At 44.4% G+C, this 288,358-nt stretch overlaps 3 protein-coding genes and 1 long non-coding RNA gene across 6 annotated transcripts in view; 2 read left to right on the top strand and 2 right to left on the bottom strand.

Moving 5' to 3' along the window:
- DUSP5 (dual specificity phosphatase 5) overlaps positions 1-813 on the bottom strand; it is a 13,230-nt gene extending 12,417 nt beyond the window's left edge. Inside the window, exon 1 of the mRNA XM_055424680.2 lies at positions 347-813. Coding sequence (XP_055280655.1) covers positions 347-725 — 379 coding nt within the window. The 5' untranslated portion in view covers positions 726-813. The remainder of the gene's footprint in view (positions 1-346) is intronic.
- Positions 814-13,095: 12,282 nt separating this feature from the next.
- Positions 13,096-29,870, top strand: LOC129555954 (uncharacterized). The gene is made up of 3 exons (XR_008685857.2): positions 13,096-13,240; positions 29,360-29,415; positions 29,708-29,870. It is a non-coding gene; the product is annotated as an uncharacterized LOC129555954 (long non-coding RNA).
- Positions 29,871-175,232: 145,362 nt separating this feature from the next.
- SMNDC1 (survival motor neuron domain containing 1) lies at positions 175,233-186,249 on the top strand. The gene is made up of 6 exons (XM_055424684.2): positions 175,233-175,452; positions 176,589-176,708; positions 181,673-181,815; positions 182,431-182,592; positions 184,665-184,818; positions 185,252-186,249. Exons 2-6 carry the CDS (start codon positions 176,589-176,591, stop codon positions 185,387-185,389), a joined length of 717 nt encoding a protein of 238 aa, XP_055280659.1. The 5' UTR covers positions 175,233-175,452; the 3' UTR covers positions 185,390-186,249.
- A 6,243-nt stretch (positions 186,250-192,492) lies between these two features.
- On the bottom strand, positions 192,493-285,846 carry MXI1 (MAX interactor 1, dimerization protein). Of its 3 annotated transcripts, none has more exons than XM_055424681.2 (6): positions 285,353-285,841; positions 267,211-267,343; positions 241,608-241,637; positions 201,119-201,233; positions 200,335-200,506; positions 192,493-194,782 (listed from the first exon to the last, which is right to left on the bottom strand). In XM_055424681.2, the coding sequence occupies exons 1-6, from the start codon at positions 285,612-285,614 to the stop codon at positions 194,619-194,621; spliced, it is 876 nt and encodes a 291-aa protein (XP_055280656.1). In that variant the 5' UTR covers positions 285,615-285,841; the 3' UTR covers positions 192,493-194,618. The 3 variants fall into 3 exon arrangements, with proteins under 3 accessions (XP_055280656.1, XP_055280658.1, XP_055280657.1); XM_055424683.2 differs by lacking the exon at positions 285,353-285,841 and adding an exon at positions 268,890-269,144; XM_055424682.2 differs by lacking the exon at positions 241,608-241,637 and having other exon boundaries at positions 285,353-285,846.
- Positions 285,847-288,358: the final 2,512 nt, after the last annotated feature.

Genomic DNA, 288,358 nt, shown 5'->3' with positions numbered 1-288,358 from the left:
GGCCCCAGCGAAAGACATGAAGCCGGCGCCGGGAAACCCGGCTCGTGCTGGGCGCTCCCTAACTGCGAAGAAGCAGCGCCCCCAGCAGCGTGCAGCAATCCCAGCAATCCCACCCGCCCCGGGCAGCCAGGCCGTCAAACGCTTTCGAGGAACGCAGGTGGGGACGGAGAAGCGGCGAGCGCTGACACTGGACGCGGCCTTCCCGGCGCACGTCAAGCCCCAGGGTGCAGAACTGCCCCGGCGCCAGGATCGAGGAAGGCGCCGGCGCCAGCAGGGGACCCCAGAGCCCGGGGCCGTCCTGGCGCGGGGCGGGTGACCCAGGACCCGCGGCTCCGACGCAGCTCACCTTTGAGGAAGTAGACCCGCGGGCCGGCGGGCAGGCAGGCGAGCAGCGAGGTGAGCACGACGCGAGCGGCGCTCTCTTCGCGCAGCTTCTGCCAATGCCGGCTGCCCTGGTCCAGCACGACCACGGCCGCCACGCCGCCGCCGCCCTCCTGCAGCAGCCGCGCGCGCGCCGCCTCGTCGGGCAGCACGTAGCGCGCCGACACCGCGCCGCCGCGGGCCCGCCGCAACACCACCGAGTTGAGGTTGACGTTCAGCGAGCCGCGCACGCTCGAGGCGGCGAAGGCCAGGTAGGGCCGGCAGTCGAGCACCACGCAGCGCGCCGCCGCCTCCTTGCGAAGCATCTTGCGCAGCTGGCGCCCGTCGAGCGACGTGACCTTCATGCCGCCGCCCAGCGGCCCCGCGCCGTGCGCGCCGCAGGTGCCCACAGCCAGGGTGCCCGCCGGCGAGGCCCAGGAGGACGACCCCACGGGGCTGCGGCCGGCCGGCCGACCGAGCCCGGCGCCGGAGCGGACGCTCAACTCTTCTTTCCCGCCCCGCACACTCGGCGCCCGGCCCGGCCACTAGCTGCCGCAGAAGCCGGGGATTCCGCCGGCAGCGCAGCGTTTTATGTGAATGGGTGTGCGGCCTGTGACGTGGCTGCCCAAATAAGGCGGAATATGGGTATTTCCCCGCCCCTTCGGGCCGCGGCCACGCCCCCAGGGGGCGGGACGCGCGGGGCGGGCGCCCAGCGTTAGTCAGCCAGAGAAAGAGGAAGTGAAGGCGCCTCGCTGTGTTCTCTGCGGCGCTGCGCGCGGACACTCACTTGCGCATCACTGGGGCCTGCCGGTGGGTTGTCAGGAATGCCAGGAGGCCGAGGTGACCCACGCTGTGCGGGAAGAGGAGGAAGCGGGGGAGGCAGAGCTAGCGTCGCACCATAGGCTTTGAGTTTCATAGACGTAGGTTCTGGACCTTCTGGGGGCCGTGCCTGACAGCGCGGTAGGCAGAGCTAGGGCGCCCTCGGCCGTGCCCCCAGATGAATCAGAAGCAGCTTTCAGGCGTTACAGAAGTCTTTACGCGGGAAATGAGATGATAGCTGGAATTTGCTTCGAGGTCTGGGTTATTGATGATTCAAGTTTGGGCTTGTATCACTGGAGCTTGGTGATGGGTACCTGGGGGTTCATTATACTGTTTTCTCTACTTTTCTTTATATTTTGAAATTTTCCATCATAAAAGTACCTGAAAGTAAAAATAGGAAGAGAAGAGCCAGCAATTAATCTCCCCAAATGGATTCTGCCCTCAAAGGATTGATGGTCCTTTTCTTTGTCACACTCCCAGATAAAAATGAAAACGGTTGTAAGGACCTATTGTACAGCACTTGAAACTCTACTTAATGTTTTGTGACAGCCTGGATGGGAGGGGGGCGTTTGGGGAAGAATGGATACATGTATATGTATGGCTGAGTTCCTTTGCTGTTCACCTGAAACTACCACAACATTGTTCATCGGCTATACCCCCCAATAAAAAAAATAAAGCTAAAATTTCACTGAAAAAAAATTAGAATGGTTGTTTTTTGAGGAACCATTTTCGGTCACCTGGAAAATATCTGCGGTGAACTCAGCTGCAGCGTCAGCATGCACTGTTGATGGAGCTCAGCCCAGCCAACTGTCCAGGTGGCTTCTGGGATTTAGGGGATTATCTGTGGATAAAGTATAATCCCAGGCTGTCTGCCCCCACCAGTCCCCAGCAGCTTTAGGCTTCCCATCCCCAGTCTTGGGGAACTGGACACACTCACCCATTCAGCAAGTATTTATTGAGGGGCAGCTCTGAGCCCCGGTGGCTGCAGAGACACTCGTAGAGAAACAGGCTTCTCCCCTCAATCTCAGGACTAACCATTTTATTGTGAGCCTGAGAGGGGACTGCCTGATGGAAAACAGGCTGCCTCCACTTGGGAGGGGCTTGTTTGCTACAAAGGGGAATGGCGTTTTTAGAAGGAAGCAGAAATTGAATTCTGAAATCAAATGCAATCACACCAGACACCAGCTAGCTGGCCATTGCCTCTGGGTCTCAGCTGCCTTCAGTCAGAGGGACTGTCCTCGCCTTGCCAGTGGAGTCTTAATGAAGGCGTGGAAGGTTTTCTCTTTGCGGTTATCTGTGCCAGCCTTCCCTGCAATCTGCCCCTCCTCTAGTGTCACCAGAACCATCTACCTCCAGACATTTCAACCTACGACCACACATGTATGGGGTACCCACATGGCCAGGCTCTGTACTGGTCGCTGGACACTAATGTGATCAGGACTGCTCCAACTGCCGCCAGCTCAGAGAAGAGGCTTGGCGCAGCCACAGACCTATAGTCAGTGTGACAGGGCAACCATGTATATGAGGTGGGGTAGGATGGAACTCTGGAGAAGGCCACCTAGAGCAGAGGAGAGCTAAGGTGAGCTTACGAGAATGAATCTAGGAGAGCCAGGCTGTGGAGGGAGAGAGTGGAAAGCGTTCCCAGCAGAGGTAGCTGCTTGCTTAGTTGCTTAGTGTAAGTCGCTCAGTTGTGTCTGACTCTTTGCGACCCCATGAACTGTAGCCCACCAGGCTCCTCTGTCCATGGGATTCTCCAGGCAAGAATCGAGTCGGTAACCATTCCCTCCTCCTGGGAATCTTCCCAACCCAGGAATCCAACCCAGGTGTCTCACATTGAAGGCACACTCTTTACCATCTGAGCCACCAGGGAAGGTAAAGAGAAAAAAAAAAAAAAAAACGATAAGAACCCAGCATGGTGTGTGCTGGTGGTATGTAAGAGAGTAAGGCATTTCTGGTATTTATTAGAAGATTAAGCAGGTCAGGTGACAGAAGGACTTGTGTGTCGTGTAAGGCCTTTGATCTTAGCCTTTAGCTGGAGCAGCCCCAGATGAGGATGTTACTCAGGGACCTGATCAGGTGATCATTTGGGGACCTCATTTAGGTCGTCCTGTGGAGGAAGGATGTTTTATTTGAGGGTGGGGGTGGGGTCCAGACTGGACTCAGGGAGACAGATAGGAGGCTTTTGTGGGTAATCCAGGCCTGAGCTGATAAGGCCCCAGCCGGAACTTGGCAGTGATAGCAGCAATTGAAGAGGCCACACAGATGGGAGAGACAGTTAGGAAGTAAATTGCCGGAAGGTCTGGGATGAGGGAGAGACGGGTAGAAGGTGACTGAGTGAATGGTGACACCTTTAGATAGGGACCCTGCAGGAGCAAGTCTGGGTGTGTAGCAGGAGGAGGAGTTGGGGGCGAAGTTTAGATTATTAATAAGTAGAAGTTGATCGTGGGCAACCCAAGGGGATAGTGGTAGGGTGGCCTGGCAAGCAGTGCAGGAAGGGCATCTGTCAACGGATTTGTCTGTCACTTCCCATGCCCAACAGTTCACCAAGTCCCGGGACTCTGCCTTTCAGATCTTCCTCATCTGCCCTTTCTAGTCCCATGGCCAGGGCCAGCTTCTGAGCGTGTGACCTGTGTAGCTGCACAAGGCCGTACTTAGAAGGGCACAATGCTTGCTTTAATGCTTGCTGCCACTCTATTAACATTCTTAATAATTTTTGGACAAGGAACCGTGACTTTTCCTTTGGTACCGGGCCCCACGAATTGTGTAGCCGGTGCCTCCCATTTGTTGTTGTTCAGTCTCTAAGTCGTGTCTGACTCTTGCGACCCCATGGACTGCAACATGCCAGGCTTCCCTGTCCTTCACCATCTCCCGGAGTTTGTTCAAATGCATGTCCATTGAGTCGGTGATTCCATCCACAGTATTAGTTAAAGGGCCACTTTAGCCCTGCCACTGGGCCCTACAGTAGCATCCTGTTTCCCAATCTTGAGGTCCTCTCCTTGCTTTCTTGTCCTCTGCAATGTGGTCTTTCAAAGCTTAGATCAGAGCACAAGAGCCCACCTTCTCTGCTCAGAAACCTTCAGTGACAGTGCGTAGGCACTGTCTGATAAAAATCTAGATTCCTTAGTGGAACACCAAGATCCTTGTTTTAACCAACTGGCCATCACCCACCTCCAGTCTTGTTTCTCTCCTTCGTCCTCCTTTCCCAACTCCAGCCTCCACTCATACAGAACTGCCTATTTCCTAAATCTGCCCAGCATTTTGCTGCCTCCACTCTTTTCTACAGGACTTGAGTGCCTCCCTCACTCCTTTGTTAGGAATCCTTCTCCACCTTCACACACCAGCTCCAGAGCGACAGTTTCACCTCCAAGAAGTGACCCCTTGATCCGTCAGCCTGTTTATCAGTTGCCCTCCTGGGGGTTCTCACGCTCTTGCTGTTTGCCCCTCCCCCAGCCCGTCACAGGAGTGTTATCTGTTCTGCTGTTAGTCTGAAGGCTCCCAGGCCACACTCAGGACTTTTCCCACTACCGGTGACCCCACCATAACACCCAACACATGGCAGGAGCTCACGCAGTTTTGGCGGAATGAAATCTGGTGCTTGCTGAGACTTGAAAGCAGCAGGCTTCTTAGTAGGCATGCAGGGGAAAAAGTTGGCCACAACATAAATAAGGGCCTTACACCCTGGATCAGGAGACAAGACAGGAAGCTGTGGACCCACAGGCCCTAGGATCAGGAAGTAAAATTCGGAAGAGGAGGATGTCTGACCTCTCCCCACCCCCAGCCCCACCACTGCTTGGGAATGGGAGAGGGGGAGGAAGGTTCAAGAAAAAAAAGCAGAATTTAAATTAGCGTGAGTATATGAGGCAAGACCTTGCTTTATTTGTCATTCTCTCTCCGATGCCAGTTCTACTCAGAGCTGGGCAAGATTTTTGTGTTTCTTGTCCCTCGTTTGACCGGTCATCTTAGCCCTCAGGCCCTGATTCATTATTGTGATCTGACGTTCTTACCTGGTGGAGCGTAATAGTGCCCCTTTCTGAAAAGTGTAGGCCTGTTCCTTGGAAAAGCGCACACGCAGTTTTCAGCTTCCAGTGTCGGGAAGTTTCACAGACCTGGGAACACCTATGTCTGCCCCTGCTGCCTTCATCTGCCTGTAAAGTGGGGCCAGGTGCCTGTTGGGGTGGATCAGAGGGTACCCCAGAATGCCAGGGCAGGGGCCCAGAGCCATTCTGAAGACAACCCAAGGGTCCACTAGCAGCCCCAGCCCTCCAGTGGATGCATTTTGCCAGCTCATTTCATTGGCTTTTCTGTTTCTCATCATGAAAGTAGCACATGCTCATTGTTGAAAATGTGGGAAAAGCAGAGATGTGAAAATGATGTTTTTTTTAAGAGCACTACTTTCTCTGGTTTCTTCAAGACTGCTGCTGGGTGTGGACCCAAGACTTGCTTCACACCATCTTGGTAAAAAGGGAAGAGCACTGAACTAGGAGTCAAAGAGCTGGATTTTTGTTCAGCCTCTGCTATGACCAGCTTTTGTTGTTTTGTTAATATTTGTAGAGTGCCTTCTGTGTGTGTAGGTGTTTTTCTCCCCATGGCCCTCCCGTCTCCCTCACCCCCAGGACCTTAGAGTGGAGTGAATACAAAGTTCACTTCAGGGTATAGGCACTTGCTGTGTGACTATTGAGAATCACTCACCCTTTGTTTCCTGTCATGGTTTCCTCTCCTATAAAGTAGGGGCATTAGCGTCTATCTGTACATGTGAGTGACAGTGACATAATGTACATAAAACTATAGCATGATGTAAGCATAAGGTATTTGTATGGTTGTTGTTGCTAATAATATCCATCAGCAAAGCATTTACTCAGTCAAGTCCCAATACACTGGTACATTGTTTCCTCCTCTGTAAAATGGGAATGAAAATAGGACTTAGCTCATAAGTTACTATCAGGATTCAGTGGGTTAAGTTACTTAGAACGGACGGCTACTTAGAATGCCTGATGCATATTAAGAACTCAGTAAACGTTAACTAGTTGAACAGACTGTAGTATTTGTTCCAGCCAAGAAAAGACTTTTTAATGGTGCAGGAAAAATAAGATGGGAATAGGCATGGCAGGGAGGAAGAGGGGTACTTGCTATTTAAATCAGCTGGCAGTGAAAGAATTATTGGAAGTCTTTGAACTTGTTCTCAAGGCTTACTGAGTTCGAGGGGATATTTAAAGAGTAAAAATCCCCAGACCAACTTACAGTAAACTAGAAGTGACAAGAAGCCATTCAGATAATAATAAGTGCTAAATTGGATGGTTTTGATATTGAGACCCAAAGAAACTTTGTAGAAGAGAGATCAATAAAGCCAGGAGCGTTAGAGCAGGTGAGTCTGGGAGAGGGGTTTGCTGCTGCTGCTGCTGCTGCTAAGTCTCTTTAGTCGTGTCCGATTCTGTGTGACCCCATAGATGGCAGCCCACCAGGCTCCGCCGTCCCTGGGATTCTCCAGGCAAGAATACTGGAGTGTGTTGCCATTTCCTTCGCCAATGGGAGAGGGGTTTAGGTTTGATAAATAACTCTTCCAGTTCTAAGATCAAGGACTTTAGAGTATGACATTTAAGCCCCTGGTCAGCTGTTTACTGATTGTGTGACCTTGGGCAAGTTACTTTACTTCTCTAAGCCACAGTTCTCTCATCTGGAAAAAAAAAAAAAATTATAGATTGAGGGGAGATAATAATAGTACCTACCTCCGAGGGCTGATGAGAAGATTAAATGGAGTACCTATGAAAAGCTCTTCTCTGCGTGCCTGGAGCATGGTGAGGGCTCCGTGTGAGCCAGTATTTTTCTTTATGAAAAGTCACGGGCAGCATGGAAACACAGAATCTTGGCAGTAAGGAATTGTAATTCTATTCTGAAATTTTCCAGAGAGGGAGCTTACTGCCTCATGAGGCATTTTTAAATGAGGCCAAAAAAGGAAACAAGCATATCCTAGGGTTTTTATGAGATGTCAGGTGTGTCCTGAGCACTTCACTAAATCCTCACAACCACCCTATGATGAAGTACTATTGCCCCAATTTTACAGTTGGTCAAGGACAAAGAAAGAGGGCCAAGGACAAAGAGAGGGCTTTCCTGGTGGCTCAGACGGTAAAGCGTCTGCCTTCAATGCCGGAGACCCAGGTTTGATCCCTGGGTTGGGAAGATCCCCTGGAGAAGGAAATGGCAACCCACTCCAGTACTTTTGCCTGGAAAATCCCATGAATGGAGGAGCCTGGTAGGCTACAGTCCATGGGGTCGCAAAGAACTAGACACGACAGAGCGACTTCACTTTCTATGGACAAAGAACTGAAGCTGACTTTCCTGTATCCCCTACTCTTTGCTTCCAGGTCTGGAGAAATATTGTGTAAATCTAGACTGTCTGAAATATTTGAAGATGGTCATCTTGTCCCTTCCCCACCTTATCTTTTCTAAGATAACAGTCCTTGTTCCTTACATAATTGTTTTCCGGATTCCTGGAAGACTTTTCATTTATTTGTCAGAACTCTTTACATATGATCCCTGAATGAAACTGGGGTGCAACAGAGAAAGTCCATTTACTCAAAATTCTAAGGTCCAACTGAAAAAGAGTGGCCATTAAGGTCCCTGGACATGGGTAGAGAAAGAAAGAGATGGAAAAGTGCCAACACTTGAAAGCAAAGATGCAGGTCGCCCTCTCCACTGGGGAGCCACAGACTACTTCTGAAGAAATCAGTTCAGTTCAGTTCAGTTGCTCAGTCATGTCCGACTCTTTGCGACCCCATGGACTGCAGCACACCAGGCTTCCCAGTCCATCACCAATTCCCTAAGCTTACTCAAACATGTCCATCGAGTCAGTGATGCCATCGAACCATCTCACCCTCTGTCGTCCCATCTGAAGGAATGGGAAGGGGATTTTTACTCCCCACTCCCAGCCTCCCCCTTGCAGCATTTCAAGTCTGGTCTAAATGAGTGGGGAAGGGGGCCATTCTTGAAACTACAGGAAGTGGGCTGGAGGTGGGAGGATGTTAGAAGGAGCAAGTTTGTGGTCTCTCCAGCTTTGTCATGGAGATTCTGGCTGGAAAGATAAATAACTGTTGAAACTTACTATTATTTTTTTTAAATGGGGAGTGTGTACCCTTAGGTGAGCATCATAAATGCTCTATACTAAGACCCTGGGGGCAAGAAGATGGGAAAGCTGTGGGGAGAGAACCACCTATAAGTGGAAAGTCCACAGCCTCTGGGTAGAGATCTCTGGCTGCTGGTTTCTCCCGCTTCCCTCGCAATGTGGTTCCTGAAGATGATTTCCAGACTCCAGTCTTTTACCACCATCATGGACTTCACAATACCCGAATATTGTGACACCTCCTCTATCATTCCTGAAATTGACTTTACAGAGACTCATTAAAAACAATAAGCAAAAAAACCAACCCACATTTTGTCTTAAATTATAGTCTCTGAGGTTTAATAACCTATTTTTTTGTAGTAGAAATTAAAATCTATAACAATTCAGATGGGAGACTCTCATCTGTATACCACCTACAGTCTCCTCTCCTGCCACCAGGATGCCAACTTGTGCGTGGAGAAACAGTGCCTGGGTTCTGGAATAAAGGAGATTGGTGTCGAGTCCAGACTTTGGAAGTGGCCAGCAGCGTAGCCTTGCCAGTCAGTCAGTCAGTTCAGTCGCTCAGTCGTGTCGGACTCTCCGCGTACCCTTGTACAAATGGCTTAAACTCTTCCAAGCTACATTTGCTTCTTGAGTAAAGTTGGGATAGTTGAGCAGTTGTAAAGCAGAAACAAAATAATAGAAGTGAAAGTACCTTGTAAAATGCTTGGGCTATTCCTTTTATCAGTAACTTCCTTGCTCCTGGGGAAGGTGGGGCCTGGAATCGTACCTCCTCTGGGCTAGAACTAGTGGAAAACATTCCTAAAACCTACAGACTTCAGATCAAGAGCAGTGCCCAAGGTTCCACCAGCGCTCTGCACCTGACCTGCTGTGGGACTTTGTGGGAGTCACTCCTAACCCCACCCCCACCCCATCCCGACACACACACACCTTCCCTGCCCCAAAGTTCCGTTTCCTGTTTAAAGTGGGAAAAGTTATGGCAGTGCTTCTCAAACTTGATTGTGCATAAGATCACCTGTTGTTCAGTCGCCTGGGTGCCTATTGAAATGCAAATTCTCCTCCTAGGACTGGAGATTCTTTATTTCCAACCAGCTCCCAGGTGATACTGATGCTGCCGTCCACAGACCACACTTGGAGTATCAAGGAGTTACTGTACTTAACTCCTACAGGTTGTGAAAGGCTTCAAGTAGACAATGCACCCTAAACATTTAGCCCAGTGCTTCCTTGAGGGGCTTATGCAATAGATGTCGATATTATAGTGATTGGGGTATATGGCGGGGCGGCGGGTGGGGGGGGGGTTGAGAGGTAACCCCAGATAGAGCAGGAAAAAAAATGAAAGTGAAAGTCGCTCAGTTGGTCTGACTCTTTGCTACCCCATGGACTATAGAATAGTCTATAGAATTCTCCCAGCAAGAATACTGGAGTGGGTAGTCATTCCCTTCTCCAGGGGATCTTCTTGACTCAGGGATCGAACCTGTGTCTCATCGCAGGCAGATTCTTTACCGTCTGAGCCAAAAGAGAAGCCCAGATAGAGCAGAGGATGATGAGAGTTGTTTTAACTGTGGGTTTGGAAAAAGCAAGCCCTAGTTTTATGACCCATGCCATAGCTGTGTGAGGAGAGTTTGGCCAGATCTCTTGATGTTTCTGAGCCTCCAAATACCCCTTTGCAAAGGGAAGGGTGACTGAATTAGATGGTGTCTAAGAATTCTCTCAGCTTTAAATCCAAACTTGTGTAGTAATCTCTGCACACCCCCACCACTAAACGACACATAACAGGCTTGACCTTGGCCATAACCTTGAGCCACATCTGTCGTAGGGATGGATCTGCTCTGAGCCTGCCTTGATTGCAGGGAGGATGAATAACTGGAGAGCCCAGCTTGGCATTCCTTGAGCTCTGAGTGACATCACCCCCGGAAGCCTCTGTTCCTTGGGCCTCATGCAAGGTGTTGCCTGCTTGGCAGGCGGGGCGGGGGGGGGGCGGGGAGGGTGATGATTTGCAGCCTGAACGGGAGCAGGCTTGCTGCGTGCTCAGAAAATGGATGTAAAAGGAGGCATTTCAACATTCCATCCCACTGCTTCACTGCACTGAAGGCGAAGGTGATTCACAAGCAAGCTCCTTGCAAGCATATATCGCATGCAGCAGATTCCAGCCCTTCTTCATATCCTTCCAGACTCCAGGCTGGAACCTGCAAGAAACTTGCCCCTCAGTGGAAGAAATGGGCATCCAGCAACCTAGTTCCTAAATGAGAAGAACAGAGATGCTTGAGTTCCAAGGCTGTAAGCAGCCTGCCAGTGCAGCCCCTTTATTAACCCATGAGTCCACATTAAGCTCTCACCATGAGCAAACATTTATTGAGTACCTGATAAGCATGTTATTCACCTGAATAACGATTTAACCTCATTGCCTTCCAGTGAAGAGAGCCTGCTGCAGATGGGGGCATCCAGGTTCAGAGAGGTTAAGTGTCTCGGTCAGGGCCACACAGTAAGACATCCAGCAAGTTTCACACCTTGGGCAGAGCCCAGGTTAACCTGACACCCTCCCTTCCTCTGTTATGAACTTGTATCAAAAGCCCCAACCTTCATGGTTACTCTTGATTATTGACATTTTCTTTTCTCCCCTTGATCGACAAGCCAGCTCTTAAGGACCCTGTAGCCATAGTGCCCAGCCTGGCCCACAGCTGACCCTAGTAAGACATTTTTTTCTCAGTGAATACTTGAAATGGGAGCTCAGGTCCTAGCACTGTAGGGCTCATTTTGGGGCTGAGAGGGGAAGGAAGAAGAGCCCAGGACTTTATTCCTGACCTCGGGGGCTTATTGTCTGGTTGTTATGGACCCAAATTCAAATCTTGAAAGGGAAAGAGAGTCCTTGAATCAGGCTGCGTTTCATTACAGATTCAAGGGTCTGGTCAAACCAGAGGGCCAACCATCAGGGTGGGTCAGGGAGAAGGGAGAACTAAGAACTGAAACCAGGGAGGATTTACACAGGCAGAGGTGAAAAGGGTCTGCCACTGCAGGAGGAACAAGAGAGGAGGCAGGAATGGGAGGCGGAGGCAGCCAGGTGTCCTCTCCAGGGAGAAGGAGGCCGTCCCGGTGGGGGGCATGAAGACTTTGGGACGATAAGGAGGTTAGGTCTAGGAAATAACGCCTGCTTTGTGTAACCAGGTCCTGTGCCTATAAAGTCTAAAAATGGTGATTACCCTTTGATCTAGTGATTCCACTTCTGGGAAATGATCTTAACTAAAATCTCCAAAATACGGGGGAGGTAAAGCTATATTCACAACAGTGTTCATCACAGAGCTATTTATATGAAGGTTTTACCTTCCATTTTTGGCTGCTTCCATTTTTATGGAAGCAGCCAAAACATTTCTCATAAGAGAATAGTGAAGAAATCGGCATATCCAACAGCCATAACATGGGATGTTGTCAAAGATTCTGAACAACATTCAAAATCAATTATGTTACAGTGTTGAGGGAAATGGCCCGTTACAAATAACAGTGGCTGCGTTTATTGAGTGCTGTTTCCTGGGCACTCAAGCTTTCCATATTTGGCCTCATTTAATGAATACAACCACTCCAGGAGGGTGGAATGACTTCCACGGAACAGATTCGCAGAGTGAGGCTCTCTCTCAGGGAGAGGTGGAAGAGCTGGGATTGGAGCTCTGGTCACACTCGAGTATGTGCTGACCACCGCCTGATGTAACATGACCGCTTCTAGCCAGGAGACCTGAGAGCAATATATCAAATATTAACAATGGTTCTTTTTGAGGGGTGGGAGGTCTGGGAGGGTGATTACCCCCTACTTTTCTGTATTTTCCAAATTTTTCCTTATGTAGTTATGATACACTTTTTGTATCTTTTCCATATTTTCAGTTATTCTTTTTGCTTATCAGGGCTTCCCCAGTGGCTCAGCGGTAAAAAATTCACCTGCAATGCAGGAGACTCTGGGTCGGGAAGATACCCTGGAATAGGAAATGGCAACCCACTCCAGTATTCTTGCCTGGGAAAACCCATGGACAGAGGAGCCTGGTGAGCTACAGTCCAGGGGGCTCGCAAAAGAGTCAGACACGACTTGGCTGCTAAACAACAATTCTGCTTATCATTTTGCAACTTTTTTCTTTTTTCCATTTACCAGTAGGTCTCAGTGATCTAACGTCTTTCAGATGCTCTTTGTTCTTTTGTGGGGAGGGGAGGGGGCTCAGAACATTCCATGGTACAGATTTGGCATACTTTTTTTAATCTGTATTTCCCATTGAGGGCCATCCTAATCTAGACCCTTTTGGACAGAGGGTGTTTTGTTTGTTTTTAGCAGAAAAGAATAAGCTGGGGGAAAGTACTTCTAGGTGGCTCCGGCAGACTGGAGTTGGAGGGATTTAATTAGGGGCTCCAGATTAGAGGACAATCCGTATTGGTAAAAATGACTGGCTGGAGTGAGCAGGTCTATCTGAAGGATGAGTTTCTCTTCAGTCTTTGGTTTCCAGTAATAATATCCCCACACGTACCCTCGGGGCAGTTCTATCAGCTGACCCCCCTTGGCAGGAGTAGGGCTTGTCTCTCTGGAGGAAGTTATAGATTAGGATCCCTCCTGCCCTGGATTCATATTGACATGCAGCTTAATTCTGTTTGGCTGTGGGCAAATCCTCTTCAGGAAGTCAGTTATTCCAATGCCTCTGGGCTACCAGGATGTAGGACTGACTCCACTCCATTCACTTCTACCAACTTCCCTGGAGGTCTTTTATAACAAATAGAGTTTGAAAAACCGGAACCTCAGCCAATTCCTTACACCTGCTGTGTGGCCAGCAGCCAACTGTGTTAGGGCTCTGGGCTGTGTGCTTCATTTACATGGAATCAGGGGCCAGAGTTTCAATCAGCTGCAACCTTCTCTGACAATTCTCTGAGGCCTTAGGAAGAAAAACACAGGGCTGACTCTGACTAGCTGTATGATCCTGGGTAAGTTAACTTCTCTGAGTATCAGTTTCTCATTTGTCAGGTGTTGAGCAGATTAAATGAACTAGTGTCATGAGTTTGGCATCTAGCACAGTGACTATGCCTGGAAGCTGAGCAATGAGTTATGGGCATAATCCTTAAGGAGCCTAAGAAGGCAAGCCTTTGGCTCTCTTTAGCCCAGCCTGCATTGAGATTACCAAGGACTGTCCAGGAGAGCTTGTCTTTGAGATCCTCTGATTCAGGGGTGGTGGTTTAGTTGCTAAGTTGTGTCCAACTCTTTTGTGACCCCATGGACTGTAGCCCACCCTGCTCCCCTGTCCATGGGATTTCCCAGGCAAGAATACTGAAGGGGGTTGCCATTTCCCTCTCCAGGGGATCTTTCTGACCCAGGGATCGAACTCCACTCCCCTGCATTGCAATCAGATTCTTTACTGACTGAGCTACCAAGGGATGGGAGGGAAGCCTATTCATTTCTCAGTCAATGGGATGGTACCCTGAACTAAGCTAAAAAGCAAGAACAAAACAAATAAGCTCCCACTTCTAAAGGCAGCTTCTAAACCTGTTAGAGTCCAAACTCATCCAGCTGCTGTCTAGCCAGTATGCTGTATACCTCCTTACTATATCCATAGATTTGTCTTCATCACATCACTCCATCCTTAGCCCCTGCAGCCAGAACAGCAACCTAAAGCTTCTAAGAATGAAGATCTGCTCCAAAATGCATTATAAGATTAGAGAGTGAAAAAATTCAGTGAAATGAAAGGTCTGGGACAACTATTGTAGGAAAAGAAAAAGCCCATGTACAGACTGCTGGTATAAGAAGTTCCCTAGTATAAAAGCATTATCAGCTAACAGCAGCCTCTTTGAGGGGGTTGGGGGAAGCTCTCCTTGTTTACTTTTTTTTAATTTATGAAAAAAATTGATTTGGCTGTGCTGCACTGCATGCCGGGTCTTAGTTCCCTGACCAGCAATCAAACCCATGCCCCTGCAATGGAAGCACATAGTCTGAACCACTTTATTGTTTGACTTTGTGAAAATGAACACATCTTTTCAGAAAGGCAGTTATTGCAGCAGTTAGGAATGAGGGATATGTTGGAATCAGACCATCTGGTTTGCCTTCAAACTCAGATATGTGTCTGTGGATCAGACAGAAGCTCTTGCAGCACATATGTAGAGGTGGGAGGACAGCAATAATACAACCAATGTCACAGGGTTGTTGAGAGGGTTAAACAAGGAGATGCACGTGCTTAGCACCATGCCTGGCATTCAGTAAACACTCAGGGAAGGTCAGTTGTTATTGTTACTTGTATAACCAAAAACAATACACATGTAAACATTTATATATTTAAACATAGGACAGGGGTATTTTGAGGTAGCCCCTGTCTTTCTATGATACACTCAGCCCCATAAAAAGGAATGTGAGAGGGGAAGAAAGAATAGGGAATGACTGCCTGTTAACTGGCCAGCTCTGAAAGTCCCCTGCCGCATGCAAGTTTCTCTATTCTCACAAGGGGAGCAGTTAAAGAAAACACTGGCATGGCAGAGGAGGAAACATTTAATAAGAGTCCAGCAAAACGTGTACAGGCCACCCCACCCCCAACACTGCCGCAGGGATGAGCTGGTGACAGAGCTGGAGAAGCGACACGGGTTTGTCCTGTCTCTTGAACCGGGAGCTTCTGGGGCAGGAAGGAATTAGAGCTGTCCAACTCATTTGCTCATTCAGTGAGTATTTACTGAAGGCTGGGGGCATGCCAGCTAGTAGTTCTAAGCCCAGAGGTACAGCCCAGACAGAGAAGACCAAAGCAGAACAAACACCAAATAAACAAACAAAAGCTCATAATCAGAGAGCTTACATTGAAATGGAGATAGACAGACACTAAACAAAATGAGTAAGACTTGTAGCCTGCAGAGTTGCTGTAAATGCCATGGAGAAAAACTGAACAAAGAAAGGTGTTAGGGGTTACTAGGAGAGTTACCCAGGGGGTAAATTATGGGGAGTGAGTCAGCTGGTATTCTTGGGAGCTAAACTCTCTGCAGATTTCTGAAGCCCATCCTTATTCAGAGTCTCCTTGAGTCCCAGCCATCGGAAATCGCAAACCAGGCGTTTCTCTGATTGTATGTAGAAGGCCCTGACTTGGGGAAAACCGAAGGCTAGGTCAGGGACTCTACCTCTATGATGCTCCCAGGAGAAAGCCATCCATGCGCTGCTTTGAACGGCACAAACCAGGGGTGTCTGGCTTGAGCATGGTCACACTGAAGCACTGCTTCTTGGCCTTGAGTGGCCTGAAAGTCACGGGGTGAAGAGGGTGGGCATGGCGAGGGTTATTAAACTGTGGAGTTTGGATCCTACCACAGTCTCTGGGGTGGTCTGCTGGGGACCCCACCTGGAGAAACACAGGTGGGTGAATTATCTATGACACAGACAGAAGTCTGGAATCTCAAAAATACTGAGATTCCCACCCAGTGAACCACCTACTTGTTTTAATAATAATGCCTTCATTTTATTGAGCACTCACTGTGTGCAGGGCTCTCTGCTGAGCACTTCAGATTTATTATCTTCCTTTAAGCTTCACAACAACCCGGTGAAGGAGGTAAAATTCTCATAAGGACACTGAAGCACAGGCGCAGTGGTTAGTGGCAGAAATGGGGCAAAGACCTAGGCTTGCCTGACGCTAAACTGAGTCCAGAAGTTGTTCCCTGCACTGCATCGCTCCCAGGCTCCGCTGGTCACTTCCGGAGCTCCTCTTGAGAGCCAGATTGCAAACTGCTTGGGGCAAAAGTTGGCTTTTCAGGTGCCTGCACTTCTCAGACAGAATTTTCTTGAATTAACCATGCTTCCCTTCTCAGAAGGAGCTCAAAGAGCACCCTCTGGACCTTTCTCTCCAGCGATTGAATCCCTAGTCCCTGAAAGAATGTCTCCTCCTCCTTCCTCTGTCTAAGCAGAGCCCGTCCTCCCTGAGCTCCTGGGACTCAACTCTCTCTGCTTGGGGCCTTGTATTTGAGTTTTCAGCCTTGTCTTCCCTTCCCTTCGATGAGTTCCTCCTGGGCTGTGAGCTAGCTCCTGGCTAGCTTCTCCCCATCTGCCTCCCACAAAATAGTACATAGTAGACTCAGTGAATTCAAGGGGAGCTGGTTGATAGCATTCAGACTCTAGATTTCTGTGGTCATAAACTAAGGACTGCCTTTTTTTTTTTCCTAAATCACATTCATTTTTCATTTTTATTTATTTATTTTAAAATTAAAGTACAGTTGATTTACAATATTATATTAGTTGCAGGAAATACACCCTGAATAGTCACTGGAAAAACTGAAGCTGAAGCCCCAGTACTTTGGCCACCTGTTGTGAAGAGCTAACTCATTGGAAAAGACCCCGATGCTGGGAAAGATTGAGGGCAGGAGGAGAAGGGGATGACAGAGGATGAGGATGGTTGGATGGCATCACCAACTCGATGGACATGAGTTTGAGCAAGCTCCAGGAGACGGTGAAGGAGAGGGAAGCCTGGGTGCTGCAGTCCATGGGCTTGCACAGAGTTGGACATGGCTGAGTAACTGAGCATGCATACACGCAGCAAAATAATTCAATCTACCCACCTCAAAGTTCTCAGCTTAATCCTATCTGCAAAGTCCCTTTGCCACATAAGGTTATACTTTCGCAGGTTCTGTCATGAGGGGGGCATTCCTCAGCTACCCCCACCAACACGAGCAACACTTGATTTTGTCTCCTAAACCTGCTCTTCCTCTACTTTCCCCATCTAAGAATATGATACCCCCATTTACCGACCCAAAACCTGAGGTCCTGCTTGATTCCTCTTTCTCTTGTGCCCAACCCCCACCACATTTACACATCCAAAATAGATGTCTTTTCATAGAAACATTTCCTCTTCTACCATACAAGAGATCTGGGTTCTATCCCTGATTTGGGAAGATCCCCTGGAGAAGAGAATGGCTACCCACTTCAGTATTCTTGCCTGGAGAATCCCATGGACAGAGGAACCTGGTGGGCTACAGTCCATAGGGTTGCAGAGAGTTTGACACAACTGAGCGACTAACACTTTCACAGAAACGTTTCCTGTTCTACTACCCTCATCCAAATCCCCTTTGTCCTTTACTTGGACTTTGGCAGGAGCCTCCTAACTGGTCTCTGTCTATCCAGCCAGTAGTCCTTTCTCTAAGTAGCTGGTGATCTTTCACCTGCTTAAAAGCCTGCAGTAGCTTCCCATCTCAGAATTAAATCCATTCTCCTCACCTTGGTCTGCAAGGCCCCACATAATCTGGGAGCCTTCCAGACCATCTCTTGTTTCCCCTCTTGCCCACTCAGGTAGATAAGCTAGGACTACCTGAGAGTGTTTTCTACCCAAAACAGCAACAATGCCATCCATTAATTGACCTCTTCTTTGTTTGAGTTAAGCATTTAATCCTCACAGCAACCCAAGAGAAGCAGTTGGGATTTGATTCCAGAACAAAGATTTCACTCAAAATAACATTACTATTAATAAATGTCCCTCTGCCCCTCCATCCTCATTTCCCCTACTCCCACACCTTCCCTGCAGACCCTGATCAAGGTGCTCTGAACTGTGGGAATTGTGCCTGATATACCACGTCCTTAGCATTGGCCACTGGGAGTGAGGCTCTACAGAGAAAATCCAAGTCTTCAACAGACTTATCTTAGGTGACTTCATTCATAAGGAAGGTGATGCTAGTGAAACCTCTCACAGGAAGTCCCCCTTGATTGCTTTAGTCCCCAGAGTTCTTTTCTTTCCAACTTGCAGTTTATTTCATTTACTTCCGAGCAGGCCTTGCAGAGGTCATTATCAGTTCACTTGTACATAGAATATAAACTTCTTGGGGGGAAGGGGTTTTTGTTTGGTTTTACACTGCTGCATCCTGAGTGCCCACAAAAGGCCTGGCACAGGGTAGGCACAGAAGTATTAGGTGGGTGAATATATCCTATTTGCAACCCACAGAGACTGGAGTTGGTCTAGGCGAGGCCTTGTCCTGGCTTCCAGGGATACAGAAATAATCTAAGTAACTGTTCACCCTCTAAACTTGTGGGGGAGACAGACAGACCTGCATGCTCAGAACAGACTTCATCAAAGGAAGGAGGTGGCCATCAGCAGGGGGGCTGGACCTGCTTGTTGGAAGGGTGCAAATGGAATTTAGAGAGACAGTTGCTGCCGAGGCCCTGGTGCGACAGGCAGACGTGGGCCTGTGGGGAATAGAGAGCTACCATCGGACAAAAGTCAGGCACACACAGGTTCTGGAGCCCCACTGCCTGGGTTTGGTCCTCCGCTACTCACTAGTTATGTGGTCCTGCCTGAGTTATTCTCTAAAGAAAAGTGCTGACTTCAAAACCTGCTGCAGAGATTCTGATCTAGCAAGTCCAGGCTGGCTAGGAGCTTGTGTAGTTTTTTTGTTGTTTGTTTGTTTTCCCAAGCATCTCGTGATTCATTATAGATGGGCCACAGACCATGTCTTGAAAAGCACTGGCTTGCAGGCAGAGATCATGCCAATCAGCGAACTGGAGTGTCAGACTCGTATCTCAGTGACATTTTTCAGTATGAAATCATGAATTGTCATTTGAAGTTAGACATTTAAACATAATACTACCCAGTAGGTGCCATGGAGAAGGCTTCAGGACAGCAGCCAAGGAGGATATCCGACAGGCTCTGTCTCCCCAGGCCAGCCCAGGATACTCCCCAAAGGCGTGTAGCAAGGGACTCTGCAAATGTTTATTGATGGTCTATCAATAGACCTATCCATGATGGTCTATCAATGGTCTATCTAGCTAAACTCCAACTGGCTAACCCCAGTCCCCCATACAGGTTCTGGGTGAACCACAGAACCCCAGGGAGGACCAGGTCAGTTTGGGGGTACAAAAGGTGGTACTCAGCTCTGGTGACTCCATGGCTTGACTTGAACCAGGACCTCACGCCCAGGAACTCTGAGGAGCTGGATGTAAATAAGGCCATGAGAGATGTGAGCGAACCTCTCTGAGCCTTAGTTGAAACACATGACCTGAGTTTTATAAGGGCATTCTTCATCTATTCATTCCACAAATATTTAAGCACCTGTCAATGTGCCATGCTAGGGTAGGCATACAGTGGCGAAACAGGTGTCTGTACTCAGTAACCTTATGTTCCAGAGGGGAATCAGATTATTAATATAAGCAAATAAAATACATAAATTAATATAAAAGGGTAATAATGAAGACAAAAGGAGAAGAGGGTAGCAGAGGAACAGAAGGTTAGATAGCATCACTGACTCAATGGACATGAATTTGAGTAAACTCCGGAAGCTGGTGGAGGACAGAGAAGCCTGGCATGCTGCAGTCCATGGAGTCGCAGAGTCAGACACAATTCAGCGACTGAACAGTAACAATAATGAAAGGAAGATCATAAATGAGAGTAATTGGGTGGAGAACAGGGAGTTTACATTTTTAGCAGGGTGGTCAGAGAAGGTTTTTTTGAGGAGATGACATTTATCCTAAACCTGGATAAAGAGGAGTGAGCCCTGTTGGATCCAAGGGAAGCATATTCCAAGCAAAGGCTGCGAGGTGGGAAACTGCTTCAAATGTAGGGCCCTGTGCCTTCTACAGTGTCCTCAGCATGGGGTCGTTTAGCCTCTGTGTGACTGTCTGGGGCTCACACCTTTCACCTCAGGGACTCTGGGTTATGAAATCATGTCATTATCCTCTGGAAAAGGAATTGGCAACCCACTCCAGTATTCTTGCCTGGAGAATCACATGGAAAAAGGAGCCTGGAGGGCCTCAGTCTCTGGGGATCACAAAAGTCCGAATCGACCAGCCGACCAACACTGACTGTAACCATGACAAACACTGATGCAGAACCTCCTGAGGCATAACCTTTTCTCACGTGGGCCTCACACTCGCCCCTCAGGTAGGTGCCTCTCAGGGAGGTATGACACTGTGTTATGCGCATTTTCCTGACTGGGACTCTGGGACTCAGAGAGTGAAGCACGTGGCCCAGGTCCCGTACTTTGTCAACTATCAGAATGAGGATTTGTATCCTGACCAAACGCCAGAGCCCCAGACTCATAATGGATATGTGGCGGTTGTTGAGTTGATGTGACCAGACACCCCTGCTTCTCTCTGAGGCAGGGCCTCTTGGGCCTGCAGGCCCGCCTTGTATTAGGCCACTAACGTGGCCGCAGGGCCTGCCAGACCCTGGTCCTCACACTGAGGGTCGTTCCTCTGCCATATAACTAGCGTGGGATTCCTGAGAGCTACGCCTTGGGGATGTTGAGCCAGATCAGCTGGGCTGGAAACATCCTTTTAGGCTACTCCTTCTAGAGGGAAGAGCTCCTGGCCCCACGCTGCGCTGTGTTCCCAGCTGCCTCCAGCCTGCCCCCTCCACGGCCCCAGACGTCCGCTTGACTCAGCCCGAGCCCTGTGTGGGGGCGTCCGCTGGGCTTCCGCAACATCCTGTGTTCTGCCTTCTACGTACCTTTTTTTCCATTCCCAGGGAATCCCTCCCATTAGGGTTTGTTTTTACACCCTGGAGCCGACCAGCCCACAGAACAATTAAAATGGCTCCCCCAGGATCCCCCGAGCGTTCCTACCTTACACAGTCAGCCTCATGCCTCCAGGGTCGGGCAGGAGCCTCCCTCCCTCCCTAAGGCTTCAAGTTCTGCCCTTTGTGCAGCCTCCAGGTTAGGACTTTCTCTGCCAAAGAGCCTCACTGTGTTCCGCACAGCCCAACTCGTATTCCCTTTGCTGTCCCAGCCTTGGGAGTGGACACCTGTCAGGGTTGTCTGTACTGTCATCCTTTCTTCAGCTTCCTCTGACTTCCTTTTTTCTGGGTAACCCTCCCATCCCCCCACCCCCTGCGATTTCCTCCAATCACGTTAATACCCTTTCTCCTGGCCACTGTGATTGGCCCGGGGTGGACATATGACCCAAAACAGGCCAATTGGAATCCTTGCCTGGGACTTTGTGAATGGAATAGAGGGAGAAGAAAATACCCCTCTTTTGCCTTTGGGTTTGCCAAACTGACATGATGCAAGCCAGGCTAGCACGGTCCACAGCCCTTCTTCTCTTCCTCTTACAAGATGGAAGCGCCCCAAGAAAGAGGCCAACACACAGAAAGAGGCAGAGACAGTGAGAAGTGAGTTGCTCATTATTTGAGTTTTTAGAGTTCCTGGTTCTGGCCTCACCTGGATGAATGGGCCAGATTTACTTACATATTATTTACTTACTACTTACTTTTGCTTGAACTAGTTTGCATTTGATTTTGGTCACTTGCAACGAGTTCAAACAGTCATTCATTCATAAGGTTCTTTCTTGTACTGTGACATACAAAATACCTTTTCAGGGGTCTGTGCTTCTGTTTTTTCATATAATTGGCAATCTCCTTCAGACCAGGAGTTAATGCCTTAAAATGTTTTCGATAGCAAAGACTATGGATTGATAAGCAGTGAATAAAATATAATAACAAAACAAACACTTGATAACTGCTATGAGGTCCAAGAACTAAAACATGACTGAGATCACTGTCCCTACTGGTGGGCTCCTCCCCTGTTTTGTAAACTGTCTGCCCCCAGTGGTAACAATGATCCTAAATTTTATGCTCAGTATTCCTGACTCTAAAAAAAATTTTAAGACGTATTTTTTGTTTCCTTAAAAAATGTTACTTAGCTTTGCTTATTTTTAAACTTTAGAAAAAAATAACATAGTATATGTAGTCGTCTGAAACTTGCTTTTTAAAAAATTTATTAAAGTATATCTGACTTATAGTTTTGTTAATTTGAAACTATTTAAAAACTCATCAGCTGTTTCTAAGATTCATCCATCTTATTGAATATAACTATAGTTCATTCATTTTCACACTGCATAATATTACATTGTGGGAATAAACCATAATTCACAAAGTGTTCCTTCTCCTGGTAGTGGATATCTGAGTTTTTCATAGCTTTACTATTATGAACATTGCTTCTTTAAACATCATTATGCACATCTTTCACACAGAATTTTGGGGGTATGTAGCTAGGAGAAAAACTTAGTGTGCAAGTTCAACTTTTGCAAATGGTGCCAAATTATTTTCCAAGGTGATCACACTTACTTCTACTCCCCATGACCGGTATAAGACCCCCCACTACCAGTGTCCCAATAGCACCCAGTAGCCCTGCTTTGATTCTCACATGGTGCCTAGCGTGGTCTTTGATTTGTCATGGGCTCAAAAAATGGTTTATTTACTGACTGCTTGAGACAGAGGAATGGATGGGCTGGATGGATAGATGGTATGGAAAATGGTGGAAATTTCCAGAAAATTGGAGGAATAGAGACCATCTTCACCCAGAAAGATGAACTGGAAACTCTAATATCTCAGAGCATCAGTTCCAGATACAGACCACACTTTGGGCTGATCTGGGTTGATGCCCTAGGACTCCCTTGAAGGGCTTCATGGTTGCCTGAGTCTGAGCTTCATGGCTCAGCAAATCCTCTCCTTATGCACACAAGCTTCAAGGATGAGCCTGCTTTGAGAGCCCGGCCCTTCCCATCTTGGAACATTCCAAGTTTTCAAATTGCTGCACAGTGAGTCTGAGAAGGTGATCTTTGGAAATCCACTCCTTTGGGCAACCTGTCTCTGTCTAATACCCACTACACTTGGATGGGCCCTAATGTCAGTTTTAAAACAGTCACATTTCCCTGCCGTCTTACTCTAATTTTTTCTTTTAAAGTTTTTTGTTTTCTTTGTTGTTTGTTTTTGTTTTGTTTTTAAAAAAGCCAATCTTAGTTACATGTTGCGACTTTCTCTCTGGTTTCAGTCACACCTGAAATTCACAATCTTCACACACACACACACACACCCTCTCAAAGTGCACATTCCTTATTCAAATCCAAGGCCTATGAGAAGAGTTTTTGTCGAAGGACAGCAGCTCTGATTGCATTTCTTTATTTAGAACATTGTTTTCTCTGAAGCTGATTCCATTACCTTTGAGTTCACGGAAATGGAGCCCATTAGAAAAGTCAAGAGGCTCCCAAACAGGCTTAGAGTGTGATGCTAAACTTAGGTTTGTTTGGCTACTGTGGCTTATTGACAGGGACCTTTCTCAATTTTAATGGAGCCTGCATCTTCCTGCTTTGCAGCCGCCAACCTTCATGGTGGGAAGAGAGGAAACTTGGGGCTTTAGTCCCAGATGTCAACATCTACTGTTATCTCTGCTCCTAAATTCCCTACTCCTTCAGAGAGTGGCTGACCTACTTCCCATAGCCTTGATATGACTCTCCGACACTCTCATCCAGGGCTCAGGCTGGCCCAGGCATGCACACAGAAGAGGGAGCATTTTGTCCCAGGTCGTGGAAGAATGGGTTTATAGACCTGATCATTGAAGGGTCTCTTGGCTTCTGACCTGCAAGTCCCCTTCCCCATCTTGATTGCCAGAGCCTGAGTGTCTGTGTAGGCAACCACAACCTTGCCTGGCCTTAGCTTCCTCACTTCTGGTCTTGTCTATCCTGTTCCCAGCTGGGCTTTCTGTCATCTCTGTGGTTCACAGCAGTGCTGGGACACTGGCTCTGTCCTGGGGTGAGTGAACTATGCTCTCTGATCTGCAGAATGAGGGTGATAAGACCCACCACACCAATGAAGGTGGACTCACACTTGACACATGCAAGTTGTCAGGTGTCATGAAATTGGCAAAAATGAAACATTTGGATGATGCCTTGTATTGATTTTGTGAGGGGGTTGATGTTAGGGTCAGTGGGAGCAAAGAGTGGGGAGTGATTGCTCCATCTGCTCTAAACAGCGATTTGCCAGTACTTATTCAAACTGGAAATACGTAATTATCCCTTGAGCTAGAAATTCCATTTCTATGAATTTATCCGATAGAAATACTGAAGACCTACACATGAGGGTGTTTGATGCTATATTGTTGGTATTAGCCAAAACCTAGAAACCAGCTAAATACCCACTTTCCTATATGATACAGCTTTGTGATGGTGTAACATGCAGCCACTAAACAAGAATGAAACAGTGATTCATGTGCTCCATGTTCAGTTGTATCCAACTCTCCGTGAGCCCATGGACTGAATCTCCTCTGTCCATGGGATTTCCCAGCAAGAATATCAGAGTGGGTTGCCATTTCCTTCTCCAGGGGATCTTCCCAACCCAGGGATGGGACTTGGGTCTCCTGTGTCTCCTGCATTGTAGGCAGATTCTTTACCTCTGAGCCATATGGCTTGGGGGAAAAAAGATACAAAACAATTTACTATGCTATTTCCATGTTTGAGCAAGCTTCGGGAGTTGGTGATGGATGGGAAAGCTTGGCATGCTGTAGTCTGTGGGGTTGCAAAGAGTTGGACACGACTGAGTGACAGAACTGAATTGATTTCCATGTTTAAAAGTAGGATGTGTGATGTATACGTATGTATATGCTGAGAATGTTTCTGAAAAATTAAAAATGAATAGATAACAGAGAATATGTTCTAGGGATAGAGAGAGAGTGGAAGGAGAGCTATCTCTTGCTATGTGCTCTGTACTCTGAAGGTTTTTATCATGTGTATGTGCAAGTTAAACACAATTTTGAAATAGGAAAACAAATATAGTAAGCTGTCTTCTGTTCTATTTGCTTCCAGGTTCTTATTTCTGGAACACTGATCTGTCACAAGTAGTGCCTCTGACAATGGCCTTTTAAGAAGAGAAAGACATTATATATGTTAGGGAACTGAAAGGAGGATGTGAGATCCTCAGAGTTTGTGCCTGAAGGCTCCCACCCAGGGCTGCTGGTCTCCTGTGGCCTTAAGCCTACGAAAAGCAGCCCCCAGTCTCCTAACCCTGGCCACACAGCTTGCCTCCAGCACCCCTTCTTCTGGGGCCCCCAGCTCTATGTTGAATATCCCTTGATGCGTGCCAGGCCAGTGCTCAGTGCTTCACAGGTGTTGGTATCAGGTATTGATCTGCTTTCCTCTTCGCCCCACCCCCACAGCTGGCATGGTTGTCCAGGCCACTGGAGCTTCCTCACAACTCCTTGCCACCCTTCCATCCATCCTTCACACAGCTTTCTGAGTGATCTTTGTAAATGACACATCACAACCTCATTGCCCTGCTTAGAAAGCTTCCTATGGCTTTCTGTTGCCATCAGAATAAAATTCAGGCTCATTTCCATGGCTGTGGGGCCTCTTGACTCCCTCTCCTCCTCACCTCCCTGCCTGCCCCCTCCCTCTCACTGCTTCAGTCACTCTGGCCTTTGTGTTCCTGGAAGAGCCCAAGCACATTCCTGCCCCAGGGCCTTTGCACCTGCAATTCTTTTCAGCTGAATGCTTCTTCCTCCTGCTCTTCACATACCTGTGTCTCATCTTTTCAAAATGTCAAAAAATGTCACTTTTCAGAGGCCTCCTTGACTACAGTAGGTAGAGAGTGACTCCTCCCCTAAATCCACCCACCACTCCATCTGGCACCCAGCTTTATTTTCTTCATAGAATTTATCCATCTCAGCAATGACCTTTTTAACTTGTGTGGGTCTGATCTCTCTCCATAGAATGTCAATGCCATTCCCCTCCCTGCCTCCCTGGAGTCTGGTGTGGGTGCCATGGGTGTTTACCAAGGATGGATACAGTACCTGCTGTGTTGGACACAGTACCTGTATGTTGGATACAGTACCTGCTGTGTTGGATACAGTACCTGCTATGTTGCAGGTGCTCAATGTTGGTGGAATCTCTGCTGCTTACTTGCTGTGTGGCCTCAGGAAATATCACAACTTCTACAGCTGTGAAGTGGGACAGGCTTGGAGAACCCTGGGCAAAACAGGTTGCTATTCTCTGAATGAAGCTTTTTGTGTTGTTTTTTTCCCCTACAAGTCTATTATTCTGAAGAAGTTGTGCGGAAACACAAACTCTGATTTTCCAGCTGGGGCCGTTTTCTGCCCACCTTCCTGCTCTGGGAAGCAGCATATGTGCCCGGGAGACTCCTCCAGAGAGGGTTAGCCTGGAAAATATCCCAGTACCCAGGGGGAGGGAGGGGGCCCCCCTGGAGGCATTGAACTGTCTCTTGAAAAAGTGTGGGAAGAAAGACTGGGGTAAAAGAACACAGACTTATGGGAGGCACATCCTCAGACAATGTCTGACACTCATTGTGTCAGCACAGAAAGTGCTAAATGAATAATGCATGTGACTGTGATTAATTTTTACTATTAGTAGACTGTGTACACTTTGGAAGAACCAGACCGACAATCTCAGATTGTGTATTTTCAGTCCTCTGCCTCCTTTAACCTTCACTGCCGCCCTGTGGGGCAGACACTCATGTTATTCCCCCACTTGGAGTTGAAGCCACCAAGGTTCAGACAGGGTGTCTTGTTCAAGTTCACAGGTGGCTGCAGCGCCAGAAATTAAATACATTCAGACTCTTCCTGCTACAAATCTGAGGTTTCTTGGAGTTTTCCAGGATTCTTTACTTTTGCTCGGCCCGATCTGTTTCCTTGCGGTTATCAGCAGTAAAACGGCCTCTGTGAAATGAAAGGAGGCTGTGGGCTTGTTCGGGAGGGAACAGGGCTGGGAAAAGAAGATGGGGCACCACTCCCTGGTTCTGTAGGAGAATCCGAGATGGACGCCAGAGGGCCGCTAAGTCAGGAGGGGAACCAGGACCGAATCCTGAGACCTCCTTTCAGCATTGAGGCAAAGTGGCTAAATCTCCAAGAGACCCTGAAGGAAGTTGGACCCTCTGGAAGGGAGCTCAGCAGGAGTGGGTGGAGACAGATATCCTAAGCAGGCTCCTGTGCGCTGGGAGCTCAGGTCTTCTGCGGCTGGAGATCCAGGCCTATCTTCACCTCCGGGGGGTTGGGGCCAGGCCTCAAATCCCAATCTTCAAGCTGTGGGACAAGCCCAGCCTCCAGGTTTTTCCTCCAGAGCCAAGTTCCAGGGTCCAAGCCCCTTTTAGGGGAGACAACACACATGTAAAGAGCTCCTGACTCAAAAGTAGACCCCTCCCGAGATGTGCTGGGTGAGGTCCAGCCCCTCATCCTTACCCCCCAGAAGGACACCTCCAGCCTCACCATTACCACTGTTCCTTTGGGATATACACTGGGGTCAAGCCCTTTGCTCGAGTCTGCAGGGAGGTGACCTGAAGTCTCTAACACCTTCGTGGGAGTTTATCCACACAAGGGTGAGTGTAGGGTGAATATTCTGTTCCAGGGGCTGCAAGGGGTTGTGGATGGTACATGGGATGAGGGTGGGATACACTAGAGAAGCAAGTCCCAATTTGGCCCCAGGATCAGGGTCTGAAGAACAGGTGGTGGATCCCCGAGGGAAAAAAATAAACTGAATTAGGTGCATTTTAATGAGACCATTATATTTTAGGAAACACCTCTGCTAGAGAGTTCGTGCTTTAAGAACCGGATGAAGGCAATGGGGTCAGGGGTTGGTGCTCAGGGACAGGCCACCTGGGGTCTGCACATGTCTTCTCCCTCCAGCCCTCATCCCTACCCCCCAGCCCAGGCTCCCTCCCCACCAAGGTTTCCGGAGCCGCCACCCACAGAGCAGCCCCAGGGCTGGGCGCTGAGTCACAGGCTATGGTGCCCGCCAGGGGGGCGAGGGTGGCAGATGGCTTGACGTGGGTGAGAGTGGGGAGGGAAGTGCCTGTGGGAGGGGGCAGTGACCTGGGCCCAGCAGGGAGGGATTCAAGGAAGTGAGCTGGGAGGTGGGCCGGGGCCTGTGTCGAGCCCCCCCATGGCCCGCTCTTCCCGGGCTGCAATTCCAGTAGGGGCAGCCAGCCGTGGCCAGGTTGGGATAGACAGTGATCCTGAGGGGTCCTGAGGCCCAGGGCTTCCGCACAGCCTGCCTGGCCCCGCTGGTCCGGCCGTGGGAGGCAGAGCCTGGCTGTGTTTACCCAGGCCGGGCACTTCCGGAGCAGATGGGCGCCTGTCAGCGCTGCCAGCCAGGAACTGGGCTGACATCCTCTCAGTGCCAAGTGGCAGGTGACTCGGGGGCCTGGACGGGAACATGTGTTTGGTTTTGCTGCTTATTAGGAGAAATCTCTCCAGTGAGAGCTGCCTGCACACCTGAGTGAGCACAGCCCCAGCGAGGGGGCACACGGCGCAGACTCTCTGACCCAAAGAGGCCTGGCCCTTTCAGTTACTGAGAGCCGGGGACTCTGGGCCTCTGTTGAGCTCTGCCTTTTGTCACCGCTATCTTGGCATGCTAGGGTCCTAGGATGGTCATTACAGAGTACTGAAAACTGGGTGGTTTAAACCACAGCAATGCGCTGTCCTCGGAGAAGACAATGGCAAGCCACTCCAGTACTCTTGCCTAGAAAATCCCATGGATGGAGGCGCCTGGTAGGCTGCAGTCCATGGGGTTGCTAAGGGTTGGACACGACTGAGCGACTTCAGTTTCACTTTTCCCTTTCACACATTGGAGAAGGAAATGGCAACCCACTCCAGTGTTCTTGCCTGGAGAATCCCAGGGAAGGGGGAGCCTGGTGGGCTTCCGTCTATGGGGTCACACAGAGTTGGACACGACTGAAGTGACTTGGCAGCAGCAGCAGCAATGCGCTCTCCTACAGTTCTGGAAGCTAGAATTCCCAAATCAAGGTGCCGGCAGGGTTGGCTCCTGAGACTCTTTCCTGCCTCTCTCTCCGAGCTTCCGGTGGTTGCCAGCAGTCCCATGGACACAGCCCATGGACGCATCGCTCCAGCCTCTGCCTCCAGCATCACGTGGTGGTGTCCCCTCTGGGACTTCACTGTCTCTTCTCTTCATATAAGGATCCCAGTCATATTGGATTAAGGGCCAACCCACTCTGGTGTGACATCATCTTAATTTATGACTGCAACACTCCAGTAATAAATAGTAGATCATTACAAAGCCTTGTCTAATAAGGTCACATTCTGAGGTTCTAGGAAGGACATGGATTTTGGGGGGCGATGATCGGCTTGCTCACCAGCTTCACTTCTCGTCTCATCTCTAATTCTTCCTCCCTCTCACTCCTTTCCTCCCTCTTCCCTGCTGCCCCCAGCCCCAAGCTCAAGGGGAGGGGGAGGCTGCCTTATTCCCAGGCAGGACTCTGGAGCCTGCAACTGTAAATTAGAAGGAACTCCAGAAACAACTGAATTGTTTTTACTAATATACTCTTCCCCCTTAAGAGGCAATCAATTTACAACTGTGGTTTTAATCCTTTTTAGGGTTTTGGAGACCTTTGGGACACGGCGAAGACTTTGGATTCCCACTCAGGATAAAGGTACAAATGCACACACCTGCCTTCCAATGCCCATCCTCCTTTTCTTGGGTTCCGGGGAACGCTTTCTGGGAGCCAAAGAATGCCTGCCCTGGAGCCGAAGGAGGCCACAGCTCCTTGGCATCACAGTAAGGATCTGGGGAGTTTCCTTAGTTCAGATGGTTGTCAAGAGTGTGTATGTCAAGTAGGGTAGGCATGGCCGGGTAGGGCTGTGGAGGGCCCAAGAGAAAAAGGATGCTTTCATGTGGTGTGAACATGTTTTTTTGTTTTTTGTTTTTTTCTGCTGCTTCAATAGCCACCACACCAGAGACATCGTTGAGAAGAGACCCAGAGCCTTAGTTCTCCAAGGACAAACCCTGAGCAGATAACAGTGGCTTCTTCTGGGGAGGGCTCTAGCACTGGGGGCCTCAGGGGAAGATTTTCCTTGTTGCTCCCTGTATTTTGGTATGATTTGATCTTTTCTGGTGAGAATGTAACTAAATATTAATTTTGTATGAAATAAAAGTTTTTCAAAGAAAGGCTCTGGTGTTCTGGGGTTTCAGATCCCTTTGAACAGCTTATGAAAACTATGGACTGGCTCTCCCCTGTCCTGCCCACCATATATATCCCCAGCTTGGAGGGAGGACCAGACTCCTGACCCTGGAGCTGACCCAGCTCCTTCCCGTGTAGAAGCCCACCTGCTGCCACCAGCCAGGCCACTGGGATGTCCTCTCTCCTGTCCCCACTCCTTACCTGTACATGTGCATGCGTGTTAAGTCGCTTCAGTTCAGTTCAGTTCAGTCGCTCAGTCGTGTCCGACTCTTTGCGACCCCTTTGCATGCCAGGCCTCCCTGTCCATCACCAACTCCCGGAGTTCACTCAAACTCATGTCCATCGAGTCGGTGATGCCATCCAGCCATCTCATTCTCTGTCCCCTTCTCCTCCCGCCCCCAATCCTTCCCAGCATCAGAGTCTTTTCCAGTGAGTCAACTCATAAGTCGCTTCAGTCGTGTTCAACTCTCTGCGACCGTATGGACTGTAGCCTGCTAGGCTCCTCTGTCCATGGGATTCTCTGGAGTGGGTTGCCATGCACTCCTCTAGGGGATCTTTTCCTGACCCAGGGATTGAACCAGCGTCTCTTTATGTCTCTTGCATTGGCAGGTATGTTCTTTACCACTGGAGCCACCTGGGAAGCCCTACTTCTTACCCAATCCCCCCACAAATTCTGACTCTTCTTGGGGTCCCTGTTTCTCTAACTAGAGGCATCAGAATCACCTCCTGTTATTCTTTGAGCCACTGCTCCAGGTAAAGAGCATTCACTGTGCCTTTCGGACTTCTCCTGGATCCAGAGATGGGCTCCACCCTGGAACAATGGTCATCCCCTCTCCAGTAACCCTGGGAATCACTTGGGATTGGGGAGAAGGGGAAACCATTTCCTCTTAAGAGTCAGGCTGATGAGATGGATGGCATTGAAGACTGTGATGGTCTCAGCTGGAAGAGACCCTGAAGGATCATCCCACCCCAGTCAGGGACTGAGGATCCAGAGATGAGGGTGGCTTTTCCCAAGTCCCCCACTCTCCTCAGAGCCCTGTCCCTGGGCCTGTGCCTCTCCTCTGCACTGAGACGGGACTGGGCTACAAGGGGGAGAGCAAGAGTGTTGCAAGCTAGGGGCTCTCTTCCAGGCTCTGCAGATCTTGCCTCTCTCTCACCTCAAGGGACTTGATTGAACAAACCAGGTGTCCCTGTCACCTGACCCAGAAGCTGGCATGGAGTCGGGAAGGTAAGAAAGGCAGGAGGAAGCTCAGCCCCACCCCACTGTGAGGAGACAGCATTGTGAAGGAGGGAAAGATTTGCTGAGGTCCATTTCCACTTCTTCTGCATCTTCCCTTCCAGCCGGTTCCCTTCTGCCTGTGTCTCAAGGCCACAGCTGTGGGGCTATTTTTTATTCTCTGCAGTGAATGTGTTCCACCCAGGGTGGGTGTTTTCATCTTAAAGGAGGACTTGCAGCAACCCCAAGGGTGGAATGCAGGGCTGCAAGGCCAGCGAAGTTTTGCAACGTGGGGACTGAGAAATGGAGGATTCTCCTAGGAGCAGAGGGTTCTCTGAGGCATCTCTGCCCCAGTCCACATCAGATTAACCCTCCCACATCACTCAAGATCCTCAAGATGCAGGTTTCCTGGGGGCTGGCCTTGGTACCACCATCACTGATACAAGCATGGCCCTCCTGGGGACCAACCCAGCTGCTGTTTGGAGCATCTTTGCCTGCTGGACTGCCCCGGAAGAGATAAAACGGGGTCCAAGGTGTCGGATTCTTCCAGCGGTTGAGATTAGAGCCCCCACCACATTGAGGGGGCAGCAGTCTTGGCTACCCACCAGCTGGTGACCAGTCTGGGCTGCCCCTGGGAAACTCAGTGAGAGGCGCAGGCTCCCCTGTCCCCCAGTTCCTTTCACTTGCTGCTGGCGGGCAGTGACTTTTGGAAGGAGAGGGACACATGGAAAGGCTGCAGATCCTAGGTCAACACTACAAAGCCCAACAGCCACCAGTGAGTTGTTTTTTTTTAAAGTTTTTGTTTATTTGCTTGTTTTTGTTGTGGTGTGCCACTCTCAGGCTCAGTAGTTGCAGCCTGTGGACTTAGTTGCCCCCAGAATGTGGAATCTTACTTCCCTGACCAGGGGTCGAACCCGTGTCCCCCACATTGGAAGGCAGATTCTTAACCGCTGGGCCGCCGGGGAAATCCCACCAGTGGCTTCTCAGGAGGCAAATTGCATGGCCTCTTCTTGGGCTCTCCTCCTCCTCCTCTGTAGAGGTCAGTGGGGCAGCTAGTCCTCCTTCCATTCCCCGACCACCCCCTGCCCTCAACACTCCCCCAGTGCCTACCCTGTGGCAGCCCTGTACCAGCTGGCCTCTGGGATACAAAGAGAACAGGTCTTGCTTCTCACCTGAGGGACTCGGGTGGCAACAGGCAATTTCAGAAGAACAGGCCATGAGAGCCGTGTTTGGGGTACACCAGGAAGAAAGCAGCCCTTCCTGGACAGGCCTCTCCTTTCACATTCATGCTATATCCTCTACCTTTCTTCCCCACTTAATACCAGCTCAGCCGGGCTGAGCTCTGGCACTCAGAGATGGGCTGGCCCTGCAACCTCCATCCTCACTGCAACATGGCACAGGGAGTCCGTGAACTCAAATATTTAACTAGAAAAAGAGACGAGAGTAGCTCAGAAGCTGGCCCCAGGCCACACACGCACCTTCCACTGAACTCTTTCTCTATTGTAGTGAGGGTCCCACTCCCTGAGGTCTGGACTCCATTCTCCTTTCTGTTCTCTTTCTGACCCCACCCATGGTCACATCCTCCCACACACTCAGCGGCTGTCTCCCTCATCTGCATCAGAGGCTCTAGCACCCTTCAGACTGGCATCCACTCTTCCTTCCCCACCTGCCAGGCACCTCTACACAGGCATCCTGCCAGCACCTCAGCCCACCATCTCTTCCAGAAATCTGACTATTAATGGTGCCCCCTGCTCCTGGGTCCCAGGGCATCTCTCCTGCCTCCATCCAGAACACACAGTGCTCTGCAGCACGACAGAGCCACAGCGAGCAGTGACATCCCACTCAGAACCTTTTGGTTGCAAGTGACAGAAAATTTCCATTTAAACTGCTTTGGTCAACCACAGACATTTGAGTTGAGCTGGTCTCAGACCCAGCTGAGTCCAGTGCTTCAGATGGCACCATTGGGTCTGACCTTTCAGGTCAGCACTCAGCATGGGGCTTGGTTTCAGACCTAGGTCCCATGGGGTGGCAAAATGGCCATCGGCTCAGGCCACCACCCCTTAAGGATGAGCAGAAGAGAGAGTGCTTCTTGCCCTGGTAAGTCCTACACAAGCCCTGGGTTTTGCCCTCTCTGCACCAACCAGAGTTTGTGCAGTCACTGAGGTAGGAGGATTCGGCACTCTCACTGGCCAGGCTGGTTCCAGGCTCCGCTGGAACCAAATGGACAGCGTGTGTTACTAATAAGGGCCTTAACACGCACAGGGGTTCCATGAGCTGTGTCCTCCCCAAATTCGTGGCATGCAGGGGAAGGAGAGAAGTGACGGATTTGTTCTGGGGATTTTGGTGGCCACCACTAGGTAAGATTCATACCAAGATACTTTAAGGGTTGAGCTTTAGAATTCCCAGTTGAGACTGAGCTGGTTGAGCCTTGATCCGCTACTGTCTCACTAGGAGATACATGGTGATAGACAATCCCCCAGATTTCTGTGGTTGACATAATGCAAGTTTATTTTTTCCCAAGCTGCATGTCCCATGTCGGGCAGCAGAGTAGGTACTCTGCTCCACACAGTGACTTAGGGATCCAAGTGGTTGAAGATGCTGTAGGCACATCACCACTGTTTCATGTCAGGGGAAAGGACAGCCTAGAGACTCATGCCTGGGTTTTTCACTGGCCTCCCTTTGGGCGTGACAGATGTCTCTTCTGCTCATATTTCATTGGCTAGAACAAGTCGCAGCCTCATTGGAAGAGGGTGGGAAATAAACGGTTTTTTGCTGACACATACTATTGCTATCACATCCACTACTTAGCTCCATGTCCATAGGTGAGTTGCATACTCTGTGTCTCAGTTTCTCCATCTGTTAATTAAGTATTACAATTGGTCCTTTCTCACAAGGCAGTGTCAGGATTCAATCAGTTTCTACATGTAACTATCTCAGAAAACTCTCTGGCACATAGAAATAGCTTGATGAGGGTTAGATAGCAACGTGGGTTAAATAGTATTGATACCTCCTATTCTTAGTCTCTTCTACACAAATAGCCCCTTTACCCCCAATAAGAATTAAATGATCAGACATCATTCAATGATATTCTGATCTAAGACAGGAGCATCGAACTGAGTAATTTTTGTTGAGGAGTTTAATATTTTTGAACCTCTACTTCATCTTCCTTTAAAACAGATTCCAACTGACCTTTTGGGCCTTATATAAGAGTCCAGTAAGAAAATGGTTGGTTAAGAAAGTTATACCTACTTTAAACTAATCCTGTCTACCACAATGGTCTAAATGACCTACACATATGAAAGATTTGCCTCAGGACTGAAACCAAAGACACCCGTTTCACTAGAAACTCTGGGTACCAAGACAACCCTTATCCCCAGCCCCTATGTCCTGACTGCCCCCATTGGCCCCCAGTGCCTCACTGGGGTCTTGCCAAAGGCATTGGTCTGAGGGAGGTCTTGTGTTGCAGCCACGTGCGGGCCCAAGTGGTCTTTCCCAACCAGAGGGTGGGAGAACCACAGGCCTATTGTGTTGGTCCACAGCAAACAAGATGCTCTTATTTGGCTCCTCATTTATTCTTCATTCAATAAATATTTATTAATGACTTACTATGTGCCAGGGCTGCACAAACTGCTGGAATTCAGAGGTGAAGAAGGGAGACCTATTTAAATGGGCTGGTGGGAGCCACCAACAAGAGCAAAGAAAAAAAGTAAAGACCATTGGGAACTGAGAAATGTCAGAAAGAACAATCAAACAGGGCAATGGAGAGAGAGAGGAAAGAAAGAAGGAACTAGCAACATGACAGAGAACAGTCAGGGAAAGGCTTGAAGAGAAGGTTACTCTTGAAGAATCTGTCTCGCAAGCACCTTGGGAAAAGCATTTCTGCCACAAATGCCCCAGGACAGGAATGAGGAGAAGGGTGCCAGGCATTTGATGAGGAGGGGTGATGGAGCGGCAGAAGCAGGCTAATCCCCAGGACCTTCCCTTCACTCCTCGCAGGGCCTGATGAGTTCGTGCAAGTCCACCTCCTCCGAGAAGCCCTCACCCTCCTCTCCTGTGGTTGCCTCACTATTGGTCTAGTTTCACTGGCTCCCTCTGTTCTCCCTGCTCCCTCTGGCGATGGGTTGTGATGGGAGATGAGTGAGAATTGCAACATGCTCTCCCTTGGCCGTCATGGAATGGGGGAGATAGATTCTACTTGGACCCCACAGAGGGAGGACAATACAGACTGTGGACCAGAACACCAGAAGAGGGCTGGAGGAAAGTCACAGGAGATGTGGGTGAAGCTGGAGGGCGGAGGAGTCAGGGAAGCGGGCTGAACTTAGCCTTGAGAGGGCAAAAACTTGGACAGAGCAGAGCGGGTGGGGAGCGAGGGGGAGGGAAGCAGAGCAAAGGCATCCTCGAGGGAAGAAAAGGAGCAGAGGACGCCCAAGCTCATCAGCTCACGAATCCCAGGGGTTGGCAGAGAAGTTCGGGAAAACAAGGGGGATGTTGTCCACGCATCCTCGCCACAGACAACCAAGGACAGGAACGAGGACTTCAGAGCTAGACAGGCTGCTTGTGTGCATGCTAAGTTGCTTCAGTCATGTCTGACTCTTTGTGACCCTATGGACCGGAGCCTAGAGAGCTACATGGGATTCTCCAGGCAAGAATACTAGAGTGGGTTGCCATGCCCTCCTCCAGGGGAGTCTTCCCCGCCCAGGGGTTGAACCTGTGTCTCTTATGTCTCCTGCATTGGCAGACGGGTTCTTTACCACAAGTGCCACCTGGGAAGCCCCTAGAGCTAGACCAGCTGGATTCAAATTTGCTTTCTGTCATGTACTAACGATGTGATCTTAGCTTACTTTACGTCTTCATGCCTGTTTCCCCATCTGTAAAGCAGTGATCATAACAGTACTGACCTCATTTTATGAGGTTTAAGTAAATTCACGTTTGCAAGCACTTGGACCAAATAGTACCTGGTCCCAAGTGAGTGTGATATATGATGTTGGTCAAGTTGAATGGATGTTGGTGAGCAAGTAAGACCCAGCTCTAAAGGCAACTGGAAGCTCTTAGCTATTTCTGGGTGGGATGGTGCATGGATGGAAAGGGTTCTCTACTTTAATTCAACTGCATCTCTTTGCAGGCTGGCTTGGAGACAGAGGGCCTGGGAGCAGGAAGACAAGTTAGGGGTCTACGGCTATGGTCTGGGCATGAGATGACTGGTGAAAGGGCTGTCAGTAAGACTGGGGGGGAATGAAAATGTGGGCCTGGTAGAGGAAGCGCTCTTAACACCCAGAGACTGGAGAATGGATTTGAGGAGTGGGCTGGAGATGGAGGCTGTAGGAGGGGCTGATGGGGGGAATGTGAGATTGTGTCAGAGAGGGAAGCTGAAAAAGACTGGTTTGGAGGAAGATGGTGCACTCAGGTGGAGCTGTGTTGTTTTCAAGGCCATGGCAGGCCCACGATGCTAGCTCATCTCCTGGGTCGGAGGAGAGGACCCCTGTGGGGCTGGATTCTGGCTCCTAGAGAGATGTGAGAATGGGGATTTCAGTCTGGTCCTCTGCATGCCTGCCTGTGTTAGCAGGAGGCAGGGTAGGCTGGGAAAGGGTAGTAAATATTGAATGAGGCTAGCCTGCACAGCCTCTGTACACTGTATTGACAGAGCAATCGGGAAGGGAAGACCTGCCTGTGCTCACCACTCCCAGACACGGGACAGTGATGGGGTCAATTCCTTTCCTTTTGTTAGGGAGGGGAGCTCAGAGTCCCCCAACCTTGCCCAAGGCTGATGACACTCACCCTGGATGAGGGTCAAAGCCGGGATCCAGGGATAGTGGTTGAGAAGGATAGCATTTTATTATTGATTTCCATTAGCAGGTATTGACTGGGTACCTGCTTCAGGATCCAGTGAGCACAAGTCAATTATCCATTAACCAATGGATTTTGGGGGGTGTCTACTGTGTTCCAGGTTCCATTTAAGGCATGGAGCTCAAAGTAAAATGAAATGTTTCATTCCAGAAACTGCATTAGCCTACGTCTTAGTTTTTCCATGTTTAATTATTGAAGACAGCAGTTTCAATGCAGATATCAGAGAACTATATCCTGCTTTTAGTCATGAAAATCTTGGTATAGCTTGGCTTTTAAGAATAATTTATTTCCTCTGATCATCCCCAGAAAGAGTTTGTTGTTTTTTTTTAAACAAATATTTGCTTTGTTTTGTTTTTTCCTTTTTATGTGGACCATTTTTAAAGTCTTTATTGAATTTGTTACAGTATTGATTCAGTTTTATGCTTTGGCTTTTTGGCCCCAAAGCATGTAGGATCTTAGCTCTCCAGCCAGGGATCAAGCCCATACCTCATGCATTGGAACATGAACTCTTAACCGCTGGTCTGCCAGGGAAGTCCCAAAGAGTTCTCAATTGTACAAATAAATGTATTTGTGAAATTTTCTTGGGATTCAGTTTTTATTAACTTCTCAATGTCTTTTTTTTTAAAAACAAATATAATTCTGTTTTTGGTTTTGTTTTTTTGGCCATGCCTGTGGTATGCAGGATCTTAGTTCCCCAACCAGGAATCAAACCCATGGCCCTCTGCATTAGAAGCTTGGAATCCTAACCACTGGACTGTCAGGAAATTCCCTTTTTCTTTTTCTATCTCAGAAAAAAATCAGGAAGACAATGAAAAATGATCCATACTCCTACTAGTCAATGACCCGTTACTTCTGCTTATTAAATGCTCACGGAAAATCGTGCCAGTGCTACAGGAAGACATTGAATGAGATGCAAAATGCTCTCATTATCCCTCCCCCTATACCAGTTTCTCCTCCCAAAGGTCCATGCTATTCATGGCTTCTTATATATCCCTTCAGAAACTATTGACCTCATTTGTTGGCATTATAAATGCATTATGTACATCCTCCTCTCAGAAGGTACTCCTGGAAGTTAAGAACATTGCTCTCTCTGTCTTTTGATAGATTTATGGTTTCAGTTTGTTGACGTCCTGTCATATCTGCATTTAAAAATTAACAGTCAGAGGAACTGGATTCCTTAGACCTCCCTACCTTGGACTAGCTGGGTAACATCAGCAAGTTTCTTTACTTCTCTGAGCATCAGTTTCCTCATCACTGAAAGGGAAGTTCTTGTGGGAATTTGATGATGGTATGAATGCAGAAAGGCCTGGTTAGCCAGTAGTCCTCCTGCAAATGTCAGAGCAGTCCCTTAGGCCCTTTAGGAAGGAGACAGGGCTGCCAGCTCTAAATAAATGTTACGGAGGTGGCCTGTCTCCAGTTGCCCCTCAGAGTGACCTGTCACTTCATTTCCTGGCTGCAGGAAGAAGAGTGTGGGAGTCTCATGACGGGAGATGACAGGGTCACATGAATTTCTCACCCTTGGTGTCAGCTTCCACCCAGGTGCCCAATCCATCCCGACTCTGGAGGGCTGGTCCCATCTGTCCTTGATGGAGAAGGAATCCCTGCTAACAGCTGGGACAAGCCCCTAAAATATGGCCTCTGTCACCCTCCTCCTCATCTTTCTCTGATCTCAGGTCTGAAGACCTCTGTGACCCCTGCATCAGGGGGCAAATGGCTCACAGGAAAGGTCTCCGGCATCCTCCGGGGTCCAGAAGGCGACTTGGCTACTGTCAGCAAACTGCATCCTGCCCAGGAAGTCAGAAGGAAGGGCAAGATTCCAGCCCAGCAAGGTGGGAGATGGTGGCAGATGATGGCAGTGGGTGGACGAAGGCCATCTGGTGTGTTGCAAGAAGCTTCTGCCGCAGTGTTGAATCCTTGGCAGCTGTTGCTTCCATGGCCCTCTTAATGGTGCACCCACTTTGCAGATGAGGACACTGAGGATTCGAGAGTTGAGCCAAGTCATTATTCAGTGAGTAAGAGGCACAGCCAGGACTGGATTCTGACTGTGGAGTCCGGAGATTATATTCTGCCCCTGTGCCTGGCATGGGTAGATGTGAGGGAGAGGACCAAACAGGCCCCGCAGGACTCAAGGCCACAAAGTGGCTGCTCACTCACAGGCCTGGCACACTTCTCCCAGGCTCCACTTTAATCAGTCCTGCTCTGTCTATATCCTCAGTATCTAGAAGAGTATCTGTACAGAGTAGGTGCTCAAGGAGTCTCTGTGGAATGAAGAAAAGAAAGAACAACAAAAGTGACTGACTGACTAGATAACTAGGCAGGCCCACCTCATACTCTGAGGCTGACACTCCCGAAACTTGTCTCAGGGCCCAGGGACAAATGGTATGAGCTTAACACTGAGTCACCAGCCAGATTTGGGAAAGGGGCCCAGACCTCGCTTTATTCCACAGCCCCCCTTGCCAGACCTACCTGGAGAAGGGAAAGAGCAGTGCCCAGCCAGGAAAGGGGGTGTGTCAGATCTCTCTTTCCTGTGACACATGGAGCCTGGGCTGCTGGAGGACCGTGGCCTCCTGCTCACACCTCTCAGATGGCCTGGGGTCAGTGGCTGGGCAGGTCCAGGCAGGGAGGCACTGACGAGAGGGTTGGGAACTGGGAGCTAAGCCACAGGGCACCTCATGACACCTGGCACAGTGATTCCAGCTGGGCTCGAGGGGCTGGGGGAGGGAGGAGCTGACAGAAGGTCACAGTGGGGTCAGCCTTGGTTCCCTTGTTCTCAGGGGGTCAGATATTCACAGCCAGGCCTAAGAGCAGCATGCATTAATAAGGTAAGAGCAATGACTATGGAGCATTCATTCACCCCACATAGAACACAGGTGCCATCCATGTCATTTTCTCATTGAACTCTTGCAACAAACCCGAGGAGCTAGGTGCTGTTCTATCCCTACTGTACAGATGAGACAATACTGAACAGTTAAGTTGTATGTGGGATCTGAACCACAGAGCCTGGCTCCAGAGCCCTTGCGTATGATCACTGGGGTCCACTGTCATTATCAAGGCCAGACCCCCTTGCAGTCTTTTCCACAGGGCTGCTGAGAAGGACTCTATAAGCTTTGGGCCCTGCCTGCCTCCACTGTCCGGGTGAGCCACTGTGACCTGTGAATGAGTGGGGAAGAGCGGAGGAAGCCAGCTCTGGGGCAGGGGGTCAGGAAGAGTCCTGGGAGGAAAGCAGCTGATGGAGAATGGGCTGGAGGGGTGCCTGGAGGACAGGCATGCGGGGCAGGGAGCAGAGCGGGGAGAGGTCCCAAGGTACAGGTGTATTTGGTGAAGTGCCATTCAGTTAGTGAGGGGACTTAAAAAGGAGGAGCTTTGAAGATAAAACTAAAAGGCTCAGTAGGGCTTCATCACGTACCCAGGTCAGGGAGGCCGAAACCGGTGCTTTAGACACACAGCACCAGAGCAAGCTGCTGGCAATAGTCCAGACCCCAGGTTAGGTCTGCACACACGTCCCGTCCTGCAACCTCAGAATGACCCCAGGAGATAGGGTCTGTTCTTCTTTCTTTCTGGGCCTCAGTGTTAAAGGCCTTGCAGCTTCTTCAGGGCCCTCAGCTTCTGGGTAAGTCCAGCTCTTCTCTGGAGGGGTTAAGTGCAGGGGGCTGGCCTGACACTGAAGGAGAGAAACCCAGCCATCCCAGTGTTCCCACTAAGCCCGGGCCTGTCAGCCCCTCAGCCAGCCTGATGCAGACACACACATGACCTATTTTCCCCCAGAAAGACAAACAGAAGAACAGTTCCAGCTGATGCCCTGTGAGTAGACGTGAGCTGTCCCCACCAAGCCCTGCCTGGGCTGCTGGAACATGAACTGTTGTCCTTTTAAGCCACTGAGTTTCAAATACTTTGTTACAACCCATACTTGAAACAAATGGGTCAGGAAGCTGCCCTTGGAAATGCTGAAAGGGACTGGAGGGGCCTGGGTGAGCCAGGCAGCTGAATCACTGACTAAGACGCTTCTCTCTTCCTTGGAGAAGTCTTTCCAGGCAGATCAGAACCAGCTGGCTCACTCAGGCCACTTCAGTCCCTTTTCCCTTTTCTTTGTTTGTGGGCCAATACTTGGCTCACTTGTGTCAGTTTATTGAGCAAAGACAGTAGGTTTCCAGGACTGGGGTCCAGGGGGCCTTGTTCTTCCCCTCATCCCCGAGGAGCCTAAGCTACAGATATGCACACAGTGGGGGCCCGGTTCAGAGTGCCATCTGACTCACACAATCAGTTTTTTCTAAATCAGGCCTACATCCCAAACCAGATGGTGTGTGTCAGTAACTCAGCCATGTCCGACTCTTTGTAACCCCATGGGCTTTATTAGCATACCAGGCTCTTCTGTCCATAGGATTCTCCAGGCAAGAATACTGGAGTGGGTTGCCATGTCCTCCTCCAGGGTATCTTCCTGACCCAGGGGTCGAACCAGCATCTTTTGCTTCTCCTGCATTGGCAGGTGGGTTCTTTACCAGATGAGTGGAAGAGAAATCTGCAGAGCCAAAGTGCCCAGTTGAAAGCCCAGCTCCATCACTTGTATGCTGTATGACTTTGGACAACTTGAGTCATCTCCCTGAGCCTCTATTTCCCCATCTGTAAAATGGGGGAGAACAACTGACCTTGCAAAGGTTAAGAGCTAAGCTTTGTAAAGAACCTAACACAGCGTCTGGCATACAAGTACCCCTAGACACATACATATTTCCCTCTCCTCATCTACAAAGAGTGAGAAACTGAAGTTCCAATAGCACCCTTGAAACCTCTTCTCTACAGGTCAAACCTGGACTGAACTTCTTGCATCAGGTGTTGTTTTTTGTTCTCAGTGCCCGACTGCAGGTCTGCTAGAAAGAGGCTAGTGATGGAGAGAGTCCTACATCTAGAACTAGAAGACCTGGGCTGTTCTACCTCCCTGTTTCTGATAGGGAGACCTTGGGCAAGTCATCTGGCCCTCTGTGCAGGGGGACTAGTAGTTCCTGCCCTGGCCCAGCAGTGTTGCTGGGAGGCTCCAAAGAAGATGGACACGGAAGAACTTGGCATTGAAACAGCATCAAACATGCATCTTGGAGGCGACCCCATTTTTCGTCTCTTCTGCAGGAACTGGTTTACTAGAGCTGTGCTTTCCAAAATGAAATGAAATGAAAAACCCAGTTCCTCAATCACGCTAGCCACAGTTCAGGTCCTCAGTAGCCACGTACGGTGGCCTGGCAGCTACCCTGCTGGACAGCACAGGTAGAGAGTCTTTCCGTCACTGCAGAAAGTTCCACTGGAGAGCATTTGTGCTACAGTTTCTCCAACAGGACAACCAGCCCGGGAATGAGAGGAAGAGATGGAGACAGAGGAAGTCGGAGCAGAAATGGGTGGGTGGCTTGAAATTTTCTGGTTGGCTTGTTTGTTCGTTTTGGGCCAAATCGTGTGGCATGTGGATCTTACTTCCCCGACCAGGGACTGAACTTGTGCCCCTTGCATTGGGAGCACAGAGTTTCAACTGCTGGACTGCCAGGAGAGTCCCCCGTTTGTTTCTGGAGACTCGGGGATGGCTACCACCCTCAACCCCCTCCCTGCCAACTTCCATGCTGGGCAGCTTCTCCAAAAATGTCACTTTTTCAACATGAGGTTCGGAGGCCTAAAGGCTCTGCCTCCAACAGGAAGTGGACAGAGCAGGCCAGAACCAGGAGTTTGGGTTGAGCACTGAACACTGATTTATTTCCTGGCCTGGCTGCTGGTTGGGTGGGCCTGTAGGCTGGCTGAGCTTCTCTTTCTATCCCTGGAGCAGCCTGTTTTAAAGGGTGTGGCTGGGAACAGGGGTGGCAGTGCCAGGACATTAGCTCCTGGGCCCCGGCTAAGGGACCAATTAGCTGGTCATGGGCTGCATCCTGTGACCCTGTGCCCGTCCACGGAGGTTTCCCGGGCTCCAGATCATCTCCCCAGTCCAGGCCACTGTGCTGAGAACCCGGCATCCTCAGGATCACCAGCGCCAGCCGGTGGAGCTCGAGTAACAGGTTCTGTGGCAGGGGAGGCCCACAGAGCAAGACCCCTAAAGGCGCATTCCATGAGAGGCCCAGCTGGGAGGAGACCCAGGGAACTGACATTTTCAGACTTGCTCTGTAGAGTCCTTCCTGCTCACCCCAAACCAACATACAGACCATACTCATGTACGTACACAGACTCACAGTCATGTACGCACAGCTTTATCCAGAGATAAGTGAGGCATGCAAACCAGACATGCCCTCCTGGACACAAGCACACGGCTGCACTTACACATGTGCGTTTCCAGCTAGCAGCGGGCCAGAATTCCCGCACATCCCCAGGGCCGAAGATACTGCCCGTTAACAATAAGTTTCAAATGTGTGCTTCTAAACAAAAACAGTCCCAGAGGCCTCCCTGGCCCTCATTGACTATGAATTAAACACCCTGCAGGACCGCAAGCCCCATATCTGGCACACAGGCTGGGGGAGGGGGCCACCCAGCTGGACATGTGACATCCCTGCTCTCAGCCAGGGGCTCCTTCTGTTTCCAGACAATGAGAGCGTGAGAACAGGGCACCTGGTCCCCGGGGCTCTCCCAGACACACCTGCCTCCCCCTTCTCCCCCTTCTAATCTACACAACAGCTTCGGTTTTCCCACAGAGCTTCCGGGGCCCTCCCCACCCTCTGGAGCAGTCTGGCAGCATGACAGGTGACAAGTCAAAAGTCATTCTCTGCTGAACAGGTGTGCAACAGGGCTGGGGGGCAGGGCCGGGGGGCCAAGGACGAAGGCCTAGAAGTCTGTGGGGCCCTGGATTATGGAGAGGCCCGTGGCTGGAGCCCTGTTTTTAGCAGTTCATCAGGGCTGCCAGAAGCGGTGGCAGATTTCCTCCTTTCTCCCAAAGCCAAGTTCACTTGCCCCCCTTAGCCTTTATGGACTTTAGCCACCTACTCAGGCCAGGCTTTTTCCTGAGACCAGCGTTGCACAAGGATTCTCAGGGAAAGACCGACACCCACCCTCCCCGCCTCTGCAGGCAAACCACCCCAACTCTCCATGCCCAGGTTTTCTCTCTCCATCCCCTGCTGACTCCTGGGCTCCCCCAAACCCTGATCCTGCAGGACCTGTTACTCCCCAGCTTTTCAACTGATGTGCCTTGGGGTTGGTAGGTTATCAACCGCCTTAAGCCCCATCTCCAGACCCAGTAGGGGTTTAAAATGAAGTCACCCGCCCACCTCTGAAACCATAGGAAATGTCCTTGGGCCAACTCAGAGGATTCGATATTTCTCTGCTTTGTGCCCTCTGAAGATCAACAGAGCATGATTTATTAAGTAATAACAAATCACCTAAAATAGCATTTAAAAATGCTAACAGGTAATATTATTTATGTAATAATAGGTCACATAAAAACAATGATAGCTGTCAAGAGAAGGTAAGCGATAGTACAAATTCTACAAAGGCAGGGTTTTTTAATCTGTTTTGTTTGCTGATGTGTCCCAATAGCTGAGACCAGTGTTTGGAACTTTGCAGTCATTCAGAAAGTACTTCTTGAATAGAGTCCTTACTACACGCCAGGCACTATCCAAGTGCTTTTCAAGTGTTAATTCATTTAACCCTTACAATGTGGTAAAGTGGGTAGTATTACTCCCATTTTGCAGACAGGGAAACTGAGGTGCAAAGAAACAAAGTAAGTTACCCTTTGACCACCATGTTTTACTGCTTCTCTTGATAGCAGCCTGTGTTATAGCACTCATGCTGTTTCATTAAACATTTTTTTAACTTAGTTTTTATCTTTGGCTATGCTGGGTCTTCATCGTTTCATGGGTTTTCGCTAGTTGCAGCAAGCCGGGACTCTTCGTTGCAGTGTGCGGGCTTCACATTGTGACGGCTTCTTTTATTGCAGAGCCCAGGCTCTAGGGTGCGAGGGCTTCAGTTGTTGTGGCACTTGGGCTCCGTAGTTGCAGCTTTTGGAATGCGGCTCCAGAGCACAGGCTCATTAATTGTAGTACAGAGGCTTAGTTGCTCCACGGTATGTGGGATATTCCCAGACCAGGGATTGAACATGTGTCTCCTGCAATGGCAGGTGGATTCTTTACCACTAACCCACCAGGAAAGACCCATTAAACATTATTGTTTCATTTCTTTAATAATGATTTATTGATACCTGTCTCTCCCATTAGACTACCACATGTCTTAAACACAGACAATGATTCAGAAGTTAGTGGAAGGGACTTCCCTGGTGGTCCAATGGCTGGGATTCTGAGCTCCCCAGTGTAGGGGCCCCAGGTTCGTTTCCCGGTTAGGGAACTAGATCCCACATGCCACAACTAAAGATCCTGCATGCTGCAACGAAGATCTGGTACAACCAAATAAATAAATAAATAATTTAAAAAGTTGATGGAAGGGACAAATGGAGTTTCTTTTCATCTCACCATGTATGTCTTTCACCAAATGTTTTGGAAATGATTGGGGGTGAGGAGAAGAGGTGGGGAAGGAACCAAGGAGTCAGCAGCTAAAAGCACAGACTCGAGTCCAAATGGCTGTTGGAATCCCCATTTCTACCCTTTTCTAGCTATGTGACTTTGGGCAAGTTGCTCAAACTCTTGCGGCCTCAGTTTCATCATCTGTTAAATGGGCATAATAATAGCCTTTGCCTTCTAGAGTTGTGAGAATTAAATGAGATAATGCTTGCTCAGTGCTTGGCACATAGTAAGGGCTCCGTAAATGGTGGTTATTATCACTGTTAATATGATGTTGGTGTAACTTCTGCTTGCCTCGTATCTGATGTAGAGTCAAAGCCTCCTATTAGTTCTTCCGCAGGCCATACCAGTGGCTTCTTGGCAGGCGCCTGCAGCAGGTGTGACCCACTCCTCCCCATCTGTCAGGGTGAATCCTCTGCTGGTTCCGGCCTGAGCTTACAACCTACTTATTAGGTTAATTAGACGTGACACCTTTCCAAAGATACCCTGGCTCCAAAGCCAGCCCTAACATCTGGTGAAGCATGCAGCTTGCCAAGGATCGGGGAATGACAAGTTCTCACCAGCCCTCCGTTGGAGTCAGTGGAGCGGGGTAGGGGGCAGGGGCTGAAGAACCAGCCCCTTCCTCTCATTTGGCTGTTGGCTGGCTCCTACATCTTCTCTGGGTAGGACTGCCAGATAAAAGTACAGGATGTCCAGCTCAATTTGAAATTCAGATAAGTGCCAAGTTTATTTCTGAGTGTAAGTAAGTTCCATATATTGCCTGGGACTTTATATTAAACAATATTTTAATGTTTATCTGAAACTGAAATTAAATGGGTATCCTTTTTTTCTCCTGAATCTAGCAATCTTAGCTCTGGGGCATGCAGGAGAGTGAGATGAGGAGGAGAGAAGGCCCTGGTGTTTGAAGGAGCAGAAGCAGAATTTGCTGGGGCTCAGCTCCCCACAGCCCTGGCACCAGGCCTCCTGAGTCCGAGGCGAGGTTGCCTGGGGACCTACTGGAGCTCACCTCCCGGAGGAAGCCTCAGCAGGAGGAGCAGGGCGCTGCTGCCAACTCCGAGTTGTTTGCACTTCCTTGGCTCCCTGGGGCACAGGCCCCCTTCCTGGTTAACATCCTGGCTGGGAGGACCAAGAACAACAGAGTTTGTCCCCTGAGAGGCATTGAGGCCCAGTCCCAGGAGTTCTGCTGGTGGGGATAGGCCTCCAAGGCCCAAGTGGTGCAGGGCCTGGAAGGCCCATCGGCCCTGTTATCAGAGGGCCCCTGTCACGGTCAGGGGCTTGTCCAGTGTCACACAGGGAGTTGTAAACCTAGAAGGTGGTCCCTGGACATCTCATTTCCATTCCTCCATGACTATGTGGCTACTACTCTGTACCTGTCAGAAAGGGAACAGTGATAGCTGGAACAGTTTTGATCCTCAAGCTCAACAGGCCCCAGACTAGACCCTTATTTCCCTTTCCAACCTGTTCCTTGACCTGGCACCACAGCTCAGTACATGGCACCCCACCCACCTGGCTTTGCAAACTAGAAACTCAAGCATCACCCTGGGCACCCTCACTCTTCCCGTTTCCTGTAACCACTGAGCCCTGTTCATGCCAGTTCCTCTGGAGCTCTTGAATTCACCTACCTACATCCACTGCTGCTCCCACCTGCATCCAGGCAGTCACCATCTCCCACCCAGACCGTTACATCATCTCGCGACTGGTCTCCCTGCCTCCACGGCCCCATCTACAATTCATTCTGTGCCCCAGAGCAGGTGAAACACAAATCTGTTCACGTTAACCTCTACTTGTCCCTCTCTCAAATCCATCATTGGCTTCTTACTACTTTTAGGATCAAATTGGCTTCCTTGGGAATTCACTGGAGGTCCAGTGGTTAGGACGTCAAGCTTTCATTGTTGAGGGCTTGGGTTCAATCCCTGGTCAGGGAACTAAGATCCCACATACCACATGGCGCAGTCAAGAAAAAAAATATTTTAAAAAGTGGCTTCCTTAACATGGTTTACAAACTTCAGTGTGATCTAGCCCTGTCTGTCTTCCCCCCTCTCATGGGTATCCTTCCATCCACAATGCAGTGGACTTGAACTTCCTTCATGCCTTCCATGAACCAAGTGCTGTCTCACTTGGTTTGAGGCTTTGAGGCTTTGCATGTGTCTGACTTGGAGCTTCCCAGGTGGCACTAGTGGTCAAGAACCCACCTGCCAGTTCGGGAGACGTAAGAAATGCCTAGAGAATCCCCATGGGCAGAGGAACCTGTCAGACTACCGTCCATTTGGTCAAAAAGAGTCGGACACAACTGAGTGCGCACCCACATGTGTGCCTGACTGAGTCCTCTCTCTCTGCCTCCCCACTGGCCAACCCCAACTGTCCTACCTATCCATCAGACCTCCACATATGTTCTACCCTCTCCAGAAGACCTCCCTCATCCTTGCCAGACTTCAGCAGTTGACGCAGGGGCTTCTCCGGGGCATCCCCCTAACACCCTGTATTACAATAATTAGGAATTATTACTAGGTTGTCTTCACCACCAGCCCATGGGCCCTGTGAAGGGAGGAGCCAAGTCTAGCCTATTCCCTACTGTGCCTACAGTAACCAGTGTGATGCTGGGCACACAGAAAGGGCTCACCAAGATTTGCAGTCATTATTATAAGTGTCTGGGTAATGTGAGGCTGCGAGAATTAGGAGAAGAAAGGAGAGGAAAGGAGGGGCCAGTCCAGCAGTTTTTCAATTCTAGCCACGCAACAGAACTACGTGGGTTGCTTTACAGAAATATCAATGCTTGGGCACCATCCTAGAGGTTCTGGGTTTTTTGAGATGATATGGGCCCAAGCCTGGGCATTTTTCAAAGCCCCTCAGATAGTCTACTGTGCAGCTGGATTGAAAGGCCCGGGTGAGCACTAAGTCAGAGCTCACAGTCTCAGCTCAGTCAATTCTTGCTGACTGGTGTCTGCCTCTATTTCTAAGCGGGGAGGGGAACAGACATTTACTCCTGTCCCCAGCTTCCCTTCCTTGGAGAACGACTTTTCCCTCTGCCCACTCCCCCACTCCCCCACCACTCCGCACACCCTCCCAAGATACCCGTCTGGCCGTCCCCACTGGCTCTGTGGGGGAGACAGCCAGGTTCAGATGAGGACGGGGACTGGGGTCTAGCCCAGAGGCTGGGTCCTTGATCTTCTGCTGGAGTGGCCCCAGAGGAGTTCAGTTGACTTAACAAATATTTGCTGAGCACCCAGGCTTGGCCAGGTACTTTGCCGATGGCTAGGAGACAGTTACCGAGTTTGGCTGCTGATCAGCCCTGTATCCAGCTCTGGGCTGGGGCTCAAAGATAGACTGGTTGGGGAGTGGGAGTGGCACTGGCCATTGGCATCATTAATCCCCAGATCCACCTCCATTGTCACCTAAGCAAAGGGGGAGGTGTGGATATCATGTCCCCACCCCAGCTGGCCTCCAAGTTTACTGTGACCCAGTGTGACCAGAGCTCTTGCATCAGAATCCCCTGGGAAGCTTGTTAAAAACACAGGTTCCTGGACCTCATCCAGGGTGGGGGGTGATTCAGACAGTTTGGGGTGAAGCCTAGTACTCTGCATTTCTAGCAGTCTCCCTGAGGGATTCCAATGCAAAAGGTCACTGGCGATTCCAATATGTAGCTGCCTTTAAGAACCACAACCATCTCGTTTTCCCAGGTGGATTTAGACATCCTGGGAGGAAGGTGGTGCAGGAACAGCACAGTGGTTCCTGGGCTCCAGAGCCCCGGTCACCCCAAGCTGTAACTGACTTGGTTCACGGTCATCACTCCCCACCGTTCTCCAAACAGGTAGTGAAGGCACTGAGCTACGCGATTTGCTTAATCCTCACCCCAACCAGGAAAAGCTGGTGCTATTCCCATTCAGTTCAGTTCAGTTCAGTCGCTCAGTCGTGTCCGACTCTCCGCGACCCCATGAATCACAGCACGCCAGGCCTCCCTGTCCATCACCAACTCCCGGAGTTCACTCAAACTCATGTCCACAGAGTCAGTGATGCCATCTCACTCTCATTCTCGGTCGTCCCCTTCTCCTCCCGCCCCCAACCTTTCCCAGCATCAGAGTCTTTTCCAGTGAGTCACTGGAAAAGCTATTCCCATTAGTAGACTAGAAAGTTACTTCCTAAGGTCATAGAGCCAAGTGACTGTGCTGGGGTTCTGTCTTTCAAGTTGTTCATCGACCCTGGGAGAGACTAATTTGTGCAAACCACTGGCAGCCCTGGGCAGAGAGAAATCGATGGACCCAGGGAGGTAAGTGCAGAGCTCTCAGCAAGCGCCAAGAAAGGAGCAATGATCATCTCCTGGGGAATGGCGGAGGGGGCCTCCGAAGGAAGTGGTGGCATTTGAGCTGGACCTTAGTAGATTAATTCAGTTTTGACATTCAGAGAAGGGGATATGGCACAAGTGAAGTCAGGGAGGTGGGAAAATAGATAGTAAAAACAGCAGGTGATCAATGCCGTGTAGGGTGCAGGGAGGGACATGGGAGTGATGGCACTGGGCAGGTCAGCCCAGGCTTTTCACTTGCTGGGCCCTGGGAAACGGCCAGAAAGCTATGAGAAGGGAAATTACAAGGCCCACCTGGCTTTAGGAAGATAACTCTGGGGCCCGTGGGCTGGGTGGAAATGGTGAGATGCTCTGCTTCTCTGGTCAGTTTGTTCATCTCTAAAGTGGAGAGGATTGCCCTCCTGGACATCTGTCCCAGGATTGTTGTGATGATGGAAGAAAACAAACGGTGGGAAAGGGTGTTGGTGAGACCCATGGGGACAGAGGAAGAATCAGAATTGGAATTTGGGGACGTGTGTGCATTGATATACCTTGGCTTGAGGCTCCAGTGACATGGTTACAGACATAGGGACATCCAGAGAATGTACAGGAGAAGCATTGGAGGTGGCAGGTACCACCTGAATCCATATTTGGGAATGGGGAGGGACAGAGAGCAAGATCAAAGCCTCATCTGAAGCAGAACAGTGAACTGACTTGTTTTTCCTTGTGAAGGGGGCCCAGAGGACAAATTTTGTTTTCCTAGAGAACTTCGAGGGTGGCTGCCCTTAGCCAGAATCTCATGGAGGTTTTGACCAGCTGCCTCTTTAGCATGTAGATAATTGTGGGAGACACTGCAGTCAGAAAGGCTCCGGCCCCTGTGAGAGGGACGTGAGTGTGACCCGGTCCAGAGGGGCCTCTGAGGAAGGGCAGCTGGCCTTGCTGACTGAGCAGGAACATCTTCTGCCGCTCCCCTGAGAACCACCACTGCTCACCTCACCCCCCACCCCACTTCAGCCCCGCAGCCTCAGTCATTCTTCCAGCCCATCTCCACAGGGACCAGCACTTAGCCCAGGTTAGCACTGTTAGGCCTCACAGCTCTTGGAACTGAGCCTTTCAGTCCTAAAGTTCCCAATGAGGAAAGTGAGCCTCAAGGAGTCCACACAGCCAGGATGCAGAAAAGCTGAGAAATTCAAACCCAGGACTGGGATGCTAAGGACTGGGCTTCCCCCTACTGCACCACATATCTCTCAAACAGGAGCCAAGGTGTCCTTTACAGACTCAATATCTGGTAGTCAGACCATAACAAGCTAGTGATAGAAGGGCAAGGTGGAGTTGGTAAGCTCGTTGGAAGATCTTCCTGGAGGAGGCCTTGTAATTCTGGAGGAGGGAACAAGGTCTGGAGGCCTTGGCCTCTCTGGACCCAAACTCTGAGCTTACTCAGTTCCCTTGGAGGCAGAGGGCTATCTTTCCAGAGAGACACAGCCCTGAGCCAGGCCTGGGATTCCTTCTAGGTCTGTGGGAGTTTGATCTTCAGGAGCCTGGAAGAGCACGCACAGTCTTCAGACCTTTGATGTCTACACACAGACTGTTGCCATATTCATGTCTTGGATCCTCTTGGGCCACAGCATCTGGGGTATCCAGTGTGTGGGCCTAACTCCCCAGGGATAGTTGAGCTCAGCAATTCCCATCATTCAATGACACACTGGCTTCATGGTGGGAACTTTCCCAATCGGTGGAAAGATCGCACCTTTATTTTATGTTTGTGTAACCCAAGGGCCCACTCAGTCATTTCCCCCAACAAAGGGCTAAAGATCTCAGAGGAGCATGACCTTGCCTGTGTAATAACCACACTTTCTTTTCTTGTTCTCCTTTGGTTCTTCTCTTTTTGAACTCTCCTACCTTCTCATAACCTCACCAGTTTCAAGTGACGCAGCCATTCTAATGACCTCTCCTCAAAAGCCACAATCTTAGTTCAGGCCCCATCAACTTTTCTGTGACTGAGCAAACAATCCCAGTCTCCTCTTCATCACAGCCTATTCATCGCTATCCCAACCGCATCTGGGATCAGAACTCTTCTTCCTGCTTTGCTTTGGATTTTATTTATTTATTTAATGTTCACACATGAACATCATTATCAGAGTATCAGAGATCTCTACAGAGTTCATCATGAACAACTGCAGCCCTGATCCGTCTCCAAGGGTAACCACTTTAACTCTTGAAACTGAGTCTCTGGAACATTCACTTTCATGTCTCTAAATAGCATCTCACATGGGTTCCTCACCATCTTCGCTCGCAGCTTTAGAAATAATTTGTTGATTTCCTGCCCTGGGAGATGAGGAGTTCTATCCCCTCCTGCACACGTCATATTCTCTTCCTTGCCACTATTTTTCCAATACAGTAATAGATGATGATTTTGGTTATTTCATTATTTACTGTTGCACTTGTATAACTGTGTAAACACTATGCCCAGTGGAACCACATGTTGGGCTGGATTACTTTTTTCCACTTTTCCTTGAAATTTGGGTCATTACCAGCTCATGGGCTGTTTTAGGCATCACAGTTTAGTCATCATTTGGCTCAACTGACCCTAGTCACTGACATTATGAATCCAAACCTGCAGTTTCTTCTTGTGAAACATCTACAGTCAGGCTAAATGGTGAGTTTACCAGCAAGACATGTTCCAAAAAAATCACTGGTGTCTATTTGCTTTATGTGTCACTAAAAGACCACTGAATGAGGTCGATTCCAGAGTCAAGAGCGTGTGGGTCTGGATTCAGTATCTGCCCTCTGTGGCTATGAGACCTCTCAGCAAATTACATATTCTTTCTGAGCTTCGGTTTCTCTTCTTGTAAAATGAAATTAAAAGGTGAAACCGCCTACTTCACCAGACTCTAGGATAAAATGAGAGGATACCTGTAACCAAGGCTTCTCTAGTGGCTCAGTGGTAAAAATTCCACCTGCAATGCAGGAAACTCGGGTTGGGTCCCTGGGTCAGGAAAATCCCCTGGAAAAGGAAACGGCAAGTCACACCAGTATTCTTGCCTGGAAAATCCCATGGACAGGATGGCCTGGTGGGCTTCAGTCTATGGGCTCACAAAGGAGTTGGACACAACTCAGCGACTAAACAACAATAACCTGTAACGTACTTTGTACAAGAAAAGCATTATAAATGGTAAGCATTAATATTACCACTGGGTTAATTGTTAGTGGGAATCCCAGAATGAAAAAATAGCATGATTCAGGGACTTCCCTGGCAGTCCAGTGGTTAGGACCCCACGCTTCCAATACAAGGGACACAGGTTTGATCCTTGGTTGGGGAACAAGGATCCCACATGGCACAGCCAAAAAAAAAAAAAGAAACGGCACACTTCAAAAATACCCAGCACTAGCAGAGTGATGTATGGTCATGTGACTTGTTTCCAGAAGAGTCAGCTTTCCTGCAGCACCTTCTCTGAGGAGCACAGGCCTGAGTGCTGTGTGGGGCCCCAGCCAGGTGCTGGAAGATCCAGGTGTAGACAGGTAGGATCCTGGGTCATGGGGAAAATAAAATGGTCTTTTCCTGCTCTCATTTTCATGGCCCCCACTTCACTCTCTTGGGTGGTAGTTGGGGCATTGCCAGCAACGGGGACTTGTCTTGTTAGTACCCCTTCCTCTGGTTGCTCCTAGTAGAAGGATGACTGTTTGATCCCCTCCAGCTCCTTTTGTGTTTATTGGGGGTGGTATGTTAAATTAGCTCTAGCTTGTGCTAATTTTAAGAAATTCACACATAGAAGCATAGAAGAGAAAAATTAGGTATCTTTTTTCCCTCCTAGAGGTAACTGCTGTTAGCAGTTTGTCGTGTACTCCTCCAGGATTTTATTTTCTGTGCTTCAAAATGTGTGTGGGTGTGTAGACTTGGTTGATTTACTATATTCAGTTATGTATTACAGGCATATATAGTAATAAAATGAGATCACGCCACACATTCAATTCTGCTACTTGCTTTTTCAAGTGATAACGTTTCATGAGGCAGTTTCCAGGTTGATCTAGGTACGATTTACAGCATAGTTTTGGGGGGTCACTTCCCGTTTTTACCCAGACAAGCGGTTTTGTGAGGAGCATGCTCTTGGGTATACCTGTGCGTGTTTGCGCTGGTGTTCTGCAGAGCAGAGTCCTAGAAAGGAGGTTTCTACAAAGTGAAGGTGAAAGTGGTTCAGGAGTGACTCATCCGAGAGCTCTCTGGCCCCTTAGGCCCTTGGAAGACCAAACTCTCCAGCTCCCCTTCCTCCTGTCCTCCCTCCCTTCACCAAGCCCCCTCTCCTCCCAGAAAAGGTCTCATCTGGGCCAGGCTGAGGCAACTGGAGTGTCTCATGTGTGTGGCTGAAAACATGTCACCTCCTTTGCTATCCGTTCTCATGGAAAACAGAAGGGCTTCAACCGTTTGGGCTGTAGGAGCTCAACCTTGCTTCACCCTCTGCCTGAACCTGTATGGTGCCTCCACCACTTGCAAAACTGCTTGCAGGGCTTCCCCAGTGGTCCAGTGGTGAAGAATCCACCTGCTAACGCAGGGGACACAGGTTCAATCCCTGGTCCAGGGAGATTCCACATGCCTTGGAGCAACTAAGACCATGGGCCACAACTACTGAGCCTGCTGCAGCTACTGAAACCCATGTGCCTAGAGCCCATGCTCTGCACCAGAGAAACCCCTGCAGTAAGAGGCCTGAGTACCCTAGAGCCTGTGATCCACAAGAGATGTCACTGCAAGAAGCCTGTGCATTGTAACGAAGAGTAGCCCCTGCTCGCCAAAGCTAGGGAAAGCCTGTGCACAGCAATGAAGACCCAGGGCAACTGAAAATAAATGAATAATAAATTTCAAAAACTGCTTGCAGATCGGAAATGTCTATTTTTCCTACCTTTGGTCTTTCCACAGAGCAACTTGTTTCATAAGATAAAGAAACCGAACTCCACCGAGGAAGTGGCCCTCCTTCCCTGGCCCTGCCCCTGGCCTCTGGGTCAGAATCTAGGCCTCTGGACACAGCAGAGGTTGCAGGGGTGGGGGCGGGGGGAGTAGCAGATGGAAATAGGTTGTGGAGGTGGGGGCGGGGAGCTCTACACCAGGACCTTCCCCAGGTCACCCCATTCAGCACCACTGGGGGGCCCAAGAGTGGGGACAGCATGGTTCCCGTTTCCCAGGTGAGGAAACCGAGACAGAACTGGGCGTGAAACCAGAGCTGTCACGCTCTCAAACCTCCCCTGTCCTTCCTCTTCTCTCAGACTGCAAATCTGAGCTCTGGTCTACATTGCTCAGGTTTGAGGACTCAGGTAGCTAGCAGCGTTTCTTCCAAGTGTTCCTGTCCTGCAGAATATGCTTCCAATGATGACACTGACTCCAGTCCCAGGTAAGCCCAAACCCAAGGTGTCTCAGGTTGGCTGCTGGAGGCCTTGTCTCCCTTGAACACCCCTCTACACCCCAACAGGATCAGAAGTGGGGGTCCCCAGCCTCTTCATTCCTTGGTGGTGACCTGGTGATGTCTTGAGTAGGATTCGAGTGGTGGGAAGAGCCCCATTTTCTCCCTGCCCCTCCCTTTGCTGAAGGTTGTCCGGCTCCTCTTGGAGAACCTGCCTGAAGGGCAGGGAGCCTTGGGAACACCCACCTGGGCTCCCTGAACTTGCCCTCTGCTCCATGGAAGCTGGGGCTCCTGGGGCAGGGCTTTCTTCCCTGGGCCTCCAACCTCCCAATAAAACAGCAGCGCTGGTTGCTGGGCACTGTCAACAAAACACTCCCCATGGGCCCAGCCCTCGCTGGGGATTGAGAACAATGGCCTCCCAGGGAGAGGCCCCATTTCCCCAGCCTGGCTCAGAGGGAGAAATTGGCACGTGGCTCCCGCTGCCTTGGTGTTTGGAGCAGTTGTCAGAAAATGTGGTCTCTTCCTCAGGCCTGCCTGCCGCTGTCCTTCTTTCAGGGTTTCAGAAGGGCACTCGGATGGAATAAGAGCCCCCTCTGAACCAGTTTGCTCAAGCACCCCACAGGAGCCCTCCAAAGGGCAGGGAGGGTCAAGCGGACCCCAGCTCCAAAGCCCAGCCGCTTGCCTCTCTGTCTGACTGGGGTAAAATCCACACCATCTCAGACAGGTAGGGGCTCCTCAGCAGCCCTAAGGCATCCTCTCCACTCCTTCTCCAAGCCTGTTCTGTAGTTTTATCATCTTCAGTACTTTTTTTTTTCCTGATAACAAAAGCAGGACTGGCTGATTATTAAAAAATATTACAGACATATCTAAAGTGGAGGGTGAAAGCCATCCCAGCCCCAATAGATTGTATGGTTGGCTCACACTGCATGCACGCATCTGCAACTTGCTTCTGTGAGGAGAGGTCTTTGAAACCGAAGCCCATCATGTCATCTTCATGCTTCAACCACTCCTGAGGCTCCTCGCTGCTCTCCTGGGCTACAAGGCCCTGCCCGCCTCCCCTGTCTGGTCCAGCACCTCCCACCTCCCGGCCACATTGCTTCTCTTTCAGGCCCTCTGTCCCTCCCTCTGTCACCTGCCTTCACACAGGCCTGGCCCATCTGTGTCCCCACCTGCCATGCTAATGCACCTGGTGAATACTTGTTCTTTCGGGTCCTCCCAAGTTTCTTTTTCAAAGAAACCTTTCCTGTTCTCCCCAGCCATGGAAAAGCCCTGCTCTCTCCCATCACAGCTACAAAAATTACAGATTTATGTGTAACTATTTGATGGTCTTGTTCCCCAACTAGTTGTTGTTATTGTTTAGTCGCTAAGTCATGTCCGACTCTTCTGTGACCCTATGGACTGTAGCCCACCAGGCTCCTCTGTCCACGGGATTCTCCAGGCAAGAATACTGGAATGGGTTGTCATTTTCTTTTCCAGAGTATCTTCCTGACCCAGGAATCGAACCTTTGTCCCTTATGTCTCCTGAACTGGCAGGTGAGTTCTCTACCACTAGCACAACCTGGGAAGCCCCCTCAAGGAGGGTAGGGATATCTTTTGCTCACTACTTATCTCCCAGTGTATGGCACATTGCACAGAGTCAACAAACACTTATTGAATAAATGGATATGTCAAGTACTAACTTGCCAGTTGCTTATGTGGGCCCAGCACAATGGTGGGGACGGTGGATATCCTGTGGAATAAAGACCAAGGCATGGTTTCAAGGGCTGAGGATGGGTACACATCAGGGTGGAGGGGAAGGGGTTTGGAAAATGCTAGAATTTCATTTCAAAGGGCTTCCAGGGTGTGGGTTTTGAGTCCATCTCTAGTATGGTTGAGTCATTGCCTGTTTGTCTTCTCTACTCTTCCCTTTACACACAAGAGGAATCTTGCCTTCTCCTTCTCATTTCTTCCCTCCACTCCTCCCCCAGATCCCTTCTCCCTCTTAACTCATGGCTGAGGTCTACAATTTATGTTAAAGGACAATGGCTGACTGGCTGGCTGGCTGGATGATGGATGCGCAGATGGGATATCCATCTGACGGATGGACAGATGGATGGATGACAGATGGACAGCTGGATGAATGGAAAGATGGATCAATGGATGAATGAACCAAAGAACTAAAAAAAGCCAGCAGAACCTCAGGGATCCCTAGTCCACATTGATTGCTAAAATGGGGAACTGAAGTCTAGAGAGGTAGAATACATCTTTCATCACTTCCCCTCTTTAAGAACTGTTGATTTCCTCTCTTTAGCCTACGAATATCTTGAGATGGCCTCTAACCCAAACAAAACAAAGCAACTCTACCAACTCTTCCCTATGATCTTTCCCCTGAGCTTGGGCCCTCCTCCTTCCTTTAACCGCCTAACTTCTTGGAAGACTTGTCAGCTCACCCCTGGACTTCCTCACCTCCCATCACCCCTTAACCTCTCAGCCTCGGCCTGCTATCCACATCCCCATGGCAACTGCTGTGAAGGTACCACTTATCGGGGACCTTCTGGGCTCTGAGCCCTTCCTGTGCCTCAGGTAGTGCTTGGCATTGTCATCAACTCTTCCTCCTGAAACCCTAAGTCCTTGGTTTATTCTGGGGACCATTCTCTTTCTGTCCAGGAAACTGGAACCCTGAGGGGCATGTCTTTCTCCTAGCTCCTCCAGTCACAGATTTAACCTCAGCCCTTTCTTTGCTCTCATTCTGTAGTTTCCCACCAATTATGGGGTTCTTTCTGTGTACCCAGCACCATACTAGGCTCTTAGTTGCATCATTCCTTGTAATCCTCTCATCCACTTTCTGATGTGGGCATATTAGTTCCATCTGCACTTGGCAGATGGTAGAGATCCAGTGAGGACCAGTAAATCGCCCAATGCTACCCTCTTGATAAGTGGTGCCTTTGGGACTCAACTGCGGTCTTGCTATTTCCGAGTCTATGCTCTCAGCCCTGAAGCCATACTTCTCTGTTGTTTCACTCACACTCAGACTATGACTCCCAGGTTAATATTTTCAGAAGTGACCTCCCTCTGGAACTCCAGACCTGCTCTTCAAAAGATCTGATGAAATTTTTTTTTTCATAGATGTCCTTCTAAAATCGCAAAGCCAGACTTCTCAGATCTCTTGCCAGGTGATCTTACCAGTCCTGCACTCAAATGCCTGCAGTGGCTCCCACTGCCCATCCATCCAGGGGTAAACTCTCCCCTGCTATTCTCAGGCTCACCTTTGACCTGGACCCCCATCCCTGCCTCCATCCTCTTCTATCTCCTCCTGCTTCTGATTCTCTCTCTGAAAGAGTCTAATGCTCCCTGCTGTGCTCTCTGCTCAGAGAGCACCTTCCATCATGCCTCCCCCATGCCCGACCTCCAGAAATCCTTTGTATCTAGAAGATAGAATGGCAAGAAATGCACTAAACATTGAGTGGTTACCTCTAGGTGAGTGGGATTCCAGGTGACCTTCATTTTCACATCTGCTCAGTGTTTTCCAAATTTCCAATAAGGAATATGTTTTACTTTATAATCAGTAAGGAACTTGTTCAAATAACTAAAAAAAAATCTTGGTTTGTTCACCATGTACACTTCCTCCTTAAGGCTCTTCTGCAACTTTGTTTACCTGAGGCCTCCCTAAAGCACAGGGTGGGTCTGCCTCCCCTCCTGAGAGCTGTGCATTCTCCCACGTAGTGTGATCCTCCTTGTCCCTTCCGCCCCCTCCCAGTTCCCTGGTGTGCAGGGGCACCCCAGAAACACAGGAGGAACAGAGTATAGAAAGACTCATTCATAAGAGTGTTCATCAGGGGAGCAAAAGACTGGAGATGCATTAAACATCTATCAATAGGGGCCTGGTTACAAAGTTCTTGGTAGTTAGTTTCAGGGCTTGCCTACAGCCACTAGAACAGAAGAGATTCCAGCTGCCAATAGGAATGAAACCAATTTCCAAAATATGTCATTAAATAAAAAATAAGATAAAACTTCCAGGGATTTTCCCGGCAGTACAGTGGTTAAGACTTCACCTTCCAGTGCAGGGGGTTTGGGTTCAATCCCTGGTCTAAGAGCTAAGATCCCATATGCCTTCAGGCCAAAAAACCAAAACAGAAGGAATATTGTAAGAAAAAAATTCAATTTGAAATTGAATTTGAAAAAAATTCAATAAAGACTTTAAAAATGGTCCACATCAAAAAATAAAAATCTTTAAAAAGAAAAGTCTTCTGGAAAAATATATGTTCTTTGTTCACACTTACATCCAAAAAGGATAGACTCACATACACGTATGTATACATATATATCCATAGAATATTTTTGGAAGGATTCTGCCAAGCTGGTAACAGCAGGGGCTTCAGGGTTAACAGGGGACAGGGGAATTGTAAGGGATCAGAGGAGGCATGAATACTATCTCTGGCTGAAAAAAATTGTTTGTGTATACCTTTAAAAAAGAAAACTGACAAACAGAACAAGGAGCCCGTAGCCATTAAGTAAGGGGGAGGACCATCAGGCACAGCTGAGCCTTGGTGAGAAGAGGGTAGAGAGCAGACAAGACCTCCCCCCACCACCCATCTCTGCTGATGGAGCCCGACTCCTACTGTGTTCTGAGGGCCCACTTGAGGCCCCATGAGATGGTCCGCAGCAGGGAGCTAAGGCTGAGAGCTGGGGAAGGATCAGCCTGCTGGTCCCCCACCCCATCCCGGGAGCAGGCAGGTCATCCCACACCTGTTTGCACAGGATGCTTTGCCACACCCTCTCAGGGCAACGCAGGGCATGGGGCAGAGTATCGACTGACAAGCAGGTGGTGACTCGGCACCTTGGCGGCTGCTCTCCCACAGGACGAAACAGTGTTCTGTGCTGGGTGTGGTGGGAAAGACCTGGTTTCTCCTTTGGTTAGGGTGCCCTGAACTTAGTCCTGAGGCAAGGGCTCTGTTCATTTATCTTCTTCCACACAGGGATCCTCTGGGAGGGGGGCTGGTCAGGGACTAGACTAGATACAGCCTAGCAAGCTAAGAGTCAGACACGGCTGAGCGACTTCACTTTCACTTTTCACTTTCATGCATTGGAGAAGGAAATGGCAACCCACTCCAGTGTTCTTGCCTGGAGAATCCCAGGGACTGGGGAGCCTGGAAGGAGGCCGTCTATGGGGTCACACAGAGTCGGACACGACTGAAGTGACTTAGCAGCAGCAGCAGCAAGCTGCTGGTCAGGGAGGAAACCGTCATCAGTGATGACAGTAATTTGCATTTCTTTGGAGCCTTTTATCTAGCGATGTCAAAGTACAACATCTCAACAACTCAGATGTTTGTAGAGTAGGAATTTGGCTGAATCAAGAGCTTAGGTTGGTCGGAGAAGGAAACGGCAACCCACTCCAGAATTCTTGCCTGGAGAATTCCATGGACAGTGGAGCCTGGAAGGCCACAGTCCAGGGGGTCACACGACTGAGTGACTAACTTTCACTTTCAAGAGCTTAGGTGCCAAAGGTAAAGCTGTCTAAACCCTTTCAGCACCATCCCTTCCTGCTCCTAAATAGGAGCCCACATGCCTACTACCTTCCTCACCCCAGGCCTTGGGGGGTGGCTCTGTCCCTGTCATCTGCTGATTGGCTGCACTGAGAGACATAGACAGTCCTTGCCACTTTAGACTAATTCATCCATTGGTCAGAACCACCTGTGCTGGCTTCATCCCTTTGAGCAGCCTACCCTGCTGGTGAGGTTGGGAATGTGGGTGAAGATTCTCATTGCTGTGGCCACTTGAAGGGCGGGTCCCTTCTCCCACCTGAGCCTCAGTCTCCCCAGCCATTAAAAGGGCTTTGGACTTCTCCAGGGCTTGGAAACCATGCTAAACAAAATCCTGGCAATTTTCAGGAGAGCTTCATGGGCTTTTGCCAATGCTCAGTGCAAAGACAGTTTCCAGCACATACTTGATGCTAAGTGAAAATTTATAATAAGCATCAACATGCACATTTAGAAGGAATATGTGATTTTCACACGTTGGATCCCACTTGTGTTCACAGGGATTTTATAAGTGACTTAGTAACATGTTGGCAATTTGGACTTAGAGAAGAAATTCAAACTAATACAACTCTACTAATTATATACATGGGGGGCTCATGCACTGTCAAATTTTGTTTGGAGAAGGGTTTGTTTTCTAAAGGACTTCTTTGATAGCTCAGTTGGTAAAGAATCTGCCTGCAATTCAGGAGACCCTGGTTCGATTCCTGAGTTGGGGCGATCTGCTGGAGAAGGGATAGGCTACCCACTCCAGTATTCTTGGGCTTCCCTGGTGGCTCAGCTGGTAAAGAATCCGCCCACAATGTGGGAGACCTGGGTTCGATCCCTGGGTTAGGAAGATCCCCTGGAGAAGGGAAAGGCTACCCACTCCAGTACTCTGGCCTGGAGAATGCCATGGACTGTATAGTCCATGGGGTCACAAAGAGTCAGACATGACTGAGTGACTTTCACTTCACTTCACTTCATTTGCCTTCCTGAGGGTATGACAGGGGTTGGGCTCAGTCCCCAGAGGGAGAGACCAGGAGGGTGATAGGACAGTGCTTTTCTGCCAAGGGACGACTGTGGCCAGCAGCTGTGATGGGAAATGGGGGTGGCGAACATCTTGAGATCTGAGCCCTAGTCTGAAGAGTGCCACTGCCTGGCAGAGGTTTGCAGGGTCACTTCTGGAAGTCACCAGCACATGATAGTTTCAGGCCGATCTGAAAGAGGGAGTGTCTGCTTTCAAGCAGCCTGGCAGCCTCCTAGGAGCTGCTGGGACCAGAAACCGACTCTAGGTCTAGTCACCTGCTGTGAGGTTCCGATGTGCCAGGCACTGTGCTGATATGGCTCCCACGTGACTGTATTGTTCCTCGTATTTACACAGGGAGGTTCAGTCTCATTTTAAAGGCGAGGAATCTGAGGCAGAGACAGTGTAACACCCCTCAAGTCCTGCAGGACAGGAATGTACCGCTGGGGATCAAATCTCAAGCCATAGTAGAGCCCAGAGACCTGAACTTTTGATAAGCACCCAGGTGACTCTGAGGCTTCTGATGCAAGTGGGTCTGTAGAGGAATTCTTCACTACCTTGTTGTTGTTTGTTGCTAAGTCCCTGTCTGACTCTTTTGTGACTCCATGGACTGTAGCCCACCAGGCTCCCCTGTCCATGGGATTTCCAAGGCAAGAATACTGGAGAGGGTTGCCATTTCCTTCTCCAGGGGAATCCTCCTGACCCAGGGATTGAACCTGCAGCTCCTGCATTGGCAGGCAGATTCTTTACTGCTGAGCCACCAAGGAAGCCCTACCTTGTGCTGGGTACCAAGTGTGGGGATCCTGGGCTGAAGAGCAGATGGTTCTGTCCAGCAGAGAGGCCTCATCAGCACCATTTCTTACTGGCTTTTTATCCATGAAGAGGCCCTGATAGAATGACCTCACAGAGAGGTCTCTGGCACCTGCAACAGGCAGGCCCCTGCTTTTTCCTTTGTTTCCATTTCCCCATCAATAAAGTAGGAGTGGACTTCATGGTATCTCGGTGCCCTTCTTGTGCCAACATCCTGAAAACTGATCAGCAGCCTGGGTGACCTGCGAGGGGTCAGTGGTTGGAATGGCTAAGGATCTTGCTCAAGTCAGACAGTGAGTGATCAGTGGAGCTTGGCTTCATTAGTCTGTTGGCTTCCTGGGCCACAGTGCCTCAGCTTCCAAGCTGCGGTATCTTAAAAGCTGGGGCCATGAGAGTGGTCCACGTGAGCATAAGGAAAGGGGTGTGCTGTCTATAGAGAAGCTAAAAACAAAAACCACACTGACCGAAAGTGATGCGCAAGAATGCTCAACAGCGTCAGTGGCTAAGATACTCACCCCTGAGAGCTGGGTTGCTCTCACGCAGGTGCGTTGGTGCTCCCCACCGCTGCTCTGCCGCCTCGGTTACGTGGGTGACGGCCAGGCAGTGAGGCGTCTCAGAGGAAGGAGATGGAGGTCAGCTGGTTGGGGGTGGAGCTGGAGGGGTCCCTGGTGACGTGATTCCCATCCAGTCACACCAGCCGTGACGAAGAGACACAAGGGAACGTGGTCTCTGTGACTGCAGAGCTCATTTACTGAAGCCTAAAAATAGGTGTCTCTCCTGCAGCAGGTGGGTGACTAAGCAAGTGCCAGGAACGCTCCTGCTGGAGGAAAGGTGGCACCCAGGGGCCCTGATTTTCCCAGGTGATAGCAACGGGCTGACGGACGGGGACAGGAACGCAGTCCAGCTTTTGCAGCTCTTCCCTCTCTCAGTTTCCCTCCCCCAAACTCACTGCTCAAAGCCATCAGTTGCTGGTCCAGGCCAAATTAGACTTCAGACCCCCAAATAATGGTAGTTTTCTCCCAGGATCTGAAGGCAGAGGAGAGAGAAAGGTGTGTGTGTGTGTGTGTGGTCTGTGCATGCATGCACATGCATGCATCCACACCTGGTTGGTGGGAGGATAAACAGGTCACAAAAGGACTACACTGTGGTCTGTCTTTGCCTCTGACTCCCCCTGGCCCTTATACACACATGGTGGGATTGGAGGAGGACTGCTGATTTCCTGACCGTTCTCCGGGATGCTCTGTGACCAGGGAAATGAAAAGTGCTCCTTTCTCCCCGTTCCAGACTCTTCAGGAAGCCAGCAAAGTCCTGGACCTTCTATCTACATCTCTAGAGGCTCAGCAGAAGCTGAGGAGTGAGGCAATTATCTGATGAATTCGGCCCCACCTCAGGCTGCTGTCTGAGTTCAGTTCAGTTCAGTTCAGTCGCTCAGTCGTGTCTGACTCTCCGCGACCCCATGAAACACAGCATGCCAGGCCTCCCAGTCCATCACCAACTCCCGGAGTTCACTCAAACTCATGTCCACAGAGTCGGTGATGCCATCTAGCCATCTCATTCTGTCGTCCCCTTCTCCTCCCGCCCCCAACCTTTCCCAGCATCAGAGTCTTTTTCCAGTGAGTCAACTCATCGCATGAGGTGGCCAAAGTATTGCAATTTCAGCTTTAGCATCAGTCCTTCCAATGAACAGGGTTGATCTCCTTTTAGAATGGACTGGTTGGATCTCCTTGCAGTCCAAGGGACTCTCAACAGTCTTCTCTAACACCACAGTTCAAAAGCATCAATTCTTCAGCGATCAGCTTTCTTCACAGTCCAATTCTCACATCCATACATGACCACGGGAAAAACCATAGCCTTGACTAGACGGACCTTTGTTGGCAAAGTAATGTCTTGGCTTTTTAATATACTATCTAGGTTGGTCATAACTTTCCTTCCAAGGAATAAGCGTCTTTTAATTTCATGGCTGCAATCAGCATCTACGGTGATTTTGGAGCCCCAAAAAATAAAGTCTGACACTGTTTCCACTGTTTTTCCATCTATTTCCCATGAAGTGATGGGACCAGATGCCATGATCTTTGTTTTCTGAATGTTGAGCTTCAAGCCAACCTTTTCACTCTCCTCTTTCACTTTCATCAAGAGGCTTTTGAGTTCCTCTTCACTTTCTGCCATAAGGGTAGTGTCATCTGCATATCTGAGGTTATTGATATTTCTCCCGGCAATCTTGATTCCAGCTTGTGCTTCTTCCAGCCCAGCGTTCCTCATGATGTACTCTGCATATAAGTTAAATAAGCAGAGTGACAACATACAGCCTTGACGTACTCCTTTTCCTATTTGGAACCAGTCTGTTGTTCCATGTACAGTTCTGACTGTTGCTTCCTGACCTGTATACAGGTTTCTCAAGAGGCAGGTCAGGTGGTCTGGTATTCCCATCTCTTTCAGAATTTTCCACAGTTTATTGTGATCCGCACAGTCAAAGGCTTTGGCATAGTCAATGAAGCAGAAATAGATGTTTTTCTGAAACTCTCTTGCTTTCTCCATGATCCAGCGGATGTTGGCAATTTGATCTCTGGTGCCTCTGCCTTTTCTAAAACCTGCTTGAACATCTGGAAGTTCACGGTTCACATATTGCTGAAGCCTGGCTTGGAGAATTTTGAGCATGACTTTACTAGCGTGTGAGATGAGTGCAATTGTGCGGTAGTTTGAGCATTGCCTGAGTAGACTGATGTAATGGGAAGAGGAGGGACCAGGCACACGGGAGTCCTGGTTCTGCCATTCACTTACTGTGTGACTTTAAGCAAGTTCATTTTCCTTTCTGGTCTCAAGTTTCTTTTCTGTTTATCCATTGATTTATTTCTTCAACAATGCATAGTAAATGCCTACTGGGCCAGGCAGCTGTGCATACCATGCTAGATACAGGGAAATAACATCTATGGAGGATGAAAAATGCCCAGGAAGTCTTTGCACCTCCCCCTATGGAAAACTGCACTATTTCTCCATCCCTGGACTCAGGGCTGACTTTGTAACTTGCTTTGGCTAACAGAATGTCAAGAAAGTGACACGTGACTCTCATTCTCAGCTTCCTGGAACCCAGCTGCCACGTGAGGAAACCCAAGCTAGTCCGTTAGAGAGGTCACCCAGAGGAGAAGTGAGGTGCCCTCACCAATGCCAGTCCTGTGAGTTAGCCCATGGGGAGCCCCTAACCCTCAGCAGACTGGCTACAAACAACAGCAGGAGCTCAGCCAAGACCCCTTTGGAATAGAGACAAGTCAGCCCAACTGAGAGAATTGTAAGGCATGGAATGGTTGTAGCTTTTATGTGTGACTTTTTTGGCTCTACTGCCCCCTGTGTACGGGACCTTAGTTCCCCAATCAGGGATCGAACCTGTGGCCCCATGCACTGGAAGGCAGAGTCTTAACCACTGGACTGCTGGGGAAGCCCCAAAACCATTGCAGTTTTAAGCCATTGTTTTGAAGTGGTTTGTTAAGTAGCAAAAGGTAATCAATATAAGAAACATTTGAGCTTCCCCTGTGGCTCAGCTGTAAAGAATCCGCCTACAAGGTAGAAGATGCAAGAGAGGTGGGTTAAGTCCCTGGGTGGGGAAGATCTCCTGGAGGCAGGCATGGCTACCCATTTCAGTATTATTGCCTGGGGAATCCCATAGGCAGAGGCGTCCATAGGGTTGCAAGGAGTCGGACACAACTGAAGCCGCTGAGCACAGCACAACACACACATCATGAGCGTTTATTGACCACTGCCTCTGTGCCAGAAACCATGTTGAATGTTTTACATATATCATCTCATTTATTCCTCACACCGCCTACCTGAGGGAAGGGTTGTTTTTCTAATTTCCACGTTACAGATGAGAGCACTGGGCCACCCGATAGAGAAGTAACTTGGCTCAAAGCAGAGAACAGGTGAGTCAGGGAGCTGGGGTTTGAGGCCAAACTTCAGAGCTCGCTCCATGGAACCAGACAGACGTTCTTGCCCTCATGGAGTTTACAGGCTCGTGGGGGGATGGGTGTGAAGCAAAGACAGAGATAAATATACATAGTGTTCAAACAGTGATATGTGCTATGGAGGAAATGGGTGCTGTCTACATACAGGGAAGTCCTCTGTGGAGCACTGAGGATCAGGTGGGCAGGAAGGGACTGAGTAAGCCTGGGGCACCTCAGGCGTTTGCACTGGAAACCTGATTTCCTAGCCCCAGTCAGCCAAGGTGACTGTGAGAAATGCAGATTTCTGGGCCTCAGTTCCCAGAGATTCTGATTTGGTGGGTCTGATTGATTAGGAAGTTGGGAGCCTGGGCATCATTTTTTTTTTTTTTTTTTTTTGACATTTGCCCTCTGGTGATTTTTATTATCAGGGAAAATTGAGAAACACAGCTTAGTAGTGTCACCTGAGGGGAATGAAAATTATGGCTGCCCAGCCCTCATTCTGAGGTTTTGATCCAATGTGTCTGGGGTGAGGCCAGGAATCACTATTTTAAAAAACTCCTCAGGTGATTCTACACTGCCACCAGGGCTGAGAACTGATTCTAGAAGATTCTGCAGGGTCCCAGCCTGCTTTTCTTGATCTCCTTTGAGATACCAGGGTTACCTGGTGCTGATTAAACCACCCTTTTAGTGATGCAACACTGTGGAAGCAGGCCCAGAGTGGAACCTGAGGTAAACCCTTGCTCAGAGACTTGCCTCTGATTGAACCGACCCCTCCTCACCAACCACCCCCAACCAGATAACCCTGCTAGGGGCCCCGGGGGGCTCCGCATGGTTTCCGAGTCACCTTTAACTTTTATCTGCTTTAGAGTCGAGTGCTCCTTTCATGACTACCATCCACAAACATCTGCCTTCCTCTAGGGCTGTACAAGGCAGCCCCTCTGACACCACAGCTCAGGGCCCTCTGGGGCACAGATTCCCTGCACTCTGGAGAATGACAGCATCGGCCCTGTGGTCACGATGAGAGGTGTGCTTGTGTAGACAATTTCTTGTCTGGTTTCCTGCTCTTCTTCCAAATAAGGCAGGAGGGCCCTTGGGGGTTGCTCCCGCTGCAGCTTGATTTAGACCAGAGAGGATGAAAGAATCTGTTCTTGGCGTGGGGCCTGCCAGCCTTGGGCCGGAAGAAAGTTTGCTGGAGGTGAGGGCAGAGAGAGAACGGACTGACCCAGGACAGCAGTGGCCCCTGGGGAGTGGTACCACCAGGCTCTGGCAGGCAGGGCTGGTGTGCTGGCAGCCGGGGTGAACTCTGCCACCCAGAGCTGAGTTCTGCCGCGCAGTCGTGCCACCACGCTGAGGGTTGTGACGAGGACTCAAAGTTCAAGGCAGGGACTGGGACTCTGTAGGCACTCTCTAAAAGCATTTCCATCCCCCTTCTTTGGGACAGACACAGAAATGGGCTTGACACTGTGAAGGAAGACAAGGCCTATTGGGAAAGACCCCAGACAAAGTCCTTCTTTAGGGCCTGCGACAGACCCAGGTCGCTGTGGCCCATCCCTGGAGGTGCCAGATCTCTCTGAAAACCTCAGGAGCTAAGAGGTCAGCCCCGCCTGCCTCTCCTCACTGCAGAGACCCGTGAGCAGCTCATTGGGTACAGCCTGCCCTGTACGCGGTGCAGACGGCTGCCCAGATGGGGGGCTGGCAGGGCGAAGTGGGTGAGGCCTGACCTGTCAGGCAGGAATGAAGGGAATGAGGCACTGGCTCAGCCTCAGGCTCCTGCTCTAAGAAAGAAAGGGCATGTTTGGGGGTGCGGCTGGGAGGAAGCCAGGCCAGAGGGTACAGTGAGAAATGAGAAACGAGGCCTCTTGCTCAGGGTTAAATCATCCCGGGAAGGGGCTGGTTTAAAAAATAATAATAATAATCCATCGGTGGTCTCTTCTTTCTTCTGAGGCATCCTTCTCGCTGGAAGCTATCGTAGGAGGCCCCGAAGGCCACATGAGGCCGGCAGACTTTCCTGAGCCCTGTGCTAACAGTGCAGCTGGGGGACCATCCCTCAGGAGACAGGACGGACTTGGCATCCTGCATCCATTGGGCAGGGCCGGTGTTTGCCACCATGCCTCGTGCTCTCTGCTGGCGTCTCCACTCCCCACCCACCCCCACCTCACCAAGCAAAGAAGGAAGAGTGTCTGGGACCACTTTTTCTATGTAGCACAAAGGGTTTGAAATGGTATACTTATAGGCTAGTAGTGGGTGACCCTGGGTATCTATTTGTATGAGTCAATTTGCATGGGGGAGGTAGGCCTCTGAGAAGGAACTTGATGAGGCAGTAGGGGTGGGGCAGGGAGAGAAACAAGGGGCCCAGATGTGACCTTCTGTGTCACCATAATTTTGGTTGCACACGAAAGAAAACCCAGCTTTTTGCTTAATGTGAAACCAGAATGCGTGGGCCTGAGAACTGAAGTCCAAGGGTGTGGTTGGTTTAGATGAAGCTTGATCAGGGACTCTAAACAGTGTCACATTGTGACCTGGTGCTCGAAAAACCTGTGGTCTTTTGACTCAGCTCTTCTCCGGGTAGCAGCTGAAGCACAGACAGTTTCCATACCATTGGCACAAAGTGGCTGCAGAAGCCCCGAGCCTCACACCTTTGTGCCAGGACTGAGAACCAGACCACTTCTCTGACAGCTCAATGTTCTACAACTGAGCTTCACTGGCTATGATTGGCCTGACTTTAAACAATGAGTGTGGCCCCCTCCTAGTTGGGGGAGGGGTGGTTCGACACTCTCCACCTGGATCTGAGTATGGGACAAGGACAAATAAGGGGCTTTGGTCACTGTGGTGATGGGGGAAGTTTCACTGTAATCACATGAACTCAGCTGAGGCTGTTGCTGCAAGTGAGTAGATGGGGACAGGTTGCCAAGAAACACTCCCTTTAAAGAAAGGGCTGCAGGGAAAAGCTGAGAGTCTTCTTACCTAGGTTGCAGAGTGGGACACAAGTTGGAGAGAGGAGCCATCTACCTATTTGGGCTCAGAGCACAGAACAGTTTGCAGTGGTGACTGAGGACCTGCCCCCTGGGAGAGTGCCAGGGTCACAGCCTCAGCCTGAGAAGCAGGGACCTTGTGGGCCTCAACAAGGAGGTGGAGCAGAAGAAACTGGCCCTGGGCAACTGTGGGACACCCAAGGAACCTCCAGAGATGACTTGAGGGCAAGCCCACCAAGGTCTCACAGTGGATCGAGGGATAGCACCCCTGGTGTGGGTGTCTTAGATGTCTATGATGGAAATAAGTTCAGGCTTCGAGTCTAAGATTTGGATCATTGCTAGGCCACTTCTTAGCCATCTGGGCAAGTTCCTTTCCCGTTCTTAGCCTTAGTTTACTCCTCTAAAATGGAACTGATGCCTCTCACCTCAAAAGTTGATGTAGGGATCAGGTGGGGCAGGCAGCAGATGAACTGGGAAAAGGCTAAAGGGCTGCCCGAGGGTCAGGCCCTGTTACCCTCCTTATCTTGATTGCTGGTGGCCGGAAGGAGCCACACATCTGTGCCCGGAGGCCTTCACACAGAAGGAAAAGCGGAAAGAGGAAAGAGCCCCACTTGTACCAGATGGAAGTTGGTGGACAAAGAGGCCCTGGGGCAAGGCCATCAGTCAGGGATGTGGGCTGCTCTCTGGGACACTCCCTTCCCTCCCACTGAGTCAGAGGAAGGGCCCCAGGCTGGGCATCAGCCCTGCAGGTTCTACCAGTTATCGACAGGGGAAGAAGGCCACCAGCAGAAGGAACAACAGACATAAACAACCAACACGCCCATCCCTCCACAAACAACCTCCTCCTCCAACCCAGATGCAAATCTTCCTCCTCAGGGCTGGAGGAGTGTTCCCAGGCCCTTCCTCCCAGCCTCTCCCCAGAGCCCAAATAGCAGGGCCCTCTGGGTGGGGATTGCACGTTTCCGGGAATGAAGCTGGTCACAGGGACCCACGTTCCTGAGGCTTGAGGAGCTCAGACCAGTCACTCCCCAAATGCTGGGTTTTCTCTGTGCTCATCCCATACCATCCTTTCTCACTCCCAGGGTCTGGCCCAGAAAGCTGACTGGTCTTTCTGTGGGGCTTGATCTAGTCCACCTATTAACCAATTAGCCTTCAATGGAAACATTTCTTTGACTATTTGCCCCAGGCAGGGAGACTTGCTCTTACTTACAAGGGAAAGGTCATTCTCTTTAGCCAGCACTGGAGGCCCCCAGGGGTCTCAGCCCCTACCCACAGGGAATGGTCATTATGGTGAGAAAGGCATTGGGTGTGGAGTCAACTAGATATGGTTCGGATCATGGCTGTGGTTGTCAGCTGTGTGAGTTTGGTTGCTGCACTTCTCTGAGCCTCAATTTACTTACCTGGAAACAAGATGGCAGTGTCCACAGGGTCATTGTGAGGACTGGAGAGCATTGGTACAAAGCTCGATATGGTTTGGTAGGTGAATGTTCCCATCCTTCCATATCCATTATCTTTCCACATCTTATTACCAGGTATCACTTTTCCAACCCATTCTCATCTCCAGTCAAAATGACTGGCTTGTTTGTTCAGCAAGCATGAACAAGTCACTATCATTTTCATCTCCGCAGCTCTGGGAGGTGAAGCCATTAAGCTTGTTTAAGAGGCTATTGTGGCTCAGAGAGAGGTTAAAAGCTAGAAGGCTACTAGGAGGTAGAGCCAGGATTTGCTGCCAGGTCTTTAAGAACTCTGGGAACCCTAGTCTGCTGGTTTCCATGAACAATTTCTCTGCCTAGAATATCCTTCCACCTCCTTTCCTTTCTGGATTCCATTGGTCATTCAGGGTCTCATTCCCTCCATCTCCTCCAGGATACCTTCTGAATCATTGAAGACAGCTTTTATTGCAAGTGATAGAAAATTCCATCCCAAAGAGGCTTAAGCAGAGAAATGGAAGTTTGGGGCACAAGTAACCCAAAAGCCCGGTAAGTGAGGTTGGATTTAGAGCTCAAATAATGTCATCAGTATTTGCCTTATTTTCTTTCTTCCTATATCTTGGTTTTGCCTTCTTTTCTGAAGGCTGAAGTTTCAGGCTCCATATGGTAGCAAAAAGGCACAGCAGTCCAGCTTCTACATTCTTACAAGTTTCAGACATAGTGGAAAGAGTGAGTCAATTTCTCCATACCTCAAACTTAGTCGAAAATTGAGACATGTTGTCTCTGATCAGTGTGAAATGGGTCAAGAGCCCATTCTGAGATCAGTCCCAGGGCTGGAGTCTCTGGGTTAGCTTAGACCTGAATCACCTGTACCTTCAGAGGTGCAGAGGGGTAATCTTCACTTGCCTCTAGAGGGAAATTGAGGTAACTTATCAGGGGGCAAGCTCCTGGATATGGATAGTGAAACAAATCCAAAAGCCACTGATACTTTCCCCCTTTTTTGAATTCCTGCATTCCTGCTCTTCTGGTGGACATCTCTGCTAGGCAGTAAACTCTTTGAAGGTAAGGACTCTGTGTGACCTTGAGGTCTTTGTAAAGCACTTGGAAAAGAATGGGTGCCAATGACATGCTTTTCAATTAACTAACTACTCTGAACTCAGTTCATCCAACCTAGAATAGAAACACTCTAGCTATTCTAAAGAGGAGTGATTTATGACTGGACATTATTTTCACCTCAGAGAATCCATGTTTTGAAAGACTTAATCTAAGATGAAATAGTTAAGGGAATAGGCTTGGATCCACAGTGTCCAGGCTCAGGTGCTTGCATGTGAGCTTGAGTGAGTTGCTTCACCACTCTGTGCCTGAGGATCTTTTGTATTATTAGATACACCTCATAAGACCGATGTAAGGAGTAAGAGAAATTATTCACATAAAACTCTTGACAGTGTCTGGTGTGTGTTTCTGCTCTAATTCTTAGTGATTAGCTCAAAGCAGCCTTATCACAGACACGATTTCTGTTAAGCATTTTCCCCTCCTGACTTTTTATTTTGGAAAATTTCAACCTACAGAAAAGACGAAAGATCAGTACGATGAGCATCTCTCTCCTTTTCACCTGAATTTGTAAGTCACTGACATTTTGCTGTGTTTGCTTTCTCTCTCCTTTAGGAGGTAAGTTGCAAGCATGATGACCATTTACCTCTTGATACATCAGCTATTATCTCCTGGAGAACAAGGACATTCTCCATCAGTATTATCATATTCAGTAAATTTAAACTGAGGCAATAATGTTATTTGGCATATGCTCCATATTAAATTCTCTCCAAGTGTGCCAATGACGTCCTTTTTAATCGAGGCTCCTAACAAGGGTAATGCAGGTGATTAGTCATCCTCTGCCTTTTTATTCTTTTATGATTGTGACATTTTTAAGGAGTCACTGCCAGTTGTTCTGTGGAATATCATATGATTCGGATCTGTCTGATTGTCTCTTCTGGTTAGATTTAAACATTTTGGAGGCAAGAACACTACATAGACGAGATGATGATCTCATTGCATCATATCAGGAAGCTCAAGATGCCAGTTTGTTCCATTACCGATGCTGCTAAATTTGCATCCTTGGCAGTATCCACTTTCTCCATTTTAAATATCTGTTCCCCTTTGGAATTCTCTGGGAGCCTTAGATTGGGAGTCACTGATTCTACTCCGAAAACCAATTGCTTCCATTTATCAGCTCTTCCTGTTATCAAACACTGCTGAGTGTCTATCTGGATTCCTTCGCTGGATGTCATGACTCTTCAAGATAGCTGTTATTATAGATGAAGAAATGGGGTAAGGCTTCAGGAAGTCAAGTGAGTCACAGAGTAAAGAGTAGAGGGTCTTCCCAACTTTGAGCCTGTGCTATTAAAGTTTATGTTCTAGGGCTGTGCCATCCAATAGAACTTTCTGTGATGATGGAATGCTATATCTGCAGTCTATATGGTAGCCACTAACCACAAGAATAGCCGAGGAACTGAATTTTAATTTTATCCAATTTCAATTAAATTTAATGGCCATATGAGGCTAGTGGCTACTGTACTGGACAGCGCTGTCCTAGATTTTCCAGGAGGCCCAGGAAATACCTAGAACTTCCCCTCTTGCCTTGTTGCAGTTATTTGGTTCACAGTAAGGAACAGGAATCATCTTGAGCACAACAGTTGCTGCTGCTGCTAAGTCGCTTCAGTCGTGTCCTACTTGTCGTGACCCCATGGACTGCAGCCTACCAGGCTCCTCCATCCATGGGATTTTCCAGGCAAGAGTACTGGAGTGGTGTGCCATCACCTTCTCCGACAGGCCCCTGGAGCAACTCAAAATAGTAAGGCATTCTAGCCCTCAAGAGTTAACAAGGCATTCCCTGCTGTGCATGGTATTCAGAGGTACCAGATGGGAAAGTTGGATGGTTTGGGAGGTGCGAAGGCCCCTGATGGCTTCTGAGATGGGAATATGAAATGTCCTTCTGCAACATCCTAGAATACCAGCCTCTGGACTGGTATCCTAAGCAACGAGGCTGCTGCCTGGCAGATAAGGAGAACTGAAGACCTCCCAGCGGGCAGCTAGCCTCCAGCTGGGCCCACTCCTGGAGGACAGTAGCTGGAAGCAAAGGGAAGGTCAAGGAGAGGCCCAAATTGGGCGGGAGAGGGCATCGGGGGGAGAAGGTGAGGAGATAATGGGATGCAGCCAGGAAGTAGAAGGGCCAGGAAAGAGCCCTGCAGATAGTGTGGTTGAGGGGGAGGGAAGGGATGGCAGTGGCCATCGGCATGGGGGAGGTGAGAGAGGGACGCACAGACCAAGGAGTGGAGACTCAAACAGGCCTGGGCAGAGGCAGTGCCCGTGAACCCTCACCGACTTAGAAGTGAAAACCCTTATCATAAACCAGCTGCTTGTGCGATATAACTGTCAGCAACAGTTGAGTAAGGGAAAATAGAGGCCTGAGAAGTGGCCTGTTACTGTGTAAGCAGGGCAGTTGCCTTCCCCACCAACTGACACTTCTGTGGCTGCAACGTCCCCTCAGTTACTTTCCCCAGCAGGACGATTTTCTAATTACATTTAACCAGGCATGCCAAGTGTGTTTCCCACTGCATTTCATTTCCGGGCCTGTTGAACGCTGAATTAATTTTTAATCACCCTGGAGGTATTGAGTTTAATTACCCAGACTGAGAGCGACAATAATTTGGGGGGTTGCTTCTCAGGAACAGGAACAGGTTTGTTTCCAGAAGACTGAAGGTGGGGAGTACAAGTCCCAAGTGTTAGTCACTCATTTGTGTCCAACTCTGTGACCCCATGGACTGTAGCCTGCTGGGTTCCTCTGTCCATGGAATTCTCCAGGCAAAAATGCTGGAGTGGGTTGCCATCCCCTTCTCCAGAGGATCTTCCTGACCAAGGGATCAAACCCGGGCCTCCTGCATAGCAGGCAGATTCTTTACCATCTGAGCCACCAGGGAAGGTGAGGACACATGTCCTGACTCTTCAGCTAGAGTGCTCTATTTGTGAGCACACTGCACACCCGGCTCTGCAGCAGGCAGGGTTGGAGGTGAGAGGAAGTAGAACATATGGTCCCTTGAGAAACCCGAGCCTGGTTTGGAGAGAGTCTCCCCCACGCACAGAAAACAGAAGTAGGACCCAACACAAGACCTTCTGGCCCCAGGTCCTTAATAGTGGAGTAAAATCTGCCCTTCAGTTCACTCAACCTGGCGCTCTATTTTGCTACACCATCCTATCTGTTCAAATCCAAAAGTCACTCTTTTTTTTGCATTTTCTCATGCCAGCTGGGAGGAGACAAGGCTGCCCCCCATGACATTCCCCCTTCCTGACTGGAGGTGGGTACTCTTCCCTCTGCCACATGGAAATGCCCGTTGCTCTTACTAGAGACAGGTGGACGTTTGGGTAGGTGATGCCATCCCAGCCAGAGTTGTGAGGGGGCCACTGAGACTGAAGGTGCCAAGTAGAGTCCAGGAGGGAAGGGACCAGGTCTGCAGCATCATTTATGTTCCTACAGCTTTGATTAATGCATTTTCCACTAATGGTCTTTGATCACTGCTCCTTACTTAAACTGCTCCTGCCCTGGGACTTGCCTAGTGGTCCACTGGGTAAGACTCCTTGCTCCCAATGCAGGGGGCCCAGGTTCCAACCCTGGTCAGGGAACTAGATCCCGCATGTTGCAATGAGCGTTTGTATGCCTAAACTAAAGATCCCGCCTGCCACAACTAACACCTGGCATGGACAAATAAATACGTAAACTTAAAAAAAAAAGGCCACTTCTGCCCTGACCTGCCTAGGGCCAGTGGATAGGACAGTCCACCAGACTAGAAGCTTCTGGAGGGCAGGGCTTCTGGCTTAGAGCCATGGTTATCGAGGTTCACCAGGCCATGCATCAGGGCCGATTTAGACATTCATCTGTCCACTTTATCGTCACATCTTATGAGATGCAGTGTTATATTTGTTTAACAAATATTGATTGACGACCTTCTTTGTGACAGGCACTGTTCCAGCCACTGGAGTTGAGGCATTAATTTAGCAGACAAAAATCCTTGCCCTTGAGGGGCTTTTATTCTACTGATTGATTGCACGTGTCAGAGAAACAACTCAGACTGGCCGAGAGGGGACACATGGAACCTTATATAACTAAGGGAACAGAGGATATGTCTTAGGCATGCTGGGAGCCAAAGCTCAGGTTAAGTCATCTCACTGGGACTCTTCTTCCTCTTAGACTTTCTTCGTTCTGCCTCTTTTGTTTTCTTCCTTTGCTTTACTCTCAGTCAGGCTCTTTCTGTGCAGTGACAACACAACCACTCAAAGCTCTAGGTTCCCATCCAAATAAGCCAAAAGAGAGCCTTTCATTCTTAATGGGTCCAGCAAAAATCCCAAACCTAATTCTCATTGGCTGGATTTAGTCACATGTTCTTATCCCCAAATGCATCACTTCGTCTGAGAGAAAAAGATGCTCTGATTGGCTGGGCCTAGGGCATGTGTTGACTCTTACTGTCAGCAAGCGGGGTCATTGCCAGGAAAACCATAGGAAAGAAGATTTGAGGAATAGAGGTTTCCCAAGAAGAAATCATGGGCTGGAGGAAGAGAGAATCAATTTTTTTTTTTTTTATAGAGGGGGAAACTGAGTTTCAGCAATATTAAATGACCTTCCCCAAGGAAGCAGCTAGTGTACATCTGTACCAAGGATCTGAACTCAAGTGTCTTTGACTCCAGTGCCTGAGCTCTGAACTCAGATACGTCATGGACCTCTTCCTCCCAGGGCACCCCTTTGGGCAGAAGCAGACTCACCAGCAGACAGAAGGAGCCATGTGGGCCAGGGTTAAATCTAGACTCTGCCCTTGATTTTGTAAAATCTCTGGGTTTCAGTTTCACCTTTGTGAGATGGGTCAAAGGGCAACTACCTCGCAGGAGTCTGGGGAGGATTGCATGAATCACAGAATGTAAAAATCCCTGAAGTAACGCCTAGCTTGCGCTCAGTGGGAACCGAATGAACTTTATAAAAATAATAAATCATAGAAGAGGAGCTAAAGAAAAGATTTGGTAATGGCTGAAAGGGTGACATCTCTGAGTTTTCAAATTTTCTCAGGCTCCCTCAGCTGTTAAATGCTTCCCTGAAACGCCTTCATGCAGGGGGGTGGGGGGTGTGGTGGGGTGGGGGTGGGCAGGAAGAGAAGGGCAGGAGAAAGACGGGAGTCAGGGGGAGAGGGAGGGCTTCTCCTCATCCAAGAGAATAAGACCCAATTTCCCGTCTATTAATGTCAACGGAAAAGGAAATCCTGCTCCAGGGCTGGAGGGAAGCCCCCACCCCAGCCCTCTACCTCGGCATATGCGCTGGTCTGCGGAGGGAGGGGAGGGCTTCCCCAGTGGCTCAGTGGTAAAGAATCTGTCTGCTAATGCAGGAGACACAGGAGTCGCGGGTTCAATCCCTGGCTGGGGAAAATGGAAAGAGCTCTTGGAGTAGGAAGTAGCAACCCATTCCACTGTTCTTGCCTGGAAAGTCACATGGACGAGGAACGAGGGAGACTACAGTCCTTGGTGTCGCGGAGTTGAGTTGGACAAGAGGCGGGAGGGGGCGGAGCTGCCCCTCCTCTGCCCCGCCCACAGCCGGTTTTGTGCTCTCCCCTCCGGGTCCTTGCCAGAGAAGGGGCTACTGGAGGGTCTCGGGAGTGCATAGGTCTGTTTCCCTGCTTTCTGATATGCCTGCTCCACCCCCTACCCCCTCGCCGCATACACCTTTCACAGCTGAGAAGAGAATGTTAGCATGGAGGCTACGAACTCTGGAATTTGGATGGTTTGTGTTCAACCCCTGCTGTCTTTCCTGTGTAGTGGCACAGCCTATGACGAAGGCTGTTAGTCACTCACACGATGGACCCACCACATCACCCTTGCCCCATGTGTCTGTTAGTAAACACACACACACACACTTTTCCTTGGAGTTCCAGTGTGCTCAGCCCCAAGGAATGGCATATGATTGGTCCAAGCCAAGGGTTGGCAAACCTTGGCCCGAGGCCAAATCTGACTGCCCCTGTTTTTGTATGTCCCACAAACTCAAACTGTTTTTTTTTTTTTAACACTTTCAAAATGGTTGAAAAAAATCAAAAGAAAAGTAATATTCTGTGACCCATGATAATGATACAAAATTCAACTTTGTTTTCAAAAATAAAGTCTTGTTGGTGCATGCCACACCCATCTGTTTATGTAGCAGTTAAGGCTGATTTCACTCTACAAAGGCTGAGTTGAGTGGTTGCAAAATAGATGGATCTGGTCCACAAAGCCTAAAATATTTACCCCCTGGTCCTTCACAGGGGCTTCCCTGATGGCTCAGTGATAAAGAATCTGTCTGCCAAAGCAGGAGACGCGGGTTCGATCTGGAAGATTCCCTGGAGAGGGAAATGGCAATCTACTCCAGTATTCTTGCCTGGGAAATCCCATGGACAGATGAGCCTGGTGGGCTACAGCCCGTGGGGTCGCAAAAGAATCGGACACGATTTAGTGACTAATCAAGAACAAAATCATTCAAAGAAGTTTGCCCACCTTGGTGTAAGCCAGTCATAATCACCCTGCTCCCTTTCCCCCAGCCTTTCTTGCAGCGGATAGTGGCCACAGGTTCCAGTCCTTTCCAAAGACAACTAATCGTAAGTCTGTTGTGGGTATTTGTCTAAAAGCATTGCTTTTCTGAGAGAAGGGGACAGATACGGCTGGAACCTCCCTTCCTACTTCCTGCCTGAAGCATGGGTATGTCTGACGCTCACTCAGTCTTTTTCCTTTAGGGTTCATTTCCTCTGAGGATGGGAAAACACAAGGTCAAAAGTCCAGTTAAAGGGCTGGCTGGGATCCAAGAAGAGGGGAGTTCCACGCTGGGCATCTGCCTGGGAAGCTGAACTGCTCCTCACCCAGATCAGGTTAGCTCAGAGGGGCCACTAGTCACCTGGCTGGACTGAAGAAGGATCAGCCCCTCCCAAGAATGTGTCTGATGGCTCCTGTCGTCCTGCCCCGACACGGGCATCCAGAGATGGGGAGAAGGGCTGAGAATCTTGGTGGGGACTGCTTCCCTGGGTCTGTCTAGGTCCCTTCTACTTCTAGCTGAAGGAGTAGGTAATGAAAAAAGTGTTGAATGGCTGAGTGGATGGATGAGTGAGGAAGAGAGAGAGGAAGGAAGGAAAAATACAGTTACTAAAAGGCTTTCACACACATGCTGACAGCAAGCCTGTGAGGTTACAGGCGAGGTGTTACTGTGCCCATTTAAGAGAAGAAAACTGAAGCTCTGTAAGACTAACTGACTTTCCCAGAGTCACAAGAGATAGAAGCTGGAACCCAAACCCCAAACCTGGTCCAAATTCCTGGGCACAGGCCCCTTCTGCACCTCTCCTTGGTTATCACCTCCAGGCCATGCTAGGTCTGGTATAAGGACACAGACAAAGATCCTGCCGTCACCTCAGCAAAGCATGAAAGGAACTTTCAAGATGTGGGTCTGGGCAGCTGCCAGGAACACCTCTTGTCTACATCGCCCAGTTCTGCTCTTGGGACTGCCAAGAATACGTCATCTCCTTCGCAGGTGCTTTGTGCATATTTGTGGAATGAATGAGTTGCCTTGTGTCAGTACAAATTCCTCAACGAAAAGTCATAGGCTACAAAATCCAAAAAAACAGCAGGTAAAGTTGACGTCACATTTCCTAGCTTTGCAGTGGCTCGGAATGTGCGTTTGGGTAGCAGAATAAGCCTCCTGTCATGCTTTACAAGTAAATGATAGTCATCACCGTGATCATAAAAGCACAGTTAATGCACACACTTGTTAACATGCCACTCACTACAACAAGCCCATGATGGAAAGTGTCTCATTTAAACGTCATGGCAACCTGACGAGGTAGGTGTTATTGCTCTCCTCATTTTGTGGTTGAGGAATCTGGGGCCCAGAGAGGTTAATTTTATTAAGGTCACACAGCTACAAGGGTGATACAAACCTAGGTGTTTTGTCTTTAGGGAATAAGAGAGGAGGTGACCGGAAGACTGGGATGGGTCTACAGCAGGGGTCCCCAGGCTCTAATGCCTGATGCTCTGAGGTGGAGCTGATGTAATAATAATAGAAATAAAGTGCACAATGCGTGTAATGCACTTGAGTCATTCCAAAACCATCCCCGCCTCCTGGTCAATGGAAAAATTGTCTTCCACGAAACTGCTGTGTGGGTGCTCAGTGGCTCAGCTGTGTCCAACTCTGAGACTCCGTGGACTGTAGCTCACCAGGATCCTCTGTCCATGGGATTTTCTGGGCAAGAATACTGGAGTGGGTTGCCATTTCCTTCTCCAGGGGATCTTCTCCACCCAGGGATTGGTGGGCAGATTCCTGCACTGGCAGACAGATTCTTTACCTCTGAGCCACCTGGGAAGACCCCACCAAACTTGTCCCTGGTGGCACAGTGGTTGGAGACCTCTAGACCACAGGACTGGCTTTGGGGGGGGGCGGGGGGCAAATGCGCACCCCCACCCAGGTAACCTGTATGGAGGATGGTCGAGTTAGAGTGCTGACAGGGAAGAGATGGTGCAGATGCAGGGGTGGGTGAGACCTTGTCTGCCCATAGGACGTGGCTTTTCAGCTGGCCTTTCTCTGTCCTGTGCCAGGCTCAACCCTAGTAACAACACTCGTATAAATACTGCGTGTTGGGTAGGGGTGGAGGGCAGTGGACGAGGAGAGGCCAGGCCAGGCTGGCGTGATTAAGACTCTCATGGAGGTGCTGGGGATCTATGTATTAATACCTTTCGCAGCCAGTTGGGCCTCTACTAAGGTGCAACTTATAGTAAGCTCCTAGATGCCATCCAGGCTGGGGGGAAATGGGGGGTGTAGGGGGTGGCTCAAAGGGCCTCTGCCAGACCCAAGTCTCATCCAGGTGGGGCATCTGGGGCCTGGCATTTGGGGCTCCTGCATGAGGTCCACAGCCCACGCAGGACCTGCCTAGGGTGCAGCATCACTTCTGACCTCTTTTTCCTGGAAGGTTCCAGGATGTCTGCTGCCCTGGGCTGGTCCAAGCTATGGCTCCTCTATCCTGAGTTCTGGGCCTTAGTGCTCACAGATCATCTGTTTGGGGGCTTCTGAGTGATGTCACGGGTGAGGTGACCTGCATGTTGTTAGCTGATACCAACTCTAAGTCCTGCAGGACCCAATGGCTGACTCGGGTTGGGTGCTCAATAAAGGTTTATCGCCCAACTGTGTGATTGAATAGGCTCAGAGCTCAGAGGCTAGAGGAGAAAACAGAAGAGGCACACCCCAGCCCTCCAGGGACTTAAAACCTCACTCCCCAGTAATAACACAATTAACAGTTAAATGTTAAATTGTGAGGCTCTCTCAAGGTGCTCTGAGGATTTAAAATGGGGACTGGGGCCCTTCAGCAAGCTTCCTGAAGGAAATGTAGTCAAGTTGGTCTGAGTCGGGAGCCTGGAGGTGGGTCTGAGTGTGGAGGAGTGTCGAGATGAGTCTAGTGAGAAATGTGGTGATGTACGAGCCTTTGGAATGGGAAGGTCCTTAAATATCCAGTCTGATGGCTTTATCGTAGTAACAGTTCTTGATTATGAAGGTTCACTCTGTGCCAGGGACACTTCAGGCCAGGCACATCCTTTTTACTTTTCATGCCAACCCTGTGGTGGAGGTATTATTATTGTCCCCATTTTGCAGGAGAACAAACTTAGGTTCTGTGCTCAGTAAATTGCCTATACAGGAACTGGACCTACCTTGTCCAGTATAGTGGCCACTAGCTCTGTATGACTAATGAACTCTTGAAATGTGGCTAATCCTTAATGAACTGTGCTGTTGTGGAAAATCACACACTATGTTTCAAAGACTTACTATGAAACAAACAAAAGAATATAAAACATCTCATTAAAAGCTTTTTTTAGGGGATTTCTCTGGCAGTCATGGTTAAGCCTTTGCTTTCCAATGTAGGGGGAGCAGGTACGATCAGGGAGCTAAGATCTCATATGCCTCCTGGCCAAAAAAAAAAAAAAAGACCCCCAAAAACATAGCAGAAGCAAATTGCAGCAAATTTAATAAAGACTTTAAAAATGGTCCACATCAAATAAAACTCTTTTTGGTATTTACTACATGTTGAAATGATAATTTGGATTTACTGGGTAAAACAAAATATATTATTAAAATTAATTTCATGTTTCTTTTAATTTTTTTCATGAAGCTATTAGAAAATCACACACAACATGGGTGGCTTGCGTCATATTTCTGCTGGATGACATCCTTCCAAGTGGCTGTCAGCCTCAACATGATGTCGATGTGCTTGTTTCCTAGGGCTGCCATAACAAAATGCCACAAACTTGGTGGCTTAATCAAGAGAAAGTCCTTATCTCAAAGTTCTGGAGGCTGAAAGTTTGAAATTAAAGTGGCAGCAGGGCTGGTTCCTTCTGAGATGGAGGGAGATTCCTTCCACACCCCTGTCCTGGAGCTTTGCTGGCAATCCCTTCTGCTCTTTGTCTTCTGATGCATCAGCCCAATCCCTGTTCATCTTCACATGGCACCTGACTTCCTCGTGTGTTTCTCAGTGACCAAATTTACCCTGTTTATAAGGACACTATTCATACTGGATTAGGGGCTCACCCTACTCTGGGATGACTTCATTTTAACTAAGTACATCTATACAGGCCCTATTTCCAAATAAGGTCACATTCTGAGGCACTGGGGATTAGGGCTTCAATATATGAATTTTGGGGGCACACAATTCAACTCATAAGAGATGGGGAACTCCCTCCCTCTCCAGGAGCTCATTCCATATTTATATTCCCAGGTGTCTCAATTTTAAAGAATGCACTTGCCAATGTAGGAAACGCAGATTCAATCCTAGGATGGGAAGATCCCCTGGAGAAGGAAATGGCAACCCACTCCAGTATGCTTGCCTGGAAAATCCCATGGACAGAGGAGCCTGGAGGGCTACAGTCCATGGGGGTCGCAAAGAGTCCGACACAACTTAACGACTAAACAGCAACCATAGAAACAACAATCTTCCTCTTGTGCTAGCCTATAGATCCGCTAAGGATTCCTTCTTCAAATCACTTGTAGGTGCCCATGGCACCCCTGCGAGGTGGGGTCGGGGGCTGGAGACACCCACATTTTGTTCCTGGAGGCCCAGGTGTGACTGGCCCCACCCATGATGAGACTGCCTCTGTTAAAGATAACAGATAACTGGAGAGCTGGAGAGACAAAACTGATAAGAGAGACAAGGTTAAAAATAACCCAGGGAGCAGAGGCTGCTAGGGTGACCTTAGCCCTTTACAACTTTGATTTACAAATAGCCCTGCTGGGAGGTCACCTGGACTGTAAAAACCTCATCACCTCGTCAGCTGACACAGCTTTCTGTTCAGTGGTCTGGGAATTTCCAATCCTGGGGAAATATGACCATGACAAGGTGGACCACTTCTCTTTCTGTTTGTCCTGGCGGCCCTTCAACCCCTTCCTAAGAATGGGAGAGGCTGGGGTGGGGAGCTCCGTTCCTGTAAGAGGAGGAGGTTGCCTTGAGAGAGCTCTGCATTCCTTCAGAGAAGGTAGGAACCCAGGACCAGCTATAGTCCTTGCATTGGTGTGACTTGGGAAAGTCACAGAGTCTAGTGGAGCTGCTATTTTCTGATCTACAAGATAGAAATAAGAGGGCTTGCCCTGTCTCTCTCACCAGTTACAGTGAGGAGCAATCTAAGAGGCACAGCTGGGCCCAGGGGTTCAGGAAGAACCAAAGTAGGCACCCAGTTTCATCAGCATCTTGATCCCCTCGCTTGGTGTGCATTAAATCCATTTGGGGCCAGGTGTTAAGTGCATTAGGACCCTCACCACTCAAAGCCTGGTTCCCAGGAGAGCAGCAATAACATCATCTGGGAGCTTGTCAGAAATGCAGACCACCAGTCCCCACCCCAGACCTGCTGAGTCAGAATCTGCATCTTAACAAGATCCCTGAGAGATCTGTGTGCTCACTGAAATTGGAACAGGGGCATAGCTTCTGTTTGCCCCTGGGTCTATTCCCCCTTCTTCTGGTTCAAGTGATCTTTCTTTGCAAGAATCATGCCCCTACCCCCACTCTAGTTTGATGTGTTTCTGTGGGGTTTATCCGCTCTGCAGATCCCCAAGGGGGCATGAAAGCTGGTCCTGGCCAATTGGAACCGGGCCTGGGACTTTGGCTGAAAGAGTTGGGTAAGAGGAGCTCTCTGTATGCAGCTCTAGGATGGAAGCCTGGATCAGCAATGTGTGTGTGTGTGTGTGTGTGTGTGTGTGTGTGTGTAAGAGAGAGAGAGGTAGATTCCTGAGCACATCTTTTCAGCTTCCCCTTTGGCTAAAGTCAAATAGACTCTTTTGGTTTTTCAGTCCATATAAGCCAACCAATTTCCTTTACCTAAGCCAGTGTGTGGAGAAGGCAGTGGCATCCCACTCCAGTACTCTCGCCTGGAAAATCCCATGGATGGAGGAGCCTGGTAGGCTACAGACCATGGGGTCACTAAGAGTCGGGCACAACTGAATGACTTCACTTTCATTTTTCACTCTCATGCACTGGAGAAGGAAATGGCAACCCACTCCAGTATTCTTGCCTAGAGAATCCCAGGGATGGGGGAGCCTGGTGGGCTGCTGTCTATGGGGTCACACAGAGTCGGACATGACTGAAGCGACTTAGCAGCAGCAAGCCAGTGTGAGATGGATTTCTTAAACTTGCAGAGAAAGAACCTCCTCTCCACCATGCTGCTGACCCAAGAGAGAAAGTCAAGGTTTTCGGCCCTGCAGAGTTCAACACTGACTACTCCAGGGGAAGACAAGAAAGGGTCTTTACAGTGGTGAATGTGTAGTGCCCGGATAGTTACTGTTTTTCAATTACTAAGTTGTGTCCTACTCTTTGTGACCCTGTGGACTACAGTACGCCAGGTTTCCCTGTCCTTAACTGTCTCCTGGAATTTGCTCAAACTCATGTCCATTGAGTCGATGATGCCATCCAACCATCTCATCCTCTGTCACTCCCTCCTTCTCCTGCCCTCAATCTTTCATCAGGATCTTTCCCAGGGAGTTGGCTTTTCCCATCAGTTCAGTTCAGGTCAGTCGCTCAGTCATGTCCGACTCTCCGCGACCCCATGAATCACAGCACGCCAGGCCTCCCTGTCCATCACCAACTCCCGGAGTTCACTCAGACTCAAGTCCACAGAGTCGGTGATGCCATCCAGCCATCTCATCCTTGGTCGTCCCCTTCTCCTCCCGCCCCCAACCCTTCCCAGCATCAGAGTCTTTTCCAGTGAGTCAACTTGTCGCATGAGGTGGCCAAAGTATTGCAGTCTCAGCTTTAGCATCAGTCCTTCCAATGAACACCCAGGATCGATCTCCCTTAGAATGGACTGGTTGGATCTCCTTGCGGTACAAGGGACTCTCAAGAGTCTTCTCCAACACCACAGTTCAAAAGCATTAATTCTTCGGCGATCAGCTTCCTTCACAGTCCAACTCTCACATCCATACATGACCACGGGAAAAACCATAGCCTTGACCAGACGGACTTTGTTGGCAAAGTAATGTATCTGCTTTTTAATATATTATCAAGGTTGGTCATAACTTTCCTTCCAAGGAGCAAGCGTCTTTTAATTTCATGGCTGCAATCAGCATCCGAAGTGATTTTGGAGCCCCCAAAAATAAAGTCTGACACTGTTTCCACTGTTTTTCCATCTATTTCCCATGAAGTGATGGGACCAGATGCCATGATCTTTGTTTTCTGAATGTTGAGCTTCAAGCCAACCTTTTCACTCTCCTCTTTCACTTTCATCAAGAGGCTTTTGAGTTTCTCTTCACTTTCTGCCATAAGGGTGGTATCATCTGCATATCTGAGGTTATTGATATTTCTCCAAGCAATCTTGATTCCAGCTTGTGCTTCTTCCAGCCCAGTGTTCCTCATGATGTACTCTGTATAGAAGTTAAATAAGCAAGGTGACAATATACAGCCTTGACGTACTCCTTTTCCTATTTGGAACCAGTCTGTTGTTCCATGTACAGTTCTGACTGTTGCTTCCTGACCTGCATACAGGTTTCTCAAGAGGCAAGTCAGGTGGTCTGGGATTCCCATCTCTTTCAGAATTCTCCAGTTTACTATGATCCACACAGTCAAAGGCTTTGGCATAGTCAATGAAGCAGAAATAGATGTTTTTCTGGAACTCTCTTGCTTTCTCCATGATCCAGCGGATGTTGGCAATTTGATCTCTGGTGCCTCTGCCTTTTCTAAAACCTGCTTGAACATCTGGGAGTTCACGGTTCACATATTGCTGAAGCCTGGCTTGGAGAATTTTGAGCATGACTTTACTAGCGTGTGAGATGAGTGCAATTGTGCGGTAGTTTGAGCATTCTTTGGCATTCCCTTTCTCTGATTGGCCAAAATACTGGAGCTTCAGCTTCATCATCAGTCCTTCCAATGAATATTCAGGGTTGATTTCCTTTAGGATCTCCTTGCTGTCCAAGGGACTCTTAAGAGTCTTCTCCAGTGCCCAGATAGAGAACAGTACAAAGGTGAGCATGTAGCCAAGCTTCTCAGGGAGAAGGGTCAGGAGGGTTCCCCAGGCACCTGAGCTGGCTGTCAAGACAAATGGAGTTTGCTGGGTCAGCAATGCAGGTGAGAGCATTCCAGGAAGAGGGAGCTGTGTGAGCCGGGACATGGAGACAGGAGGCAGCATGAGGCGCTCAGGGCCCTGCAGTTCTCGGGGTGGCCCTGGGACCCAGGGAGAAGCCAGGTCAGGAAGAGAGGCCAGAACTTGGTGGGCTGCGGTGGTATGGAGCTGGGACTCTTTCTATGGTCACCTCCTGGGGTGTGCCCAAAGAAACTGATGGTGGCGGGGATGGGGAGGGGGTGTCAGGAGAAGGAGGTTCTCACTAATGTATAAAGTCGACACTCAAGGCTGCCATTCTTGAGGAACAGATCACACCTGCCCTTGGAAACCTGAGGGGCCCCCTGGTGCCATGGACAGGGAGTTGGCATCACAGTAGGAAGATTCAGTTTGAAATCTCAGTTCTGTCACTAAGAGTTGTCTGAGCTCTGCGGGTCCCTTCACTTTTCTGGTTCTCATCTTGTAAAAATAGAAATTCAGAATTCCTGCCTCTAAAGGGCAACAGTGAGAACTGGCTGAGATTATGAAAAAGGACTTCCCAGGTGGTGCTAGTGGTAAAGAACACGCCCGCAGGAGTGAGCGAACATGCCTACAACAGAGCAGGAGACATAAGCGACACGGGTTCAATCCCTGGGTCAGGAAGATCCTCTGGAGGAGGGCATGGCAACCCATTCCAGTGTTCTTGCCTGGAGTATCCCATGGACAGAGGAGCCTGGCAGGCTACAGTCCGTGGGGTCACAAAGAGTCAGACACAACTGAATTAACTTAGCACACACACATGATGTTTTTTAAAAAATGAACAGTTTAAATCCACAAAGCAAGCCAGCCTACAGTCTAGAAAGGGGAAAGGAGGAGACTGTAGGCCGAGTGTACAGGAAGTTCCCTCTCTGCTGACCCATAACTTCTGCACCTTCCTGCCCCCCACTCATGAACATCCTGTCTCCATCAGAGGGGCCATTCCAGGGGTCTGGCTCCAAGCCTCCACCTGGCCCTACATGTCTAATTCCAATGGTGCTGTCCTCAGGCCTGCGATTATGAGTTAGTGCCGTCCACAGGCACTCCCAGCCTGGGCCCTCGGCGGAAAATCAGCATCCCTGAAACTCTGGGAGAAGAAAAACTCAGGGGCTTCCCACTCCGGGGCCCAAAGCTTAGTGCCACCCGAAGCTTGGGTGGCACACAGGTGCCACCCACGGAGCACTTCCTGTGTGAACCAGCCACCAGACTGAACGATGACTCGTGCTAACTGATATATTCCCCCCAATTCATTCTCCATCCTATAGCAAGCCCATTTTAAGGGTAAAGAATGGCTCAGAGAGGTAAAAAGATATTTGCCTGGAGTCTCACAGGTACCAAGTGGTAAGACAGGATGCAGAGCTGGGTAGGTCTCCTTGAAAGCCTGGCTCTGTCCTCCAAGCCACACACAGGGCAGCCTGTGGGGATACTCCACCTTCAGCAATACACAGCGGAGGGAGGGTTGACTTTTTGGCTTCCCCTGACCCTCCTGTCCCCGATCACCCCTGCCCCCTCCAACACACACACACACATTTCACACTCCTTGGGCCTGAAGAACAGGATGGAGGCAGCCCAGGGATGGATGTCTTCTCAGGGAGGTAGGTAGGGGGAATGTCTGACCAGGCAGGTGACAGACGATGCCTCAAAACCCTAAGGACTGGAGCTTTAATGGTGGAAGGATGGGTGGTGAGTGACACTTCAGGCAGGGGGTTAACCTGAACCCTCCCCTCCAAAGCATACCTGTGGCACAGTACCTACTCCTAGTCCCTGCTTTGCCTCTGGGTTTCCTGCTGGAACTCTGGGGCCGTTAACCAGGGCACGTTCATGCATCAGATTGCCTGAGCACATCCCTATCTGCAGGCTGGAGGCCTTGGGGGAGAGGGGATAGTGGCCAGGGGTGGAGACCACCCCTGGGGCCCAAGACCACTTGCTGAGGAAAAGTCACGCTCAATTCTGTGGACTTGTAAACCGAGAGCAAACTCAGGGGAAATGAGTTGCCGCCAGGCTGAGGTAGGGGTTTCTTTTACCCAGCCAGGCCCCCACCTCCTTGAGGTGGTGATCAGTATGCAGGGGTGGGGTTGCTCAGGATTGAAGGGGTTCAGGCTGAGTAGGTCTGAAACTCCCTAGGTTTCCCTAAGAGCTCACATGGGGCTGTCAGGGGTAGGGGAGTGGTAATGTAGGGGAAGACCTCAACCAGGATCTCCCTGCCTCCACAGAGGGTGGGGGCTGCCTGCCAGACTGCTTTCCTCGAAGCCCGGAGCATCCTCACCCTGTAGCACGTATACCCGGCCACGCTGAGAGGAGCGAAGGTGTGACTCCGGGCTGCCCGGGGACGAGTGAGAGCTGTCAGAATGGTCTGCTTCCTACCTGGTCAGACCTGGGAGTTCTCTCAGTGTCTGTGAACTGCGGTGTGTGCACATCGTGGGTGGAAGTGAAACAGGTGGGAGGTGTGAGTGCAGGAGCCGTTTTGTGTGTAAATTTTATGCGGCTCTGTCAGTTGTGGGGGCCGCCAGTGGGGAGCACGGCTGTCTTGGCAAGTCTGCTTTGTGTGTCATGGCTGGATGTGGGCATGAGCTATCTGCCGGATGTGTGAGTCCACATGTGTGTCAATATCCCTCTGGTGGGACAGGCGAGTCCCCATGGTGATGTGAGGGAGTGAACCCACTGAGTGGTTGGGCGAAGTGTGTCCATTTAGGGTCAGGCTGTGTATTCAGCCAGCGCCCATTACTGACCCAAGGGCAGGAGTCCCCATCCCAGGGCTCAAATTGCCCTCGATTAATTGCCAGTTGATGCCTGGCTAATACCCCAGCCTGGGGGAGTTGAATGTGCCCCTTTGGGTCTCTCCCTAATCCCATCAGCCTTCTCAGAGCTTAGCTGTTGTTGTTCAGTTGCTAAGTCATGTCTGACTCTTTGCAACCCCATGGATGGTAGCACGCCAAGTTTTCCTGTCCTTCACCATCTCCCTGAGCTTGTTCCAACTCATATCCATTGAGTCAGTGATGCCATCCAACCATCTCATCCTCTGTCATCCCCTTCTCCTCCTGCTTTCGATCTTTCCCAGCATCAGGGTCTTTCCCAAGGAGTCGGCTCTTCCCATCAGGTGGCCAAAGTATTGAAGCTTCAGCATCAGTCCATCCAATGAATATTCAGGACTGATTTCCTTTAGGATTGACTGGTTTGATCCTGCTATCCAAGGGACTCTCAAGAGTCTTCTCCAACACCACAGTCCAAAAGCATCAATCCTTTGGCGCTCAGTCTTCTTTTTGGTCCAGCTCTTACATCCATACCTGACTCCTGGAAGAGATGAGGAAGCTACAAACTGCTTGGTGGCACAAAGCCTCTAGGTCACATTTTTGAGGAAAATTGCTGGTGACGCTTCTGTATCCTGCTTCCAGAGAGCGTCTTTTGGCGCAGCTGTTTCATCATGCTAGGCTGGCGACAAGGAGCACCTGACGATTATCCCTCATGCTGTCAGGAATCTGGGGACCATTAGTATAATAGAGCCATGAACCCCATTGTGCAAGGCGGAAGAAAATGCCTGGGCCTTTGTGTGAGGCAGAGAGGAAGTGAGGCAGCAGGGGGCAGTGGGTGGGGGAGGCTTGAGACTGCGAGGGGCCCTCTGAGAGGGGCTTCCTGTCGGCTTCTGAGGCTCCAGGGCAGGTCTGGCAGTAGCACCTGCAGGGATATGCTCTGGACCTGGGGGATGGGGAGGGGAGATGGTGTCTCTCTGCTCAGTGAGGGAGCCCCAGCGGGAGAGCGCAGGGAGGGGGCATCTTGCACCCACATCCCTTATGACTCTAGCCTCTCTCACCTGTGTGGCAATCGTAAGACTGGAACTAAAAGGCCCACCAACTGTCGTCTCAGTGACTTCACAGGAAAGACATTCTTTCCCTCCCCCTTTTCTCGTACTATCTCTCAGATCCTGTAACCCACCTCCTCCAAAGGCTTCACAGTTATAAATAAGTTCATTCCTTACTTGTTAAAAGAAAGGTCATACTGGATGACATAAGCCGCTTCGGCCCTTCAGCTCCACCCACTCCTGATTGCTTCTTGGGCTTGCTGTGCTTAGTTGCTGAGTCGTGTCTGACTCTTTGTGACCCCATATACTGTAGCTCGCCAGGCTCCTCTGTCCATGGGATTCTCCAGGCAAGAATACTGCAGTGGGTTACCATTCCCTTCTCCAGGGGGTCTTCCTGACACAGGGACCAAACCCAGGTCTCCCGCATTGCAGGCAAATTCTTTACCATCTGAGTTACCTTCATCCTCAGCCAAAGGTGGGCTCCAGCAGAGAAAGGTCTCCCACTGCTCTCATCCAAGGAGGGTTGCTGGCTGACACTGGGGAAGGTGTGTACCCTGGGGCCTTATCTTGATTCCAGCCCCACCTCTTAAAACACAAACAGAGCCCCACAGGACAGACAAGGCTGCCTCTCCCATCAGAATTGCCGGGCTGTTGGGCAGAGAGTTGCCATATGACTTTCTCCTCCTCTTGAGCTTCATTGAGGGAAACTGTGAGGAAATAAATTTCTTCCCAGTATTCTGTGGATTGGTTCCAGCTAGCTTCCCCGTGGCACAGAAAATGATAGCAACATTTATTGGGTACTTCATGCCGAGGGTTTTTAAGTAGATCTTGAAGGGAGAAGCTATGAGCAGTTCTGTTTCTTAAAAGAGAGATAGCAGGTGACTCTGCCAAGTTCACAAGTACAGCAAATCCAGAGCCAAGACTGAAATGCAGGAGTTGACCATCAGAGCCCTTGTATGTACCCACCAGGCTACTGTGATTCTTAAGAGAAGGTGGATTTGTCAAATGCAGCCTGAAGGGAGGAGATGGGGGCAGGGACAGAGGCGAATCATTACAGGGAAGCTGAGTCACAGGGCTAGTGTTTCTGGAAAGGAGCCCAGCCCCAGAGTTGGCTTCCTGAAACGGTGGGAAAAGCTGGACACAGCGGGCATACACCTGGAGGGAAAGACTGAAGGCTTGGCTTGGCCCATGGGTACAAGTCAGGATAGAGAGCAAGTAGTCCTGAGCAATGAGGGTTCAGGGCCTGGGGCTGGCCAGAAAGTGAGACCCTGGAGCAGCCCCTGGCCCCTGTCTCTGATGCTCCAGGTGTCCCTGGCTCAGTAGGCAAAACCAGTGTTCTAGCCAATTCTGGAGTCTGAGCTAGGCTGGAGAGCATGTTAGGGATGGAAGACCTCAGGGGAACTGTAATCTCCAGGATGGGTCTTTGGAGGAAGAGCTGGCCAGCCCCATGCATGATGGTGGAAAAGACTCCAGTACCATTTTTTCTCTTGATTTCTTGAGATTCTGCCTTATTAGTACACAGAGAGCCTCCTGAACTTTTTCCCAGCTGCATAGTATTCTGTCTGTGGACATTTCATAATTTACTAGCCAATCCTATCCTAGTGGGGGCTTCCCTGGTGGCTCAGCTGGTAAAGAATCCACCTGCAATGCAGGAGACCTGGGTTCAATCCCTGGGTCAGGAAGTTCTCCTGGAGAAGGAAATAGCAACCCAATTCTTGCCTAGAGAATTCCATGGACAGAGAGCCTGGCAGGTTACAGTCCATAGGGTTGCAAAGAGTCAGACATAACTGAGCAACAAACATTTTTACTTTTTCATGCCTTAGGGGACATTTAATTTGTCATCTGCCATGATAAGCAACACACTTTTGGTCTGCAGGATAAATTCTTAGAAGCAGAATTAGCAAATCAACGGTACAAGCCTTTATAATTGTTTGACATGTTGCCAACCACAGTGATTTACTGATTCACCAACAGCAAATGGAGGTGAGAAGGGATCCCACCAGAGGCCAGTGGGGCACTTTCCCAGCAGCCTCTGGGAAATCCATACCCTTTGCCCCTTTTCGGAAGGTGGTGGGTCAAGGACACTTCATCCAGTGATTAGCACCTAAAGAATAAGTAAGACTTCACCCTGGCAGAGCTGCCCCCTTGAGATGTGTTATGGGGAGAAGGCTATCCAGGTGGCCCCAGCAGGACAGGGATTGGGGTGGGAATGGACAGCAAGCAGCACAGCAGTCATAAGCCTGATTCTTTTTAAAACAAGTTTAAGCAACACCCAGCATGATCATTTCATGAGTAACCCATGTTATAAATAGCATATCTTATTATTCCTAAAATCACCAAACAACTCTACATTTCTAAGAAATGTTTTGAAATGTAAAATGATTATTTTTAAGGCTAGGAAAAATAAGTCCAAATATTAACAGTAGCAAGATAGAAGCTAAGATGGAAATGGGTTTAGAACCAGACAAACCTGAGCTGAGCCCTGTTCTCCTCACACCAGCTCTTCATTAGGGCTCAGTTTCTATGGTCATAAAACGGGGCTCATATCAATGTGAAGAGTCAGGGGGCAGGGGCTGGTGTGGAGAGTGGTGAGGTGGGGGCGTCCTTGAAGTGTGGTTCCCGGCAGAGTTTGCACTCAACAACTGGTGACTCTTATCACTGCAGGATGGTGACCTTGTGGTTAGTTTTTTCCTTTTATATTCTGGTCAGTTTGTTAGATGTCTTATTTTTAGAATCGAAAAGAAAAGAGAAAACCTCATGAAACAAAGGAAAGGTGAAGAGTGATAGGTGACTCATGATATACAGGGAGCAAAGGGCAGGGAGACAGATGCTCCTTAGAAACTGTGGCTCTGGGCCTGGAATTTAACCTGCAGTTGACAAGGTTGAGAGAGAGTCAGGTGGGTGCACCCACGGGTTTCCTTATTAAGAATTTCCTGCCTTTGAGCCCACCTACCCGTCCCCAGTGTACATATCTCAGGGAAACCCCGGGCTAACAAGCCCTTCCGCACGCACGCCCCCTCCCAGCAAGCAGGCCGACAGGGCTGGGGTTGGGGTTTACCAGAGCCCACCCCACCTCGCCCTCCGCCCGCCGCTGTCACCCTGTGCCCCTGAGCTGGGGCGTCTGGCATTCGGGTGATGTCAGGTACAGCACGAAGACCAGGGACCACAGCATCTACGTTTTGTTCCACATGGCTCTGCTTCACCTTCCTGTACTTTGTTTCTTTTTTATTACAATATTATTTAAAATTAATTTTTATTTGAGTATAGTTGCTTTACGATATTGTCTTCTTTTTTACTGTAAATATTTTAAGGTCTTTCTTTTAGGTAAATCCCATGCTAAATGACTTTGGTCGTGTTCGATTCTTTGAGACCCCATGAACTATAGCCCACTGGGCTCCTCTGTCCATGGGATTCTCTAGATGAGAATAATGGAGTGAGTTGCCATTTCCTTCTCTGGATCTTCCCAACCCAGGGATTGAACCTGAGTCTCCTGCTGCTCTTGCATTACAGGTAGATTCTTTACCACTGAGCCACCAGGAAAACCCTTAGGTAAATTGGGCTTCATCCACATTTAAAACTTTGTGCATCAAGGACACAACCTACAGGGTACAAAGGCAACCCAGAATGGGATGAAATATTTACAAATAAACTTCTGAGGAGGGATTCATATCCAGAGTATATACAGAATTCCTAAAACGTAACAATAAAACAACCCAATTCAAAGATGAGAAAAGAACTTGAAGAGACATTTTCGCTAAGATGATAAAGAAATGGCCAGTGAGCACATGAAAAGATGTTCAGCATCACAAATCGTTAGGAAAATGCAAGTCAGAACCGCGAGGAGACATCCCTTCACCTCCATTATGGTGGCTATCACCAAAAAAGCAGAAGACAAGTGTTTGCCAGGGATGTGGAGAAACTGGAAACGTGTGTATTGCTAGCGGGAATGGGAAGTGTGCAGCCTCTAAGCAAAACGGTATGGAGGTTCCTCAAAAAATTCATCATGGAATCATGTATCCAGAAATTCCACTTCTGAGTATATATACAAAGGAAATGAAAGCAGGGACTCAAATAAATGTCTGCACGCCATCATTCACAGCAGTACTCTTCACAGGAGTCAAAGTGGAAACAGCTCAAATGTTAACTGACAGATGAATAGATAAGCAAAGGTTCTGCATACAAACAGAGGAGTGGTATTCTTTCTTTCCTTCTTTTTTGTCTACGTGGCATGTAGGATCTTAGTTCCCTGACCAGGGATTGAACCTGTGCCCCTTGCATTGGAAGCATGGAGTCTTAACCACTGGACCACTAGGGAAGACCTCAGTATGCTTTGGGCTGGCCAAAAAGTTTTTTTGGTTTTAAGGCTTCCCTGATGGCTCGGAGAAGGCAATGGCACCCCACTCCAGTACTCTTGCCTGGAAAATCCCATGGATGGAGGAGCCTGGTAGACTGCAGTCCATGGGGTCGCTAAGAGACACGACTGAGTGACTTCACTTTCACTTTTCACTTTCATGCATTGGAGAAGGAAATGGCAACCCACTCCAGTGTTCTTGCCTGGAGAATCCCAGGGATAGGGGAGCCTGATGGGCTGCCGTCTATGGGTCCGCAAACCCAGGTCTCCTGCATTGCAGGCAAATTCTTTACTAGGTGAGCCACCAAGAAAGCCCAAGAATACTGAAGTGGGTAACCTATCCCCTCTCCAGTGGATCTTGCCAACCCAGGAATTGAACCAGGGTCTCCTGCATTGAAAGTGGATTCTTCACCAGCTGAGCTACCAGGGAAGCCCCTAGACAGTAAAGAATCCATCTGCAGTTCAGGTAGACCTAGGTTAGATCCCTGGGTTGGGAAGATTCACTGGAGAAGGAAATGGCAACCCACTCCAGTATTCTTGCCTGGAAAATCCATAGCTTGGCAAGCTACAGCCCATGAAGTCTCAGAGTTGGACAACACTGAGTGACTTTCACTTTTGAAAAATAAAGACACATTTTTTATTTTCGCGAAGAATTTTATTAAACAGTGTATTCGACTGAACAACTTTCACGTCACTTCACTTTGCTAACCATGAAATTTTGGGCCAGCCCACTATCTTAAGAAATTCTAGCAGATGCTACAACATAAACCTCAAAGACACACTAAGTGAAATAAGTCAGGCAAGAAAAGGACAAATATGATTCCTTTTTAAGTGATTCTATTTATAAAGGATACCTGGAATAGACAAATTTTTAGAGCCAGAAAGTAGAATAGCTGTTACCAGGAGCTGGGGGAGATGGTAAACTGGAGTCACTGTTCAATGGGTATGGAGTTTCAGTTTGGGGCGATAAGAAAGTTCTGAAGATGAACTAATGTCACTGAACCGTGCAATTAAAAATGGTTAAAATGGCAAGTTTTATGTATGCTGCTGCTGCTGCTGCTGCTGCTAAGTCACTTCAGTCGTGTCTGACTCTGTGTGACCCCATAGACGGCAGCCCACCAGGCTCCCCCGTCCCTGGGATTCTCCAGGCAAGAACACTGGAGTGGGTTAGTTTTATGTATACTTTACCATAATAAGAAAAACCTACTGCAAGGACCATTAAATGTCTCTGAGTGTAGAGAATAGCTTGCTCATTCTACAGAGAAACAGATGGAGGCTCAGAGAGGTGGGAAACAGTCATTCCTTTAACATCATTTTTGATGCCTGAAGTGTAACAGGTATTCTTGAATTTAAACAATACAGATAACATGAAACCGCTTTGGGCCACCCTTCTTAGCCACATCCCCTCCCCAGGGGGTAACAACTTTGTGTGGATTCTTCTAGATCTATTTCGGTAGGTGTGCAGAAATGGAACCATTTTGCACTTATTTTGCAATTTGCCCTTTATGCTTGGTGCTATTTCTTGGAGCTCTTTCCCGGTCAGTTCATACAAGCCAGCTCATTCATCTACACTGCTGTGTCGGGTGTCAGAAAATGCATGTTGAACAGTTGAATGTTCCCCTACTGTTGGACACTTGGGCTATTCTCAGTATTTGGCTATAACAGACAGTTCAGCATAAGTTCCTCTTTTTGCACATGCAAAAGAGTTTCTTTAAGAAAACGTCTATTTACTTATTAAGGTTACAAGCTTACATGAATGAATGTCTGTAAAAAGTTGCCATTTATTAGTGTTCTACTGCTGCTGCTGCTGCTGCTAAGTCACTTCAGTCGTATCTGACTCTGTGCGACCCCATAGACGGCAGCCGACCAGGCTCCACCGTCCCTGGGATTCTCCAGGCAAGAACACTGGAGTGGGTTGCCATTTCCTTCTCCAATGCATGAAAGTGAAAAGGGAAAGTGAAGTCGCTCAGTCGTGTCCGACTGGTAGTGACCCCATGGACTGCAGCCCACCAGGCTCCTCTGTCCATGTGATTTTCTAGGCAAGAGTACTGGATTGGCTTGCCATCTCCGTTATTAGTGCTCAGGGATGGGTAAATATTTTCCATCATAATCTCACACATCATTACTCCTCCAGTTAGCCCCATGAGGAAGTCCAATAACTGTCCCCACCGATGAGGTAAAAGTCCAGAAAACGTGAGTCATTTGCCCGGATCACAAAGCTCACAAAAGGATCCTGGGCCAACTGTGAAAGGCCTCTCAATCTGTGATCTCCTAAAGATAAGGCACTGGGGCTCTTTCCTGCTGTGTCCCCGAATCTGTGGTTGGTCTGGAATGTCACGGGCACCAGCAAACACTCCTTGAATATGGCTGAGCAAATGAAGCGGTGGCTGGGTGTGTGGAGCCATCCTGCAGCTATGGGCAGTCTGTGGTCAGAGTTTGTCCACAGCCCTGTCTGTCCACTCGTTCTGCCCACTGTCCCTGCCCCTGGCCCCATCAGGAAACCTGGCTCAGACACCACCAGTCTCCAGTCTCACTCTCACCTGCCCCACAGCACTTTCCTCAACTCCATTCACCGAAGGGTAATTTATTGACCGGGTGTCCTGGACCCCCTGCCCCGGTACAGTCACCATCCCCAGTCACCTGACCAGACCCACTGGGCCTTCAACACTCAGCCCAGCCCAGGCTCTGATCCCTCAGGGGCTCCCAGAGTGCTTATCCTCCTGCCCCTAGATGCTTTCTCTTTAAAGTTAGAATGGCCATTATCCCCTTTGAAAATGCTTCTTGGTGTGTCCCATACAGATGAAGAAGCTGAGGTACAGAGAGGACATGTGACCTGCCCAGTATCCTGGGCAGAGGGCAGCGGATGGCAGCGGGCAGAAAACCCAGGTCTTGGCAGCCTCCACAGTCAATGCCCTTCCTGTTACACTCCGGCAGCTTCTGAGATAAACCTGAAAGAGGCTCACTTCTTATCAAATGGGAGTTGCACAGGATCTAGAGCTGGAAGAAACATTTGCTTCCTGATACCAGCTCTGCCCCCAGAACTACACGGAATTAATCCCAGCCCCGGACATGAGGCAGATGGTTCAAGTGCCCTAGGGGCCTAGACTGTCATCACCCAGGTTCAGTGGACCTCTCGTCCTCTGGTTCCCTGGGGCTCTGACTCGACTTTTCCTCTCTGTAGTCAGCTCCTTAAGAGCAAGGTCTTCTCTTAGACTTTTGGGTCCTCCTGTTAGCTCCTGACCTGAATAGACTCTGATTAAACATTTCTTTTACTTCTGTTTCGGTCACTTGCTCTTCAGCTGTTGACCCCAAATCAAATGGGGGTCAAGCAGGCAAGGAAAATCATCAGTTACCTGTGTAATACCCAAAGTTCTGGTCTTCCCAACAACAGCATCTTCCGTTGCTGGGGACCTTGGTCTGCACTAGGCACTGTCCTAGTAGTCATTGCCTCACTTCCTGCTCACATCAACGCCAAGAAGAAGGGACAGGAAGTGGAGGCTCTGGAGTAACTTACCCACAGTAATACGGCTAAGGTTTGACAGCCTGAGATCAAAACCTTGCCTTGTGGCCATTACACTTGATATTCTTCAGCTGTCTCAGCCAGGTTCCAGTAGGAAATGGCACACTCAAGTTGGGTCATTAAGGAGGATGAATAAAGGGACCCTATGCAAAGGTGTGAGCAGAGTTAGGAGAGCCACAAACGAGGTCATAGTACCCCTGGCTGGAGCCCACCCAAATGGGAGGGGATGGTTATGGGAACCTGAGCCCAGAGGCTATGTAGAGGGGCAACCCCTGGCAGGAATTGTGGTCTTCAATGAAGGGACATAGGCTGCAACCTCCAAGGAGGGAATAAATATTCCCAACTTACTCATGCCTCTTTTCCTCCTTCCATCCAATCTCTAGTCATTGTCCCACTGGACAAATCTATTTGGAAGCCAGGGAGCAAGAGAGCCCCTGATATAATCCACAGAGGTCAGCTTCGGGGCACAGAGGAGGGTTAGAGAGTGGATGGGGAGGGGAGGGCAGTAGTTAGAAGGTCCCCAGCACACTGACTAATCCGGCAGGATTTACAGACTTGGAAGTTGTGGCTGAAAGACCAGTATATCTTGGATCTATGTGTCACAAACAGAGATTGAGATTTTCTTCCTTCATTTAAAATTCAACCTCATCTGCATTAACCTTGTCTCAAAAGCAACCGTTTCTCCTCCCCATCACCTCTACCAAAGGAAACAGGCAGATGGAAGGCTAAATGTTGGGTGGGGCCCTTCCTAGGCAGGGTGGCACTGTACCCCAGAACTCAGACCACTCAGTTCCACCTTTCTTTCTGAAAAAGGACCCCAGACCCACCATGAGCCTCCACCTAGAAATGTAAGTACTTTGCGAAGGAAAAACCTTGGTTGAGACCATGACAACTCCCTAAAGAGCTCAGGTCACCAATCCTGAAGCCTTTACTGAGAATGCATCACATATGCCCTGCACCGTACCCATGAGGAGGGCATACATTTGAATCAGACCCAGGCCCTGCCCACGTTTGGCACAGTCTAGTAGGAAACTCAGGCACAGAAAACATAAATTAGAGAACATCATGGTAAATGTACTGGTAGACACGTACAACTCGAAAATAAAAAGACAATAAACTAAAAAAAAATAAGCAAAGGGCTTAAATAGACATTTCTCCAAAGATGTATAAAAGACCTATAAACACAGAAAAACATGTTCAACACCATTAGTCATTCAGTTCAGTTCAGTTCAGTTCAGTCACTCAGTTGTGTCCGACTCTTTGCGACCCCATGAATCACAGCATGCCAGGCCTCCCTGTCCATCACCAACTCCCAGAGTACACTCAAACTCATGTCCACAGAGTCAGTGATGCCATCCAGCCATCTCATTCTCTGTCGTCCCCTTCTCCTCCCGCCCCCAACCTTTCCCAGCATCAGAGTCTTTTCCAGTGAGTCAACTCGTCACATGAGGTGGCCAAAGTATTGCAGTTTCAGCTTCAGCATCAGTCCTTCCAATGAACACCCAGGATTGATCTCCTTTAGAATGGACTGGTTGGATCTCCTTGAAGTATAAGGGACTCTCAAGAGTCTTCTCCAACACCACAGTTCAAAGCATCAATTCTTCGGCGCTCAGCTTTCTTCACAGTCCAACTCTCACATCCATACATGACCACGGGAAAAACCATTGCCTTGACTAGACGGACCTTGGTTGGCAAAGTAATGTTTCTGCTTTTTAATTAGAGAAATGCAAATCAAAACCATAATGAGATACCATTTTACACCCACTGGGATGACTATAATTTAAAAGGCAGATAATAACAAGTGCTGGAAAGGTGTAAAGAAATTGGAACCCTTATACACTGTTGGTGGGAATGCAAAATGCACTCTGGAAGAGTTTGGCAGTTCCTCAAAATGTTAAGCATAGAATGAGCATATAATCCAGCAATTCCACTCCTAGGTTTATACCCCAAAGAATTGAAACCATGTTCACAGAAAACCTTATACACAAACTCTCTTAGCAGCATTGTCTAGAATAGCTCCAAACTGAAAACAACCCAAATTTTGATTGAATGATAAATGAATAAGTAACATGGTATATTCATACAATAGAATATTATTCACCCATAAAAATGAATGGAGTACACTCAACTGAGAGTAGTGAAGCTATTTCAGGGTAGTAAGTTTTCATCTTTTCCCATGTGAGGGAATGTAAAGCAATTAAGCAATTAATATCTTAAAAATGAAAATTATAAAAGTTTGAAATGGACATTAAGAACAAGGGAAATTTCTGAAAAGAAACAAACCCCAAGATTTTGAATTGAAAATGTTTTCTTTTTTCCTCCATAAAAATGGGATTTAATATTTAATTTTTAATCTGTTTTTAATTAATTTTTAATCTGTTTATCCAATTTAATTTTTGTTTGTTTAGAGTTCTTGTTTTTGGCCACACTATGGGGCATGCAGGATCCTAGTTCCCCAAACAGGGATGGAACTCACGCCTCCCGTAGTGGAAGCACAGAGTCCTAACAGCAGAACTGCCAAGGAATTTCTGTTTATCCAATATATATCATGTTTCCATTGGATTCTTTTTTATACACTTCCAGTTAATTTAAAAGAAAAAAATAACTCACACAGGTAAATAAATAAGAGCCCTGGGACTGCGAGAGGGTTATCTAGGAAGATGACATTTTATTTTTTTTAACTGAAACTTTCATATAAACCCTTTATACCGATGGTGTTTGGTAGGGTTGATAAGTATGCTGAGAATTTATTATTCATCCTATTTCTCTTAAGACCATAGAAGTCATCCATTTTATTAGTCCAAGATGTGCAGTCTTTTTTTTAAAAAAAAATCTTTGAAGTATTCTTGTCCTGCCTCCTTCTATCATCTCTTGCCCTACCAAGAAAGGGTGGGCACAGAAACACATGGGAAATGTGATGATGAACTAATATCTACAAAAACAAGAGCACATATTTGAAACAGATTCTGGTCTCTTATTATAGACATTATAAATATTTTCTGTGAAAATTATAATACTTAATTATACTTTTACCAATTTTTACATGCAGTGCAAAAAACTATATGGAAATTAATCATCTCAGTAGGAATAGATGAAAAAGTGTGAGATGGGTATAAAATTTGTTTAAACTTAATACTTAATTTGCTTAGTATATACATGTGATTTGCTAAATAAATCAAGTAAATCATTTTGAATAAGAAGCTACTGTTTTCCTAACGTGTAATCACTATCTTATTTAGGAAAATAGCTTGGTCAAACAATAAAATATATTGTTAGCTTAAAAAAATGAAGTACTGGATATATGCTGCAACATGGACAAACCCTGAGAACATTCAGTTCAGTTCAATTCAGTCGCTCAGTTGTGTCTGACTCTTTGCACGCCATAAATCACAGCATGCCAGGCCTCCCTGTCCATCACCAACTCCCGGAGTTCACTCAAACTCATGTCCACAGAGTCGGTGATGCCATCCAGCCAACTCATTCTCTGTCGTCCCCTTCTCCTCCCGCCCCCAACCTTTCCCAGCATCAGAGTCTTTTCCAGTGAGTCAACCCGTCACATGAGGTGGCCAAAAATGAGAACATTAGGCTAAGTGAAAGAAGCTAGACACAAAAGGCCACATATTATATGATTCCATTTGTGTCAAATGTCCAGAATAGGTGAGTCCATAGGGAGAGAAGGTAGATTAATGATTGGCAGGGACTGGGGATAGAAGGTAAAGGAAAGTGATTGCTAGTTGGTGTGGAGTTTATTTGGGGGATGATGAAAATGTTCTAGAATTAGTGGTGATGGTTGTACAGTTTTGCAAATATGCTAAAAACACTGAATTGTACATTTTAAAAGAATGACTGTTACAGTATGTGAATTATATCTCAATAACAAGAAATAAAGAGAAATATACAACAGTATGAAGGTAAGCAAGACACAGAAAGGATAAGGATATGGATAGTTACAAGGGCTTCCCAGCTGGCTCAGTGGTAAAGAACCCACCTGCCAGTGCAAGAGCCGCAGGAGATGTGGGTTCAGTCCTGGGTCAGGAAGATCCCCTGCAGCAGGGCGTGGCAACCTGCTCCAGTATGTTTGATTGGAAAATCTATGGACAGGGGAGCCTGGCGGGCTACAGTTCATGGAGTTGCAAAGAGTCAGACATGACTGAGCACCTGAGTGCCCACATACACAGCCCCCAAATAGTTAGGCCTTCGTGGAGAGCTTTCCCAGAGTAAAAGTTCCACCTAAGCCTGTTTTCAAAGGACCATTGAGGCTCATCAAACAGACTAAGTGGGAAGAAAGGGCTTTCCAGGCAGAGCAGAGCACGTGCAAAGGCCCAGCATGAAAGCAGTGAACAGTATAGGTTACTCTGCTATAGTATAGGCTTCCTCCCAGCTCTGAAGCAGGGCGTGAATTTGAAGGTGAGGTTGCAAGTCCTCTGGTCATTATGGGCATAAACCTTGGTGCACAAACTCAGAAGTCATTTTTTTTAGAAGAAGAATTCATTTCTGACTCCGAGCCCCACTTCTCCAGACTGCAGAAAATGTCATCCCCATCATTTTCGGTGTTTCTAGGTTTGTGAGATGTTCAAGATCCTATTCGGTGCCAAGACATGGGATCAGCCATCAGTCTCCATGGCTTAGCCTGGAGTTGCCACTGTCCCTGTCTTTGACTTCCCTGCCTCCATGCTAAACAGGAGTCTTGGTTAAGGTCAGGAACCCAGAGCAGATGGTTCCACAAGCCTGATGCACTGGGGAGAGGGGCTAAGGGTTGGGGGAACTCCTCTCCAGGGTCTTGCCGTTTCCATACCCTCTGCCAGGAAGCAGAGCCTCCCTGTCTCCCACAAGAAGAATTGTTTTCCAGGACCCGGAGCAGGTGATGTAGGGAAACCTGCTCTTGTCTGCTGCCCTAGGACCTCTGTCCATTCTGGTCAGTCTTCTCCATTTATCTCCTCTGCAGACTTCCTAAACAGCCCTCAGTTTTTCAACAAAGATCCAGCATTACTGTCAAACTACTCCCCCTTGAATAAGAGGAAGGAAAAGGAGATACTACATAAAGGAAAAAAAATAATATTCCAGAATATGTAGCTTTTCAAGTGACCACAGCATCTGATGAGATGGGCTCAGTAAGGCCACAGGGAGAAGAGTCCCTGTGAGGAGCTCAGCCTGAGTTCGCTCCACCCTTCACTGTGTGACCCTCAATCACAGGTCTTTCACTAGTTGGCACAGGACCCAAACCCCTCCCCTCCCTCCTGCACCCCGTGCTCTGCAAGTCCCTGCCCCCAGGCCTTCAATCCTGCAGAGTGTGTGAGTAGGGGAGGGTGGGGGTGGGGGCCCAGGCTTCCTCCCAGCCCTGAAGCAGGGCGTGAATTTGAAGGTGAGGTTGCAAAACCATGGCCATGGAGGTGGAGGCAGGAAGGTGGGTCCAGACACATTCTAGAGACAAGGTGGGGGTGGGACAGAGTTGGAGGAGATGAGAAGCAGGAATGTTTGGCCTCCCAAGCCCAAGAGAGCTAAGAAGACAGCCAGGAAGAGCGGAGGAAAGTGGACGCACACGGAGCAGGAGGCTGGTCTGGTTCCGCTGTCCCTTGATGGGTTGGGTGGTTGGAGCCATTTAAAGGGTCAGCAGTTGCAGGGACAGGAGCTGTCAGCCTATGGATCCGACAGCTAGGATTTGCAGGCAGCAGGTGGGGGCGCGGACTTGGGGAGAGGGAGCTTCCTCGGGTGCAAAAGAGGGTCTAGAAGGCTGTAGCTGAAGCAGAGGGTGGGCCCGGGGCCCACTGGGAGTCCATCCCCGAGGTGTTCCCACAGGCGAGTGATGGCGGTGGAGGAAAGCAGAGGGAATCAGGACGCAGAGGTGAAAATAGTGGTGGGGTCAACTGACCTGGTCACCAACTTTGCTTTGTGGGGAGGATGTTTATTTAAGGAAAATCACTCTGTTTACTCAAAGCTTTGGGCCACAGCCCTCAGGGGTGGAGTTATCAGTGAAAGCTGGGCTATTAATCAGTTATGGGGCTTGGTGACAGACCTTCTTCCCTTCCGGAGTGTGGGAGGGACAGAGCAGAGAGAGAGGAAGGGACAGAAGGGGGTTGGCCGGGCCCCAGACAGAGTGGGAATGACTGATCCCAGGAGCAGGAAGGTCACAGGGGAAGTGGCCTTGAGGTGGCGCCAGGGCCAGGAGGGGTGCAGCGGGGAGCGTTGCCATGGCGCAGCAGTAATGGGACAAAGCTGGACGGAAATCACACTGGGGGATGCTCCCTGGCCAAGGCCAGATTGCCCAGAAAGGAAGGGCAAACTTCCTGGATGGGCACCTGGATGCCGAGCCCTGGAGAAGAGGGCAGAGATGGGGGCCATAGTGTTGTTAAGGCAGTGGGGTCTCTTGGCCAAGACCTTGAACAAAGCCTGAACAGAGCATGCGCCCCAAAGGATATGTGCTGGAGGTGAGGCTGAGCTGTCACTCAGTAACTTCCCAGCTGCTTTCAACTCTGTTTAGCTAGCTTGGGGAAGGGAGGGGTGTGGGCCTGCCCCCACTGGTAGGCAGACCTGGCAGGTGGAGTAGGAGGTGATAGGGGTGATGGGTGAGCAGTGCACAGGCTTGAGAGCTGGCCTGGGAGAAACCAGGGAAGCCGCCAGGTGCTGTGGGGGCTGGGAGGACAGCTGGTCCAGAAAGAGGGAGGCGTGTGTGTGGAGGAGGGGCTGCTCGGCACCTGAGGTCTCCCTGGGGCGCAACTGGCAGGAAATCTCTTTAGAGTGGCCTCAGGACAGAGCAGGGTCATTCTTGCTGGGAATTTGGACCACAGCCTGGGGACCACTGCCCTGTGAGAACGCAAGGAGTGATGAGGGAAGAAAGGGGAAGGATCTCTCCTGATGGCATCAGTGGTGCCCTCCTCATCGAGGTGTTGATGAGAAAGTATAGGTAAAGCCCCTGGCCCAAGACACACTAAATGCTCAGTGGGGGCCCCTGGTGTTATCAGATTATGGGCTTCCCTGGTGACTCAGGTGGTAAAGAATCCGCCTGCAATGCAGGAGACCCGTGTTCCATCCCAGGATCAGGAAGATCCCCTGGAGAAAGGAATGGCTACCCTCTCCATTTTTTCCTCGCCCAGCTTTACTCACCTTGCCTCCTCCCTCCCTCCCCCCACCCTTCCTCTCCCCCCTCCACACAGGTTGTAGAACCACCAATGATGGGAACATCCAACTTGCTGCTCTGGGTTCATGGGACCCAAGGACCCCTTTCCACCACTTGCTAGCTGTGTGATCTTGAGCTCCCTACTTAACCTCTTTGTGCCTCATTTGCAAAAGGAGGATAATAATGGTAACCTAGATCTGATTGATAGAGTGCCTGATGAACTCTGGACGGAGGTTCGTGACATTGTACAGGAGACAGGGACCAAGACCATCCCCATGGAAAAGAAATGCAGAAGAGCGAAATGGCTGTCTGAGGAGGCTTTACAAATAGCTGTGAAAAGAAGAGGGGCGAAAAGCAAAGGAGAAAAGGAAAGATATAAGCATCTGAATGCAGAGTTCCAAAGAATAGCAAGGAGAGATAAGAAAGCCTTCCTCAGTGATCAATGCAAAGAAATAGAGGAAAACAACAGAATAGGAAAAACAAGAGATCTCTTCAAGAAAATTAGAGATTCCAAGGGAACATTTCATGCAAAGATGGGCTCAATAAAGGACAGAAATGGTATGGACCTAACAGAAGCAGAAGATATTAAGAAGAGGTGGCAGGAATACACAGAAGAACTGTACAAAAAAGATCTTCACAAGCAAGATAGCCACGATAATGTGATCACTGACCTAGAGCCAGACATCTTGGAATGTGAAGTCAAGTGGGCCTTAGAAAGCATCACTACGAACAAAGCTAGTGGAGGTGATGGAATTCCAGTTGAGCTATTTCAAGTCTTGAAAGATGATGCTGTGAAAGTGCTGCACTCCATATGCCAGCAGATTTGGAAAACTCAGCAGTGGCCACAGGACTGGAAGAGGTCAGTCTTCATTCCAATCCCAAAGAAAGGCAATGCCAAAGAATGCTCAAACTACCACACAATTGCACTCATCTCACACGCTAGTAAAGTCATGCTCAAAATTCTCCAAGCCAGGCTTCAGCAGTATGTAAACCGTGAACTCCCAGATGTTTAACCAGGTTTTAGAAAAGGCAGAGGCACCAGAGATCAAATTGCCAACATCCGCTGGATCATGGAGAAAGCAAGAGAGTTTCAGAAAAACATCTATTTCTGCTTCATTGACTATGCCAAAGCCTTTGACTGTGCGGATCACAATAAACTGTGGAACATTCTGAAAGAGATGGGAATCCCAGACCACCTGACCTGCCTCTTGAGAAACCTGTATGCAGGTCAGGAAGCAACAGTCAGAACTGGACATGGAACAACAGACTGGTTCCAAATAGGAAAAGGAGTACGTCAAGGTTGTATATTGTCACCTTGCTTATTTAACTTATATGCAGAATACATCATGAGGAACGCTGGGCTGGAAGAAGCACAAGCTGGAATCAAGATTGCTGGGAGAAATATCAATAACCTCAGATATGCAGATGACACTACCCTTATGGCAGAAAGTGAAGAGGAACTCAAAAGCCTCTTGATGAAAGTGAAAGAGGAGAGTGAAAAGGTTGGCTTGAAGCTCAACATTCAGAAAACAAAGATCATGGCATCTGGTCCCATCACTTCATGGGAAATAGATGGAAAAACAGTGGAAACAGTGTCAGACTTTATTTTTTTGGGCTCCAAAATCACTTCGGATGCTGATTGCAGCCATGAAATTAAAAGACGCTTACTCCTTGGAAGGAAAGTTATGACCAACCTTGATAGTATATTAAAAAGCGAGACATTACTTTGCCAACCAAGGTCCATCTAGTCAAGGCAATGGTTTTTCCCGTGGTCATGTATGGTTGTGAGAGTTGGACTGTGAAGAAAGCTGATCGCCGAAGAATGGATGCTTTTGAAATGTGGTGTTGGAGAAGACTCTTGAGAGTCCCTTATACTGCAAGGAGATCCAACCAGTCCATTCTAAAGGAGATCAGTCCTGGATGTTCATTGGAGGGACTGATGCTAAAGCTGAAACTGCAATACTTTGGCCACCTCATGCGACGAGTTGACTCACTGGAAAAGACTCTGATGCTGGGAAAGTTTGGGGGTGGGAGGAGAAGGGGACGACTGAGAATGAGATGGCTGGATGGCATCACCGACTCTGTGGACATGAGTTTGAGTGAACTCCGGGAGTTGGTGATGGACAGGGAGGCCTGGCGTGCTGTGATTCATGGGGTCGCGGAGAGTCGGACACGACTGAGCGACTGAACTGAACTGAACTGAACTGAACAGAACAGTGTTATAAGGATGAAATGATGTTTAACACATGTAGAATGCTTAGTGCAGGGCCTGGCCTAGAAAGCAGAAGGAAAGTGAAAGTGTTAGCTGCTTGGTCGTGTCTGACTCTTTATGACCCCATGGACTGTAGCCTGCCAGGCTCCTCTGTCCATGGAATTCTCCAGGCAAGAATACTGGAGTGGGTAGCCATTCTCCTCTTCAGGGGATCATCCTGACCTAGGGATCAAACCCAGGTCTCCTGCTTTGCAGGCAGATTCTTTACCATGTGAGTCACCAGGGAAGCCCAGTGAAGGTTGGAGCTGCTTCGTTGGGGGTATTCGTGCTTCTGCTCCAAGGAGACGTGTGCAGATCTGTCAGGTGGGGCCCCTCAAGCCACAGGCAGCCTGTGGGATCTAGAGTGAAGGTAACACCAGCTCCTATGGAACCTGGAGGCGGACCTACGTGACTACTCCCCACAAGTGTAGATCCTGTGTCCCGGATCTGGGTTGATGTGGTGGGAAGCAGAGGCCTGCAGCTCTCTCAGTTCTTCCTGAACTCCATAGCAGATCCCTATCTGTCCATGAAAGGTCAAGCCAGGTGACCTCTTCAGACAGCAAAGCCCCTGGCCATGCTTCCTGCCCCATAAAGCAGTTTCTTTTTCTTAACTGAACTACAACTGCTATACAATATTACATAAGTTACAGGTGTACGATATAGTGAGTCCAACTTCTTAAAGGTTGTACTCCATTTACAGTTATTTTAAAATATTGGCTATATTCCCTGTGTGCAATGTATCCTTGTAGATTTCTTTTTTTTTTTTTTTTTTGGCCATGCCTTTTGGCTTGTCGGATCTTAGTTCCCAACCAGGGATGGAGTTCATGCTCCCTGCTGTGGAAGCATGGAGTGCTAACCACTGGATTGCCGGAAAATCCCTGCTTGTAGATTATTCTATGCCTAATAGTTTGTTGCATATTGTCACCCTGCTTATTTAACTTCTATGCAGAGTACATCATGAGGAACGCTGGGCTGGAAGAAGCACAAGCTGGAATCAAGATTGCCGGGAGAAATATCAATAACCTCAGATATGCAGATGACACCACCCTTATGGCAGAAAGTGAAGAGGAACTCAAAAGCCTCTTGATGAAACTGAAAGAGGAGAGTGAAAAGGTTGGCTTGAAGCTCAACATTCAGAAAACTAAGATCATGGCATCTGGTCCCATCACTTCATGGGAAATAGACGGGGAAACAGTGGAAACAGTGTCAGACTTTTATTTTTTTGGGCTCCAAAATCACTTCGGATGCTGATTGCAGCCATGAAATTAAAAGACGCTTACTCCTTGGAAGGAAAGTTATGACCAACCTAGACAACATATTAAAAAGCAGACACATTACTTTGCCAACAAAGGTCCGTCTAGTCAAGGCTATTGTTTTTCCCGTGGTCATGTATGGATGTGAGAGTTGGACTGTGAAGAAAGCTGAGCACCGAAGAATTGATGCTTTTGAACTGTGGTGCTGGAGAAGGCTCTTGAGAGTCCCTTGGACTGCAAGGAGATCCAACCAGTCCATTCTAAAGGAGATCAATCCTGGGTGTTCATTGGAAGGACTGATGCTAAAGCTGAAACTGCAATACTTTGGCCACCTCATGTGACGAGTTGACTCACTGGAAAAGAGTCTGATGCTGGGAGGGATTGGGGGCGGGAGGAGAAGGGGACGACAGAGAATGAGATGGCTGAATGGCATCACCGACTCGATGGACATGTGTTTGAGTGAGCTCCGGGAGTTGGTGATGGACAGGGAGGCCTGGTGTGCTGTGATTCATGGGGTTGCAAAGAGTCGGACATGACTGAGCGACTGAACTGAACTGAACTGAATAGTTTGTACCTCTTATTGGCCCATTCCTATTCTTAATCCTCTGTTGCCCCTCCCCCCCACCACTGGTTGTCACTAGTTTATTCTCTATATTCATGAGCCTTCATCTTTTTTGTATATTCACTAGTTTGTTGTATTGTTTAAACTCCGCATGTCAGTGATATCATCCATTTGTCTTTCTCTGACTTGTTTCAAATCAGCATAATGCCCTCCAAATCCGTCCATGTTGCTGTCAATGGCAATTTGTTTTTATGGCTGAGTACCTTTCCATGGTATGCACACACCACAACTTTATTCATTCATCTGTTCATGGGTGCTTCAGTTGCTTCCATACCCTGGCAATTGTAAATAATGATGCTATGAACACTGAGGTGCATGGATCTTTTCGAATCAGTGTTTGTTTCTTTTTTAAAATATGTAACCAGGAGTTAACTTGCTGGGTCATATGGTAGTTCTATTTTCAGTCTTCTGAGAATCCTCCATATGGTTTTCTACATTGATTGCATCAATTTACATCCCCACAGTGGTTTCCTTTTCTCCACATCCTCGCCATCATTTGGTACTTGTATTCTTAATGACAAACATTTTAAGAGGTGTGAGGTGATATCTCACTGTGGTTTTGATTTGCATTTCCCTATAATCATCGGATGTTGAGCATCTTTTAAGCAGTTTTTTATAAAAATACAAAAAGGCCATCTAAAACGCTACATGGTTTTTAGATAGATCGGTGCTATCTTAGAAACCATACAAACATCAATGAAATGGGGCTACGCATCAAGCCAGATGTCCTTTGAGGAGGAAGGGCACTGGAGACTTTTCTCTTTAAGGGAAGGGGTGCCTTCCAAGAAACATGCTGCAGTGGTGAGTTGGCAGGTGCAGGTTGGGGAGGGTGGCCAGCTGGGCCCATCTGGCTGGGGAGGGAGTGAAGGAAGAGAGCTGGGCCACTGGGGGTTCCTGGACAAGGGGACCTTGTGATGATCACCCAGGAGAGCTTTGCAGAATGAAGCTGCCCTGGGGGTTCAAGTCATGCCCTCCTTGTTGCTACTGGAAGTCAGAAAGGCTGCCCTGTGTCTCGACAACAGGATTCAGGGTATGGCCAACTGCCAGCCCCGTTTCATTGGTGTCTGCTTCTCCTCCTTGTCCATCCAAACACATCGATGAAACACCTCCTCCTGCCAGCTCCAGGGGGCCCGGTGGACTGGAAGGACCTGGCTGCAGGCCCTCATGTACCTGTGGCCACTACATGAGCGCTGCTGGTCCATTACCACCGTGGCCCCTCCTGGTTCCAGTCCCAGCTTCACTGGCACCTTGGACTCCAGCAGGTTGAAATTTTCCAAGGTTTCTCAGGTTCTCTCTCACTGCTGGGTCTCTGTGAGGGCTGCCCCCTGTCTGGAATAAAGCCTTCTAGCCATTGTCTGCTGACCAACACTTCCTCAAGACTCAGACCAAACATTATCACCTCTGGGGGGCTTTCCTATCCCTTGGTGGCTGGTGCTTCCTCCTTGAGCTCCCCTGCACCCTATTTCTATCTTGATTTCAGGACTTATCACTTGGATAATGCACGAGGAGACTACCTTAGATTCTCCCCCAAATGGGGCCTGAATAAGGACTTCAGTTCAGTTCAGTTCAATTCAGTCGCTCAGTCGTGTCCGACTCTCCGCGACCCCAAGAATCACAGCACGCCAGGCCTCCCTGTCCATCACCAACTCCCGGAGTTCACTCAAACTCATGTCCACAGAGTCGGAGATGCCATCCAGCCATCTCATTCTCAGTCGTCCCCTTCTCCTCCCGCCCCCAACCTTTCCCAGCATCAGAGTCTTTTCCAGTGAGTCAACTCGTCGCATGAGGTGGACAACTTAGGCACAGGTAATTTATGCCAAAGTTGATGCTGCAGGCAAGGGATGGGGAAGGAGAGAAGGGTGAGTGATCAAGATGGTCCTCTGTGGGAACTGGTGGTTCAGCTCCCTAGAAGCACCTGAGAAGTCTTCAGAAGGCCTGTCTGTCCCAGGGAAGGAGGCCCTGAGTTCACCCACTTGCTTTGCCCCACACTGGCAGATAGTTGCTCTGGGGGAATGACCCCCCGCACGCCGCAGGCCGACACCCTCTTGTAGATGAAGCAGGTACCCGCAGGTGGCAGAGAGCCCTGGGGCAGGCACCAGGGAGGTAAGCTGGGATGCGGTTGGGTTTGCTGGGTACTGCCCAACGCAGCCGTGGCTGAAAGCAGAGAGGGCTCAGGGGGTGTGGGATGGGCCCCAGAGATAGCCCTGCAGACCCCTGGGAGGGTGGAGCCATGTTCTGCTCATCGTACTGTTCTTGGCAAGTGCTGAGTAAATGTGGAACGGTGCGGAAACCAGGTGACCCTGCCAGGGCTGGGATCTATAGCTGAGAACGCGTGTCTCCTGACTGTCCCTCTATGGGGCTAGGGGGGCTCCTCTCTGTTGTCCACCCCACTACCTACTCTTAGCTTGGAGCATCTTCCAAAACTAGGTTCTACTGGCTAAAGGGACAGGAAGACCCCTGTGTGATCTCCAGGGATCAGACACAAGGAGGCAGTGGAACTTCTGGGTCCTGTAGTTAACTCCACCTGCTTTTAATTATGGTGGCTGCACGAGTCAAATGTTAGGAAGAGTGTCAAGATGGCCTTTTCAAATTACATGAATATCCTTTGTCCAGGAAAGGGTGGGGCACTTTGGTGGACAGTCCTCCAAGACAATCCCATGGAGAGGGGGTATTCCTCAAAGCAAAACCAAGCTGCCATCACCACCGGAAGTGTTGGTGGATGAGGGCAGCCTAAAACCATGGGCCATAAAATTGGGAAAAAAATCACTAACATCTTTACGCCATGGGCTTGAAAGACACCCATAAAATCATGTATGTGGTGGGACTTAGAAACCTATGCTGCTGCTGCTGATGCGACTGCTAAGTCGCTTCAGTTGTGTCCGACTCTGTGACCCCATGGACTGCAGCCTACCAGGCTCCTCTGCCCATGGTATTTTCCAGGCAAGAGTACTGGAGTGGGGTGCCATTGCTTTCTTCGAGAAACCTATGAGATACCCTCAGAGAAACCTATGAGATACCCTCAGATAGAAGTTTCCAGTGAGTCCATAAAATGTTAGCTGGTAAGAAAGAAGCTGGCCATGGTGCCCGGATGCAGCCAGATCTTCCTCTGAGCACTTTGAAGTGAAGTGAAGTGGAGTGAAGTTGCTCAGTCGTGTCTGACTTTTTGCGACCCCATGGACTGTAGCCTACGAGGCTTCTCTGTCCATGGGATTCTCCAGGCAAGAATACTGGAGTGGGTTACCATTTCCTTCTCCAGGGGATCTTCCCGACCCAGGGATTGAACCCGGGTCTCCCGCATTGGAGACAGATGCTTTTAACCTCTGAGCCACCAGGGAAGCCCACTTCACAAACTGCAAATCCTTGTCCCCACCCTTAACCAGGAACTGCCTCTCAATTGTTATAACTAATTGAGTCGTTGCCTAGTGACCTGCCTCTTCCTCAGCCATGGGTGTTCATTCTATCAATTTGTTCTTTGAATACCAACTCTCGTCTAGGGGCTTTATGATTTTATTTTTTAAATTTTTAACTGGAGGATAATTGTTCTACAATGTTGTGTTAATTTCTGTTGTACAACAAGGTGCATCAGCTCTAAGTGTACATATACCCCCTCCCCCTTGAGCCTGCCTCTCGCCCCACCCCTCAACCCACCCCGAGACACATCAACTATTAACTGGGTCTTTGGGGCTCCAGAATAAGACCTCCTTGCCTTCAAGAAGCAAGCAGCGGAGATAACCAAGTAACTCTTTCTGGAGCAGTCAAATGCGATGGCTTCAAGAACACAGGCAAGCACAAGGCATTCTGGTGCTATGAAGGAGGGAGGGGTCCGCTCTTTCTTTTGAATAGAAATCAGTCCAACCTCAATGCAAGTCTTACTCCAAGTGAATGATAGAGGGAAGGGAGGTGGGGTGAAAACAACCCCGACTGTTTAAGGAAAGCCTGGCAAGGCTGTCGGGAGTGCTCAGCTAAAAGCAGCAGCACAGAAGTCTGTTGTCTCCTAGGAATGGTCTGCACAGCATACCTGATGCCCCATCACTGGCTGAGTGCAGCCCACAGTGATAGCTTACGGTGAACAGTGTCAGATTCGTGATCTCCGAAGAAGAAGATTTAACTTTGGGACCAGGGACCAGGCTTGATCACTCAAGAGCTTTTGTATAGCAGAGTTTTATTAAAGTATAAAAAGGGACAGAGAAAGCTTCTGACATAGACATCAGAAGGGGGACAGTGTCCCTCTACTAGTCTTTAGCAAACTGTTTTATGTCTGTTAGAAAGCTATTAATCAGATAAGAGAGACACCTCAAGGCTGACGGAGTTTCACCAGGCCTCTCTCCCACAATATGCATTTTTGAGATAGGATGGCACAAGGTTTGTCATCCCCCAGCCACAAAACAATTGATATGAATACTGGTTTTTTGAGTTATTATCAGCCCAAGGTTTGAGAAAAAAAGAAAAGGTAGTCTTAGGTGGAACCATTTTGAAGAAAGGCAAATTCCAAATCAAATACCTAGTTTCATAGCTTAAGAAAAACATTTCCATAGAGAAACCTCCTTTTAATTTTGTATGGAGAAGGAAAAAAAATCTAACACTTGTAGTTTGTTTCCTCCTGCCGCTTAAGGGAGAGATAAAAAATGTCTGACATTTGCAGCCTCTGATGTCTGATATTTCCTCCGTTTGGAGACCCCTGACCTTCCTGCCTATCTCAACAGGAGCCATGCATTTCAGCACACAGGCGCTGAAGCCTGCAGCTAAGCATACCCCCTGTAGCTGGAAGTCTGCGAGGCTCATTCTCACTGGCTTCCCCAAAGCACTTGACACCCTCCATCTGATGCTTAAGCAAAGATTGTTTTCTGCACTTGCAAATTGTTTTGGGTGTATCCTGACCTGTCACCTGGCCTGTGAACTGCTCAGGGCAAGGGCAGTACTATAATTCTTGCTTCATCCATTCACGTATTGATCCATCAGTTCATTTACTTTTTTCAACACGTACTTACTGCAATGCCCACTGTCCTAAGCACTAAGGGCTGAGCAAGGGGAAGCTCAGGAGCCCAGAGGGAAGAGAGACTTTAAATAACTAACGGTGCAGTAGACAGGGAGTTTCTAGGTAAAGGTCAGGGAGTTTCTATTTCCCCTTTCCCATCCCCAGGAGGGGGTTTTCTCTGAAAGGACAGCAATCTCAGTGGCATAGCTCCTGCTGGGGACATGAGTCAGCCCAGGGTCAGGAGGAGCACGCTGCCTGGCAGGACCATTGATGACATGGGCTTGGATTCTCCCGGGAACTGCTTCACGCCACTTCCCTGGGGCCCTCGGGGACAAGCAAACACCATGGGCAGCCTTCAAAGGGGAAACACTCTTATGCTTCCTGCAGGGCAAAGGCCAGCTCTTCCTGCCCCTGGGAGCTTCTCAGTGTCTCCATGAAATGATGAGAAATCGAGTCTCTTTTCCCAGATATCTTTTAGAAGCGTTCTCCCCTCTCTTCTCATAAAGGAATAAGTAAAAATATCTTGAATGATCATTGAACTGGAGACAGGAGGCAGATGGGGAAGTTCCGAACTATGTGGTTTTTCCTTCCATCATATCAGGTCTGAGCAAATCACTTCCCAGGCAGGCCTGGGCTGAATTCCAACACAGCCCAGCCTGAGTGCCCAGTTGACAGAGGAGGAAGCTGAGGCTCTGAGATGGTAAGGAACTTGCCCAAGGTCACACCACAGCTAAGTGGTGGAGTTGAAACCTGACCCCAGGGCCTGTGCTCTTAACCACCCGCCACACTGCCTGTGGGAGGCCCCACTCTGTGGTTTCTCTTCCAGCTTTGCAGGTGGTGTGACATCAGCTCCTGGCAGGAGCTGGGACTTGTAAGCAGGACATAGAATCTGGACAGAACCTCCCTGTCCTCTATGTGTAGCTGGAGTTCAGCTGGTGTTCACACATAGCATTCCTCAGTGTCCATGGAGAGACCGTGACAGAATCAGGGTGCTGAGACCAACAGAAGTTTCAAGCATCAATCCCCCTCTCCATGATGTGTGTATACTACCAGTCCATTCTAAAGGAGATCAGTCCTGGGTGTTCATTGGAAGGACTGATGCTAAAGCTGAAACTCCAATACTTTGGCCACCTCATGCGACGAGTTGATTCACTGGAAAAGATTCTGATGCTGGGAGGGATTGGGGGCAGGAGGAGAAGGGGACGACAGAGAATGAGATGGCTGGATGGCATCACCGACTCGATGGACATGAGCTTGAGTGAACTCCGGGAGTTGGTGATGGACAGGGAGGCCTGGCGTGCTGTGACTCATGGGGTCACAAAGAGTCAGGCACAACTGAGTGACTGAACTGAACTGAACTGAAAGGGTTAAAGACCATTATGATAACTACCACTTGCTGCTTCTGCCATCAACTATCAACTGCTGCTGCTGCGTCACTTCAGTTGTGTCCGACTCTGTGTGACCCCATAGACAGAAGCCCACCAGGGTCCCCCGTCCCTGGGATTCTCCAGGCAAGAACACTGGAGTGGGTTGCCATTTCCTTCTCCAATGTGTATTCAAGGCATACGTACAGGTGTCAGCAAACACACTAGTAAGAGTTTACATTGTTATTACGCAGAGGTAAATGATGTCCAAAGCCTCTGAGATGTGAGGAGCTCCAGTCGTACAGTTTCAGGCATCCGATGGGATGGTTGCTTTTAAGCCCTGGGGTTGTCACCTTCTGTGACTGTGTCTAGGTCTCACAGTTCAGACTCAACTGGATGGATCCAGACAGAGAAATCTGTCCAGAGGCAGGTCTGGACACCTAATGTGAAGAGCTGACTCATTGGAAAAGACCCTGATGCTGAGAAAGATTGAAGGCGGGAGGAGAAGGGGATGACAGAGGACGAGACAGTTGGATGGCATCACTGACTCGATGGACATGAGTTTGAGTAAACTCTGGGAGTTGGTGATGGACAGGGAAGCCTGGCATGCTGCAGTCCATGGGGTTGCAAAGAATTGGACATGACTGAGTGACTGAACTGAACTGAACAGAACTAAACTGGCAGGTCTGGCTGCCAAATGGCGATTCTGAGCAGCTTTTTAAGCTGACCCCCACTTCCTGGGTTGCTTTGGCCCCTGCCCTGTCCAGTGGCCTTTCCTGATCTTCTGGTCCTTGAGGGATGGTCCACTTCTAGGGTTTCCAGCTCTGGGGGCCTTGGTCTGCTGACCTCTGCCAGGCCTGGCCCCTGGAGAGGGCCAGGGAGCCCTGGGGTGTGGATGAGATGCTGCTTCTGGACCTGGGTTCATGATTATCAAAGAGTAAGTGGCTTTAAAGGAAAAGAAAAGTCCAGAACACAGGCTTTTGAAGTATGGAGGCAAGGAGCAGCCGGAGAGGAGGAGGTGAGCACAGCCGGGAGAGGGGAGCCCCATGGATCAAGGCCAGGGCTGTGCCCTAGAGAGAGGGGAGCATTCATCTGAAGGGACCCCAGCCTGAAAGGCCAGGGCTTGGAGAGGGCTCGGCTGCCAATGGCCTTTGCATGGAGAGCCTTAGTCTCCTCTCAAGCTTCCTGCACTAGCGTCCTCTCGGCCTGGCCCTGCACACTCCAGCAGGCTCTGCCGAGGGCAGTGGTGGGACCACTCACAAGCTGACTTCTGTTTTCTTTTCAAAGCCAAAAAAGTCATCAAGCTGTCAAAGAGACTTTGCCAACACAGCTCTTGCAGGGAGGAGGTGCTAAGAGAGAGCCTTTTTTCTCTGTTGCTCCACCAGGGCTTCCCTGGTGGCTCAGATGGCAAAGAATCTGCCTGTAATGCAAGAGACTCAGGTTCGATCCCTGAGTTGGGAAGATTCCCTGGGTAAGTGGATGGCAACCCACTCCAGTAAACTTGCCTGGAGAATTCCATGGATAGAGGAGCCTGGCGGGCTACAGTCCATGGGGTCACAAGAAATTGGACACAACTCAGCGACTAACACTTTCACTTTCCCATGTGGAAATGGCCAAACTTAGGATTTAATTCAACTTTGAAGTGAGAAAAAGGGGTCCACCCTCAGGAATGGTAGAGGTTTAGTTCTCCAAATGGGGAACAAGTCACCTCCCAAAGCCCTGGCATCAATTTCCTTAAAGAACAGGACAGCTTTGAGTCAGAGCCACAGACATCTGTCACTGTATGCTGAGTACCTTTGGTTGGGGGGCTGTGTGTGTGTGGCGGGGGGGGGTAGCAGGGAAGAGCTGGGATCCACCAGGAATAGGAACTAAGTTTATTACATGCTCCCTGCCTTCCATGCAGTCTTTGGGCCTTTATATCAATGACCTCATTTAATCCTCATAGCAAGAGGATAATAATGTTATCATTCCCATTATACAGGTGAGGACACCAAGGCTCAGGGGTCTTACAGCTGGTGAGCGACAGAGCTAGGGTTTGAATTCTGGTCTGGCTTCAGGATCTGAGCTCTTAAGCCTTGGGAACAGGGTTCTCACCGTGGAGTCCAGAAACCACCTGCCTGGAGACTTCCCAGATTACCTGATAGAAATGCAGTCTTGGGTCCTGCCCAGGCTCGTGGGATCAGAACCTTGGGGAATAAAGGGGCCTAGAAGCTACGATTTTGACCATGTCTTCAGGTGGCTCTGATGCAAGTAGAGTGAGACGCTGGCACCATGCTTCACCTCATGGGGAGTGGGGAGCAGGGTGAGAGCTGGGGTTTGTGGGACACGAACTGAGGAGACCTGCGGTGGCAGTGTGTGATTTGCAGGAGGCTTGCAGTTGCTTCAGGGAGCAGGGGCATCCCTTGGAGGCTCCCCAGCCTCTGCCAGTTGTCCTCTCACTCTGCCTGTTAGCTCAAGCCCAATCAGTTAGCTCTCAGCCCCACGCCTGAGCTGTCTAGGCCCAGAGGAGACTCCTCAGGAGGCCTGGGCTTGTCTATTATTTCAGCTCAAGTTCTTCCCAACACAGTGGCTAGCTCATCCCAAGGACCCCTCAGCCCCCAACTTGCCCAATCCGTCCATCACTGAGCCGCTGTCCCCAGAGGGTTCCTTTCTCTCCCTCCCTATGAACCTCATCTTGACCTGTCTGCACCCTCTGCACTGCCCCTCTAGTCAGGTCAGTAGACTGAGATGATTCTTCCCTAGAGTTAGTGAGGGTGATTTCCTGGGTGGAGGTGCTAGATGGTATAGCCATCTTCTGAAGCACATTTAGAAATAGAGAAGGGAGGCATGTGACTGATGCCTAGCGACACAGGACAAGGCAGGCAGGTCTTCCTGACTCTGTAAGGCAGAGGCAGGTGGACTTTGGGACATAGTGGAGCAGAATGATCCCTCCGAGCCTAGAAATGCCAGCACATAGGGTTGGGAAGGTCCCTTGGTGGAGTGCACAGCAATCCACTCCAGTATTCTTGCCTAGAGAATCCCATAGACAGAGAAATCTGGTGGGCTACAGTCCTTGGGGTTGCAAAGAGTCAGACAAGACTGTGAGTATGCACACACAGGGTAGGGAGAGGTTGTTGCTAAGACCTGGGGCTCATCTGCACCCCCACAGACTCCAAAACTGCTCCTACCCCCAACGTCACCCCAGGAAAGGTGTGGGACTCTCTTACTCTAAGCCCTGATGGCTCAACTGGCCTTCACATCTGCCCTCAATGTTATTTTTAAATTGACTTCACCCGCGTGGGGTGGGGACCACATTTGCCCAGACAATTCCACTAATAGGGCTGGGGTCCCAAGCAGGAGAGGAAGGGGACAAACTCCCCCTTCCAGCACCATGGAGAGCCTCTTCGCTGGACAGCCTTCCCCTTCATGAGGGTGGGAGAAAGGGGCAGAGTCTGCTCTGCAGTTGAGTGTCAGGCCACCCACCAGCAGACTGATCTGTGTACATTCCCTCTTCTCCTGACTCACCTGCCTGGCCATGTTTTCTCTTGGGATGGCTCCCAGCACCCCATCTGGATAGCATCTCAGGCCAAGATGGAAGGCCAGCCCCAGAGGCTGTAGAATTATCAGGGATGGAGGCTTCTACACAGCCGGAAGCAGCCTGGATCTCTTTCCTTCCACCAGCTGAGTCTCCTGTCTTCCTCCCTCCCACCAAGCCACCTCCTCCTCATGTCCTCCAGGAGAAGGGCAACACAGATGGACAAGCGCTCCATCTGTTTGGCAATGGCTGGTCCAGACGGCAAGTCCTGTTCCTTCTCCATCTGGCTTTCTTGGTGAACTTTCCACTGAACTCCTTCCAACCCGATCTGCAGCACTCCTGCCAGGAGGAGCCAGAGCCAGGGAGAACAGAATAATTGCCTCTCGTGTTGTGCATGCCGAGCCTTCATTAACACATCCCCAGAGTGGCATTTGCAGCCCTCTGTCACAGCAACCCGCTGTTGAATAGCACGCAATGCCTCGCCCCCAGATTCTCCATTGCCTCGCAAGGGCCAATTAGCACTATGTTTCTGCGTGTGGCACTGGCTCATTCGGAAAGTCACATTGCTGGCACTGTTGTTATTTACAGAGAGGAGGTTTCTCTGTGGCCTTACACACTGAATGGCACATACATGTTAGCTGGCCCATTCACTCTCCAGTTTTCTTCTTCAGCACAAGGAAGCCATGCTTCTAATCCATAGATGGCACAGAAGGAGGAGTATAGCGGTGGAAGACAGCACGTGTAGAAATCAGGAGAGCTGCATTTGAGTAACGGCCCTGCCCATGGTTAGGTGTGTGACCTTGAGCAAAACAACACACGTGAATGTCATTTTCTTCACTTACAAAATAAGGGAGTTGGCAATGACACACGGGTTCCTGAAATCTTAGAGCTCATCAAGTCTACCCATTTCACAGATAAACTGAGGCACAGAGTGGCCACTCAACTCTCTAGCTAGGTGGTGTTAAGCCTTGAGACCTCAGTTCAGGCATTCTGCCTCCTGGTCTGGGGTGGTATTGATGAAAGAAGGAAGCATTTCAGGAGAGAAAGACACGGTGAAGGAAAGGACACTCCCTGTGCCTGTGGGGAACTCTGGAAGAATGACTCGTCCTTGACATACAAGATTCCAGGACTTAGAGTGAGGGCTCTCACCCAGGGCCATTTTGCCCCTTGGGGACATTGGGCAAATGTCTGGAGACATTTTTGGTTGTTGTATCTGGGGCAGAAGGAAAGGCTGAGGGCATGTAGTGGGTAGAGGCCAGGATGCCACAAGTACAGGACCCAGTGAGGTGGGCTGTAATGTCAGTACTGCTGAGGTTGGGGTCCCAGTCAGACACCATCCCCCTTGTTGCCATCTTTCATGGAATTTCATGGGACTTTTCTTTACCTGTTTCCTGAAACGATGTCTTTCTGCCAATTTTGTTATTGATATTGAAGTCAAAAATGATTTTTTTCTTGAATATAGAAATCATCCATGCTTACTTTAGAGACTTTAAAATACTCAGAAAGGTACAAAAATAAAAAATAAAAACTCCACCACATGGAGGTAACTAGTAAGAATATTTTTATATTTGGTATTTTTCCTTATCACAGGTTCTTTGAGCACACTCTGCTTACCCCTGTTCCATGACTTTCTCAACAATCCTCTTTGCTCCTTCCCTTACCTGTCTTGCCACCTGTTGAAATCCTATCCAGTCTTCAAAACCCCTCCAAAGTGCACCTTCTCCAGGAAGCATGGTAAATCACTCAGGACCTCCACCTGAGTGGGATGCGAACTCTCCCATCTCTGTATTCCTACAGCACTTCGTACCTTACGAATGTCAACTTCAGCATTTTTTCTTTTCTTCTTTGTAGTCCAGTTCTGTGCAAATATCTTGAGAGTGGAGACTAAGTTTTAGTCTGCTGCACGTGTGTCCCCTCCCCTTCTAGCTCAGTCATACACACACACGCGCGCGCACACACACACGTGCACACATACACCGAGTAGTTTAAGCACAGCACCTAAGATGTGCCTGTTCATCACCGTCCTCTTACTTCCAGACTAAATGACCATCCTTCATTCTCAGTCATAGAGGACGTTTCCGTCTGTGGCCTTTGATGCTTCATCGTTTGGGATTACCCTGAAGCTCTTCTTTCTGATGACACGAATCTTAGAGACACTTAATAATAAAAAAGTTAAAAGCTTTAACTTAAAGAGCACCTACTATGTGCCAGGCATTGGGACAGATGCTTATATAGATTTCCTGATTCAACCCAAATTGTGGACAGGTATTGTTGATGTCTTTTTCCAACGTGAACGTTGAGGCTTAGCAAGGCCTGGAAGCTTACCCAAGGTCACACGAGTGATGAGAGGTGTGGGATTTAAGCCACCCCCTGGATCCACGGCTACGTGCACCTCCTTGGAGTTTCTCAAACCCTGTGAAATAGGCCTGCCCCTGCCTACCTCTGTTCAGTGAAAGGCAGCAGCCCAGGGTATCGGTGCCTGTGGTCTGGGTGGCCCCAAGTAAGGCGCCTCCCTGTAGGGAAGTCACAGAACCCAACCCAGCTCCCTGGCATGGAAACTCTGGCCAGCTGGGTGAGCTCCCAGAGAGTCAGGTGGATAGCAGTGTAAAATCCAAGGTCATAGAATGTTGAGCGCTCCCTGGCTTAATGAGCACCTTGAAGTCTAGCCCCTTGGTCTATGCTACTCAACTATGGAAAATTCTTAAAGAGATAGGAATACCAGACCACCTGACCTGCCCCCTGAGAAATCTGTATGCAGGTCAAGAAGCAACATTTAGAACTGTACATGGAATAACAGACTGGTTCCAAATCGGGAAAAGAGTACGTCAAGGCTGTATATTGTCACCCTGCTTATTTAACTTGTATGCAGAGTACATCATGAGAAATGCTGGGCTGGATGAAGCACAAGCTGGAATCAAGATTGCTGGGAGAAATATCAATAACCTCAGATATGCAGATGTTACCACCCATTTGTCAGAAAGTGAAGAAGAACTGAAGAGCCTCTTGATGAAAGTGAAAGAGGAGAGTGAAAAGCTTGGCTAAAATTCAACATTCAGAAAACAAAGATCATGGCATCCAGTCCCATCACTTCATGGCAAATAGATGGAGAAACAATGGAAACAATGACAGATGTTATATTTTTGGGCTCCAAAATCGCTGCAGATGGTAGTGACTGCAGCCGTGAAATTAAAAGACACTTACTCCTTGGAAGAAAAGCTATGACCAACCTAGACAGCACATTAAAAAGCAGAAACAGTACTTTGGCAACAAAGGTCCATCTAGTCAAAGTTATGGCTTTTCCAGTAGTCATGTATGGATGTGAGAGTTGGACCATAAAAAAAGTTGAGTGCCGAAGAATTAATGCTTTTGAACTGTGGTGTTGGAGAAGACTCTTGAGAGTCCCTTGGACTGCAAGGATCCAACCAGTCCATCCTAAAGGAAATCAGTCCTGAATATTCATTGGAAAGACTGATGCTGAAGCTGAAACTCCAATTCTTTCAATTCTGATGTGAAGAACTGAATCATTTGAAAAGACCCTGATGCTGGGAAAGATTGAAGGTGGGAGAAGAAGGGGACGACAGAGGATGAGATGGTTGGATGGCATCACTGACGCAATGGACATGAGTTTGAGTAGGCTCCGGGAGTTGGTGATGGACCAGAAAGCCTGGCATGCTGCAGTCCATGGGATCGCAAAGTCAGACTCAACTGAGCGACTGAACTGAATTGATGCCTTTCACTAAGTGTATCACAGGGGAGGTGGCGACAGGTGGCTTCCCTGCAGATGTCTGATGCTGGGAAGCCAGCATCTTCCTCTTTGGCAGGGAGTGGATGAGCTGGAATGAGCAGGGGAGGGTCACGTCTCTCCTTGACCATCCCCTCCTTCCCAGTCAGGCTTAGCTCTGCTCGCCGAATTTCTGAAGTCATTTCTGCCACTTCAGAGGGAGTCTCTTTTTTCCTGGTGTAGCCGACAAAGCACCGGCTCTAGATCAGATTGGCTTTGTCTCAAGCCCAGTTCTGCCAACAAAATGATCTTGAGCAAGTCTCTTGCCTTCTCAAAGCTTCAGTTTCTCTATCTATAAAATGAGAAGAAATGATACCCAATCTCAAAGAGCTGGATAAGGACTAAACATGCGATTAAGAGAAACTGACATGTTTGCTGTAGGTGTTCAGATAGCTCTCCCTTCTTCCTGGTAGATTTTGGAACATGGGTGGGTGGTTGGAAAATGTGGGAGAGGAAAGTGGGCTGGAATGGAGAGGCTGGGAGGGGCAGGCAAGGAGTGGTCCAGTCCTTCCCGGTTTTGTTTTTCCCCCTGGCTCCTTGGTGAAGGGGAATCCCTCGGCTGGTTACTGGCAGCCTTGCTCAAACACATTCAGTCATTTGTGCTGATTAAACTTGTTGTCCTAAACCTCTGTGTGGGCTCAGAATCAGCAAGAAACTCCATTTCCATGAGGCATCAAAGCACAGTGGTTAGAATAGGCTCTGGGCTGCCTGGCACACGAGCGTGACCTTGGACAAGTTTTACCAATTTTATTTTATTTTGTTTTTTTCTAAGTGCTTTTTTCCCCCCTTTTAATTTCTTTCTTTTTAATTAATTAATTTATTTATTATTGAAGGATAATTGCTTTACAGAATTTGGTTGTTTTCTGTCGAACCCCAACATGAATCAGCCATCGGTATACACTTATCCTCTCCCTTTTGAACCTCCCTCCCATCTCCCACCACATTCCATCCCTCTAGGTTGATACAGAGCCCCTGTTTGAGTTTCCTGAGCCATACAGCAAATTCCCGTTGGCCATCTCTTTTACACATGGTAATGTAAGTTTCCATGTTACTCTTTCCATACATCTCACCCTCTCCTCCCCTCTCCCCATGTCCATACATCTATTCTCTAGGTCTGTCTCTCTACTGCTGCCCTGTTATTATATTTTTCAGTACCATCTTTCTAGATTCCATATATATGCATTAGAATACGCTATTTATCTTTCTCTTTCTGACTCACTTTACTCTGTAAAATAGGTTCTAGGTTCATCCACCTCTTCAGAACTGACTCAAATGAGTTCCCTTCTATGGCTGAGTAATATTCCATTGTGTATATATAGCACAACTTCTCTGTCCTTTCATCTGTCGATGGACATCTAGGTTGCTTCCATGTTCTAGCTACTGTAAATAGGAACATAGGGATACAGTGTCTTTTTCAAATTTGGTTTCCTCAGGATATATGCCTAAGAGTGGGATTGCTGGGTCATATGGTGGTTTTATTCCTAGTTTTTTAAGGAATCTCCATACTGTCTTCCATAGTGGCTGTATCAATTTGCATTCCCACCAACAGTGCAAGAGCTTTCCCTTTTGTCCATACCCTCTCCAGCATTTATTGTTTGTAGATTTTTTGATGATGGCCATTCTAACCGATGTGAGGTGATATCTCATTGTGGTTTTGATTTGCATTTCTCTATTAATAAGAAATGTTGAGCATCTTTTCATGTGTTTGTTAGCCATCGGTATGTCTTCTTCAGAGAAATGTCTGTTTTTGTCTTTTTCCCACTTTTTGATTGGGTTGTTTGTTTTTCTGGCAGTGAGTTTTTTGAGCTGCTTGTATATTTTGGAAATTAATCCTCTGTCAGTTGTTTCATTTCACCTTGCTTATAGTTTCCTTTGCTGTGCAAAAGCTTTTAAGTTTAATCAGGTCCACTTGTTTACTTTTGTTTTTATTTCTGTTATTCTAGGAGGTGGGTCATAGAGGATCTTGCTTTGACTTATGTCCTTGAGTGTTCTGTCTATGTTTTTCTCTAAGAGGTTTATAGTTTCTGGTCTTACATTTAGGTCTTTAATCCATTTTGAGTTTATCTTTGTGTATGGCATTAGGAAGTGTTCTAATTTCATTTTTTCACATGTAGCTGTCCAGTTTTCTCAAAACCATTTATTGAAGAGTCTATCTTTGCCCCATTGTATTTTCTTGCCTCCTTTGTCAAAAATAAGTTACCCATAGGTGCACGGGTTTATTTCTGGGCTATCTTGTCCCATTGGTCTATATTTCTGGTTTTGTGCCAGTACCATACTGTCTTGATGACTGTAGCTTTGTAATATAATCTAAAGTCAGGAAGATTGATTCCTCCAGCTCCATTCTTCTTTCCCAAGACTGATTTGGCTATTCAGGGTCTTTTGTGTTCCCATATGAATTGTGAAATTTTTTGTTCTGGTTCTGTTCCATTGGTAATTTAATAAGGATCTCATTGAATCTGTAAATTGCATTTGGTAGTATAGTCATTTTCACAATATTGATTCTTCCTACCCAGGAACATGGAATATCTCATCTGTTTATGTCATCTTTGATTTCTTTCATCAGTGTCTTATAATTTTCTGTGTACAGTTCTTTTGTCTCCTTAGGTAAGTTTATTCCTAGATATTTAATTCTTGTTGCAACGGTGAATGGGATTGGTTCCTTAATTTCTCTTTCTGATTTTTGTTAGTATATAGAAATGCAAGTGATTTCTGTGTATTGATTTTGCATCCTGCAACTTTGCTAAATTCACTGATTAACTGTAGTAATTTTCTGATACTATCTTTAGGGTTTTCTATGTACAGTATCATGTCATCTGCAAACAGTGAGAGCTTTACTACTTCTTTTCTGATCTGGATTCCTTTTATTTCTTTTTCTTCTTTGATTGCTGTAGCTAGGACTTCCAGACCTATGTTGAATAATAGTGGTGAAAGTGGACACCCTTGTTTTGTTCCTGATCTTAGGGAGAATGCTTTCAGTTTTTCATCATTGAGAATAATGTTTGTTGTAGGCTTATCATATATGGCCTTTACTATGTTGAGGTAGGTTCCTTTTATGCCCATTTTTTGAAAAGTTTTAAACATAAATGGGTGCTGAATTTTGTCAAAGGCGTTTTCTGCATCTATTGAGATTATCATATGGTTTTTTATCTTTCAGTTTGTTAATATGGTTAATCACATTGATTGATTTGCGTGTATTGAAGAATCCTTGCATTCCTGGAATAAACCCAACTTGATCATGGTGTGTGAGCTTTTTGATGTGTTCTGTGTGCTAAATTTTTTGCTGAATTCTGTTTGTTAAAATTTTGTTGAGTATTTTTGCATCTGTGTTCATCAGTGACATTGGCCTGTGGTTTTCGTTTTGTGCTGTCTTTGTCTGGTTTTGGTTATCAGGGTGATGGTGGCCTTATAGAATGAGTTTGGAAGTGTTCCTTCCTCTGCAATTTTTTGAAAGAGTTTTAGAAGGATAGGCATTAGCTCTTCTCTAAATGTTTGATATAATTCTGTGAAGCCATCTGTGTCCTAGGCTTTTGTTTTTTGGGCAATTTTTTAAACCACAGCTTTAATTTCAGTGCTTGTAATTGGATTGTTCATAATTTCTATTTCTTCCTGGTTCAGTTTCTAAGAATCTGTCTATTTCTTCCAGATTATCCGTTTTATTGCTATATAGTTGTTCATAATAGTCTCTTATAATCCTTTGTATTTTTGCATTGCCTGTTGTAGCCTCTCCTTTTTCACTTCTAATTTTGTTGATTTGATTCTTCTCTCTTTTTTCTTGATGAATCTGGCTATAGGCTTGTCAATTTTGTTTATCTTCTCAAAGAACCAGTTTTTAGTTTTATTAATCTTTACTATTGTTTCTTTCATTTCTTTTTCAGTTATTTCTTCTCAGATCTTTATGATTTCTTTCCTTCTACTAATTTTGGGATGTTTTTGTTCTTCTTTTTCCAGTTGTTTTAGGTGTAAAGTTAGGTTGTCTTTTTGATGTTTTTCTTGTTTCTTGAGGTAGGATTATATTGCTATAAACCTCCCTCTTAGAACTGCTTTTGCTGCATCCCATAGGTTTTGAGTTGTCATGTTTTCATTGTCATTTGTTTCTAGAAATTGTTTGATTTCCCTTTTGATTTCTTCAGTAAACTGTTGGTTATTTAGAAATGTGTTATTTAATCACCATGAGTTTGTGTTTCTTAGAGTTTTTTTCTTATAGTTGATATCTAGTCTCATAGCATTGTCATTACAGAAGATGCTTGATACAATTTCAATTTTCTTAAATTTACTGAGGTTTGACTTGTGGTCCAAGATGTGGTCTATCCTGGAGAATGTTCCATGTGCACTTGAGAAGAAGGTGAATTCTTCTGCATTTGGATGGAATGTCCTGAAGATAACCATGAGATCTATCTCATCTAATGTATCATTTAAGACTTATGTGTCCTTATTAATTTTCTGTTTTGATGATCTGCCCATTGGTGTGAGTGGGGTGTTAAAGTCTCCTACTATTATTGTGTTACTGTCAATTTCTCCTTTTATGTCAGGTAGTGTTAGTCTTATGTATTGAGGTGCTCCTATGTCGGGTGTATAGATATTTACAATTGTTATGACTTCCTCTTGGATTGATCCTTTGTTCATTATGTAGTGTCCTTCCTTATCTCTTGTAATATTCTTTATTTTAAGGTCTATTTTGTCTGAGGATTGCTACTCCAGCTTTCTTTTGCTTCCCATTTGCATAGAATATATTTTTCTATCCTGTCACTTTCAGTCTATATGTGTCTTGAGGTCTGAAGTGGGCTTCCTGTAGACAGCATATATATGGATCTTATTTTTGTAACCATTCAGCCAGTCTGTGTCTTTTGGTTGGAGCATTTAATCCATTTACATTTAAAGCAATTATTGATATATATGTTCCTATTGCCATTTTCTTAATTGTTTGGGGTTGGTTTTGTATATCTTTTTTCTTCTCTTGTATTTCTTGACTATATAAGTCCGTTTAAAATTTGTTGTAAAGCTGGTTTGCTGGTACTGAATTCTCTTAATTTTTGCTTGTCTGAAAAGTTTTTTATTTCTCCATCAATTTTGAATGAGATCCTTGCTGGGTACAGTAATCTTGGTTGTAGATTTTTCCCTTTCCCTGGTGGCTCAGAGGTTAAAGTATCTGCCTGCAATGCGGGAGAACCTGGGTTCGATCCCTGGGTGGGGAAGATCCCCTAGAGAAGGAAATGGGAACCCACTTCAGTATTCTTGCCTGGAGAATCCTGTGGACAGAGGAGCCTGGCGGGCTACAGTCCACAGGGTCGCAAAGAGTCGGACACGACTGAGCGACTTCACTTTCACTTTCAGTACTTTAAATGTATCCTGCCATTCCCTTCTGGCCTGCAGAGTTCCTGCTGAAAGATCAGCTGTTAAGCATACGTGTTTCCCTTGTATGTTACTTGTTGCTTCTCCCTTGCTGCTTTTAATATTTTTTCTTTGTGTTTAGTCTGTTAGTTTGATTAGTATGTGTCTTGTCATGTCTCTCCTTGGGTTTATCTGGTATGGGACTCTTTGTACCTCTTGGACTTGACTATTTCCTTTTCCATGTTGGGGAAATTTTAAACTATAATCTCTTCAAAAATTTTCTCATATCCTTTCTTTTTCTCTTTTTCTTCTGGGATCCCTATAATTCGAATGTTGGTGGGTTTGATATTGTCCCAGAGATCTCTGAGACTCTTCTCAGTTCTTTCTATTCTTTTTACTTTATTCTGCTCTTCAGAAGTTATTTCCACCATTTCATTTTCCAACTCACTGATTCGTTCTTCTGCTTCAAATATTCTGCTATTGACTTCTTCTAGAGTATTTTAAATTTCAGTAATTGTATTGTTTGTCTCTGTATGTTTATTTTTTAATCTTCTACGTCTTTGTTAATTGATTCTTACATTTTCTCCATTTTGTTTTCAAGGTTTTTGATCATCTTTACTACCATTATTCTGAATTCTTTTTCAGGGAGTTTGCCTATTTCCTCTTCATTTATCTGGACTTCTGTGTTTCTAGTTTGTTCCTTCATTTGTGTAGTATTTCTCTGCCTTTTCATTATTCTTTTTTAACTTATTGTGTTCGAGGTCTCCTTTTCCCAGGCTTCAAGGTTGAGTTCTTTCTCCTTTTTGGTTTCTGCCCTCCTAAGTTTGGTCCAGTGGTTTGTGTAAGCTTTGTATACAGTGAGATTTGTGCTGTGTTTTTGTTTGTTTTTCTCTGATGGGCAAGGCTGAGTGAGGTGGTAATCCTGTCTGCTGATGACTGGGTTTGTATTTTTGCTTTGTTTGTTGTTTAGATGAGGCATCATGCACAGGGTGCTACTGGTGGTTGGGTGATGTTGGGTCTTGTATTCAAGTTGTTTCCTTTGTGTGAATTCTCACTATTTGATACTCCCTAGGGTTAGTTCTCTGGTAGTCTAGGGTCTTGGAGTCAGTGCTCCCACTCCAAAGGCTCAGGGCTTGATCTCAAGTTGGGAGTGGTTCTATATATTCTTTTCCTCTGATCAGGTACTCCTGTACGCCCTCAGCTGGCGTTCTGCATGCACTTCTGTGTCTGAAGGTGTATTCCTGATGTATCCATGGAGAAAGATGTGCTCCACGTCCACCTACTCCTCTACCATCTTGTTCTCCTTCAAGTTTTCTGTTTTAGAGCTTTCATTTTCTCATCTGTAAAATGGGAATATTGGTAACTAATCGGTTTGCCTGAGATGATGAGATAAGATCCTGCATGGGTTTCCGTTGGCTCAGAGCTGAGTATATGGGACATGCTTTAAGAAACTAACTATTTGTTCATTTCAGTTGTAATCATTCTGGCCACAGACTGTGTCCCTAACTGTGCTACTTGTCTTGGAGACATGCTCATTGGAAGAAAGTGGCTGGTTCATCAGAGGGTCCCTGGCCCATACCTGGCAAACTGCATTATCCAATGGATAAGCCAGCTTGGTCAGCCTCACGTCTGAGGACCAGTAGCCTGGGTGTCAGTAGAAGATGAATTTCAGTGACATTCCTCCTTGGAAGAAACATCAAAACCAGAGGAAGGCATTATTCAGGCAGATTCAGAAAGCATTCCAGAACAGCAAACCTGAGGCTTATGTTGCAGACTCAACCTGATGATAATATGGAGTATCACGAGACTTACAGACTGTGCTCCTGGCCACCTCGAGGCAGAGAGGGTTAGGGAGAGAGGGAGGGGCCAAGGACAGGGGCTGGTAGAGACCCCACTCCACCCAGGTCTTGCACAAAGCCCCTGGAGACAGAACTCTGGCTTCTTCCACTGGGGATGGGCCTCTAGAAGCCATGACTTCATCTTCCTTCTCCTCCTCTTCTTCCTTATGAGGAAGCTGCCTGGGGTGGGGGGTGGCTCAGCTGATCTCTCTGACTCTTGGCCTTTCCTGTGATGACAATTCCTGGAGCCTTCATGTTTGATGGGCAGGTGGGCAGAGGCTGGATTCTTCAGCTGGGGACTCTTGGTGGCCGCTGTCACATGGACCTGATCCCTTGAAAGGTCTGTAGTCCTGAGCTGGGAAGGACCCCAGGTGAGGTCCGAGTGGGAGGGAGGAGGGCAGACATGTATCCAAAGGAGACAAAGCCCATGAACTGGCAGAAGAGCATCTTGCCTGAGAGAACAGAGCCACCCTAAGGCAGGCGAGCAGTGGCTGCTGGAATCCAGACCAGAGACAAGAGACCTGGTACAGCAGCGTGCTTGGGGAAGAAGCAGGGAAGCCAGATGCAAGGGCAGGAGCATCTGCAGCACTCTGTGCCTGCTCAGGAAGGTGGGGAGGGAGAGCGAGGCCTCAAGTGCTGCAGAGTCCCTGAGGTGACAGCCTTATCCTGGAGGCAGTGCAAACAGAGGAAGGGGAAGGGGCTCAGAGGAAGGGGGGGGCATGAACATGCCCTGAGCACCCCACTGCGTGCCAGGCACTGTGCTAAATCATGTTCCTTTAATCCTCCAAACATCACTCTGAGGTGGGTGTTAAAGTCACCCCCAGACAGGAAGGGGAGGCCCAGAGAGCATCAGTGACACCCCAGTTCTCAGGCTGTGGGCCTCTGGCTTCACACACCATACCCGCTGCCTGTTTATCTTTCACTGGCTTCAGGTAAATCAGACCCACCAGACCCATGGGAGGAGAGCGGGTACCTTCCTCAGCCTCCTGGAATCTCTGCTGTCAGCTGCCGCAGACCAGACTGCCTCACATGACCCGTGGATCTTTGCAGTCCTTTGCTTATTTTCACCAGCCAATAACTCCAAAGGAGTCTCATTCTTGGAGGATTCGTTCATCAGTGTGGTCACAGTCCAGCCACTGAGCTGACAAGCAGGAAGGAAATGGGCAGGGTCAGAGATCACACATCTGTCCCAGGTATGTTGTGTCAGGTCAGGGCACTGGGATGCCTGCAGCCCATGTGGAGATGAGGCTTCCCTCCAACCTAAGAGGGTGGCACCACCCCTCGAATGGCTCAAAGCCTAGACCATGGTGTCCTCCCTGCACACAGGGTGGGAGAAGGGGTGGGCAGGATGGACTGTCAAGGGGGGAGCTACTTTATCATCTCACCCTCCAGCAGGGCCAGCTCTTCTTATTGCCCTGGAGGAGGCATCTGGTGGGTGCTGGACGCCACCTGTGCCACCCCAGTCAGTATGCCTCGTGTTGTCCTGAGAAGATGAAGAACATGAAGGCTCAGAGGAAGTGCTCCCTGCTGGGTCAGTTAAGCCCAGTGTTGTTTCAGTGACCTTCTGGCCTGGGTCACACAGCCTGGGAGACGTTGACCTGAGATTTGAGCAGCAATCAGGAGTGCTCATGGTCACTCTCCAGTCCTGCAGGCAACGCTCGGGGCTCTTAAGAATGTCTGCATTCGTTGGAAGCCAGGTCCCTCTCAGGTGTTGCTTTTTTTCTGTCTCTTGTCTTTTTTTAGGCCTGGGGGTTGGGGTGGGAGACCGACTATAGAGATGTGCTATTTTGCACAAACGACTTGCCTGCACGTCATCCAAACACCAAGTTCCGTTTGCAGAGGAAGTGAGAGGTGTCCGATTCGGTCATGCAGAACGCAGCTGGGCTGCCTGAAACGAAACGCAGTGGCTACTCTGAAGGAGGTGTTGTCCCTGGGCCAGTATGGGGTTGAGTCACAGCCGACGCCCCTCCCACGTCAAAAATACCGGGCCTTTGTCCCAGGGAGGTTGGCCCCTTGCTCAGGTCATTTCCAACCCACTCCCTGGAACCCATATTAAAGGGAAAAGGAAAGGAAAGAAAAAGAAGCAGAAACCAGGATAGCTAAGCTCCCAAGTAAGAGGAGAGCCGACCAGTTGGAGCAGCATGTGGTGTGGGATCCCACTCCCACCCTGGGTGTCTGACTTCCACCGGCCTGGCCAGTGCTTGAGCCCACTGGGTCATCACAGCCTTGGTTACATTCCAGACCCAGGAGTGAATTCAGGTTGTATGATGTCCAAAGACTTAATAATTCAGGAGCACTCCTCGATAAAAACAATACAAAACTGAGAACAAAGTACCAAGTGACTATTTCTTAACTTGGGGGTGGGGGACAGAGCTCATAGTAAATTGCTGACACCCTGCAGATTCGGGTCTATTTCTTCAGTGATCTCCTTAGGTGGTTTGTCAGAAATGCACATATAGAAATGTTTCCTGTTTGTAAAGGGGTTCCCTCTCTGCCTAGAACACTCTCAGCATCTCCCTGCTCTCATGGGGCCCCAGAAGCTCACATCTCATGGGCTTTACAGTAAGTCCATGTCTAATGAGACTTTAGAGTTGACAACTGAACGATCGTGAAAGCTGTGGCTGCACAGACATCACTCAGGGCAGGGATTCTTAATTTTGGGGTTGGGGGGGTTCCTGATCCTAACTGAGAACTGAGTGAGAGCAGCTTGGACTCTCTGCAGGAAAAGGGCACAACTCTCTTGTCCACTAAATTTTACATGCAATTTCTAGGAGTTTTGGGCCCTCTTAAAACCTACCTGTGCATCCCACGTGGGATGTGACCTGTGACCTAAAGTGATGCATTCATTTCACAGATGGGGCAGCAGATACCCAGAGGGGTGAGTGACTTGTTCAAGGTCACACAATCAGTTGGGAGCAGAGTTGGGAATGTGTCTTTTGGCACTGGGCAGAGAATGGGGTCTCCAGCGAAGGAGATTCCGTTAGGGTCCCTCTGAGGGTCTTTCTCATGTCTTCTGGCTTCCTCCCTAGACATATTTTTCTGCCTAATATAACTCAAAGAAAGAAGAAATGATGGCACTGAAACATGAACAAAGACGGGGAAAATGGCTGCAGGATTTGGGTTTAAAGCAACGAAAAACACAAAGTTGAGGGATACCAAGCAAACAACATGCAAATCTTCTGAGAAAGAACTAGGAACCGCAGAGTTCAGTACCTAGAGACCCGAGCCCTGGGGAAATCCCAGTAAAAGTCACATCTGATCGGGGCCTACCCAAGCCCCTGATTTTCCTCTCATGCCACCCTCTCCCCTTGGACCCAGCTTGGGTTGTTGCTTGCCCTGAAGCTGTGGGCTTGGCAGGTGTGGTTTCTTCTGCCCACACAGCTTGCCCCCCACCCCACCCCCAGCCTCAGCTGCCTCCCACCCACCGCAAAGCAGCCTCCACACTTCCTCTGAGCCCCCAACTAACTCAGGTCTCCGCCTGCCTCCCCGTTCTCGGCTCCGGGCTCTTCTCTTTAGGAGCACAGCGTCGTTTATGGTTCTGTATTTGTTTCAGCTCTATGCACTCCCCACTCCCCAGCAGACATTAAGCTCCATTTGATCAGCCTCTGGGCCCTTGATTACCAGCAGTTGTGCCAGGAGCTGTGTGCTGAGGTCGTGGGCAGCTGGCTGCAGCGGATGCCCCCTGAGAGCTGTGATTAAGAAACTCAGGAACAGTTCCCTCTCCTGCCTCCTGGGCTTGCCTCCAGATGGTGGAGCTATCTTGAGAGGGCAGCCTGCTATTCATACCCAAGTATTTCCTTCTTTCATTCCATTTAGTTTGGGGTGGAGAGTGTTCTTTTTTTTTCAACTTAACACCCACGACTGCATGACTGATGCTGTGTGTGATGCCTCCCAGGTGCCAGGGAGCCTTGATCAATTCTTCTTTCTTCTTCTTGGTGTTGGGCTGGTGAGGTGGGTAGGGGAAAGGCGTATGTGATAGAGAAGCTTGAAGTACAGCCTGTTTTTCTCCTGCCAGGCTCTCTGCCTGGGGAGCAAGGGTGTGGGTGGAGAGGGCTGATAAAGACTAGACGAATTCCCCTCAGCTGTCAGTTTCTCTTCCCCCTCCTGTCTCCCCAGCAGCCCGGGGTGGAGTGGCAGGAGGCCAGGGACAGGTGAATTCACCTCCACAGGTGGGTGCCTGCTGCACTCTGCTCATTTCCCCTTAAACACGTTCCCACAGAGCAGCCTCCTCCGTCCCCCTTCCTTCCGCAACCTCAGATGCAATAATCAGTATGAAGTTTTGTGTCTCTGGACAAGATGCCAGATACTTCATTTTCTTGCACCAATCACCTTTGCAGAGGGATGAGAAATAAACCACGATAGGCTATTTAGGCAGACAAACAAACAAAGATGATGGGTGCTGACAGGGCTGGAGCTGCTGACTCGCCCATCACCCTTATCCTTTCCGGTCAATCACAGTGCAGCTTTCGGCAGAGTCCCGAAGCCTCAGTGGATGGAAGCCACCCTCGAGGCCGGGTGACTAGTCTCTGGGCGTCATGACAGCCACCCTCCCTCCCCTTGCCACAGCTTCCCTCCCTTCCTTACTCAGCCGGTGACTCCGTCTTTGATCACAGCATCATGGCTTTTGTACTTTGTCTCTGTTCCAGAAAAGCCTCTGCACCCACTCTGTCATAGCTTTCCTGACCTCCCAAGGCCAGTGCATCAAAATGGAGTCACCATCTTGGGAATGGTGTGTCTGCTCCCAGGTGAGCGGCAGGGTGCAGGGCACTGTCAGGAAAATGGTAGGAAATGCCTGAGCAGAAACAAACGGCTGGCTCTCCTTATAGCGCTGAGCATCGGACCTGTATCCCAACAGGACCCTGTGCATTTTTGCTGGGTGAATTAATGAATGCTCAGGAGTCTGGCATGAGAAGTAATATACAGGTGCTTCTGTACACAACCTCAGCTTTGAACAAAGGCTCTTCCACTTGCTAGTTGTGCAAGCTGGGGCCTGCTTCTTGATCTTCTGGCCTCTGTTTCCTCATCTATAAAATGGGCATAATAATAATGATCAAACCAGTCAATCCTAAAGGAAATCAACCCTGAATCTTCACTGGAAGGACTGAGGCTGAAGCTGAAGCTCCAATACTTCGGCCACCTGATGTGAAGACTCACTGGAAAAGACCCTGATGCTGGGAAAGATTGAAGGCAGGAGGAGAAGGAGACGACAGAGGGTGAGATGGTTGGATGACATCACTGATTCAATGAACATGAGTTTGAGCAAACTCTGGGAGATAATGAAGGAAGGGAAGCCTGGCGAGCTGCAGTTCATGGGGTGGCAAAGAGTAGGACACAACTTAAACTGAACAACAACTCATAATAGTGAAGAGTTGCTATGTGTAAAGCAGTTAAAATATACTGCCTGGCATGTAATAGGCACCACCAGTATCTGTTATAATTACAGCCTGAAAGATAGTTACTCCAAGGAATTAAAATCTCTTTTAACCAGAAATTGTGGGTTTTTTATCTTGGAGGCATTCACCTCCACTCCTACAGGCTCGTCTCACACACATGGAACCATTTATTGCAGCGGTCAGAATGATTTTTCTATTAAGAGCCAAATAGTAAATATTTTACTGACTGCTGGTCACGCAGTCTTTGTCACAAATATTCACATCTGCTATTGTAGCATAGACAATTATGAAAACAAGTGAATTAAGCTGTGTTCTAATAAGACTTTATAAAAGCTGGAGGTTGGGCATATTTAGCCTGCCGGCTATAATTTGTGTGCCCCTGATCTATTGGGATTCTACCATCTTATAAGACTCTCCTCTGAATCAACCTCTTCTAAGAACCCTGCCTGTCTCTCTGATATGATATTTCACTTTTCTCTCCCTGGACTTCTAAAACCTTGAGTTTGTGGGGGAGATTAGTATCCTAGAAAGGATGGGCAGGCAATCTGGGTTTCAGCTCTGCCTTGCTTCGTAACTTTGAGCAAGGCATTTAATATTTCTGTAGCCTGTGTTTACTCATCTGCAAAACAAGTATAAAATGTTTTGCCTTTAGGGTGATGTGAAGATCAAACAGCCCAATGCACAGGGATGTGACCTGTGAACTCCAAAGCACTACACAATGGAAAAGGGTCTTCACCTTGTCCCTGGTGCTCAGCGCTTGTTCAGTGTTGACTGCACCAAATCCCAGCGGTGATATTCAGTACAGATTTTTATGTCAGGTGTATGGTACATGTCTATATGTGTACTGATCTCTGTGGCCAGATGTCCCTGTGCCAAAGGATACAGGCTCAGGAGAGAAAGAACAGCATTTCCTGGGGCAGAATCAACAGAATGCTCGTTGACTTGAGATCTAGGTGGGAGTCACAGTGTAACAGGTCTGGATTGTCGTGATGGAGAGGAAGGCTTCCAAAGGCACATATGACTTGAAATCTGTATTAGTTTCCTAGGGCTGATTCAAAAAGTCACCACAAATTTGGTGGCTTAAAGCAACAAAAATGAATTCTCTCAGTCGTGAAGGTAAGAAGTCTGAAATCAGGGTGTCAGCAGGGCCACCCTCCATACGAAGGCTGTGGGGAGTGACTTTTCCCTCGCCTCTTCTACCTTCTTGTGATTGCTAGGGTTCCTTGGCTTATGGCCACATGGCTCCAATCTTTGCCTCCATCTTCTTGCATATCACAGCCTACATTCCTTTGTGTCTTTGCCTCTTCTCTCTCATATAAGGATGCTTGTCCTTTGATTTAGGACTTGCTTGGTTAATCTAGGATGATCTTAAGATCCTTAATAACACCTGAAAAGACTTCTGAAATAAGGTCACCATCACAGGCTACAAGGATTTAGATGTGGACATATCTTTTAGGAACCACCATTCCACCCACCACAGTATCCTAATGTCACTTAACTTTTTATCTAAAGTATTTCCTATGCATTGAATAGTCTTCCAAGAACTTTTAAAAAAACATTTATATACCTATGCAGTCTTTATTTTAAACTTTTTATTTTGTATTGGGGTATAACCAATTAACAATGTTGTGACAGTTTCTTGTGAACAGCGAAGGGACTCAGCCATATATGTGTATCCATTCTCCCCCAAACTCCCATCCTACCCTGGCACATAACATTGAGCAGAGTTCCACGTGCTATGCAGTAGGTCCTTGCTGGTTACCTGTTTTAAATATAGCAGTGTATACACGTCCATCACAAACTCCCTAACTGTCCCTTCCTCCCTTATTTACTTATTTGCCTGCTCTGAATCTTAGTTGTGGCATGTGAAATCTAGTTTCCCAACCAGAGATCGAAACCAGGGCTCCTTGCATTGTGAGCATGTAGTCTTAGCCACTGGACCACCAAAGAAGCCTCCCAAGAACTATTTTGATGGCTATTAACTTTCCATATTGTAGATATGCCGTAATTAACTCAATTTGTTTCCTCTTGCTAGGCATTTAGATTGCTCATGATTGTCTACTATTGTGACAAGGATGTAATGTGTGGATTTGGGGGTCAGATATCCCCAGATCAAATTCTGGCTTTTCCATTTACCAAGTGTGACCACAGTCAAGTTTCATAAACTTTTCTCAGTTTTCTCATTTATAAAGTGAGAATCATAATACTTATCTCATAAAGTGACTCACAGGATCAGATAAAAGGATAAGTGAAAACTGGCTAGCAGAGGACTGTTCTGCACATGAAACTACTTAATAAGTTACAGTCACTCTTGTTTTATTAATATGGATTACATCTCAGTTAATTTTCTTAGGGTGAATTGCTAGAAGTACTATTCCCAAATCCAGGAATGAGGAAAGTTTTAAGGCTCTTGATTCATATTTCAAATTGCATTCCAGAAAAAACATTGGCAAAGATGTTCAACCTCACCCAGTCCTACAAGGTAACTACTCTCTCTGGGCTCCGATGGCCACTTTCATCAACGGTCAAGAATATTCCAGGTATCTGTTATGGAACCAGGGTTAAGCTTTGAAGAGCCTGTAGTACACTTGGGGCAACCAAATTGTATCCACAAAACAAAACAAACATTAAAAAACGGAAATTATTAAATCAACAAAAGTTTATTGAGCACCTATTATGTGCCAGCTACTGTCCTAAATGATGGAAATTATACACTGGTGAACAACACAGAAGACCTTGCTGGCATGCAGCTTATAATCTGGTGGGTCATATCAGAACTGAGATGCAGCATTTTCTTTCTATAATGAAGTTCAGAGACAGAAGAGGCCCACAGAGACCAGCTTCAAAAGGGTCTTCAAGAAGGAAGATAACCTGGAAATGGACCTTGAAAAAGGAGTGAGGGCTAGAGGAAAATGAGCGGGTGGGCATGGAGGCTTGTGCCTCACTGCTGCCAGCTGTCTTATAGAATGCTCGGTTGTGTCTGACTCTCTGAGACCCTATGGACTATAGCCCACCAGGCTCTTCTGTCCATGGAATTTTCCCAGCAAGAATACTGGAGTGGATTTTCATGCCCTCCTCCAGGGGATCTTCCAACCTGGGATTGAACCCATGACTCCTGCATTGCAGGTGGACCCTACCACTGAGCCACAGGGGAAGCCTTATGGAGGGCAGAAGTGAAAGAGCTGGTGGGCTCCATCATGAAAGATCAGCACAGCCTTGAGTGCTGACTTGACAGAGGAGATTGTATTTCTTTCGCTTTGGAAAACCCAAGACTCATAAAATTTTATGAGCAGGGAAAGGCCAATGAAAGGCATTTAAGAAGAGCAGAAGACTCTAGATGCATTACACCTGCAGCCAGGCCAGCCATGCTTGGAGTTGTAAATCTCATCACATTTCACAGACGAGGCATGGCAGCCTGACTTGGTGACAGGCTTATGCTACCTGGCGCGTGGAGTCCAGAGCTCGTTCATGCCCTCCTCTGTCTGCTTTCTCTTCCTGCTGCCCAACACTGCCCCCCTCAGCAAGCTCAGCAAGTTCTGATGTGACCCACCATATTTTTTGAGCAGTTGCCATTGTTTCTTGGGCCCTTGGGGTAAACGGCTCCTAGCTGCTGTGGTCCTGAGATGCATTAACCTAGTGTTTTATTATTAATATGTCCAGGTCATGTGTTCCTGAGCCACTGATTTTTCCAGGAATTTCTTCTGTTTCACTACACTGTGTTCCCCAGGAGAGAATGAACACCTAATGACTGACCAGGCCTGTGACCTTTTTGGTGATTATTATGCCTTTCTGGTTAGAATAGGGGTGCAGAGGAAGAGGAGGCCTCTTTCCACTCTTCACCTGACCAGGTCAGCATGTTCCAGAACTGGAGGAGGGATAAGATGCGGGGAGCCCTGAAGGGACTAAGGGGAGACTCCGTGGATTCAGAGAATCCCTCTTTCAACTAACTGAACTTGGCTCAGGCTGCTATAGCACATAACTGAAGACGGGGAGGTTTAAACAACACACATTTATTTCTTACAGTTCTGGAGGCCAACAGCTCAAGATCAGGGGTGCCTACCTGGTGCAGTTCTGGGGAGGACCCTCCTCTGGGCTGCAGATTGCCAACTTCTTGTGTGTCCTTACACAGTGGAAAGAGAGGGAGTCAGCTCTCTGGGGTCTCTTTTATAAGGGCACTGGTCTCATCCAGGAGAGGTCTACTCTCATGGCCTGATTAGTACCCCAAAGCTCCACCTCAACAAAACCATCACATTATGGGGTTAGGATTGAAACATATGGCTGTTAGAGGGGACATTAACATACAATCCATTGCAACCCATAACATCAATCACGTGGCCCATTTCTGAGTCACAGGCCCATTAGGTGGAAGTGAGAGGTTGGTTCATTTAGAGTCTTCACAGAACTCAGAAAGAGCCATTTTTCTTTCTTTTTTTTAAGCCACACCACTTGGCATGTGGGATCTTAGTTCCCCAGCCAGATTGAACCTACACCCCTTGCATTGGAAGGTACAGTCTTAACCACTGGACTGCCAGAAAAGTCCCAAGAGCCACTTTTCTAATCTCCTTATGCTCAGTCACTCAGTCGTGTCCTATTCTTCGTGACCCCATGGACTGTAGCCCGACAGACTCCTCTGTCCATGGAATTCTCCAGGCAAGAATCCTCTCCTATACATTGGACCTCAATGGCAACCCACTGCAGTACTCTTAGGAGCCTGGTAGGCTACAGTCCATGGGTTCGTGAAAAGTTGGACACGACTGAATGACTTCACTTTCACTTTTCACTTTCATTCACTGGAGAAGGAAATGGCAACCCACTCCAGTGTTCTTGCCTGGAGAATCCCAGGGACGGGGGAGCCTGGTGGGCTGCCGTCTATGGGGTCGCACAGAGTTGGACACGACTAACGTGACTTAGCAGTAGCAATGTACTGCTTACCCTGATGCATAAGATGATTGTCCAAGGATACAGGCAAAGCCACCAAGGCTGCCACCCGGTGACCCATGCTCTGGGGCTTTCCTGGGCTTCAGTGAAGGGGAAAGAGTGACATCACTGACCCTGAGCTCAGGGACCGAGGTGAGTCATCAGAGTCAGAGGGGACTTGAGATCCATCCCCTGACCAGCCCCCTCACAAGGCAGAGAGGACAGGTGATGAGTAGGATCACTGGCAGGGTCTGCCCCCGCCATCTCCCAGATGGGAGACCCTCCACTGCTTGACCAGGCCTCTGAGAGGTGGTCTGTCCTTCTTGAAGGTGATTTTCACCAATGGAGGTGGTTTCAGCTTGCTTTCACTTAGCCCATCTCTCTTTTATTTAAAAATAGCAAAGTACTTGAATGGGTCAGAAAAATCAATGGATCCGTTTAAACTTCAAACAAAAACAATTCAGGTAAAACCACAAATGTTTAGAAAAACTTTTCCTGGGAAGACTGTTCCTGTCAAGGGTCAGAGTTGAGATGGAAGATAAAGAAACCAAGGACCATCTCACCGAATGGACTTTATCTTAAGAGGAAACAGAATAAGGAGTTTAAACACAGTGGGGAGAAGAGGAAAGCTTACCACAGGGGGCGCCAAAGGGGACTGAGTGAGCACAAGTGAAAGAGCCCACGGAAGCTGAGAAATGCTCTTTTGCCTACACCTGGTGGACACATGGAATCCCTCACCCACCTCCTCAGGTGGAGGAAAGGATGATGGCACAAAGGAATCCGCTCCCTGAGGGGCCTCTGGGAAGTCCAGCTCATTCACACCGGCTGGAATGTAGGAATAAAGTAGACCCCGCAGGGCCCCAGGCTGCACTACTGTGGGCCTTTGTTCCTGCTGCCTTTCCCCTGAGAAGCCATCTCAGCCTGATGACGTCCTAACCATCCTTTCACTCACTCACTCCCTTCCTCCTTCACTAATCAATGAGCATTCAGATTGTGCCAGGAGCTGGAGACACAACTGTGAACAAGACAAACAGAGTCAACGCCCTCCGGGAGCTCCTGTTTGGGAGATGGTGGAGGTCGGGGTGGGGAAGGGGAGGGGAAGGAGGAAGGCAGACCTCAGTTAACAGCTAATTGCTCGGGCAGTTCTTACAGGTCAATCGAGGTAGGTGCAATGAAGCAGAAGTGCGGGGCACTCAGCAGGTGATGGGATCCAGCCCGGGGCGGGGGGGGGGGGGGGGGCGGGGTCAAGAAGGGCTTTCCTGGGGAAGTGACAGGTGGGTGCAGCTCTGGAGACTGAGCGTGAATTAATTAGGAGGAGGCTGAGGGCATGGCAGGAAGTGGGGCCAGAATGTGTGCAGGTCCGAGGGGGTGGCTTGTTTGAGGACACAAAGGTGCAAGTGGTGAGCGGGGGCTGGTGGGGCCAAGAGAATCAGTGGAAGCATGGGAGGGAGTATGCACTCAAGTTTGAGAGTCACTTCTCGAGGCTGTTTACTTCAGAGACAGAAAGGAGCAAGAGGATTAAGGTGATAAAAAATGAAAAGTTAATGTGTCACCCACAAGCTGAAGGTCAGAGTCAGATAAAGTATAATGAAGCAGGACTGTGAAAGGCACGGGGAGGGGGTGGGGCATGCAAAACTACAGGAGATACACATATATATCTATTCTACCCAAAGGCATTTAAATTTAAAATGTTACAACCTGTTACTGGCCAAAGTAAAATCTGAGAGTTGACACAACTTGGGGTACTTGATTGTAGGGGGACACTGAATGTGTGGGAGGGATCTGGGAGCCTCTTGGGCACAGAGCCAGAAAAAGAGCCAAGGGCACCCACCCCTCTGGACCTGGTTCCTCCCTGTGGCTGTCAGATTGCCTGCACTCCTTGTGGCCCCCGCCTGCTTGCCTAGTGGGGCTCACCTGCCCCCAGAGTCACTGTACTCTCCCTAATAACAGAAGAGAGGGCAGGATGGTAACTGCTGACTTGCATGAAAGGTGAGACCCTGAGCAGCCATCCTTAGCTCAACCTGTCCACAGGTGGCAAACACCACTGTGCTCAGTGAGACTGGCGAGCTCCCACTATGTGAACACATGAGGGTAGGACAGAGCTGGGTAAATAAGGCACAAGGAAGATGTAGAAAGGAGTTAAAATCAACGCCTAAGCCAAGAAAATAAGACGAGAGTTGACACACTCATTTGTTTGTTGTTGTCTAGTCACTGTGTCATGTCTGACTCTGCAACCCCATAGACTGTAGCCTGCCAGGCTCCTCTGTCCATGGGATTCTCCAGGCAAGAATACTGGAGTGAGTTGCCATGGCCTCCTCCAGTGCATCTTCCTGACCCAGGGATCATACCTGGATCTCCTGCATTGCAGGTGGATTCTTGACTGTCTGAGCCACCAGAGAGTCCCCATTCACTGGTTATTTCAGCATCAACTTCTTAGCACAATTTTGGGTGATTTGCATCCCATTATTTGTTCTTTCAGTGCTCGAAGTTAGGGGAGCTTGTTTGGGGATCTCTTTCGTTTTCTCTTTGTGATAGAAAAGGCATGCCTGAGTTCTGCTTAAATGCAGCCGTACAGAGAACAATTATTGCTCTTTTTTCCCTTTGATTTAAATGTCCTTCTGTGTATGGCAGGGCTTTCTGCATCTGATCTCAGTCATGTGTGTTTGCTCTCCCAGCAACTCTGATTAAGAAGTAAATTCATTCTTTATGGGGCAAACCTCTTCACTTGACAGAAAGAAGAATTTTCCTTGTGTCTCATAAGGGAAGAAACATTTTTAAAGGTCATTTCAATACGTAAACCTCCTCTTGCCCCATACACGCATCTAATTGCTGTTTCTGAAAGTTAAAGTGTCAGTTGCTCGGTCACGTCTGACTCTGTGCGACCTCATGAATTGTAAGCCCACCAGTCTCCTCTGTCCATGGGGTTTTCCAGGCAAGAATACTAGAGTGGGTTACCCTGCCTTTCTCCGGGGGGTGAAGGGGGGGTGTCTTTCTGACCCAGGGACTGAATCTGCAGGCAGATTCTTTACCTTCTGAGACATCGGGGAAGCCCAATGCTGTTTCTGCTACCACCAAAACCAAAATGCGAAGATAACCCTTGAAGGGAACTCAGCTCTCTGAGCCAGAAGTTTGAAAGGATAGGCTCATGGACAGTAAAATGCCAAAATAGCACAGGGTTTATGCTCAGATATCCACTCTTTTTCTTTCAGTCCAAGGGATTCCGGTGGAGGTGACATTGCCTTGAGTCTCAGAAAAGGCATTCCATCTGGGCAGAGGCAGTTGGAGGACATTCTCTGGTTGGTTCAGGGGCAGCCGCCTGACCAAAGACTGGCCAGTCAGGGTCAGGAAGACTCAAGTTTGGCTGCAAGGAAAGAGGATTCTTTCCTGTAGGGTGAGAGCTGGAAGGGACCTGAGGCTTGTGCTGCTGTGGCCATCTTGTCCCCACAAGGGGGAGACCTCTGAGACTGGAGACAACAAACCAGAAGACAGAGGCAAGGTCAAGAGATTAAGTCCTGTGACATCATCCGCGCACTCAAGCCTAGCGGTTCCTAAAGCCAAGCCTACACTATGGACTGGTACATGAGACGATACATTTCCAGGTTTCCCCTGAGTCATTCTGGATTAGGTGCTCTCGATCTGCGTATCACCTATCCAAGCATAAAGCAACGTGGCTGGTTCCAGTCTATGATGCCAGTAGACTCTGACCCATTACTTTGTAGTCACACCATATTATATCTGCATGGTGTTTTCAATTTTTTAAATTTTAATTATTTTATGAAAAAAAAATTGTTTTAGGCCATGGTGTGAGGCATGTGGGATCTTAGTTCCCCAACTAGAGATTGAACTCAGACACCTGCATTGGGGTTTCTTAATCAGTGGACTCTTAACCACTGGACAACCAAGGAAGTCCTTAATGTTTATTTAAAATTTTTTAAACTTATTTTTTAAATTAAAATAATCTTTTCAATGTTTTTGGTTTCATGAAGTACCTTGACCAATGTGTTATTGCACTGCATCCAGATCCCTCTGGGAGTTTTCCCTCATTATCTCCACACGACAAGCAGCTCTCTCAAGGGGACATGGTAGTAGGCATGGCTTCCCAGCAGGCCTGAAGAGGACCCCTCCCTTCCTACATCCTCTTCTCTTTCAAGGAAAGTTAAGCATGTTAATAACTACCCAAGGAAACTCAATCCAGAGAAGGACAGTTGAAACAGAGGTTGTTATTCACTGCAGCTCATAATAGACAAAAATCAGAAAAACCCCTAGTGTCTAGCAATTGGAATCTCTAGACAGTGGAGGAGTATAACACTTTTAACAAGGCCAAGCTAAATGTCCAATTGCCAAGAACTCTCAAGTAAAAAGGCAAACATTGTAGGTAGTATGTTATTGTTTGCAGTTTTGAAAAAGACCAAGACTATATATTCGATGGCCAGGAGATCAAACCAGTTAATTCTAAAGGAAATCATCCCTGAATGTTCATTGGAAGGACTGATGCTGGAGCTGAAGCTCCTTTACTTTGGCCACCTTATGTGAAGAGCCGACTCATTGGAAAAGACCCTGATGCTGGGAAAGATTAAAGGCAGGAGGAGAAGAGGGCGGTAGAGGATGAGATGGTTGGATGGCATCACTGACTCAAGATATGAGTTTGAGTAAACTCTGGGAGATTATGAAGGACAGGGAAGTCTGGGGTGCTGCAGTCCACGGCGTCACAAAGAGTCAGACACAACTGAGTGACTGAACAGCAGCAAAGGCTATATACACATGTGGTCTTGCATACTGAGGCTGTCTTTGGCTGAAACCAGTCACAGTGCTGGACCTAGAGAGAGGGCTGGGAAGGCGGGAGACAGGAATGAAAGGGATAGACTTTTCTCTCACTCTGCACCCCCCTTTCTACTTTTTGAATTTTGTACAATGTACGTGCTTTACGTTTTCTCTATTTTTTAAGTAGATCAACTAACCTGAGGGAAAAAAAAAAGCAATACAACATTTAAACACATAAACACACACCCATTTCAATATGAAGTTACCATAGGGTTCCGAGCTGATCTGAGGCTTGGTTCCTTCCAAAAGCTGAGGCTGAGGCTTGCTCTGCTGGGATGATGATTAGGGGTGAGGAGTAGGGGTGGGAGTCAGTTTTGAGAGCTCTTGGAAGGAAAAAAACCCCACCAGAGCTATTGGAGTAATCGGGCAAAATTAAAATGAGATCTTTGGAGTGAGGCTGACAGATGAGATTAAGGAGTGAATCCACAGAGACCTGCAGCTGGGAAGGAAGAGAAGAAGAATAGGTAAGTCCTGAGTCCTCTGTGCAGGGTCTTAGCATCTCCTTGTGTGTCTTCCCCATGCATGCTCAGTCGTGTCCAACTCTTTGCAACCCCGTGAACTGCGGCCCTCCAGACTCCTCTGTCCTTGGGATTTCCCAGGTAAGAATACTGGAGTGAGTTGCCATTTCCTCCTCCAGGGGATCTTCCTGACCCAGGGATCGAAGCTTCTTTTGCTTCTCCTACATTGGCAGGCGGATTTTTTACCACTGAGACACCTGGGAAGCCCTGTGTGTCTTCTGCCCCATCATCTACCTGGGCTCTGTCTGCAGAGTTTAGGGCCATGACTGCTTCACTCTCTAATGCTTCTGGGGGACCTTACTCTGTACAAGTATATGACTTGATCCACAATTGGGAAAATCATTTAAAAATGTACTAAACTCAAAATAAAATGTGCTAAGCTCAAAGGGAGTAAACAGAGGAATGAAGGATGTAAGAACCATGCTAAAGCTGAAACTGCAATACTTTGGCCACCTCATGCGACGAGTTGACTCACTGGAAAAGACTCTGATGCTAGGAGGGATTGGGGGTAGGAGGAGACGGGGAAGGCAGAGAATGAGATGGCTGGATGGCATCACTGACTCGATGGACATGAGTTTGAGTGAACTCCGGGAGTTGGTGATGGACAGGGAGGCCTGGCGTGCTGTGATTCATGGGGTCGCAAAGAGTTGGACACGACTGAGCGACTGAACTGAACTGAACTGAACTGAAGAGTCTCATGGGCCCCTCATCACCAGCAGGCCCCAGAGAAGGCGGCCCCAGTACCTCAGGGCCCTCAGCCGAGAATCGCTGCAGAAGCTGGGGAAAACACTCTGAGAAGGGTGGGGAGCCAGTCTGTGAGGAGCAGGAGGGTTAATGACTAATCTGAACCCGCCCCTATGGTTCAAGAACCAGCTGGTCAAATGCCTCAACAGGAGTGACACAACCACCATAGCAGTGGACTCTCTTCACGCAAGACCCCTTCAAGGCCACTTTCTCACCACGGTGTCTGGGTACCAAGCAGGTGCTCTGAAGACAGGAATGTCTCCAGCATGAGGATGTTACTGAATGGATAGGAGCGTCTGACCCTGAAATATCCTGATATGTCCAGATGGAGGGTGGTGCATCCTATGAGCTTTGTTGACGTCATTGTCTGAAGCTGCAGCTTGATGGGCTTTGCTGCTGTTTCCTGTTTCAGGCTGTGAAGAGCGCAGCATCTCTTCATCCGGTCCACTGTTGGTGGTCATTGGGCTTCTTTCCACTTTGTAATCATTGCAAATTATGCTGCTTTCATCATCGGGTTTGTGCACACATCATTAGTTCCTAGGACTAGAACTTGGAGTGGAACTGCGGCTCTCAAATCCAGCTTTTCATGCTCAGCTTTAATGAACGCTGCCAAGGAGTGTTCCAAAGGCTTTGGCTGGTTTACTCTCCTGCCAGCAAGCTCCTGCTGCTCAGCATCCTCACCAACACTTGGAATTACAAGGCTTTGTTTCTGTTGATCTGGTGGCTCTGTGGCTCATGTTGTGGTTTTGATATTGTCTTCCCTGGTGACAGTGAGGTTGACCACTCCTAACGTGCTCACTGAGCATTTGGACTTCTCATGCTAAATATCTGTAAATACCTGTTCACATGTTCAGCCCATTTTTATTTCAGTTGAGTCTTATAACTGCCTTAACCATTAATGTGCTGCAAACATTTTTTCTGCATTCTGGGACTTGTTTCTCCTTATGTGTCTTTTCCTGAACTGAATGTCTTGGTTTTAATGTTGCCTATTTCATTACTTCTCAGACTGCCTATCAGTGATGAAACAGTTTTGTGTTGTTTTCCATCAGTGGCAGATAGATATGATAAGCTCTAAAGTAAAATAAGATTAACATAATTTTTAAAAAATTAAGCATTCAAAGAACTAAGACAATTGTCAGGGAAATCTTGCTGAGTCCTTCTCTGTCACTTTGACTTTTAATACTCTGTTAGATTTTCCTCAGTAAAGCACCTGTGCTAAGCCAGACACATTGAGGCACTTGACAGATGATTTAGGGTTAGAAATAAAGAAGATAAAGATATCACGCTGTCCGGAAATGCTGAAAATCGACCATGATAAGTTAAAAAAAAAAAAAAAAAAGAGCTACCAGACATGAAAAAGAGGAACACTAGAAAGCTAGTGTAATGACAAAATGTCCTCAGGCAGAAAAGCCCGAAAACAATCTGATTAAGAGTGGAATTCTTTCTTCCCTAGCATACTTCTTGCCATATGAGTGGTCTACCGGAATCAAAACCAGGGAACACAGCGATCTGACTCATTCACACGCAATAAGCGAGAATGCTCTGTAGACTTATCATTTTGAGGAAGAATTCTGCTAGCGTCAGAGTGTGGAAATGAAAGCAAATTCATGTTAGATAAGGCAATATCATCTATTCCACTTGTTCATAGGATTCTTTGCTAAAGTTTTGGTTTCACATCATCTGATGTCAATTAATTTGCCTGTACGCTATCTGGAATGTTCTCTAAACCTACAAGCTTTGTGGGAGTAAACTCAGGTGGCCTCTTTCAAACACATCCCCTTTAAAAACCATGGTACCCATACACTTTTGTGGAGCTAATTTCTAAGTGGATTATCCTCCAGGGCCAACTCTTCCACGACCAGAGACAGAGAGAGACAGAGAGACAGAGACGAGGAGAGTGCACTGTGTCAGCTGCGTCTTCACGTGCAAGAATTCCCTGCTCCTCTTTCTTGATCTCCTTTCCACCAGAGTCCGATCTGGCAGATAGGTGGCACGAAATCATAATTGAAAGTCTTTCCTGACTCCCTTTAATTTTCCACACTGGCCCACTTTCAGTTGCTGGCGAGAAGAAAGATATAGAAGTAGGAATTATTTCATAGTCCATTAGGATCATGCATGTTCCAACAGTGCATGCATGTCTGCATGAATATTTAAATGTGTGTGTGCTGAGTGTGTATGTGTTGCCTGTGTATATCTGTTGAGTAGGGCTGCCCTCGTAGCTCAGCGGTAAAGAATCCACCTGCCAATGCAAGAGATGCAGGTCGGATCCCCGGGCCAGGAAGATGCCCTGGAGAAGGAAATGGCAGCCTACTCCACTATCCTTCCCTGGGGGAAATCCCATGGACAGAGGAGCCTGGCGGTGTCGCAAAAGAGCTGGACATGACTTAGCTACTAAACAGCAACAGCAATCTGTTGAGTATGTGCATTATATCAAGTGTGTGCATCTGTTGAGTGCATACTGAGTATGTGTGTTGTGTTGCATGTTGTGTATGTTGAGTTTCTGTGTGTATTAGATGTCTGGGTGTTGAGGGTATAGGTGTGTGGATCCTGTGTGTAAGTGTGTACGTGTGTGAGTGTATGTGTGTGCTTGCAGATGTGCCTATGGTAGGGATGCGTGTGGCAAGGACACCAGGAAGATAAATACACACCCATTTTAGGTCACATGTGCTGTATCTGGAGTCCAAAGGCTGCTTGCAGAGTCTGATTCCTGTTATGTAATCTGAAAGTAGGCCCAAATGAAACAGCAGAGACCAGCTATTATTTATCTGGAGGGGATGACTTCGAGTAGTCTGCAAAAGCAGAGGACCATAGGGCTGGTCTCTGTTTCCAGTCCACACTGTCTCACAGCTGGTGTCTTCTTAGTCATCTCTTTCTTCACTGGGACTCACACCTAGCCCACTTTTGTTCCCTTTCAAGTGATAAACTAAACCTTCACTATCCAGAGAGAATCGCTGGATGGGGCACAGTTCACCAAGAAAGTGTGTGAGGGGTGGGGACTGGAGGGAGTGCAATGACAACAGATTGACCTTCAAGAAATCAGCTCACAGGCTCACTTGTCCCATTACCTATGTGACAAGTATAGTCAAGACCGCCAGCTTGGTGGAATGCTCTTCAAGACCTGGGACTTTCTTCTCATTTCCCTGCCCAGCGCCCTTCCCACTCCCTCACTTGGCACTGTTAATCTCTTTTTTATTTTTATTTTAAATTTATCTGGCTGCCTCGGGTCTTAGTTGTGGCAGGCAGGCTCTTTCATTTTGGCTCAGACTCTAGATCTAGTTGCGGTTCGCGGGCTTAGTTGCTCCTCGGCATAAGGGATCTTATTGATAGTTCCCTGACTGGGGATCAAACCCAAGTCCCCTGCATTGCGAGGTGGATCCTTAACCACTAGACCACAAGAAACATCCCTGCACTACTAAGCTCTTAATGATAACAATGATAAACATGGGGCACTTGTTCTGTGCTAGGCTGGGGGCTAAAGCTTCACTTCCGCTGACACGTGATTGGGCCCCTGCACACCTCTGCCTTCTCAGCTCTTACCCTTCCCTCTCTATGCTCCAGTCACATCAGCCTTTAAAAAAAACCAAACAAAAAAACCTGTTTCTTGAACCCACTAAGCTTGTCCCTATCTCAGGGCCTTTGCACTTGTAATTTCCCTTGCCTAAAAAGTTCTGCCTCCATCTCTCAGCAGGATCAACTCTGTCAGATGCTGCAGAAAGGCCAGCTGAGTTCAGAACACAGCTGCCATCACTGGACTGGGGCAATGCAGTCAATACAGGTCATCTGGACCAGTGTGGTTCTCAGTGGCTTAGGGATGACAGAAGCTCAAATTCAAGCCTAAAGGAGGCAACACAGAGTGAAGAAGCAGGAATGGTAATCACAAAACCTTGGCCATGAAGGGAAGCAGAAGAATAAGGTGATGTCAGAAGACGAAGATGGGGGTCAAGGAGGAATTTTTGTTTGTTTGCTTGTTTCCTTTTAAGTCAGGATAGAAGAGAGCTGGTCTCTATATAGATGGAGATGACACAAGCCTCTGGCATAGGGCCCAGAAACAGGGGAGAGGGGAAGAAATTTCTGGGAAGAGATGCTTTGGAGAGGAGCAAAGTGATAACAGGTTCTGAAAGAAAAATTGTAGATTGCTGGGTAATATTGAGTTTGCTCAGTAAATTTAATCCTCGCAAAATCCTGGGAGGTGTATATTGTTATTCTTCTTATTTTATAGGTGAGGAGTCTAAGGGCCAGGGATGTAAAGTAACTTGCCCAAGATCATACTTCAGGCTAGCAGAGGAATTGGAGTTTGAAGCAAAATTCTGACTCCTGATAAACTACAGGATCAGCTCTCCTGGTGGCTCAGATGGTAAAGAATCTGCCTGCAATGCAGGAAACCTGGGTTCAATCCCTGGGTTGGGAAAATCCCCTGGAGAAGGGAATGGCTACCCACTCCACCATTCTTGCCTGGAGAATTCCACGGACAGAGAAGTCTGGTAGGCTACAATCCCTGAGGTCCCAAAGAGTCGGACACGACTGAGCAGCTAATACTTCAAGTGCAAGATTATGAAGGATGAAAACTTAGCTCCTTGAATCATAGAAAAGCCTGGGCATATCAGAGATACACACCTACAAACCAAGGCTAACAATTCAGGTGCTAGATAAATGGAATAGCTCCAATGATTTATACATAGAAAAATGTTCCAGATTTTGAGTTGCCCAAAAATGTATATGTTGGCAAAAATCTGTTTCTCAACTGAGAAGTGAACACTGGGGTGTTTGCTCTGAGCCACATTTCCGATTTGTGTGGTTTTCTGAACAACAAAGGTTTAGAAATAAACCTGAACTGCCTTGTTAATGGTAGATGCTATGTGACCATCTCCCCTGAAAGTGTGGCCCAAATTAGTAGTTCCCAAACCCGACTTGTCATCAGAACCACCTGGGGAAGCTTCTAAAATAAAGATTCTCACCCTAGACCAGGGGCTCAGAATTCCCTGGCACAGGGCCCAGAGCTTATATCATCAGCAAGCTCCCCACGACTCCAACACTCAGCCAAGTTTGGGAATCGCAGGCTTCACGTACGCCAGTTCAGTTAATGTTTTCTTCAGTGTTGTTTCCTGTGGCCTTTGGAGATGCTCAAAATATAACTTATGCAGACAGAAGGCTGATTAATTCAGCAACCTTCCCTTTCCTGCCCAACACCCTGAACTTGACCCTATCCTTAACCTTCCTTCTCATCTTCCATTGCTTTGTACCATGGAAATGTTAAGTGGGAAGTTAGGCATGAGTAAGGAGGAGTGGCCTCGCTGAAAGGGATGCAAGCTGATCTCTAAACCCCACCCCAGACACACGGAGGAGAGCTCACAGGTATGCTACCGCATAACCACAGAGACTTTTCCAACTCCTGCAGCTGTGCGCTAGGCACACAGTGGGTACAAACTAACCACAGGGGCTTCTCCAAGTAACCTTAGGCAGCTAGGAACCCATTAAGGGTTCATAAATATTCTACACATGTATACATCTGATTATAAAGACTGAATTATGGGAAGACATACACAACAGAGCCTGTTGTTATATAACTTGCAATTATCAAATGGCCTTGAACATATGCCCATTTGCATTCCCTTTCATTGAGTGGTGGTGGGTACAAGCCCTATTTTGCACAAAGCACAACCCAAAGAAGGAGATGGGAAGTATAAAAGGGGGGAAGCCAAATGGATGAGGAAGATGATGCCTTTGGGTTTGGCCTGCTTCCGTGTGTTAGGAGAGTCTGTTTAATAAAAGATCTGTACTGAGCTATAACTTCTCTGTTGTTTTAACCTCTTTGGTCTGTCATTCCAAATTTTCATTGCAATGAGACAAGAACTGAAGAAGAGAGAGAAACCAGCCTGATAGAAATAAGAAAATATATGCAAATACAAACATATAATAAAAATCTTTAGCTTAAACACCAAATAATCATAAAATTGGTTGAATATCTTCTTTCCTTTGGTATTCCTCTTTATCGACACCTCCTGGGGAAGACCTCATGCTACCCTGAGAAGAGAGCTTTACAGGGACATCAGAGTCATAGGGAGAAATACAGCCATGTAGGATCTGGCCAATCTCTTAACTGACATGAATGTAGCAACGATTAGGGGGTTTACCTGCAGAGAAGGCCCCACAGTGGTCACAAAAGAGAAGCTCTCCACACTCATCTCTAATCTAGAGCCAGTTGAGAAACCATTGGGTGACCGTGGCCTCTCCTAGGAGGGAAAGGAAGGGCAGAATAGCTCAGGTGGGGGTTGATGTCTTAGAAAAGGTGAGAGGCTGAGACGGCAAGGAACCAGGCTACATTCATGATTAAGAATCACAGAGCCTCTGGGACGTCCTGGTGGTCCAGTGATTAAGAATCCTCCTTCCAATGCAGGATACTCGAGTTCCATCCCTGGTGGGGGAACTTAGACCCCACATGCTGTAGAGCACCTAAGTCCACAAGGTGCAACTAGAGAAGCCCACCCACTACAATGAAGACCCAGCACAGCGCTCCCCTCCCCCAAGAACAAAGAATCACAAAGGCCCTAAGGAGGCCCACTCTGAGGCTAATATTTTCTTTCAATCTCTAACCTAGGAAAAAACACAATCAAAATGTTTACAGTTCCAGTTGCCCCCCCTTCCCTGGGGGCTAAAAAAAAGAAGAAAGAAATGAGTTTGGGGCTTGCTTTGTAATTTGAATCTCAGGAATGCAAAAGAAACAGCAGTCACTGCCGTCTGAGCAGAGATGCTCCACTGAAACTTGACTCATCCTTGACAGTTTCTCATGTCCCCCTCCTTCCTTGTGACACAGAGGAGTGAGGTGAGTAATGCTCTGCGCAGGGAGAGAAAAATAGATCCCCAAATGCCTTCCATTATGCTAAAGGTCTGTGTCACCAGCTGTGGCGGCAGGGGGTGTGGTCACCATCCATCATGGGGAAGAGTCAGAACCTCTGACTCCTTCTCTCCAGGGCTATTTGTGGTTCTAAAGTGCAACAAGCAGGGACCAAAAACTGACAGGCGCAGAGAAGTTTAGAAGCCCTGCTGGGGTCTTGTGAGAGCCTCAGTGGTCGAGAGCCCATGGGTGATGGCGTCCCCAGTTCCGCACAAAAGGAAGTCAGATCCATTTTCTGCTGCCTGACCCTGCCATCCTCTTTCCCCACAGGCATAAAAACATCCTCTTCTTCCCCAAAGTAAAAAGACCTAATATTTACTGAGTGCCTGTTACATGTCAGGCACTGAGCAAAGCATTTGCCGTGGATCATGCAAGCTAATTTGTCTGTGTGAATATGCACACACATGCATACATACACACATGTGTACACACACACACACACACACACACACACACACACACCCTGAGGTGGGTACTAACAGTATCTCCTTCTCATGGGTAAGAAGACTAAGGCTCAGGAAATTTCAATAACTGGTGCAGAGTTAATGGTTAATGCAGGGCACAGACTCAAGTAATCTTTAGGAGAAAGCTTTAAACAAACCCAGTTGTATTACCTGCTTGGCTAAGTGCAGTTATTTAAATAATGAACAAGAGGAGTATAGGCAAATAAATGCTGTTGTTATTTCATTTAATTTGCTTCATAGACTCTCTAGGTCTAAACCCAGAGATAGGAATACCGATGGATAACATTCCAGATGTCCTAGAAGCAATTTTTTTTTAATTGAAGTTTTTCTGAAAGGAGATCATGGGTGAACTTCCTTGGTGGTCCAGTGGTTAAGACTTGGCCTTGCAATGCAAGGGGTACGGGTTCAATCCCTGGTCAAGGAATTAAGATCCCACATGCCACACAGTGTGACCTAAATAAACAAATAAAAGGAGGAAATGAGGATGTGGTCATTGCCAGAGCCAGTGGGTTGCTAATGAGACAGTAGCGGGTTCAAATCACAAGTAATTATGTGACTCTTCTTCCCCTACACGATTAAAAAAAAAATTTAAAAGCCTCCATCTTTCCCTATGCAGTTTTTAAAAATATATTAGTTCTGATATATCAGAAACATATTTTCCCCTTCTGGAACTGACCACATTATCCTTCTACCCAGCTGGAATCATGCTAGAGAGAAAAATAAACATTTGTCTCAATGGCATTTTCTTATTCAGCTAATTGATTTTTTTTAAATAACAATAATGCTTGAACATCCAGCCGCCTAATTACTAGCAGCTTTTTATTTGTACTATCATTAACTTCACAGCTGCCTTGCCCGGTGACAAGTGGTACCACAGAGACGTCAGCAGCGACTGTTAGATTCTGAAAGAAGGAAGATGAAGAAGGTCAGGGAGGGCTTTAGGCTGATTTCAGCAGCGCAGGAGCCCGACTTCAAACAGGAGGAACCACATTTGGAACCATGATGGTGGAAGGGACCTTGGAGGGCATCTAGCTCAATCCTCTTCATTTACAGGTGAGGTGACCCGAGGTCCAGAGAGGTTAAGTGACTTGTCTAGGATCACAAATCTAGTCACCTCCAGGCTGGAACTGAAGCCCAGGCCTCCTGATTCTTTAGCTATTTTTTTAAAAAATTAACTTGGAGCACACGTACAGCAAAGCGTACATATCATAACTATACAGCTTGAATAATTATTAAGTGAATACATCCACGCAACTGATGCTGACAACTCCGTCTCCGGGCACCAGTGCTGAACTGAATCTTGGAGACAGAATTTGGGGTGCAGTAGAAAAGAATGGCTTTATTACCTTACCCAGCAAAAGGGGAGCCAGTGGGCTTCTGCCCTCGAAGACTGTGTCCCAACCTGAAGGATTTGGCTTCACAGCAATAGTTCAAGGGTTGTTGTTCAGTAGCTCAGTCATGCCTGACTCTTTGCAACCCCATGGACTGCATCACGCCAGGCTTCACCATCTCCCGGAGCTGGCTCAAATGCACGTCCACTGAGTCAGTGATGCCAAGGGTAGGGTTGCTGGTAAAGTTAGAGTGTGTGCAGGGCCTGCACTCCTTTAATCTGGTCTTAGATAACCTTTTAATGAGCTTCTCTGGTTCCTTTAATCTGGCCTTAGGTGGTCTTCTGAAGAATGCTGGCATCTTCCATTTGTTGGGGGTTTAGTTCTATAAATGGAGAAGGAAATGGTAACCCACTCCAGTATTCTTGCCTGGAGAATCACATGGACAGAGAAGCCTGGTAGGCTACAGTCCACGGGGTCGCAAAGAGTCGGACACGACTGAGCGACTTCACTTTCACTTTCACTTTAGTTCTATAAATAACTTGAAGATACGCGTATCCCTTGAGGAGGAATCTGGATGCTGCCCCAAGCCTGCACTGTTGTTCCTTGCTGTTTCTCCCTTGTCCCTGCATCCTCTCCTTTCCCTGATTAGCAACTGTTCAAATCTTCCCTTTGGAACTTGGGGAAGGTCATGGAGGCTGGAGTCTGTTCCTTACTGACAAGGAATAGGGGACACGGAAAGGCTTCCATACCCAGGAGCCTACAGGGCTCCGGGACAGTCAAGAAACAGACTGTCTCTAGTGCCCCACAAGCTCCCTGAAGCTCACCCTCCATTCAGGGTAACCACGAACCTGATTTCTTACACAACAGCTTATTTTGGCTTGACCTGTGTTATTTCAATAAAGAACTGTCTGAAGTGGATTTTAGCTGTTCAGAGCCAAAAAGAGAAAAATCTGTTTTCTTGGAGTGCATTAAATGAAATGTATTAAGAAAGCAGACCCCAAAAGCACACCCCCATACCCATTAAGGAGTATAGGGTCTCCCTTGGGAATAAGAGAAGTGTTAGGGAATTAGATAGAGGTGATGGTTTCCCAACATGGTGATGTACTAAATGCTACTGAATGGTTCACTCTAAAATGGTTCACTTGATGTTATGTGAACTTTATCTCAGTAAAAGAAACTCATCACTTAAGCTATGCATACTTCATTGTATATAACTTTAAACTAAAAATAAATTGTAAAAACATTAGACTCTTGAAAAAATATGATGGCATATCCCTACCAAGGGCTTGTCAATAAATCCCACACATCTAGAACTGGCCAGCAAGCCTGAAAGCACCACCTGGGTGTCTTCCTCTGACTCTCTTCCCATTGCTTTCGCCCTTAACCCTCCCTGAAAGGTCCCTTATCAGGGTTGCCTTGCCAAGACCAATAGTTGGTTCTCCTTCCTCATTTTACTCAACCTCTGGGCAGCATTCAATTTAGATGACACCTGTCCTATTCTCAAAACACTTGTTATCTAGGCTTTTGTAACATTGTGTTTGCCTGGTTTTCTTTTTACCTCACTGGCCTTTCTTCCTTCTCCTTTGCTCTTTATCTCCTCCTCTGAATGGTGCAGATCCCAGGGCTCTGTGTTTGAACATCTCTCTTCTCTTCTTAGACACAGATGGTAAACCCATCTATGCCTATGACTTACAAATAAGTATCTCCAGCCTAAACATCTCCCCTGAACTCCAGATGTTGTGGTTGATCGCTCAGTCATGTCCGACTCTTTGCGATCCCATGGACTGTAGTCTACCAGGCTTCTCTGTCCATGGGATTTTCCAGGCAAGAATACTGAAGTGGGTTGCCATTCCCTTCTCCAGGGGATCTTCCTGACCCAGGGATCGAACCCAGGTCTCCTGCATTGCAGGCAGACACTTTACCCTCTGAGCCACCAGATACAGCTAACCAATTGCTCACTTGATACCTCCACTTGGATGTATCACACAGCTGAGACAGAACTATGGATCCTTTCCTATCCCAAATCTGCTCCCCAGGATGGCTGGCTCATTTTTGTAAATGGCACCATCATCTACCTAGCTGCTCGGGGTAAAACTCAGTCATCATGTTGAATCATCTCTTTTCCTCAAAACTCACTTCTAACCCATTTGTATACCCTATTGCCTGTGCCCCCAAAATGTATCCTAAATACAATCACCTTTCTGCATTTTCATCTCTGTTGTTCCAAACCCCGTTCACAGCCCCTCCAGTCCGGACCATTGCATTATCTCCTTGTAGGTAGGTCTTTGCTTCCCTTTTGCCTTCCTTTAGTCCAACCTTCACCCAACAATAAGAATAATGATTTTAAAAGGTAAGTCAGGTCCTAGTAACACTCCCATGAGTTCTCATTGCTTCCAAAATAAAACCCAAACTCTCCCAAGGTCAAGGGGTGTGGCCCAACTAGTCCCTTTCTAGTCTTATCTCCATTTGTCCCACCACTAGGGACACTGCAGCCACCCTCACCTTCTCTCTGTTCCCTGAACAGGTCAGTTTTGTTCCTGTATGAGGGCCTCTATATTTACTCTTCTTTCTGCTGGGAGCATTCTTCCCTAGTCTTTGAACAGCAGCATCTTCTTAACATTATAGCCTCAATTCAAATGTTATCTTCTCCTCAAAGAGACCTTCCTGGCTATCCTTAAAAACAGCCTCTCCTGCCCCGATCCTATGTAATCTTCTTGATAACTCTACCTATACCTAAACTTTTCTTATATCTTTGCTGTTAACTTTTTTAAAGGCTATCTCCTTCTACTAGAAGGTAAGTTCCTTGAGGGCAAGGATTCTATTTTATTCATAGAAATATCCTAATGCTCAGAACAGTATTTGCCAATAGAAGGCACAATATAAGTTGATGGGCTGAATCTTATCAACTCATCTGAAAAGATGGGAAAGCAAGGTTATTTATCATAACATAGCCTCCATTTTTGATAATTTCAGGACTACAAGTCACAAGTAACAGAAACCCAATTCAGGATGCCTTAATAGTAACACAAAAACCTAGGTCTGTCTTCAGGCGCAGCTGGTTCCAATTATAGCATCAGGATAATTGCCTTTTAATCTCTCCCTCCATCTCTCTATTGGCTCTACTTTCCTCTGGATTGGTTCCATTTGTGGGAAAGTCCTCTCCATGCAGTGGCTCCTGCCAGCTCATTGCTTACGTTCTACATTGTACATTTCTGCCAGCAGAAAGATAAAGGCAGCTTCCCATGATTTCCTGCAAAAAAAAAAAAAAAAAAATCTCAGAATTGACTTTCATCGGACCAACTTGGATCACATGCCCTCCCTGAACTAATCACTGTGTCCAGAGGGAAGGAATATGTTAATTAGTCAAACCAAGTTACTCACCCAATCCTAGATGGGAGGGTGTTTGGCAGTTGGCATCACCTGAGCCACGTGGTTTGCCAGCCAGGGAGGAGTGGTTTCCCAAAGGAAACTGCAGTGCTATGAGATGCAAATTTTGGGGGGAAAATAGATTTCCATTACAATTGCCTGTTTCACAGAACTGACATTTTTCCAGTTCCGTAAGAACCTGTATGTTTAGAGCTTGAAAGTGAGAGTGTTAGTCTCTTAGTCGTGTCCTGTGTCTGACTCTTTGCAACCCATGGACTGTAGCCTGCCAGGCTCCTCTGTCCATGGGATGAATATTGGAGTGGGTTGCCATGTCCTTTTTGAGAGGATCTTCCTGACCCAGGGATCGAACCAAGGTCTCCCACGTTGCAGACAGATTCTTGTCTGAGCCACCAAGGAAGCCCATTTAGAGCTTAAGGATATAGAACTGTCTGCTGCCATCTCACGGGACAGCCTGATGAGCTCATTGACCCACCGAACATTTACACACACAGACCACTAGCTTATCACCAGGTCTATGCGACACCTATCCTGGTGTGGGTCATGCTTTGTCTCCTGTCTGTGAGCTGGTGCTGAGTTTAATTACTAAGACCTGATCTCAGGACCTTGGTCAATGTCCTTATTTCTCTAGTGTCAGGTTTCAATGACACCTGTTCCCTGCAGCCCTCATCTTCCTAGGTCTAGAGTGTTTACCTCTGCTTTGATGATTTAGTTGCTAAGTCGTGTCCGACCCTAGCTACTTCATGGACTGTAGCCCGCCAGGCTCCTCCGTTTGTGGAATTTCCAGGCAAGAATACTGGAGTGGGTTGCCATTTCCTTCTCCAGGCGATCTTCCTAACCCAGGGATCAAACCCGGGGCTCCTGTGCTGCAGGTGGTCTCCTGTATTGGAGGCAGATTCTTTACTGACTGAGCTACCAGTGAAGCCCAGTAATGATTTTGTGCCTCAACTCATTTTGCTAGACTGCTCCTTCCTACTCCACTCTTCTGAATTTGCTTTTTTTCTCTTCAAAATACATTTGATGGGAGGGGAGTTGGAGGCAGTGGATTGGAGGTGGTATTTATTTTTTAATAGTTATTACTTTTTGTTTAGCTGCGCTGGGCTTTAGCTGTGGCACCCACGATCTTCTTTGTTGCAGTATAAGGTTCTTTCAGTTATGGCATGCGAACTTTTAGCTGCAGTTTGTGGGATCTAGTGACCTGACCAGGGATCAAACCTGGGCCCCCTGCATTGGGAGAGTAGAGTCTTAGCCACTGGACCATCAGGGAAGTCTCTGAATTTGTTTTCTGATCAGCCGGCTGGGTCATTAGGCCTGCTGCTACACAAAGTCTGCCCTCACATGAGCCATTTCCCTCACCGGTCTTCAGGGATGGCTGCATACACCCTCACCAGCATTTGCTATCCCAGAAAAGGAATGAGATCATCCTATCGCATACACAAATAATACATCTAAACTGGTCTATCCTATACTGAGATATCTCTAACGAAGGCCAGTCCCCAGTTTATCATGGCACGGGGGCTGCCCTGGTGGCTCAGTGGTAAAGAATCTGCCTGCCAATGCAGGAGATGTGAGTTCAATCCCTGGGTTGGGAAGATGCCCTGGAGGAGGGAGTGGCAACGCACTCCAGTATTCCTGCTTGAGAAAATCCCATGGTCAGAGGAGCCTGGCAGGCTACAGTCCATGGGGTCACCAAACGGTTGGGCATGAGTTAGCAACTGAGCATGAGCATGAAGGGCAATCTCTAAGGGGAAGACACCCTCCCTTTGCCTGCGGCACACAGAGGGAAGACCTGGAGATGAACTGATCACTACCTCTTGTGGTTACCTTTCACACACTCACAGACTGACATTCAGTAAGTCATTGGTTTTCCCTTCCCCAAATTCCATTTATTAAAATCATGATTTCCTAGCCCTTTCAGATGGTTACTCCCCATTTGGTCCTCTACAATTTCCTGTCTTATGCTCTGGAGCTGAGGGATAGTAGTAAGAGCACTGTAGTTTTTCCTCTGAGTCACAAACTTGGGAACAAAGTATTCTTCTTGATGTCACTTGTCATTTCCTTTTTCTTTAGTATCAAAGTCACTCTGGTGGTCAGGTGAATTCCTGAGCAGTGACTCTTCGGGACAAATGTTCCTCTTCTAACTCAAGAGTTTGAACCCATCTACTTAAAGAAGTGGAAACATAAAACTTGCTTCTATAGAGAAGCTGCTAACCTGGTCCACAAATATAGTTCTATTCCCACTAGAACATAAAATCCATGAAGACTGGGATTTTGTTAGGCTACTATGTCTCCAGTACTTGCATATATATAGGCACTCATGTGCATTCATTCATTCAACAAATGCTTAACTTACTAAAGAGGGCATTATGCCAGGTGATACGGGATCAAAGGAATAAACACAAGTATGTCTAGGAGGATATTTCAGCCACAATAACAGAACTGTTTTAAACAATTAGGCATTTATTGGTGCACATACGCGGAAGTCCAAACTGAGAGCAACTCAGGTTTGTTTTGCTCCACATTAACCATCCAGGATTTTTCACAGATTCATCCTAAACCTTTCTCCCTTCTGGAAGAAGGGGAAAGGGGAGGGAGAGAGAGAAAGACCACAGGGTGGCTGCCAGTAACAAAGATAATAGCAGGAGAAAGCGTGAAAGAGGAAGACCCTTTCTAGAAGCCTTTAGCTCTCTTCTTGCATCTCAGTGGCCATAACTGGGTCGCACACCTCTTCCTGAATAATGGATTTAATTTCATAGACTGTTCAGCCCCTCACTTCACACTGAGGGTGGGGAGGACTTCCCCTGAAGCAAGCGGACTGTGTTGAGGAGGGGCAGCCCTCTAAACATATAGAGGTTCTGTTGGAAAGGAAGGGAGTAGGAGCTAGGGGCTGAAGATGGAGCTAGGAAGCAGACATAGCATGCAAGTTGTAATTTATAATGAAAGTCTAGAGTGTAATAAAAAAAAAAGTGTCTGTCAACATATGTCTATTGAGACCTTCGCTGGTGGCTTACACAGTAAAGAGTCTGCCTGCAATGCAGGAGACCTGGGTTTGATCCCTGGGTTGGGAAGATCTCCTAGAGAAGGAAATGGCAACCCACTTCTCTGGAGAATCCCATGGACAGAAGAGCCTGGAGAGCCCCAGTCCATGGGGTTGCAAAGAGTTGGACACCTTTGAGTGAGTAAAACACTTCACTTCACTTCAACATATTAGCTCATGTAATCCCTACAGTAATGGCAAAGTGGTAGCTCTCACTCTAGGGGTAAATCAGAATCACCCAAGTAGTGAGCCTGATTCTGAAGGTGTGGTGTGAGATTGGGACATGTGTAATTTCTAAAAGCTGCATAGGTAACCCTGATGCCCAGCTGACACTACACATCAGCACTGTAGGCAAAGCACCAGCGCCCCCATAGGTGTGGGAGTAAGAATTCAGTGAAATCTCTTCCCTGGAAATTGACTAAATGTCAATCGAGAGATTCTGATATATGTGCCAGAGGAGTTCAGGGGAGGAAAATCTCCCTCTAAGCCAGAAAGTTGGGGAAGGTTACCAGGAGAGAGTGGGACCTCCAAAGATGAGTAAGACTTGAATAGAGAACCGCGGGAGCAATGGAGCCAGAAGGACGCAGCATGAAGCGGGGTGGAAGAAGATGGAACACTTGTCAAATTCATGTGTCACATTTGTCAGAGGGGCAGGCTGATCTCTGGTTTGTTGCCAAATTAGTACACAGCAAAGGGAAGTTTTCACATTTTTAGAGTTTTCTCATCTTGAACCAATGATTGAAGAAACTGAGGTTTGTTTCCAGAACTGGGTGAATCAGTGCTATCTGATATTCCTGATACTTTGCTGAAACTATTCACCAAGCTTCCTCTTTGAACACAAAGGGGATTTTAAGAGGCAATGATTGGGGCTTTCACATACTTGTGTTTCAAAAATCAGAATAATTGTGTGGAAAAACCCTATGAGATCACCTTTCTGCTCTACCCGAGGTGTGGTGGGGGACCAGGGAAGGGGTGGTACATAATGATCATCTCAGAGAAGCAGGCATTTCCATTCCTTCTCAAAGCTAACACACTTAAACCCAATAAAATCCAGCCAGACTGCAAAAGTGATTAGGAGAAAGATTAGAAACAACCTGAAGAATACGGAGAACGGAGAATGTTTGTAAGTTGACTGGTAATTGGATTACATTTAAAGATTCAAATAGTGACATATTCAGAATAGAGTTTCCTTTGTCAGTTCCCAGGCAAGAGGCTTGGAGGTTTACTGATATCATGGAAGGTGAGTCACACAGCACTGGCTCGCTCAGCAGGACTCAGACAAGCATCACCCCACTCACTCTGATGGATGCACCTTGTGCATAGAAACATGAGGACAGATATTGATTAAAAAAAAAAAAACACACACACACTAGCATTACTCACTGCTTTTAACAACTTATTTTCCAACTTTGATATACCTTTGCTGTTTCTACTTCTGATGCATCTAAACTGTTTTAGTGAACCCTATAGGAGTCTCCCTCATACTAAAGGAATTTCTCAGAAATAGAAACTTGGGCTGTGTCTTGGGCTGGATGCTCTTGAGGAATATTGCCTCTCCCAGGGTTCAAGGGCTCTTTCTATGTTATTGTTAAATGGATTCAGTGTGAGAACTCAGAGTAGGTCAAGAGGTATTTATAGGATAGTCTTAATGTGGTAATTAGCTTCGGCAATGGTAAAAACAGAATATGTGTACACTTTTCAAGTAGGGGTCATACTATAAACTTTATAAGAGAACGGTTATTGTCTGGGAGCTCCCAGGAAGAGAACACCAGGCCACAGAGGGCAGGACTGGTGTGAGCCAGTGAGGGCAGTGGTAAGAACTGACTCGCGTGACTCCAGCTCTGTGCCCACCCAGCTTTGGGAGATAGAAGGTGGAGTTGCAAGGAAGAGCAGGGATGTGCGAGAGGGCAGCTCAGGTGGGGGTGACGCAGAGGCATCTTCAAAGTCAATCATGACTCACACCCGTTCAGCACGGTGAGCCAAATTTTTCCACAGGTTCCATCTTTCCTGGTTCAAGTTGGTCTCTAAGTTCAGAGAACCACTTTCCTATTGTCAGTTTTACAGTTTTCTCTTCATGGTGAATCTGAAATCAATAATGCTGATGAGCTGGAAATGATTGCAAGCAAAATACAATGTTTTGAAGACATTTGGACCTTGTTTTGGCAGATGAGTTGCTTAAACCCAACCCATTCTACATAGACCCATATGGGGGTCTACTAAATCTCGGTTAGAAGCAAAGACCCAAAGAATATGAATGATGGGCATGAATATTCTTCTTCCTCCTCTTCCCAGTGTTTTCATTTTTCTGTTGGTCATTTATCTGTTTTCTTAATGATACACAGGATTTTTTTTTTAAGTCATGTCTGACTCTTTGTGACCCCATGGACTGTATAGCCATGGAATTCTCTAGGCCAGAATACTTGAGTCGGTAGCCTTTCCCTTCTCCAGGGGATATTCCCAACCCAGGGATTGAACCCAGGTTTCCCGCATAGAAGGTGGATTCTTTACCAGCTGAGCCACAAAGGAAGCGATACATAGGATTTTTTAAAAATATTATGCAAATATTTTCTTGTGGCCTGTGGCTTGTCTTTAACTTTGGTTGTACAGATGATTTAAATTTTAATACAGTCATACTTTTTTAATCTTTTCAAGGATGAATCAACACAGATTATTTTTAGGTGTATGCACTGGAGGAGGAAGTTATCAAAGAAAATTCTTGCCAAATGACCTTTCTTTTCTCTGTGAAATAAATAGAATCAAATCTTAATAGATAGCTGCAGAGTCCTTAAGCTCCCTCCTTCAGCCAACATATATGAACTGAGTCTACAACAGATGCCTAGACCTGGGAGCTGGCCTGGTTGGGGGCATGGAGGCAGGGGATGAGATGGGATTTCATACATGGAACCCTGCCTTACTAGAGCTTATCATCAGAGGAGTAATTGTGTTAGATTGTGTAGCTTTGATATACTTCAGTAGAACCTCAGAGGAAGGAGAAATGTTGACAAGACTGAGTGAGTGTGTATGGACTGGATTTATCAGGGAAGATCATAAGTCAGCTTTCTTGACTTCCTGATGGTGGTGGTGGTTTAGTCACTCCGTCGTGTCTGACTCTTTGTGAGCCCATGGGCTGTAGCCCACCAGGCTCCTCTGTCCATGGAATTCTCCAGGCCTGAATACTGGAGTGGGTTGTCATTTCCTTCTCCATAAACTAAGAATCGCAGAGTCTCAGCACTGAAAGGAAGAACGGAAATGGAGGCTGGACAAAATTAAGGTCTTCCTGCTGAAGGCCTCACAGCTAGTGAGAGGCAGAATCCACACTAGAACTAGAGACCCTAGGTCCAGTGTGCTGTTTTACCTGCCAGTGAAGCAAGCTGCCATGTTTTCCTTTGATCATAAAACAGAGATCCGAGAGCAATGCAAAAGAAAAATGAACTAAAAACAAGACAAAGCATCAATTACAGCCCACGACCATTTACTCTGGGCTCGCAAACTGCTAGAAGCACCTGTTATATTCACATCAACTTGATTGTCTTATGAGGATACAGGAAATATGTTATCTTTTTTTTTTTTTTTTTTTTAGATGGGACAGAAAAAAGTAAAGTGGCTGAACATGGGCCACTTTACAAGTCACAACAAAAATGAGAGTAAATAAACATGTGCTCTGTGTTCAATATTTTTCTCCTTATAAACCATAAAACAAATGGCCACATATATCTATAACCTGTAGTCACTTTCTTGTATCAGTTGCATGAGTTTTGCTCTTGCAAAACTGTCAGGTTAATTGGTTCTATTCACTCCACCTGTGGAGAAAGCCTCAAATTAGGCACCAACTCAGTAACACTGAAAACAACAAAAAAAAAGACAGATATTGATTGCTCATAATCAAGCAATTACAGTCAGGTTTTTCCTACCTAGATACTTGGCAGCAAACACAAAAGTAAAAATCACTTTCATCTCCCTGAAAGAGACACATCATTAATTAGGATGAATCAGAAGTTTCTCTCCATCAAGAAAATGCCTCAAAATATTAATTCCTTATATCTTACTGTAGTAATAACCATATGTGGCAACTGATATTATGGGTCTATGTGTCAGAGAAATACCACAATGCCAGTTACAAGAAATCTTTAGGATGTTCTCCAAAGTCAAATATAATGTTCACTGATATCAAAAGTTTGCTTTTGATATCAAACTCCACATTTCTCAAGGAGACCGAATTCTACTAGTGCCAGGCACACCTTGCCAACTGTAGACAATGCAAAGAACAATATTTACCAGTACCCCTTAGACATGATGTCCTGTGTGTGTGCATGGTGAGTTGCTTCTTTCATGTTCCACTCTTTGTGACCCTATAGAGTAGCCTGGCAGGCTCCTCTGGCCATAGGATTCTCCAGACAAGAATACTGGAGTGGGTTGCCATGCCCTCCTCCAGGGGATCTTCCTGATCCAGGGATTGAACCCATGCCTCTTACATCTCCAACATTGGCAGGCGGTTTCTTTACCACTAGCGCCACCTGGGAAGCCTGAGGCCCAAGAGTCGCTCCATTCTAAACACCGAGTCCAGGGTGTTTGCTACTGGACATAAAACACTAAGGGAGCAGACATGGGAAACAAGGAGTTCCGTGAAAACTGGTGAGCAGTCATCAAAGCCCCAACAGAATTGGGTTATCAGAGACATTTTTCCAGGCAGGAGAGTGGGAAAGGCATGTGACACAAAACAGACACTAGGGGCAAAGCAGCGATGCAGGAAAGGCAAGGGTAGGTGCTTACATGGTGAGTGCGTCCATGGTCAGGCTGAGAAGCAGGCTGTGACCACACTGCCCATGGCCTTATATGCTAGGCTAACAAATGCGATGCTGACAAGGAGGTGCGAGTATGTTTGGAAGATGCAGAAGGGTGGGCACGCGGAAGATCAATCTGGGAGCCAAGTGTGGAAGATGCATCTTGAGGAAGGATTCCCAATCTTGGGCGACTGCATCAGCCTAGGTGAGAAATGATGACAGCTTGGTCTGCAGCACTGGCACAAAGAAGAAGAAATACACCCAAAAAGACACTGAGGGGTAGAATTAATCAAATTACTATAAGGGTAGGGGGGAGTGATTCCTTCTGCTGAAACTGGAAAAAAATAAGAAGGACATCAGTATCACAGAATACAAAAGAAGGCAAAGTCAGGCGAAATGGAAAATTTTAAAAACTTCTTCATAAATAAGTTGATCACGTATTTTCTGCCTGCAAAAAGGCTATTTTCAGGACATATCATTCATTCTTCCTTTAAAAAAAAAAAACTTACCCTAAAGGCTTTTCTTTTTATAAAATTTGCCCTATTGGCTTTTGGTGTGCCAGAATCCTTCAACAACGGAAATCCTTAATCTCTGTACCTGAGATCTTAAGCATGAGTGCGCACGCACACACACACACGAAATCAATTCAAAACAAACATCATCTGCAGGAAGAGCCAAGGTATTGCTCCATGAGCTTTTAACACAAAGAAAACAAGATGAGAAAGTGGTTTCATGGCTTCTAAAATGAGTAGCTTCTGCAAGAGAGGCAGCCTCAGAGGTGCCAAAAATAAGGGTGCCATAAGGAGAGCACGCTTTCTTCTCTAATGTGGATGCTGCGGTGTGCTGCCTAGATTCCCTCTTCAGGACTGAGGGGCTCGTCCTGCCAGAGGCAGGGAGTGTTAGTGGTTGACAGCTTTCAGCTGAGTGGCTCTTAGCCCCCTTCACAGGGCAGCCCATATCTATGGCTAATGATTTGGGATTGGGTGGGTATAAAGTTCTGGCTCCCTTGACTTAAGGTGGGGAGCATTTCTGCAGGGTCACCCCAGTTCCAGAGCTCCTGCAGGATTGTTTAATGCCTTTGTTGCAACTCTTTTGTAGCTCCTTTCTTCCTCTGCCCCATACTGCTCCTGTCACCTCTCGCAGATGATGTTCCCAGGGGTAGACCCCAGGAAACCTCCCGCACAGAAATCTGAGTTCTTTTCCCAGGGACCCTCACACATGACACCTATGAGGACCACAAAGAGCCCTTGTGATCACTAATCACAGAGAATGAAGGTGTCCCTATAAAAAGCATGTATTAAACGTCCCGAGTCTCGAACAACATGAGCCACACTTCCTGCTTATATTTCAGCTTATTTTCTAAAGCTGACAACAGAGGGATGTTGTAAACAGCACACAACTGTTCTAAAGAACTTTGGATATAAAGCTATTTTATTAAAAAATTATAGCAAGTACACATAAAAATGTGTATATTAAAACCAAGAACAGGAGTTGAGTACCAATGACTAGCAGGCCTTCATCACTTGGATGCTATAAACCATAGTTGCTGTTTTTTTGGCTGTTTATTTTTCCCTTTCTCTTCCCTGACAAAGCTGTTTGGCAATGTTCTTTCACTAGGGCGCCATCATTGGGGGAGGAGGGGAGAAAATCGGATATCAAAAGATGCTGCGTCTGAGACTTTCCCTGGTAATCCAATGGTTAAGACTATGGTTCCAAGGCAGGGGGTGTGGATTTGATCCCCGGTCTGGGGACTAAGATCCTACATGCCTCTCGGCCAAAACAAACAAACAAAAAGATCCGTGTGTCCCTACTGCCACCTAATGGTTCTCTGAGCATTACCATCTCCATTGTGTAGGGTTTTTCTCTTTTTTTCCCCGACTACTGACATTATACCAATAAAATGGCTAAATGTGACCATATCAAAGTACAGACCACTAGTCTTACTGGGGCTAAACTCTGGGGTTCATTCTGGCTTCTGGAAAAAGTCATGCTGTCTCCGTTTTCCTCTTTACATCTGGGAATGTATACCCACCTACCGCCCGTTGTTGTTTGGTCTAAGTATCCTTTTTTTTTTTTTTTAAAAAAAAAAAAGATTGTTTTATTATCCACTGTGCGATTAAAGTGATGTGGACTGTGCCAGGTTTTTCCTGCCTTTTTTGCGATAAGCTCTTTCTAAGATAGATAAATAAACAGGCAACATGAATCTGGGAGTGGGAAACACTCAGATAATAAAGGTACCTTCAGGGCCTGTGATGCAGATGAATCCCTTTAACTCTGAGTTTAGAAAACCACATTAAGACCACTGATGGAGGCTATATATATATTGGGCACCTGCCAACCTGGGGCAGAGTTTCACTGAATTAGACAAGGCTCTGGGCCATGTGATCAGTTTGGTTAGTTTCCTGTGCTTAGTTGTCTGTGATTCAGTTACTGTTCTGTGAACAGTATGAAAAGGCAAAAAAAATATGACATTGAGAGATGAACTCCCAAGGTCAGTAGGTGCCCAATGTGCTACTGGAGGTCAGTGGAGAAATAACTCCAGAAAAATGAAGAATGACGAGAAGGAGCCAAAGCGAAAACAACACTCAGTAGTGGATGTGACTGATGATGGAAGTAAAGTCTGATGCTGTAAAGAAGAATACTGCATGGGAACCTGGAATGTTAGGTCCATGAATCAAGGCAAACTGGAAGTGGTCAAACAGGAGATGGCAAGAGTGAACATCAACATTTTAGGAATCAGTGAACTAAAATGGACTGGAATGGGTGAATTTAATTCAAATGACCAACGTATCTACTACTGTGGGCAAGAATCCCTTAGAAGAAATGGAGTTGCCCTCATAGTCAATAAAAGAGTCCAAAATGTAGTACTTGAGTGCAGTCTCAAAAATGACAGAATGATCTCTGTTTGTTTCCAAGGCAAACCATTCAATATCACAGTAATCCAAGTCTATGCCCCAACCACTAATGCCAAAGAAGCTGGAGTTGAATGGTTCTATGACGACCTACAAGACCTTCTAGAACTAACACCAAAAAAAGATGTCCTTTTCATCATAGGGGACTGGAATGCAAAAGTAGGAAGTCAAGAGATACCTGAAGTAACAGGCAAGTTTGGCATTGGAGTACAAAATGAATCAGGGCAAAGGCTAACAAGAGTTTCGCCAAGAGAAGGCACTAGTCATAGCAAATACCCTCTTCCAACAACACAAGAGACGACTCTACACATGGACATCACCAGACAGTCAATACTGAAATCAGAGTGATTATATTCTCTGCAGTCAAAGATGGAGAAGCTCTATACAGTCAGTTAAAACAAGACCAGGAGCTGACTGTGGCCCAGATCATGAACTCCTTATTGCCAAATTCAGACTTAAATTGAAGAAACTAGGGAAAACCACTAGACCATTCAGGTATGACCTAAATCAAATCCCTTACGATGATACAGTGGAAGTGACAAACAGATTTAAGGGATTAGATCTGATAGACAGACTGCCTGAAGAACTATGGACGGTTTGTGACATTGTACAGGAGGCAGTGATCAAGACCATCCCCAAGAAAAATATATGCAAAAAGGCAAAATGGTTGTCTGAGGAGGCCTTACAAATAGCTATGAAAAGAAGAGAAGTGAAAGGCAAAGGAGAAAAGGAAAGATATACTCATTTGAATGCAGAGTTCCAAAGAATAGCAAGGAGAGCGATATATGAAAGCCTTCCTCAGTGATCAATGCAAAGAAATAGAGGAAAACAATAGAATGGGAACGACTAGAGAGCTCTTCAAGAAAATTAGATACACAAGGGAACATTTCAAGCAAAGATGGGCACTTTAAAGGACAGAAATGGTATGAACCTAACAGAAGCAGAAGGTATTAAGAAAAGGTGGCAAGAATACACAGAAGAACCGTACAAAAAAGATCTTCATGACCCAGATAACCATGATGGTGTGATCACTCACCTAGAGCCAGACATCCTGGAGGGGGAAGTCAATGGGTCTTAGGAAGCATCACTATGAACAAAGCTAGTGGAGGTGATGGAATTCTAGTTGAGCTATTTCAAGTCCTAAAAGATGATGCTGTGAAAGTGCTGTACTCAATATGCCAGCAAATTTGGACAACTCATCATTGGCCACCGGACTGGAAAAGGTCAGTTTTCATTCCAATCCCAAAGAAAGGCAATGCCAAAGAATGTTCAAACACACAATTGCATTCATCTCACACACTAGCAAAGTAATGCTCAAAATTCCCCATGCCAGGCTTCAACAGTACATGAACCAAGAACTTCCAGATGTTCAAGCTGGATTTAGAAAAGGCAGAGGAACCAGAGATCAAACTGTCAACATCTGTTGAATCATGGAAAAAGCAAGAGAATTCCAGAAAAACATCTACTTCTGCTTTATTGACTATGCCAAAGCCTATGACTGTGTGGATCACAACAAACTGTGGAAAATTCTTCAAGAGATCAGAATACCAGACCACCTGACCTGCCTCCTGAGAAATCTCCTGAGAAGCAACAGTTAGAACTGGACATGAAACAACAGACTGGTTCCAAATCAGAAAAGCAGTATGTCAAGGCTGTATATTGTCACCCTGTTTATTTAACTTATATGCAGAGTACATCATGAGAAATGCTGGACTGAATGAAGCACAAACTGGAATCAAGATTGCCCGGAGAAATCTCAATAACCTCAGATATGCAGATGACACCCTTATGGCAGAAAGTGAAGAAGAACTAAAGAGCCTCTTGATAAAAGTGAATGAGGAGAGTGAAAAAGTTGGCTTAAAATTCAACATTCAGAAAATGCAGATCATGGCATCTGGTCCCATCACTTCATGGCAAATATATGGGGCAACAGTGGAAACAGTGACAGACTTTATTTTGGGAGGCTCCAGAATCACTGCAGATGGTGATCGCAGCCATGAAATTAAAAGACACTTGCTCTTTAGAAGAAAATTTATGACCAACCTAGACAACTTATTAAAAAGCAGAGACATTATTTTGCCAACAAAGGTCCATCTAGTCAAAGCTATCGTTTTTCCAGTAGTCACATATGGATGTAGAGTTGGAGTATAAAGAAAGCTGAGCGCTAAAGAGTTGATGCTTTTGAACTGTGGTGTTGGAGAAGACTCTTGAGAGTCCCTTGGACAGCAAGGAGATCCAACCAGTCCATCCTAAAGGAAATCAGTCCTGAATATTCACTGGTAGGACTGATGTTGAAGCTGAAACTCCAAAACTTTGGCCACCTGATGCAAAGAACTGACTCATTTGAAAAGACCCTGATGCTGGGAAAGATTGAAGGTGGGAGAAGGGGATGACAGAGGATCAGATTGTTAGATGGCATCACCGAGTCAATGGAAATGAGTTTGAGTAAACTCCGGGAATTGGTGATGGACATGCAGGCCTGGCATGCTGCAGTCCATGGGGTTGCAAGAGTCCAACACAACTTAACAACTGAAATGAACTGACTAAATGATTTGATAATTGATCATAGTCATTATTCTTTTAATGTCAAGACTGACTCATCTTTGGTCAATGCAGTCCCCACAAGCTCGGCTGTATGAGTTTTTGACCTGATCCTAAGAGTTTTGGGGCACTTCCTTGTTTTCTGGCAAGATGTTCCAGGCTCATGTTTGTACTGTCATACTTTTCTGGCCTGAGACCCTATATCCATCATTTCTCCAAGAAATACTGTTTCTTTCATGGGGAATGGTATTTAGATATCAAGATATGGGCAACCTCCACTAGGGTAACATTACTTCTAAGATGTATAAATATATATTCAAAATTCAAATTTAACACCAGAGGACTTTTCACAAAAAACACTTTTTAAATTTTTTCCCCCTTCTTATTTAATATTTGTTCCCTCTTATTAGAGTTTTAACTAACAAAACTTACTAATTATTCACTTTATCTAGAGTAGACATAAAAGTTTTAAAATTATCTTACCTTACCAATACTACTATTAGCAATACATCTGTGATGTTTGAGACTTTTTTGTTTCTGTTCTCTTTACCCTCAGAACATATTCCTGGGAAAACAGGAGTACAGTTAAACTGAGAAAATGGGGTACAGTTAATCACTTTCAAATAGATCTGAAGAACTTTGATGACTCTGTTATTTCTGACCCTTTTAAAAGCTTAGACTATCATCTTTTCAAACTGAACAAATCCTTGTTTTCTGTTTTTAGTGGCATGCTTTCTGTTCTCTGGTGGTACACGTGAAATATAGAATGGCTGAAAATGTACATCCTAAGACTAGCAAGACAATGCAGATTTCACTTAACAAATCAAGATTGCTATGACAGGTGAGCAACTGTATTCATTAGCAAGGTTGTTTATCCATCAAACTTAGACGGATGATACCACCTTAGAGTCATCCCAGGATATTTTCTGAATGCACTGTACCCCCCAAAATACTCAATAGGCAGAAAAAGCCAGTAGCTTGCCCTGCAACAAATCCCCATGTAAACATTCCAAATACCTATTATGATTAAAAAGGGCAAGGGGTATAGTTATTATTACTGTGTGCACATCTCTCATCACATTAGGCATCTGTATAGACAGCAAAAATGTAGGAAAATTTGGGGCTACTTTAGTGAAGGGATATAATAAAAGCTAAGCTAAAGAATGCAACCTCCCATTTAACCAACATGTATTAATGTATGAATTTAGTGCATAGTTTTACATTCTGCAAAGAGCTGGTGCATTTCCAAAGGCATGGCTATGCTTTAATTTTCTTTAGGAGTGAAAGGAAATAGCTGTGGCATCTTTAAATTTTATTTACTTACTGAGTTCAATAAAATAAATACCAGGTTTAAAGAACTAGAAGTTTTAAATACCGTTCTTTTTGAAGAATAAACATGATTAAATTTTGAGTCAGAACGTTTTAAGAAAAATCCGACAATGAAAGAGGATAAAGATGGTAAGTCAGAACACCTATTTGAAGTAGCAGGCTTAGTCAAAGCTTATACTTGCTTCAGTTTTGCCTTTAAAAACACACCAAATCATAGTGAAAAATAAATGAATACATGTAGAGTTTATAATGCTGCCTGGCACACACAACTGTTATCTCTTTGTGAGAACTAATAACATTCAATATAACTTTTCTTTCCAAATATACTCTATATGGCACAGAAGGAGAGATTAAAGCAATCCTGAAACCAAAAAGTAATCAAAAAACTTTACTGGAGTTTATACATATTTTCCTATTCTCTGATCTAGAGGGTTCATGAAGAGTTCTTATGTGACAAAACACAGCTGTAAAGTTTATTTTCAAGGAAGATCCTCCTGGCCTTAGTTCTTAAAATATACAATTAAAATAAGAGCAACTGTCAAAAACTAAATCGTGTTTTTAACATATTTTTAATAAAGTACATCCCCTCTGGTTTGACTTCCCTCTTAATTCTAGCTACACGTGGCTGCCCTCTGCAGCGTTTTCAATTCTTACAAGTTAACTGCCACAAACCTGACCTAGTTTCATCTCTACAGGTTCTCTGATTCAATAAGGGATGTGTGTTTGTACAAACAAAACAGGGAACTTTCTTTCCTGGCATTCATAGAGCCTCTTCGTGTCTCAGGTCTTTTTAGTTTTTTCTTTTTAATTGGAAAAAATTACATGCATATGGGGGAAAGATTAAAAGTAGGAAGGTTAATCAGTGAAAACATCTGGGTTCCACTCCAAATCTCTAGATAGATTTGTATATCAGTCCATAAATAGTATATATTATTACACTTAATGCACATCTTTTTAAACATTAAGTGCTTACACAATCTGCTTATATTCAAGATTATAACTTGGAGACTGTTCCCTTGCAGGTGGCATTAACCGATATAACTTAATTAAAACCAGTAAGTGCTTACTATACATATATATATATATATGTATTTTTTTTTTAATGGTACGAAAGGCCTTTGATTACAACGGTAAACGGAAAAGGGGATACACAGTTCCTGCTCCTGGGGCTGTCCACAGCCTGGGTAACCGCCCTGGAAAAGTCAAAATAGGTTTTAAATAATCTAATCTACTGTCCAATAGGTTCTGCCACAATCTAATCAGCTTTCCTTGTAGCTCAGTCGGTAAAGAATCTGCCTGCAGTGCAGGAGACCCGGGTTCGATCCCTGAGTTGGAAAGATCCCCGGGAGAAAGAAATGGCAACCCACTCCAGTATCCTTGCCTAGAAGAACTCATGGAGAGGAGCCTGGTGGGCTGCAGTCATGGGGTTACAAAGAGTTGGGCACGACTGAGGGACTAACACATTCAGCTTTCTGTTGCCATTAATACTATTCTATTACTATGAAGCAGTGGTTCTGACACTGGAGCGGTATCCCCTAGAAGGCTTACTGAAACAGGCTGCTGAGCCAACGTTTCTGATTCAAAGGTCTGAGGTGGGTGTTGAAAGTATGTATTTATAGTGCATTATTTTGGCAATAAATTATAAATTACTGTAAAAAATAAATACCAGACAATGCTGATGATGCTGGGACCAAATTCTGAGACCCAACCTCTAAGATGAATACTGTATTAAACTCGGTTTTTTCCGCCACTCAGCACCCTGGGAACCTCAGGATCCGCCCGAATGCACCCACACCTAAAATAACCAAACCGATTCCCCATTCCGAGCCGGAACTAAGATAAAACGAAACTACATCCGGCGCCCGGCGCATCCCAGTACGTCATTTCCTACCTATGAGACCCGCCCTTCCCGTCCTCCGCCCCCTTCCCCTTCCCCGCGCCGCGGCCCACTTCACGTCCCTGACGTGATTAAGGACCGGCGGCCTAGAGGGCGCTAGGAATCACGTGAATCGAGAGACATCTCGTGAGGATTTTTAACCTCTCGCGAGACTTCACCCGTTTCTTCTATACCTCCTTCCAGTCCCCGGCGTTAGTCTTTTCCAGTTCACTCCCCCTGGAGATCCGAATTTCTAACCCGGGTTAACTAGTTGTCGACGCGGACATTGTTGTTGCTGCTGCTGTTGCTGTTGCTTCCAGCGCTGGGCTCATTTGCCCCCTACCCCTTCCCGCCGCCACTCTCCCAACCCCACACAAGGTAACGCGATGAGGGAGAGACAGTGAGGCCTCGCTGGGCCTCGACCTCTCACGAGTTGAACCGGAGGCCAGAAGCCGAGGCCGCGATGGAGACTCCCGGGCGCCGGCCTCCTCTTCCACGCAGAGTTGAGCCCTGAGCGTCCCTGAACGGGGTTGGGCTGGTCACAGGAGGCATCTTAAGGACTCCCTCGGCCCTTCTGTGCGGAGCCTGTTTGAGGGTGGGGCTCCGGCTCCTGGGGCCTCGGCCCCGTTCTTGTTTTCGGTTTCCTTGGAAGCTGTTGGAATTTCGAGGTCTGAAATGGTCGAGCTAGTTGTGGCGGGCTTTGAGGTGTAGGGTGACTGAAGGGGAGCAGCCTGGCTTGCACCAACCCTTTTGAAGTCCTTCCAGGTTCCGGGCTGTGGTTGGTCGGGATTTGTAACACAGACGGGTCTCGGGAACCCGGTACGTTTGCTAATAAAGCGAGAAAGAATTTTCTCTGGTCTTATTTTCAGGAGAAGTACGAGTTGGATTTGGTGAAAGGCACATAGATTGCCTAAATTGGAGAGCATCTGTGATGTTTCTTTTACTACAGAAAAATGCATTGGCAGTACTTAAGTGACTGGGTGAAAGATTTTTGCACTGTGGAGAAGTTTCTGAACATACTCGTATTATAGCTTTTGTGGAGAAAGTTATTTGTGTAGTTAGTCCAAAAGCCATTTATTTATATTTGGCTTTCTAAGTACTTTTTAGCCCTTAAAAATCGGAAGCCTCAACTCTTGGAACAGTTTAGTGCCTTCTGTTTTATTTTTTGATGATGATATAGCAGTCCTGTTCCTTGAGCCTAACACAGTGTCTCTTCCCTGTTAATAGTTTAAAGAAAATTAGAAATTATTCTCCTTTTTCCTCTTACCTTGTTTTCTGTTTCTATATGGAATACATCTTACATGTTTATAATCTTCAGAATACTTGAAGTTTGTTGTTTGGCGCACAGCTTCTTTCTGAACTGGAAGTAAAGGTAGTAGTGATAAATTATGCTGCAGTGAATTATAATAAGGAGTTGGGAACAAAATTGTTAAGGGTTAATTCAGGCCGAAAAAAAAATGTTTATGTTTTGGTTTTTTGGTTCTGTTTTCATGACTTTACTCTATTTTCACCAGATGTCAGAGGATCTAGCAAAGCAGCTGGCAAGCTACAAAGCTCAACTCCAGCAAGTTGAGGCTGCGCTGTCTGGAAATGGAGAAAATGAAGATTTACTAAAATTAAAGAAAGATTTACAAGTAAGTATGGGGCGATACTTAATAGTTTCATTGCTTGAAAAGAGTATTTCTGTGGCTTATAAGTGGCTTATTGCCTAGAATCTACAGGTACCCATAATACCTTTGGAGGGAGTGTTTCTCCCCTTCACACTCTTGTGTGTCCATGTGTACACCCTCAGAGGCGTACATGGCTTCTAGGAGAAGGGTTGCTGCCTCAGTTTGTGTGCATCAAAACAGTTGAAACATTGTTCTTTGTTGTGTCACCCTTACATGCTCTTATAATTATTAAAAGTAAGAGTTAATTTTATAAGTCACTATCACTCTAGAAAAAGAGATACATATATTTGACAGTGGATAACATTTCTGTTTTTAAAGACCTGGAAAAGGAATTTTACTTCAAAGGATAACTAAAATTAAAGGAGGAAAATATAACCTAATCAGGTTATATCAGATTCTTTTCAATGCCACAAGATTTCTTTGAAAATGAAATAGAGCACCCATGCCAGAGATCCTGTGTGTGTGTAACAAAGCTAGCTCTAGTGCCTGTGTTGAAAACACATAAAAATACCTAAAGAGATGTTTGTTTTCTGCATAAATGTTACATAATGTTTGAACTTAAGGCTAGGTCTTATATGTAATTGTTGACACTTGTTAGCAACTTGAAATTAAACCGAATCTATGTAAAAATGAAATCTCAATTTAATGTGTTATTTTTGTCCTGGAAGAGCAGTAAGTATGAAACCGGCTTTTTAAAACTTGCTCTGGGGTTTCAAGACAAACATAAAGCCATAGAAGTAAATATCTGTTATTTCTCACAACACTAGGTTGATTAATAAAAACACCATATGTAATATTTGTAAATATCTATGGCTTTTCATCTAATTCTGAATCTGATTTTTTTGGAGAGTTTTAAAAGATGTTTTGATTAGATGACTTATCTTCACTGATTCAAAACAACTCGAATCATCTTCATGCTACATATCATTTCTCTCCGTTTATATCATCCGCTTGCCAATTAAAATGATCAATATTTTAGGGATAGTAGAACTGCAAACAAACAAAACTTATTTGAAATGGGGTCCAGATTCACAATTCTAAAGGAGCTTACCTGGGCATAATTTAAATGAGTTGAATATTTTCAGGTTCAATTTCTGGATTTAGGATAGACGTGCATGAAGTTATAATAGTATGTTATTTAAAAAACAAACACAAAAACCAGGGTCTCTCTTCAGTATGTAGTAGTCAGGCCAGTGGATTTCAGGGAGCCAGTCAGTAAGAAAAAGATGTTTTGGGAGCAGTTTCTCCCATCTCAGGCCAACTTTCTGCTTGTCTCAGAGAGCCTGACCTACCCCCATCTCTTTCTCTCTCTTTTATCAAAAACCAACTTAAAAAGCAGTCCTTTTTTCCTTTGAAGACAATAAAACATTGGGCCAATGTTGTATACGTTGCTTCCTGTATTGGCAGTAAGAGGGAGGGATATATGTGGAACTGGTGGAGCAGGGAGTTGGGAGTGAAGACAGCATTATTTTGAGTCTTGGTATTTTAGTATTTCTGGAATATATTTCAGAGTCTGGGCAGAATTGTGTTAGGACATGATCTATAGTGGAAGTACTATAGGGAGGGAGACCATTGTTGTAGGCATTGTGGTAACCAGGTAAATGGTTTAGGGTTCAGTTAATAATGACCTGGAGATCATTCTGTAAAATATTTTTTTTTAAATAAACATTTTGAAAAACATTGTCCAATAGAACTTTCTGTGGCGATGGAAATGTTCTATATCTGCTGTGCATTATTATAGCTGCTAGGTACATGGGGCCATCAAATACTTGAAATAAGACTAAGATGGCTGAAAAGCTGAATTTTTTGTTTAAGTAACCATATGTGGCTACCATATCAGATGGCACAGATTTAGAAGTGCACGTTCTAACACTTCAGTTAGCAATAACAGAGAATGTTTTTCCGACCATTCTTGACCTCAGATTCTTTTCCTCTCATGGGGAAAAAACAATCATTTTGGTTACTAGATACAGGTTTGTTTTTGAACTGAAAACTACTCAAAAGATGGAACTCATCGTTTAATATTAGATAAAATTCTGAAAAATGTTTTGCTGCTTCTATTTAGTAGTTGTTATCTCCATTAACTATAGCTACAGCTTCTGTTTTGTCATAGGTTTTTATTTTTAAAAAAATCCTTTTCCTTCTTGCTTTCTGGGATATGCCTTGTGCCACTGGTATTTAATTCTACCTTTTATATTTGCTGAAAAGTCTTCTCTGATGACCGAGTTTGTAGTCTCCTTTATTTTTTTGTGTTCCTTTTATGGAATATCCTTACTCTGGTTAAGAATTTGTTTGCACTTTCATTTATGCAGAATCCTTTTTCTGCATTTTTTCCAGTGACTTTCATTTTGCCAGTAAGGCTTCTATGTTTATCTCTTAACACACTGTCTTTCATATAAAGTTACTAAGTAGTCAGCAAGTCAATCTTCTGAAATCCTAATTTGTTTTCTTTTTTCACTTTAAAGAAGTGAGTTTACTAAAATCCAGGCTAGCTAGTTGACTAGCTCCCCAGGCAGTCTGTGATAATCACAAAAATAGTCAATTTGTTAGGCTGTTTTGCTGAATAAACTGGTTCTAAAGGAGGCAGGGGTCAAGTCACTTGTCTCATATATTACAGTGGCTCTCTGCATCCCCGAAACGCCTTCCTTCAGTAAGCAGAGTGCTTGAGTGCACCCCCTTTGACCTGCTGATATGTAGATCACAACATCTGATGCTTCCTGGAATTGCCGATTACTGTAACTGCTGCCCATCTGTCAATGAAGGAGCAGTTTCAGAACTCAGACTTGGGGGAGGAAAAGTAATTAATGGTATGTACCTTTAAGAACTCCCTCATACATGAAATCATATTTATAATACTTTGGTCCATATGCACATGTGAATAAAAAAAAGACATTTAGAAGGGTCTTCATAATTGTTGGGAGGGGTATGTACAACATGGCAAAGTGAAAAGACAGCTAGAAATAAATGCTCTGGATTTTTAAAGTGTCTTTTCAGTGCAGGGCCCTGGAAATTATAACTGCACAGCTTTACAGGACCCTTCTCTTTGGTGAAAATGTATATTCTTATGAAAACATAGTGGAAAGATGTTTTATTCTAAGAGAAGTAGAGTTCTAAATCTTGAGATCTAAAAACACAGACTTCATGTTTGTGCATTAGTAGTCCAGTGATCCCTAGTTAAATGGAATTATTTAATAATAGGAACTGCATAGGCTTTTGAGTCATACTTAACTGGATTACATTCCTAGTGCTAAAAGTGGTTAATTGAAAACAAGACTGGATAATTTACTCTCCTTTGTGTAGTACATCATCTGTTTATTTGGACATCCCTTGCCTATTTGCAAAGGATTATCTAATTAAAAGGTGTTTGAATGGCTATTTGGCACCTAATAAAACTTCATTAAAGATATTAATCTACTGAATTTTTAACTTAAATCTGAATCTTCTAGTATTTTCACTCGTAAAATTTTTTTATTCATAAAACTGATCTTTCTCCAAGGGCTTTAATAATCCTTTTTTTTTCCCCATTAAGGCTCAAATATAAGTTTTTAAGAACTAGCTGGGAAGATTTAAAATCTTTAGGAGATAAGTAATATTTCACTTGCTTGGCTATTATTAAACCTCAGTGGGAGCCAGGAGAAACTGAATACAGAGTGTAACTTCGCTCATTTTTCTCCCAAAACATACAGTGTGATGTTTAAGGTATTTTATATGCAACAGCAAGGATGAGTCTTCATCAGAGTAAAAATATAGCAGATTGGTAACAGAATCTATCAGTTTGTTTTTATTAAGTTTTTTAACCAACTCTACCAAACACCTTTGAATGAAGTCAGTAAGTGTAAGTGGAGAAGGCAATGGCACCCCACTCCAATACTCTTGCCTGGAAAATCCTGTGGACAGAGGAGCCTGATAGGCTGCAGTTCATGGGGTCGCTAAGAGTCGGACACGACTGGGTGACTTCACTTTCACTTTTCACTTTCATGCATTGGAGAAGGAAATGGCAACCCACTCCAGTGTTCTTGCATGGAGGATCCCAGGGATGGGGGAGCCTGGTGGGCTGCCGTCTATGGGGTCGCACAGAGTCGGACACGACTGAAGCGACTTAGCAGCAGCAGTAAGTGTAAGCCTAAGTTAGAAAATGTATTTGTCACACAGAAAGGCTTTGCCTACCTGTGTGTTAATATTTATTTTGCTCTTTCCTTTTAGTTGAAGCTGTGCTAATGTGTTTAACATTATAGTTTTGGGCTATTTTAAATCTGACTTGGTAATTTGCTTACCCAGATGGGGTAAGTATTATAATAAATGAATAGAAAAACTACTGTTTTTTTGTATATGCCTGTAGTATTTTAGTAGAAATACATATGAGCAGGAACATTTTTATTACTAATAATGCTCCTTCAAGTTTTTGGGGGCTTATTTTATTATTTTTTTGCATGGAGAACATCTCTGTTGGCTAGGCAGTTAATACTACTGCCAAACAGTGCCCTGTATAAAGTTCATTGGAATTAAATACGTGTGACAGTGATGATGAGATAAAAGGGATCTTGAATCTAGTTCAGTGCCTTAGAGTTGACTATTTCTCACCTTTAGAGGTATCTCTTTAGCTAAACTAGGTGGTTAAAAATAATGTACAGTGTAAATTCAAGTTCACTGTATTTCTGTTTGTATTAGAGGTTAATTAAATTGAAAGGCAACTGCCTACGTTTAAGTCCCACCACCACTGTGTACAGTGTTTTATCTTAGTTTCTCCATGGGGATAATCATAGTATCTACATCATAGTATCGTTTTGAACTGCAAATAAATATGTGTAAAGTAGTTAATGAGTGCTCCATGGTATGAGAGCTGTTACCAAAAACTGAAAGACCTTGCTTATTGAAAGTAGATGACAATGTGCATTATAAAGATAATGGTTTTTATTTTTCCTTTTTAGGAGGTTATTGAACTAACCAAAGACCTTCTGTCAACTCAGCCTTCTGAAACTCTGGCAAGTTCAGACAACTTTGCTTCTACTCAGCCCACTCATTCATGGAAAGTAGGAGACAAGTGTATGGCAATCTGGAGTGAAGATGGACAGTAAGTGTAGAAAAAAAACTGTAACTATAACATGAACTAGTAAAGTACAATGGTAAGGTAATTTTTATTCAGCTTGAACTACTCTATTTTAGTCTTTATATGGCTGATACAACTTACACAACCAATTTGATTCTTGGGTGGTTACCATTACTATAGTTTTTAGCTTTAGAGTAAGTTTTAGGGCAGAAGAATGGCTTGGATGCTAGAGGAAATAGACATGAAATAGAGGAAAGTGAATGGATTTTCTTTATTTTAATACAGTCTATAAATTCTTTTTTCTTTGGATTGAAAATTGAGTAATGGTTGGCTCTCTCAGACTTCTGTGAAGCACATATACTGAAATGATTCATATAAGAAGTATGTTTTCTCACAGAAATTGACTAAAACACATTTAGTGGATGTGTCAAAGACTTCCCGGGCAATATTTTGATTGGGACTTCCTTAAAAGCCAATGGCTAACTCTAGCTGCTCTTTTGTATTATCTTTGCCAAAGGGACATTTGATTGTATAAGTTTCATTTTAGACACATTTAGTAGTTGAATCACTGCAGTATAAGTCTTATAGGCTGAGTACTAAACCTTTACTCACCTGCTTACAGCCATGATATCTTTACAGGTGTTATGAAGCGGAGATTGAGGAGATAGATGAAGAAAACGGCACCGCTGCAATCACTTTTGCTGGCTATGGCAATGCTGAAGTGACTCCACTGTTGAACCTCAAGCCTGTAGAAGAAGGAAGGAAGGCAAAGGAGGACAGTGGCAACAAACCCATGTCAAAGTAAGTGACTGACTTTAGCATTTTAAATGTAATCTTCCCCATTTGGGTATTTGAGGTTGTCTGCAGAATCTGTGCAGGCTAGATTAGGGTAAGAAAGTTATAATACTGTTTACAATTGTTTTGAAGGTTAGCAGTGTATGGTTAATTAACAATGTCTGTTAATATGTATTTAGGTAAAGTGAAGACATTTTGGGGTTCCTGCTTAGGCATTTATTACATATTTTAATACATATTTATTAAGAGGATATCTTAAGAGTAAAATTAAGAGTATGTCTCACTAAACCAGGTTCTGGGTTCCACCACAGCAAAGAAGACCAAATTAGGCCTTGTCCTAACTGCGTTTACAATCTGAAGAATAGACACATAATTAAAGAAGAACTTTACTATAGAAGTAATGGAGGGAACACAACAGATACTTTTAGAGAACAAAGAAAAGGTAATAAGGTGCATTTTTGTCATGAGGACAAATTTCTTGGAGGAAATGACATGTAAACTGAGATTTGAAAAGGACAGATGTTGGCCAGTTAATGAACTAGAAGGTATGATCTTGAGCAAGCTGCTTACCTTCTGATTCCTCATCTATAAAACAGGGATAGTATTATCTCCATTATGGGGTTGTAAGGATTCACTGATAGCTTGAGTAAAATATGTGGCACAGTTCTTAACACATAGGCTTCCCTGGTGGCTCAGTGATAAAGACCTGCCTGCCAGTGCAGGAGACCCAGGTTCAATCCCTGGGTCAGGAAGATCCCCTGGAGAAGGAAATGGCCACCCACTCCAGTATTCTTGCCTGGGGAATTCCATGGTCATAGGAGCCTGGCGGGCTATAGTTCGTGGGGTTGTAAAGAGTCAGACATGAGACATGACTTAAAAAGGAAGTTAAACAAGAAGTAAGATTTACATTTAAAACCAAAAAATGGGGGGGAACACAGAAGTAACAGAAATCCTTTGGTTAAAAACTTGGGGCTCGAGGGTGGGTAGCTTAACAAGAGAAAGAGGTTAGAAAGGCAGAGGCCAGATCATAAAGAGCTAAAAAGCCACTGGTGCATTTCAAGTGGAGAGGATTTGATATGTTCATATTTGAACTTTTGAGGGATTACTGGCAGCAGAGAGAAGGCAGCCATTGCTGTCATCCAGGTATAAGATGATGGTGACTTGAACCAAGGGAGTAGCAGTAAGGATGGAGCTGTGTATGGTTTGAGAGTTGTTTAGGAGATGGAATTAACAGTTTTCAGTTAACTTCTGCATATTTATAACAGTTTGCTGTCTTTGGGATTTGTTTTCAGAACTTAATTTGCTACATAAATATATTTGAATTTGGGAAACTATATCATCTATTAACAATAACATTGATTTAAGCATCCCAGTAAGAAAAATAGATTGTAGAACAGGACATTTCTATTTTTAGTCTTTGACATTGAGTAAAATCCATACTTTGTGGAAGTGATTATATGATACAGAGAAGTCTGAATCATATTACCTCATTTTGAAGACCTCTGTATTCATTCCTTTGGTGATAAGTCAGCGTTAACTTAGCAGGAATTACTGAGAGAACTTTTAGGCTCTGATTGGAAAACCCTAGTTGTTTTTAAGAATTGCTAGCTATGATTCCCTTTGTGCTGCTGAGCTCTTCCAATCTAGATGAAAGTTTTATCTGCATTGAATCTTTGCATTTTCCAAATGCAGCATATCATACTTGCTAACTGCCCATTTAAAAATTGATAAAGGTTTAGTTAGCTTTTCATGTTGAAACTCATCTTTTGCTTGAAAGAAAACTTGGAAAAGCTATGTAAATGACAAAAGTAAGTTGAAGTATTGGATTTAAATGGGTAATAGATTACTACAGTTGTGTTTTAAAAAAAAAAGCTTCCACAGATACTGTATATTCCAAATAACATTTATTTATTACGAGTCCTGAGTGACTGGCATTGATGTTAGTGCTTTTATTTGTGGAGGGAAAAGTGTGTAAGCTTATTAGATTTTGGGGTTTCTTTTGCGGGAGAGTGGTTGCACTGAAGTCATGTTTTAGTTGAGGTCATTTGAATTGACATTTACCTGTTCTGTCCACACAGAAAAGAAATGATTGCCCAGCAGCGTGAATATAAAAAGAAGAAAGCTTTGAAAAAAGCACAGAGAATAAAAGAACTTGAACAAGAAAGAGAGGACCAGAAGGTGAAATGGCAACAGTTCAACAACAGAGCCTATTCTAAAAACAAAAAAGGCCAGGTTAGTAAATCCTTTCATCATACATACTTTGTAAATTTGCAGAGCGTGGCTGTCATTAAAATAACTTTAAAATGAAAAAGGTTCAATGAGATTTAAAGAAATACAACTGGATCTTGAATTCGGAACCCTCTTTAATCTTCTTTTTGACTTACTGAGTATAAAATATCCCCATTAGCCACTGTCTCTGCAGTGGAAGCACTGTGACTGAATTTATATTAGGAATTACAAGAAATCTAGGTTATTTTCTTTTTTAAACTAAAATTTGAAAACCTGTTTGCTATCTTACTTAGAGTGTATTGAACCTTACTTACGTTGGGTGTCACTGGAGGATTTTTTGATCACTCAAGTTTTCTTGATGTACTTTTCCTTAAAGGTGTATTTTGAAATTTTATTTTTTTCCAAAACCAATCAAGAATTTTTTTTTTCTCTTTAGGTAAAGAGGAGTATTTTTGCTTCACCTGAGAGTGTAACTGGCAAAGTTGGAGTAGGAACTTGTGGAATTGCTGATAAACCTATGACACAGTATCAAGATACCTCTAAATACAATGTTAGGCATTTGATGCCTCAATAATCAGAAAAACTGTTGGATTTCATCTCTGCAGGGCTTTACATTTACCTTTTTATCCTTATATTTTTCTAAAGGTAAATTATTTGTTAGATGAGTAAAGAAGATACCATTGTTGTCATTGTTTGACTTCAATAGAATGAAACTTGAAATTGCATTTAATAACTGCTACTCATTTAAACTTTTTTTTCATTACTACTACCAGTTTCCTCAAAGTTTATTGGATAAAGCAACTTTTCTAGATAAATGCTGCATAAATACAGCACTTAAATGAATTATTCATCTTCCTAGTATCAGGTACCCACTTAATGGATGGTAAATACTTTTTGTAAAGTTCTAACTGGGAATTTTCAGATGCTTTGAACTTGCCACATATTCTAGCAATTCCCTGGAACATCAAGGCAAAATACCAATGTGCTAAAAAGAATTTCTCTTCATTGTTTTTCTTATCTTCAGCTTAAATTTAGTTTAGTTTCCCAATTAACCTAAAACTAGGTTAATTGGGAAATGGCAGTTTTCTTTTTTGAGGTTTTTCTCAATAACTTGCTTCCTAAGCCTATTAGGCCATCTCTAAAATTGATCCAGCTCTTTATTCTTTTCTTTGAATTTTAGTTTTATGTAAGAAACCATGTTTAGGACCAGCTACCTTTTCTAATGTTCTTTTTTTTTTTTGTACATTTGCTTTCCTCCTATGTTCATTTTCACTTACGGTAGTGGTGACATTTTTTGGATGTGTAATGTTTATATGAGAAAACAAAAAGCTGATGTATAGCCCTGTATACAATGTAGATACTATTTTTGTAAAAAAACAAGGCTAAATTAATGAACAAGAGTACTGAATGTTTCATCATTAAAAATTTACTGTATTTCTTGTGCATTAATCTGACCATAATTTCCCTGTATATTATGTTCATGTAGCTGAGTTTATAATTTTTGTTAACTAGATCAAGTTGTCAGCATTTGTTGGTAAGTGAACTTCACAATTATCCTGAGTTGAGTTTAAGCCAAATATATGCATAGAAAAGGGTCCTCCTATTAGTGGAAGAAGATGATTTTTAAGATGTGTGTTAATTTCAGTTTTTGTATGTTTAACTTTTATTAAATAAAGTGTTTTTAAAATCTCCAGGGTGTGTTAACCAATAGGTAAAGTCTTAGCTGCCAGCTTTGATACAGTGATTAAGCATACGTCATTTCCACAGAAAAGAATATTGAGTAAGTAATAAAGGTTTCGGTAAATCTTTATGTACTCCTTATATTGGACATAAGAAATTGGATCCTACAGGACAAACTAGTTTTCTTTTTAAGGGCTGTGTTTAATAGAGATGTTTGTAAATTTTTGGTAGAAGGACAAAATAAAATTTTTTATTTCATGAATTTTAATTTTTTTGGTAGACCTGTGCGGCCTTTGGCCCTGTGGGCCTTCCTTTTACAAAGGCATATGGCATGAAATCAAGAGCTCTTGTGTCAAAGACCTAGATGTGACCCTTTGAGAAATCCTGTTTTCAGGATGATGATAGTATCTCTGGACTAAACTTAAAAATTAGGAATCCTGGGGAGACCTGTCTCATAGTGGGAAGCTGAAGTTGAGAAATGCTTAGTGAGAAGCATGATACCAATCGTATTTTACAAATGCAGGTGGTTAACCTCTCAGTGTTCTAAAATCAAATATGCTGCTTAGTCTTATGAAGGCTGTTAGAAAATTTAATGTAGAGTTTCCCTGCTTGTCAAGAAAGGGGAATTGAAGCTCTGAAACTGATGGACTGAACCATACTTAATGGCCCCATGTGGCTATGGTTGCATTTGTCTTCTCAGAACTTAACATTTGACTTTGCATTTGATTTTGTCATTGACTGCTTCAAGGGAAGGACAGTCTTAACACCTGCCAAAAAATTTTTTTTAAATTTTACTTGTGGCAATTTTCTGAGCCCAATTATGAAGACTTAGGCATCAAACCAAAATGAAATATATCCATTTAATGTAACAACTCATTTTTTAAAATGCTTGTTTTTTTCACAGTGAAGGGTGTGCATATGTGTGTGGCTTTCCATTGCAGTGCAGTTTTAATGCTGTGTCTGCCTTTAAAATAGCAAGGGAAAACCATTAAGTGACAAAGGAAATTCATAGTTTTTAAGTTGTGTGATATCTGTAGATTGTGATTATATGAGGTGAAAAATACCACTTACAAATTAAGCCACGTATTTTTAAAGCTTTGATTTGAATTTTTGCTTCAACTTGATATTAACTGAAATAGAAGGAAGAAAATCTATTAAAACCAATAAGGTTTTGTATTTGTTAAAATACTTAGAGTTCAATAAACATGCACTGGATTACATTAAGTATTTGTATTATACTGTGAAACCACCAAGTAGTATAAATGGTAATTTCCAAGTTCAGTAGTAAATGTAAACATTCTTTATATCTAGGATTTTTGAGTTGCAAGTTAAACTGAATTTTTACTGCAGTGGAGAGGAAGAGCATAGCAGGTACAATAACAGGTAATACCATAGTTAAAACCAAAGTTACTGAATCCCCTTATATTATGATCTTTTTTTTTTTAAAGCATATCTATATAAATGTACTCATAAGAAACATCTCAAGAGGTTCAGAAACCAATATTGACTTTCTATGAATTTGTTTTGGCCTAGCCAGAGTAAGTATTTTAAAAAAAGAACCAACACAGATGAAGGTGTTGGACTTCTGTGAGGGTCTTCACTTACCTTTCAGCTTACGTATCTATTAAGTTGGTGCAAATGTGATTGCGGTTTCGGACCGTGAATTTTAAGTCATAACTAGGGTCAAACACATCTTTATTAATCAAAATAGGAACCATTACAATGAACACATTTTTGCCAATGAGAAATAAGTTTATTCTTAGTATAAAAATCTATGCCTTGGGATTCAACGAGTTCTTGGAAAGCATTTTCTGCCTCCTGCTGGTTGTGGATGCATTTTCCCTGCAAAAAAAATTGTCAAGATTCTCAAAGTGGTATCTGGTTGGCGAGAGGTCAGGTGAATAAGGAGGATGAGGCAAAACGTCATAGCCCAATTCATTTAACTTTTAAAATGGTTGTGCAACTTGCAGTTAGGCCTTGTAGTGGAGAAGAATTAGGCCTTTGTTGTTGACCAATGCTAGTTGTAGGAGTTGCAGTTTTTGGTGCATCTCATCAATTTGCTGAGCATACTTCTCAAATGTAATGGTTTCGCCAGGATTCAGAAAGCTGTAGTGGATCAGACCGGCAGCAGACCACCAAACAGTGACCATGACCTTTTTTGGGTGCAAGTTTGGCTCTGGGAACTGCTTTGGAGGTTCTCAGTCCAACCACTGAGCTGGTCATCCCTGGTTATCATATAAAATCCATTTTTCATCATGTCACAATCTTGAGAAATCGTTCGTTGCATAGAATAAGAGAAGACAATACCTTAAAAGAATATTTTTGATTTTGTGGGCAGTGCATGAGGCACCCATTAACTGAGCTTTCTCACCTTTCCAATTTACTTCAAATGCTGAACGACCATAGGATGGTCGACGTGGAGTTCCTTGGCAATTTCTCATGTACTTGTAAGAGGATCAGTTTCAACGATGGCTCTCAGTTGGTTGTTGTCAACTTCTGATGGCTGGCCACTACGCTCCTCATCTTCAAGGCTCTCTCCTCCTATGCAAAACTTCTTAAACCACCATTGCACTGTACGTTCATTAGAAGTTCCTGGGCCATATGTGCTGTTGTGAGTTGTCTCTGTTGCTTTACAACTCATTTTGAACTCAAATAAGAAAATCACTCAAATTGCTTTTTGTCTTAGTATTATTTCCATAGTCTAAAATATAAAATAGCAAGTAATGAGTCACTAGCAAAAAAACAAAAGCATGAAATGCACATTAAAATGATTAAGAATGTATTCCAATGTCAAAAAAGGTCAACAAGGCAGAGTCGCAATTACTTCTGCACCAACCTAAGTTTCTTTGTGTGCGCCTTGAGCAGGGAAAAGCAGATCTGAGAATAATGCTGGGCTTCTGGTAGTTGATAGCTGAACTTACTAAAAATATCAAATTTTGGATACTTAAGTCATCTTTTAGTTGCTGGAAAAAAAAAACAAACTGGCAGTTTACTTCCACCAAGCACTTGACCAGTTCATTTTTACAGAACCAGTGCAGACTTGTTACTGGAATTATTAAAATTGTAATTTGTTTCCCCAGTTAATTTTAAAGACCACAGCTAAATAAGCTATGGTTATGCTCATTAGAAGAAAAGGGTTTTTTTGTTGTTGTTTTTTTAATGTTTGAAGAGCTACTTTCTCAAAATCATGATTCTTATTTTGCTGGCTCATGATTTTCCTTTTTTGGTGGAACTGATGTCCATTTGTTTTTTCCCCCTTTTAAGCCCTGTAACTCACTTTAGCAAGATGCAGTGAATATCTGAGCACAGAAACAATGCAGGCTTAGAGGAAACACTTGACTCGGGAGCAAACACTTGACTTTGGAAAACTAGTGTTGAAGTCTGAGATCCACAGCTAGGCTAGTCTTTAATAGATGGTAATTGTCCAGTTGTTCATTGCCCAGAAGTATGTGGGAAGGAGGAGTAAGTATCTGTTTGGTTCTTTTGCCCAGATTTTTTCCCTCCAAAAGCACTGTCAAGTTTAGCTGACCTAGCTTTCAGAGTGAGTGTGATGAAGCTGCTAATTTAGAAACAACTGACTTCTTAAATTTGTATTATATACATTTTAGAGGTATTTTATGGCTTTTGTGGTTTTACAATGCTATTCTGTGCCCTGGTGTGAAAATCTGGAATATCCCAATTATTGTCCTACTGGTAAAGACTTTTAAAAGCACTCCTCCATAGCTAAGAGCTTGAGAAAATAGAAGATTTCAAAATTATAGGAAGTTGGCAGAACTTTAAAAGAGCTCTATTTTAATTTTAAGTCATTTTCCCTAATAATTGATTACTGTATGAAAGGGTAAAGGGCTTCCCAGGTGGCACTAGTGGTAAAGAATCTGCCTGCCAGTGCAGGAGACGAAAGAGACTCTGGCTCAACCCCCTGGGTTAGATTGTCTGGAGAAGGACATGGCAACCTGCTTCAGCATTCTTGCCTGGAAAATTCCATGGGCAGAGGATCCTGGCGGGCTACAGTCCATGAGGCTGCAAAGTCGGACAAAACTGGGTTACTGAGCACAAAGGTAAAACAGAAGGAAGAACTGAAGCTGTCAACCAGTACTCTATTTTGAACTACACTTACTATTTAAAAGTATCAGATGTATTCCAAAAGAAAACTAGTTTCCTGTTAGATCTAGTACATAGGCCAATAAGATTCTTTTTCATGGTGAGGCCAGCACTAAAATATTAACTGGCGCACTGAATTTATCGTGGAGCAGTTACTATCAGTGTATAACATACTCAAACTCAGGTCCTTTTTTTAGGAAGACCAGGTAATCACTAAAACCAATGATAACATGACTCTTACAAAGCCTTTATTTAAAATTTTCTATGGGATGTCAAAATTTACATCTTACAATGTATAACCTGCCACAGAATTTTGTGAAAATGAACCATTTTATTAGGTCTTTTTTGGGAAGACCCAGAGTCAGAATAACTAAAGTTCATGGTTAAAGATGAAGAGATTAGAAGGTTGCATTCATCAGAAAAAGCAGAGGAGTATATACCTCTTAATCTAGGTGCTACAAGCCCCTAGATTGTGGGGGTGGGGGTGGATTACCTATATCAGTTTTAATCCTTAACAGTCTTTCAAAATAGAGGTAGTATTTTAAACAACTTTTTCAGGAGGAAACAGTCTCCATGAAGAAATTTAGTAACTTGCCCAGCATCCTTAGCAAATGTTAGAACTGCTATTTAAATGTAGCCAAAACCCTTGTTCTGTTATGCAATTTTTGGAAGGAGCTATGGAATATTTTGAGGTGGAAGGATAATAGAAGAAAGAGAAAGGACTAAGTGGAAGAAAACAAACCCTCGAAAAAACCTTTACCAAGAGGGTAAACAGTTGGTAAACCTTTACCTAGAGGGTAAACAGTTCTCAAGAGAAATGACCTGTCCATGTGAACTTAGGTTTAGAAACTTTGCCTCAGTAATTCTCACTGCCTTTTAAAATCCCTTCATAGTACTAAAAGCTGTTGTTGCTTCCCAGGTGGCACTAGTGGTCAAGAATCCACCTGAAAATGTGAGAGATGCAAGAGAAACGGGTTTGCTCCCTGGTCAGGAAGATCCCCTGGAGGAGGAAATGGCAACCTACTCCGGTATTCTTGCCTGGGAAATCCCATGGACAGAGGAGCCTAGTGGGCAACAGTCCTTAGGGTGGCAAAGAGTCAGCCATGACTGAGTAACTGAGCACACATTATAGCACACAGATCTTTTATATAGGGGGCAATGTTAACTCAGGTTACTGAGGATTAAATGGGACCCTCCAGACTGGTTTTCAATTTGAATAATAGTGTATAGCCAAAGTGGTGATGGACAGGGAAGCCTGGCATGCTGTGATTCATGGGGTCGCAAAGAGTCGGACACGACTGAGCGACTGAACTGAACTGATATAGCCAAAGGGATTCCCTAAAAAGTTATTTGGAGAACAGATAATGATAAATGGCTTTGTGTCCTGCCTGAAGAAATTAAAATTATTTGGTCCATTAAACCATCTGCAGTTAGGTTACATGGAATTATCAGTCAAGAAGGCACTATAGTTGTAAAACTATAGAACAGGAAATGGCAATGATTCTAAACTGCCATTAATTCCGACCACTATAGTAGTATCAACATGGACACTGAAAGAGATAGTTGCCTCTCAAGGTGTGGATGTTCATTCGTATTTTTTCCTTCATAGAGAAGGGTGGTACAAAAAGCACTCGGGTATTCTTCATTCACAATTTTTATTTCTTGCGGTTAACTTTTTGTATCTTCAAAGTCAGTTTGTCTTTTAAAAAAATTAATACTTATCGTACAATCCATCCCCTTCCCCCAAGAAAAACAAATTCAGGTAAGGAGTAATTTAGGGGGCAGTTGCAATAGGTCCTATAGGTTTGTGACAGAGGCTTCCCAGCCCACCATCCTGTACATATACAGCAAAATGGCAGCACCTCAAATTCACCTAAATGAAGTCCCAAATTCCAGCCCTAGGCAAGTGATTCGAGTGAATGCCATGGGAATAACAAAACAGAAACTCTGTCACTGGCTTCCATTTCCTTTCCATGGTAGTTAGCAGAGTCTTCAAACTGTCTCCCTTGGGAAAGTCACAAGGAAGCATGTAGAGGAATATTTTGCCTTGGCCAGGAGTAATTATAAATGAAACCAGAAATAATTTACCTGGGCCACAGAAACAAATTTCTTTTACCATGTTTTGCATTAAGTCCCCAGCACCTGAAGTAGCAAGTTCTAATAATGGGCTTCTAAAGGCATGCAGTTTTTCACACATCTACTTCAAAGAATTTCTTTCACTCAAACATACCACAATCAAGGATAAAATATTTCTGGAGGCACAGGAAGAGCACAAGAACAAACAAATGTATGATGAGGCCTTGTGTATGACCAAGATGGTTCACTTCATATATAGAAGCAGTGAGAGCTGTTAAAAGTGCTACTTACAAAGGATAGTTTAACATTATACACAAAACTCAACTGCACTGCTAAATATGGTTGTCTTTATTTTCTTTTTCCTTGCCCAGCCCTATCTCAACAAAATAAAACTACAGGACTGAAATTAACCCATTAAAATCAGCAATAAGTTATGAAAATCATAAAGCTTTTTTTTTCCTTTTTTAAGTAATTAAGGGTAGTTAAATTATTTAAAGTATACAAAGTCCAAAGAGTCAGGGTAAGGTCTCCAAGGCTTCCCAGGATAAGGGGAAGGGCCAGGGAGAAGCTTGGAGCTTGAAAGACAAAGGGAACACATGACATCAAAGTGCAGGCTAGAAATTTCACTTAAAATAACATTTCTGAAAATATTGACAAAAGCAACAATAGCACCTGCACAATGGGGCTGTGAGGAAGGAGAGAGAGACTGCCTGTAGGAAAACGGAAGCAAATCTTTACATTAAAATGAGACAAGTGCCAAACTTAACTATGTTAACTATGATAGTGTGTCTACTATAGATATCAGATGTTAAGAGATGATAAAAGGTAATGATTCTAAAAGAAAACAAAAACAGCACTGACCTTTTCTCTACTTAGCCCAGACCTCATTCATTTTGTGCAATATAAAGAGTGAGGTGTGAGGTGTTTTATCATTATCAAATGCTGCATCAAAATAGATGATTTTTTTCCCATGTGTTTTACACTATAAAAGACGTCTATGTTTTTTATGGATAAGCTTTAAAAAGATGTCATTTTGGTTTTCAACACATACAAACAGTTATCAAAATCTGAAATAAAAATGCTGCCGTGGCTCAGACCTTGGCCTGCTAATCTGCGTGTACAACTCTTCTGGCCCACGCAGACAGGCACGTGGAGCTTTTTCCTTCTGGCCCCTCAATCAGGCCCTGTGTGGTAGGGGCTGTCACACACAGGGACTGCCCCATGTGCCCAAGGGCCTGAGGGCGGCTGACTGTAGAGCTGGCGATTGGGTGCCCTAGTGCTAACAATGCAGGATAAGGTTAGCTTGCTTAGCATGGAATCCAACAGAAAGCTGAGCTGCATGATGATCCCTTTCAAAAGGCTTCATGGGAGTCTCTCCTTTTGCAGAGCATGAAATGAGCTTTTTTTTTTTCCTTTTTATAAAGAATTGATCATCCACAGGCTTCATGATAAGCTGTCCTAGGCTGTTTTAATAGCTTTTTAGCTATCCAAGATTAACGCCTGATTATCTTGTCATTACTATAGGTTTGATTCTTGTTTGTTTTTAGGACCAAAGAGCTCAGGAAGGGTTTATAATCCCATCCTTAAATGTGTCTACTCAATCAATGTGATAGGAGCAAACTAGAAAATAAAAAGAGGATGTAATCTCCAGTGTCCTCTTTCAAATCAACTAAATCAAATTGAGAAAATTTCACACACATTTTCTGCTGCCATTAGAAACTGTGATTTTCAAATATGAATATTATGAATATTTGTTCTGCTGGGGAGGCTCTGCCCCACTTTTTGCTAAGTATTTGCTTAAATAGAGGTCTCTCAACCCTTTTGTTCAAGTATAGTTTTGCTTAGCTTTAAAGAGGAGACTGCATCATGAACTCAATTTAAGAGATTGTTTGGATTGAATTGGCCCAGTGAATATTTTGCCCTGCACTGTCATGTCATGCTGGGTTCTAGGAAGTGAACGAAAGTTTGACACTGGCACTGGAGTAACCCTCGTCACTCCCAATACTCTGCAGGCTGCTGTGGTCATCAATGTCACTGATGCTGGTGGTACTGATATTGTCCACTTCTCCATGGGAGAACTCTGTGCTTTCAACATCCACTTCAATCTCCTCTGCCAAAGGGAAAAAAGGAGGAACATTAGTAATCTAGTATATGTGCACTTGCAAGAACTAACAGGGCATGAGGAAAAGTAATTACTTTTTGTAGTATAAAGGAATTATTATACAAACTTATCAGCGATCTCTTAAGAACAGAAGGAACCAAAGATGAGAAACATATATTTCAAAGATATGTCTGGTATACAGTGGTGGTCTCAATTTATGCAGCAAGTTTACTAAAGCTTTTGACGCCAGTCTGTCCAGACCTCCCACCAAAAGCACTTGACCTATTTGGGAATTAGTGTTTAATATTAAAAGATCCCAATCCTGAGTAGTTTAACCACATCTGTTTTGCCTTAAACTAGAAACTAATTCGCAGTGATGTTTAAGCAGAACTCCCTTCATGGGGGTTGGTGGGGAGGGGGAGCATAAACTTAATATAGATGAACTAGAATATGTATCCATCCAGGCCTTTGGTGGTATAGTTATAGACTTCCAGGATTCATCATAAAGATCTCTGACTATTCAGTAACCAAAATAAACCATCATTATAAACTTCAAAGAGAACACAGATTTATCTTCACATATAGCTTGAAATGAGGGCGTGAGGCTTAAGAGTCTCTGGATTATAGTCAGATCTATAGTAAAGATTATAGTAAAGGCTTCTGCTGCTGCTAAGTCACTTCAGTCATGTCTGACTCTGTGCGACCCCATAGACGGCAGCCACCAGGCTCCACCATCCCTGGGATTCTCCAGGCAAGAACACTGGAGTGGGTTGCCATTTCCTTCTCCAGTGCATGCAAGTGAAAAGTGAAAGTGAAGTCGCTCAGTCGTGTCCAGCTAGTAGCGACCCCATGGACTGCAGCCCACCAGGCTCCTCCGTCCATGGGATTTTCCAGGCAAGAGTACTGGAGTGGGGTGCCATTGCCATTTTACTTTAAATACTGGTGGTATTTAACTTTATTTCAAAAACAAAACGATAAAATCTAAATACATATGTGACCCAGCTATCTATACATACTGTATTTTAATTGTTGAATACTACATATGCAATCAGCAATATACATAAAAAGCAATACTTTTTTTTTTAAACAGTTCAAAAGCCTGATGTTTCATATTGGCACTGATTTTAACGGTTCACACTGATCACAGTTGCTTTAGAAAAGTGGATTCTAGCTGAGCACAAGAAGACAGAACAAGTTATTTTGAAGAATATAATTTTCAAGAAAGTTTTAGCAATCTTTTAAAATGCACTCAGTTATCCAAACAAACTGTACAAATAATCCTGTGAATACATAACTATTTTCTTCATATCCATTAATCCTTCACAGGCTATTTAGTGTTTCCTAGATCACAGAACACTCATCCGACCTACACTGGGGAAACAAAATCAAAACACCCTATCCAACAGAGCATGCTGAATTTAAAATTCCCCTAACAGAGGGCTGCCAGGTAAGAACAGGAGTGGTATGATGAAGACATACTACCTCTCTGAAATTTGGAGGTGGGGTGGGTACAAGGAGGAGATAATAGCAGCAAGGGCAGCTAAAGCCTGAAGACTCAACAAGATCACACAGCTTAGTAGCCAGCAAAAGAAAGACAAGGACAAAGGTCTACCTCCTTATGCAGGATTATTTCTGCTATGCCTCTCACTCATAAATGCATTATGACCTCGAGGCTCTTGCTGCTGTTTCTGGTGAACTACTGTTCACCAAGTGCCACACAAAAATAGTAAGCTTTTACATGACAACAAATCCAAGAACTCCTAGGGTTGTGTGAAAAACCTATTTGAAAGGTTCCCACAGAATATGGGAAATTCGGGTATTAAAAAGAATTAACAAGAATGACTACAGTGGATTGGGACATATTCAGTACATGAGAAAATATGAGTTTACAAGATAATCAAAAACAAAGAGCTAAACAAAAAAGTTACCTCTGGAGGTTGCTAAGGTGCCAACTCATTACTCAGAAAATTGATAAAGCAAAAACAGCACTTATCCCATCTTTCCAGTAAAGCTTTATTTGAAGGTAACCAGAAAGTTGATGAAAAAATGTTCTTTAAAGAAGAAAAAGTTAATAAACACAACAATGATAGAAAATCACTATTTTGGGACACCTAACGAAATAATGATCAAGGCAACAATCATTAATAACAAACTATTAAGTAAAAGGTTGATACATTTGCATTAATGTATCAAGATGACATCATCTGAACCCAATGACCAATGTTATCACTAGCGTGGGACAATTTAACACTGATGCACAGGAAGTACACAGCACCACCTATGAAGTATCTGTGCCTCCAAAAAAAAAACTTGAATATAATCAAACCCCTAGACTTATCAACCAGTTTACAAGAAATATGAGGGCAGAACATGTTAAATGACACCATGAAGATTCATTCAGCCACATCTAGAATGTGGGAAACTGTAAGAAGAATTATCCAGTTTCCCAGGTTCTATAACAAATAAATGGCATTGAAAAAAAAGTGGGAAAGGGAAAACTACAGAAGTATAGTTGACCCTTGAACAACATGGGGGGTTAAGGATGCCAACCCTCACACAGACAAAAATCTGAATCTACTGCCCTCCGTATCTGCAGATTCAATCAACCATGGGTCATGTAGTACTGTAGCACATATTTAATGAAAAATATCTACATATAAATGTACCTATGCAGTTTCACATTTGTGCTGTTCAAGGGCCAACTGTACCTTAAAAGGTACAAACAAATGTAGACTTTGGATTCTGATTCAAACACACCAATGGTAAGATGCCTTTTTTGAGAAAAATCTATCAGAGACTGGATGTTAGATGACATAAAATAGGGTTATCTGATTTTATTGGGTTGGCCATAAAGTTTCTTTGGTTTTTAAGTAAAAATACAAGACAGATTTTTCACTTGCACCAAGCAGTTTACTGAACAACAAATTCAGTTTTGTTCTACTACCTTCTGCCATTTTTCAGGCAGCTTCATAATTCCATCTTCCTAAAACTTGGTCTTTTTCAGTAAAGAACTGTTCCAGGTGCCTTTTACAGTCTTCCAGAGAACTAAGATTTTTTCCATTAAGAAAATTTTGTAAAGGCTGAAATAAATGGAAATCAGAAAGTGGAATGTCTTGTGGATATAGCAGATGAATCAGAACTTCCCAGTCAAGCTGTAACAGTTTTTGCCTGGTCATCCAAGAAACAAGCAGTCTTGTGGTACCCTGATGGAAGATAATGCATTTTCTGTTGACTAATTATAGATGCTTTTCATTGAGTGCTGCTCTCACTTGGTCTAACTGGGAGCAGTACTTGTTGTAATTAATCATTTGGTTTTCCAGAAGGAGCTCATAATAGAGGACTCCTTCCAGTTCCACCATATACACAAGATAACCTTTGGATGATGTCGTTGGTGGTGGTTCATTTTGCTTGCTCTGCGATGTCTTCCATTCCACATCATTGTACAGTATCCACTTTCCATTGTCCGTCACAATTTGATTTAAAAACAATGCTTTTGTTATGTTTCAGCAGAGAATCGCATGCAGAAATATAGTCAAGAAGGGTTTTTTTCTACTTATGTGGAACCAGACAAAGCGATTAACATAATCAAGTTGATGCAAATGATTTTCAGTGCTTGATTTGGATATTCTGAGTATGTCAACTGTCTCCTATGTGGTATAACGTTTACTGTTCTCAATTAATGTCTCAATCTGATTGTTATCAACTTCAACCTGACTGTGAAGCATTCTCCAGCATGAAACTTCACAAACTACTTTTGACATATTTGATTAGTCACGGCAACTTCTCCATACACTGCACAAATCTTTATGTTTCAGTTGCATTTTTACCTTTCTTGAAATAATATAATATTCTGAAAATGTTTTTTTCTTCCATCTTCAATATTAAAATGGCTACATGAAAATTCACTAAAGTTTTTAAAAATATGCACACTGATATGAGAGCTATCACAATACAATCTAATAATGTTGTGAATGAAATTAAACACAACTAAGCAATACTAGACCCATCTTATGGAAAAAATCAAATGAACTTTTGGCCAACTCAATTTTATGGGACGTTCTAACAGTATTATGTATTTTTTAAAGTCCTATTTATTAAAGATACATACTGACATATTTAGGAACAAAATGAAATGTTACCTGAGATTTGATTTTGAAAACTTCAGAAGAAATGGTCAGGGCATATGGGGAGTAGAGAACAGGTGAAAAAAGAATGACAAAATGTTGACAGCTGTGCAAGCTGGATATTGGATACATGAGAGTTCATTTTTCTATTTACTTTAGTATAATGTTTTAAATTTTCCATAATAGGACTTCCCTGGTAGTCCAGTGGTTAAGAATCCACCTGCCAATGCAGGGGATATGGGTTCAATCCCTGGTTCAGAAAGATTCCACGTACCTCAGGGCAGCTAAGCCCATATGCCACAACTACTGAGCCCGGGCTCTAGAGCCGAACAAGAGAAGTTAACTGCAATGAGAAGCTTGTACACTGCAATGAAAGAGTAGCCTAGAGGAACCTCTAGACTACAACTAGAGGAAAGTCCTTGCACAGCAACCAAAAATAATTAAATTTTTTTTCAAATTTCCATAATAAAAAGAAATTTTACAAAATTTTCTCTTTGTTTCAGAATCCTCAAAATCTTGTGAGCTCTAGTTTCCCAAATATGAAGTGACCAGAGTTCACCTCTGGGATCTTTTATTGTGGTGTGAGGCCTGATGTGGTGGGAGCTATAGATGAACAGATCAGTAAAATTCAAACAATTACAATTTCTTTTCTGGTTGTTTTTTGTTCTTTAATTCTGCCGAAGACAAATGTTCTGGGACAGATATAACGAGAACTGGAGGGTGTGGTACTTTAAAATACAGTTATAAAAATTAACATCACCAGTAATAAAACATATCAACGTCATGTATCTTCCTGATACAATGAACTAAGAAGGGCACAACATCACTTCTGTGGTATTTCTTCCCTCAAATGTGTAACACCTCAGTCTAATAGAAAACATCAGATAAACCCAAATTGAGAACACTGTATAAAATAACTGACCAATATTCTTCAAATGTGTCATGGTCATGAAAGAAAGACTGAAGAAATATTTCTAAGGCAATGGAGATCTTACACTGGATCCTGGATCAGACACAGAACATTACTAGGAAAAGTAGTGAAATCTGAATAAGGTTAATAGATTAATAGTATTGTATGAATGTTAATTTCTTGGTTTCAATAGCTGTATTATGGTTAACATAAGATATTAACATTAGAGGAACCTGGGTAAAGGGTATATGAGAACTCAACAATTTCCTTCAGAAAACTTTAAAATTTTTTCAAAGTGGAATATTTGAGATATATATATATGTATATATATATATATCATCAAGAAAAAATGTTCTATAGTTCATATAGGCATTGCTAGACCATGTTGTGACTGCATAAAATCTAGAACGCTACATACAGTGTTGGCGTAGAAGAAGGAAGCAAACACAATGCCACCCATCCTACCCTCTCTAAATTCTGAGACAGGGATGTTTTGTGTTTCATTAGGGAAGAAGCTCACTGCCTACCTCGCTCTGAATCAGAACGATCTGAAGAAATAGTTGAGCCAATGCTGTCCATTCGTATTCGTTCCATCTCTTGAGGACCCTGCAGCTGTTCCAGTCGCCGCTTTAAAAATCTCTGTTCTCGTTCCAGATTCTCTAGCTGGTGCTGGCTCTTCCTTTCAGCTTCTTCAAGTTTCTGAAATGATACAGTGATATTTAAGTTTGTGTGTTGTACAGTACAAACAGTAAAACTAATTCCTCCCTAACATCTCAGAAGATTTATTCTTTAACAGAGAAAACATGAATGACTATACAAGTATATGTGTGTATAAAAACAACATAAATATATATTTTTAAACATCAAAAATAGTTCCTTCTTCACTTTGTGTGTGTGTGTATAATGAATGCTACATTGCTAGAACAATATGGAATTTTCAAAGTCTGTCAAGTTATTGCCATAAAAGAAACCTGCCCTGCAGTATAGTTTGATGGAAAAACACTGAGGGACACAGCCAAATGAAGTCATCTCCACCAGAGGGCACAAGTGCCTTCCTTCGGGTATCAGCAGAGTGTTATTTTCCTAGTATTCCAGGCTCTTGAAATGGCCATGCTGTCAAAACAATTTCGTGTAATCAGGTTATGTTGCTCCTGTCAGATTAGCGTTAAATTTTCAGAAAATTTCTCTTGAGGTCAGTCATTAAAGGAGAGCATTGTGAGCTAGCTGATATACGTGGACAGAAATCACTACTAAAAAGAGAGTAGGACTGAGAGAGTCATGTGAAAATATGATTAAAAAAAAAATTCCTACCTTGATGTGTGCTTTGGCTTTGTTGAGCAAACCAAGTGTTGTGTGCCTGGTGCAATCTGGTCCTAGTGGAATCAGAACTTTTAAGCGTTCTAAACACAGGCGAAGATGAGCTCGTCTAAGAAAGACAAAGGTAAGTCAAATCAGCAGTCTGAATATTCCACTAAAAACATCTTAAAGCCTATTTTAAGACAAATAAGAACTTGCACATTATTCAGTTTCAAAAAAGTATCTGTATTCAAGTGTAGGTGTGCCTACTGGCTTTCAGTTTTCTGCCACTTTTGTTGTATACTGCAGACACTGGTCACTTCAGATTATTATCCCCAATGGTAATCTCTGTCACAGGTGATTTAATTTTAACCAGTCCCATAAACTTTCTCGACTGTATTAATGCAGAAATAGGAAAACATTGGGCAACTGTATTTGATTTTGAATGTATAAAACCAAAGGCTCGGTTAGAGGTTTTCAGCTTCACTACCCGAAAAGGCTCATAAAGGTCCATTTCCTCCTTCCACCTTTCATTCACACACACAGACACACACTCCTCTCCACAACTGTAGCCAGTTTATATTATTATGCATTAGTTTAAACCATATAAAATTTCTGATACTCAGCCATTTCTCACTTATAAAAATGACAACTTCATATGATCCAACACAACAAAAACAGCAAAATTCTGTGGCCAATGAGGATAGGGTTAGACAAAAATCCATGGCTCTAAGGTCAACTCCAGGCACTGAATCAACAACCTATAAAATAGTCCCCTGCTTCCTAATATCTAAGTGTATCAGCTATCATTAGCTTTTCCTTTTTATTTCTCTTTCTTTCTCTCCCCTCTCATACTACCCACCTCCAATATTCTTCACCTGGAAAAAAGCTTGGTAACAGCATTCTTCACCAAAAGTCACTGTATTCTTTAACACACTCATCCTGTGGGCAGGTTAGGGAAATGTTTCCTGTATATGCTAACAGAGAGCCTCATGAATTTACATTCCATGTACCCTGGTGTTCTGCTGTGCTGTGCTAAGTTGCTCAGTCGTGTCTGACTCTTTGTGAGTCCCTGGACCATAGCCCACCAGGCTCCTCAGTCCATGGGGATTCTCCAGGCAAAAATAATGGAATGCATTGCCATGCCCTCCTCCAGGGGATCTTCCCAACCCAGGGATCGAATGCAGTTCTCTTCCATTACAGGCAGATTCTTTACTAGCTGAGCTACCAGAGAAGCCCATGTACCCTATAGGAACTATGATTACCATGATGAGAATTCTGGATACATAATTTCACCCTGAAACAATATTAGTTTACATATCTGGTTCTGCAGTTCATAATGTATAACTTAATCCAGAAGTCAGTAGTATATCTGAAAAGAAAACCTACAAATGTGTTCACAAATTAGCCCTATTCCTTAAAGAACTATAATTGAACATTTAGCAACTGTGTCAACTGCCGCAAGAACAAAACACATCCTCCATTTTCTCCTCAAAGACGGGCAGATGGTTTACTATCTCACCCATCAAGCTATGCTTTCTCTGTCTTAATACATAAGAAATAATGTCAAGAGAAATTCTCAAATGCTAGCAAGTTCAAGGAGGGATAGCAGAAGGCAGTCAATTATGTCATTGACAGGCAAGGATGTTAAGGGGAGTGAAGTGAGGTTTGGCTGATGAATTGTCAAGATTCTTCTAGTACCTACTAGCCAGCATAGTTAGAGGTCTGTTAGCATTTCCATTCCAAATCTCTTTATTGAGTTCAATAACTCAAATCTAGTTATTGGCTCCAGGCTGAAACCTGACATAACTGATGTGGGTAAAGAAAAATATATATTTTTTAATTTTCCTTAAAAGTTTATCAATGGATTCCTGGTTAATGAGATTTAACAATTTTAAAGTCACTCTCCTCCCCTGATGTGCAAACCAAAATCACAGAATTTTAATTTTTAATTGGAAAATTTCTTAGGTGAGGACTCTCACATAATCACAGACTAAAACTAAACAAAATAAGGTCCACAGTAAAAAGGGCCTTTAAACTCTTCATTAGGATTATTATAGCATATGCCTAATAACTGAACTCATGTGATATGACTGGAGGGTGAAGAGACTGGTGGTTCTCTTGCAATAATTAGAGGCTCCCAAGAGGGCTCTGAATTCAATCATCTAAAAAAAAATTGCAAAGTTAACAAGTATTTTGCCAGAGGAATAACTTGTCATATTTAAGCCCAGAAATTCAGTACATATATAGAACTTTTAGTTTAAGAAGTTTCAGATGACTCCTTACTACAGTTGCATATCAAGAAAAAATGGCGGGGGGTGGGCGGTGCAGAAAAAAAAATGGGTGGGTCAGTTTCCTGTTTTGTAAAATCTAAGTTAAAGTCATATTAAAATCTAAGCAGAATGTACAGCAACATGGATAAAAGTAGAGATTATCATACTAAAGTAATTCAGAAAGAGAAAGACAAATACCATATGATATCACATACATGTGGAATCTAAAATACGGCACAAATTAATGTATCTACATATAAAACAGACTCACAGACACAGAAATCAGACTTGTGGTTCCCAAGGTGGGTGGTGGTGGTAGGGGCGCCGGAGAGGGATGGACTGGGAGTCTGGGGTTGGTAGATGCAAATATTACTTTTAGAATGGATAAACAACAAAGTCCCAGGTATAGTACAGGGAACTATTTCCAATCTCCTGGGATAAACCATAATGGAAAAGAATATTTTAAAGAATATATACATATGTATGTATAACAATCACTTTGCTGTACAGCAGAGATTGGCACATCAGTGTAAATCAACTAGATAAATTTAAAAAATGATAAAGATAAAAAAGATGAATAAAATGAACTATGCTTTGATGTGAAAAAATAAAATCTAGGCAGAAATCAACTAACAATATTAAAATGTTGGTTTTTTCCTTTTAAAAAATCATTCAGTTGTATATTTATTACATGACTTTTGTATACTCAGCAATGTTCTAGACGCTTGAGTGAGAGAGGTAAAAAAAGAAAGGTAAATTTTAACAGTTTATAATCTAGACTACAGAATGAAATATATTTTGTTACAGTTGGTTCAAAATGAAATGAGTCATACAGATATTAAGGGTGACAGAATCTAAATGAAAGAAGAGATTATAATTGAAGAACATAGCCTAATAAAAGAGGTTAAAACTTAAAGGATACTGAATTTATTTATGAAAAAAGCATGGTAATTAAAACAGTAGAGAATTTAAAATTCAAATATTGGGACCAAGTTTAAACCTAAAATTAAAAATACTTTAGATTTTTTCACTCACAACAAAACAACTGAGTTGGAATTCTATAAGGAAATATCAACCAAGTTCAGCAGTCTGGTGATCTGCAACAGCACTGTCAAATCAGGAATTGCCCAGGCCAAAGGAGTCAAGATGCAAGTAATGTCTAAATGAACCAGGAAGGCAGACTGCCCCTCCAAAGTACTGTTAGTCACTATTGAACATTTCTTCAGTCAAGTCAGTTTTTTAGACCATTCTTTAAAACTAAAGTGTAGTTAATTAACAATGTTGCATTAGTTTCAGGTGTACGGCAAAGTGATTTGGTTTTATATAAATGTGTGTGTGTGTATATATGTATATATATTTTTTCAGATTCTTTTCCATTATAGGCTACTACAAAATACTGAATATAATTCCCTGTGCTATACAGTAGATCCTTGTTTGTTTTATATATAGAAGTGTGTATATGTTAATTCAAACTCCTAATTTAGCTCCCCACCATAATTTTATTTTCTATGTCTGTGAGTCTATTTCTGTTTCATAAATTCATTTATATCACTTTTTTAGGTTCCACAAATAAGTGATATCATATGACATCTTTCTCTGTATCTGACTTACTTCACTTAATTTGATAATCTCTAGGTTCATCCATGTTGCTGCGAATCGCATTTCATTCTTTTTTATGGCTAACATTCCATTATATGTGTGTGTGTGTGTGTGTCTACACACAACCACATCTCCTTTATCATTCATCTCTTGGTGAACATTTAGGTTGCTTCCATGTCTTAGCTATTAATAAATAGTGCTGCAATAAACATTGGGGTGTATATATCTTTTTGAGTTAGAGTTTTCTCTGGATATATGCTCCAGGAGTGGAATTGCAGGATTATATGGTAACTCTGTTTTCAGTTTTTTAAGGACCCTCTGTACTATTCTCCAGTATTCTTGCCTGGGATTTTCCAGGCAAGAGTACTGGAGTGGGTTGCCATTGCCTTCTCCGACTCAAAACTCTATGGTGACCTAAATGGGAAAGAAATTAAAAAAAAAAAAAGGATATAAGTATAGGTGATTCAATTTTCTATACAGCAGAAACTAACAAAACATTTTAAAAGCAACTATATTCCAATGAAAAAAATAATGTATGTATACTTAAAAATTAAGAGGTCAGATCCTATGCTATGTTCTTATCATGCTAACATAAATTCTAAAAAAAAAAAAAAAGAATATGAATGAGAGATTTACTTCCTAAGCAAATATGTGCTTGGATTATTTTAAAGTTATACATTGCATGCTGCTGCTGCTAAGTAGCTTCAGTCATGTCTGACTCTGTGTGATTCCATAACGGCAGCCCACCAGGCTCCTCTGTCCCTGGGATTCTCCAGGCAAGAATACTGGAGTGGGTTGCCATTTCCTTCTCCGATGCATGAAAGTAAAAAATGAAAGTGAAGTTGCTCAGTTGTGTCTGACTCTTCGCGACTGCATAGACTGTAGCCTACCAGGCTCCTCCATTTTCCAGGTAAGAGTACTGGAGTGGGTTGCCATTTCCTTCTCCACATTAATTGCATGACTTTGTGCAAAAACTTAACTGTTGACTTCATTTTTTTCTCATTTTTTTGGGCTCCAAAATCACTGCAGATGCTGATTGCAGCCAGGAAATTAAAAGACGCTTACTCCTTGGAAGGAAAGTTATGACCAACCTTGATAGTATATTAAAAAGCAGAGACATTACTTTGCCAACAAAGGTCCGTCTAGTCAAGGCTATGGTTTTTCCCGTGGTCATGTATGGATGTGAGAGTTGGACTGTGAAGAAAGCTGATCGCCAAAGAATTGATGCTTTTGAACTGTGGTGTTGGAGAAGACTCTTGAGAGTCCCTTGTACTGCAAGGAGATCCAACCAGTCCATTCTAAAGGAGATCAATCCTGGGTGTTTATTGGAAGGACTGACGCTAAAGCTGAAACTCCAATACTTTGGCCACCTCATGTGACGCGTTGACTCACTGGAAGAGACTCTGATGCTGGGAAGGATTGGGGGCGGGAGGAGAAGGGGATGACAGAGAATGAGATGGCTGGATGGCATCACCGACTCGATGGACATGAGTTTGGGTGAACTCCGGGAGTTGGTGAGGGACAGGGAGGCCTGGCATGCTGTGATTCATGGGGTCGCAAAGAGTCGGACACGACTGAGCGACTGAACTGAACTGAACTGATACTATTCTCCAGGCTTCCCAGGTGGTGCTAGTGGTAAAGAACCTGCCTGCCAGTGCAGATCTAAAAGATGTGAGTTTGATCACTAGTTAAGGAAGATCCCCTGAAGGGGGGCATGACAACCCACTCCAGTATTGTCTGGAGAATCCCACAGACAGAGGAGACTGGTGGGCTACAGTCCACAGAGTCACAAAAATTCAGAAATGACTGAAGCGACTCAGCATGCACGCATGCTGTTCTCCATAGTCCCTGGACCAATTTACATTCCCACCAACAGGGTAGAAGGGTTCCACTACTGAACATTTCTTCAGTCAAGTAGTTTTAAATGTGGTCCAAGATATAGTTTATACCAAGAAAACATACCCTGAGATATGTCTCACAAAGGCCAGTGATGCCATTGTTCATATTTTGTAAGTTGGGTCCTCATGAAGGATGAGTAGTGAATGATGTCCTCTGCTTTTCTAAGGGGACAGGTATATGTGGGGGAGCCAAATGTTATTTCCTCCAGTTTTTGTATTAATAGTTGTAAGTGAATCAGGCATTAGGAGAATAGAATAACAAAGGGTTAATGGAAGTTGAAAGGATAGCAACTGACCAAGGCGGAGCCACACTTTTCAAAGTGGCCATTCAAATATTATACACAGTTTTTCCATGTGCTTATATGCCCCTTTAAGTAAATGCAGTAGATTCCCTGTGTAAACTGGAAAGTTAAATCAGAAAATCCATTATCTTCCATATGTAAGTTTTTTCTCTCCAGCAAATTACAAAACGAATTGTTTGACAAAATTCTTCTTCCCTTACAATTGTGCTGTGCTGCTCTCCAACCTTTCCCCCAGTCTCCCTGCTGGTAACCAGATTGCAAGCTTAACCACAAATGACCTAGAAAGGCATATCTTTTGATGCCATCTGGTCCTTTCTTTTCTTGCCTTCATTCTCATGTGACTGGTGGCTCTGGAGTCTCCTGTACGGAGTTGCCAAATCATGAACTGTAAGATGCTGGCAGAAGAAAAGAGGACAAGAGACAGAGAAGAAAAAAAGCTTGGTTTGATTTGAAAATCCTTATGTGTTGAGAAGAAATGTCCAAGTATCATAAGATGATGTTTTTCAAGTCGTCAAGGAGTGGAGGAACTGACATAAAGAGGAATTCAAGAAAGGCATGGTCCTGCACCGATAGTCAAAGTATAAGAAGGTTGGGAAAACTTAAGGCTGTTGTTCTGAATATTCTGATGAACACTAGACTAACAACCAATAGGAAAAAACCTAACATTGTAAATTTACATAGTTAAACTTGATGGAAAAAAATTTAGCACCCTGGTTAGCATCTACTTTTCACAACACGTTGACAGCTCAATAAAAACTATATAACTAAAATCTTTCCTAATTTAGCATGTGTGACTGTAAAGCAAAATTAGGATTAGACATTGTAGCAGGAGATGCCCTGTGAGAAAAGTGGAGTCTCCTTGCAGAGAGTGAGGCAGCAAGAAAATGAAAAGGTAGCAAAGTAATTTTATTTTCAAAGACACTTTGAGGTCTGTTTTAAAATGAGATATAAAAGTGGGTTTTTCCCAGGGGAAGAGGCAATTCCCAGTGACTAACCCTGTTAGAGAGAAGGTCCTATCAAAATTACCCACACATTCCAAAAGGGCAAGCCCCTTGTGGGAAAAGGAACAATTAGAGTCTGTTTGGCTTTTATTTTGGTAGATTGGGATCATTTTTCCCTAAAGGAACAAGTGCTGCTTTTGATTTCAAACCTTGTAAACTTTACTGCCAAACTGAAATATCATAGAACATGAGGGGAAATGATTTTGCTATAAAATGGCCCCTGCTAGTAGCTATGATATTTTAAAGCATAGGTATATCAACCAGAAGAGGCACACACAGTGTTGAGGGAAGAGAGAGGCAAGAATTCCCTTTCAGAAAAAAATTGCAAGTATCATATGATGATGTTTTTCAAGTTGTCTCTTGAAACTCTTATCCCTCTGCCCAACAACAATAAGAAATTTAACACCTGCCCAGCCTCACAAACCATCCGTTGGCTGATGCCCTTAGAGGCACGGTCCTTCACTGGAACTTGCTTGTCTTTCATTCCTCTACTACGGGATACCAAGACTTTGCCAAGTGACTAAATAAAAATGGAAAACAAGTCAAGTGATAGGGACAGTACTTGTATTTTCCTCTCTGTTGAACGTTATGCAACAAGCTGAGTCCTCCCTTGAGCCACATTCTTCAAAGCTGCAGTGGCTCGTGGCCAGGTTTCCCAACTACACAACACTTTTGTACACGACAGCAGCTAGCTGCTTATCCTACACATTTTATATTCCAGCATTTCTCTAAAATGTAACATGTTGAGAATTTTCTGAAAATCTTCAGTTACCAAAACAAAAACAAAAACCTGCCCGCTTCCTTTTCTTATTAAAAAATGACATTAAAGATATTATAGATCCAGAATCCAAGCACAATCACGCTACTCATGAATTTTATTTACAAAAACTGATATCATATGCTGCTGTTCAGCTTATCCTATTTGTGAAATAAGCTTTAGAAACGCTATTCCCATAAAATGGCACATGATAATTATGTTTCATTTACAGTTTATATATTATCTACTTAATAAAAAAATAAACAGACTATTAACTCCCAGTGAGTAAGATGGTAAGTGGCATTTCCCTAGCATCAGAACTGACTGTGGTGTCATGGGGTTTAATGACAACAAAATTAAAACTTAGGAGAATAGCTAGGACCCTCTTCTCACTCTTAAAAAAAAAAAAGCTGCTTTCATTAATATTCCCCTTAATTCATTTGGTATCTTATAAAATAACCAGATAGGAATATCAACAAGTGCTATAATGAAGTTGTAAATTATATATGAACTACATAATATTATAATAATATAAATTATTCTACAGTCACATTATCCACCTCACCACTAAAGGGCTCATCTATATATAAGATAAGGAATAAAATCAGTAAGGTTGAGATACACATTACTCATTCCTCAAAGATTTTTTTAAAATCACTTTCTCCCAATAAAATCAAAGTAGTTCTACTCTCGGTTAGGGAGCCAGATAGTATTTAAAGCCAGAAAGTTAAACACAGTATGCCTTCCAGAAATCATAGTTTTCCTCAAAGATTTGGGAAAAGAACACTATTTTATATAGAAACAAACAGAGATAATGTAAAGTGTATTTTTAAAATAAAAAACTTCAAACAAATCTCTCATTATTGCACACTACAACATAGGACCTCCAGGAATCTATGTTAAACTATTAAAGCAAATTACCACAGATCACTTTAAGAGCTTGGGACTTCAGAACATCAATTCTGGATTACTGGTGGGATTATGTTTTTCAAAGGTTTAGAGAGAGAGAAAAAGTTGGGGGGGGGGCAAGTGAATGGGGGAGAAATGTGAGTACTCAATAAATTAATGATGACAAATAGTGGCATATTCTTTCTTAAGCTACACAGATTTTATATAGGCTGAAATTTCATTTACTCTTCACAACTCAGAGATATGAAGACAATGAACTGCCAGTCAGTCAATAACAATGACCATCAGCAAACAACAGCTACACCCTATTATGCCACTGAATTACATGCTGTAAAAAATTTTTAAAGATGACAGTAGTAATCTTCATCTGTCTGAAGATGCTATAATCTGACCTGCCTACCACCCTTTCAGCCCCACTGGTCATTATCCATTACCTTTTGCAAAACTCTTCCGCAAACCAAAATTTCCTATTTTCTGATTCCTCTACCTGGAATACCCTTTCCTCCACTGTCTACTGGGCAACTAACTCATTCATCAATCCACAAACTACCGTTTCTTCCATGAGGGCTTCTTTGTCATATCACCTTTCTCAGATAATAAACACTTGCTGTTCACACTAATCACCTTATATTCTAATTATCTTCCAGATTAGAATCAATCCATACTTTTTAGTCATTTCAGTTCTTCCAATAACCAAACAAAAAAATGGCCCATGGTGGGGAGAAGAGATGTAACAATTTCTAGTGGATATTTCTGGGCCTCTCTAACTCACTGAAGTTGATATAGTAATACAGGGGCCTCCAAACAGTATAATCAGATGGCAGGCCAACATTCACAAGTGACCTGCTTACAGATGTCGGAACTCTGTACTTTGGTGTGCAGCTGAGGTCACCACCAAAGGCAAGTACATGTAGAGTAACTGACAATTCTCCAACCAACTCTTATTAGGGTTGACATCTCTCTTAATAGTGAAGCAGGGAGCTGGGAACTGCAGCCATTTCAACAGAGTAACTTATTAACACATTGACAGTGATGGGGGACTAGGACAACAATGTCAAACCCACAGATAATTTTTTAAAATCCAATTTTTTTGGTCACCAATATCAACTTTCTGACGTTACTGACAAGCCTCCTAGCATGCAGATAATCTGACTGATTTAAGTTTGTCCTCTGTTCCAGCTGTTGTTCAAGAAATGGTGGTAATGACAACTATGATGACAGGAAGGCAATTATTAAGGAGAAAAGAGGGGAAAAAAAAAGCAAGAAAACCCAAGTATGAGAGGGAAAAGTCTAAAAAGAAGTACTCCACACTGCAAGGGGGGGGAATGAAATGAATGTTTTCTAATCTCATTTGATAACATGAGAAACTCATGTTTCCATAGTTTTACAAGATCCCAGGATTGCTGATCACTTGAGGCCTATAGCATAGAACACATAAATTTTTTTACTGACCTGCATTCATCTCTAAGGGAGATTACTATTGACAGCGTTTGGAAAAAATTAATTAAAATCTGGCTCCAGAGGCATATGTTCTCTACTGAAACTCCCAAAAGGAACCCAATCTCCAAAGTGATTTAACAGATTTCACTCACTTGATGTCCATTCTACACTCAACTTAGCTTCCATGCATACATCTCATTCCCTCTCTTATCTGTTTACGAGGATTTGGTTTTTTCTTTAAAAAAAATAAAATACAAAAAACGATCACTCATTCACCGTATTTCTTTGGTCACACAAGAACTTTCTGTATTCCAAGTTTCAAAGTCTGGGAAATAGGGCTACATCACTGGTGAAAACAGTGGCAATTTGTTCTAAATACAAAATAGCTTATTTTCCTTTGGCAACTCTCCAGGGTTTTGGGTGGAGGGAAAGGATACTTCTCTCTGGAGAGATCAGGCTCTGAACCTGGCCTAATGTCAAAACTTGGCTAGGGGGGGAAAGAAATTTTTTAAAATTATTTATCTTTCACATCAGTTTGGAAACTGATTAAAGATTTTTGCATTATTAATGGTTTTTCTACTCTCCAGTCTTTTGTTGGTGTTCATCCCTATTCTGGCAGCCCCCATTGCCTGATTTAATGGTACCAAGGGGCTGAGAAGTGTTGCTGTCCAAAAGAAAAAGCATTCTCTCACAGGGACTGGGAAGGCAATCTGCAATCACAACAGTAGCTACTTGTTAATTTTCTATTTGAAACACAGTGATGTCAATAGCATTGTACCCTGCCAGCCACCATGGGGTAAAGTACATTTTGAAACCAAAACAAACTTCCTACGTGCTGGTAAGTCAGATTTGAGACACGGAGATAACGTTCTTTAAGACACTGCCCTAGTTTTATATACAAAAACGCACACAACAAGCATTAGTCTACTATTCTACAAAAGCTGAAGGCTAACTCTCACAGCTGCATTCATACCCATTGCCCAGTACAATTTATCAAATCATAGTCCAGGATGGAAGAGGGAAATGAAGAAATATTGTTACTGATCTCTAATAAAATGGCGATCCTATTTAGCACAAATAGCACACTCCCACAGTGCTTTGTTATGTAAATGTTCACTTGGAAGCAGAAAATGAAAACAGCATAACACCTTTAAAAATAGCCCCACTATTAAGATGTGATTAGTTTAATAGTTCACTTTAAGGAGGTGTATTCACTTAGGAGGAAAGACACCTTTTCTTAAATGGAACAGAAACATTCTGGTCTAAGAATTAACGCATCCCTGGAAGATGAATATTCACAATTTGTACTGAATAATAAGTAACCTGAAATAGAGAGCTGAATGATTAAAGCTGGTGACCATGCTTGCCACTGGCAGATGGCACAATGGTTTGATATTGCTGGACATCTGCCAATTTAGTCAATCCAGCTAGGGATTATTTTTTAAAGACCTATTTAAGCAAAATTTCCCCAAAATCAAAATGCAGGGGCTTCTGATTTTGGTTTTTTTGGGGGGAGGTAAAATTTGGGGCAGGAAAACAATAACAAAGAGCAATTGTTGGTCAGTGTATAATTTTTTACATATTAATACTGAAGTATTTGTAGGATATTTGGAATCTCTAGAAGAATAAAGATACACAGAATTTTAAACATACCACAGTCTTGATAATGACAGAGAATTAATGTTTTTATTTCAAAGTTACTTAACTTTTCTGATCTTTCTCTTTCATTATATCACTTTTTTTTTTCCCCTGACCACAAAGGGCCCAACTGAAGAGTAGTTTTTGAGAGTTGCTTTTGGAGGCAGTTTCACATTACACCTGGCACCAATCTTGGGCATGCTCTCTTCTGATAAAACAGAAAATTTTTTTTAATTGCTGTATTAGGGCACTGACAGATGAGCATTTTTAAGCAAGTAGAAAATGAACATGCTTTAAAAATTACTTTTAAAAACCCTTCTGAAAAGGAAAGGTATTCAAAGAATTAACAACAATTACAGTAGTCTCTTAAAAGACAAACTTTTACCAGTAAAAGACTGGGTTCAAATTAAGACTGTGTTGCAACACTACACTTTGTGACTTGTTTCTATTTGTCTAAATCTTAGTTTGACTCTCCTCTGGATAAGCCCAGAAAAAAAATTAAATGAGAGAAGAATCAGAGAGCTAATATTTATTTTGTATGATTCCAGTCACAACACCATTATAGTTTTCTGTTCAAGAAGAACTACTGCAAGAAGTGCCATTACACTTTGATTCTGGAGAACAGAGCTAAAAAATCTATATTGTTCAGTGGATTTGAGATGGGAAAGTCAGGCTGAGCAAACATGTTCCATTTTGTTAACACTGCCAATCAAAATCCTGACTGTTCATCAGGGGAGGTTGTGTGGCTCTCTCACCTAAGTATACTCCAACAACAACATAAAAACTGTTGATTCAACCAAAGAAGGTGGTAGAGTTTGGATGTTAAGTTTGCCCAACATGGTTATAATTCCTTTCAGGTATTAGAAAATATTACAAGGTGAAAGTCTTGAAACATCTTTCAGGATCACCAATATCTCTAACCTCAGGAAACAAAAGTTACATGAAGCATCCTTTGATATAAAGGAAAATAAGACCCCAAATTTTATTCAGCATTCTTCTAAACACACCAATATTTCCTGAATATTGCAAGCCAAAAAATACATGTTTGTTCCTTCATCTGACCCAATACACGCAGCAGTAAATGCCAACTGCTTTCAAGGGAGTTCTAAGAGCCCAGTATCACCAAATTGTTCTTTAGGAAAACCCTCCTCCATTTCAAAAATAGCAGTCTTGCAAAGTCGTTCAGCTCTATCTAAATTGTGTTATGTTTACAAATGTTTTAACTGCAAAGATGGAAATTCCAATCGAAAAAGAACCTTACTTAGAAAAGCCTGAATTTTTTTTACAGCTATGCCAAATACAAGCTGTTCTGTAAAGAAATAATTGTGAATCAGCTTGGAATAAAGTGAATCAAGACAGAAAAACCATACAGACATTACAGCCCTAGAGAAAAATTCAATAATTGGTCACACCAATGATTCAAATTCCAAAAAGTAAGCTTTTATCAGTGACGCCAACAGGCTTGGCAAAACTTAAAATATGATGGTTGTCCTTCATGACAATACCTATATATTACAGAGACATATCCCTAACATCTTCCTATTTAAGTTCAATAGCAATGTTCTTTCAAAGGACTGATCTAAATTGGTTTGATTTTATTTTCATTTTTCATTAGGGTAATAAAGAGCATTCACTGGGTAAAGCGGGACGGTCCTTGTTTTTCTTTAATCTGAAAATTCCTCCTTTAAGATTTCAAAACTTCAAAGGAGTATACTTTCTAATTCTATTCCATTGTGATTTTGGTGAAAAAAAAATCTTAGCTGTACTCCTTAATTTCCAGATTTCTCCCTTGTTCTAATTTAGGTACTGCATTTCCAGATTAAAAAGATAATTTCTCTCATCTAATTTTAGATTATTTGAAGGCTCAGCATTGTTCTTACTTCGGGATAGAAGTACTAGAAAATAAAGGAGTCTATAAAAACAGATTTTTTGGTAGTGGCATAAAATCCTATATCAACTTCCCAATCAGTTTTCAGGCAAACTAAAAGTGACAGGTTTTATGTTGAAATTTTTAAAAGTCAACGATCTACGGGTGATGTACTAGAACAGGCATAAAGTTTACAAAGGCACAGGATTTCTCACAGATATATCTTGTTCAGGGTTCTCTGTTAAAGGATAAATTGACAAGCATTCAGATGAAATATAAGTTACAAGGGTAAATACAGGATTGCAAAAGTTACTCGGTTCTTCATCATAAAGGGCTTACTAGCCCCCGGATGGCAGAGCCTGGTAGGCTGCAGTCCATGGGGTCGCTAAGAGTCAGACACGACTGAGCGACTTCCCTTTCACTTTTTGCTTTCATGCACTGGAGAAGGAAATGGCAACCCACTCCAGTGTTCTTACCTGGAGAATCCCAGGGACGGGGGAGCCTAGTGGGCTTCTGTCTATGGGGTCACACAGAGTCGGACACGACTGAAGCGACTTAGCAGCAGCAGCATAAAATGAGTATTTCAACAGTACCCCAAAACAAAATGACACCTAAGAGACTCTAGAGAGCTAAGAAAACAGGCCTGTGGTGTTATCCTTATTTCCGTGAAGCTGTAGCAGATGTATCTTCTCCAGTTGAAGGTCTTGGCTGTTTTCACAGACACTTGGGCCTTCACCTGCACTGCACTACATAAGAGGAAGAGCCCAAGTAGACATCCCTTCATAGGGAAAACACAGCATTAACAATGACACTGTATTTTAGCTGTCATTAGAGACATACCAGGAAAGCAACTATAGATTAAGAGAATAAGAAGGCCTTATCATAGTCTCTAAATGTGGTCCCAGGCTCATATCAGTGGAGAAGGAAATGGCAACCGACTCCAGTATTTTTGCCTGGAGAATCTCAGGGACAGGGGAGCCTGGTGGGCTGCCGTCTACAGGGTTGCACAGAGTCAGACACGACTGACGCGCCTTAGCATGTATGCATGCACTGGAGAAGGAAATGGCAACCTACTCCAGTATTCTTGCCTGGAGAATCCCAGGGAGAGTGGAGCCTGGCAGGCTGCCTTCTATGGGGTCGCACAGAGTCAGACACAACTGAAGCAACTTAGCAGCAGGATCATATCTATCTTATCCATGCTAAATAGCTAAAAAAGTCTACTTTCATCCCAGAATAACTGACAAATTATACTTTAGTGACTAAAAAGAAAGTTTCAGATGCAGCATTTCTCTTGAAAACACTTTCAAACATAATGACAATGTTTTAAAACCAATTCTGGCAAACTCCTACAGAGAATCATGCAAGTCACAGAAATAATGACTCCTAAGGAAGATCCCCTGGAGAAGGAAACGGTAACCCACTCCAGTATTCTTGCCTGGAGAATCCCATGGACGGAGAAGCCTGGTAGGCTACAGTCCACGGGGTCGCATAGAGTTGGACACGACTGAGTGACAGAACGGAACGGAACGGAACGGAAGATGTTCATACCAACTTAAGCCCATGAGAACCCCCTGCTTTGAATTTACCTCAACCCCCATCTGGGACACACATAACTTAGCAATTAATTACATATTATTTGTAGGGTCTTTATAAAATCTTTTGTATTCTACCTAATTGGACTAAAAATCCTCAAAAGCAGGGCCTGGAATTTCTTTTTCTTTTATCCTATCCCCAGTACCAAGCACACAGTCAAAGACTAATAAATGCTTGTCAGTTGATTTGTAATTATCTTTATTATCTTTAAGAGTCCACTGTCAGTGCCAGGAATTAACCCACTTCAAATGAACTCCTGGGCTTCTCTGGTGGCTTACTTGGTAAAAGAGTCCACCTGCCATGCAGGAGACCCAGGTTCATTCCCAGGGTTGGGGAGATCCCCTGGAGAAAGGAATGTCTACCCACTTCAGTATTCTAGCCTAGAAAATCCCATTGACAGAGGAGCCTGGCAGGCTAACAGTCCATGGGGTTGCAAAGAGTTGGACACGACTGAGCAACTAACACTTTCACACTTCACAAATGATCTCCCATTTCCACACAAATATTTTTAATTAGAAAACATGACCTTGGGGTTAATAGTATGTAAGACTGTTAAAGAGGGCTTCCCTGGTGGCTCAGAGGTTAACGCGTCTGCCTCCAATGCGGGAGACCCGGGTTCGATCCCTGGGTTGGGAAGATCCCCTGGAGAAGGAAATGGTAACCCACTCCAGTATTCTTGCCTGGAGAATCCCATGGATGGAGAAGCCTGGTAGGCTACAGTCCACGGGGTCGCAAAGAGTCGGACACGACTGAGCGACAGAACAGAACAGAACAGAAGACTGTTAAAGAGACATTATCATAGACATCTGACTATTACCAATAACTTCTGTCATCCTAGATTGATATTCAAAGGAAGATCAAAACAAATACTAAATTTTCAAGATCATGGAAGTCTGAAACATATCCTAAACCTAAATTTTCAACATACTTCTGAGTTAAAGTACAAAGTGTAGAGGAAGGGTGAGAGAGAGGTCACACTGTATCTTGCTGGAAACAGTAAAACTGCTGCTAAAAGAGAAAAAGTGTTTATTCCTAACCGCTGTTTGTTGGGCCTGTACTAGCATCCACCCAACTCTTCAAAGTGCTCAAAGCTCTACAAAAAATGCTGAGAAACCTCCAATTAACTTTCACCTTCTCAGCAGAGGTAGGCCGTTTTGCAAATCGAAGCTGCCAAGTTTAAACATATATCTGAGCTTTGGCTTGCTAACTCTAAATAAAGAAATCCTAGATAGAAGTAAAATATGGTTCTTTGTATTATTTCTAAAAAATTTTCTCCATAGAGGACTACTATCTGAAAAAAATTAATTTTAAATTAAAGTACTAACCAGAAAATAACCTGAAGTTAATGTTTAAAAATCCATTTTTCCTATTCCATTCAAATATTACTAAACTATGTTGACTAAAATTTTAAAATAAAATGAATTTTATTGTAGCAAACTGTAAGACCAATTAAAAGTTTAGAAAATAGCAGACATCTACTAACTTTATCACAAGTAAATTAACCTACATATCTTTGTATGAAAATAAAAAATCTAGGATCTCAAGAATAGGGGATAACTAACACCTAATATCTTCCCTTCCAAACAGAACAGATCCAAGTGTGATAAACCTGATTATTTTTAAAATTTCTAAAAAAAAAAATGCTCAACAGAGCAAGAACAAATTTTAACACACCATATTTGAAATTCACTAGTTATAGATCACTTTCTATTTAATAAACTTGTTATCTCTACTTTAATTACTTCACAGCTAGTATAAATGAACCAAACTCATAGCTAGTTTTTAAACAAATCTACACATACAGACACACACATACATATACACTTTTAAATTCTCACATAACAGAAATGGCTTTAGATGAATACACTCCAGTATTCTTGCATGAAAGAACAGAATAGATGCGGGTTTGATCCCTGGGTCGGGAAGATCCCCTGGCAACCCACTCCAGTATCCCTGCCTGGAGAATCCCATGGAGAGAAGCCTGGTGGCCTACAATCCATAGGGCTGCAAAGAGTCAGATACAACGAAGAGACTTAGCAAATATAGTACCAACTGGCAATATTTGGCTAGAAGCATTTATGGAAATTCTCAGCATTCTGTGATGTTTTTCTAAAGCAGTCTTCCAAAAAAGAATGTCTTTGGAAGCAGCCTAAATGTCCCTCAGCAGAGGAATGGATAAAGATGTAGTACATATGTACAATGAAATATTAAGTTTAGTCGCTCAGTTGTGGCTGACTCTTTGTGACCCCATGGACTGTAGCCTACCAGGCTCCTCTGTCCATGGGATCCTCCAGGCAAGAATACTGGAGGGGGTTGCCATTTCCTTCATTACTTGACCATAAAAAAGAATGAAATAATGCCATTTACAGGAATATGGATGGACCTAAGAGATTATACTTCACCTACTAAGTGAAATAAAGTCAGACAGAGAAAGACAAATATCATATGATATCACTCATATGTGGAATCTAATTTTTAAAAAGGGATACAAATGGACTTATTTACAAACAGAAACAGAGTTACAGATATTGAAAACCAACTTATGGTTACCAAAGGGGAAATGTGGGTGGAGGGATAAACCAGGTGCTTGGAATGAACATAAATATAATACTAAATATAAGACAGATAACCAACAAGGACCTACTATATGTCACAGGGAACTCTACTCAACATTCTGTGGTAAACTTTAAGAGAAAAGAATCTAAGAAAAGAATGACTATATGGATATGTGTAACTGAGTCACTCTGCTGTACACCTGAAATTAATACAACATTGTAAATCAACTATACTCCAATAAAATTTTTTAAAAAAGAATGTCTTCCCAAGGTGCCACCCAAGAACAATGTTCTAAATGATCATGGAAACTTCCATGTAATCTATTTAGGTAATTCTACAGGCTTTTAACGATGGCAAATTAAACTGCTATCAGAATAAATCAAGTTACCAAAAACTCAGAAGCAAAAGAGGACTAACACAACTGTAGATAAACATTACAGGGAAGAGTGTGTATCACAAAAAGCAAGCTACCATGTAAAAGCTGTTAATACCTTAGAGCTATGCAGACAGAAAATAAGGTAACAACACATCAATGGCAAGACAATTGTATAAAATTTTACACAAGAACACTTGTATAAACATTTTGAGGAAATGTTTTCATAATAATAACAACAAAAGAACAGTCTGTCACGGCTTCTAGCCACTTATAGGAAAATTTTTAGTCATAATTGAGTTTTTTGGTCTGCTCTACCCAATTGAGGTACATAGACATGTTTGTGCATCTGTAAAAACATCACACTCAAGAAGCATTTTCCCATGGTACAACTTTAGGAGAGGGCCCATTATGAAGCACAATCATCACATATTTCCTAAGTGGGTCATATTACCTAGAATATCCTATGAGGACAAACTGTTCTCTCTGAAGCAGGAGTGCAGAACAAAAGTATTTTCCTTGGAAAGGGAAGATATTTTCAGGGCAGCAAATATCTCACTATGTGCCTTCCTAAAATATTTTCTATCTTGAAGGGGCAGGTTTCAAAAAAAAAAACCCAGCTATTTATTTGACTTGGCATTTAACTTTTTTTCCTCTTAATCTAACACAATGTGCATAGCCAGCTATAAAAATCAAACAAAAATGGAAATTACTAATTCACTAAGCACCTGTTAGATGTAAGACCCTGGTCAGATATAAAGACATTGAGTTACAGTCTCCACATGGGCTATATGCGATCCAGAAAGGAAGGACATTACAGTATTTATGGGTTAAAGTTCACGTAAGTGACACAAACAATGAACAGATGGGAATTTAGAAGAGATACCATTTTAGACAAACAGAAAAGACACTGTGAAAAATGTAACTTAGCTGTACCTTGAAAGCGTGTGAAAAAGTTCTCTGGGAATCGGAAAATCTAGACTCTCATGCTGACTTTGTTATTAGCCTGGTGGAGCATAAAACTTGGAGGAACTTAGTTTTCCTTATCCATTAAAAGAGAATACTAGACTAGATGATTTTTAAGGATGCTTCCAGTTTTATTATCTATGGAAATGTATAGACAGAATTACATTTATCACCTTTCATAAAAATCTTTCAGTTCACAAGTAATAAGTCTTACTATAAAAATTCTAACAAAATCAACAAGATAGCTTCTCCTTGATTGTCACTCCCTTCCCCAGAGGCAACAAGTGTTTCAGTTTGACATGTATCTTTCCTATGTATTTATACATTTAATTGTTATTAACATCAGTCCAACCTAAAGGAAATCAGTCCTGAATATTCATTGGAAGGACTAATGCAAAAACTGAAACTCCAATACTTAGCCACCTGATGCGAAGAACTGACTCATTTGAAAAGACCCTGATGCTGGGAAAGATTGAAGGTGGGAAGAGAAGGGGATGACAGAGGATGAGATGGTTGGATGGCATCACAGACTCAATGGACATGAATTTGAGTAAACTCGGAGTTGGTGATGGAAAGGGAGGCCTGGCATGCTACAGTCCATGAAATCACAAAGAGCTGGACATGACTGAGCGACTGAACTGAACATAAATGAGATACTGGAAATACCATTTTTCAATTTGCTTTTTTTTGTTTACTATGTCTTTGAAATCTCTCCATATATACACACAGATATCTATATCATTCTTTTCATCCAATACAAAGTACACATGTTTTATCATTTATTTAGCCATTTCCCCTTTGACTGGAATTCACATTACTTCTAACTTGGGGTTACTATAAACATTTTTGTTATTCACACCTTACTGTACATTAAACATTCAAAAGGGGTGTGTGGGGTTGAGGCTGGGTGGGGGTGGAGTAAGGAATTTGAGCTAAAAACACAAAGGTAGAAAATAAAGAGGAAGAGGAAGAAGTTCATAACAGGCATTCTTATTTTCAGCAAAGGAGGAAATGGGAGTCACAAAATATACTAGAAGTATCTTTAGACTAGGATTGAGAGACATGGGTCTTAGCCCTTGGTTCACAAATTAGATCTGACAGTAAAAAGTGGAACTGGGTATTTTTGGACTAGAAGGGATCTTCAAGATCATTCATATACACTACCACATTTTGGAGAAACTAAAGTTGTATCTGAAAGTTAGAATGTGATTTTGATGACCCCTAGCTTAACGGCAAGCCACTCCAGTACTCTTGCCTAGAAAATCCCATGGATGGAGGAGCCTGGTAGGCTGCAGTCCGTGGGGTCGCTAAGGGTCAGACAAGACTGAGCGACTTCACTTTCACTTTTCACTTTCACATTGGAGAAGGAAATGGCAACCCACTTCAGTGTTCTTGCCTGGAAAATCCCAGGGACGGGGGAGCCTGGTGGGCTGCCGTCTATGGGGTCGCACAGAGTCGGACACGACTGAAGTGACTTAGCAGCAGCAGCAGCTTTGAGTTTTTACCCTATACTCTGCTGAAAGGATTTTTTAAAAAGGGTTTGCATAGTCACTGGTAAACACTATGGAGACACAATACGAAGTGAGAATGTTACATTTAAAGACAGCATATCTGGTCCCATCACTTCATGGGAGATAGATGGAAAAACAGTGGAAACTGTCAGACTTTATTTTTTTGGGCTCCAAAATCACTACGGATGCTGATTGCAGCCATGAAATTAAAAGACGCTTACTCCTTGGAAGGAAAGTTATGAACAACCTTGATAGTATATTAAAAAGCAGAGACACTACTTTGCCAACAAAGGTCCGGCTAGTCAAGGCTATGGTTTTTCCCGTGGTCATGTATGGATGTGAGAGTTGGACTGTGAAGAAAGCTGATCGCCGAAGAATTGATGCTTTTGAACTGTGGTGTTGGAGAAGACTCTTGAGAGTCCCTGGTACTGCAAGGAGGTCCAACCAGTCCATTCTAAAGGAGATTAATCCTGGGTGTTCATTGGAAGGACTGATGCTAAAGCTGCAACTGCAATACTTTGGCCACCTCATGTGACGAGTTGACTCACTGGAAAAGACTCTGATGCTGGGAAAGGTTGGGGGCGGGAGGAGAAGGGGACGACAGAGAATGAGATGGCTGGATGGCATCACCGACTCTGTGGACATGAGTTTGAGTGAACTCCGGGAGTTGGTGATGGATAGGGGGGCCTAGCGTGCTGTGATTCATGGGGTCGCGGAGAGACGGACACGACTGAGCGACTGAACTGAACTGAACTGATACTTCTACTGGACTCAGTCAGCACAGCTCTGATTTCCAGCAAACCTTATCAACTCTGAAGAGGAAAAAAATAAACTGTGGAGATGTCCCAAAATTAGGGATGGGTTTGGCAGACTATCAAAGCAGTGAGGACATTATTAAAAAGCTACTTTGTCCAAATGGTAAGGAAGAAAGATCTCAATATACCAACCTACTTCAGACTGTTTAGAGATTTGTGTTTTAAGTAAGCTAAGCTGTCCTCTGGAGTCTACTAACAACAGTGTTTGTTTTCCTCCTGGTACCGCACCCTCATTTAATGATCACTGGAGCCGATTAAAATGACTGATTAGATACAGCAACACAATACAGTTATAATCATAAAACCAGATTTCTGGAACATGAGCAAATGTAAACTTAAATGTATCAGAGAATATAAAAAATATATATAACCAGGATTTAGCACCTCAACGATTACAGATTAACTTGTTACATTTCCTTAGTCAGTGATAAGTATTTTTTCAAAAGGGACAAGGTCCTAATATTCATTAGTAGTAGTAGTTTTTAGTGTTAGTCACTTAGTCGAATCCGACTCTTCGCAACCCAATGGACTATAGCCCTGGGATTCTCTGAGCAAGAATACTGGAGTGAGTTGCATTTATATCTCCAATAATATTTATTAGCATTTATGTGTGCATAGTGACTTAGCAGCAGCAGCAGCAGCAGCAGCAGCAGAGCCTTGAGAAATGTGTTTATATTATTTATACATAAAAACACACATATGCTTCTTAGGGAAAATTCTCAGTTCAGTTCAGTCACTCAGTCATGTCCAACCCTTTGTGACCCCATGCACTGCAGCATGCCAGGCTTCCTTGTCCATCACCAACTCCCGCCCGAAACTTGCTCAAACTCATGTCCATTGAGTCGGTGATGTCATCCAACCATCTCATCCTCTGTCCTCCCCTTTTCCTCCTGCCTTCAATCTGTCTCAGTCTCAGGGTCTTCTCCAGTGAGTCACTTCTTTGCATCAGGTGGTCAAAGGATTGGAGTTTCAGCTTCAGCATCGGTCTTTCCAATGAATATTCAGGACTGATTTCCTTTAGGATGGACTAGTTGGATCTCCTTGCAGTTCAAGGGACTCTCAACAGGTTTCTCCAGCACCACAGTTCAAAAGCATCAATTCTTCAGTGCTCAACTTTCTTCACAGTACAACTCTCACATTCAAACATGACTAATGGAAAAACCACAGCTTTGACTAGATGGACCTTTGTCGGCAAAGTAACTTCTCTGCTTTCTAACATGCTGTCTAGGTTGGTCATAGTTTTCTTCCAAGGAGCAAGCATCTTTTAATTTCATGGCTGTAGTCACCATCTTCAGTGATTCTGGAGTCCCCCCAAATAAAGTCTCTCACTGTTTCCATTGTTTCCCCATCTATTTGCCATGAAGTAATGGTACTGGATGCCATGATCTTAGTTTTGGAAATGTTCAGTTTTAAGCCAGTGTTTTCACTCTCATCTTTCACTTTCATCAAGAGCTCTTTAGTTCTTCGCTTTCTGCCGTAAGGGTGGTATCATCTGCATATCTGAGGTTATTGATATTTCTCCAAGCAATCTTGATTCCAGCTTGTGCTTCATCTGGGGTGGCATTTTGCATGATGCACTCTGCATAGAAGTTAGATAAGCAGGGTGACAATATACAGCCTTGATGTATTCCTTTCCCAATTTAGAACCAGTCTGTTGTTCCATGTCCGGTTCTAATTGTTGATTCTTGACCTGCCTACAGATTTCTCAGGAGGGAGGTCAGGAGATCTTGTATTCCCACCTCTTTAAGAATCTTCCACAGCTTGTTGTGATCCACATAGTCAAAAGCTTTGGCATAGTCAATAAAGCAGAAGTAGATGTTTTTCTGGAACTCTCTTGCTTTGTTGATGATCTAATGGATGTTGGCAATTTGATCTCTGGTTCCTCTGCTTTTTCTAAATACAGCTGGAACATCTGAAAGTTCATGGTTCACATACTGTTGAAGCCTGGCTTGGAGAATTTTGAGCATTACTTTGCTAGTGTGTGAGATGAAGTGTAACTGTGTGGTAATTTGAATATTCTTTGGCATTGCCTTTCTTTGGGATTGGAATGAAAACTGACCTTCTCCAGTCCTGTGGCCACTGCTGAGTTTTCCAAATTTGCTGACATATTGAGTGCAGCACTTTCACAGCATCATCTTTTAGGATTTGAAATAGCTCAACTGGAATTTCATCACCTCCACTAGCTTTGTTCGGAGTGATGCTTCCTAAGGCACACTTGACTTCGCATTCCAGGATGTCTGGTTCTAGGTGAGTGATCATACCACTGTGGTTATCTGGTTCATGAAGATCTTTTTTGTATAGTTCTTCTGTGTATTCTTGCTACCTCTTCTTAATATCTTCTGCTTCTGTTAGGTCCATACCATTTCTGTCCTTTACTGTGCTCATCTTTGCATGAAATGTTCCCTTGGTATCTCTAACTTTCCTGAACAGATCTCCAGTCTTCCCCATTCTATTGTTTTCCTCTATTTCTTTGTATTGATCACTGAGGAAGGTTTTCATACCACTCCTTGATATTCTTTGGAACTCTGCATTCAAATGGCTATATCTTTCCTTTTCTCCTTTCTGTTTAGCTTCTCTTCTTTTATCAGCTATTTGCAAGGCCTCCTAGACAAGCATTTTACCTTTTTACTATACTTTTTCTTGGGGATGCTCTTGATCACTGCCTCCTGTACAATGTCACAAACCTTCGTCCATAGTTCTTCAGGAACTCTATCAGATCTAATCCCTTGAATCTACTTGTCACTTCCATTGTATCATCGTAAGGGATTTGATTTAGGTCATACCTGAATGGTTTAATGGTTTTCCCTACTTTCTTCAATTTAAGCCTGAATTTGGCAATAAGGAATTCATGATCTGAGCCACAGTCAGCTCTCAGTCTTATTTTTGCTGACTGTATAGAGCTTCTCCATCTTTGGCTGCAAAGAATATAATTAGTCTGGTTTTGGTATTGACCATCTGGTGATGTCCACGTGTAGAGTCTTCTCTTGTGTTGTTGGAAGAGGGTGTTTGCTATGACCACTGCGTTCTCTTGGCAAAACTCTTATTCTTTGCCCTGCTTCATTTTGTACTCCAAGGTCAAATTTGCCTGTTACTCCAGGTATTTCTTGACTTCCTACTTTTGCATTCCAGTCCTCTATGATGAAAAGGACATGTTTTTTGGGTGTTAGGTCTAGAAGGTCTTGTAGGCCTTCAGTTCAGTTTAGTTCAGTCGCTCAGTCGTGTCTGACTCTTTGCGACCCCATGAATCACAGCACGCCAGGCCTCCCTGTCCATCATCAACTCCTGGAGTTCACTCAAACCCATGTCCATCGAGTCGGTGATGCCATCCAGCCATCTCATTCTCTGTCGTCCCCTTCTCCTCCCGCCCCCAATCCTTCCCAGCATCAGAGTCTCTTCCAGTGAGTCAACTCATCGCCTGAGGTGGCCAAAGTATTGGAGTTTCAGCTTTAGCATCAGTCCTTCCAATGAACACCCAGGATTGATCTCCTTTAGGCTGGTTGGATATCCTTGCAGTCCAAGGGACTCTCAAGAGTCTTCTCCAACACCACAGTTCAAAAGCATCAATTCTTCGGCGCTCAGCTTTCTTCACAGTTTCTCCTACATCCATACATGACTACTGGAAAAACCATAGCCTTGACTAGACGGACTTTAGTTGGCAAAGTAATGTCTCTGCTTTTTAATATACTATCAAGGTTGGTCATAACTTTCCTTCCAAGGAGTAAGCGTCTTTTAATTTCATGGCTGCAATCAGCATCCGCAGTGATTTTGGAGCCCAAAAAAATAAAGTCTGACACTGTTTCCACTGTTTCCCCATCTATTTGCCATGAAGTGACAGGACCAGATGCCATGATCTTTGTTTTCTGAATGTTGAGCTTCAAGCCAACCTTTTCACTCTCCTCTTTCACCTTCATCAAGAGGCTTTTAGTTCAGTTCAGTTCAGTCACTCAGTCGTGTCCGACTCTCCGCGACCCCATGAATCACAGCACGCCAGGCCTCCCTGTCCATCACTGACTCCCGGAGTTCACTCAAACTCATGTCCACAGAGTCGGTGATGCCATCCAGCCATCTCATTCTCTGTCGTCCCCTTCTCCTCCCGCCCCCAACCTTTCCCAGCATCAGAGTCTTTTCCAGTGAGTCAACTCGTCGCATGAGGTGGCCAAAGTATTGCAGTTTCAGCTTTAGCATCAGTCCTTCCGATGAACACCCAGGATTGATCTCCCTTAGAATGGACTGGTTGGATCTCCCTGCAGTACAAGGGACTCTCAAGAGTCTTCTCCAACACCACAGTTCAAAAGCATCAATTCTTCAGCGATCAGCTTTCTTCACAGTCCAACTCTCACATCCATACATGACCATGGGAAATACCATAGCCTTGACTAGCCGGACCTTTGTTGGCAAAGTAATGTCTCTGCTTTTTAATATACTATCAAGGCTGGTCATAACTTTCCTTCCAAGGCTTTAGAACCGTTCAATTTCTACATGTAAATTCTACTTTTACATGCAGGATTACTACAGGGAAAATTCTACTTTTATACAAATATCTACCATTTTTCAATATAAAATAAGTATGTGTGTGAAAGTCACTCAGTCATATCCAACTCTTTGCCACCCCATGGACTATATAGTCCATGGAATTCTCCAGGCTAGAATCTGAAGATAGCCTTTCCCTTCTCCGGGGGATCTTCCCAACCCAAGGATTGATCCCAGGTCTCCTGCATTGCAGGCAGATTCTTTACCAGCTGAGCCAAAACATAAGTTTGAATGAGACATGGTTCTAAGCTCATTTTACCAGCTGCTCTTTAATTCTCTGTGTTGGAGGGGCTGTGCATTTACATACATACATACATATATATGTGCATATATATATATATATATATATATATATATATCTCAAGTAAAATGCTTTGGAGACAGCAGAATAGTATTTAAGTTTTTAATAGGCCTATAATTATTGAACTTAAAAATTCACAGAAGTATAAAACTTTTCATGTAGAAAGGGAATCAGAGATCATTCAGGTCTCCTTCTTTTTATAGCTAAGGAAAACAAGAATTTAGATAACTTGTATAATGTCTACAACCTACCAGTAGTAGAGATGAGAAGAAAATTTATCTTCTAACTTCTGGTATCATTTTCACACCAATGCATTACATATTCCCAAAGAAGTCATCTGTGTTAGACTACAGGTATTCTTTTTGACAATTTAGCTCCTAAATCACGTTCAGTATTAAAATCTACCTTCCTCTATTGGCTTTCCCCTAAATAAAACAAAATAAGGAAATTATTTATACTTATTAGTTCATACAGTTTCAACTTTTCTTGATTTAGAAGCTATGAACATAAACAATAATGTCCCAGGGCTGAATTAATTATTTTCCAAGCAAATTTGTCTGCACCAACTGGTTAGCAAGTAACCATATTAGAAAATTCTATTCTTATTACTGAATTCTTCTTTAGACCTGTAGCTTTTCACTCCTAAGACCCATGGGACTTGCAAATGGCATTATTCACTAGAATTAAGCACAGAAAAAGGTAAGCATGTACAGTAACTATCCTCTTCTCTCCAACAGCTGAAACATATCAAATGGTATGATTCTCTTCATTTTTAGAAGTAAATAAACGGAAGATGCTAAAAGAAGTATCTCATGTAATAAAAAGATTTCTTACTGATGTACCTCTTGGCATGCTTTAAGTGCCAAAATCTGTACCAAAATTGATATTTCTTTACATAAAGAATATGACAGTTCAAGAAAACTACTTGAATTGCAATTATTAAATCAATACTTATCAGATCATTTACACAGCATTAATTACTGTACACAACAAAAGAATTTAGCAAACTAACACACTGCCTTAAATCTAGTGAAATTCTACTGCTGTTTAATTACTATGAACACATCAGTGTAAAAGGTATAGTCAATTTTATGGATCAAAAACATTCTTTAAAGTTGATATAAAATAGATTTTTGTATACTGTATCACCTAAAATATATCAGGAAAATCTATTACACTATTCTTTTTAATTGATAAATTCATAGTTTTAGAGGAAGTGTTTTCCTAAACAAGTTACAGTTGCACTGAGATACACAATCTGCTATTACCTGGATAAAAAGCTACTACACCTTCTATAATACCATGTCAATTATCTAAAGTCTGATATTTAAATATATAATTTTAGAATCTGAGTTTCAAGTTATAATATTTCTTGGTTATTTCTGAAACCAAGAGATGATCTCATCTCTTTCCAGGTATCCACTGTAGAATTCACTTAAACTTTAGGAATTGGATAAGTGAAGTTTTCTGAGAACTCTTAGTTTCTAGAATGCAATCCTTGTCTGAGTCAGCCTCTGTCACCTTGCAGCCTGGGTCAGCTTAGCCTTAATGAGCTATTTCTGACAAAGGTCAATATAGAAACTGTGAATCTATCTAGACACTGCTGCAATGACTTCACTGCATAGGCTGCATTTTAGATGTGTAATTTTATCCTGGATATGCTTCCTCTATTAACCATAAATTTTATCTCGAAAACCCACCCATTACTTCATCTCTATCTCATATAACATTCAGTTCTAACTCTAACAGGTGCCTATCTCTGCACTTTGACAGCTATTTTTAGTTTTTCTAGTTTTCAGCATTCCTATAAAACTAAAGTTAAAAAATATTCTTGCACACAACAATAAAGCAATCAATTACATGTCTTTCTGAAAAAGATGATGTTACTCTGTACACTGTTTGATGTTAATTTCTATATTTATCTGGTTCTATAGTTCCATAAACAGTCTAATTCTATTGAATATGTGTCCCCTACTTTTTTTAACTTAGTACTATAACTGGACTCCTACCGTGTAAAAAGTACAAAGAATAAAATTAACTTCTTTAGGACTTAGACATGAATTTAAAAAACAAGGGTGTCAGTTTTCTATCTGGAGACTAAAAAGAGGAAATAGTCATCATTTTTATTTGCCTATCAGAAAACTAGATCAGTAGCTATTTCCTGGTCTCTGGACAATGCTGTTTCTCCTTCCCTCCACAGCTACACTTTTAAAATTTTGTAGTTCAAAGTCTAACAAAAACAATCAAGTTATATTTTAGTATCCTTAAGTGAAACTGAAACAATTACTATATTCTTTCAACATATGATTTTAATTTTGTTAGATTCCATTGTTAATTAGGGGCTCTTAAAAATCTTTATTCCCTTTTTATATGCAGAACTCAATCTTTATTACCAAGTACTCAAAGCACATTAGGTAGTAGCAGCATACAATATATTGGAAACTTATCTGTGGTTAATAACATGTCTTAAGTAACTGTAAAGTGTTGAGTCATTTGTACAACACCATCAGACAGTGATGAAATAAGCTCTTTTTAAGTGCCAAATCGTGAGGTCAGACCTTTTTCAGACCTTTTCCCCAGCCAATGGTTACTGGTATGATGAATGGATGACCACAAAGTTGGTGAGCAATTAGCCACTTTGGTGAGTGTGAAGTGGTATCTTATAGCTTTGATTTGTATTTCCCTAGTGATTTTGATGTTGAGCATCTTTTCATGTACTTACTGACCATTTGCATATCAGTTCAAATCCTTTGCCAATTTTTATATTGGGTTGTCTTTTTATTGTTTAATTTTAAGAGTTCTTTATATATTCTGGATATAAGTCTCTTATCAGATGTATCTTTTGCAAGTATTTTCTCCCATTCTGTAATTTGTCTTTATTTTGCTGATGGTGCCTTTTGAAGAACAAATGTTTTAAATTTTGATAAAGCCCAATGTATCTGTTTTTCTTGTGTTTCTTGTACTGCTAGTGTCTTATGTAAGAAACTACTGCCTAGGTCAAAGTCACAAAGATTACTCTCAAGTTTTCTTCTGACAATTTTATAGTTTTAGACCTAGACTCAGGTCTATGATCCATTCAGAGTTCACCTGTGTATAGAGTGTGAGACAGGGATCTAACTTCATTATTCCACATGGGGCTATCCAGTTGTGTCAGCGCCATTTGTTGAAAAGACACTGAATTGTCTTGGCACCCTTGTTCAAAATTAATTGACCATAAATGTGAGCAATTATTCCTGGAATCTATTCCACTGATCTATAAGTCTTATCTATAAGTATATGCTTATCTACAAGTATAAGCATACTTGGGCCAATACCACACTGCCTGGTTTTATAGTTTTATTGTGTTTTGAAATTGGGAAATATTTCTACTTTGTTCTTTCCAAGATAGCTTTGGCCACACTGGGTACCATGCATTTCCATATGAACTTTAGGATTAGTTGTAAATCCCTGCTAAAAAAGAAGTAGGGATTTTGACAAGGCTTGCATTGAATCTGCAGATCAATAGAAGGCGTACCACAATATTAAGTCTTCCAATCCATAAACACAGGGTCTCTCTCTATTAAGGTTTTAATTTCTTTGAACAGTGTTTTGTAGTTTTCTATGTACAAATCTTTCACCTCCCTTGTTAAGTTTATTCCTAGGTATTTTATTCTTTTAGATGCTGTTGTTAATAGAACTGTTTTCTTAAATACGTTTTCAGATTGTTCACTGCTTATCTACAGAAATTCAATTAGTTTCTGTGTGTCAATCCTGCCCTGAAACTTTGCTAAATTTTTTAATGAGCTCTAGTTTTTATGTGCATTCCTTAGTATATTCTATATATAAGACTATGATATCTGCAAATAGAAATGGTTTTACTTCTTCCTCTCCTATCTGAATGCTCTCACCTACATGTCTTGGGTAGAACCTCCAGTACAATGCTGAGTAGAAGCCAAAAGAGCAGACATACTTGTCTTACTCCTAATCTTAGGGGAAAAAATTTAGTCTTTCACCATTACGTACAATGTTAGCTGTGGGTTTTTCAGAAATGCCCTTTATCAGGCTAAGGAAGTTATTATAAGGCATTTTCATAATAAAATGTCTATCTTAGTAATAAACCAAGGCTAAAAAAATTTTAAACTGAGAGTTCCAGAATTATTGGACCTAATGTAAAACTGTAGATGTTTGATCCAGCTGCAGTTACATATTTCAAACTGACAGTAAAGGTTTAGTTTCCTTAACTCCACACTTATTTTTAGCACAAGCAAACATTCTTTAGGTGCTATTAGTTGAGGTAAGAGTTTTAATGACCTTGAGAGCTTGTTTGGAGGTTCCAGCAGGGGAGCACAGCTACTTGTATACCCTTGACCGAAGACTGGTTCCCCTCTATCGGGGATGGTCGTCCTCTTCGACTGAGCGCGCAGCTTCGGATAGGAGAGGAAGGGGACACCTGCCTAGCCAGCCAGATCAGCCGAATCAACCCTGGAGATCAACGGGGTGACAGATGTCACAACCAGATCACCCAGATGACCCAGAGGGATGGGATGGGGAGGGAGGTGGGAGGGGGGTTCAGGATGGGGAATACATGTACACCTGTGGCGGATTCATGTCAATGTATGGCAAAAACAATACAATATTGTAAAGTAATTAGCCTCCAAAAAATAATTAATTAAAACAAAAGAGTTTTCATGAAAGTTATGGTAAACCAATCTTGCAACTTGTTTTTTTCCTAACAAATATAAATTTTTTCTAGAATGTATACACTGTACAAAGAAGTATATGTTCTTTTTAAACAAGTGTCATTCAAGCACCGCAAATATGCAGCTAAAACAATTCAGATATGCTCTTCCTGCCATAGAATCCTAAACAGTCAGGTGATGTACTAAGAAACAACTGCCTAACCAATGGTCAAAGGTTTACTCTTATATCCTGTTCCAAGATAAAGTAGACCAAAACAATCACTCTGTCAAAATGTCCATGCCAAATGAGGACATGTACATAATCTAAAAAATATATTGTATTCATCATCACGTCCAAACCACTGGGATAAACATAACTAATACATCAAAACTTCTAACAAAAATGTTGAAATTATTTATGATATTCTAGTCTCCAAGTATATATAAATCTTTACTTCAAAAAATGCTTAATGATTTTCAACTCTTGGAGTGAGAAAAGCATCAAGACCTCACAAGTTGAGCTTGAACTCTGTCAAGTGTTTCCTCTTTACAAAATTACTTGTCTTTTTCTTGGTGTGCAATATGATATCTTAATGAACTGAAAGAGTCAAATAGCCTTTTTTAAAAAGAGCATTGATTCTCTTCTTATGAGCAAAATAAAGTTCTGCACAGTAAACATTCTTTAGTATGTCACCAGTTATCAAGTTTTTTTCATATAATTTATTTACACTTTAAGAATTAAGTTTTCTATTTACCTCATGATACTGTTTTATTATAATAATATGTCTTTTGAGCTAAGTGAAGAAAGCTGATCACCGAAGAATTGATGCTTTTGAACTGTGGTGTTGGAGAAGACTCTTGAGAGTCCCTTGTACCGAAAGGAGATCCAACCAGTCCATTCTAGGGGAGATCGATCCTGGGTGTTCATTGGAAGGACTGATGCTAAAGCTGAAACTGCAATACTTTGGCCACCTCATGCGACAAGTTGACTCACTGGAAAAGACTCTGATGCTGGGAAGGGTTGGGGGCGGGAGGAGAAGGGGACGACCGAGAATGAGATGGCTGGATGGCATCACCGACTCTGTGGACATGAGTTTGAATGAACTCCAGGAGTTGGTGATGGACAGGGAGGCCTGGTGTGCTGTGATTCATGGGGTCGCGGAGAGTCGGACACGACTGAGCGACTGAACTGAACTGAACTGAGCTAAATAAAAGAGTATTTTATGTATTGTCATTTTTCAGTTCAGTTCAGTTGCTCAGTCATGTCTGACTCTTTGCAACCCCATGGACTGCAGCACACCAAGGCCTCCCTGCCCATCACCAACTCCCAGAGTTTACTCAAACTAATGTCCATTGAGTTGGTGATGCCATCCAACCATCTCATCCTCTCATCCATCTCATCCCCTCTTTCCCGCCTTCAATCTTTCCCAGCATCAGGGTCTTTTCAAATGAGTCAGTTCTTCACATCAGGTAGCCAAAGTATTGGAGTTTCAGCTTCAGCATCAGTCCTTTCAATGAATATTCAGGACTGAGTCATCATAACTCAGTATGCAGTATTATGGATTACAGGTATGCTCAATATATAGCACATTTAGTCATGTTTTCACTCAATGAACATTTACTAAACGACTGCTTTGTGCTAAGGGTAAAAAAGACCAAGTCCCTGTCTTCCTGCAACTGATATTCTAGCAAAAGAAGTCAAATAACTCAAACAAATAAATAATTTATACAGAGATAAATGTAAGGTGACAGAAAAGGCAAAATGGGATAGAGTGACTGGTGGGCACATACTATTCTCTAAGAAGATGACCTGAAAACTGGGAACTAAATAATGATAAAGGAGTAGAGCAAGGGTTTTACAAGGAAAAGAAACAGCAGGTACAAAAGCTCTAATAAAATGGAAAGAAACAACATAGTGTGTTTGAGGAAAAGAAAGAAAACTGTCATCCTAGACCATACGAGATGAGGGATGGAGTGGTAGTACTTTGTCGCCATAGATTTTATCTAGTTGCAACAGGAAGCCAGGGGAAGACTGTAAACAGAAATGGCATGACCTGACATATACTTTAAGAAGATCACTCTTGCTGGTAGGTAAAGAAGAAATGTAAGGAGGAATGAACAGTAGCAGTTAACAGAAAATAACAATCTTTTTTCTTTGTTTTGTTTCTTAGTCTTCTCTCTCCCTTTCTATTCCCAATTCCATCAACTGAATACTGGTTCTTATATCCTTCTCCTACCTGGGCTATTTCAAAAATATCCAAACTAGTCTCCCTGCTTCTATAACTAGTGTATGTGTGTAAGTGTGCACACATGTACATGCATGCATGTGTGTGCATGCATATGTGTATGCTTTGATCAAAAGCCTCAAAAACTCACCACTGCCAACAAAATAAAATCCAAATTCCTTGCTTGACATTCAGTAACACTGCAGCCTAACATCAAACCACCTGTCTGGCCTCACTTCCCGCTACTAATGTGATAGACCATGTTGTTGTTGTTCAGTTGCTCAGTTGTGTCTGACTCTGCGATTCCATGACTACAGCGCACCAGGCTTCCCTGTCCTTCACCATTTCCTGAAGCTTGCTCAAACTCATATCCATTGAGTCCGTGATGCCATCCAACCACTTCATCCGTTGTCACCTTCTTCTCCTCCTGCCCTCAATCTTTCCCAGCACCAGGATCTTTTCCAATGAGTCGGCTCTTTGTTTCAGGTGGCCAAAGTATTGGAACTTCACCTTCAGTCCTTCCAATGAATATTCAGGGTTGATTTCCTTTAGGATTGACTGGTTTGATCTCCGTGGAGTCCAAGGGACTGTCAAGAGTCTTCTCCAACACCACAGTTCAAAAGCATCAGTTCTTCAGTGCTCAGCCTTCTCTATGGTCCAAATTTCATATCCATACATGACTACTGGAAAACCGATAACTTTGACTATACAGACCTTTGTCGGCAAAGTGATGTCTCTGCTTTTTAATATGCTGTCTAGGTTCATCATAGCTTTTCTTTCAAGGAGCAAGTCTCTTTTAATTCATGACTGCAGTCATCATCCGCAGTGATTCTGGAGCCCAAGAAAATAAAGTATATCACTGCTTCCACTTTTTCTCCATCTATTTGCCATGAAGTGATGGGGCTAGATGTCATGATCTTCGTTTTTTGAATGTTGAGTTTTAAGCCAGCTTTTTCATGAATCTCTTCACCCTCATCAAGAGGATTTTAGTTCCTCTTCACTTTCTGCCATTAGAGTGGTATCATCTGCGTATCTGAGGTTGTTGATATTTAACTTAGTACTATGACTATGTTAATCTTGTTAATCATGTTAATCATGTGAAATGAACACAATTGTAAAGTAGTTTGAATATTCTTTGGCATTGCCTTTCTTTGGAACTGGAATGAAAACTGACTTTTTGCAGTCCTACGGCCACCATTGCATTTTCCAAATTTGTTCTTACTCGACTCTTTCACTCTATAAGGTTTACTCAGTTTTTCCTGGACAGAGCTTATGACTTCCTGCTTCCATGGCTCTGACCCCTTTCCTTAATCTTTCCTTAAATTCAAAGTCTCTCTTTTCTTCATGGCTCAAGATACATTCTCCTTGACTATCCAGGCAGTAGCTGTTCTGTTGGACTATAACCATAGCATTTTACATCATGACCCAGAATATAAAAGTTACACAAATCTACATTTACCTTTACTTCAAGCAATGCTCTTTGGTATTTCCTATCCTATTCTATTTCTTTTTCAAACGACTCACTAAAATGACTGCACAGGCTACTTAACGGGTTTCAATCTTGAGTTTAAAAAACACTTTAAATGCATCTTTCTAGACATGCATTGGTAACTTAACCAAATCCTGGTATTGAAAGAGGAAACTTATAACTATCAAACTACAATGGCCTTAATCTTAATGGTAAGTGCATGCATGCTAAGTCACTTCAGTCATGTCCAACTCTGTGTGACCCCATGGACTGTAGCCCACCAGGTTTCCCCTGACCATGGGATTCTCCAGGCAAGAATGCTGACATGAGGAGCCATGCCCTCCTCCAGGAGGTTTTTCCCAACCCAGGGATCAAACCTGCATCGCTTATGTCTCCTGCATTGGCAGGCGGGTTTTTTAATTTTTTTTTTTTTTTAACCACTAGTGCCACCTGGGAAGCCCATTCTTAATGGTAGGACAGGGTATTTTATATATCACTTTATCTACCACGATGCCAAACACAGTATTTATTAATCCTTACTGAAGAGAAAGACTATTTGCAATCAGACAGGATCATGATTTTGTGTTCCCATCATCTTGTTTCAAACTGTAGTTATGATGGTCAAAATTCAATAACACTTTGATCTATTCTTTCTGCTTTCCTACCTTACAGGATTAAATAATGGTTTTGCAAGGTGAGAGAACACTAAGTATTCAACAAACACTCATTTTCACCTTTTCTTCAGAGGTATGAGAAAATCTCTATATGGAGGACACCTACTACCATTCACTGGGCATGCTTCTCGTTTATCACAGACAGTTGAGTACTTCTGCTCTGCTTAGGAAGGCATTATTAGTCTAGTGTCCTCATGTGGTCCTTTTAGATTCGCCAAAGTTGGGATAAGAGTAAGCCTTTTGTTTCAATGGACTGACAGTTATTAAGGTTGAATGGCCTCTCCTGCTGTCAGCACTAAGGTACTTGACCATTAAAGTTCTATTAAAGTTGTTGACTCTTTCAAAAACATCTTCAGTAATTTTAATTACGAAAATGAAAAAGCAAGGAAGTAATCTAAAATCTGTACTGAATGGTTTCTTCTCTGGCAAAGGACCCAACTTTTAAGATAAGCCAATGGGGCAATGTAAAATCCTAATTCTCAAATCTCAAAGACTCAAAGGTAAAATTAATTTTACCATGAGATGATTCCCATAGGCTCCTGAGGAATGCAAAACATGTATAGGCATCTTACTTCCACCTCCTGAGTCTGTTATGACCCACTGCAGATCTAGGGAGACAAGACAAATACACAAGTAACAAATGCTCTATACCACCTAGACCAGGCTCAGGCTTTTAGGCAGAAATAAGCCTCCAGGACCTATCCAAGAAAGAATCTGAATTTCTTTATCAGGTCTAAAACTACCTAAAGGCTGCAGGCATCCTGGGGTAATTGTGGGCAAGAGCAAACTACTCTGTGCTCCAGACCCTCTGAAATCTGGAAGTATGAACCTCAGCATTTGTTGGCAATTGCCTCCTCAAGGCCAGACCCAGGGCTTCAGCAGTGTCAGGGCTTTGTTTAAGACAACCATCTGGAATTACTCTATCATTCACTAACAATTTAAAATCATCTACTCTAATTCTCCCTGCATTGCTCCAGTAAAAAACACTAACTCAGAGAAGCTTTATATGCAAGATTTTAGAACTAAGCTCCACCCCCGCAAGAAAAACCAAACTTTTGACATGAAAGTATTACATCTAGAATGGCAAAATTTCAAAAATATGAACTGCTTCAGGAATATTTTTTCAGAATGAAAACAAAATCGAATCACTCTTTTGACAGTAAATTACTCTCCTCATTACACTGAAAAGCAAATGAAAGGTAAAGCCAAAATTCTATTTATTTTAAAAGATGTCAAATCTAGGTTAAATTTTTTAACATGTCAAATAAAAACAGTGCCTTGGAAAAAACAGCTATTAAATAGAACTTGGTAGGGCCTCAAAAAGTATAACAATACAGGCTTAAATATTAACAATATTCTTGTGCTGCTTTCTTGCTATTTGGCTAAAACATCTCCCTCCTCCACCTTTAAATCATCCTGTGTCTACTAATATTTTTGCTTTTTTTTGTTAGATCCACTTTTCAGAAGTAGAGTACAGATTATTAAACTGGATTCTTCCTTTAGTACTTATCATCTGACACATTCCACTAAATTAGAGATTTATTTCTATTGATAAATACCCTTTTTAAAAACAAATATATCTTGGGGGGAAAAAAGGTTAATTCTATATTACCTTTCAACCTCAAGGAAGAGAAGGAGGGAGGGGAAAAGAACAGGAGAGAAGGGAGAAAGAAGAAGACCTAATCTGAGGAAAAAAGACATTAGGACTACCAGAAGAGGACAGTGAGTGCACCATGCCTCAAGAGAGGTAGACTAGGAAACCAGCCAGAAAGCCTTAGACCTAAGTAAGTAAAATGGAAACAAAAAGCCTTCACTGGACATAGCAGAGATTATGTACAGGTAAGGTGATAAGAAGCAGAGATATTACTTTGCCAACAAAGGTCCGTCTAATCAAGGTTATGGTTTTTCCAGTGGTCATGTATGGATGTGAGAGTTGGACTGTGAAAAAAGCTGAGTGCCGAAGAATTTATGCTTCTGAACTGTGGTGTTGGAGAAGACTCTTGAGATCTGCGAGGAGATCCAACCAATCCATTCTAAAGGAGATCAGTCCTGGGTGTTCATTGGAAGGACTGACGCTGAAGCTGAAACTCCAATACTTTGGCCACCTCATGCGAAGAGCTGACTCATTGGAAAAGACTGATGCTGGGAGGGATTGGGGGCAGGAGGAGAAGGGAATGACAGAGGATGAGATGGCTGGATGGCATCACCAACTCGATGGACATGAGTTTGAGGAAACTCCGGGAGTTGGTGATGGACAGGGAGGCCTGGCGTGCTCCAATTCATGGGGTCAAAAAGAGTCAGACATGACTGAGCGACTGAACTAAACTGAAGGCGATAAAAGATATGTATGTTACACCAGCACTACAGACAAACAAGTACTAGATTAAACAATTTACAAGGCATATCAAAGTAATACTATGGGTGATAAGGTTATCAATAAGTCATAATTGATATACAGAATGCATTAAACAAAGTTTACGCAAAGATTTTAAAAGCTCCATTCCAAATACTTTACTTAAAGAAAGAGTCTCTTTAGTTTTAAAGGTTTTTGCTAGATTTCCAATGAGAGTCTCCCAAGGACCACATTCAAGTAGGTGAAATAATTATAAAAGCAAAATGTTTATTAGTATTTAAAACATATGGCTCAAAATACACTCTGGTCAAAATAAGGTTTTATTTTTAGAATCTTCAAATCTGTCATTTCTTGGTCTTTTTGCCATGTTTAAGCTAGCCAGATACTTCTTTTAATATGATAGAAATATAAGGGAGAAAAGAGCCTTATAATAAAGCATTTCCTGCCAAACTGCTTTGCCTCAAACTAGCAAAACGTCTTTGACTAGACCACTGCAGGAGACCAGGGTTCAATCCCTGGGTTGGGAAGTTCCTCTGGAGAAAGTAATGGCAATCCACTCCAGTATTCTTGCCTGGAGAATCCCATAAACAGAGATGGCGGCCCACAGTCTGTGGGGTCGCAAAGAGTCAAACACCACTGAGCGACTAACACACACACATCCGAAAGACAGGAAAACACTAATTTGAGAAGATATATGCACCCCTATGTTCACTGGAGTGTCATCTACAATAGCAAAGATATGGAAACAACCTAAGTGCCCACGGATGGATGAATGGATGATATGGTATGTGTGTGTGGTGACTCAGACAGTAAAGAATCTGCCTGCAATGTGGGAGACCTGGGTTTGATCCCTGGGTTGGGAAGATCCCCTGGAGGACAGCATGGCAATCCACTCCAGTATTTTTGCCTGGAGAATCCCCACGGACAGAGGAGCCTATCAGGCTACAGTCCAAGGGGTCACAAAGAGTCAGACACAACTAAGTGACTAAGTACAGCACAGTGTATATATTTATATACGTTCACACGTGTGTGTGCACGCGCACACATGTGCACATGATAGAAAACTACTCAATCATAAAAAATAATGAAATCTGCCATCTGTGACAATAGTAATGAACCTTGAAGGTATTATGCTAAGTGAAATAAGCCAGAGAAAGACAAATATCTATGATTTCACTCATGTGGAATATAAAAAAGCAAAACAAACAAAATAAAACTAAAACAAACTTACAGAGAACATATTAGTGGTTACCAGAGGGGAAGGAGGTTGTGGCACAGGGTGAAATGGATGAAGGGGGTCAACTATATGGTGATCACTTTTTAGTGCATACAGTTTCAAAATATAGTGCTATACACCTGAAACTAACATAATTTAAAAAACAGTTGATGTAAATAATTCCAGTTTGTTGCTTATTAATTTAACCTCTGTATCCAAAAGAGAATATTTTACTTGTACAATCCTCATTATCTCTCCCAAACTTGTCCTCTTACTATATTCCTTTTCTTGGTAAATAGTTAATACCATCTAAAACTTAAGCTTCTAGAGCCAACTAATCACCAATTTCTATTGATTATATTCCATACTATTTCTATATTCTATTTCCAATCGCTACCACTATCTCTTACAGTGGAGACTTCCTTCCTATGGCCTCCAAAAGAGTTTTCCTGTCTCTGAGATCTCTTCTGCCAATCAACCAATTCTTTACATGGTAGCCAAAGTGATTCTTCCAAAACATAAATCTGATCATATGACAGTTTACCTTAAAATCATACAACTACTTCTATTGTTCCCAGAAAAAGTCCAAACTCTTCAGTATAACTGTCAACATCTGGCCTGGCTTGCCTCATGCTACAGTCTTTTATACTCATATTGAACTTCTTATATGTGTGCCTGCTTCTAAGTCACTTCAGTTGTGTCTAACTTTTTGCAGCCCTATGGATTGTAGCACACCAGGCTGCCCTGTCCAAGGAATTCGCCAGGCAAGAATACTGGAGTGTGTTGCCATCCCTTCTCCAGGGGATCACCCTGACCCAGGGATCAAACCCACTTCTCTTACATCTCCTGCACTGATTGGCAGACAGGCTCTTTACCACTAGCATCACCCGGGAAGCAGTTTCCTCAATAAACAAAGCTCACTATCCTCTGAAAAGCATTTCAAGATTCCTTCAAGAGAGTAATCAGGTGACCTTCAGAAATGATCTTTCAGGATCCTCTGCTTCTCTATCACCATATTTACCATACTACACAGTATTTTAACTACTTATCTGTCTCCCTCAGGAAGCTATGAATTTCTTAAGGTCAGAAACTGCCTTACACATTCTTGTCTTTCTTATGTAAAGCATTACACCTGCCTGGCACTGACATATCGATGGTACTAGATAAAGATTTGTTGAATGCATGAATAAACGAACAAATGAAAGAACAAACTGCAAAGAAAGAGAAATTCAGTGTCCTACAACTTGCCATAACAGTTATTAGCAACATTACAGAAACCTAATCCTTAAGCAAGACCATATTTAAGCCATGAGCTTCTCACAATTAACCTGTTTCCAAAGACAGATATAAAGAAGGCTCAACATAAACCCAAAATTCAAATGAACTTGAAGTGTGTTTATGTCTTCCAGTTTAGACAGCATAAATTTACTACTTTTGGGAGACAATACACATGTATCAGAATTATGATGTATTATACATGTTAAAAAGTTGTAACTACATATGCAATATTATATTTTCACAGGTCAAGTGTGGAGTTTGCTTTTTAACATATATGAAAGCTACACCTCATCACTGACTCACCGATTCTTTTCCAGCTCATTGTGTGTAGACCTAAAAGGGAGGGAAAAAAGGGGGAAAAAGAGCATTAGCCATGTTGTGTTGCTAAGGCTATAAAAAGGGGGGTTAGTTTAGGTATTGCTAAATAAGTTTACTGAGTGAATTTAACAATGCAATATATGGATAGACTTCTAGCTATCTCACTCATTAAGAAGTAGTAGTCTGTGTTCATTAAGACTTCAGATAGAGCGTTTTCAGTTAACAACTAAATATTTTGAAATTAGAATCTCACTGTTATTTTTAATAAAATTAATATGAGCACATATTCTCTTGCCCACTTCTAGGGTCCTACATTTTACTGGTTTGTAGACATTCTATCAGAAAATTGAATTCAAACATAATCCCATTCTTTTGTTTTTTAAAAAAACAATGTATGTACTTCCGTGTCTTCTATCTCCATTTACCCACTCTGAAACAGGGAGAGAAAAAGTTTTGGCCAGCACAGAAGCTGAAACAGGCTTGCCTTATTGCTAAGCGATACAGACAAATTCAAGCCTCTTTGTGTGTGAAACATAAACCAAAAATGTCATACAAGGAAAAAACAACATCAACAGAAAAGATATATTACTAAAATACAAAAACACAGTTTTAAAAGACTGGGAGGATAGACCTCAAAATGCTAACAATGGTTGTCTTTGTAACTTTTTTCATTTTACTTACAACTATTTGTTATAATAATATTCAGTTCAGTTCAGTCGTTCAGTCGTATCCGACTCTCCGTGACCCCATGAATCACAGCATGCCAGGCCTCCCTGTCCATCACCAACTCCCGGAGTTCACTCAAACTCATGTCCACAGAGTCGGTGATGCCATCCAGCCATCTCATTCTCTGTCATCCCCTTCTCCTCCCACCCCCAACCTTTCCTAGCATCAGATTCTTTTCCAGTGAGTCAACTTGTCGCATGAGGTGGCCAAAGTATTGGAGTTTCAGCTTTAGCATCAGTCCTTCCAATGAACACCCAGGATTGATCTCCCTTAGAATGGACTGAATTACTTACCATTTATTGAACAAGTTGAGTGTCTGCTCAACAGTTAACATACATTATCTCATTTTATCCTCCAAACAACCCTTGTTTTATAAACAAGAATGCTGAGACTTTGAGAGGTAAAGAGACATGATCTTGTCCTAAGAGTTTTAAGTTGCAGCCATGATTTAAGTCCATGTCTTTCTTACTCCAAACCCCAACTTCTTTTATTTTTTAATTAATTACTTCAAACCCCAATTTCTTAACCACTTAGTGACAAGCAATACTGAAAAGAGATTAAGAGCACGGACTCTAAGGCCAGACTGCCTTGGATCAAATATTGTGTGGCCTTTTAAAAATCTCTTCATGTCTCTGTGCTTAGCTTTATCATCTATGAAATAGGAAAATAATAGTATTTGCCTCATAAGATTGTAATGAGAAATATACATCTTTACACTGAACAATAAACTCAATCTAAAGTTAACTACTATTAGAATGTCATACTAAATTCTCCTGAACAAACGTTATTTTTACAACAATTTAGCATTAACAATAACAAAATTTTATAAAGAAAAATTTAAGTTCCTATCATCAAAACTGCAGAGAAGGCAATGGCAACCCACTCCAGTACTCTTGCCTGGAAAACCCCATAGACAGAGGAGCCTGGTGGGCTGCAGTCCATGGGGTCGCTAAGAGTCGGAGACAACTGAGCGACTTCACTTTCACTTTTCACTTTCATGCATTGGAGAAAGAAATGGCAACCCACTCCAGTGTTCTCGTCTTGAGAATCCCAGGGATAGGGGAGCCTGGTGGGCTGCCATCTATGGGGTCGCACAGAGTTGGACACGACTGAAGCAACTCACTGGAAAAGACTCTGATGCTGGGAAGGATTGGGGGTGGGAGGAAAAGGGGACGACAGAAAATGAGATGGCTGGATGGCATCACCGACTCGATGGACATGAGTTTGAGTGAACTCCGGGAATTGGTGATGGACAGGGAGGCCTGGCATGATGTGATTCATGGGGTCGCAAAGAGTCGGACACAACTGAGTGACTGAACTGAACTGAACTGAAGCAACTTAGCAGCAGCAGCATCAAAACTGAAACTTCAATCATTTAGTGTATTCTGATTAATGTCAAAAGCCTTCAGAATATTTCATTACTGATTACTTTAATCTGTTTTATTATTCTAATAAATATTATTTATTATTAAATATTATTAAATAATATTTATTATTTAATAATCAAATTCCTAAACTTCAACAATATTTTTATCAGTCTCATAATTTGTGGAAATTTTACTCACACATCTTAGTTCAAGGGCCAAAAGGCTTCTTTGAGTTACTGTCTACTGTCCATCTTTTGCTTTCTTAGCATTATCGTAAGGTCTAAGTGACACATGATGAAAAAGACTGATCTTCATTTTCAACAGGTTATCTTAGTAAGAAAACACCTCTCTCGAAAGAGAAATTTTTAAAAATCTCAGAATGCTTTAAGAGTTCAGCCAAATTAATGGCAAGGATATGTATGATTCAGAAGAAGCTATAAAAACACAGGCTTGTTAGTATAACACAAACTCAAGACTTCAAAACTCAATAAATAAATTACATCCAAATCTCTACCACATATAAGTATTTATAAAAAGGTTTAAATTCTTTCTTGTTTGAATGAAATGTCAAACTAAGTAAGTTAGAAGAGGTAATAGGTATATTTTAAGGAGATTTAAAACAAAAAGCATTGTTCAAAATTTGAAAGGGTGATCAATAATAAAATTTCCCCAAAATAAGACATCCCCCCTTGGTGAGTAAATTTTGGTTTAATTGCCTTTTACTGAAAAGAAAACTCAGAACAAGTAAAACAAAAACAATGAAACACTAAAGTAATAAATGAAACAATCTATTTAGAGAGAAGTATTTACCATATACTTATTCAAAACAGTATGGCATCCCACATATGGCGTTAATTGCAAAAGATACATACCCAAAGATAACCAATTGCTGAATCCCAGTATTATATTGAACCTATTATCCAAAGCTAGCACCAAAAGAACGTTATCTGAACCACTGCTGTGAACAAAATTAAAACAGCAGGTTCTTCCCACCTCTCTCAGATTTTTATTATTTATCTTCTTCCTAAAAAATATTAAATGATAGCTAAGAATATGAACTTTTTCACGAAACCAGAAAACACATGCCAAATCTAGTTATACCACTAGTAAAATTTAACAAGATTTCCAAATACCAAGAGGCAAAAATGATCACATATATACTAATCTTTATCATATTGCCATGTTCCCTCAACTTTTAAAAAAATCCATCAGTAGTGTTTACTCCCTATTTTGATGACATTTTTGCCTCTAATATCAGGTCAACAAATACTGCACATTTTCAATGTTCAAAACTATCTTAGGCTGCAAGGAATCAAAGACAGTCTCTAGCTGGTAGATTAAGACATACACAGGAATAATTGTGTAAAATAAATTAGGCAAAATAAATATATGAAGAAAGGTACAAAGTATTCTGGGAGTTTAAAGAAGGCAGTGTTTACTTACAAATGGGGCTTTAGAAAAGGGAGCATTTGGTCTGGGGCTTACATGATGAGTACATTTGCTCCTACCAGAAACTAGACCTGGTAGGGAGAAGACATTTCAGGTGTGGAAAGGATATAGCACAAGCAAAACAAGCTGAGTTGGGAAGTCCAAAGCAAAACCACAGAATAAAAATGGAAAAAAAGTTTAAATATTAGCCCTATCACTCACATTAGCTGTAGAACTTTGAACAAGTTATTTAACTTTTCTAATTAACAGTTTTCTCATTTGTAAAACTGGAGTACCACCACATGCCTTGACTGGGTTACTCTGTATAGAGAGTAATGTAAAAGCATCAGCATATAGTAAGTATTCAGTAAATGCTGCTGCTGCTGCTAAGTCACTTCAGTCGTGTCCGACTCTGTGTGACCCCATAGACAGAAGCCCACCAGGCTGCCCCATCCCTGGGATTCTCCAGGCAAGAACACTGGAGTGGGTTGCCATTTCCTTCTCCAATGTGTGAAAGTGAAAAGTGAAAGTGAAGTCGCTCAGTCGTGTCTGACCCCCAGCGACCCCACGGACTGCAGCCCACCAGGCTGCTCCATCCATGGGATTTTCTAGGCAAGAGTACTGGAGTGGCTTGCCACTGCCTAGCCACTGCAAATATTCTTATTATTTTTAACAAGACTGAAAATATACTACCTGAAACAATGTTAAACATATTACATGGGGCAACAAATTGAGAGTTCTCAGTACATTTGGAATTAGCCTGGAAACAAACAAACAACAATAATGATTAAAAAAGAAACTAAAGGAAAATATAAGTGTTCTGATCATTTAGTTGACCGTGAGGACACTAGAAGACTGAAAGCATGATAGACAGGAAGATGTATAACTATACATACATGGAGAAAATAATGATCCAAATAGTGCTGGCAAACAAAGTAGCTGAACACATCACATCCTAGCACACTCAGAAGAAACCTTCCTGAGGTTGCTTCCCTGAGCCTATGTGTCCAACCAAGCCTTTCCAATAATATGCCAATAAAATAGTTCATTATGAAAAATTCCCTATAAACCTGGAATGTTCTGAATAATCCATCTGGTTAGCACACTTTTCTTCTCCTAACAAAAATGCACCTCTGAGAGTAAACTCTATGTACTTACTGTCTCCGTTTCAGACACCCTTCCTCTGAATGCTTAACAACTTCCAAGGACAGGGATCAAGACATTTCTATTATTTATCATCAAATCACAGATAATCTTTTTCACAAATAACATCCCTTTAAGAGACATGGTAACACATTCCCTATTTGAATGGAAGTCATTATCTCAACCAGATCTGTGATTTTTCATTGACTACAACACTGCTCTAATACATAAACTTTTAATTCTTTAGGGTGCAGTTTGGTGGCAGTCAATGAAATGAAGCATAGAATTGAAATTGCACAAAATGGTACTGTTTGGCTCAAGACTAGTACCACCACAGAAGGAAAATAAAAGACCCCATTCCCAGAATTAATATTCTCTTCCAACAAAAGAAAAGACCTCTATCTTTGTTGGATTAATGAGCCAGCCCCTAATTTGTTAACATTCTCATTTCACTTCTTTCCAATCCTGAAGTGCCTAAGGGATGGTGTCCTCCACACAATGAAAAGAAACACATTCTATGAAGCTAAATGAGTATCTTCTAACTGTATCCTAAAGTTTATACTTCAGCTCTGTTAGAGCAGAGGTCTCCGAAGAATATACCTGAAGGGGGTTGAAAAAGAATTAGCTGAATAGTAAAACTTCTATTTCTGTTTATTCTTCTTAACTTTTAGATGTAACCTTAATACTCTGGTATTTATAAAATATTAGTACAGCAATACATGTATAAAATTACAAATACATATAAATATATTAGGTATATAGAATTTTTTGCTGCTAGTGGTATATAAGTGGTCAATAAAGTTTGAAGAACACTATAATAGAAGAAAATCATGCTTACTGCCAATAAAGTATTTCAAAGAAGTAGTTTTATACATTTGTTTCTGTCATATTTTTTAAAAAAATGTTTTGAATACATATTCTTAAAAAACAATTAAAGACAGTAAAACTTTAATACTATAGATAGGGAAAATGCCTCATAAGAAATGTACTACTTCTTTCATAGCAATACCAACCACAATAACTAAGACCATAAAAAAGCAAGTGCCTAAAAAGGATGCATAGCAATAACTACAATTAATAACTTACATATCAAAGTTGAATATAAGCATATCTTATGACTGAGCATTTCCCCTTGCAAGCATACACCAATCTAATACACATATATATACACATACACACATATGTTCATTAAGGGACACAAGAGAATACTCATTCTTTTCATACTAGCCAAAAACTGGAAACTCAAATGTCCATCAACAGTATTAGGTTGGTACAAATGTAATTATGGGTTCTGACCATAAATTTTAAATCATTATAACTAGGCTCAAACACATCTTTATTAATCAAAATAGGAACCAATACCATCAACACATTTTTGCCAGCGAGAATAAGTTTGTTTATTCCGGTAGCATCAAAATCATGCCTCAGGATTTGACAAACTCTTGGAAAGCATTTTCTGCATCCTTCTGGTTATGAAAGCAGTTTTCCTGCAAAAAGTTGTCGAGATGCTTGAAGAAGTGGTAGTTGATCGGCAAGAGGTCAGGTGAGTAAGGTGGATGAGGCAAAACTTCGTAGCTCAATTCATTCAACATTTGAAGTGTTGGTCTGTGCAACTTGCAGTCAGGCCTTGTAGTGGAGAAGAATTGGGCCCTTTCAGTTGACCAATGCCAGCTGGAGGCGTTTTAGTTTCCAATGCATCTCATCAATTAAATGAGCAAACTTCTCAGATGTAATGGTTTTGCAGGAATTTAGAAAGCTGCAGTGGATCATACTGGCAGCAGACCACAAAACAGTGACCATGACCATTTTTTGGTGTAAGTTTGGCTTTGGGAAGTGCTTTAGAGCTTCTTCTCAGTCCAACCACTAAGTTGGTCTTTGATAGTTGTCATATAAAATCCACTTTTCTTTGCACATCACAATCTGGTTGAGAAATGCTTCATTGTTGTTGTGTAGAGTAAGAGATGACAACACTTCAAAACGACGATTTTCTTGGTTTGCAGTCAGCTCATGGGACACCCACTTATCGAGCTTTTTCACCTTTTCAATTTGCTTCAAATGCCAAATGATAGTAGAATGACTGACGCTGAGTTCTTTGGCAACTTCTCATGTAACTGTAAGAGGATCAGCTTCAATGATGGCTCTCAATTGGTCATTTCTACTTTTGATGGCCAGCCACTGCACTCCTCATCTTCAAGGCTCTCTTCCTTTGCAAAACTTCTTGAACCACCACTGAACTCGAAGTTCGTTAGCAGTTTCTGTGCCAAACATGTTGTTGATATTGTAAGTTGTCTCTTCTGCTTTACAACCCATTTTGAACTCAAAAAAATCACGCAAATTTGCTTTTTGCCTAACATAATTTCCATAGTCTAAAATAAATATAAAATAAACAGCAATGTCATTAGCAAAATACATGAAGTGAGAAATGCACATTAAAATGATGTGTAACATAATGACATTTATTTAAGAATGTATTCCAATATCAAACAGCAAATTTCGACAATGCAAAACTGCAATTACTTTTGCACCAACCCAACAGAATGGATGAATAAATTGTGGAACATTCATATAATGTAATACCATAGGGCACTGATAATGAACAACAATCATGCAATAACATGGATGAATTTTCATAATTTCAACACAATGCTGAATGAAAAAAGGCAGACACAAAAATACATACTGCCTAACTCCATTCAAATAAAGTAAAAAACTGGCAAAACTAATGGTATCAAAAGAAGATTGGTGGTTACCTTGGGTAGGGCTGACAGTAAGTCTATAAGATCTTATTTCTTCACCTTTGTGAAAATTTATCAAGCTATACACTTAGGATTTATATACTTTTCTGTATGTACATTTTCAAAAAAGATGAAAAAATTTAAAAAATAACACATGAATCAAATTGAGTAAAAATTAGTTATAAGTACTAAAATCATACAGAGTAAGTTCTCTTAAGTAGAAATCAGTAACAATAAGATAACTAGGAAAATAACAATACTTAGAAAATAAGTGACAAATCAAAGAACAAATGACAGAGAAATTCAAAGATATTCTGAACTGAATAATGAAAACACAACATACCAAAATTTGTTGGATGTATCTAAGACAGTACTTTTAAATATTTAGCATTAAATTCTTCTATTAGTTAAAAGAAAAAAGGCTAAAAACCAATAGTCTAACTTCAACCTTAAGAAGCTACAAAAAGAGCAAATTAAACCCAATGGAATAAATAGAGGAAGGAAATAAGTTGCAAGTTAAAAAATCACAAAGAAAACAAAGTATCCTCAGTTGGATGATAAAAAAATACAACATTTCAAAATTTGCAGAGTGCAGCTAAAGCAGTGTTTAGAAAAAAAAATGTTTCTAGCTTTAAATCCTTTGGGGTGGGAGGCAGGGGTGGACTACAAAATCAATTCTTCCATCTTTAGAAGGTAGAAAAGAACCAAACTAAGCCTACAGAAGGTGAGCAATGGATCTCAACTGGCGGCTATTTCTCCCACCAGAAGATACCTGGTCATGTCTGGAGATATTCTGGGGCTTCCCTGGTGGCTCGGCGGTAAAGAATCAGTGTGCAATGCAGGAGTTGCAGAAGATGCAGGTTCAAGCCCTGGGTTGGGAAGATCCCCTGGAGGAAGGCATGGAAATCCACTCCAGTATTCTTGCCTGGAGAATCCCATGGACAGAGGAACCTAGTGGGCTACAGTCCACAGGGTCACAAAGAGTCAGACACGACTGAAGCGACTTAGCACGCATACATGTACAGAGATATTTTTGGTTATCATACCAGGGAGATACTACTATATGCTGTGAAGAGAGGCCAGGGATGCTGCTAAACATCCAGTGATGCTCAAAACAGAATTATTTGGTCTATAATGTCAATAGCACTGGGGCTGAAAAACTCTCAAGTAGAGGAAGAAGTAAGAAAGCCAAGAACAAGAACTAACAAAATAGAAGACAGGAAAAAAGAGAGTATCAATAAAGCCAGGAGCTGATTTAAAAAAAAAAAAAACAACAACAGTAAAACTGATGAACCTCTTCAGAGATTGATGAAGAAAAAAGGCAAAAATTACCAACACAAAAAAACTCCAAACAAACCAATTATCAGGGATGAAAAAGAGCACATCACTACAGATCCAAAACACAATGAAGGATAATAAGATGCTATTATGAACAGCTTTATGCCAATAAATTCCACAGTGAGATGAAATGGACAAATTTCTTGAAAGATAAAAATTAACACAACTAACTCAAGAAGAAACAGAAACCATGAATAGTCTTGCATCTATTAAAGAAACTGAGTTTATAATAAAAAGAACCTGCCCACATAAAAAAACCCACCAAGCCCAGAAGTATTCATTGGCAAATTTTACCAAGCATTTATGGAATAAGTTATACTAATTCTACAGGAAGTATTTCAAAAGATATGGGAAATGGTAACATCTCCCAAATCATCTTGAGGATTATATTACCCTGATATCAAAACCTGACAAATTACACTGAAAAACAAAACCATAGATTACCATTCCCTTGTGAACACAGACAAAAAAAATTCTTAACAAAATACTAGCAAATTTATAGAAACTATCAGTTTTACAATAAAAAAATAAAAGCTTGCCTGGTCTTTGTCTCAACTTCCAAGGACAGAGCTTCTGAACCCTTGAAATTTCCTCAGTTATAGGAATTTCCTCAGTTATAGCCCTTGGACCACAACTGAGTTTGTGCTAAGGAAATGACTTTAAATCAGGCACTAGTTCTGCCAGAAAGATCATGTAATTAGAGGATTTGGGCTTTAAGCAACTGATAGCAGCCAACCTCTGGGGAGAAGAGGGTCAGCAGAGATGGAGTTCAATCACATGGTCAAGGATTCAATCAATTGTGACTACATAATAACATGGGAAAAAAACAAACACAAACCTCTAGAATCCAAGGTTCCGATGAGCTTACTGGTTGAGGAATACATCAATCTGCCAGGAGGGTAGGGCATTCTGATTCTCTAGCAAGATGACACAAAAGTTCCATGCCCAGGACTCTCTCAGACCTCACCTATGCATTTCATTTGGCTGGTCCTGATTCATATTATTTATAATAAAACTTGAAATCATAAGTATAGTATGTTCACAAGTAGTTCCAGTAAACTACTGAACCTGAGGGGACTGTGGGAACCCCTAAATTTGCAGCCAGTTGGTCAGAAGTTTGGGTGGCTGGGAACTCTTGAACTCATGTCTGGCATCTGTAGTGAGGTCACTCATGTTGGGGACTGCATCCTGAAACTTGTGGAGTCTGCTAACTAGAGATGGTTAGCAGCAGTACTGTAAAATACACCATGATCAAGTAGGGTTTATTCTAGGAATGCAAGATTAGTTTAAGATTCAAAAAACTCAATCAATGTAATTAACCATATTAACAGAATAAAAAGGAAAACCCATAGTATAACCTTAGTAGATGAAGAAAAAGCATTTGACAAAATTCATACATCCATTCATGATAAAAACTTTCAGCAAATTAGGAAAGAAAGGAATTTCCTCAACTTGTTAAAAGCAACTACCAAAAAACTACAGTTATACTCAGTGGTGGAAGAATACATGTTTTCCCATTATCAAAAGCAAGGCAAGGATGTTTCCTCTCATCAGCTTCTATTCAGTACTAGAAGTCCTAGCCAATGAAATAAGGCAAGAAAAAGAAATATCATACCGAATGGCAAGGAAGAAGTAAAAATAGCTTTATTGTGCTGTGCTGTCACTTCAGTCATGGACAACTCTCTGTGACCCTATGGACTGTAGCCCTCCAGGCTCTTCTATCCATGGGATTCTCCATGGAATAATACTGGAGTAAACAACATTATTTAGTGTATATTTAGAAAATTCTAAGGAATATGCAAATTACTAGAAATAATAAGTGAGATCAGCAAAGTCAGTTTATAAAGGCCATATACCAAATTCAATTGCTACTTACAACAGCATCAAAGAATATTAACTACTGTAACAAACATTAACTCAACAAAATATGTGCATTACCCATACTATAAAAAACTACAAAATACTGTTGAATTAAAAAAAAAAACCACCCTAAATAACTGAATAAATGGGGAGATATACCATGTCCACACAACAAAAGATTCAATGTTGTTCAGATGTGTCAAGCCCCCCCAAATTAATCTATTGATTCAATGTAATCTCAATCAAAACTCCAGTAGGCTTTGTTGTAGAAACTGAAAAGCAGATCTGATAATATATGTGAAAATGCAAAAGGCCTACAATAGTAAAAGAACTTTTGAAAAACAAGAACCAATTTGGAAGACTTATACTACCTTATTTCATGACTTATTAGAAAGACTACAGCAATTAAGATGGTGTGGTATTGTAGTAAATATAAATATTGAGATCAATGGGACAGAATAGAGAGTCCAGAAATAGATTCACATATATGTGGTCAATTCATTTTATATGAAGATGCCGAGTCAATTAAATGCAGAAATGCCTTTCCAATAAATGATACTGAAACAACTGGATGGCCATTTGCCAAAAAATGAACTTCAACTCTTACCTTACACCTTCTATAAAAATTTAACTCTAAATTAATCTTAGATGTAAATGTAATACTAATATTATAAAACTGCTAAAATAAAAACATTAAGAGAAAAATTTTATGATCTTGAATTATGCAAAGATTTCTTAGGACATAACAAGCATGAACTTTAGAAGATAAACATGTAAACTGAACTTCATCAAAAAATACAACTTTTGTTTTTCAAAAGACACTCTTAAGAAAATGACAAAGGCAAACCACTGAGGAGAAAACATGCGCAAACCACATATATAATAGAGAACTTGTATCCAGAATTTACAAAGAATCTTACAACTTAATAAGAAAACAACTCAAAAATATAAAAAGCAAAAGATATGAACAGATACCTCACCAAAGAAGATATATCAGTGGCAAATAAACACATAACAAAATGTTCAAAATTACTAGGAAAGTGCAAAGTAATATAGTGGGATACTATGACACACCCACTAGAATGGCTAAATTTTAAAAGACTGACAATACCAAGTGCTATCCAGGATTTGGAGTTACTGGAAGTACCCTACACTGCTAGTTAGAATGGAACATGGTCCAGCCACTTTGGAGAATAGTTTGGTAGTTTCTTTATAAAGTTACATACACAGTTACAATGAGACCCAGAATTTGGAGGCCTGGCGTGCTGTGATTCATGGGGTCGCGGAGAGTCGGACACGACTGAGCGACTGAACTGAACTGAACTGAAGAAAAATGAAAACACATTTCCACAGAAATATTTGTTTGTAAATGTATACAGCATCTTTTCTTATGATAGCTAAAAACTATACACAACTTAATGTCTATCAACTGGTAAATGATTAAACTGTGGTAGATTCATACAATGGACTTAGCAATGTAAAGGACTTAACTATTGAGTCACAGGACAACATGAATGAATTTCAGACAATATTACACCAAGTGAAAGAAGTCAGACACAAAATAGTATACATATGATTCCACTTATATGAAATTCTAGAGGTGGAAAAACTATAGTGACAAAAAACAGATCAGAAAGTGGAGATAGGAAACGGACTATAGGAGCATGAGATAATAATGCTTGAGGTGAAAAAAAAAAAAAGTTCTGTATCATAATTGTCTTGGGGGTTGTATGACTTTATACATGTCAAGTCACTGAATAATAACCTAAAAATTGAGGAATTTTATTGTATAGAAATTACACTGCAATTAAACATTTTTTTAAAGTTACAAATCTCATCCTGCAATTGGGGCAATACTCTAATCTACTTCAAAGTACTCAAGAATGAGACTAAGACATCATTTCCTTATTCCAGAAAACTAATAATAAAAATTACTAGAAAGTGAATATGTTTAAAACATAAGTGATTTGGAGACTATCTGGACTTTTCATCTACTTAATTTTTTTTCATTTTTGGCATATGATTAATCTGCTGTCAGTCAAGAGTACAAACAGTCAAATCTTCATCTTCACAACAGGAAGTCAACAGATAACAAGCAGGATAAGTTTATAACTTAGAAATATAAAAGCAAACAGCAGAAGAAACTGTTAAATTATTGGGAGTGGCAGCCTCTAGGAAGCAAAAATTGGATGAGGAGAGATGAGGCAGGGGAATGTTAATTTTCTTTATAATCCAATTAGTATTAACTTTTAAAACTATATACATATACTCTTTTTATAAATATTAAAAATAAATGTAAAATAAAAGACAGCAGCTCTTTATTCTTAGTGCCAGAAATTAAGATTCATCTAATACATACTAAAGTTATACAATATTTGTGAAATAATCACTTCTTAGGTTAAAAAAAAAAAGCAATAATGGAAACCACAGAGGATTGTGAGGATTAAAAACAACGCTCTTAAATGTATTTTCAAAAGTTCAAACAAGACACTTAAAAAAACAAACCACTAATCATCTAGACTGCTTTCAACATTCTAAAAATCCTTAAAAATGGAAAAAATATCTGCTATTTCCTAAATCATCTGATTTCCAAATTGTAATTCCGTATTTTAGGAAGGACTCAGGCATAAAATAAACATTCGGTAGACACTTGTTGAAGGGGAAAAAAAACCAAGTGGTACCATAATTAATAGCACTACTCATAACAGAAAGTCCATAGATCCTAATTTCCATTGTTAATATACTCCATTCTTTGCTATGGTACTAGAAGCAAAAGGAGATGTTATACGGGTATCTATTTCAAAGAACCTTACTGTCTGAAGGAAATATATCACATACAAAAGCAATTCTAAAAGGGAGTAAGGGAGGAGAGGTTGGCAGGAGAGCTGAATTCTTGCTCTGGCTGCAGAAGGAGAGTAGAGGTGACACTCCCCACTCCTTACTGGTTTATTTCAAGTTCTAAGGAATCACTGCTCTGGAGATCATTTTGTAATGTATGCATGCCTGTGTGCTCAGTCGCATCCAACTCTTTGTGACCCCATGGACTGTAGCCTGCCAGGCTTCTCTGTCCATGGAATTTTCCAGGCAAGAATACTGGAGTGGGCTGCCATTTCCTACCACAGAGGATCTTCCTGACCCAAGGATTGAACTCCTGCATGTCCTTTATTAACAGGTGGGTTCTTTACCACTGTGCCACCTGGGAAGTTCTTTGTAATACATGGAAATAATAAATCACTATTTTGTACACTAGGAACTAATACAGTATTGTTAGTCAATTATACTTCAAAAAACAATCAAGCTCATAGAAAAGGAGATATTTGTGGTTACCAGAGGCCAGGGGTGAGGGGAGGGATAATTGGATGAAGGCAGTCAAAGGTATAAATTTCCAGTTAGAAGGTAAGTATCAGGGATGTAATGTACAACATACATGAAAGTTGTTAAGACAGTAAATTCTAAGAGTTCTCACCACAAGAAAACAAAACTTCTTTTCTGTTTCATTTTGTATCTATATGAGATGAATGTTCCCTAAACTTACTGTGATAATTACTTCATGATGTATATAAGTCAAATTATTAAGTTGTACACCTTAAATCTATATAGTGCTATATGTCAATCATATCTCAATAAAACTGGAAGAAATAAGAAAGGAATCATTGCTTAATATTCATTCATCCATCCCCTCTTTAGTTCTTCTTAGCATCTGTCATATGTTCAAGATCCTTAACTATTTTACTGCAATAAATAAAACAGGTAATCTTTTTTTCAAGTTTTACTGATACATATTATAAAATTCACCCATTTTAAGTGTTTTTGTAAAAAAATCCAATGAGTTTTTGTAAACTTACATATTTGTGTAACCATTACCACAGTCCACTTTTAGAACACTTTTATCACCCCAAATTCCCTAATGTCCATTTGCAGACAATCTCCATTCCCACCCCTCATCTACCACTAATCTGTTTCCTGTGTCTATAGTTCTGCCTTATAAATACACATTTCATATAATGGAATTTGCATTATATGTTAAGAGTACATATTGTACTCTTACATATCTGATTTTGTTCACATACGTTTTTTGTGTTTCATCTATTTTGTCATATGTATGAGCACTATTTTTTGTATTACTGGGTAGTATTCCATTGTATAATGTACTATATTTTGTTTATCCACTCACTAACCGATGGACATTTCAACTGTTTCCAACTTTTGGTGACTATGAATTAACGCCATGACCATGCATGTTCAAGTCTTCCTGTGGACTCCTGTAGAACAGGAGATCTTCATCTTATAGGACAGTTGCCTTATACTTTTTACACTTTACCGTTAACATCCAAGTTATTTTTCACATTTGTAAAATGGCCAACAATATGAAGCACATAACGATACTTCAGTTCAGTTCAGTCGCTCAGTCGTGTCCAACTCTCCGCGACCCTATGAATCACAGCACGCCAGGCCTCCCTGTCCATCACCAACTATTAAATTCCTACTGATATTTAAAATGTTTGTTAAAAGAATAAAAGAAACATGGTACTCATCTATTTCTGATAATACGGGTCTTAAAATGTTTAAAAAAAAATGTAATTTTGCCTCCAACGAATATACCTGTTACAAATAAACTGACAATGAGAATAAACCTATTAAACATCCCAAGATCCATTTCATACAAGGCAATCAATTAAGCCTAAGTTTTTCTAAAAATCTTCTCAAAGTTATGTCAACATTTAGTTTAAACGTTACCTTCAGGTCTACATAATCATGCTCAAAGTATTCAGTCATTCATTTACTTAGTATTTATTGAGTACCTACAATGGAAATATAAGTACTCTAAAATTTCAGTCTCCTCTCTCATGTAGCTCACATTCCATCATCCATTTTTTTTTGTTGAAAGTAAATAAATAAGGCAGGATTTATTAAGAAAATTGCACCTATATACCATACCTGGGGCACTATATTCTTACAATGTTAGATAACCACCATGTAACTCTTTTAAACCACACGCATATGTATGGCTGTCCTTTCGCTGTCCACCTGAAATTATCACAACATTGTTAACTGGCCATACTTCAATATAAAATAAAATTTTTTAAAAAGTGTTTAAATTTTATACAAATAAATCATTTTGTTTCTTTAAACAGTCAGTGGACTAAATACAGTGTTTGGTAAATTCCATTAAAATACAGACAGCTTTAGGTAAACACCCTCCCCCCTTGCCCAACAAACAATGATTCTACAGAAAAATGAAATTCAAAAACTTCTTTTTGACATATAGCGCTATTTACAGGAATGTAACCTGCCTTCCAAAGGACAACTGAGTGGGTAACATGTTAAAATGATAAAATGAAGTACACCAAACCTTTAGAGCCAGTCCTAGAAATCTACATTTTAAAATGTAACTTACATGCATTTACTGTTACCACCAAAGACTATAAAAATTAATCCAATAGACTATTAATGACAGTATATTATCTAGAGTTTTTGTGAAGACTGAAGACCACTTGTTCCGTTATTCACTAGAAGAATAGGATTACGGTGATCAAAATTAAAAACCTAAAAATTTACTTCTTCTAATACCAAGGCAAACTCACCACATTTTACTCTCCAGTCTCTTTTATTACATAAAAGGAAAAGTTCCTTAAAGTTCCTCAAAGAGAATCCTAAATTGCCCCTGTCTAATCAATCAAAATGAGAGTAAAGGAAAATCAGTTGCTTTATCAAAATATATGACTGACTAAAGACTAAAAATTATGTTCTTCTATAATTTAAAAATGTTCATTTCAAATGGCTTCAAAGCTCTCATTATGTGGTCTCCACAAATGGTGTTTACATAGTGTTCTCAAAAGACTATCAAAAGTATTTCCCATGATCAACAAAGACAAGGAAATAAATACCACATGGAAATCCTTTTATATAATGTCATAAAAATAAAAAGAAAATCCGTAACAGTTTTCCCTGAAACGTATGCAGTAATGTTAATAACAAAATTGTCTACTAAACCAAACAATTTCTCTTATAATAAATTCATTACTTAGACAAAACATAAGAAATTTCATCCTAGCACTGTTATGGAATCCCTATATCTCCCTGAATGCACGTTAAGCTTAGTCAGTGAACAAGTACATACTGTGAATCTATAGCATTTTCACAGTAACCTATTGTAAAAAACTAAACAAGTGCACTCTCAGAATGGAACTCGTTCATATGCAGGAGACTTCCTATAGGAAAGAAGTCTGCAACTCAGAAAAGGGCCCTCATCTGGCCATACTGCTACCTTGATCTTGTACCTCTAGCCTCCAAAACTGTGAGAAATAAATTTCTGTTGTTCACAAGCAAAAAAAAATTATAAACAAATTTAAGCTATTTACTTATTTTCTGCACCAGCATCTGACAGAAATAAAAACTGCCCTGTCTATAACATCTTACTGACTTGTATTATTTATAATTTTTACTATATACACTGTCTTTGAAATATATCACAAACACGCATAACAATTCTATGTATAAATTCAACAAATTTGGTTACAAATTACTTTAAGGGAACAGTTTCAATAGCTAGCAAATAAGGAAGCAAATTGCAAAGGGTAAAAAAGAGCTCTGGTGGGAAAGCATTAAGCAGGACACACTTCAGGCATTTCCCAGAGCAGACAAGGAGAACACTAAAACACATAAAATTTAGGTTGTAGTCACTGAGTCTTAGTTTTTAGGCAGATTATCACTAAGGACTGTTGGCTGATTCCAGAGAAACAAATCCCGGGGATTTCACTCATCTTCTAGTTGTACCTGTAAAAGTTACTGTGAACATCAGTCCAGTTTCCTTATTAATAAAGAAAGAAAGAAATTCCACTTTACCTCACAGAAATGTTCTGAAATTCAAAGGAAATAATAATGTACATTAAAGGGCTCTGTACACAACTAGTATATTAAACGCAAAGTGTTACTGTTACTATTAGTGAAAATGGATTCTACCCTTTGATCCAGCAATTCTACTTCTTCAGGTCTATCCTAAGGATCTAGGTGGACAAATGCACAAAAGTAGCATACAGTAGCCCTGTATGGAATGAAAAATTAACATTTTAAATGTCATTAGCAGATAACTGGCTTAACAAATTATGGTACACACGTGAAGTAGAGTATTATGCTGCAATCAAAAATAACTTAGTAGACATGTATGAACTTGAAAAAATGTTCAGGATAAGTGAAAGCAGGATTGTAAAGGTTCACAATCCCAAGATGCCTTCTTTCATCTTTCAAACTTGATCAGGTCCTCTATTATGACCTTCACAGGATCCTCCAGCTTTCTTCTATTAAGCTTATCATAGTTTGAAATCATATATTTATGTGTTTACTTGATAATATGTGTTAGGTGATAATGAAGAAGGTATATTAATACATATGCATATACACATACATACACACACACACACACGGAGGGGGAAAAAAGTCTGCCAGTATTTTAAAATGTCAGAAGCCAAAATGAAAATAGAAATACACAAGCTTAAATTACATTAGCACTATCAAACAGAAATGGTATCTGGATACGTATTTTGTCAAAACCAAACCACAAAACCTCTTTGATTAGATTAGTATTTGGGAAACTGTCTTCACTTAAGGAAAAACAAAGAATCATGCTACAATATATCCAAAAGGAGGCAATGCTGTTTCATTTGTAAGGAGAAATCCAGAAGAGAAACCTTTCTTCAGGCCAAAAGTCCTGCCTGGTTAGAATTATGCATATACTGTTTAAAATCAGGCTTGATATTAAACTCAGTCACTTAGAGCTATCAGGCTTGGACAAATCACTTAACCATCCCTAGTATGAGTTTTAACCATAAAATATATGATAATATCTTACCTTCATAAGGCAGAGAGCTATACCAGATGAAATCCAGAACTCCCTTTCTGTGATTTGTGATCTTTTATACTTTAGCATCAAATGACTATTCTACCAAAAAGCCTTTTATCAAATAGGAACAGCAGTTGTTCCACCAACATACAAGCCATGATCATGAAAGTCTCCTTCAATTATACTTCTACAGGGGGATATATTTGTTAGAAATCCAGCAACCACAAACCTATGCTTCAATACGTCTGAGTTTGTTAAGCATATAGATAATTCTTCAGAAGTTTTCATTTCAACTTGGTTTTAGTGGAAGACAAAATATCACGGAACACATCAGATCACATCATTCAACATATGGAAAGTACCTGAAGAACAATACTAATACCATTAAGGGTTTAACTACCACTAATTTCTACTTTTGACCTTGAAACTTTGAGAGTTCTCTATTGGACAAAGATCCAGTTCTTTAAGATAGAAAAACTGAAAAATAAAGACTAGTAATAAATTTCTCAAAAGTAAAAAATAAGGTTTCATTCAATTATCCTGTGAACAAATAGGTACATGTTTAAGAATAAAAATGAAAGATATATGTCAAACTACTTCCACTAGAAAAAAAAAAATCTTCTACAACTATCCTAGAAAAAGAATTCATCCTACTCCTGCAAAACAAAAACAAAAACCCTAAAAATACATGAAGATGACAGACAAAAAGGATATAAAGCTGAAAATGTAACAATACATCATTCCCTCAAAAATAAGGCTAAAACATTTCATTATTTTGTAGTTTAAAAACGTTAAAGTCTTAAAAGCAAAAGGAAAATTTTTTTTTTTATGTCCTCAATCTTAGCAGATAGTACTGAAATACTGCTGCTGTTATAAGATTCTTTAGTATCCAAAGAATACTAAAGAAATAACTTGAAATTCAACAATAAACTGGTAAAGGTATACCTCGGAGATACTGTGAGTTTGGTTACAGACCAATGCAATAAAGTGACTCACAATTTTTTTGGTTTCTCAGTACACATAAAACTTAGGTTTACACTACATTATGGTGACCTGCCTCTTGATAAACCTGTATGCAGGTCAGGAAGCAACAGTTAGAACTGTACATGGAACAACAGACTGGTTCCAAATAGGAAAAGGAATACGTCAAGGTTATATATTGTCACCCTGCTTATTTAACTTATACGCAGAGTACATCATGAGGAACGCTGGGCTGGAAGAAGCACAAGCTGGAATCAAGATTGCTGGGAGAGATATCAATAACCTCAGATATGCAGATGATACCACCCTTATGGCAGAAAGTGAAGAGGAACTCAAAAGCCTCTTGAGGAAAGTGAAAGAGGAGAGTGAAAAGGTTGGCTTGAAGCTCAACATTCAGAAAACAAAGATCATGGCATCTGGTCCCGTCACTTCATGGCAAATAGATGATGAAACAGTGGAAACAGTGTCAGACTTTATTTTTTGGGGCTCCAAAATCACTGCAGATGCTGACTGCAGCCATGAAATTAAAAGACGCTTACTCCTTGGAAGGAAAGTTATGACCAACCTAGATAGCATATCAAAGAGCAGAAACATTACTTTGCCGACAAAGGTCCATCTAGTCAAGGCTATGGTTTTTCCAGTGGTCATGTATGGATGTGAGAGTTGGACTGTGAAGAAATCTGATCGCCGAAGAATTGATGCTTTTGAACTGTGGTGCTGGAGAAGACTCTTGAGAGTCCCTTGGACTGCAAGGAGATCCAACCAGTCTATTCTGAAGGAGATCAATCCTGAGTGTTCATTGGAAGGACTGATGCTACCACTGAAACTCCAATACTTTGGCCACCTCATGCGACAAGTTGACTCACTGGAAAAGACTCTGATGTTGGGAAGGATTGGGGGTGGGAAGAGAAGGGGACAACAGAGAATTAGACGGCTGGATGGCATCACCGACTGGATGGACATGAGTTTAAGTGAACTCTGGGAGTTGGTGAGGGACAGGGAGGCCTGGCGTGCTGTGATTCATGGGGTTGCAAAGAGTTGGTCATGACTGAGTGACTGAACTGAACTGAACTGAACCATCACCTGACAATGCAGGGTTGCCACAAACCTTCAATTTGTTAAAAACAAAACAACACAGTATTTGTGATGAACAATAGAAGGAAGTACAATAAAACAAGGTATGTCTGTATTTTCTACTTTATATATCACCTTAAAATAAAGAAAATTACTGTATATGTGTCACAATCTCACACCAGTATTTACTGCCATTATCTGACAGATTTCTGATTCTTCACATTGACAAGTTTTGGTATCATTTTACTCTCACGACACAGGATGGTAACAGTATTCTTTAATATTAATTGTAATATTTCATACGTGTAGTATAATATCAACTGTAGTATTTTATACATGTATTTTATACATGTAGTCTAATATATGTGTTTAAAAGAACTGGCAGATTGAAGATTTTTATTCTTCAAATATTGTACATTGTTTTCCTTTCCAAATGTATTGTCAGTAATATCTTTCTAAATACAAAGCAATCAGAGTTTGCCAAAGCAGAAGTTGCACATTCTTACATTATTTCTATTCAGAGTCTAATATAATACTTGGCACAAAAGAAAAACTCAGTTTCAATTTCAGATAGTCTACTTGGAGTTTGAAAAACCTTTCATTCTTCAAAAACCTACTGTTTAAAGAGCACTGTGATAGTTACTGGGGAAAAATCTTCAAGCAGAAGAGATTCAATCCTTGCTTCCATGGGGTTTTTAGTCCAATAAATCAGACATGAATTTATCAATCATATAACGATATTTCCTACAAACTGTGATAAACTCTGAAGGAAAAGTAGGGATGCCATGAGATATGTGACCACCTGATCCACTTTGGCAGATGAGAAAATGCTTTCCTGAAGAAGTTATTATTGAGCTGAAGCAAGTGTGTAATTAGTGATAACTTGGCAAAAGGGGAAGAAAAACGATTCTCAGAAGAGAACAGAGTATGTGCAAAGACCCTGAGGTAGCAGGAAACATGGTGGATTAAAGGAACTGAAGGAAGGCTAGCCAATATAACTCATCAGAATTACATTTGGGATGAGAGTGGTTGCAGGGATACCAGTTAGGAGGTCACAAGAGCTGTTCAGGTAGAAGTGACTGTATCTTGGATTAGGAGGGTAGTACGAGTTGACTCACTGGAAAAGACTCTGATGCTGGGAAGGATTGGGGGCGGGAGGAGAAGGGGACGACAGAGAATGAGATGGCTGGATGGCATCACCGACTCAATAGACATGAGTTTGGGTGAACTCCGGGAGTTGGTGATGGACAGGGAGGCCTGGCGTGCTGTGATTCATGGGGTTGCAAAGAGTTGGACACGACTGAGCGACTGAACTGAACTGAACAAAGCTAAGAGAAAAGGCAGGTTCAAGAGATATTTAGGAGAAGATTGGTGTTACACCAAAGCCATGTACAGCTGTGTAGTAGAGTTTTAAAGATGACAGATCTTGGTATTTTTCAGTTGTGGAACCAAACAGTAAAGAAGCTGGGAATTTATCTAATACTACTCAATAAGCCAAAGAGCAATTGCTGCCAGTTCTCTAATAGCAGTAACACCTTAGCAAGGGTGATTTGAGGAAGTGTGCCAGAAGGCCATGAACCAAGACTACAGTAAAGTCAACCGTGAATTTAAAAAATAATTATGTACTATATATCCCACCCTCTAATTATCAAAAGGATCCCAAATTATAAAATTAAATTTTCATGGTTCATTCTTTTAATATCACATTGTATCACTCATTTTCTCTCCTTTGTACTTCTATGAAAGCAAGGTTTCAAGACTTGGGAAGAAGAAAGAATAGGAATTTATAATATTATGAGTCAACTCTCAGCACAAGTTTATAAAGTAACATTTTATATCAGGAATATCATATTATACATGAGACTATGAGGAGGGGTGTCAATCAACATTGTATCTTAAATATGCTACAATGTCAGGGAAACAAATGTTACTTTATGACATACCGTTCAAGATGCTTAATAGGAACAGCAACCTCCATATAGGTACATTTTTGATAGGAAAATAAGACACATACACTTATCAATTCTATTTCTTTCCTTGTTTCAGATGACTAACATATGAAAAATCTTACGTTTTATTTGTTTTATGTAACCAGTATAATAAAATCTTTATTAAATGTAGTAGTAACAGGGAGTCTATAGTGTTCCTTTAAATATGAAATAACACCACTATCTTCCCAATACCCCAGTACTAGAATTTGATCCTTTACTCCCTACTCTATGAAGCAGAAATCTTAAAAGCTAAAGAGAAATAATTTCTAGTGTTCCCCTTTAACATACTAGTTCTCATCTAAAGGCTCCACCTTAAATCCCACATATGGGCGGACCTTTAGATAATATATCCTAAAATCTTTTTTTCTTTCTCTCTTTTTGTTTTTCTTACCATTTATATTTCCATGAAAAATTACTTAGTCTTAGGTGGTCCAATGTACATGTAATTATTTTCTCTTGAATACTACTAAGAATAAAGTGGCATACTTATACTCTTGTAAATTTTCTGACATGCTGTGCTAAAATACACAGTAATTAGCAATGTGGTCTGACACACAATAGTAGACTCCTAAAAAGAACACTAGTATGAAAGAGAAATTCCAAGCTAAGCGAAGTATAAGTCAACAGATGACAAACACATTAATGACCTGTAACATAACTGGTAAAATCTAGAAATACACATCTAAGTTATGCCTCTGTAATTCTTCAGTTGTCAGTAAAAATGTCACATCTGCAATGATGGGGTGGTGTACTGAATAACCAATATAGTAACTAATCTCTAAAAGTGCTGAAACTGGAGCCTATTATACAGAGTGAAGTAAGCCAGAAAGGAAAACACCAATACAGTATACTAACGCATATATATGGAATTTAGAAAGATGGAAATGACAACCCTGTATACGAGACAGCAAAAGAGACTCAGATGTATAGAACAGTCTTTGGGACTCTATGGGAGAGGGTGAGGGTGGGAGGATTTGGGAGAATGGCATTGAAACACGTATGTTGTCATATGTGAAACGAATCACTAGTTCAGGGTCAATGCATGTTATAGGATGCTCGGGGCTGGCATGCGGGGATGACCCAGAGGGAGGTTAAAGGGAGGAGGGAGGTGGGAGGGGGGTTCAGGAGGGGGAACTTATATAAACCCGGGGCAAATTCATGTCAATGTATGGCAAAACCAACCAATATAATATTGTAAAATAATTTGCCTTCAATAAAAAATAAATTAATTACCAAAAAAAATAAAAATAAAAATAAAACTGCCAATAAATCAGTGTCACAGAACTTCAGGGGAAGGAGAGACCTTGGTGAGCATGTAGTTAATCCCCTCAAACTATGACACCAGTTAAGGATAGAGGAAAAAAATGTAATGAGATCATATACCTGATTTCTAGAAAGTAGGAAACAATCAATATATACTTATACCATGGCAGAACCCAGGCTTGATTTCCTATCTAGTACTCTTCCCATGCCTCAAAGTAAAAAAAAAAATTTTTTAGTCTATGCATGGATTGAAAAATTCATAAATTCCTGAATATAGGTTTTAATTGCTGATATCTTAACCAGAGAAACTGTGAAGGGCAGGAAAATTTATAAGTATTCTTGTTTAATGCTCCCTATTTTGTTTAACATGACTACATATTTTCATCCCAAACCTGCCATACCAGAACAAACACTGTAGAACCACACATAAACATAAATACAGCATAATACACTTATGGCTAAATAATTTTATAATTTTAAAGATCATTTTAAATGTACAGAATAGTCTCAGTGAAGAAAAGAAGCCAAAAAAGGAGACACAGATTTAAAGATATTAGTGACTTGCCATAGTAATACTGAAACTCCAATACTTTGGCCACCTCCTGCGATGAGTTGACTCACTGGAAAAGAGTCTGATGCTAGGAGGGATTGGGGACGGGAGGAGACGGGGACGACAGAGAATGAGATGGCTGGATGGCATCACCGACTCGATGGACATGAGTTTGAGTGAACTCCGGGAGTTGGTGATGGACAGGGAGGCCTGGCGTACTGTGATTCATGGGGTAGCAAAGAGTCGGACGCAACTGAGTGACTGAACTGAACTGAAAGTAATGTTAGAAAGGCAGACTGGAAATATCCAACGTTTTGAGCACTGTTATCTACTGGAACCTCAGGTTTTCTGCATCAAAGAGTAAAAGCCCCTAATTCTGCTCCATCCCAACCCACATCTTCAAGTGCTACCCAACTTCCTGTCTGGAGTTCTCCAAAGTCTTCTGGCAAACTTACTCAGAGAATGCTCTGTGCCCCTCCAAAATGAATGCTTACATTCTCTAGAAAAAACTTTGGAAAAAACATCTCATTTAAATTCTTTCATCATGGAAAAGGCAAGCACCAGCTGGTTTTAAGGCAGGCTTTTGTAAAATTTCATGAGATGAATCTTTAGAATACATAGGCCCTCTAGAACAAACACACTGAAAAGACAGCCAGATATTACCAAAAATTTTCAAAAAAATAGAAGTCAACTATGTCTGAGTATATATCCAAGTAAGCATTTTCTAGTATCTGTTTTGATTGAAGGATAAACGTCTTCTTGCCTTTTTTTTAAAAAAGAGCTCCCTTACCAATTAACTCTTACCATCCTTAAAATAAAAGACTGTGACTAACTTCCTACTGCATCTAAATATTTTTATTCCTTTAACAAAACCCTTGATTCTGCTTTATATCCTCCTTATTTCTGACTTTTAAAAATTCTTGCATCTCTCAAGTTTAAAGCTGGCCCAAGATGACTTTTACCATATGGCTGCATGCATGGACACATGCGGCCGAATCTCTAAACTTACTATCCCTCTCAGTCACAGACATCTCCACTTGATAATCCCCAACAAGAACTTCTTTGGTTGTTTTGCCAGATTCTATCCTTTCCCTTCTACACAAAGTCAGGTTAGGATTCCTAGACTTAATTCTTTTAAAAGGGCCAAATTCTGAGGGATGGTGATAAAGGTTCCTGCTTGGCTGACAGTGTTGCTCTAGACTTGATATTAGAGGTCAGCTGGGTCAGCACTTCTGTCTGAGTTTGTGCTCCCTCCCTTCAGCTGCCCTTCCTAAACCTCTGCAGCTCAATACCTGTTGGCAGTGCTGGTGTTGCTGCTCCCGCTGCTGTGTTTCTGTGCCCGGCTCAACCTTCGTGGGGGCTTTGAATGCTGCAGCCGGGGGCTCGGCATGGAGGGGAACGTTGAGGCGTAGCCATGTTCACACTCTAAACAAATGGTAAGAAAAAGAGGAAGAGGTAAGAGGGTGAGAGGAATATACCCAAATTCCTGGATCTACAGATTTCTAGTCCTTTCAGTAACAGGTTGTTGAAAACAGAGAAGAGGTAAATTTTTTCCATTCTTTCTGATTGGAAAATAAGATTCCAGGTCCTTGCCTGGTCATCAATCCTGTGACATTATATACAGACCCAACTCACGCTTGGAAGGTGTACTAACACCTCCTGTAAACCAAGGAACTTCTCCCTCCTCTTCAAAATCCTTTTCTCCAAGAATTCTTGACTCAAACACCCTCATTTCTGAGACCAGTTACCATTCACCTAAAGTATTTCATTTGTTTCAAAATCCCTTTTCCTATAACTGTCCCCCTTCAAGGTGTCTCTCAAAGCCCCACATTTTTGTGTACTTCAAACAATTCAATCACCTCGTTCTAGGAAGACATTTTCTCAAGACACCACAATTTCCAGGGGTTGCACTCAGCACCCCAATCTCTTTGCATTGCCCGTAGTCTCTATTCCTAAGGGAATCCCAGTGCATCCGATTTGGATGTGCAGAGGTCACTTAAGTATCTGTCCAGCTCTTTAGCAGGCATTCCCTGTCTGGGCTCTGGGTCCTGTCTCCTGCTCTCCGACATGCATTACTCCCGCCCCTTCCTCCAGTTCTCTGCGTCCTCTTTCCTCCCAGGCCCTCAAATCACCTCCACTCTCAACACTCCTCCCCTTTCCTCTCCTCCCGTCCATCTCCACTCAGGGCAGCCCCAGGCTCCAGCCTGACGCCTCCCTCAGTCTCCCCAGGAGACAGTGTCCTCCCCTGCTCCCCTTCCTGAACACACACACACCCACAGGTGCCCCGCACACACATGCACACATATTGCCTCATGTACCCCTTCATTCACATGCTCACTCCCTCTCACATGCTCCCCCCTCACACAGGCACAATTCTCCTCACACACGCACCTCCCTTACCCCACCCTCCCGACACACGCACCCCTCCTCACACACGCACTTACCTCACATGTAACTCCTCCTCACACGCACTTCCCTCACACACGCACCCCTCCTCACACACGCACCCCTCCTCACACACGCACCCCTCCTCACACACGCACCCCTTCCTCACACACGCACCCCTTCCTCACACGCACCCCTCCTCACACACGCACCCCTTCCTCACACGCACCCCTCCTCACACACGCACCCCTCCTCACACACGCACCCCTTCCTCACACACGCACCCCTCCTCACACACGCACACCCCTCTTCACACGCACCCCTCCTCACACACGCACCCCTTCCTCACACGCACCCCTCCTCACACACGCACACCCCTCTTCACACGCATCCCCTCCTCACACGCGTCCCTTTCTCAAACACGCAACCCCCTCACACACACTCCCTCCTCACACAAGCACCCCCTCCTCACAGACACCTCTCCTTACACACACAGCCCTCACACCAGCCGCACCGCACTCCCCGCGCGGAAAAGAGGAGTGCGCGGGGTCAGGCAGTGGAAGAGGTGGCGGCGTCCAGCCGTTACCTCGGTCCCGGCGCTCCAAAAACTCGGCAGCCTCCAGCAGGCGCTGCACGTTGATCATCCGCACCTGCTCCATGGGCACCGCGGGCGGCAACCCGGGCCTCTCCGCGCTCCCTTCCCCGACCAACAGGAGGCGCCGCAAGCGGCTACAGTCCGGCGCCGCCCCGGGACATGTGCGGCGAGCGGGCGGGCCAGCCCCGCCGCGGCTCGGCGCGCTCTCCGCCGCCCCCGCCGCCCCGGCCACCCCGCCGCCCCCGCGGCTCCGCTGGCAACCCGCGCGGGGTTTGTTTACCTCTCCGCGCGAGCACGGGGGAGGGGCGGGAGCAGTACCGCGACCCGCCCCCTCCCGCCCCTTCCTCTGCCTCCTGGGAAATGTAGTCCCATCCTGCCCACTGCACGCCGGGACTCGTAGTACGCACGACGCTTTAGTGCGCCTGCGCCTTGCCAAATTCCGCAATGCCCCCCGGGAAACGTAGTCCGTTTGATTTTCTGCTTCTCAGGTGGAAAGACTAAGAGGTTTTTCTGGGCTTTGCTTCTTGGAGGGAAGGATTTGAACGACTGTGGGTCTACTCCCAGGGAGCCCTTTTCTTAATGACTCCTGGAAGGTGCCCAGGAGCTGGAGCATGTAGTTCCACAGTGCCCCGCTCCAGTTCTCCATCTACTACTACTTTCTCCTGAATTTCCGCGCCTTGGTTACCCTATCTGCAGAACAGATACTTGAAAAGCCAAAAATCCCAGCTGAGGAACGAGAGATGATCCCGTCAGAGCCAGAGAGAGCTCCCATAAGGCCCTTCTTTACTTCATAGTTCACAAAGAGGTAGTGTTTTGTTTTTTAATCTTATTTTTAAAAATTCCTTTCCCCTCCCTCAGCCCCTCATTCGTGATTTTAGAGACTAGCAAACCTCCCTGGTGCTGCAACTGAGAGATACAGTTCGGTCGCTAAGTGATTTGGTGCTGGAGTCACACAGGGCTCAGCTAAAATCTTGACCCTTCTACTTACACTAACTCTGGACTTTTCAGACCTCATGTTCTCACGTCTATATCGGATGTAATGACTCCATTTATCCAAACACTGAGGGCCTGCCTTGTACCAGGCACTGTACTAGGCATAACGTGTACAGTAACAGGTGAAACGGACATGGGCCTTGCTCTCAAGGAGTGTATAGTCAGTAAGGCTTATTGTGACAATTAAAGGAAATAATACCAGAAGTTAGTACTTGGCGCTCGATAAATGGAAGCTATGATGATCGTTTCTCTCATATTCTCCTCCACAGAGAGGGACCTGAAAGCAGAGTCTAAAGACTGCTGCTGCTGCTGCCAAGTCGCTTCAGTCGTGTCCGACTCTGTGCGACCCCACAGATGGCAGCCCACCAGGCTCCCCTGTCCCTGGGATTCTCCAGGCAGGACCATATTAAAAGACTGCCAATGACTGCCCGCCCCCTACCCCACCCCCACCCCCACACACCGTATTTCCGAGTCCTCAAAGTCTAGACCAGAGTTTCTCAACCTCAGCATTACCGATATTTTGGGTGAATAATTCCTAATTGGGGGAGGGATGGGGTTGGTGGAGACCTGAGCATTGAAGGATGTTCAGCGGCATCCCTGGCCTCTACCCACTAGATGCCAGTAGCACGCCACCAACTCAGGTATGACAACCAAAACTGTCTCCAGACACTGCCAGAAGCCTCTTGGGGCACAAATCGCCTCCGACTGATAATCTCCGGTCTAGGCCAAGGAAAGGCAAGAAGATCATAACTGTTGAAAGCTCTAGGAGCAAGCTAGGAATTGTGTAAACATCCATAACTTTCCCCACCCTGATTATTTTATCCTGCCGGTGGACATCCAGAGTAACAGGAAGCTCTTGGTGAGGGGAGAATTTCCCCTTCCCTGTGGTCATTCCAGTGGCTACTGCAGAAAATGCCATCTCAGAATGAAAATGTTATTCTCAAAAATGTCATGGGCTTCATGCTGCATTCTAATATACTCTCCCCCCTTTTTCCCCCAAAGTGAACAAGATTTCCAGTGAGGTCAAAAGCTGCAAAATTCTGCCAACCTTTTAAAATATTACACCTGGCACCACATTTAAGAACCAAATAGATGTTCGATCAAATACAGAGAGACCCAAAATGAGAGATGTTCACAAGCCACAAGAGAATTTTTTTAAAGGCGTTGAAACAGGAACTGTGCTTTTTCAGCTGTTAGCTAGGTTGCTTCAGATCTGGGCTTTCCCATTGGGTGTTGGTAACAACCACATTGAACAAGGGACATGTTGGGTAGGGGGAGAAAGGAATTATTTAAAAGAAAATACCTATTCACTCAGAACATCTGTAAGTTGAGGGTAGAAATTATTAGGTGGAAAGTTTCTACCACTTGCAAAACCACTTTAAGCTTTAGATCCTAAATTGCTAAGGGCTACCCCAGGAACTTAAAAGAGGTAGTTTTATAACAAATAAAATTCTACCTCATGGGAGGTAAACCTTGTGACATGCAATCAAGGAAAAAAGTACAGACCGAAAATACACATGGGTTCAAGATGGGTTTAAATCCACACATCATAAGCCCTAACAGGTTATTAAGAGAAAGCAGGATGCTTGGTGCACATGCCTGACCTTTCACAGTTGACCTCCAGATGAATTACCCAACCCTTCTTTTAAAGCTACGGCCAAGAGGGAGTAGAGGAGATGGAAAGTAGTGTGAGAATCACCAAAAAGCCACCTGCATATGTTGAAGAAGAGAAGAGATGATGGTGATGGTGGGCAGTGTTAAGCACTGGTTTCTATACAGAAATATCCAGCCTCTTCTAACAGCAGTTGAAGGGGCCACTTCCTTCTTCCTGCTCCAGCTGACTCCCAGAGTTCTTGCGTGGATACTGGCCACAAGGGCCTCCTACAGCACAAAGCTTGGGGCTCTAGCCTAGAAAAGGATGTCACTCACAAACCATCCTAAGCAACAGCTCAGCCTGTGGGAACCCAGAGGCAGCCATGGCTTCTCTTTTGCAGATAAATCCGAATTGCACTACAAATGCAAATGGGGAAACTGAGGAAAAGCAGGGCTTCTAAAGTCTACTGACAAAAAAACCTGGAATCTTACTCATAGTCTCTGGTTCTTCTGTCCTCTCCCTCAAGGGAGTATCTCACTCAGGGGAGTCTCATCTGTTGGTGGAAAAAGTCCTCCAGAGTCCCCCAGCCCTATAATAAACACAGCCTGGATGGGCACAGTCTGCCTTCTGGAGGAAGCAAGCAAACTCTGCATTCGTAGGGATCCTTTCCCTGAATGGTTTACTCAAGGTAAATTTTCAAATGCCTTATTGCAGATTCATGAACAGAGGAGAAGCCTGGTCTGTGTTACATCACTTCTGCAGACAGAAAAGAGGAAAAGAGAGGAAGGGGCCCTGAGATTAAGGTACAAGTCCAAAGTCACTGTTAGTGACACCTGGTGCTTAAGAGAACTTCCTTGAAACTGCAAAGTGTTTACTGTGCAGGGCAATGTTTTCCGAAATTATCTTTAAGGGTGGGGGGTGGTCTTCAAATAATCAAGGTTGGGAACAGGGTGAGTCCTGAGCTCCTAAATAAGAACCGTAACAGTTATACATCTTTCCATCCCCCACCGCAGAGTGACAACCGCAGCGTCCTCCTTGCCTCCCCTCGGAGCCCAGAAACGTGAAGAGCAGCAGAAAACCTTTTCTTCTGCCGAGTGAGTCAGCCTTGCCTAACTTCATGCGTAAGCTCTCCTCGAGTCAGCGGCAGCTCAGAGCTGCGGGTCTGTGTGCAGCCGAGATAAATTTGGGTCTAGAAGGGATGACGTAATGCTAAATCCGAGAGGTGGCTGCCGCCTCCCAGGGCTCCAGTCGCCAGGGCTGCCGGCTGACATCCCAACCACACGGAAAAGCACCACGACCCAGGTGCCTGAGCTGGGGAGAAAGGGAAAGAAAGGACATGGGGGTGGGAAGAAATGGCAGGGGGAGGCAGCGGTACTCTGAGATCGCTGAATCTGGAAGTTTGTTGTTTTTTAACTTTGGTTTTCTGGTGAGATCAGGCCACTGGCAGAGGCTCAAACAGCTGCACTTGACTTCCATCCTGGCCTAGGTCTTCTCTCTTAGAAAAGGGCTTCTTACATTTTATTAAATGGCCCTTGTAACAGCAGCCTATTTAGGTGATTATAATGAATGTGCTAATCTCTGGAATGTCCTTTTCCTTCTTTTTTTGCATTAACGTGGGTTCAAGAAGAGATCTGCATTGCAGGACTTAATTAATATGCACACATAAGATTCTTGCTTACCCTGGAGCACTTCACTTGAGGGTGCAACTGATGGAAGATCTTGCTTCGGCCATCTCAAATGAATATTCCTCCAAATAACATTTCATGGTTTGTTTTCACAGAAGTTTGTAACATTAAGCTTATTCTGCAATCCAGCCTCCATTTTTCAGATGAAAAACTGAGGCTCAGAGAGGTATGGTAACATACCAAGGCCACACAGCTTTCTATCAAACAGATAGAGCAAGGGTCAGGACTGAGTCCTCCAGACTCTCATCCAATGCTGTCTACCCGTCTCCCTAATTCTTTTTCTAGTTGATCTGTGGCTTTAAAAATAAACAGATAAATAAAATAGAATACATTTTATGGTCTTTTAAATTTTATGGAGCCCTAAGGATTAATCCTCTCAATATCAAGATCGAGTTATATTCCAGGGGGATCCAAAGCCTGTTCTGTTTTGTTTTCTGTTCAAGGGTCTTAGAAAAGGAAAAATCAACTCCTCTGCTGGTGATGACCACAAGCCATGGGCCCAGCCACACTACCTCATTTTAATTAGAAGACCAGCACAGGTAAATGATCTCTGTTGTATGGAAGTAGCTTCCTTCATTAGGAATGTCTCCTGAATACTTTTTTCAAATGACATTTCATCTTGTGTTGCTGTGGTCATGTATTATTCTCCTTAATTTGTGATTACAATCCTTTATACTAATAGATTTTGTGACTTTCAGCCATCTCTGGCATATATATCCTGGTCAGCCATTGTATGTCGTTCTTTAAGACACTGCTCATTCCATGAGTGAATATTTTATTTACAATGTTTGCATTCATGTTCACAAGCCAGAATGCACTGTAACTTTTTGTTGCACTTATCAGGTTTTGGACGTAATGACCTAGTCTTTCAAAGTTAGATGCAACTTGACTTTAAAGCCTTAAAAAAAAAAAAAGAAAGAAAGAAAGAAAAGATTACCAGAGGCCTTCCCCTGCTGTTAAGAGGATGGCCCACATTCTTATACAGCCCTGGGTAACCCTCCCTCCCCTGGCAGAAGCCTGCCTACAGTGGCCCTGCCTCTACCCCTTGACATCACCACTCCCTTCCAAGCAGCAGAAACTTGTGGTGGTCACTCTTAGGGCCCAGCCAGACCCTGGACACTGAGTCACACATCCAGCCTTGCTACCACGTGGCTGAGTTTTCAGCCTCAGGTACACTAGTTAGAATAAAACACCAGGCCCTTGCTTGCCCAAGGACGTGTGATCTCACCATCTCTTCCAACTCCAGCATGCTGATTCCAGGATTCTGGGATTCTCCAGAGATCCAAGAATAACATGCCTCCATTTGCCTATATCTGCTGCATAATAAGAGCCAACTATGTGTGTGGTGCCACTCGTACAGTCAATTCATTTAATCCTCAACATATTCTGAGATTCCTGTTTCCCATTCGAGGCCCAGAAAGTTTAAGTGATTTGCCCAAAGTCATACAGGTAGTGAACGGATTCAAACCTGGATTTCCTAACTCTTGGACCCCATAGAGTACATCAGGGTATGTTTTGTCAGACAAGGCCAAACAAAGTTGATTAAGGCAATGGCCTCAGTCAGGATAACACCATCCACCTGGAGGCTTTGGAAATGCATAGGAGTGTCTTTCTTGAGTGTCACCATGACTTGGGGGTTCTACTGACATTTAGTGAGTAGGAACCAAAGATGTTAAATCCTGCAGTATTCCAGATTAATCTGCTCAAGAGGAACTGTCTCATCAACAGTCCCCTTGTTGATAAGCACTAGGTCAGAGGGTTAAAGCCAGAGAACTTATCGTTTGTTCAACAAATATTCCGTAAGCCTCTGTGTCTTGCTGCACACTAACCTAGATGCCAAAGAACAAAGAACAAAACTACCTGTGGTCGCTGTCCTCAGAGTGCTTGCATTCTAGTCAGACAGACCGATGATTAGCAAGTAAAAGCATCGTAAAGTGTGATAAGTAGAAATAGGGGATAAATAATAAATGAGGGGGAGGATAGCTTTAGGTGGGTGGAGGGATCAGGGCAATCACAAGGGTGTTTGGCCAGCTCCTCAGATTCTCATAAGCACATAGCTCACCTGAGAATCATGCTAAAATGGAGTTTTGGGTCCAGCAGTTCTGGGGTGGGACCTGGGAGACACATTTCTGACAAGGTCCTAGGAGACACCAAGGCTATCCATCTTCAGACCACATTCATGCCAAACAGTAGGGGTGATGGCCATGCAGGGAATTGGGATTTTATTCTAATTGATACAGGAAGGAAACTATTGAAGGGCTTTAACCAAGTAAATGATATGAACACAGTTCTATTTACGATCACCCTGGCTTCCTAGATCTCGATGGAGGAGAGGAAGAGGTTGGACCAACGCCGTTCGACCAGAACCAGCTGGCCCACGCTAGCAAGGTGGCAGCCAGGGCCTAAAGCTCATCTGTGTGGCGCACACTTGCCAAGCACGAGCCAGACCAGTTGACCTACAAGCTCAGGTGCCTTCTGGAAACCTAGTAGAGCCTGATAGGGTGTGGATTCACACCCCGACACCCAAGTGTACAGAGCCTCAGGAGCCCTACTGGTTGGGTGAGTTCCCCAGGGGGTGCTCAGCCAGGTGGTACTGCAAGGGCAAGCAGAACACCCTAGGCCAGTGCCTTGCAGAACAAGGGCCCTGTCTGCTTTGATGTCAATGCCTGAAGAACCCCAGAAGGCTCTGACTGTCCTCTCTCTGCCCTAGGATGAATGGGAAGTAAAGGGAGTCACTTCAGGGAGGCTTCCCCAAGGGGACCCCTCAGCCTGGTCTTCAAACATTCCACATTCCATGTCTCGCCTCTTGCTCTATGACACTTCTCTAAAAGCCCTGAAGTCTCCTAGGAAGAAAACCTGGTTTTGAGTCTCAGCCCCACTCTTTGTTAGCAGATGACCTTGGAAAAGTTAGCTTGCCTTGCTAAGGCTAAGGCTTTCCTAATCTGTAAAATGAGGATAATGATAGCACCCTCCTATTGGATGAATGTCAGGATTTAATATAAAGCACTTAACATTGTGCTAGTGCATAGTAACTGCTCATTAAAAAGGCACCATTATCACTGTTCCTTTGGAAAACAGACAACAATACACTTGTCAGCAGCAACCTGCCCCCACCCCAGGGACAGGCTATCAGGCTCCCAGGAAACAGGCAAGTATTATTTATTGATTTCTATTTGTCTGTCACTTGCACTGGAATATAGAACTCGACCTGGAGATCATACACATTGCACTTTGGAAGCACCAAGCATGGTGCTTGGCTCCTCACAGGTGTTAGAAATGACATGTTGTATTGAGCTAAACTTTACAGCTGGTGGAAAAAGGAAATAAAGTTGTATGCAAGGCACTCAGAATCTTGGGAGTCAAGAAACATAGTAGAGATGGTCGGGTATGGTTGAAGTAAGGAGATGACACAGGACTGTACAGTAGTTCTGGGCCCCTATAGAAATAAAAACAAAGGCTCCCACTTGCCACACTTGACCAGAAACAGAGCAGCCCTGGGTATGCCCTCCATTTTAATACACTGGAATTAAAACGGTCCCAAATCATCTTTATTCAAGTATACTTGCTAATGGCAATAAAAATAGAGAGTTAAAGATCTCAAATAACAGGTAATCCAAATCCCCTTTTATTAGCTTTAAACGTCCCAATCTTTCTCTCCCTCAGGACACTGTGTTTATCTTTCTAATTTTGCTATGTTTAAATTTCCTCAGCAGACACTGTAGTTGGATATGAGAGAGATGAGGTCAAAGGCATGTTCGATGGGACAGCAGGCATGGTAGAAACATTGGTATGGACAATCCTCAAAGTGCAGAGTGCCCCAATCTGTAAGGAACTAAAAATGGAATGTGTTTATTTACAAGGTTGCTTACACAGTACTTGATTTCCTACGCTCGAGCAGCTTAAAAAAGGGGGTGGGGGAGAGTCAGATCTGTAAAAATTATGAGGATAAACACAAAACACAAAGGATTTTAAACATCAGGCTGGGGGATGGCAGGGTGCATGGAGGGAGGAGAGGGACTATTCTCTCTCTCTTTTTTTGAAGCCCAGTATAAATTTTTGTTCTATCTGTAATGATGGCAAAAACCAAAGACACAAAGCCCAAGTCAGATGCAATCCACATTGTTGAGGTTTACTTTAAGACAAGTGAATTTCTAAAATCTGGCACTGGAATAGAGTTTAAGTCCACGATGGCAGGGAGTGTATCTCTGGGTCCTAGCACAAAGCCTGACATAAAGTAGTGGGTATGCCTTAAATACCAGCTTGATGAATGGATGGATGAACAGACTCACAGAACACATTTAGGGAGAATTCCTGGCATGCAACATAATTCCACATTTTATAAAATTATTTGCCATGGGGGCCTTTTAAAGAGAGGTTCAGTAATCTAAATTAAAAAAAAAAAAGAGAGAGAGAGATCCTATTATTTACATATATTTCCTGGAGATGTATTGCTCAAAATGAGGGTCACCTGAACTTTCAGAATATTTCACAAGCGAGGGGCCCAGTAGAGCATTCTGCCAAGATGAGGAAGCAAAGAAGGAACCTCCAGCTCAGATGGGTGGTGGCAAATGCCCATTGGTTTTGGCCAGAGAGATCAAGTCAGCTGCTGACAGCTTTAACACCTCCAGCCAGGCCACTCAGGGACAACAGTATCAGAGAAAATGACTTCCCTTTAGTTTAACAGAAGAGTCAGAGCAGGTGTTGCTCGCGTTGGAATCAAAGCTTCTTCTCGCCAGTGGAGCCAGAGCTCCACCCTCCACCCCCAGAGGGAGGCCCCTCTGGGAAGACCTGAATGCCTCCTCCTCAGTTAAGGCTGGAGAGCCGTCCTATCACTGTCATCACCTTTGGGTTCCACCCATTCCCCCTACCATAGACGTATAAGAAAATATTTTTTCTAAATGGTGAATTCAAATTATCTTCATTTTGAAAGACTATTGAGAATGTGGCAATGACCTTTGCAATAACCGGACACACCCTGCGATCAGTAAACCAGGGTTGAGAATTGCTGACTTTATGAGCACCTGACCTGTAAAACAAAAGCCCAGTTCGGGGCTCTGCCTGGGACCCATTCTCACATCAGGCAGGAGGAAACACAGCCCAGACAGACTTGGTTCTGCCTCTGCTGTGGGCAAGCCACTGTCCTTTTCTGGGCCTCAGCCTCCCCATCTGTATAGTGAGGATGATGGAAGCTCTGTGACCTCTGGGGCTTTTTCTGGCGCTGATGTTCTGTCTTACCACCTGCCTCCTTCAAAAACAACCGAAAGGGGATGGAAGAAAGAATTGGGAAAGGGAAGAGAACTACTGGTTCAGAAGGCCAGGCTACAGTAAACCTCCCCTCATTTCTGCCTGCTGAAAATGGCTTTCTTCATTCTGCAGGAAAATTCTCATTTTTTGCTGGGTTATTGCCTTTTATACTTCTTTTTCTTTCTGTCTCTCTCTCTTTTTTAACTCAAAACTCACAAAACCACAACTCACCTCCCCAAAACGGGTCATCTGGAAGCCAGAGCTGTCAGGGGTTAGGTGTGTCATGCCTGGCATACTGGTGGTATCTAAGTGAGGACCAGGCCAAGGCAACCATGTGCTTCTCCTCCAGAAACCCAGTTTAAATCAATATTTATCCAACTGTATTTATAGAAAGTGGTGGTGGTAGGGAAGCGGGGTGGGGTGGGGAGGCAGGGGGATCTAAAACAGAGCAAGCCACAATGACTGATGCAAATCTTTGTGGCCAATTCGTTTCTGCAGGGCCAGGCTTTTTTTTTTAAAGGAAAAAGACTTCAGCTTTTGATGAACCTGCTGTTGGCCCCAGTACCATAGCAACAGCCCCAAGTCCTCTAATATGTCCAGAGGACAGACTTGGGAATGGCAGCCCGAAGGGGGTGGTGTTTCCTAGGAGTCTAAACTTGAGTTAGGGCCAGGAGAGCTGAACAACTTTGAAAAACAAAGACAAAAAAGAAAAGAGAAAAAAACCTCTCTGGTTGGCTCTTCTGTCCCCAGTTTAGTTTCTAAACCTTTTCTAAGCAGGGTGTGTTTAGGAAGACTTTGGACAATTAACAAGGTGTTACAAACACCCGCTCTGCTTCAGGTTGTTGGGTGACCTTGAGCAAGTCATTTCACTTCTCTGGACTTCGTTCCATGACTGAAAAATGCATACACGCATATATGGTTATATAAAACTGCAGGCCCAGTCCAATCAGAGGTCTAGGTTAAAAACTCAGCTCCACCATTACTATGGTGCCTGGAGAATCCCAGGGAAGGGGGAGCCTGGTGGGCTTCCATCTATGGGGTCACACAGAGTCAGACACGACTGAAGTGACTTAGCAGCAGCAACCATTACTATGTGACCTTTGTGCAAGTTACTCAGTTACCCCCTCTGTAAAATGGGAGCAATTAAAGTACACATGCTGTGTGGTTGTTGTGAAGTTTGGGAGGAGATAAACACGTCTTTAGCCCCATACTTTACCAAGTATAGTCAGTGCTCAGTAAATGGTTGCCAGTGTTGGTATTACGCAGTGAAATTAGTTGCTGCTGCAATGCTGGCACCCTCTTCACTTCCTTCAGTTCTACCTCCAGATTTTGCTGGCCATTCTCAGATGAAAATCTCTATTTCTAAGTGTGCCAAATAGGAGAGTGTTTTGGTCAAAGAGGGCAGGTAGGTGAGCAGCTGTTGTTCTGTCTTGAATCTGATGGAGCTTCTTTTTCCCCACTAAACCATGAATGACTCAATTCAGCTTCTCTAACTTCGTAAGGTCCAGATGCTTTTCCTGGGTCCCCTCCACAGGGTACCCAGTCCTGGGAGCTCTGAGACTCTGAAAGCTACAACAGTATCCCCAAAAGTCCACTTCTGGCATTTGGCAATGGGCAGAGATCGAGAAGAGTTGAATCTGGGGAGCATAATTTAGGATGTAGAGGAAATAGAAGCCTAAGTTAAGAATGCTCTTTATACAACTTCACCAAAAACAAATACTCACTCCATTCCCATCATAAATCAACTCACAGAGTTTTTTGGGGAAAAAAAGCAATTGCACATCATAAATGCTCAATACATAATTTGTGGAATGAATGAATGAATCATAAGATGCCTGCCATGCAGAAATGTGATCTGCATAAACACTAGTTGCTATCAAAGCCCTAAATTTTAGCATAAGTCACTCTGTAAACAAATAACTGATCCATCTGCAGGGTCACAGCTGATACAGTTTCAGCTCTCCAGGCCTGACCTACCATCTCTGTATAGGCCCTGATCTTTAAAGCCCAGGAGCAGTCTTCATTGATTATGGGAGACATCTTCCCTCCTTGGAAGAGATCAGTTATTTCCAACTCCAAGTCTTCAGAAAGTCTGTCATGTGTCCTTTCTGCCTTCAAAACTGATCACTGTGCCACAGCCAGTAAATGACAAATCCAAGCAATCAAGGGATGTATATTAACTGCCTTGTGTATGTCCGATGTTATGCAATGGTGACATATACTGAAATACTGTTGAGTGATCTTTTCCCTTAAGATGCTAATCTTCTCCCTGTGAGGATAAAGCTAATGTACAGCAAGCAAGTAGAGCATTGCTGATTATCAAAGCTCAGAGAAGTGACTATTTATTGAGCACCTACTATATTCCAGGTACTTTAAATGAAGTGCCTCAGTTAGTTGTTCAGCAACGGCAGGAGGCTGATGCTATGATTATCCTCATTTGACAAAAAAAGAAACGAAACTTCAAAGAGGTTAGGCAACTTGTGCCCAAGGCCACACAGCCAGTAAGCAGTGAAGGGGTAACTTGGGCCCTTCTCTGGGTGACTGTAAAGCTTTCATTCTCTCATTCATTCCCTGACTTGAGAAATATCCAGGAGAGGCTTCCTGGAGGAGGTAGGATCTGACCTAGGCTTTGAAGCTAGTTTAGACACAGATAATCCCAGGGGAGTAAGAGAATGAGGGCACGCTAGACAGAGGGAAGAGTCTGAGTCAGGCACAGAAGGATGACTGTAAAGGCTGCTTGCTGGTGGACCTGCTGGACGGGAGTAGAAGAGATTAAGTTGGGAAGGCAGGGTGGGGCCAAATGACACCATACAGCCACAGCTTACTCTGTCAGCAGGCAGAGGCTGTTCTTTGGCCTGTCCATGCCCCTAGGAAAGCACCTCACCTTCCAACCCAGGTAATGCACTCCAGAGAGCCAGCCAAGGCTTCTACTCCCATTTAATCATTCTTTTCTATCTTAAGCATTGCCCCCAAGCCACCTTCCCTAGACACTGGGAAGCCCTCTTGTGTCCTGTAGATTCCACTTGCCTCTTCAACAACTTTTATGCACAGAACACCCTTTTGTGAATTAATTTCTTTTTCTCTTTCGTTTTTAACCTTTTCCAAAACAGGAAGTAAATTTTTTTTTCAACTGATCAGTCAGTCCTAAATTGCTACCCCTTCACTGGACCTTGAATGGATAGGTGATATGTCAGAGGTTATTTACATATAATTTCTGAATTTGTGATAACAGGGTCACAGTATCCATAATTAATATTTCTGGAGGCTTTTAATTTGAGTTTCTTAGGGATTCACATCAGTTGGAAGTTTGGGAGAATGTACTTGCATCTTCTAAGGAATCCTTGCCTTGCACAGAGCAGTCAATGCTGAGTGACTCAATTTGAACACCCCAAGAAAACTCATCATATATACTGAGAATAACTCAGCACTGTGGACACACTTGATGAGCTCTCCTAGTACGGAAACCTCAACAAGGCAATGAAAAGCAGTTCTGGTGACAATGGAAAATAAGGCAAGCTCCTGCCAAGTAAGTACTTTGCACACAGTAAAAGCGGAACGTGTGAACTCGTGACCAGGGCCTATCGGTGCATTTCGAGAATGTCTCACAGAACCCAAAATGGAGAATTGAGGCTCAATACCCTTCTTGGGGTGAAGAGCGTCCCTTTAAGAAGGGATTGAACCAGCTGGCCGCACTACAGCGCCCAGAGATTTTCTGGCTTGCCTCCAGGCTCCACCCCCCAGTCTCTGGCCTCAGCAACGCGTGACGTCAGAGGAAGCTGAGGCTGGCGATTGGCTGAGCGACGCTGCTAGGTCAAGTCCAGTCAGAGGAAAGAAGTTTGTCTCCATGTGGAAACCATGTGTCTCTCGCTGGGAGGGGGAAGCGGTGGAGGCGGAGAAACTGAGATCAAGTGATTACAGGAGAACTGGCTGAAATGAAAGCGAGGAGGTTGTGCACCTGAGCCGGCCAGTATTGTCGTTTGCAGTAGTGACCTAAAACCAGAAACAAACCTTACCCAACAAACAAAACTTGAGTCCCCCCACCATCATAAAAATAAACAGCTAGGGTCCTTGCTTCCTTCCAAAAACCAGGGAGGGACCTGAGAAATGCTGGAATCCTATCGGAACGCCTAGATTCCCCTCCCTCCCCTAACGACTGAATGATGTAAGCGTTTCGGAAAGCGGGGCTCTGAAGCAAAACAAGCGCCGCGCGCGCGGAGGAACCCTCAGTGCCCGAGCCCGGCGCACGCACGACCCGCCCCAACACTCGCGTTATTGCTGTGCACACGCGGACCGCCGTGACGCGCGGGCATTGTGTGCATCGAGCAGAAAACAACGGCGAGCGCCGCCAGCGCGAAGATGCACCCCCGATTAAATGAGGCAGATGTAGGGCCCGTTGTTTTCCGTACGGGGAGACCTAGACCCGGGTCGGAGCGGGGGCAAGAGTGGGGAAAATAAAGTGGCCCCCGTGGGCCCCTCCAATTTGCAATGGAGATAATAGAAGGCCCTGTGGATGGTCGCCCCATAGTTTGTTGCAGGTCCCCCTCGCCTGCGTGAGCTCTTGGGGAGGGGGCGAGGGCCTAGAACAGGGTTCCCGCTCTCGGGGAAATCTGGGGGCCACTGGCATCACGTCATGCTGAGCCAAACAGCGGCTGCGAAAAGAGGCAAGAGAGCTAAAAATACTCCAGCGGGGAGCCGGCCGGAGGAGGAGGGCAACCGGGCCGAGGGGCTGATTATGCACACGAAGTTGAGGGCGCCCAGGTTCCCAAGCCCCTCTCGGGGGGTTGGCAGCACGGACGCCTCGGGAAGAGGACCGGGAGGAAGCCCCTTGGCTTCCACGGTCCCCGGAGCCCGGCTCCACTACCTCTGGCCCGCCCCGTGCGGGGCAGTCCGGCCCGGCGAGCCCGGCCCTCTGCTTACGTGACTGGTGGCCACGCCGGAGCCCCGGCACCGGGTAAACAAGGAGGTGGCGGCGGCCGAGGCGGTCGGGGAGCGAGGGTGGGGGCAGCGAGGTGGGGAACAGAGGTCTCCGATTGTCTGCGAGTGCGAGGGGTGGGGGGCGCGGGACGCGGAGGAAGCTCCAGCAGCCTCTCGTACACCCCTCTGTGGAGGGGACGGGGCGGGGGCAAAGCAGGTTTGCCACTCACTGCCAAGGTGCCCTTTTTGGGTGCACCCCCCGCCAAAGCCGGCGCCACGGGACAGACGGGGGAATGGGGGACCCGGGCGGGGGGGAGGGTGGTTAGAGTAAGAAATCACGCCCCTCCCCCTCCAACAAAAGCAAACACACCAAACAAAACCACGTCTTCACCCATCTCCCCACCAGCTCTGACGCTACAGGCGAAAGCATACTGCCCCCCACCCCACACCCCGAATAATCGTAAACTGATTCGGCTGCAACCGCCGGCGATGCGCCTTTCTCGTAACCCAGGCACCCCGAGAAAACAGGGAGAGAAGAAAAGAAAAGAACGCACCACCAACCTCCCAACACAAATCCTTGTTTGTGCCTTAAGCACGATTTCGCTGCCATCACGGGGTTACTTTAACCCCGGAGGCCTGGGGTGTCGGTCAGCTAGGGTGTTTTTGTGTTTGAGGGTTGTTGTTGTGCTGGCGGGGGGGTAGGTTGCAAGACCTGACACGTTGCAATCGGACCATTTTTCTCCCTTTCTCTCTCTCCCCCTCTCTCCTTCTCTCTCATCTCATTGATCTTCCTACTTGCTCGGACAGATTAAACAGCTAGCTTTTCTGTAGTCTGTCGGTCTGTCCGCCTCGGCCCCTTCCCCCTTCTCGCAGCTATTATTTGTGAGGACCGTGCTAGAGACGCCGCACTCGCGTGCCCCCGTTAGGGCGCTGAAGCGACGGCCTGGGGAGGATTGGGGGACCCAGGCAAAAATGAAACAAGCAAATACAAAAAAGGAGGCCAGGCCGGGGTGGGGCTCAAAGCACCCCCCCTCCGCCCGCAACCATCTCTCTCCACCTGAATCTGGGGTTGGGGTGGGGGGAGCAGTAGAAATCTACCAGGAAGGCATCTGCCTTCCTCGCCCAGCGCGCTCACTCGGGAGCCGTATCCCGGAAAATAAAGAAACAGCACATAACAGCCCACACCTTCTTCCACAACTATTGTTTCCTGCGAGATCCCAAAGTTTCCTTCTCGCTGAGTCCCCCTCGCCAAGTTTCCCGGGCGCAGCACCGCGGGTCCCGGGCGAGCTGCTGGCGGTGCTTGGTTTTGCCGGCCTGTTTCTTTGGGGGGGGGCGGGGGGCAGGGGCACCTAGGGCAGCAGAGGCGCAGGGGGACTGTCTCCGTGGACGCGATGGCCTGAGCCCAGCCTTGCAGCGAGAGGAGAGGAAAAAGCAAAGTAGACAGGAGGAAGAAGCAGAGCCGAATCAGCCGGAGCCCACGCCGTGGAGGGCTGTTTGCTTGTTGTTATCGTTGTCGTGTGTCTATGTGTTTTCTTTCTGGAACCGCCGAGCTCTGCCTACAGTTTCCAACTTTCGCCTTGTAATCCCCACCCCACCCAGGAACGAGCGACAGAAAAACAACACTTGTCTGCCCGAGAAGGCTCCGGAAAAAAAAAAGGTGGGGGGGAGAGGGAAAAAAAAGTAAGAAACGCGACCTCGAAGAGAGGAGCTCTCGGCTCAGTTGTCAGCAAACAACAACACTCCCGGCTCCTCGGCCCAGCGGTTCTCCCACCCTCCCGGAGACGGACAGACGCACCGACAGGACCCCCACCCCCACCCCCACCCGCCTACCCCCCGCTCGTCTTTGTTACATCTTTAGCAGCTTTGTGCGTGCGTGTCCTTTCTCCGGTGTCATCGGCTTTACTGCCGAGGGCTGGATGTGAGTGTGTTGGGGAGAGGGGGGCTAAGCAGGCGTCAGGGGTCGCCCAAGTGGGCGATGAAGAAAGAGCCCGGCGCCGAAGAGGAGCCAGGGCCCCCAAACTTACTTTTGTTTTCTTTCTCGATCTGCTCCAGGTAGCTGGCGGCCTCGAGCAGAATCTGCACGTTCTGCAGAAAAGTGTTGATGTGCTTCTCCATCGAGTTCTCGCTGGTGTTGAAAATGTCCGAGAAGGGGCACCTGAGCTTGGCCCCCGCGGGCTCCTCCGGCTGGGCCGGGGGCTGGGGCGCGGTCACGGCCGGGGGCGCGGCGGGGGCCAGCCCCGCGCCCTCGCAGCGCGCCTCCTTGCGCGGCCGCCCGCGTTTGCCCATGGAGGGACCGCGGGGTCCGCCGAGCTCGTCCTCTTTCGGGGCTGCGCGGCCCGGCCGAGCTCCGGGCCCCGGGGGAGAGCCGGCTGGCTGGAGCGAAGAAGGCGCCGAGGCGAGAAGGCGACCTGACTTCCCGAGCCTAGCTGCGTGCTGTTGTGTGCCTGAGTGTGTGTGAGTGTGTGTCGGTCTCGCTGTGGGTCTGTGTGTATGGGAGATTGAATGAACCTACAGGACAGACGGAGGCGCTCTGGCGCCTGGGTCCTAGTGCGAGCCTGTCGCCATCGGACTGGTCAAAACGAAAGGCGGAGACAAGCGAGGCAGGGACCGCCCCCTGCCAGTCCCGGCACACTACCCCGCCTCTCCCCAATCTTATCACATTGGAGAGCGTAGTATTTAAACCCAAATGGAAAAAATACTCGAAGGCTCTGAGCGTACCCACAGAAAAACAAACTATTAAGCTGTTGTTCTTTTACTTCACGTGAAAATAATACCAATGCCTGGCACCACATACTAGATTCCAATGGTAGCTGCTATGACTTAAAAAAATAAAAGTCCAATCCAAAAAAATCATACACGTTACCTCAAGTTCTCTACCCGCAATGGACACACTCCTACACACACACACGCACACACACAGAGGCACAGGCATCTGCCTTCACAGGGCCAAATTAAATCCCCAGGCCACCAAATCCCAGTTACAAATTTACTCATTCTTTCTTTCTCCCTTCAAATGCAGAGTTATTTTCCAGGAAGGGGGAGGAGATGGAAGCGTCTCTCCCCACACTCCTCTTCCCAGCCTTAGTCCAGCTGTGCAAAGCTCACAGTAGGGAGCCTCCACACCTGGCTCTCTTTTATTTTATTTGGCAGAAAGGCAGACGTGGCAGCCCAGGAACTTCCCACCCCTATCCTGGCTGAATTCCACCTTTTGGTTCCGAAGACCCCTACCCTAGGCGACACTGTTCCACTGCCAGGGCAGACCCACTCAGGGTCTGCAGGAACCATGGATGCTTTCCAGGCCTGGGAAGTGCAGTCAGGGCCCTTGGGGAGTGCCATAGAGAGGCATTCTCTCAGACTGGACACAGACTGGACTGCGTGTGTGCCTGGGCAAGTCCCCTAACCTCTCTCAGCCTGTTTCCCCATCCATGAAACCTCTGATAAGATTCATGGGTTGATTAAATTATATCTGCAGTCAGCATGCTGCCTGGCTCATAGTATGATCTTTTTCTTCCAACATAGAGCCAGATAAGAAGAACCTGAGTCCCCTACTTGGCAGCTAAAAGGAGAAATAAGTTATAGGAAACAAGACTCTTCTGCGCTTTGTTGAAAAACATCTGTGCAATAAGCCTATCTGAATATTGTTGCCTTGCAAGGTCTCCTGGAGGTTTCCTCCAGGGAAACCGTTTATACAGAAGACACAGTGAATGCTGCCCCCTGGAGTTGTGCAACCCAGCCACCCTGCTTAGAGACAGCTTCACACACACTTGTCAGGAAGAATTTTCCTGGAAATGGAAACTTTTGGAAAAAAGAAGAGAAAGTGTGTTTCTTTGTAAAAAAAAAAAAAAAACACTATGTATGTATGTAAAATAAATACATGCACCCTCACTGAAGTCTTGTGTATTTTTAGACTGCAATAACCTGCTGCTGAATCAGTATTTGGCATTTTAAAGCCGATATATTCACATTTTGGACCACAATATAATCATAGTACACATATTCCCTGCTCATTTTCCATCTTGATTGATCTCTGCATCCTTTAGCTAGGATAGAGAAGAAGCTCCTAAAAGCTGTGAGATAAAAGTTCACCTTCACTGGTGGCTCATTCCCTGGTAAGGAATCTGCCTGCAGGGCAGGAGACCTGGGTTTGATCCCTGGGTTGGGAAGATTCCCTGGAGAAGGGAATGGAAACTCACTCCAGTACTCTTGGCTGGAGAATTCCATGGACAGAGGAGCCTGGCAGGCTACAGTTCATGGGGTCACAAAGAGTTGGATGTGACTGAGCCACTAACACTGTCATTTCACTTTTTTTCCAACTTCACAACAGCTATTTACTTTTTTTTTTGTTGGAACCACAATCTGAGTTACTCATATTTTAAAGTCTATAAACATCTAAGGACTTTAGGAAGTATAAACAAGTTTTATCCAATGCCATTTTGCAAAAATTGATCTCCCTTGCCCCTGGTGAAAGTGAGACAAAGAACCTAAGCCCAGAGAAAACCTTGGTTTCTGATTCCCTGGTGGAGGTGTGGGCCAAATGTGTACATATACTATACTTCAATCTGCATATATACACACCCAGCAAGATAGGCACACCCCACACATGAGTGCCAGGGCAGGGATAGAGTGTTTTGTCATTATTTATTTATCCCTGTTTCATCTCTCATAGGTCTGTGAGCTTCAGAAAGCCCAGTGGGAATCTTCAAGCTGGGCCACGGATCTGACCAAAGCCAAAATAAACAATGGCTTGAAGAAAATCTACAAAAAAGTGCTGATTTGCACTATTCCCACAGTCAGTCACAGCCCCCACCATCATTCCCATGGAAAACACCACTGCTGGTGCCAAATCAAGTCTTCCCTCCCATCATAGGGGCATTGTTTTTTGTTATTATGTGAGTTCTTAGCGTCAGACAATGGCACCACAAGAGACACAGTGGAGGCAGGAGAAATGCCTTTTTGTTTCACAGAATCTAGGCTATTGTGCCCCAGAGTCTCACATACAGTAGAGTTGCATACATTCATTTTGGTAACGT

The sequence above is a fragment of the Moschus berezovskii genome, chromosome 12 (assembly GCF_049115385.1).
Source record: "Moschus berezovskii isolate FMDL1 chromosome 12, NW_MosBer_1.0, whole genome shotgun sequence".
Classification (NCBI taxonomy): Eukaryota; Metazoa; Chordata; class Mammalia; order Artiodactyla; family Moschidae; genus Moschus; species Moschus berezovskii.
The sequence above is the reverse complement of the archived record's forward strand: the minus strand, read 5'-3'. Positions and strand labels throughout refer to the sequence as shown.

What these genes read in the sequence shown, in the direction of transcription:
- SMNDC1 (XM_055424684.2), top strand. Translation starts at nt 176,589, where the DNA reads ATGTCAGAGGATCTAGCAAAGCAGCTGGCAAGCTACAAAGCTCAACTC. An exon ending in AATTAAAGAAAGATTTACAA is followed by an intron (nt 176,709 to 181,672) that starts GTAAGTATGGGG and finishes TTTCCTTTTTAG; the next exon opens with GAGGTTATTGAACTAACCAA. An exon ending in CTAAAAACAAAAAAGGCCAG is followed by an intron (nt 184,819 to 185,251) that starts GTTAGTAAATCC and finishes TTTTCTCTTTAG; the next exon opens with GTAAAGAGGAGTATTTTTGC.
- MXI1 (XM_055424681.2), bottom strand. Translation starts at nt 285,614, where the DNA reads ATGGGCAAACGCGGGCGGCCGCGCAAGGAGGCGCGCTGCGAGGGCGCG. An exon ending in AACACCAGCACTGCCAACAG is followed by an intron (nt 241,638 to 267,210) that starts GTATTGAGCTGC and finishes CCTCCCTTTTAG; the next exon opens with GTCTACACACAATGAGCTGG. An exon ending in TCGTTCTGATTCAGAGCGAG is followed by an intron (nt 194,783 to 200,334) that starts GTAGGCAGTGAG and finishes TCCCTTTGGCAG; the next exon opens with AGGAGATTGAAGTGGATGTT.